Here is a 240275-nt window from a genome sequence, read left to right on the forward strand (position 1 = left end):
CTGCCGGGGAGGGAGGCCCATTCGAGAGCCTTTAATCTAAGCCCTTGACTTTACAGATCAACTCATTCAGTAAATACAGGGTGTCTGAAAAGGCAGGACAAAAGGGGAAATGCTTTATTTGTTGCCCTTCCTGCCCACCCCCCCACATTACGCTTTGAATTAAATCTCAGTCATATTCTCCAATGCTGACATTGGAGCAATCTACAGAGAGACTCCCACATGAACACCTCTAATATTAATGAATTAAAGAGCCCTATGTTTCTAGCCTTTTCAGGTAGTCTGTATGCTCTAGACACTGAAAATAGAACGATGAACAAGATGGATAAAGTCCTGCTTTCATGGAGTTATAATCTGGTGAGAAGGAAACTGAGGCCAGAGGGAGGAGCCACAACCCTGGGGTCCTAGGAAGCCAGTGTTGGACCAGAACAGGGATGCTGGGTTCTTTTCCCAGTTCCCCACTCTCAGCAGCCTCTGGGGAAGTTTGGCTGAGTTGGACTGGGCTGGGCTGGGCCAGGCTGGGCTGAATCCAGGGCAGGGGATATCATGTTCTTTTGTGACCTTGCCTTGGGCCTCCAGGCACCCTTGCCATCCTTTTGCGTCAGGGAAAACTGCCAGGGCCTGATCTTGGCCCTCCTAAGGCCCAGATGAAAGTCTTTGGGGGTCATTTATTAACTTGCTGCCTAGAACTCACCACTGCCACCGCCCCCCCATGCCTCTGGCAAGAATTGTTCTGGCTAGAAAGTGTGTGTATATGGGGGCCAAGGGAAAGTTGTTTACAGTCATTCTCATTGGCTGAACAAGAACTAGGAATGCAGAAGTCTCTGCTTCTCTGGAGAAAAGAAAAAGCCACAAAACCTACCTGAAATGGAGAGGGAGAGAAGGGAGGACGAAAAGAGAAAGAGAAATTGTATCCCCTGATGATCTTAGCACTTGGAGGCTATTTTATCATCCTGGTCTCCTACTCCTGGGTTAGTTCACTACTGTCCACATCTGCTCCAAAGCAGCCCCTCTTCCCATAACTATAATAATGGCCACTAGGGAAAATACACCCACTTTGTGCCTGTTCATATTCTTAATCCTTACAACAACCTTAAGGCCAGTTGGCCCATATTTCAATTAAGGAAACATTTTCAGAGAAGTTAAGTAGCTGGCCCAATACCTCATAGTTGATAAGTACCAGAGCTGGAATTTAAACCCACTTTCCTCTAATGCCACTAGATGATAATATACTCTTTTTGCTACCCCATGTTTCCCTTCTATCTCAAACGCACCTCAAGTCAATAAATAGTTATTGAGCATCTACTAAATGCCAGGTGTAGCTGAGAGTTTTCAATTTTCATTCCCTGACCCTGCCTAAGGCCCTGGCTCCATCCCTCTATCCCTGCTTCCCTTTCTCAGAAGCACCCACTTCCAAATATCTGTCTCCCTCTCCTCTGCCCATTCTGCCTCCTTCCCATTACCTCTGTCCCCCATTCTAGCCTGTGATTAGCAATGCAGCAGTATTCCAGGTGGGGCAGTAGGCATGACTCACTCTTATGTTACTTATAAAGGGTAAGAGCCAGGGCTTTGCCATCCATCAACTGCACAGTTATTCCTGACTCAATGGCAGGTCACCCTGAGCCACAGTTGAGTATCCCCCAACTTCCTCTTTGAAGAGGAAATGTAGAGGCCTCTGAAGAGACACAGCTGTATAAACAGACACCTCTGGGGGTGAGGGGTAGCTCCTCAGAGGAGATGAATTTAAGAATATTTATTAAGGGAACTCTTGTACACTGTTGGTGGGAATGTAAATTGGTGCAGCCACTATGGAAAACAGTATGCAGGTTCCTCAAAAAACTGAAACTAGAACTACCACATAATCCAGCAATTCCACCCCTGGGTATATATCTGAAGAAAACAAAAACACTAATTTGAAAAGATACATGTACCTCCATGTTCAGAGCAGCATTATTTACGATAGTCAAGATGTGGAAGCAACCTAAATGTCCACCAATAGATGAAAGGATAAAGATGTGGTGTATATATATATATATATATATATATATATACACACACACACACACACAATGGAATGTTACTCGGCCATAAAGAAGAATGAAATTTTGCCATTTGCAACAACGTGGATGGACCTAGAGAGTATCATGCTTAGTGAAATAAGTCAGACAGAGAAAGGCAAATACTCTGTTATCATTTATATGTGGAATCTAAAAAATAAAACTAATGTATACAACAAAACAGAAACCAATTCATAGATGTTGAGAATAAACTAGTGGTTACCAACAGGGAGAGGGAAAGGGGGAGGGGCAAGATAGGGGTTGGGATTAAGAGATACACACTACTAGGTATAAAAAAGATAAGCGACAAGGATGTATTGTATAGCACAGGGAAATACAGCCATTAGTTTGTAATAACTTTAAATGGAGTACAATCTATAAAATATTGAATGACTATGTTGCACACCTGAAACTAATATAATATTGTAAATAAACTATATTTCAATTAAGCCCCTACTGGGTGAAAGACCAAGTACTAGAGAAACCACAGAGATACCATGAGGAAAAAGGGAGGATGTGGTCCTGTATACTCGAGGAGATGATATTCCAGCGGGGGAGAGACACAACAAAAAGTAAACAAATACGTAAAATGATTCCCTACTGTGGTAAGCATTAACAAGAAAACAAACAAGGGGCTAAGAAAGAGGTTAGTGGGAGGTCAAGAACATAGGTCAAAGGAGGGGAATGAAGGAACTTGGTGATCTTGGGCAGATAGGGATATGAGGAGAGCTGGAAATGGAAAGGGGCAAAGACCTTTCCCTAGGATTAGGGCAGTGAGAACCCGTGCAACTGCTGGTCTCAGCCCCTGGCCCTTTCTGGCCTTAACTCATCCCCCAGCTGTCACCCCTGCACCCTGTCATTGACTTAATGATTCACTCTCAACCTTCCCCAGCTTCCTGTGTGGCAGGGAGGGGGTGGGGCAGAGCCCTGGCTCTCTGAGTTCTTCTCTCCGGTTCTTCTCTTGGTCCCATTCTGACTTTGCCACAAAGAAAGGTCTCTCTGTGCCGGGAGGACAGTGAGGATAACTAGGTCCAGCTGGAGGCCCAGATTCCAGATATAGAAGGTAGTGTGAAACAGGATCCTGACATCCCCTTCACTTCCCCTCCCCTGCCTAATGCCCTGGAGAAATTTTCCATCATAAACAAGTTATGCATTCCTAACCTTGGGTGACTCTCCCCTTCTCCCACCAAACAGTTTTCTTCCATCATCACTCTCTCTCCCATCCCCAGTTTATGTCTGTGTGAGCATGTGAGCCTGTCCACACATGTAAATTGTCATGTATTTATGTTGATCATCGTTTAGTGTGCAGGTTGCCTTGGAATGAGGGTGTAGGTGGGTGGGTAGGCTCACTGTGCTTGGGTGTAAATGTAACGATGATGGCAGATGTGAAAGGGAGGTGTGAGAAAGGGATGTGTCTTTGTAGAGGAGGTGTGTTTTATGCCTCATCAGGAAGAAGTGTATAATGCTGAAAGTTGCTAGTGTGCTTAAACAGGAGTGGTGGGTGTAAAATAAAGCAACATATAAGCCCGGGAAGCAATAGTATATACAGCAAAAATGTCTCTATTTATAGCCCAATCGTGGGCCGTCCCCTTATTTGCAGCCCCACACATCCTTGGCTGAGAAATGCCCTTAGGTGTTCTTTGTTTGGTGTCTGTGTAAGACTTGTCCCAACTTTTCTTAAGAGGTTATAAATTCGTATGTGGGATTTGAAGGAGTGTATGCCTGTCTCAAAATCTTGGGGTGATCCAGCCAGTGTATGTATACTATATGTGCATTTTTTAGTTCTGCATTTTCATCTTTCATTTATCAAGATTATTGAACAACTAGTACATGCAAGGCACCCTGCTAGGCTCTATGGAAGACACAGAGACATGTGTGACACAGCCTTTAATGGAAGAGGTCAAACATGTTCTCATCCTGTGCACCAGGCATAATATGATCTGGTACAAAGCTCTGTGGCAGATGCATTTGAAATGCATGGAGACAGCTTTGGTCCCTTCATGCTCCCTGACTCTAATGCTACCCGTCTTATCACTAAATTCTGGTAATCTCATGCTAGGAATGTCTCTTAAAGCCACCCCTTCTCGTGTTCCCTGTGTCATAGCCCATTTCAGGCCCTTTCCTCCTACCCAAACCTCTCCAATAGTATCCTGTCTCTGCCTCAGTGTTTCCCCATCCAGAGCATGCTCCTTGTCCCACTCAGTTCCCAGCTTTGAACTTGCCCTCCTTTGATGTCATTCCATGACCCACAAGCTCCAAAGTCTAGAGTCAAACCCAGTCCCCTGGCCTGACAGCTAAGCTCTCCTCACTGCCTAATTCCTTTCCAGCCATCGTCACTTCCCACTGTTGTGGAACCCAGATTTGCGCGCCTGATGCACAGTGAGGCCAAACAAACCGAAACATTGGGTTTGGGGCAGAGAAAGGTTTATTGCAAGTGCCAAGCAAAAAGAACAGGTGGCTCTTGCTTAAAAACCCCAAACTCCATGATGGTTTTCAGGGAAGAGTTTTTAAAGGCAAAATTCGGATCCTCAAGGACTATGTCATTCTTTTAAAGGTTGTGCCCTGCCCCCTTCCCTCCTGTTTATGATGAGGATGAGAAGTTGCCAAAAACTGCAAGTGCCAGGGCAGAGCAATTTAAGGAGAGGACCTAAGGGGAGAAAGAGCTTGGCAAGTCTTGGGAACTGAAAGGAGGAGGCCCTGGGTGGCTGGAGCACAGCACAAGAGAAGAGGGGGAAAAATGAGTTTGGAGAGGAAGAAATGAGATTTTGAAGATACTGTTATGGAACAAGTTCATGTGCCCAGTGCACAGTGAGGCCAAATAAACTGAAACGTCAGAGTTTGGGGCAGAGAAAGGTTTATTGCAGGGCCAAGCAAGGAGAATGGGTGGCTTGTGCTCAAAACCCCCCAAATTCCCTGACAGTTTTTTGGGGAAAAGATTTTATAGGTAAAATTTGGGGTGTGTGACTTTCTTCTGATTGGTTGGTGGTGAGGTAACAGGGTGGTGCTCCAGGAATCTTGTACTCAGCCTGAAGTTACCATCCTCCAACTGAGTGAGGGACTTAGTTCCTGTAGAAGAACTCAAAGATATACTGTTATGTATATCCCTTGGAGGAACCAGCCCCTGCTTTATCTGCACCATTCTTTTTTTTTTAAAGTTTTTGGCTGCGCTGGATGCACAGCATTCAGATCTTCCCGGACTAGGGATCAAACCCACGCCCCCTGCAGTAGAAGCTCTGTCTTAACCACTGGGCCACCAATGAAGTCCTGCACTATTGTTTCTCGACTACTCCTGTTTCTGCATTCCCTTCCTTCCCTAATCAGCAACTGTTTGAATCTGTCCTTTGGAACCCAGGGAAGGTCTAGGAGGGACACGGAAAGGCTTTGGTACCCAGGAGGGCCCCACAGGGTCCAGCTGGGTTTCACCACTACTCCATTACAGGAAACTTGTCCTGAGATTGTTTTTCTTGTGATTCCCCAAACACATCCTGTACTTTTCCAGCTCAAGGCCTTTGCTGATTCCATTCTCTTTCTCAGTCATCTTCCACATCTGACTCTGTGGTATCCCACCCACCATTTAAGGTCATCTCAAATGCCATTCTTCCTGGATGCCTCATGTGATTGATTAGACAGACAGGAACAGCAGCTCTATTGGGTTCCCCTTATACTTAGTCTTCCATTTTCTTAGAACCTGATGTGTTTGCTTTAGATAAAGCACTTGGCTCTCTCGGCAGCATACATGCTGAAACCTACCTCAGTACTCAACAGTACCTTTTAACAGGGTGTCTGGCCCTGTTGAGTGCTCAAAAGATGTTAAATTCTGTGTCCATTGTAAGGTCGGATCTTAACAAATGGCACCACGAAACAGAGGAAAGCTTCAAGTGAGCTTTATTAGGGAGCGCTCCCGGGCGAGGTTCTCTGGTCCGAGAGAAAGGGGCCAGAGAAGTCACGCCTGGGCAAGGGTTGGGCAAGATTTTATAAGGGAAGAAGGGAAAGGGGTGTGGTGAATCTGGGAGGGCGCAGGGTATTCCTTATTTGGTGGTCTTTTCGGGTATCCTGGGGGACTGTTATTCCCACCCCTCGAAAGGTAGGAAGGCTGGGCTGGGTTCAAAGTCCCCAGGTCAGTTCCTGGAACTGGGTGGTCCGGAGAATTTCGGTCTGATGCAACCTGTGAATCTGATTGTGTTCCCCTGCCTCGGGCCAGTTGGCCTTACATCCATGAGCAGCTTTCTCTAAGGCAGTTATGAAAATGTGTCAATTCTCTCTTGTGTTATTATCATTACCACAACATTTGCATAATGTCTCACAGTTTAAATGTTCTTCACATAAACTTAAATCCAGATGGCTACTAACTTCTCACCTTTGTATTTTGTGGTCCTCTGCTCCAGCCATGTATGAACATTTCTGCACATTGCTGGGTTGCCCCTGTGCAGTCTCTGCACCTTTGTTCTGTGTGGGTGTGATGCGCATATTGAAGGCGAGCAGAATATGCCACCCCCAAATGTGCCACTTTGGCATGTGAATTATTTGGAGCTGAAGGAAATCAAGACCCCGCAGACAATTGCCTAAATAATTTAGGTAGGGGGCCTGGCCCAGAGATAGCTTTCACCTGAAAGACTTACCTGCTTAGCAGGGCAAACACCTAATTAGCAAACATCTGCTCTTCTCACCTTCCTGTGAATTACCCACCTCCCCTTCAAGCCCCAGGCCTCTTTCCCATTCCTTAGCTGAAGATGGCATGTAAGCCTCAATTGCCCGACTGACTGCCTTTGAGTCTCCAGTCTTCATGGGCTCCTGTAAGTACGCAATTAAATTTGTTTTCTCCTGTTAATCTGTCCTATGTCTAATTATTAGACCAGCCAAAGAAACTAGAAGGAAAGGAGAAATTTTTCCGCCTCTACAATGTGGTGTGTGTGTGTGTGTTGTGTGTGTGTGCTAAAGCAGGCAGGGTTGTGTCTGTCTGTGTGTGCTAGGGTGTTCATTTCTCTTAGGCATCTTGGCTGTTTCTGTAGTGACTTCCCTCCTAGGCTGTGTGTTTTCCATGTTTCCTACAAACGTGTGAATGTGCACCTGTAACTGTGGTTCCTTGACTTTGCTGGGTCAGTATTGTAGTAGGATGGGCAGACTTCCTTATGTAAGCCTTCCTGCCTCTCCAGAGATGGGGCTTGTGGCTGAACCTTCTCAAACTGTCTGTGAGCCCCTCTCCAGCAGCCACATGTCCCGACATGTGCCCGCAGTCCGGAATTTTACCCGCCTCCACTCACAAATCACACACTCACGACACACACTTAGGCGCCTACGGTTGCACTGGCCAAGTCTCCACCCCCTCCCTTTGCTTAAACTTCGGAATTTCCAGCCGACCGGCCAACCGCTCCCAGCAGCGGGTGGAGTTGAGAAGGGCCCGCCCAGTTCTCGGGGTACAAAACTAGCTCTGCAGGACTGCGCGGCCACTTGTCCTTCAGCTCTGCGCACAATGTGTCACTCTCGAAGCTCCCTCCCCACCATGACCGTCCTGCGGGCTCCGACCTCGGTCCCCTCCACCAGCCCGGGACCCCAACGGGGCTCCGGCCCCGAGATCTTCACCTTCGATCCTCTCCCGGAGACCGCGGTGGCCCCCGCTGCGCGCCCCAGCGCCTCCCGCGGGCACCGAAAGCGCAGCCGTAGGGTCCTCTACCCACGAGTGGTGAGTGTCGCCGAAGTGGACAGCCCGGGGGAAGAGCAGGGCGAACCGCCGTACGCCGGGGCCCCGACCTGACCTGTTGCCTTTGTTATCTCCCCACAGGTCCGGCGTCAGCTGCCAGTCGAGGATCCGAACCCTGCCAAAAGGCTGCTCTTTCTCCTGCTCACCATCATCTTCTGCCAGGTCCTGATGGCTGAAGAGGGTGTGTCGACACCCCTGGTCCCGGAGGACACCCCCAGCGCGCAGTCCCCCGCGCCCACCGTTGTGCCCCCGGTCCTCGAGCCCCTTAATCTGACCTCGGAGCCCTCGGACTACGCTTTGGACCTCAGCACTTTTCTCCAGCAACACCCTGCCGCCTTCTAACCGGACTCTCCACACCCCCAGAAGAATCTGAAAAACCAAGAAACACTGGGTGTACCTGGTGGGAGAAAGAGCGTATCCCAAACTGGGACTCCCAAGGCAACTCGCACTCAGAACACTACAGCGGAGATGCCAGCCCGAGCCTGGGAGAGACAGGCACCGACACGCCGGGGCTAGGCCGGGTGGCAGGAGAGCGTCGTTATTTCTCATTGCGCCTAATAATATTTATATGTATTTATGTATGTCCCCCTAGGTGATGGAGGGGTGTATGTAATATTTATTTTAACTTATGCAGGAGTGCGAGATGTGCTCCTTGCTGCAAATGCAGATCTCTGGGTATTTATTGGGCTCTGGGGGATTGGTGGAGGCCGGCGCCCAGAACTGAGCGAGGCTGGGAAGAGGGATGGAGGAAACCCGGGTCCGAGAAGGCGCCCGGGCTGGGAGTCAAGGACGGTGGTGGGTCGTAGTAGGTTTAGCAGGTGACATACTCAGCCCTCCAGCATCTCAACTCGCGGGTCTACTGTGTGAGGCTTCGGCGGACCGTTGAGAATAAGGTCCTTGGCCTTCGATCTCCTCGAAGTTGCCCCCAAGGGGTGGCTGCGGGGTCGATGGGCTGTCAGGGGGTGGCTATGGGGTCGCCCGGTATGTTCTGTGAACACAAATAAACTTGATTTACCGTCAGCAGTCATGTGAGTGTCTCTTTGCAAGCCATGGTCCCCCATTCCTCATGGCCTTCAAGCGCCTGGGCCGGAGGAGCCGCGGCCAAGTCACCAGCGGGCGCTCCTCCCCGGGCCCCTGAGCCCCTTTTTCCCGAGTCACGGAACCCAGCAACCGGTAATCGGATGCTGTCGTACGTTGCCCAGTCTGCGGTTTTCCCAGTTAATTCTCGCGGGGCAAATCCGAGGTGAGTCAATCTCCCTTGCCCCGCGGTGCCAGACCCACTGAGGTCACGTCCCGTGGGGCGGGGCGTGGAGCGGCCTGGCTAGGGCTCCGGACCCCGGAGGGGCGGCGAATTGGGGGTCGCTCCATCCGACCCCGGGCTGGCTCGGCAGCCCGGGTGAGCCGGGGCCCGGGCGGGCTGCGGACCGGAGCGCGGCCTGCGGACCGGAGCGCGGCCTGCTGGGAAAGGGGCGGGCCGAGGGGGCGGGGTCGCGTCTGCCGCAGCGACAGGGTGCGGCCTGGTTGGGGGCAAGGGCGCGAGCGCGGGCCCAGCTCCCAGGCAGGCTGTGCGCGAGCGGCCCCTGCTCGGCGGCTCACGGGTCCCCTGCGCGTCCCCGCCCTGACCCGGACCACGGCCAGGCCGCTGCCCGCGTCCGGGAAGGTAGGTGGGGGGTGGGGTGGGGAGATGGAGTCGGGCTGTGGAGGAGCAGGGACGGTGGCGCAAGGGTCTGGGGGTCTCCAAGGGCCGGGAGAGCTTTATCAGATAAGGGAGAAACCGTCGTCACTGAAGGTGGGGTGCGGCAAGGGGCTGGGAGTCGCTGGGTGACTGCGAAATTTCACAGGGTAAAGCCTTAGCGGATCCGTGGGCGCGGAAGGGACGGGGCCGCATTGTCTGCAGGCGGGGCGGGACTGACAGGAAAGCGAAAGGGTTCACTCCTGTGGACTCCACAGTGCCCCTTGCTATCAGCAAAGGCTTTCTCTCCCCCTCCTCCAGCTCCAGCCTGAGCCATGTTTTTCACCTGTGGCCCAAACGAGGCCATGGTGGTCTCCGGTAAGTATTGTTCTCTGCTCAGCCAGTGACCCCCAAGTCCCCGCAGAGGTCCCTTCCCCCTGTCCCCACCAGCTCCCCAGCGCCAGACCTTCTGCCCACCCCACCCCCATGGTTGCAAGCCACCCACTTGTGGTGATTCCCTGCCTCTATCCTTCCAAGGCCTACACTGCCCGCTGCTCCTGCCAGCGCCCAGATTTCTTCGTGGGGATTGCTTCCCCCTCCCTTCCCCGGTCGTCTTCCACATTCCAGCTCCACCGTGGCCACCGGCCACCGCAGCTCATTGTCTCCTCACCTTGCAGGTTTCTGCCGGAGCCCCCCAGTCATGGTGGCTGGAGGACGTGTCTTTGTCCTGCCCTGCATCCAGCAAATCCAGAGGTAGGTTGAACAAGAGAACTAGGGAAAGGGAACCCCCGTTTTCTCTCTTTTCTCCTTTTCACACTGTCCACCCCTTCTTTTTCCCCTAGGATCTCTCTCAACACACTGACCCTCAATGTCAAGAGTGAAAAGGTTTACACTCGCCATGGGGTCCCCATCTCAGTCACTGGCATTGCCCAGGTGAGGCTTTCAGAGCCTTTCCTCCAAAGTCCACTCCCCCATCACCTTCTCTGTCCCCAGACATTAAGAATCTTCTGACCATGGCCTTCCCTACCTCTTGCTATGGAGAAATTTCTCTGCTAGTCTCAGCTTCTCCAGGGATCCCCAAGGCACTTGACTCTCCCAGCTTCCTCCCTGTCTTCATGAGACCTTCACCACACCCTCCCTAACCCTATTCTGGCTACAGGTGAAGATTCAGGGCCAGAATAAGGAAATGTTGGCAGCTGCCTGCCAGATGTTCCTGGGCAAGACGGAGGCTGAGATTGCCCACATCGCACTGGAGACGCTGGAGGGCCACCAGAGGGCTATTATGGCCCACATGACTGTGGAGGTGGGCCTGAGGGCAGGGAAAGATCTGGAAGGGGTGCCAGAGTGAGAGGGGCCTAAGGACCGAGCTAGTCTGTAGGAGACAGTGGTCAGAGGATCTGAGAGCTTACGTTCCTCCTTCCCTCCATCGTGTTATCCTAGGAAATCTATAAGGACAGGCAGAAATTCTCAGAGCAAGTTTTCAAAGTGGCCTCCTCAGACCTGGTCAACATGGGCATCAGCGTGGTCAGCTACACCCTGAAGGACATTCACGACGATCAGGTAAACCTAGGCAGTTGCTTTCCCCTGCTTTCCTGCTCCCATCTTAAACCTTCCCGAGGACTGTGATATCTGCAACTCTCCCACAGGACTATTTGCACTCCTTGGGGAAGGCTCGAACAGCTCAAGTCCAAAAAGATGCTCGGATTGGGGAAGCGGAGGCCAAGAGAGACGCTGGGATCCGGGTGAGAGATCTGGGGGTTGCTTGGTCTCCATGGGCTTATTGTGCACCTGGTGGAAGAGGGGATGGCGTGGGGGCTGGTGGAGCAGGGTTGGCAGAGGATATAAATGAGGCCGGGCCTGGGGTGAGGACAGAGGAGCTTGGTGGAGATCAGGCTGTCTCCCTGGGGCCTTCCTCTCCCTACTCTGACTCCCTGCCTGATCTCTGCATGCACAGGAAGCCAAAGCCAAGCAAGAAAAGGTGTCTGCTCAGTACCTGAGTGAGATCGAGATGGCCAAGGCGCAGAGGGACTACGAGCTCAAGAAGGCTGCATATGACATTGAGGTCAACACCCGCCGAGCACAGGCTGACCTGGCCTATCAGCTTCAGGTCAGAGCCCCTATGCTGGCCCGGTGGCCAGGCTGGACTTCACTCCCTCCCCGTTCTTCTCAGGCCACCACTCTCTCTCATATTCTAACTCTGATCCCCTTATTCTGGCCCTCCATTTCTGACCCAGCTCCTCCTTATGAGGAAGATTTAAAAGACCTAAACGGGGCTTCCCTGGTGGCGCAGTGGTTGAGAGTCTGCCTGCCGATGCAGGGGACACGGGTTCGTGCCCCGGTCTGGGAAGATCCCACATGCCGCGGAGCGGCTGGGCCCGTGAGCCATGGCCGCTGAGCCTGTGCGTCCGGAGCCTGTGCTCCACAACGGGAGAGGCCACAACAGTAAGAGGCCCGCGTACCGCAAAAAAAAAAAGACCTAAACGTTTCAGCTGAAAAGCAAAGAAAAGGCCTAGAAAGGATACCCTCTATAGGGCTGATCACGGGCTTGAGGCAGGTTGTGCCCTGTGCCAGGGCACCTGGATGAGGGGGTGATCCAGAGCTAAGATCCAACCATGCTCCACATCGGGCCTGGGTGAATGGGTCTGCATCCACCCAGAGGAAGGGGTGCCTTTTTCTAATTTGCACAGCGGTACTCCATGGGCCCACAGCAGCCCTGGTGATCACAGAAGTGTGTGAGGAAGGAAAACGTGGGCTTTGAATCCCACAAAATGAGACATGGGGGCCCTTGAAAATGCAGGGAGGTGTAGTCGATCCTCATCATTTGTGGATCCCATAACTGAGAATTTGCCTCATCACTAAAATTTATTGGTTACCTCAGAACCAGTATTTTTTGTACTGATGACTATTTGCAAACATGCGCAGAGTGGAGAACAATTTGAGTTGCCTGATATGTGCTTCCCAGTTGAAGTTGAACAAGAAGATGTTCTGCCTTCTTGTTTCGACTCCTACTGTAAACAGTGTCATTTTCATAGTATATTCACTGCCACATTTTTTGCACTTTTGTGCTTTTTTTTGGTGATTTCAGTTTAAAATGTCCCCAAATGTAGTGCTGAAGTGCCGTCTAGTGTTCCTAAGTGCAAGAAGGCTGTGATGTGCCTGATGGAGAAGACGTGTGTTAGATAAGCTTCTTTTAGGCATGAGTTACAGTGCTGCTGGCCATGAGTTCATTGTTAACGAATCAACAGATATGTTACATATGGTGTCTTTAAGCAGAAACACATAAAACAAGGATATATAGGACTTCCCTGGCGGTCCAGTGGTTAAGACTCCGTGCTTCCACTGCAGGTGGTGTGGGTTCAATCCCTGATCGGGGAACTGAGATCCCACATGCTGCACATCTTGGCCAAAAAAAAAAAAAGATATATAGTGACCTGTTTATCTGTTGTGACCAGAGGCTCACAGGAACCTATACCTGTATTTCCCTTAGGAACAAAATAAGTGTTTTGTTAATTCAGTGTTCATGGCTACTTTATAAAACAGAACTACCATAAATAACGAGAATCAACTGTACTCTGAGACCTTTACCCAAAGGGTAGCAATATTATGAAATTCATTTTTGCCAAGAGTTGGTACAGGGTGAAATTATGAAATGCAACACATCTTTAGTTATGACGTTAAATCCCTGGATGGCTTGACAGGTACCTGAGTGTGGCATAGTACTTTGCTACTCAAAGTGTGGTCTGCCTCCCAGCAACATCAGTATCCCTGGGGAACTTGTTAGAAACACAAAATCTGAGGCTCCAGCCCAACTGACCAAGTCAGAATCTGTATTTTAACAAAATTCCTAGGCAATTCATGTATTGATAGACACTGGAGTTTGAGAAGCATTAACATAGTGGAAAACACCAGCTTGGGCAGGACTTAACCCACCCAAGGATAAGGTCCTTAATCTTCTTCTCAACATGGCTTGTCTGCACATCAAAGGGTTGGGCTGGTTTGGGTTCTGTTCAGCTTTTATTAGTTCCTCATTTTGTGCCAGCCAGGCTTTGTGCTAGGTGCTGGGGAAATAAGGATTTACTCAACAGGTATCTGTTAAATGCCTGTTATGTGCCAGGCATTGTTTTGGAGGTGAGTATATAAGTATGAATGAGACGGAATAAGATTCCTGCTCTCATGGAGCTTTACGTTATAATACCCGAAACCACTAATAAGCAAATAACCTTCACTGGCTCAAATTACATGAAGTGCTATGAAGGAAATACATAGGTGGTACTTTACTGGGGGGATACTCTATTAGGTCGGGGGTGATCAGAGGAAGCTTCGGTGAGGAAGTGATACATGAGATAAATCCTGAAGATGAGAAAGAGTCAACGATGTAAAGAGTTGTGGGCCAAGAACATTCTAGTCCATTGCTGTTCAAATAGAACTTTCTGAAATGATGGAAATGCTCTATATCTGTGCTGTGATGTTGAGCACTTGTAATGTGGCTTTTGTGACTGAGGAACTGAATTTTTAAATTTTTTATTTTGATTTAAATAGCTATATGTGGCAAGTGACTAGGTAGGGGACTGGCACATGCAAAGACCCTGATGTAGCAAAGAGCTCGGCGTGTCCCAGGAGCAGAAAGGAGGTTTCTGATCCAGTATGGCTGGTGTGCTGTGAGTAGGGAGAGGCAGGCGGGACCAGGTTTACTAGGGTTCGAGTGGCCGTGATGGAGACTTAGAAGATTCAAAGCACAATGGGAAGCTATTGGAGAACTTTAAGCAGAGAGGTGCTCTGGTCTAATTTACATTTTCACAAGGATCAGTACAGCTGTTATGTGAAGAATTGATTGATTGTCAAAAGAGAAGAGAAGAGGGCTTCCCTGGTGGCGCAGTGGTTAAGAATCTGCCTGCCAACACAGGGCACACGCGTTGGAGCTCTGGTCCGGGAAGATCCCATATGTCGTGGAGCAACTAAGCCCGTGCATCACAACTACTGAGCCTGCGCTCTAGAGCCTGCGAACCACAACTACTAAAGCCCGTGCGCCTAGGGCCCATGCTCCGCAACAAGAGAAGCCACCGGAATGAGAAGCTTGTGCACCGCAACAAAGAATAACCCCCGCTCGCTGCAACTAGAACAGCAACAAAGACCCAATGCAGCCAAAAATAAATAAATTAAATAAAAAATTTTTTTTTAAAAAAAAGAGGAAGTGGGGAGATGAGTTAGAAGGTTTTTCAAAGATGATGGATTGCATAAATGCAGCTAATTGCACTCCCTCTTAAAACCTTACTAAATCCACATAAGGTGATTAAAGAAAAAAAAAAGTTGGAGAGAATAGGAACAGAAGCAACAGAAACCATAGCATCATTTTGGACGCTGGAAAGCTGTGGTAATTGACCAAGGAGGTCTGAGACAGCTGAGCCCAAAGCCAAAGGGGAGAAAACAAGGAAATGATCTGAGGCTCAGGAGCTGGCAGCACCAGGGGCCTCTGGAGCTGTGACGAAGACTGTTGAAATAAGGAGAAACAGGTGAAAAGTGACTTCTCAGAGCGCTCTGGCTCCCTGCCTCTGGGTAATGCTCCCTTCTCTGCCCCAGTAGACTTCTGGGGGTTTATTATCTGATGAGAGTAAACCAGAGGGCATGACCTGGGGCCAGCCAGACACAGGTGAGGGCCTAAGTACTTAACCAGTAACAGGCCTGAAGAGGCTGTCTGCCTTTTTAAATTTTTTTTATTTTTATTTTTTTTTGCGGTACGCGGGCCTCTCACTGCTGTGGCCTCTCCCGTTGCGGAGCACAGGCTCCGGACGCGCAGGCTCAGCGGCCATGGCTCACGGGCCCAGCCGCTTGCGGCATGTGGGATCTTCCCGGACCGGGGCACGAACCCATGTCCCCTGCATCGGCAGGCGGACTCTCCACCACTGCGCCACCAGGGGAGCCCCTGTCTGCCTATTGAATACTGAATAGTGACCACTTCCCCTAACCACTCACCCCATATGGCTCTCAGAACCCCCATTTTCCAAAGAAGAAATCAGAAGACTGCTCTGGGGAACATGACCAATCCAACATGAAAGACTTGAAGATCCTGAATCTGAGGTTCCTCAGCAGATGAACTGCCTAGGTCAGCCTAGATTGAAGCTCAAAGCCAATGAGCCTCACCCACATACCCAGTTTCCCTTCAGTGTTTCAGACCTTCCTCCCTGTGAGCAGACAAGCAAGGAATCCCTGACATATGAGGGATCCTGCAACATGGAAGACAGGCCAAAATCACAAGCAGAGCAAAGCAATTTGAAGGATACATACTATGCAGGGAGAAGAAAGCTTAAAAAAAAAAATATCCTCAGTGATAAGAGAGTAGTTCACATCTAGGAAATCAGGACATAGAAAACAAAAAAGAGCTTTTAGAAATTAATAAAATGGAAGAACTGAAAAAAAAAATCACAGTGGAAGAGAAATTCTAATAAATTTCCCAGAAAATAGGACAAGACAGATGGAAAAATTGGGAAAGAATATTAGAGGCCAGCCCAGGAGACCCAACAGAACAAAGAAAACAGAAGGAAATCATCAGTGAAAAGATTCGGACATGTTTATGTGACTTTCTGGATTGAAATGGTCCACCAAGTGCCCAAAACAGTGAATGAAAAACATCTACCTTGAAGAACATCACTGTGAAATTTCAGAACACTGAGAATAACAAAAAGAACTAAAAGCTTCCAGAGAGAATGAACAGATCTCAAGCAAAGGGTCAGGCATCAGAATGACTTCAGATTTCTCAAGAAGCTAGAATACCCTGGAACAATGCCTTAAAAATTCTGGTGGAAGATTAATAACAACCTAGTAACCTGTACTCAACCTAATCGTCATTCAAATAGAAGAGTGGAGTGAAAATCTCAGAGAAGCAAGATCTGAAAAAACTTATTGCCCACATACTCTTTCCTTTTTTTAAAAAATTTTTTGCGGTATGCGGGCCTCTCACTGTTGTGGCCTCTCCCGTTGCGGAGCACAGGCTCCGGACGCGCAGGCTCGGCGGCCATGGCTCACGGGCCCAGCCGCTCCGCGGCATGTGGGATCTTCCCAGATCGGGGCACGAACCTGTGTACCCTGCATCGGCAGGCGGACTCTCAACCACTGCACCACCAGGGAAGCCCTCTTTCCTTTTTTTTAAAAAAATTAATTTTTGGCTGCATTGGGTCTTCGTTGCTGCATGTGGGCTTTCTCTAGTTGCCGTGAGCGGGGACCACTCTTCGTTGCGGTGCGCGGGCTTCTCATTGCGGTGGCTTCTCTTGTTGCGGGAGCATGGGCTCTAGGTGCGTGAGCTTCAGTAGTTGCAGCTCGCGGGCTCTAGAGCGCAGGCTCAGTAGTTGTGGCGCACAGGCTTAGTTGCTTTGCAGCATGTGGGATCTTCCTAGACCAGGGATCGATCCCGTGTCCCTTGCATTGGCAGGCGGATTCTTAACCACTGCGCCACCAAGGAAGTCCCCCACATACTCTTTCTGAGGGAGCTGCCGGAGGTTGAGTCTGAAGAAGAGAGAGAAGGAGGAGTGGGTAGGATCCAACACAGGAACACCGTGATGCTGCATATGGGGGCCAAGAGCAACTAGTCCAGTTTGGAACAGGTTTGAACTTTTAGGGTCAAAGACAGTACAGGGTGCCACATCCAGAAGCACCCTTCCTCTGGAGTGAACAGATGGGTGTTCACTGTAAAGGCAGGGGCACCATCTCTTGTGTTGATGAGCCCCACAGGGGAGATGGTGCACATCTGAGCCAGAGCAATGAGGCAAGAAGTGTGTTCCTCCCCCGAACTCCTCACCGACATCTTGGCAAGAGCCTTCTGATCCCTCTACTCTGCAAGGGATAAGAAAATGAAATCTGCCTAAGAGGAACTCTATGTATACATGTTCTTGTAGTTGCTTACAGTATCCCGAGAAGGATACACGACAAGCTGCTCACGGTGGTGGTTTCAGGGAAAGTGAACCAACCAGGTGGCTTGAGAAATAGGTGGGAGGAAACCTATCACTGTTTACTTTTTTTTTTTAATTTGGACCACATACAAAAGATAAAAATGACACACACACAGCCCCCAAAAAGAAAGTTGGTGAGAGAGAGAAAAAAAAAAAAGTTGGTGAGAGAACTTTTCAGTAGTTGACAGTGGCTTGCACTAAGGTAACTGCCACACAGATGGAGAGAAGTGCATGGATTTGAGCGTGACTGGAGGTGGAGGATGGCTACCATGCACTCAGTGCCCACCAGGTGTTCATACTCTAGAGGGAGACTTGGTGGAGAAACAAGGTGATAGGAGTTCAGTGGAGGGATACTTCACCTGGCCTGAGGGAGAATTGCTGGGTTCCAGCCCTATCCAGCCCTGAAGCTGAGACTACGTGGGGAACAGCCCTAACTGTTGGTATTGGCTCTGATAGGGAAGATCAGGCCACCCCGCATCGCTCCTCAGGCCATGCCTTGGATCTGTATGGGAAACGGACTCCCTTGGGCAGGCTGAGCCCACTGGGACCGCCTTCATGTGCCTGCTCTATTTTTTAAAAAATTTTTTTGAATTGACACAGTATCAAGTCTTTTTTTAAAAGTTATTTATTTATTTTTGGCTGCGTTGGGTCTTCGTTGCTGCACGCAGGCTTTCTCTAGTTGCGGCGAAGGGGGGCTACTCTTCATTGCGGTGCGCGGGTTTCTCATTGCGGTGGCTTCTCTTGTTGCGGAGCACGGGCTCTAGGTGCGTGGGCTACAGTAGTTGTGGCCAAGGCACGTGGGATCTTCCCAGGTCAGGGCTCAAACCCGTGTCCCCTGCATTGGCAGGCGGATTCTTAACCACTGCGCCACCAGGGAAGTCCCCCTGCTCTATTTTTACATCCCGCCCGGGAGCCCAGGCCCTAGCTTCCCTGCCTGCTTCCTGGCCGCTTGCTCTTCAGCTCTGACTCTGAGCATCCCTCCTTCCCAGGTGGCCAAGACGAAGCAGCAGATCGAGGAACAGCGGGTCCAGGTGCAGGTGGTGGAGCGGGCCCAGCAGGTGGCAGTGCAGGAGCAGGAGATCGCCCGCCGGGAGAAGGAGCTGGAGGCCCGCGTGCGGAAGCCGGCGGAAGCCGAGCGCTACAAGCTGGAGCGCCTAGCAGCGGCAGAGAAGTAAACACCCCTTCCTGGCCCCTTGCGGCTCCTTCAACCACCTGGGCGCCCCCAGACGAATTGCTGAGGCCTTCTTTACCTGTACTCCTCCTGTGGAGTCTTTCTCCCAGAGCAAGGGCTCTTCCTCAGCTCCTCCCTCCACTCCCTTCTCTGCCCAGGTCCCAGCTGATCATGCAGGCAGAGGCAGAAGCCGAGTCCGTGCGGGTGAGTTAGCAGATGGCTCTTGCCAGCTTGTGGAGGGAGTGGGATTGTGCTGGGATTTCTTGTCCTTGACTACCGCCATCAGTACCCCATGCGTCCTGTACCCTCCTCAGATGCGTGGGGAAGCCGAGGCCTTTGCCATAGGGGCCCGAGCCCGGGCCGAGGCTGAGCAGATGGCCAAGAAGGCAGAGGCGTTCCAGCTGTACCAGGAGGCTGCTCAGTTGGACATGCTGCTGGAGAAGCTGCCCCAGGTCTGGGGGTCGTGTGGACAAAAGCAGAGGAGGGACAGGATGAGGGAATGAGGGGTGAGGGAAATGAGGGTCTGGGGGAGAACCAGGCTAGGGGCCATAAATTCAGGGTGAGAATTACAAGCCAGTGACCAGAGTGAGGAAGGGTGATCCTCACAAAAGTGAAGGACAAGGATCTTAAAACCCAGAGTAAGGAGTCTTAGGATGGGTGTGGTCAGACCACAAGTGCTGAGTGGGCATCTTACCTACCAGGTGGCAGAGGAGATCAGTGGTCCCTTGACCTCGGCCAATAAGATCACACTGGTGTCCAGTGGAAGTGGGGCCATGGGGGCGGCCAAAGTGACCGGGGAAGTGCTGGACATCCTGAGCCGCCTGCCGGAGAGCGTGGAGAGACTCACAGGCGTCAGCATCTCCCAGGTGAGGGTTTCTAGGGCGGGGGCTGTGGAGCCGAATCGCCAGGTTCTTACGGCATGTGATGCAGCGGGCCTAGCATGGGGCCAGCACCCAGGAGGCCTGGGGGGCCACTGACATTTATTAATTGCTTTCTGTGTGCCAGACACAGGGCTAAGCTTCTACACAAATGGTTTAAAAATATTTTTAGATCAAACTTCCTTTGGGGTATGTGGGGTTTTACAAAGTAAAGAAACTGAACTTCCAGTTTAGCCCATGTCATACAGCTGGTGAAGCTGGGCTTCAAACCCAGGCCAGCTATCTCTGGAGCCTGTGCTCTTGGTCACCCCACGGGTAGAAGGAACTAGCTGCAGCCTGTTGAAAATTAATTCCAGGGCATATCACTGCTTTTCTTGGTGCCTGTTTATTCACCTGTAGATTATGGTAGAGATCAGAGAGTAGGACCTAGAGCCAGACTGTTTTGGTGTGAATCGTGGCCCCAGTGCATGCTAACTGTGACCTTGGACAAGTTAATCTTCTCTGCACCTGTTTCTTCACCTTAAAACTGGGTTAATAAAAGTAACTACCCTGTTGAATTGTTAAGGGGATTAAATGAGTAGATATTTGCAGTGTTTAGAACACTGCCTAGCATGTAGTAAGTACTATATAAATGTGTTAAAGGACTTCCCTGGCAGTCTGGTGGTTAATACTCCACGTTCCCAATGCAGGGGGTGTGGGTTCGATCCCTGGTCGGGAACTAAGATCCCGCATGGTGCACAGCCAAAACAACAAAAACAAAACAAAGAGTGTGTTAAATAAAAAATGCATATATAAATAAAAGCACCAGACTGAATCAGTGACCTTCAAGCTGGGTTCCTTGGAGTCTCCTTGAGGTCTGCAGTGGATAATTGGGAGCTAAGGAGGGCCTGTGCAAGCAGGGATCTGGCTCCCTTCACCCCTTTGCAGTAAGTAATTCATTATTATACAAGAATCCAAATGACTGCTTGGCAAAGGGGGTGAGGTAGGGTACCAGAAAAAACTAGAGTATTCATGGAAGTATGCATCCTCCCTGCAGCCTGTTCACCCAGATGGGATCCTGGGAGAGCAGGGCACCTGGTTCCCATAGTCATCACTGTTGTCTTTTGCCAGGTGAACCACAAGCCTCTGAGAACAGCCTGAGCCCTCGACCTTCGCGATGCCCAGCCTCCTAACTCAAGTTGCCTGAATGGTCCCAATACTGCATGCACTTCAGCTGGCTCCCCAAGCACATCCTTTGACAGCGGAGTTCCACCGCTTGTCTCTCCTCGCCAAAAAGCCCGTCCCTTGCCTTGGAAGGGAAGGGTTGCTCCCTTTTCCAGCCCCATACTGCAGACTGCCAGTCCCATGCCAGCCTTCTGATGATCCCACCCCCAACTTATTTAACTTAATCTACTGTCTGAGCCTGTTGTCCAGAATTCTTCCTTGACCAAGCCTTGAGGGGTGGTCTGCAGGTTCTCAACTTTGTCAAATAAATTGCTGTTAATAAGTACTGATACTTATGAACAGTTAATATAGCAGAACTAATTCAAAATGAATGCTAGAATGTAGCTTTTGCCTTTGCCTTCAATAGGCTTTTTACAATGGGAGAGGCAGTAGTTACTTGTATGTTAAGTTATAGAATTAATCCCCCTCCCAACCCTGAAGTTGGTTATAGTCAGCAAAGCGTGAAGTGGAAGCAATATCAATAACTGCATTCGTCCCTAGAATTACTGAAAACACGGCCAAGGGAAATTGTTACATTTGTTCAATTTCCAGGGAAGCTTTGAGACTATTGTGCTCCTTGAAGCATGAGGTATTAGATGGAACAGTTTAGAATGGGACCATGGTGTGACATCCCTCACTAGTGATTTTTTGCCTTAGGCTGAGAAAATCCACAGCATTACAGAAATCAGCGTTACCCATAACAGAAAGGAACCCTGGATGCACTGTGCATTTGAGATCCTTCTGGAGCACTGTTAAAAACAGACTGCTGGGGTCCAACCCATTCTGGTTCAGTACATCTGGGCAGGATCGTTCAAGGGGATGCTGATCTTGCAACCACTTGACGTTCATCTCAGTTCCCTTTTCTGTCCCTAGATCCTGCATCTGCGCCTATACCTACCCCAGTTACTAAGACAGGTACAGGTGGTGGGTACCAGGGATTAAGGTGTAAGGATATTCTTCTCATTAGTTTATGGGAAGTAGAATGTATCATATAACTGAACTTGAGCCCCATGCCTCCATGAGCAATCTTTCCCTGAATGAGCACACATCTCACAACTTTTTTTTTCAATTCCCGTTTATTTTTGGCTCTTGGGGCAATGTCATCTTTTCAATATGAAAAAAAGCAGCAAGTTCAACACAATAGAAATCTGAAGTGTAGAATAGGACAAAACCAAGGGTGGGGGGGAAGGCAGTAGCAAAAGTAAGAGATGAGGTGTTGCCAAAGGATGGAGAGTGTCCTGCCCCCTCTCTGGGGAATGACATTTAGGTGGTAGCACATAGCTTTCCATATAGGTACAGAAGGGGTGATAGTCATTTTTTTCCGTAAGAAAAGATAGGGCTGGGGAGTGGCTTTCTGGAGGCTTAGAGACTAGTCTCCCTTGCTCCTCTTGACCCCCTTTTCTGACCAGGGGAAAGGAAGGAATCCAACATTACGAGGGAGGTAAAGTGGAAGAGGGGAGGATCCCCCCCTTGACAGGGTGGTGGCCAGAACCTTGCAAAGGAAATAGCTCAGGACAGAGCTTGGAGGGAGATTGAAAATGGAGATAATACTGTTAACACCTCCCCAGAAGCTGAGAGGAGCAGAGAGCTACCTGGAAACTAGGACTTCAATAGCCTGGATGCCCCTCTCCAAAACCCCACCCCTTCCCAGTAGGGACTTCTACCTGCTGCTTCGTTTCCTTTCCCCTGGGCTACCACATGGGCCTAGGATGGCGGTCACCTATCCGGATTATCAGCACATGGTTCTGAATGGGATTTGATGAGACTCAGCTTCTTGAGAGTTTATCTTGAAAACAGAGAGGGAAATGTTAACTGGATAGATGGGAGGAGTGGGCACCAGAAGGAAATACAGGGTTACCCAGAATGGCAGAAATCTAGGTTCCCCAGAGTGGAAAGAGAGAGGAGACATTCAACAAACAACAGATATTTATTGAGCGCCTATTATGTGCCAGGCACTGTTCTAGAACCCCCCCCCCCCAAAAAAGAAAAAAAAAGATAGGCAGAAAACGCAAATTCTGAGGGAGAGGAAAGGGGCGGCTGAGGAAGAAGGCAGAGGGGACTGAGAAGCCTGAGGTGGTGGGCACTCGGCCTTAGGCTTCCTCTTCGGCCTCCTCACCGAAATCCTCCTCCTCTTCTGCGGTGGCATCCTGGTACTGCTGGTACTCGGAGACGAGGTCGTTCATGTTGCTCTCAGCCTCGGTGAACTCCATCTCGTCCATGCCCTCACCTGTGTACCAGTGGAGGAAGGCCTTCCGGCGGAACATGGCAGTGAACTGCTCTGAGATGCGCTTGAACAGCTCCTGGATGGCTGTGCTGTTTCCAATGAAGGTGACCGCCATCTTGAGGCCACGGGGTGGGATGTCGCAGACGGCCGTCTTGACATTGTTGGGGATCCATTCCACGAAGTAGCTGCTGTTCTTGTTCTGCACGTTGAGCATCTGCTCATCGACCTCCTTCATGGACATCCGCCCACGGAAGACAGCAGCCACGGTGAGGTACCGGCCATGGCGGGGGTCACAGGCAGCCATCATGTTCTTGGCATCGAAGACCTGCTGGGTGAGCTCCGGCACAGTGAGGGCCCGATACTGCTGGCTTCCACGGCTGGTTAGAGGAGCAAAGCCAGGCATGAAAAAGTGGAGACGTGGGAAGGGCACCATGTTGACTGCCAGCTTGCGGAGGTCAGCATTGAGCTGGCCAGGGAAGCGGAGGCAGGTGGTGACACCACTCATGGTGGCCGAGACGAGGTGGTTCAGGTCCCCGTAGGTTGGCGTGGTCAGCTTGAGGGTGCGGAAGCAGATGTCGTAAAGGGCCTCGTTGTCAATGCAGTAGGTCTCATCAGTGTTCTCCACCAGCTGATGGACGGACAGGGTGGCGTTGTAGGGCTCCACCACGGTGTCGGACACTTTGGGTGAGGGCACCACACTGAAGGTGTTCATGATGCGGTCAGGATACTCTTCACGGATCTTGCTGATGAGCAAGGTGCCCATTCCAGAGCCCGTGCCCCCGCCCAGCGAGTGGGTCAGCTGGAAGCCCTGCAGGCAGTCACAGCTCTCGGCCTCCTTCCGAACCACATCCAGGACCGAGTCGACCAGCTCGGCCCCCTCTGTATAGTGGCCCTTGGCCCAGTTGTTGCCTGCCCCAGACTGACCTGCAATGGGGTCAGAAGGCAAGCTTGGTTAGTAAAGTGTGGAAGATACACGGCCACATTTCTGCTTTTCAACTTTTGGAGTAATGCCAGTGGATGTATCTTCTCTCCCTCCCCTGTGGTACACCTGTCGCTCCCCCCCAGTTTACTATTTAAAGCAGTCACTACCTCTATCCTCCGTTAGATTTCAAAACACAGCCCTGTATAAGTTCTTCAGTACAATCATTTCCTAACTCTTGCTGCACCCAAATAACTTGAACAAGTATCTACTATTGTCTGTGTAACTCACCAAAAACAAAGTTGTCTGGTCTGAAGATCTGACCAAAAGGCCCTGAGCGAACAGAGTCCATGGTCCCGGGTTCTAGATCCACCAAGATAGCACGAGGAACATATTTGCCACCTACAGGGAATAAAGTAGCGTTGTAAAAACTGACCGACATATAGGTAAATATTTTGGGGCGGGGAGGCAGCCGGGGACCCAAACTTGTGATTCCAGGCACTGCCACCAGGTGGCAGCAGAGCCACTTTTGAGCCCCGATGGGGGAAATGAAGAAACGGCTCCAAAGGGAGAGAATGGATTCATTCAAAGGGGATAAAGGGTTTCCCAGGGAGGCAGAGACCCCAGAGAAATGGGAGTGATGGGACCCGTGATTCACGGCCTCCTGCCCTCACCTGTGGCTTCATTGTAGTACACGGAGATGCGGTCCAGCTGCAGGTCGCTATCCCCATGATAGGTGCCGGTGGGGTCGATGCCATGTTCATCACTGATCACCTCCCAGAACTGCCGGGGGAGAGCAACGGGTCCTCAACATCTCAGGTTCCAGCCAATTATACGCCCTCTACCGCCATTTTAATTCCAGATACGCCCGTGGCGGGCCCTCCCCTAGGGCCTGGCATTCCTTCTGCCTGCCACACCCTTCCCCTAAACACGTGCACACGCGGGAAAACTGCAGCTTTCACTGCTTGGGATGTGAGATGCTGTGGAAGGTCCCGGCGATCGCAGGCACCGAGGTGGGTAGATGGAGGCGGCCGACTTGCTCGGAGAAGCGCACCTCCCCGCCCCCCCCCTCGCAGGGCACAAAGAGCTGGGGGCCGGAGAAAGGAGCCACTGCCGCAGGCGCCCACCCCGCCCGGCACGTGACCGCGGCGCAGGCGCGCGCCTAGGCGCCGACAAAGGGAGGCGCAGCGCGTGGGCGGGGCCGGAGCGCAAATTCCGCGCGGTAAGGGCGGGACTTGGCTCGGGCTCGCGCGCCCCCAGCGGGCTGGCCCGGCCGCATTGTCCCAGCGCGCCAGGGCGCCCGGGTCCCGCCCTTCTGCTCTAACGTAGCAGCCGCGCTTCCTCCCCGCCCCTCCCCCGCTACACTGTAACCGCGCGCAAAGGAAAAAAAAAAAGCCTCCCCCTTGGCCTCGGAATTTTATTTCTTCTCTAGCTTTTAATTTTAACCCCCTTGCTTTAAATGAGGTTTTTCTTCCTTTGTCCTACTCTTTGGCCCTGAGGAGCCCTTTTAAAAAAAGCACTCCCCCTTTCCCCTAGCTCTTTCTCCATATCTGTTCACGCCCTAAAAGGGTCTCGGTTAAGGGCAAATGAAAGAAACTGAAATTAGTCCAGCACATATTAGCCTTCCATGCACGAAAAACTGGGGGACCGCCCCTTGGGGATCGCGGGTGCCCGGAGACACCTATCTTTTGTAAAGGATATCGCGTACTGCAGCCCACCCTGGCGCATCGCGTCCCCCACATTTGGATCTGACCTCTCTGCAGCTGCCCGCCAGCCTCGCCCCTTCCCCCTCCGGCTCAGCCCTCCGAAGCCCCGCCAAAGGGGATGCACATGGGGAAAACCTCATCTCGCTTTGTCTCGGGCCGTTTCCGCATCTCCCTCGCTCCCCGGACCGTTAGCAGATGCCCTTTTTAAGTAAAATTTTACAGAAACTCGGTTTTCCCGCCCCCTAAACCTGAAGGGTGCTTTTAACAGCTTCCCCAAAATAAGCCTGCCAAGAAAAATTCCCCATTTTTCAAAAGCAAATCCCAGCTTTGCATAATACAAACGTGTATTATATATACATACAACTTTTAAGGGGTAAAGCCTGACTAAGAATGGAGGATGCGAATGTCCCACAGCCATTCGTCATAATTTACCCGGATTTTTTTCTTCTCAAAAATAAATATAGTCAAAAGAGGTTAAAAATCCTTACCTTGGCACCGATCTGATTGCCACACTGACCGGCCTGGATGTGCACGATTTCCCTCATTTTTAAAATTTATTGTAATCTTTTTGCTCGCCTCACAAGTGTGTACGGGGCAAGAAAATGATACGTAATTAGTTTTTCTCTGCTGCTGGTCGCAGGCTGGAAGGATGGGACGGGGCCCAGAGGTTGGAGCAGCGAGGTCCGAACTCGGCGGCAGGAAGGTTCTGAGAGGGAGAAAGGAGAGGGGAGGGCGCAGGAGGAAAGGCGGGCAGGGCGGGGCGCGCGTGCGCGGGGGCCGGGAGGCGGGAGAACGCGCCCCGCGAGGTGGTGGGGAGACAAAGCCTCACCGAGGCTGGCCCTGATTAGTCCGTGCTGGTCATGTATCAGACGTCCATTGGTCCCTGCTCGGCGGGACGAGCGCAGTCCTCCCTGGGAGTTGTAGTCCTCTATTGTTGTCCACGCTGCAAAATGAAAGAACAAATGGGTGGGTACTGGGTATGGGGGTTTTGGTTTGGGAGTTTTTAATGAAAAATGACCTTGCGCAAGGGTTCCTTCCTCTATGCCTGACTTTCCTGGTATAAAAAGAGAGTAGTTTACGGATACAGAAATTGGGAACCCGGGGGTGCCAGGCGTTGGAAGGTGGAGTGGGGGCACGCCCTGAAAGCTCCCCGCTGCGGTAGCTCTTGGGAAGACAGGACTGCTTAGCTCAGCGAAAACTGGGGAGAAATGCGGCATCCTGATCTGCTATCTAACAGCTGGTCCTTTGGTGACCCAAGGCATGAACTTCAGTAAACTGCTGCTCCCCCAGATACCTCAGGAAGAAGGAGGGGATTGCCCTCCTGCTATTTCCTTGGGAGTTTTCTAATGATAATGTTTAGAAACAAAATTGCAGCAAGGGCTTTTCAAGATAGAGAAGTAATTGTGTGAAGGGTATGTTCAAGAATAAGTTGAATGGTTTAGAGAAGTTGATATGCCAGAAGTGTCTGTCCATGTGGGGGGTCTGGGCCTTAGAGCAGCGTTTAACACACTGTATTGTCCAGCGGAGAACTATGGGGTGAGGTACCTGATAGAATTTCAGTGTCTTCCAGCCTGCCTCTCTAGACACTGATGAAGTCAGTGTTTTTTCAGTTCACTGATTTCCCTGACTAGGTGGCTGACCATTGCAACCTTCCAGGAGCCTCAGGATTGAAATAAAAGGGGTAGGGAGGTGATGGGGGAAAAACTGGATGAGCTGAAGTCTGAGTGGCATGTTTCATCTCAGGGATTAATTCAACTTGAGAGATACTAAGTGTCCACCAAACCAGGAGCTAGGGATACAAAAATTATTAAGAAGTAGCTCACTGTTCTCCAGGATCTTGCAATTTCATGAGAAGTGTATAAACAATAATTGAGTGTGGTAAGCATTGTGATAAAGGACATGTTATATCAAGGTCATCATTGTTAATTCACATTGGATTCAACACACATTTCTCAGTCGTTTTATAAATAAAAGAACAAGTTGTGTAAGACCCGTCTACCCACTTAAAATAGAATGTTCATGTTTTACGGCATGATCACAATGAAAATAATTACGTATTTTGTGGTAGTGAAGAGAGTTCAGGATTTACAATTAGGGAACTGGTTTCAATTTGTCTCTACCTTACATTAGTTGTAGGCAAGTTATGGGCAGAGCTCCGATTCTTTCTATAAAACCTATTTCTGCCTATTGTAGTCAGAATGAAGTGAGATAAGAATGCAAAAGGTCTTCCTAAATTATTCATGTCTTAGTATGACATTTAATGAAATAAATGATATTTATCATCCTCGAACCCTTCAAAGAACTCGGTCAGCCTTCAAGATGGTTAACGGAACAGTTCTGTTTGCCTAGGGATCTTTACTCTTGGAGAATGACCTCAAAATGTCCATCAGGAATGTATTGTCAGAGAGGAAATGACATGACTTCAAGACGAGCTAACTCATAAGAAAATGACTTCCATTGCAATGAGTCCTCGAGCGCCACGCCTACGGGATATTTTCCAAACTGCAGCCTTCAGCCACGACTGCAACCCGCAATCCATTTTCATTTCTCATGAGTCAGCGGACTCCATGTCTGGGAGGACCGGGGAAGGACGCTCTGGCCGCACTAGATGCTTGGGGCGACGACTATGGTAAGCCCCTCTATCCGTCGCTGGCGTCCAGACTCTGTGGTCGCAATTTGGAAATCTGCGCGGGAAGTGGGCGGTGCGGTGAAGCGGCAGTGGGTTGTCCTCTGGAGCTGCCCAATCGAGGTGCGCTATTCTGTGCGCCTTCGGCGGCCTCTGATTACAGCCTCAGCCAACTGATCTCAGCCTCCCCGGAGAAGCCGCCCCTTTGAGCTGTAAGGGGGCGGGGACGGGGCGGGGCTCTGGCTGTGCCTCCGAATTGGCGGCTTGCTCTGTCGGCGTGCAGCCGGGCTGTGAAAGACAGCGGCAGGAGCCAATCAGCGAATCGGCCCCCGCCCCGCTCAGGCACTCGCGCCACCCCGGTCGCGGCCGTTACTGGTGGCGCGCGCGGGGACTCAAAGTAGGTGAGTTCTGGGGGGCCTCGCCCAAGGCTCCCCGGGTGACATCTTGGTTTTCCCCGGTGGGCGGGAGGGGCGTGCCTTGGGTACGACTGGGCGGAGGATACTTGGAAATTTGCTCCTCGGATTATAATACTCATCCTTACCTGACGCTCCTCCCTGACCTTAGGTATGAAGACACAGGGAGCCGTTGGGCTAGGAGGGAACCCATGGGATGGAGGGAGATCAAAGGTGGTGGCCCATGGATTGGAGACGAGGGTCATGGGTACCAGCTGAGTTCGCCAGTCTTAAGAACGGAGTTAACACTATCTCCATGGAGGTGTCCTACTTTCCCAACCTGTCAACAGTTTCCGTTTAGAGTAGCATCTTTCATACTGTTTTGAGTTTTCATCTTATTTGTTCTTTAATCAGGAGGGCAGAGTTAATTTTACTTTTGGTTCAGGAATGTATCCCGAATACTTACAGCGGTACCAGGTGCGCAATAACTGTTGAATGAATATGATGGACCCTTGGGGAAAAGACACAGTTCTGCCTTGTCCAGTTCTCGGGGGGTGTGAGGCAGAAATGGAATGTAATAGTTACACTATGGTGAGAGCTATCAGGATAAGTACAAGTCCACCAACCACCGTGAAACACTTAGGAACATGGGGAACACCAGAAAGCAGAGAAGACTCCAGGCAAGGCTTTGCTGAGGTAGTGACATTTGAACTGAATTGTAAAGGATGGGTAGGATTTGGACCAGAAAACTATGAGCAAAGGGCTAAGGAGCTGGCTAAGGCCTGCAGATGAAAGGGAGCAATGTGTTCAGAGACTGGGGAGAAGGTCCATGTGGCTGAATCATAGGCTTGGGTGAGGTGCGGGTGGGACATACATTGAGGATATGAGGTTCTGATTGTGGAGGGTCTTGCTAAGGAGTTTAGATTTTATTTTATCCTATGGGCATGGAAATCCATCAAAGAATATTAAACAGAGGAGAGACATTATCTGGGTGGTCCAGGACAAATTCCTTAATCCATCTGTATTGCAGTTTCTTTATCTGAGAAATAGAAAGTAATAATAAGGAATTCCCTGGCGCTCCAGTGGTTAGGACTCCGTGCTTCCACTGCAGGGGCCAGGGGTTTGATCCCTGGTCGAGGAACTAAGATCCCACATGCCATGCTGCATGTCCAAAAGGAAAACAACCAAAAAAAAAAAAGTAATAATAATAGTTTACAGGGTTCTTGTGATAATTAAATAAGTCAGTGAATATAAAGTATTTAGAGCAGTGCTTGACACCTACCAAGCCTCTCTTTTGGCTGTTATGATTTTTTGCAGTTTAGTCTGATCACACTGAGATGATCTGATAAGTGTAAAAAGCATGGGCTTTGCAGCCAGAAGCACATTTATTCCTACCCTTTTCATTTACCTGCTATGTTATCCTGATTGAATATTTTTAGCCTTAGTGTCCTAAATGCCTGCCTCATGGCTACTATGCCTGATACATAGTTGGTGTTTGGCAAAAGTTATCCCAATAGTGGATAGTGAAATCAATTCAGTGGATTGCAAATCGGCATTTAAAGAATTGAGAAGAGAAAAAAACAGAATGACAACTATCAGAGTGTTGTATAAAGGCTTAACATTGTTTCTCAAAACATTTGTCTATAAATAAGCATGTGGGGGTTTTTTTGTTTTTTGTTTTTTTTAAGATTTATTTATTTATTATTATTTACTTAATTTTGGCTGTGTCGGGTCTTAGTTGCAGCATGCGGGATCTTCATTGAGGCATGCGGGATCTTTCATTGCGGTGCTGGAGCTTCTCTCTAGTTGTACTGTGCGGGTTTTCTCTTCTCTAGTTGTGGCGCGCAGGCTCCAGGGCACGTGGGCTCTGTAGTTGGTGGCACGCAGGCTCTCTAGTTGAGGCGCCCGAGCTTAGTAGTTGTGGCACACAGGTTTAGTTGCCCCGCGACATGTGGGATCTTAGTTCCCTGATCAGGGATCGAACCTGAGTCCCCTGCGTTGGGAGGCAGATTCTTTACCACTGGACCACCAGGGAAGTCCCAAGCATGTGTTTTTGTATATATTTCTGTACTGGGGACTCTATAGTATTTATTTCTTATTTCGTATCATGGTCAAAGATATTTCTTAAATGCTTCAGAAGAATAACAACAGAATGACTGGCAGAAGGGGAAGCATCAGCCTCCATAGCTATCCAGGTTTACAGCAGTTAGCAGTCTCCTCTCTGAGGCTGTGTGTGTGACCCACTGAAAGAGGTGATAATAATGTGTTTTTTCCTCAGATCATGGAAGACACCCAGGTTATTAACTGGGAAGTTGAACAAGAGGAGGAGGTTGAAGAGAGACCCAGTGAATCTTTGGGGTGTAGCTTGGAGCCCCTTGGGCGACTGCGTATCTTCAGTAGTTCCTATGGACCAGAAAAAGGTCAGGGGTTATTGGGTGCTGAAGTACTGGTATTTCTTTTTCTTTTTTTTTTTTTAGGCCTCTTATTTCTGTGGCGAGGTAATTGGAGGCTTGCAAGCTTAGATATGCATCTGGGAGATCTGAAAAAAGGTTTTACTGGGAAGGAGAAGAGGGGGCTGATTGATCTGATTGCTCCAGGCAAGTGCCCTGGACTCAATGGGGTGCCTTTACTTTGGTAGGAGAAGATGAAGGGATTCAGATAAAAATCCAGTGAGGTCTGGAAATGGGTGGTGGTGATGTTTTGCACAACAATGTGAATGTACTTAACGTCACTGAACTGTACACTGAAAAGTTGGCTGAATGGTAAATTTTATGTATATTTTACATAAATGGTAAATTTTATGTATATTTTACAATAGAAAATAATCCAGTGTGGATGGATGGGGTATTGATTATGAATAATGCATTGCATATATTCTTTATTAGCTAGATAATCCTGGGGCCTTTTATTTTTCTAATGCATGGGGGGACCTTGAGTGAGTAGTGAGGTACTTAACAGGAACATTTTCCTAATAGAAGGTCAGGACTCTGGCCTTGGAACCCATATACCTCTCTAATTCTTAGATTTCCCACTATACCTTGGGAAGAATGTGGTAGGCCGAATGCCTGATTGCTCTGTGGCCCTGCCCTATTCATCTATCTCCAAACAACATGCGGTGATTGAAATCTTGGCCTGGGACAAGGCGCCTGTCCTCCGGGATTGTGGAAGCCTCAATGGTACTCAAATCCTGAGGCCTCCTAAGGTCCTGGGCCCTGGGGTGAGTCATCGTTTGAGGGACCGGGAGTTGATTCTCTTTGCTGACTTGCCCTGCCAGTACCATCGCTTGGATGTCCCCCTGCCCTTTGTCTCCCGGGGCCCTCTAACTATAGAGGAGACACCCAGGGTACAGGGAGGAACTCAACCCCACAGGCTTCTGTTGGCTGAGGACTCAGAGGAAGAAGTAGGTAAGTTTGTGTATTGGGAGGGCGGGTGAGGAGATGGGGATTGTGAGTGTAAAACTGTCAACTTACTCCTTTCTACACTGACAGATTCTCTTTCTAAAAAGTGTGTGGTGAAAGGACCAAGGACCTCCTTTTTGGCAACAGTAGTTCCAGAGAGGTGAGTGCCAAAGGGCCAGACACCTGAGTCCTCTAAAGGAGGAGAAATCAGGGGCTGGAGGATCCATCTCTACGAGAACTTATTACCATGAAAGTCCGGGCTGGGGAACTACACATACTCATTCAATCAACTGAATTTTTATTGAGCACCTCTGATGTGCCAAGTAAAAAACTAACTGCTGGAGATATAAAAGAAAATACTACCTCATGTCTGCCCTCAAGGAGCTCCTGGCTGAGTGGGGCATCCCTTCTGGGGAAATAGATTCTATAGACTCTCTCTTCTCTTCCCTTCACAGCGATGAAGAGGGACCTTCCTCTGCCCTGGATGTCCCTGGGCCACCTTTTGCCTTCAACTTGAACAGTGACACAGATGAGGAAGAAAGTCAGCAACCAGGAGCAGGGGAGGGCTCCTCAGCTGCCAGAAGAGTCACCGCTGCAGAGACAGAACAGCCTAAACCTGTCACAACTGGAATCCAGCTTGAAAAGGATCAGTGTTCAGTGAAGGAGAAGAACAATGACACGAAAGTTGAGAGGAGCGCGAGGAGTAGGGTGGTTCCAGTTGGAGTGACTCTGGAGAGGAGCCAGCCTGCTGGGGAGGACAGTGACACAGATGTGGACGATGAGAGCGGGCCTCTAAGAAGGCTCACTGGGGTCCATCTGGAAAGGGCCCAGCCTTGTGGCTTCATAGACAGTGATACTGATGTGGAAGAAGAGGGGATCCCTGCGACCCCAGCTGTAGTTCCTGTGAGGAAGAGGCACATCTTCCATGAAGTTGGTGCAGAGAGTCCTCGGGCACCTGGCGTGGCACATCAGCAGGAGAGCCCGGCTGGTAGTGATACAGATATAGAGGAGGGGGAGGCCCCCCTGACTGTCCCTCTGGACAAAAGCCGAGCCTCTGTCGTGATCAATAGCAATACAGATGACAAGGAAGAAGTCTCAGCAGCGCTCACGCTGGCACATCTAAGAGAGAGCCGGGCCGTTGCGTGGAACAGAGATCCAGATGCAGAAGACGATAGGGCCCAACTGGTGGCCCTTCTGGAGCAAAGCCAAGCCTCTGCTGGGAGAGACAGTGACACAGACGTGAAGGAAAAGGGGCTCCCAGTGGAGAAGACAGGAACTGTTCCCAGGGGTCACACGGGCAAGGCATATTCAGAAAAGAGTCATCCTCCTCTCAGGGACAGTGATACAGAGGTGGCGGAAGAGAAGAGCTCACCAGGGTTCCACCTGGAGAGAAGCCAAGCCTCTGCCACAGTGCATATCAACACACAAGTGGTGGAGGAAGTCCCACCACGGCCAGCTGTTATACTTCTGGAGAAGCATCAAGTACCTGTAGCATGGACACATCAAACAGATGTGGAAGCTGAAGGAGGCCCAGCAAAGCTGCCTGTGGTGTATCTAGAAGAAGCCCAGCCTCCTCTAGCTGGGGACTGTGACCCAGATGCGGAGGAGAACACATCCTTAGCAGCCTCAGCAGTGGCAGATGTAAGAAAGAGCCAGCTTCAGGCAGAAGAAGCTACTGGGACAGAGTGGGCTGTAGCCGTTCTTGAACAGGGCAGGGCTTTTATGGCTGGGGCCCAGGGTGGGTCACCCGCGGCCCAAGTGGAGCAGGACCTTCTCCCTGTCTCAAGGAATAACATAGCAGATCTGGTGGTGGACACAGGCACTCCAGGGGAACCCACCCAGCCACAGAGACAGGGGGCCCAGACCCCCACAGAAGGGGAGAGAGAACCACATGTGGATAGGACCATGGACTCTGGAGACAACCACGATGGTTAGTGCTGGCCTTTCTTCCTCCCTTAACCCCTGCAATAAAGAATGCTTCTAGGGTATCTTAGTTCATTTGAGCTGCTATAACAAAATACCATAGACTGGGTAGCTTATAAACAACAGAAGTTTATTTTTCACACTTCTAGAGCCTGGGAAGTCCAAGATACCAGCAGATTCAGTGTCTGGTGAGGCCCCGCTTCCTTCTTCATAGGCAGCCATCTTCTCACTATGTCCTCACGTGGCAGAAGGGCCCAAGGAAGCTCTCTGGAGTCTCTTTTATAAGGGGACTGATCCCATTCACACGGGCTCCACCCTCATGACCTAATCACCTCCCAGAAGCCCCACCTCCTAATACCCTCACATTGGAAATTAGGTTTCAATGTAAGAATTTTGGGGGAGACACAGAGATTCAGTCTATTGCATGGTGTTGGGGCTGAGGAGGGAATAGTAGAGTAAAAGGAAGGAGTTAAGGGTCAGCTGTGATTTTTTAATTATCCTATATTCCTCCCCCACCAGATTCTGAAGATCTGGACCTACAAGCTACCCAGTGCTTTGTGGAGAGAGAGAATCAGAGCCTGGAAGGTGAGGACATCTGTATCATGTGGATACTGGTACAAACAGGAGCTTGGAGATCAGACTGGTAGTCCTTGAAGTGTGTGAAAGCTGGGACGGTCAGGGTGGGAAACTAAGAATGGGACCCTGGAGTTCTGTGGAGCAGTGCTCAGGCCATGCTTTCTTGTGCAACAGTCCCCAGCATGGAGGATGAACCCACCCAGGCCTTCCTGTTTACTCTGCCCCAAGAGCCTGGCCCTTCCCGTTGCAGCTTCCAGGCCACAGGTATAAGAAACTCTCCCCTCTGTGTCCCGAACTTGGCATCCTTATTTCCCCCTCTACACGTTTCTTTTATATTCCTTGAGGTTTTGCTGATGTTCCTCCATCGCCTCAGAAAAAAAATGCCATATTAAGTCAGACCCATAGAGCAACTAGTCTAGCATAAGTTTTTAAGAGGCTACTGAGAGAGCTTTTATATGAAGGTTTGGGCTTACTTTTTGAGACAAATGTTAAATGTTATGACTATCTTCCTTACTCCCAGCTTTCCTTTAATAACCCATTTAAGTTTATTATGCATGAATTTGTCTTCATCTTTTCTCAAGCTATTACCTTTTCAACCTACACTCCTCCCTCTTCTCTCTCTCTCTCTCACTCTGCTTTCAGGTTCCTTGGATGAGCCATGGGAGGTCTTGGCTACACAGCCATTCTGTCCGAGAGAGTCTGAAGCCTCTGAGAGCCAGCCCATTGCCACCCACATTGAAGCCCATGCATCTTGCCCCTCTCCACCTACGGCAGCACCACAAGAGCAACATCCAGAGAGTCCAGTTCATGCAGAGCCACTGGGGATTCAAGGCAGAGGGATGCAGACTGTGGAGGAAGACATGGGTACACCAAGAGAGACAGCAGAGAGGGTGACCCCTGAGAGAGGGCCATTGGAGAGGGAAACTGAGAAACTGTCCTCGGAAGGAGAGAGGGAAGATGTGATGGGAGAGGAAGAATCAACGAGGGGGATACAGGACAGAGAACAAAAACAGGTGTTAGCTAGAGATACTCAGAAACAAGAGTCTGACAAAAAAGTAAAAAGTGCAAGTACTGAAAGGGATATGGAGAGTTTGAAGGTAGAAATTGAGACACCCGAGGAAATACAAGAGAAAGAGAGAGAAAAGCAGACTCTTACAAGAGAAATATTTGACAGAGAAGCAGAGAAACCAGTAGCAGAGAGAGAGTGTGAGGCAGGTGGGTTACAAGGGAAGGTACCCAAAGTGATGCTGGACAGAGGCCCACAGACAGGGGAGACAGAGGCGGGGGGCCAGGACCAGAAAGGCCAGGCCTCAGGTTCGACACCAGAGCCTGGAGCGGGGGCGGGAGACCTTCAGGGACTTGCTTCAGACCCCATAGCTTCTGGGAGCCAGTCAGGTGGAGGAAGGGGTGCCCCAGTGAGCCCCAGGAGGCAGCAGAGGGGTAAGTGAAGGTAGAGGGGAGCCTAAGGTGGTACACAGCCCTCATGATAATCAACCGCTAAGTGACTGACTGCTTAGACCTCAGCTACTTGCCTTTCCCTTCTGTCTAGGCTACTTGAATTGCAAGATGCCACCTGCTGAGAAGGCTTCCAGGGTGAGAGCTGCTTTCTGTACCCACCTCCCCACTCCACAGGTCATCTCTGCAATCTCCTCCACTGCCCCTTCCCCTGACCTTGCTTTCATTTACTCCTTTCCCCATACGTTTAACTTTTCTTCCATTTTCACTGCTCCTTAGTTGGCTTCTTGGTTGGCTCCTTAGTTGGCTTCTATCCGTTTACTTTGACACTGTTGTTTTCCATATCTGTTCCCCAAGTTCTGTCTCCCCCTCCCTGACTCAGAAAGCTCCTTTTTCAAGCCCCTTTCCTCTTTCTCCTAACCGTCCTCTTTATTAGCGTCATCCATACATGGAGAATGCTATACTGGCATTCTGGGGAGAGGTCTCTGGGAAGGAGGGAATTCCCAGTCTAATGGAACAGACAGAAAGAGATGCCACGAGTACACTCTATAAACAAGGATCAAGAACAGTATCCAAGTCCTGTCTCTCTTCTCTCTGTCTCCTCCTCCCTCACTGGCTTCCATTTCTCCCCAGGGTGATCAGGAATCCCCAGATGCTTGTCGGCCTCCTGCACTGCAGGAGGCTTCAGCGCCTCTCCAAAACCCCCTCATCTCTCAGAGCCAGAAACATCCTGCCCCTCAGTCCCTCCTTTCGCCCTCTCCACCTCCTTTAGAACCGCCTATTCCCAGGACCAGACAAAATGAGAGTCAGGAAGCACTGGAGACTCCCTTCTCCTCAGAGCTGGACTCTCTTCACCCAAAACCCAAAGTCAAGCCCCAAGGGTCCTCTCCAGTTTCTTCTGTACCCCTTGAGCCCCACCCTACCGCCTCCACAGACCAGCTTGTCACCCCCAAGCCCACATCTCGGGCCACTCGGGGCAGGACACTTAGGTCCTCTGTCAAAACCCCTGAACAAAATGTCTCCACAGCCCCTGAGCTCCAGCCTTCTGCCCACACAGACCAGGCTGTCACCCCCAAACCCACATCTCGGGCCACTCGGGGCAGGACACAGAGGGCTTCTGTCAAGACTCCCGAACCAGTTATCACCACAGCCCCTGAGCCCCAGCCTTCCACTCCCACAGACCAGCCTGTCACCCCCGAACCCACATCTCAGGCCACTCGGGGCCGGACACAGAGGGCTTCTGTCAAGGCTCCCGAACCAGTTATCTCCACAGCCCCTGAGCCCCAGCCTTCCACTCCCACAGACCAGCCTGTCATCCCCAAACCCACATCTCGGGCCACTCGGGGCAGGACACAGAGGGCTTCTGTCAAGACTCCCGAACCAGTTATCTCCACAGCCCCTGAGCCCCAGCCTTCCACTCCCACAGACCAACCTGTCACCCCCAAACCCACATCTCGGGCCACTCGGGACAGGACACAGAGGGCTTCTGTCAAGACTCCCGAACCAGTTATCTCCACAGCCCCTGAGCCCCAGCCTTCCACTCCCACAGACCAACCTGTCACCCCCAAACCCACATCTCGGGCCACTCGGGGCAGGACACAGAGGGCTTCTGTCAAGACTCCCGAACCAGTTATCGCCACAGCCCCTGCGCCCCAGCCTTCCACTCCCACAGACCAGCCTGTCACCCCCAAACCCACATCTCGGGCCACTCGGGGCAGGACACAGAGGGCTTCTGTCAAGACTCCCGAACCAGTTATCTCCACAGCCCCTGAGCCCCAGCCTTCCACTCCCACAGACCAGCCTGTCACCCCCAAACCCACATCTCAGGCCACTCGGGGCAGGACACTTAGGTCCTCTGTCAAAACCCCTGAACGAAATGTCCCCACAGCCCCTGAGCTCCAGCCTTCTGCCCACACAGACCAGCCTGTCACCCCCAAACCCACATCTCAGGCCCCTCAGGGCAGGACACTTAGGTCATCTGGTAAGGCCCCTGAACCAGTTGTCCCCATAACTCCTGAGCCCCAGCCTTCCACCTCTAAAGACCAGTCTCTCACCCCTGAACCCACATCTCAGGCCACTCGGGGCAGGACACAAAGGTCCTCTGTCAAGACATCCCAGCCAACTGAACCCACAGCTCCTGACCTTGAACCTTCGTCCCCCACAGAGCAGCCTGTCACCCCCAAAGTCATAGCTCAGGGTGGTCAGAGCAGGACACTAAGGTCTTCTACAGTAAGTGCTGTGCCAGTTCCTACCACCCCTGAATCCCACTCTCCAGTGCCCGCAGGAGAGCCTGTTCCCCCTGAGCCCATCCCTGAAGCCAATTGCAGCAGGAGGCCAAGGGCCACTAGGAAACATGGGTCTCTCACAGCTCACGTTCGTGAACCCTACTCTGCACCCTCCGAACCTAACTCCCAGTCTTCAAGGAACCAGAGACGAGGGGCAGTGAGAGCAGCCGAGTCCCTTAGCACCATTCCTGAGCCTGCCTTTGCCCAGCTTCCCGAGGCACCCACTCGTGCTCCCCAGATCCCAAAGGGGGAGGCAGCAGATAGATCTGGCTTCACCCCAGAGCCCCAGCCTGAGGCCTCTCAAAATCGCAAGAGGCCTTTAGCTACTGCGGACTCACCTCCACTTCAAAAACGGCTCCAAAGAGAAGTTCCCCAGAAGACAGCATTCCTCAAGGAAGAAGAAGAAAATCCTGCAGCGAAGCTGAGGAAGGAAGAGGTGAGGAGGGGGCTGGAGTCACCTAGTTTGGAAAGAGCTTGGGGGCTTGGAAACTCCCACCAAGTTCTCTCTCAACCCCAGGATGTAGTGATTCCAGGACCAGGCAAGAGAAAGAGAGAGCAGACAGAGGAGGAGCCCCGGGAAATACCAAGCCGCAGCCTGCGACGGACCAAACCTCTCCAAGAGTCCACGGCCCCCAAAGTAGGAGAGAAGGGCCCTGGGGCTTTGTGGGAGATGGAGATGTGGTAGGACGGGAGGAGACCCAGGGGATTTGGGAGACGGGTGCCGATGGCGCTGGCTGCCGTGACCAGCTCTGGCTAACCCCCTTCACAGGTGCTCTTCACAGGCGTGGTGGATGCTCATGGAGAGCGGGCAGTGCTGGCCCTGGGGGGCAGTCTGGCCAGCTCAGTGGCTGAGGCTTCCCACCTGGTGACAGATCGGATCCGCCGGACAGTCAAGTTCCTGTGTGCCCTGGGGCGGGGCATCCCCATCCTCTCCCTGGACTGGCTGCGCCAGGTGAGAGGCCAGGAGATGATGACAGACCCGTAGAGATAGTGGCGGGAGAAGGCTGCTCACATGGGTCTGTAGAAAGCGGTGGGAGGAACGTGGGTACAGGAAGACGAGGTTAGTGAAGCAGAAGGCTTAATTCTGAAAACATTTCGTGAGCTCCCTGTAAACACTAGAAAGAAGAGCTGGGTGAAGGACTGGTCTGAGCTTTGATGCCGACTGTTACCGTCCTTAGTCCCACAAGGCAGGTTGCTTCTTGCCCCCGGCTGAATATGTGGTGGCTGATCCTGAGCAGGAGAAGAACTTTGGCTTCAGCCTTCGGGAGGCCCTGAGCCGGGCTCGGGAGCGAAGGCTGCTGGAGGTGAGAGGCCATCTTCTGCCCCACACTTCAGCTGTTGCCCAGCGGTCCACGGCCTCTCAGTGCATCATCTACTGTCTCCACCGTTCTCTTCCTCCTAGGGCTACGAGATTCACGTGACCCCAGGAGTCCAGCCACCACCACCTCAGATGGGAGAGATCATCAGCTGCTGTGGAGGCACCGTCCTACCCAGCATGCCCCGGTCCTATAAGGTAGGGGTGGTGTGTTCAGGATCTGGTGAGGTGGTAGTTAGAGAGGTGGCTGGAATGGGAACAGGTTAGAGGGAAAATGGAGGTACAGATGGGAACACGGAGTAGTGAGAGGCTGGGGGAAGACCTCTGGTATAGAGAGGGATAGAGAAGGAAGAGGTCTGCTGATACCAAATGGACTTATTTTTATTTTTGTATATACAATTTTTTGAAATATACACAAAGGGAGAGGGAATATGTAGCGAACCTCCATATACCAATCACTCAGATTCAACAGGTTAATTTAGATTTTGCTGCATTTGCTCTATTCCTTTTTTTTCCCTTTTTCTTTCATTTTCTTTGCTGAAATTTTTAAGGGAAACTTCAAAGGTCATTATTATTTTTTCTTACATATTTAAAATATACATCTCTAAGAAATATGTACATTTCTTACATAATCACATGCCATTATTGGTCAATAACAAAATTAACAATTGTTTCCTTGTCACTTCGTCTTACTCCATTAATCAAAGTTCTCGAGTCATCTGAAAATGTCTTTTTACAGTTCAAATCAGGACTCAAACAAGGTCCATGTATCCCCACAATTGCGCTGTATCTCTTAATTTTCTTTTACTCTAGAGCATACCCCCCAACCCACCTAGCCTTTTTCCTGCCATTGACTTCCTGCAGAAACTAGGTCACTTGTCCTTTAGAATGTTCCACAGTCTGGATTTTTCTGTTTGCTCCCTTGTTGTGTCATTTATCTTGTTTTTCTATCTTTTATATTTCCTGAAAATCGTAGTTAACTTTAAAAGGTTGAACAAATTCAGGTTCAACTTTTGTGGCAAGAGTTCTTCATAGACAGTGTGTGTCATACGGCTTCCCGTCAGGAGGTACTGTTTTTGTGCTGCTAAGACTGATTAGTGGGTCCCGAACCTATTTCTAGGATTCTTTTTCACCCCTGGCTTTCTGTTTTCTCTTTCTTCCAGCCTCAGAGAGTTGTGATCACATGTTCCCAGGACTTCCCTCGATGTGCCATTCCATTTCGGGTTGGGCTGCCCATCCTCTCACCTGAGTTCCTGCTCACAGGAGTACTAAAGCAGGAAGCCAAGCCAGAGGCCTTTGTCCTCTCCAGTTTGGAAGTGTCATCCACCTGAAAACCCCACCCCAGTATGCTTTTCCTCCCCGACCAATATATAAAGTGTTAGAAATATTTGGAAGAAAGAACTTAGGGCTTTAGAAAGGATTGGGGTGTACTGATCTGATTTGTCTTGGAACATGGGTGGGGCTGAAAAGCTTGCTGGTAAACAAACACAGGGAGATTGGGAGCCCCAGTTTTCTTAAATGGCCTCTTAAAGTCGGCCAGTCCCGTGCTCAGATACCTTAAGCCGCCGCTCACATTTAGCCGGACTGATGTGCTTATTGCTCTATGGCGCGCAGTGTCCTGCTTCCTACTTGGAAACCATTTGTTTCTCCTCTTCTTTTCTTACTGGGATTCTTACTCACCCTGCAAAAGATAGTGGAAACAATTTTAGTGTCCAGAACTTGAAAGAATGCTTGGAGTGAGTAAATTTGAGGGTGGAGTTATGGAATGCTACTAAAATATTTTCCCCTCTCCTTGCCGCATCTCTTTAGAAGCATCCTTTAGCTTTGACGTTGAGCAAATCTCTGCCCTTTTTTTTTTCCTGGCCTGCTTTTCCAGTATTTATAAAGTTAGCTTAGGCTTAACCTCTGTGATAAATAAATATTCACTATGTGCCTTATGGTGTAGTACAGTTTTATTTTGTAAATTTTAGAAGTTGGTTGATTACAAGGATGTAGAGAAATTGGAACCCATCTACACTGCTCATGGGAATGTAAAATGATTCATCCACTGTGATAAGCAGTTTGACAGCTTCTCGAAAAGGTAATTATAGAATTACCATATGACGCAGCAATTCTACTCATAGGTATATAGCCAAAAGAATTAAAACAGATGTTCAGAGAAATACTTGTATACAAATGTTCACATCAACACTTTCACAAGAGCCGAAAGATGAAAACACCACAAATGTTCATCAGCAGATGAACGGATAAACAAGTTGTGGCATATCCATACAATGGAATATTATTCAGCCATAAAAGGGGATGAGGTACTAATTGTGCTACGGTGTTTTGAGGATGAATCTCAAAAGCATTATGCTAAGTAAAAGAAGCCAGACACAAAAGGTCACATTGTATGACTCCACCTGTAGGAAATACACAGAATAGGTAAATCCGTAGAGACAGTAGATGGTGGTTGGCAGGGCTGGCAGGGAGAGGAAACGGGGAATGACCGCCTAATGGGTGCAGGGTTTTATTTTGGGGTGAAGAGAAAATGCTTTGGAACTAGACAGAGGTGGTGGTTGCACACATTATGAATGTACTAATTTCATGTTATGTGAATTTCACTTCAATTTAAAAAAATACTGATTAGTTTTGGGCACTTTTCTGCAGGTAAGTTATACTTAAGTTTGGAAAACTTTGGTGTAGTAGAAACAGCATGAGCTTTGCCAAACACTGTGCTGGCTTTTAGACATACCTGATCTCACAATATATATTAAGCATAGCCATAGTGGGTGTGGCACACAGTAGGACCCAGATAAATATTAGTCCCCTTGCACTGCTCAAAGCCTTGTACTTTGTGAAGCTGCCTGTGTCCTTGAGGTCCACTGGATTCCTTACAGTACCTGCTGTCTCTATAGCCCCACTTAGCACTCATGTGCACACCCACTTCATGACTGGTACAATTTAAGTGCCCCGATTTAAATTTCTAGAGAAGAGAGATCTTTTCTTACACTTCCAATGAACCCTACAGCTCATAGCACATTGTGTAATAAATGTCTCTGTCAGTCAGGATCCTAAGAGGAAACTATGGCACAGTCAAATTAGGATAATTTGGAGAGAGTTTAATGAAGTGAAAATTATAAGTAGGCAGAGTGTAGAGAAATCACAAAGAATATTGCCAGTACCCACAGCTCTGTTGTGGCCACCTGTAAACCCAAAAGGTTGAGAGGAGGGAACAGTTACATAGAAAGGCTTCCCTCAAATGCTGTGATTTTCTTTGATGTAGTCCATTCAGGACAACTTCCTGAGGCAGAAAGCAGGATGGAGAGTGAATCACGAGGGAAAACATAATGATGTCTGGTACAGTATAAAATAGCACTGATTCAGAGGAGAATGGGAATACTAAGCCTCCGGGAGGGGAAGGAATGTAAAGCCTGTGGGATGCTGTTTGGCAATTTTGTCATCCCTGAGCCCACAGGACTAGCAGCTCCTTAATTCTTATCTTGGGAAATTTTCTTGATCTCTTTAGGCCTATGTTTCTTCTATCTATTAGCTGAGGGAATTAGCTTCATGATCTCTAAGTTCCTTACTATGGTCATAGCTACTGTGACCAGGTCCTTAGCTACATGATCTTTAATGGAGAAAAACCTTACTTTACTTTGATTTTTAGATGTGAATGTTAGTCTTGTAGGTATTACAAACAGGTTTGTAGGGAAAATTTTGGACAAAAGATCTTAGTGCTTTCTGACTAGTAAGTGGAGTCTAATATGAGGTTGTATAGGTAGTTAATTATCACAAGCTTGGATAAAGTTAACATACTACAAAGTTTACAACTCTAATAAAGTTTTCTATCACAAATATTTTAACATATTGTTACTCTCATGTTTACAAAGTAACAGCCTTTGGCATTAATAGAACAAATCTTTCAGTGTTACAGACAAGTTCTCTCCCCTTAGCAAGTGGAGAGGCAACAAATCAGCTTTATAATAAATTACAGACTAAGCGTTTGTGGTAAAATAGTCACTCTTTTTCATCTAACAAGCTGTAATGGATGATTCAGAGCTTTGGGTTCTCAGCCTGGGTCAACAGTCTTCCGTTCTCTCACCGTTCATTATTAAAGTGTTAGCTGAGGCTTTGTAACCTCTGACTCTGGCTGTTTTCTAGTCAAAGCTGTTAAAGGAAGGGGGGATCATAATGCCGTTTCTGCAAGAACCCTGCAAGAGAAGAACTGTCTTCGTTTTAGATGCGAAAACTAGCCCAGCTGCGATTCAAACCACGTGCATGACTGAACAACCGCTGCCCTTCTCACCTCTCACTTGGGATTCTAACATTCCCTTCTGTGACGCGGAGATCGCAGACCAGGGAAAGGCACTTAAGGATCAGCCCTGAAGCTCTGTGAGAGAAAGCCGCGCGCGCCGGCCGGAAGCCTGGGCGTCGGTGCGCGGGAGCCCCGCCCTCCTGGGCAGGGTCCCAGGCGGGAGGCGGGGTCGGGGCGGAGCCTGCGGCCGCGGGAATCCCAAAACCGCCCCTTTCCCCACCCCTCCATTTCTCGCCATGGCCCCTGCACTGCTCCTCGTCCCTGCTGCCCTCGCCTCTTTCATCCTGGCCTTTGGCACTGGAGTGGAGTTCGTGCGCTTTACCTCCCTTCGGCCACTTCTTGGAGGAATCTCGGAGTCTGGTAGTCCGGGTGAGCGGGAGGGACCGAGGATGAGCTCTGGGGTAGGAAGGTGGAGCCGGAGCAGAGGGAGCGGGGGCGGGGCTTGGAGACGAATGACAGGGGAAGTCCAGGAGAGGGAACTAGAACCGTGAAAGCCGCCGAGACGCTGCAGGGGACACCAGAGGGCTAAATTAGCAACTCAGGGATTAGCGGTTTGGAGAGGCGGGAGAGTGAGGACTGAGGGGGAGAGAGGGCGATAAGCAGAGTATTCTAAGGAAAGGCTTAGTAAAGAGGACTATGGAGAGTGTTATAAAGAGGGAGCATTTGGAGAACCGAAACAAAAAGGGCACTCCAGCCATGCCTTTCGTGACTGACCAGCATGAATCCTCTTCCCCAGCTCTGAAGGAGGCCTGGGGAAGAGGGAAGAAACAGGGAATAGAAAAGTGAGGTGGGCAAAGCCTAGAGAGGAAGCATTAAGGCTCTTGAAAGCATTAAGGGACATGGCCTGGGGTCCCAAGAAGAGATAAGAGTAGGGAGTTTTTCCCACAGTCTTCTTGATCTTTTGTCCCTTTCTCCAACTCCCGCTAGATGCCCGCCAGGGATGGCTGGCTGCCCTGCAGGACCAAAGCATTCTTGTCCCCCTGGCTTGGGATCTGGGGCTCCTGCTACTATTTGTGGGGCAGCACAGCCTCATGGCAACTGAGACAGTGAAGTCATGGATGTCCCGGTACTTCGGGGTCCTTCAGAGGTCTCTGTACGTGGCATGCACTGCCCTGGCCTTGCAGGTATGAAGCCCTGGCAGCTGAGTCCTCAAGGGAAACAGTCTGTGGGAAGGATTCCGTCGACTGGAGAGGCAAGGACCTTAGGCTTCTGATAAAACATGGGTTTAGGAGGAGAACTAAGGGTGTTCAGGACTGTAATCTCAGCTCCCATTCCTCCACAGCACATATCCTACTTTTTATTAAGAATGGTGTACTGCTTGTCATTCCCCGAGAATGATATGTGCATTCTCACCGTTGCAACTTTGTTCACGTTGTCCTGCTTGAGATTCCCTTGTTAACTCCTCTTCAGTCCTATCCTTTCTTCAAAAGCACTTCCCTAGGTCACAAGAGAAAGCTTCCCAGTTAGTACTCATCTGTTTCTCAGTGGGTGCTTGGCCTAGGCTACTTTGTGTACCTATCTGGTGACTCTCATCCATTCTTTAAGTCCTCAGAGTAGAGACAAGTCATTCTTACATACTTGGGACCCCACCCAGCACCCTCCACATGTTGAACATGCTCATGGTAGAGGCGGGGAGAGCAGCTGGCCGGCCTGGGATGGGGGCGGCCTCTGGGTCTAGGTCTTTCAAGGGTGGGCTGCTGGGATACCCAGTCCCTCATCCTCCTTCAGCTGGTGATGCGGTACTGGGAGCCCGTGCCCAGGGGCCCCGTGTTGTGGGAGGCTCGGGCCGAGCCGTGGGCCACTTGGGTGCCCCTCCTCTGCTTTGTGCTCCACGTCATTTCCTGGCTCCTCATCTTCAGCATCCTTCTCGTCTTTGACTACGCAGAGCTCATGGGCCTCAAACAGGTGAGGCTCCCAGATCCCTACCCAAACCCCTGATCCTTTCTAGAATGCCTCTTTCCCCTCCAAGGATGTCCCTCCTCCTCCCCTGCTCTCCACCTGCCTCTTGCTTTTGACTCCCTCACCTCCCTTTCTTGTAAGATAGTCTCCCCTTAGCCCTCCCTCAAAGGCCAGAAACCATGGGCTTCCTGGGCCTGCGGAAGTTTCATGGACCAGAGATGAGGCTCAGGGACCCCAGTCTCAGAAGGGTGGTTCCTGGGCCTGTGTTATAGAAGGAGGGTGCCTGGAAGGGGAGGAAAGAGGCAGCTAAGTTGCGACAAGGGCTTGACTCCATTTCTAAGCCATTCTCCCTCTCTTAGGTGTACTACCATGTGCTGGGGCTGGGCGAGCCTCTGGCCCTGAAGTCTCCCCGGGCTCTGAGACTCTTCTCCCACCTGCGCCACCCAGTGTGTGTAGAGCTGCTGACTGTGCTATGGGTGGTGCCCACCCTGGGCACTGACCGCCTCCTCCTTGCTCTCCTCCTTACCCTCTACCTGGGCCTGGCTCACGGACTGGACCAGCAAGATCTCCGCTACCTCCGGGCCCAGCTGCAAAGAAAACTCCACCTGCTCTCCCGGCCCCAGGACGGGGAGGCCGAGTGAGGGGCTAACCCTCGTTCCAAGCCCTGTACTTCCTTTTCCCCTCCAATTCCAAATCCCCTTAACATCCAGGCCTTGGCTGCTTCAGACCAGAGGCCCAAATTCATGGACTGAAGGAGCTGTCCCTTCCCTTGCTTGAGCCTCCACTCCTTGGGTCCAGCTCCATATCTTAAATTCTGAGTTTCAGCCATTGGACTCCAAGGGCCGCTTCTCACCAGCCAGGAAGAGGGAGTGGGGAACTTATCTGTCTCCTCAGAGCTTAGGGCTCGACCCTCCATTAACAACCTCCTCACAAGGAGAAGGGTCTGGCCTGACCACTCCCCTGGTCCTATTTCTGGCCTCTGCGCCTCAAGGATCCTCTTCTCCACGTCTAGCTCCCCTCCTAGGAGCTGGACCAAGGTCCGCAAGTTTGACGATAGTGGCTGCCCCATCAGGCTCCACACCTTGCAGCTGCAGCCCAGCCCCACTGTCTGGCCTTTCCAGCTCCCTAGGCCCTGCCCCTGGGCTCCAGACTCATGAACCTAGTTGAGCAGATATTTCTGCTCTTAATTCGGGTGACTAAGGGCTCCTTGCTCTCCCGAGTAACTCGCGCTACAGGAAAATAAAATTCAGCCTGGTTTTTCTACGTGTAGCATGCAGTCTGTCAGTGTCTCTCAAGCTGCAGGGCTGCCTCTGGGAAGGACAGGCGAGCCAGACTCGAGTCTGGGCATCGGCCGCGCCCTCTGATGACCGCTGGGTGGCGGCCACTCCCCGCGGACCGCCCCACCCCCCTTCCCGGAGCACCCGGTCTCCCTTCCTCCAAATCCCCCAATTTCCTCGCTGCAGACCTGGGGACCCTCGGCAGATAGGTTGAAGCGGAAGAGTGGGGCAGCGGCTCGGGTAAGGGAGCTAGCTTCCAAAACCGTTGGCTTCCGAGCGCCGCTCCTGCTGCCGCCCCCTCCCTACGGGTCCCCCGCAGCCCGGCGGCCGCCCCGGCCCCCACGGTAACAAAGGCTGGCCCGGGAAGGCAAATGCGTGGGGAGGAGCGGCAGGAGATGGGAAGGGCGGGCCCGGCTCGGAGCAGCTGCCGCTTCCTCCTCAAGTCCCTCGAGGGGCCTGAGTCACGGGCCGCCGCCCTGGGTTGGCGAGCTGGGGGCGGAGGTCTGGACACCTGGGTTATCCGGGAGCCGGGTGAGAAGCCCTGGGGACAGACGTCGGAGGGCCAGGGCTGGCGGCGGGAAGAGAGGAGACCCGGAGCCGAGTCCCACGCGGGGTCGGAGGGAGCGAGGCTCCGCCCCCTCGCCCGGCTCCGCCCCGCGCCCCCTTCCCTCTCCCCATTGTCCTCAGACAAAGCGGCCGTCTCCCCCCGCCCGGTCCCCTGGTCTCTGTCTCCGTCCCTCCTCCTTGGCTCCCTCTTTCCGTCCTCCTCTCCCTCCCTCCTCCCCTCCCTCCTGTCTCCGGATCTCCCTCGATCCCTCTCTCCTCCTCTTCCTCTCTCCTCCTCTCTCCGGACGTCAGGCTCCTTCGCACCCCCTCCCCTGGGAGCCCCGCGGCGTGTGAGTTGACTGAGGGGCTTCAGCCTTGGGGAGGGGGTGTCTCCTCTCCCGTCCCCGCTCCCGTCCCCGGCCCGAACCTTGGGCTGTCTCCTCTTTGTGCCGAGATTGCCTGTCTGTGCGGTCAGAGCCGGGTGGGGATGGCCAGCTATGTCGGGGTTCCGTGAGAGCCAAGACCCGGGCACAGGACTGGCAGGCTCCGGAAAAAAGAGGTGTGGGGCCGGTGCTCCGCACGCCTGGGTCCCGGGGCACCGCCGGTGGGGGAGGCAGGCGGTGGTGCCGGGACCGCGTTAGGGTGGGGGTGGACGCCAGGGTTCTGGGAACGTGCCGGCAGGTCCGACACCCGGGTTCCGAAAGTCCCCGAGGGAGGGTATTTCCCCTGACCCGCCTCGGGGCGGAGTGCGGGGCGGAGGGGTGGGGGCTGGGGGGCCGGAGAGGCGTGGCCCGAGCAGAGCTGGAAGGGGAGCCCGGACCTCCTGGGCCCACGCTGAGACGCGCCGGGCTGCAGCCGCGGAACCCCCTCGCCCCTCTGCCCCCTGACTTCCCCTTCTCCCTTAGACCTCTCCGCTCTCCGCCCTCCCACCTCCCCGACACCCCCTCAGGTCCCAGTGCCCCCTCTCCGGCGGGATTCCCTGACCTCTCTTCCCACTCTCACCGCTCCTGGGGTAGCGGTGAGGCAACCTCGCCTGGACCCTGTCCCCCTCACGTCCAGCCTCTCCTTTCTCTCTTCGCCCTCGCGCCAACTTCTCTCGTTTTTCTCTCTTCTCACATTCTGGGGACTGTCTCTGATACCCAATAACCTGTACTGACAAATCTGACTCCTGCCTCTTTGCCCTGAATCTCCACTCTTCCTCTCAACCCATCCCCCGACCGCCATCAACTTGGCTATTAGTTTCCCCTTCACTTTCTCAGCTTTTCCCCTTTCTCTGCTCCCCGCTCTTTCCCTCTGTCCTCACCCTCAGCTCCTCTGCCCTCCTCTGTGTCCCACCTCTCCGCTCCACTACCTCCCCTCCCACCCCCATTCTCACCCTCTGGGCCTCTCTGGAGCCTCTCCTTCCTGTTCTCTGCCCCCAGCGTTCCCCACCCTCCCCAAGGGGACCATGGCCACCATCCCGGACTGGAAGCTACAGCTGCTAGCCCGGCGCCGGCAGGAGGAGGCAGCCGTTCGTGGCCGGGAGAAGGCAGAGCAGGAGCGGCTGTCCCAGATGCCAGCCTGGAAGCGGGGGCTTCTGGAGCGCCGCCGGGCCAAGCTTGGTCTGTCTCCCGGGGAGCCTAGCCCTGCGCCTGGGACTACGGAGGCTGGACCTCCAGACCCAGACGAGTCTGCTGTCCTCCTGGAAGCCATTGGGCCAGTGCACCAGAACCGATTTATTCGGCAAGAGCGCCAGCAGCAGCAGCAGCAGCGGAGTGAAGAGCTACTTGCAGAGAGACGGCCTGGGTCTTTAGAGGCCTGGGAGCGGAGACTCAGCCCTGGGGAGATGCGGGATCAGAGCCCCAAGGGAAGAGAGTCAAGAGAAGAGCGGCTCAGTCCCAGGGAAGCCAGAGAGAGGAGGCTGGGGATAGGGGGAGCTCGAGAGTCGAGCCCCAGGCCTTTGGAGGCTCGAGACTGGAGGCAGAGCCCAGGAGAGGCTGGAGACAGGAGCTCCAGACTGTCAGAGGTGAGGAAATGGAGGCTGAGCCCTGGGGAAACTCCAGAGCGGAGTCTGAGACTGGCAGAGCCTCAAGAACAAAGCCCCAGGAGAAAAGAGGTGGTGGAAAATAGACTGAGCCCGGTGGAGTCTGACAACCAGAAGTTGGGCCTGACAGAGGCCCATAAATGGACGCCTGACTCCAGAGAGTCTCAGGAACAGAGTTGGGTACAACCGGAGGCATCAGAGTGGAGGCTGAGCTCAGGAGAAGAAAGAAAAGACTGCTCAGAGGAATGTGGGAGACAAGAAGAGAGGCCAAGTCCAAGGATGGTCCCAGAAGAGATGACAGCGTTGTCAGAGACCCTGACAAGGGAGGCTCCAGACAGCAGTTCTGGAGGAGTGGAGGCAGCAGAACAGAGGCCCACCCCTGCGGAGGATGGCGAGAGGGGCTTGAGGCTGACAGAAGGGTGGAAATGGACCCTGAACTCTGGGAAGGTTCGAGATTGGACACCCAGGGACACAGAGACTCAAACTCAGAAACCAGACCCTCCAGAGTCTGCCGAGAAGCACCTGAGTCCTCTCGCTGCAGAGGCTGGAGAAGGGGAAGCTGAGAAGGAGGAGGCAGGGGCTCAGGGCAGGCCTCTGAGCGCCCTGCAGAACCGCTGCTCTGTGCCCTCCCCCCTCTCACCAGAGGACGCTGGGACTGGAGGCTCTAGACAGCAGGAAGAGGAAGCAGGGGAACTCCGGCCCCCACCAGCAGCCCCTCTGTCTCCCCCACCCCCAGCCCCACCTGCCCCCCAGTCCCCTGGGGATCCCCTCATGAGCCGGCTGTTCTATGGGGTGAAGGCAGGGCCAGGGGTGGGGGCCCCCCGCCGCAGCGGACACACCTTCACAGTCAACCCCCGGCGGTCCGTGCCCCCTGCAGCCCCTGCCACTCCGGCCAGCCCAGCCACAGCTGACGCTGCAGTCGCTGGGGCTGGGAAGAAGCGGTACCCAACTGCCGAGGAGATCTTGGTTCTGGGGGGCTACCTCCGCCTCGACCGCAGCTGCCTTGTCAAGGGGTCCCCTGAAAGGCACCACAAACAGGTAGGGAGCAGCCAAGTCAGACTCCTCAGAAGCCCACTGTCAGCTCTCTGTGGGTTCCTGTCTCTGTCTCATACGCCTGTATTCTTGTCTCGGTCTACGCGTTCTTGTTGATTCCTGCCACCACTCTTCCTCCCCTGCGCACACACCCTTCCTTCTCGTAGTCCTTCTTTTCCATTCGCTTCCCAGCCCAAGGAGGCTGCCCCGCAGGCAAGCGCCGTCCTGGGTGTGTCACTCTCAGGCTGTGCCCAGGCTGCTCACCCTCCGTTCCCTCAGGCTCTGAGCCCCCAGCCCCCCAGTTCTTTCCATTGCTGACTCTGTGACCCAACCCAGGCCGTCTGGTGGGAGACCTGAGCTGAGGCCACAGCCTGGAGCCTGTGAGGGCAGGGTCCGCAGGGCAAAAGCACTTCCAGCCTTCCAGCGGGGAGGATGTCGGGGCGGGAAGCCTGGGGAGGTGGAGGGGTGGCTTTGGGCTTGTAGGGAGAAGTGAGCGGAGGAGGGTCTCACAGACCCGAGGACGAGGGGTGCGGAGGAGGGACACCGCAGGACAGCAGGGGGAGGGGAGTGGAACAGGGCCGGCCAAGGAGCAGAGAAGGCTTTCGAACCCCGAGTCTGCCCCATGGGAGAGACGCACACAGAGGCCATTTGAAGTGGGTGACCTCGAGGTTGCACACCCCCAGCTGGGCCGCTGCTTCAGACAGTACTCCCTTCTCTCTTGGGACAAGAAGAGCCTTCTCCTCTTCCAAAATACCCCCTCGCCACTCCCTCCCTGTCCTTCCTCCCTGGGCTTCCCCTCCGTCCCCAGAACTGGCTCAGCAGTTGGTTTTCCCCTCTCTTCCTGCCATCCCGGCCTCTCCCTCCTCTTGGGGTAGAAAGAAAGAGAAGTGAATTTGGAGGCACTGTGCTGAGAGCAGGGAGTACAATGGGAGTTAAGGACGGGGTGGGGTGGGGGCGGGGTGGGGGCCGAGGCCAGCAGACGAAGGCAGCGCAGGGAAGTTGGCAACAGCCAAGCTGTCAGCCAAGCAGACTTCTCCCCCTGGCCCTGGCCCTGGCCCACGTCCTTCCCCACACACCAGTTTCCAGCTTGAAAAACTCTAAGGAAAGAGAGGTCTCTGCATCTAACATCTCTCCAGAGACTGGGAAGACCTTCCTAGTCTCCAGTTCTCATCTCATGTGTGACATCCTCAGACTTGCTTTTTGTGTCCTCAGTATCAGTGGGAAAGCACAGGGACCAAAGCTCAGGGCCACTTGAGACCCCAGTTCATCTTCACATGAAGCTTAAGCTCCCATCCCTGAGCTGTGGTCCCTGAGTCTGTCCTGAGCTCTTGGACTGCTCCCAGCCCCTTCCCCTTCAGGCTGGGCAGACGCAAGGAAGTAGATGAGGAACGACCAGGGCGAGGTGTTCAGAGAAGTCACTTCCTGCTGTAGAGGTTGGCTTGTGCCTCTGGGGAGGAGCAAAGAGGGGAAGGCGTGAATTTGGGGGCCCAAAGCCCAGGGACTGTCTGAGTGCAGGGCAGGACCTGTGAGGGTGACCATACCTAGGTCAGGGAGCAGGGGAGCCGGAAGCAGATCGCCCAAACAGGAAGCCTGGTGGGGGGGCGGCCGGAAGGCTGGTGGGGCTGAGTGGCAAATGCAGGGCCACGGGCCTGCCAGAACTGTGCTCAGGATGTGGTGAGAGAATAAGGAAGCAGCCGCTCGGGGTGGGGGTGGGGGTGGGGAAGAAGCAGCACAGAGTTCTCTAGGCCCAGACACCTTCCCCTCGGCCCTCCCTCAGGCCTGCTCCACTTGCCCAGCACCCTGCTCATCAGGGGCAGGCATGTCCTGTCCCCAGCTGCCAGATGAGGAATATGAGGACCCTGCCACCCAACACTCCCCCCCCTTCCCTAAATAACTCCTGTTTTGCAGGCTAATTCCATCAAATGTATCCCTGCCACTGGGAGAGAAATCCCAGCCCTGCCACTGGAGCCCAGGGGTTGGGCTGTGGCTGGTGCCCTTCCCCAGAGGCCCCTCTGGCAGGGAGACCAGCCCCTCCCCTCTCCAGCCCCCTTGTGACTTTATATAGCTGATGAGAGGAGTGAGTCACCCCCTCCGTACCCCCCACCCCACACGCCCCATGCAGGCTGTGCATTCCTGAGAAGCCCAGTCAGAAGCTGGGGCGGGTGGTGAGGAGGGAAGCAGGGTGGGGGGAAAGAGACAAACGTGGAGGGAGAGCAAATAAAATGGATCCTTTTCCATAAACTACGCAGCTTGTTATCTCAAAAGGTGATATGAAAAGAAAACCGAAATGGGTTCCCAGAAGTTTGGGTAAATCTGTCAGCAATAGAATTAGTTCCTTTTGAGAAACTGGGATATAAGGGGTCTGGTTCCTGTCACTTGATTCTACCAGCCAGCTGTTCCACAGACACAGACTGGGGGTTGACTGTGTACAGACTGGACTGACCCCGCCCCCAGTATTCCCCCAGTGTTGGTCCTCTGTTGGGACCACATCTGAGGTCTGGATGAAGCCTTCCTTACCCATTGTGGCAACTTCCACGTTTCTGTTGACAGCAGACACAAATAAGTAAACAAATAAGTAAATTCTCTGGTAGGTTAGGTTAGAAGGTGGTAAGTGATTATGGAAAAACATTAGAACAGGGACAAGTGGAACCCAGAGGGCCAGGAGGTAGGAGGAGCAAATATGACAACTTTATAATAGCATGATGCAGAGAGAGGGAACCATGGCTACATTTGGGGGAAGAGTGTTCCAGGCAGAGGGAATAGCCAGTGCAAAGGCCCTGAGGTAAGAGTGCCCCTGGTGGGGCTGGAGGAGATCACAGCCAATGTGGCTGGAGTGGAGGAGGATGCTGGAGAGGAGTGGGGAGAGGCACACTGGCAGCCCCCTGTAGGCCTTGGCCAGTCTCTGGCTTTTGCTCCCAGTGAGGTAGGGGCCAATGCCAGGTTTGGACCCAGGGAGTGACACACACAGTCTCTGAGTTCTAGCTTCCCTCAGGGACCCAGGTGTTAGCAACCACCTGTGCAGCCACCAGCCTGGTTTCTCTCCTCATACCCCAGTCCCTGCAGAGACTCAGGGGTGCTGGGCTGCAGCCCCGAGTTTCTCAAACAGACGCCAGAGGAGGCCTGGGGAGATCATCTGGACCTTTCTGAGCAGTTCACATGGAATCCTCCTGTTTGTCTCCTTAATCGCTTTGGCTCCCAGAGTTAATCCCACCCTGCCCCTTCCCCCTGAGCTTCTTAGGAGGGCAAAGGGGAAGGGTAAAAAGGTAGTGAGAGCAGCTGGGGCTCGCCTGCTCTTGAGACAGTATGTTTAGGAAGGATTTTCTGCCCCGTCCAGATCCCTTCTGGTCATTTGCCTCTGTCTCTGCACGTCCCTTCTGGTGCACTCTCCACCCCCATGCCATGTTTGCCCGGACTTTCCTCTCTGCCCCTGTCACCTCCCCCAGCTGCACCTTTCAGGCACTCGGGCTCATCTTCTCCCTGTGTTTTGGGGAGAGTCTCTTCTCCTCTGGGCTTTTCTGTTGGTCTCCGCTCCCCTCTCAGACCCAAGACCCTTTCCTGTGGGTCCACTCCAGCTGGAGGAGGGGAGTGAGGGGGGTGAAAGGGGCTGGTGACCAGGGTCCTGGGTTTCCCCCAACATCAAGGGGCCGAGGCTATGTGCCTGTCTTTGTGCCTGTCTTTGCTTTTGGTGGGGATCCCTCCCAGCCAGCTCTTTCCAGCTCTTTTCAAATCTCACCTCCTCTGGGTAGCTGTCCTGATTGCTCCCAGGGTGCCCAAAGACTCAGTTCTGATCACAGGACTTATCTCCATGTTTTTAATTTGTTTTTACCCTTCTGCCTCCCACACTCTAACCCACTTGGTCCTGGGTTACTCACTTCTGCCACCTGGGCCCCCGCCAAAGCTCAGGTCAAAGTCAATGTTTCTGAAATGATATGATTGAAGAGGGAAAATCTGGGACTGGAGAGAGAGTACTGAAAGGACAACTGGCTTCCAGAGTGGCTGGGGAGGACAAAGTCAGCGAGTGCCCAAATCCAGTCCCCACTCTCCATCCTGCACCTGTTACCCTGCGGTCTTCCCCCTGCTGACCTCGCCTCCTCCCCCCTTTCTCTCCCACCCTCAGCTCAAGATCTCCTTCAGCGAGACAGCCCTGGAGACCACGTACCAATACCCCTCCGAGAGTTCGGTGCTGGAGGAGCTGGGCCCCGAACCTGAGGCCCCCAGTGCCTCCAGTCCCCCAGCGGCCCAACCCGACGACGAAGAGGATGAAGAAGAACTGCTACTGCTGCAGCCAGAGCTCCAGGGCGGGCTGCGCACCAAGGCCCTGATAGTGGGTGAGCGCGGGCTCCGCCGGCCCGACGGCGCCCCCTGGTGTTCGGAGTGGGCGCTGCGATCCAGGAGGGAGGGGGAGGATTTAATGTTGGCGCTTGGAAGGGTCTTGGCAGGGCCTCTAGCCCAACTCTTCCTTTCACAGATGGGAAAACGGAGGTCTTGGGAAGCGAAGTGCACGTGAGGTCTCCATATTTCAAAACCAGGCCTCTTTCTGAGCGCTCTAGTGTGGTTAAAAATACAGCGTTTGGATCAGACAGGCCTGAGTTTGAATTCCATCTTGTCTCTTAATTGTGGTGTGACCTCAGGGAAATCACCTGACCTCTGGCCTCAGTTTATTATTGTGAAATGGGGTTAATAATAACTACCTCTTGGAATTGTTGGGAGGGTTAAGTAATTTTTGTAGAACACCTAGGAACTACGGCTGGACATCAAATTACTTAACCTCTCCTGGGGGTTATTGTGAGATTAAACGAGTTATGAGAATGGCTGGCACAGAATCCATGCTAAATGAGTGATGGCTGTTACTAGTAGTAACAGGCACTCAGGATGTGGAAGATATTATAAGATTTCCTACATGCCAACTGGCCTTCAGTGTGGGCAGTGGGTTGGGAAGGCGGGAAGCAGAGATCCTCACTCATTCTCTATCCTTATTGCCTCCTCTCCCACAGATGAGTCTTGCCGGAGGTGACCCTCTTCTGACACTGGGATATACCTCCCTCCTTCCCAGAACTGAAGATCCTGGAGCCCAGAAGATTCAGAGCAGACAGACCTTGAACATGAGCCTGGCAGGGAAGGGCAACCCACATCTTCCAACTTGCTTTCCTCATCCTGTTTCTGGGGGCGGAGGCAACCGCACAGTTTCCACCCTCATCAGACATGCTGGTGCATCCTAGGTGATCCAAGATCCCCATCAAGTCCTGGGGAGGAGCACAGAACTCACGGGGCACAGTGTGGGGGTACGGATGGAGCACCCTCTCCATCTCCATGGGCAGGGTAACTCTCCCCACAGCCTTCCTTGACTCCCCACCCGCCCCCTGAGGCTCTCGGGATTTAAGTACCCATGTCCTTGGGAGACCTGGCCCCCACTGCATTTACAGGCACCTCTCCCTCCTGTTCCTTAGGTCACTGCCCCTTTGTTTACAGCGCCTGCCTCCTCTCTTGACCACAGCCTGGTTTACAAAATCCCCCAGTTCCCAGCCCCACCTGCCAAAGTCCCGGGTTTACAAGCCACGTCTACTTGTGTGTCCACAAAGAATCCTCTCCCCTGTCCCCTGAAGTCACCTCATTGGGGTGACCTGGGGGTATGGCTTCCTCCACCTTTGCTCAGTATTACTGTCTCAGTTTTCCCCAAGAGGGAAGGCTGGGAACCTTAACTCTGTATCCCCCTCTAGTTATTTAATTCTGTTCCTCCTAGTAGTTCACAATTGAACTGAATTGCGAGGGTGTGGGGTGAGTAATGAGGCGCCTCAACTTTCTTCCCCCAATTCTCCTTCCTTCTCCATTGCCTGGTTTTTTTGGTTTTGTTTGTCTTTTTTTAACTTTCCATAATAAAGTGGAGCTCTCTCCGACTCTCCTGCTGCTTCTTCTTTAGAAAAAGTGCATGTTGGGGGTGGGGTGGGCTCTGGGCTCCTCATTCCAGGCCCCTCCCTCCCATCTTCTTCTTAGCCGTGAAGAGGAAGCAGCCACGGCTGTGGGAGGGGAAAATGACGAAGGTGAACCAGGAACTCAGCAATGACTTGTAGAAAGGGCTCTGAGAGAGCCTGGCACTGGTTTCTCAAAGGACTAGCAGGTGAAGGACTGGATTTTTGTTGTTGTTGTTTGTTTGTCTGTTTGTTTGTTTGTTTTTGGCTGCGCCTCACGGCTTGCAGCATCTCAGTTCCTCGACCAGGGATTGAACCTGGGCCACTGCGGTGAAATCACCAAATCCAAACCCCTAGACCACCAAGGAACTCCCTGTTTTTTTTAATTCTCTCTTTTTTTTAATTAAATTTTTTTTTTAGTCTAGGGCTGGTTTGAGAAAGGGCAGTTGAAGCATCCGCTAGACTGGAAGCACCATGAGGACAAACTGTGTTGGTTGGGTTTACTGCAGCATCCCCATGCCTAGCACCTCGTAGACACAAAAATTTATTTTTAAAATGAATGACTGAGCAAATGAATGAAAAAATGAAAAGAGCCAAAAACTTGGAAGCAAAGGACACTCTGAATTGAAGGATTCTGGTATTCAGAAGCCTAGTGCAATGCAAGCAGCCAGATAGTATGTGATTAGTAGTGGCTAATCCAGAGGATTTTACTCCAAGACTCAGGACCATAAATAATAAGTCTCCTGAAATTGCTGCAAGTATAGTGTATGTACAGAAGTGCAGATTCCTCAAAAGGGTCTCCTCTGATAGACAATGGGATAATTCATGGCTTTGTGGCCCAAGTGTAGTTGGTACTGGGAGGTTTCCCCATTTCAATGAATTTTTATTTTCTACAAATGTTGAATATCTGTATTTTACTTATCAGTCTTTTTTTTTTTTTTAAGTTCTCCAGGCTAATCAAGACATGGCTAAGTAGTTGTAGTCCTTCTATCACTAGAGGATGCTCCTCTCAGACTAGTCAGAGGAGATTCCTTCTTTATTAAAAACAAAGTGTATTAGACAAATTGATCTTAAACATATGCCAAAGGTCTTTAATTTACCAGCAAGGGAACAAGCAAGGTGTCAAAAGAATGAGCCACTTCAGAGAGGATGTGGGTAGGAGGGAAACAGGATACTACATTAGTAGCTAATTAGGTAAAGATCCTAATCAGTTGTGACCCAGGAAAGCAGAAGCAAGAGGCTCTGAGGTGCCAGGGGTGTCCACAGTCCATTTCAGAAATAGAAAGCAGTGCATTCAATAAGTTAATGAGGGCTTCCCTGGTGGTGCAGTGGTTAAGAATTCACCTGCCAATGCACGGGACACGGGTTCGAGGCCTGGCCCAGGAAGACCCCACATGCTGTCGAACAACTAAGGGCATGCACCACACTACTGAGCCTGCGGTCTAGAGCCCATGTGCCACAACTACTGAGCCCGTGCGCCTAGAGCCGGTGCTCCACAATAAGAGAAGCCACTGCAATGACAAGCCGGCACTGCCGCTCGCCGCAACCACAGTAAGCCTGCGTGCAGCAACGAAGACCCAACGCAGCCAAAAATAAAAATAAATAAATTTTTAAAAAAGAAAGAAAGAAGCCAATGATGTGGAGCTACCTGTGGCTGTTAACTGGAATAACAAATGTTTCTTTTCCCAGCGTAGTGTCGATAAATACAATTAATTGTAAAAGTATGAAGCAGGATCAAACAGAGGACGGCAGAGTCAAGCAACAAACTCTGCTTATTTAAAATTAAGCAGTCACCAGTGAGTTTCTCAAGCAGTTAGCAAAAAAAAAAAAAAAAAAAAAAGCTGAATACAAAAAGAAAAATAAAAAAAAATGCTGAATACAGTTTGCACATTCCTTAGTTTGCAGATCTTTTAAAATAACTTCCAGAGACAGCGCCAAGAAAAGCGGGCACCTTTATTTTTTCTCCACATCCCAAGTCTTCTCCTGCCTGGAGTCCTCTTTTAAGCCTAACCTGTATTCACTTCTGCGGAAAGTACCAGTCCTAGCAAAGATCATTTCTAATCAGCACGGCCTAATCTGTAATAAGCACGGACCTGATCCTCTAATTTGAAAGACTGCCCCACCAGCCGCGCGCGCGCGCGCACACACACACACACACATACACCTTGCATTATTTTTGGCTCCATGGAACTTACATGTCTATTTATTTATTTATTTATTTATTTATTTTTGCGGTACTCAGCCCTCTCACTGTTGTGGCCTCTCCCGTTGCGGAGCACAGGCTCCGGACGCGCAGGCTCAGCGGCCATGGCTCACGGGCCCAGCCGCTCCGCGGCACGTGGGATCCTCCCGGACCGGGGCACGATCCCGTGTCCCCTGCATAGGCAGGCGGACTCTCAACCACTGCGCCACCAGGGAAGCCCACATGTTTTATTTTTTATGTATCTTGTCTCCGCCCCCCTCAAGCCACTGTAAATTCTGTGAGGGATTTGTTTCTGATTTGTTCTTTGGTATATCCCCGGAACTAAAACTGCCTAGCACACATTAGGCTCTCAGCATTTGTGGAATGAAATGAGTGAGTGTAACACCCAGGAGTGACCAACAGAGGGCGAAAGAGAGATTCGGTGGGGGAGGAAATGAAAATGTTTTATCCCAAGCTTCGAGTACAATTCCGCAAGATTTGACTTCGCTCGGCCACCGTAGTGCTTAGGCCGGAAAAAGTGCAGCTACTTCCGGCTTCCGAAGTCCGGGGAGATTGCTTTGGGCTGTTGGAAACCGGACCCCCAGGTCCTAAGGCAGCTTCTTTGTGGAACAGAGGCTCCGGCCCGGGGCTTCAGGCCTCCGGGTGACCCGCCCGGCCGCCAGCGAGGCTGCTCGAGACACTCTCAGGGCCGGGAATAGGGAGCGTGAGTCGCCATGGCGACGCCGGCGGGGCTGGAGCGCTGGGTGCAAGACGAGCTGCACTCGGTGCTGGGACTGAGCGAGCGGCATGTGGCCCAGTTCCTCATCGGTACCGCGCAGCGCTGCGCCTCGGCAGAGGAGTTCGTGCAGCGCTTGCGAGACACCGATACCCTGGACGTCAGTGGGCCGGCCCGGGACTTCGCCTTGAGACTCTGGACCAAGGTGCGGCGTGGGGGTGGGGGGCGGGCATGGGAGCGGCAGGAGAGGGGGTGGAGCGGGGGCGGCGCCCCCAGGTTATTTGTCCTGGTGAGGTCGGGCTAACTGTCCAACCGAGAATTAAATAAGCTCAGTTCACCAGCATTTGTTCTTTGTCCGTTATCGCCTACGGGCTGGACGTCTACTTCCGTGGAGAAGATTGAGAATGGTTTAAGTGTGTTGGATTAAGCGCTATAGAGCAGTGTTTCTCAAACTTTAACAGGTACAGGATTCATCCAGGGCTTTTGTTAAAATGCGGGTTCCGATTCGGTAGGTCTGGGATGGATTCTTCGTTTCTTCATTTCTAACAAATCTAACAAGTTTACAGGTGATGGCTGGTGGTCCACAGACCATCCTTTGAATAGCGAGGCTATAGAATAGATGTGTAGGCCCGTGCTGTGGGAGGGCAGAAGGGGTGGGAGTTGGGATCGGGAAAAGCAGACCCAAAGATTCCCTGGAATTTGTCATGTAGAGAGGGGAGAAGAGTACAGGTGTAAAGGTTAGTTCCTGGAAGACAAGACTGTATTTCTTTTTTTAATGAAATATTTTTAAAATAAATTTATTTATTTTATTTTTGGCTGCGTTGGGTCTTCGTTGCTGCACGTGGGCCTTCTCTAGTTGCGGAAAGCAGGGGCTACTCTGCGTTGCGGTGTGTGGGATTCTCATTGCAGTGGCTTCTCGTTACAGAGCATGGGCTCTAGGCTCGCAGGCTTCAATAGTTGTGGCACGTGGGCTCAGTAGTTGTGGCTTGTGGGCTCTAGAGCGTCCACTCAGTAGTTTTGGTGCAGGGGCTTAGTTGCTCCGCGGCATGTGGGATCTTCCCAGACCAGGGCTCAAACCCATGTCCCCTACCTTGGCAGGCGGATTCTTAACCACTGCGCCACCAGGGAAGCCCGACAAGACTGTATTTCTTGTCTTTGTATTCCTACCACCTAACTGCACCTTGCAGAATTAGAGCTTAGAAAGTATCCAGTAATACTAAAAGTGTTGAGCTTGTTCAGAGAATGGTGGATAACCTGGTGTGGATATCCCATAAGGTGCTTGGTGAGAAATGAGGTTAGAATGTAAGGGATGGGAGAGTAGGAACTTTATGTTAATCTGTTTACCAGTGTATCCCTGGAGTCTGGTACAGTGCCAGGCCTGTGACAGGCCTCTGCACAACAATCCTGGCCAGTCCTTGGGTAGGAATGACTTAGTCATTGGGAAGAACAGAGGCTGAGCAGTTGAGAATTGGATATGAGAATGTAAACTCCATGAGGGCAATAGTTTTTGTCTCTTTATTTATCCCTGTATCCCTAGTACCTAGCAGTGGGTGCATGGGACAGGCTTCGATAAATGTTTGTTAAATGAACGACTGAAAAGAAGTTTGGAAGCTGAGAGGCCCTATTCAGGCTGATGGACATGGTGTGAAGCCTTGGGGAAGGGAGAGGATGAAGGCCGGTTTAAGGTCAAGTTACTCCTTAAATTAGGAACAGGGCAGAGTAGGTGGGCAGGGATCAGGAGTTGGTCACACCCCCTTATCCTCTCCTCTTCTGACAGGTCCCAAGGAAGGCTGTGGTGGAAAAGCCAGCTCGGGCAGCAGAGCGAGAGGCCAGAGCCCTGCTGGAAAAGAACCGATCCTACAGGTTGCTGGAGGACAGTGAGGAGAGCAGCGAGGAGCCTGTGGGCAGGGCCGGGAGCAGTCTCCGGAAGAAGCTGAAAAAACGGAAACACCTCAGGAAGAAACGTCAGGAGGAAGAGGAAGAAGAAGAGGAGGAAGAGTTTTCTGAGAAAGAAAAGAGGAAGACACAGTAAGTCAGAAGTAGGGTGAGAGAGGATGGGGCAGGTGGATGATGGGACAGTAAGCCTCTGGATGCCCTTAGTTAATGCTCTGGGCTGGGCTACAGGGGGAGTAAACAGCAGATGGAGAAGCCAGAGTCAGAGGATGAGTGGGAGCGGACAGAGCGAGAGCGCCTTCAGGACCTGGAGGAGCGCGATGCGTTCGCCGAGCGGGTTCGGCAGCGGGACAAGGACCGGACTCGCAACGTCCTGGAGCGGTCAGACAAGAAGGTATGTAGGAGCAGCACGTCCCGTCAGTGCCCAGAAGATCCCTGGGTCCAGTGTGAGGTTGGGTGTGATTGCAGATAGTGATCTCTGGGAAGACAAGGGGCTGCCTCCAGTGATCTGGTAATGTCTTTGGGTCTTTGGGCTAAGGTGGCTCTCTGCTGAACCTGCAGCCCCAGAGATTCCTCAGTGAAGGGGGAACATTTCTTTGTGCCGGGGAACATTTTTTTTGCTAGGGAACATCAGGATGATACCTGTGATTCTAGAAGGGCAATGGCTGTGGGTGTGGGGACTTTTGGCCACTCTTGCCTTCTTCTCCTAGGCTTATGAAGAGGCTCAGAAGCGCCTCAAGATGGCTGAGGAAGACCGGAAAGCCATGGTGAGTCCCAGTGCCCAGGAAGACAAAAGGAAAGACTTACTGAAGGATTGTGGTTAAGGATAGGGAGAAAGTGTGCACAGGAAGTGCAGTGGAGCTGCTGGTGGGGTGTTGGGTCTCTGGAGGAGGGGGCTTGGTTGACAGGAGCCTGCTGAGGATGGATTAAGTTGTAGAGGGAAGAAAACGGCCCAGAAACCCTCTTTGACTTCTAGGATCAGATCACACTGTGTGTTAGTGAGGGGAGTGTGAGCTTTCCCTGTTCCTGAGACTTAAAGAGATGTACTCCAAAGGTAGCTGGGTGTTCAAGGGGCGGCTGCAGGACAGGGGCAGAGCAGAGTCCTGCTGCCCACGGGCGTGCTGACCCCTGAGCTTGGGTACAGCATCTCCACATACCTTCTTACCACCTGATCCCTCCGTGCCCCACGGGGCCTTGTGATCTCCCACTGGTTTCCTGATTTGGTCTTCTCACTGCACGGGGACAGAGCCCTTGTAATTCATGAACTGGACTTGTTACGGGGTTAGCCTAGGTAGGGTTGCAGTTTTCCAAAGGCCTGGTCTTCCCATTAAGTCACACTTAGATTTCCCCAAAGAATTTTGAGGCTCTTGGTGTCCTGAAAATGGCCTAGTGGCCATCAACTCTCTCCTGACATATCCATCTCAGCTCACACCCCACAAAGTGACTGTGGTCAGACTTCTGAGACATCTCTTGATGCTGGTGTAGTGTTTTTACTTTCCTGAATTTTTCTTTTCTTTTTCAATTATGAAAATTTTCAAACAAATAGAAAAATTGAAAGAATAGTATAAGGCAATTTTTTTTAAAATTTATTTATTTATTTATTTATTTATATTTTGGCTGAGTTGGGTCTTTGTTGCTGCGCGTGGGCTTTCTCTAGTTGCAGCGATGGGGGGCTATTCTTCATTATGGTGCGCGGCCTTCTCATTGCGGTGGCTTCTCTTGTTGCGGATCACGGGCTGTAGGCATACAGGCTTCAGTAGCTGTGGCGTGTGGGCTCTAGAGCGCAGGCTCAGTAGATGTGGCGCATGGGCTTAGTTGCTCCGTGGTATGTGGGATCTTCCCAGACCAGGGCTCGAACCTGTGTTCCCTGCATTGGCAGGCGGATTCTTACCCTTGCGCCACCAGAGAAGTCCCTGCAATGCCTATGTAAATGGCGGCTTTTTTCTTTTCCTCTCTTTTTGAACCATTTAAAAGTTTTAGACATCATGGCATTTTGTCCCATCAGCATGTACCTGGTATGATATTTCTCTAAAACCACAGTGCCTTTGTCACACCCAGGCAGATGTTTCTCATATATCAACTAAGAACCTGCCTACAGTAAGATTTCCCCAGTTACCCCAAAATGTCTTTAATAACTGCTTTTTGCAAACTGGAATCCAGTCAGGGTTCACACATTGCATTTGGTTGTTAGGTTTCTTCAGTTTGTTTCACTTCCCCCTTCTCTCTCTTTCTTTCTGTCTTATCTTGTACCGTGTCCTACATTCTGGATTTATCTGATCCTTATCTTGTGGTATTAAGTTCTGTACCAGTGCTTTCTTTAAAGTGGAAATTGGGTCCACAGCTTGCTTAGACTCAGATTAAACAGCTGTGGCAGCAACACCTCTTGGGTGGTGATGTGCCCATCATATCAGGGGGACACACTGTCCAGCTGTGTGCGCGTTAGTGCTGGTATCCTTCCTGCCAGCAGCCTCTCAGCTAATGGTTTAGCAACCACTGCTAATCCTTTCCTGAATCACTTATGTCATGGGGGATTGCAAAGTGGTGATTTTTGGATCCTGACATTCCTTCTACATTTATCAGCTAGCCTTTTTATATAAAGAAGAACTTTTCCTCAACAACAAGGAATGGGCTACAGTGCCTTCCTCAAAGTGAGGGCAAATGCTTAATTGTTTCCTTTTAATTACTAATTTTCAGAGTAAAGAGTCTGCTGTAATAGTCACCTCACCGGTGACAGAAGTTTTTTTGCCGTTGTTTGTACGCATGTCATGTTGGACTCATGAATTTTTATTTCTCAGTATTTTATAATTGCATATCATTATTCTTTTCGATGCTCAAATTGCCCTGATTTCTTGCCCATATTTTAAAAAGACATCCATCTGCCTCACCCATCAGGCCGAAGGAGTATTTGATTGTGGTACTCAGATCAGGTCATGAGCATAAACTCCATTTTAAGACGTGATAGAACAAACAAGAAAAACCAAGCAATTAAATCAAATCAGGGCCCCCAAGGGGGGCAGCAGTGGGGTTTTGTCGCTGCAGTAGAGGAGCTTGCTGTGAACACAGGGGAGATTGTGTTGCCACAGTGGGAGGGCTTAGGGTCAGGGTTCAGAAAGGCCTTCAGCATGTGGCCAGTCTTCTGTCATCCACAGTGTGTCCTGAAAAGCCTGTATTGAAAGGAAACACGTAGAAGCCAAGTGACCCATTGTCTGAGGGGGAGAAGTTAGTCCCCGAGCTAAACATCCCTCATTACATTTTGCCTCGCAGAACCACTCTCTGATGCTTCCAACCTTTTTGTGTGTAATTTATTTTTCCCTTTTCCTCAAACTGCAGTCATTTGGTTCAAGACGGGGGAGCATATCACTGGGGAGGAAGAATACCTATTTTTGGCTCACCCAGGGTTTCCAACTGTCTCAGTTGTTTTCAGTTTGAGACCTGTGCTTCCAAATGCTGGTATCAGCTGTTATGTTTTTCCCCTTTCCACTAAGTCGAATAAAACAGCAAGAGTACAATATAAAATATGCACATAATCACCTTAGCTCTAGTGAATTTATATTGGCAAAGATGGTCAGGCTGCCTGGAAGGACGTCCAGCTGGGTCCTCCTGCTGGAAGGCAGCGTGTCGGCCCAGCGTTGGGCATGTCGTCAGTCGCGTTGTCCAGTGCAGAGGGAAGGAGGGTAGAGGACACATCTTTAGGTTCTCTTGCCGGCCTGTCGGAGGTTGTCACTCTTAGGGGTATATGAGGAAAAGGGTCACTCTTCCAGCGAGAAGAGGCTCTGACTGCCCTGGGCTGACCCAGGTCCCTGAGCTGCGGAAGAAATCCCGCCGAGAATACCTGGCCAAGCGGGAGCGCGAGAAGCTTGAGGACCTGGAGGCCGAGCTGGTGGACGAGGAGTTCCTCTTTGGGGATGTGGAGCTGAGCCAACATGAGCGGCGTGAGCTCAGGTACAAGCGGCGAGTGCGGGATCTGGCCCGGGAGTACCGGGCGGCTGGGGAGCAGGAGAAGCTGGAGGCCACCAATCGCTACCACATGCCCGAGGAGACGCGAGGACAGGTGAGGCGAGGGGGTCACCGCTTCAGCCCCGGTCCCCGAGCAGATGGGAGGGAAGGCTTCCGGGGCTTGGGCGGTGGCTTGGCTGGCCCCTTCCTTGTCTTGCCTTTCTCCGGGGGCGGGGGTAGCGGCTGGGGAGGGGGTGCTGGGCAGAGAGGGCAGCTCTGTCTCCACGTGCCCCTCTCTCTTTAGCCAGCACGAGCGGTGGATCTAGTGGAGGAGGAGTCCGGTGCCCCTGGGGAGGAGCAGCGGCGCTGGGAGGAGGCCCGGCTCGGGGCAGCGTCCCTGAAGTTTGGGGCCCGAGATGCTGCCTCCCAGGAGCCCAAGTATCAGCTGGTGCTGGAGGAAGAGGAGACCATCGAGTTCGTCCGGGCCACTCAGCTCCAGGGTGACGAGGTGAGGTGGTGGGCGCTGGGATGTCCCGAGGAGCGTGGGAGCCGGCCCTGAAACTCACAGCCCTTCTCCTCCTTCTCAGGAGCCGTCAGCCCCACCCGTTCCAACCCAGGCCCAGCAGAAGGAGTCCATCCAGGTCGTCCGCCGCAGCCTCCCAGTGTTCCCATTCCGCGAGGAGCTGCTGGCCGCCATTGCTAGTCATCAGGTCCTCATCATCGAAGGCGAGACAGGCTCGGGCAAGACCACCCAAATCCCACAGTACCTCTTTGAGGAGGTATGGCAGCCTCAGCCTCCGCTGGCGCTGACCAGCACAGTCCTGTCAGCTCCTTTACGTGGGATTTTGAGTAGTCACTTTCCTTCTGTATTTCAGTCCTTTAGTCTTTTCTGCTAAGTGGTGAGGTTCTCGAGAATAAGGACCACACCCTTTTCATGCTTCTGTTCTCACTTCCTGCCACGGTGTCCATGCCTGATAGGTGTTCTGTAGGTTAGTGCTGGAAGGAGGTATAGACGGTTAGATGGTGGTGTGTGGGTGTGAACATGGACCCCGCTCCACCAGCCCGGCCTCTGCTCCTCTGCAGGGCCAAGGAATGAGGAGTGAAAAGACTTTTCCTGCTTTTTTACCTTCCCTTGTTCCCCTTGCTTTTGGGTCTGCCCAGCTGGTCAGTCCTTTTCCAGCTTGAATCTCACATAGCCCCGAACTTGATGACCCAAAGGGCTGGGACTGCCTAGGGCTGGGTGAGGGCCTTTGTGGGCCCTGGGTCTGCCATCCTATCCGTTTGCCCTTCTTGTCTGGTTTTCTGCTCTGTCTGTTTCTCTGTTCCTCCTGCCCTGCATTTCCAACTTCTCTGAATTGCTGGGCCCCAGCTGCATATTTGTCAAAGTGAAAACCTCCTCTTTCTTCTTGTCATGCAGGGTTACACAAAGAAAGGTGTGAAGATTGCCTGCACCCAGCCCCGGAGAGTGGCAGCCATGAGTGTGGCTGCCCGAGTGGCCCGGGAGATGGGTGTGAAGCTTGGGAATGAGGTGAGATCTGTGGGGACTGAGGGACGAGGGGAGCCCCTAGGGTCTGGTACTCAGCCCCCGCTGCCTGCAGGTCCCCTCAACCCCCACTGGTCCAGGTGCTCACCCTTGTCCCTTTGCCCTCCCTTCTGGGGGCAACAGCCCAACTGTCGATCACTAATGGCCCACATGACAGGTCGGCTACAGTATCCGCTTTGAGGACTGCACATCAGAGCGAACTGTCCTGCGCTACATGACGGATGGGATGCTTCTCCGGGAGTTCCTCTCTGAGCCTGACCTTGCGAGTTACAGGTACGCACAGGCCCCCCAGCTCCCACGAGAGGGGGCGCTGCCCGCCTTCACCTCCCTCCGGTCTGCTGCCCTCTTGTTCTTCAGTACCTTCCTTTATCTCCTTTAATCTTTGGCTTTTCCCTCCTATCTTCCCACCTGGCCATTTTGGCCATTGTCTTCTCTTCTGATTTATCCGCCAGTTCTTTTTTCTTTCTTTCTTTCTTTCTTTATATATATTTTTTGCGGTACGCGGGCCTCTCACTGCTGTGGCCTCTCCCGTTGCGGAGCACAGGCTCCAGACGCGCAGGCTCAGCGGCCATGGCTCACGGGCCCAGCCGCTCTTCCCGGACCGGGGCACGAACCCGCGTCCCCTGCATCGGCAGGCAGACTCTCAACCACTGCGCCACCAGGGAAGCCCCTCTTTTTTCTTAAATTATTTATTTATCTATTTTTGGCTGTGTTGGGTCTTCGTTGCTGCGCACGGGCTTTTCTCTAGTTGTGGCGAGCAGGGGCTACTCTTCGTTGCGGTGCGCGGGCTTCTCATTGCGGTGGCTTCTCTTGTTGTGGAGCACGGGCTCTAGGTGCACGGGCTTCAGTAGTTGTAGCACGTGGGCTCAGTAGTTGTGGCTCCTGCACTCTATAGAGCGCAGGCTCAGTAGTTGTGGCACATGGGCTTAGTTGCTCCACGGCATGTGGGATCTCCCTGGACCAGGGTCTGAACCTGTGTCCCCTGCCTTGGCAGGCGGATTCTTAACCACTGCGCTACCAGGGAAGTCCTGTCCACCAGTTTTTGAATCTTTATGGTTCGAACAGTCTTAGAACTGAGATGGGCCCGGAGGGTAGAAGAGGCTACAGAGAAAGCCTTTCTGTGTCTCCTCAATTGTTCCCAGAGTTCAGAAAACAACCAGGATGGTAGAATGGTGCTGTTGAGAAGCCACGTGAAGACCACTTGCAAAAACTTAGAATGTTCAGCTTGGAGGGGAAAACTCAGACATCCTGGTTTCCTCTAAATGTGTGAAGGGCTATTATTACATGAGAAAGGGACCAGACTTGTTTTATGTGACCCCAGAGAGCACAGCTAGGAGCCATGGGGGAGGTTACAGGGAGGCGGATTTCAGATCAATACTGACAAGCCATAGTGTGGCAGAGATTGCGGGGGCTGTCAGAGTGCGTGCACCCTGACTCTTAAGCCTCTGGCCCACGTCTTAGAGTGGCTTGATCTGTGAATAATGAGTTCTCAGTGCCGGCATTGGCCAAGCAGGGGTTGGATGAGCATGTCTTGTGGGGGAGAAGTGATTCATGGATGGGATGAGGGTGGAGCCAGGCCAGCTGAGCAGTACTTGTCTTTTCAGCTCTTAGGAGACTGTGAATTTCCGGTCCTAGAAGGTTACAGTGGAGCAATGGGACAGATATGATTTGGTCCTTTCCTCAGAGGAAAAACCTCTGAGAACCCATGGAAGGCCAGCTAATGCGAGAGTGTTCAGGCTGTGGGGTTTTCCCATCACGCCAGCCTGCTTTGTGAAATGGCTGAGGACTTCACCATCATGGTCACAGTTAGGCACAAAGGGTTGATGTGGGGGATGAGCTCCTGCGGGCTTGGCAGGAAATCCAAAGACTAGAGCAAGGAGAAAGAAGGTGACACACTTGTAGCTAAGTTACGAGGAGACCAAGAAGCCTGCAGAGTCCTCTCAGGTTGGGGTGGGAGGGCTCACCCGGCCCCTCTCTCCAGAAAGAGGCATCAGGGTCAATCAGGGATGCACGGCAGGTGCCCCAGAGGACCCCGGGAGCTTCGGGGCTGTTCACATCATGGTGCTTCAGGTCTGTCTGTTCCTTCCTAGCCAGGATAGGGGCCTGTCCTCTCATCCGGCGACCCCAGTGTCCCCTCCTGCATTACCCACCTCCCCTTGCTCACTGGTGCCCCCGTTCCTTCCTCAGCGTGGTGATGGTGGATGAGGCCCACGAACGGACCCTGCACACAGACATTCTCTTTGGGTTGATCAAGGATGTTGCTCGATTCCGACCTGAGCTCAAGGTCCTGGTGGCTTCAGCCACACTGGACACTGCCCGCTTTTCCACCTTCTTTGATGACGCCCCCGTCTTCCGGATCCCTGGACGCAGGTTTCCAGTTGACATCTTCTATACCAAGGTGCCCCCTCAGGGAGGTTGGGCTTAAGAGTAAAGGCAGTGGAGCCTTTGAAGGAGATTGTCCCAAGGAGGGGAGGAAGGGATGGAGAGTCCAAAGGGAAACTGGGATAAAGTGTATGTCGAGCTGGGAGGAGAGGAAGAGATTTGCCTGAGCAGGTGGCCTTCCTGTGACCCTGCCTCCTCCCCCCACAGGCTCCAGAGGCAGACTACCTGGAGGCCTGTGTGGTGTCTGTGCTGCAGATTCATGTGACCCAGCCCCCTGGGGATATCCTGGTGTTCCTGACAGGACAGGTGCGTGATGTGGGGGAGGGGGTGTGATGTGTGTATCCCAGGGGAAGACAGGGCTGGCAGGTCAGCCTCTCGTGACTCTGGGTCCCACACAGCTCTCCCCACCCAAATCCAGGAGGAGATTGAGGCTGCCTGTGAGATGCTCCAGGATCGCTGCCGCCGCCTGGGCTCCAAAATCCGGGAGCTCCTGGTGCTGCCCATTTATGCCAACCTGCCTTCCGATATGCAGGCGCGGATCTTCCAGCCCACGCCCCCTGGGGCACGGAAGGTCAGTTGGAGAAACCCACATTCTTCACCCGTGTGGTTCACGCAACTAGTAGAGAAAAGGAAAGTGTGTGCCTGCCCTGTGCAAGGTGTGTCCTGGGCACTGCTGCAGCTGCGAGGTGGGGTGGCAGTTCCTTGCCTCTGGAGCTGGAGAGAGAGGGTGATGACAGCGGGAATGGCGAGATAGCCAAATGTGTGATCCAGAAAGTGAGCATGGTAGAGGTGCAGAGGAGAAGGGAGGCCCTTGGTGTGCCAGGAGGTGGGATTTGGTCTGGAGGACCTTTAGGGAAGATGATGGGGGAATATCAGAGGAAGGCTTAAGGGGTGTCTGAAGTCAGAGTACTCGAGCAGGCTTAGGGGAAGGCTCACATGGTGAAGTAGTGGGAGACAGGCTAAAAACAACTTTGAATGGTGATTAGAGAGGGCCTTTGATGGCAGGAGAAAGAGTGTGGACTTTAGACCAGTTAGTGGCCATCAAAGGATTTTGAGCAAAGATGTAACTTTTCATTCAACAAATATTTAAAGAGTTCCTCCCATGTTCCAGGTACTGTTCTAGGGGATGAGGGTACAGCAATGAACAAAACAAGTCGCTAGCCTCATGGAGTTTAGTCTAATATAAGTTAGGAGACAATGAACACATAAATACCTAATATCAATTTGTGGCAAATGCTCTGAAGAGGTACAGTGCGGCATGGGAAGACGGAGGCTGACTCCGGGGTGTCAGGAGAGGAATGGCAGGAAGGGATTTTCCTTAGGGTGTAGGGAAGGCCTCTCCCTCTCTGATAAGGTGAGAGTGAAGCTGGGGCCTCACCCAGGCCAGGGAAGGAGCCAGGCTGACATCTGGGAGAAGAGCGCGCCAAGTAGAGGGAATAGCGCACGTGGAGGGCGGGCGTGAGGATGGGCGTGAGGCGAGCTCAGCAGTGGGCAGGGATGGAGCGAGGAGCCCTGGTGCTAGGAGATGAGATCAGAAAAGTAGCCAGGGCCTGGAGGACTCAGGGCCTGAAGGGGTTTGGATGTGATTCTCAGGTAGGGTGGGAGGCCACTGATGGATGGCGGGGAGTGATGTGACAGGCTCACATTTTAAAAGGACCATTCTGGATGCCGTGTAACCAGGGCTAGGAGTAGAGCAGGGAGACTCATCAGGGGGCTGTTTTAGGGAGTAACGTGTAAAGGTGAATATGAAAGTGACAGTGGGGCTTCCCTCGAGGTCCAGTGGTTAGGACTCCACGCTTCCACTGCAGGGGTCGCGGGTTTGATCCCTGGATGGGGGAACTAAGATCCCACATGCTGTGCGGTGCGGCCAAAAACTAAAAAACAAATTAAAAAAAAAAAAAGTGACAGTGGGGAAGATGGGGCCGGAACCTGACACCCCCAGCTCCCACCTCTGAAAAAACCCCTGAACCCCCTTCATTTCCTTTCCTGTCCTTTCCGCCTTATGCCCTGCTAATCCCCACATCTCCCCTCTTCTACTGGCCTGTCCCCCTCTCCCGACCTTGGCCACAAATCTCCTCAGCTCCTGCTCCTTTGCACCTGTTCATCTACTCCACGTATTCCAGAATTACTTCCTCTGGGTAACTAGGTGGGTGGGATTTACCGGCGATCCCACATCCTCTCATTCAGGTAGTTGTGGCAACGAACATCGCCGAGACCTCGCTCACCATCGAGGGCATCATTTACGTGCTGGACCCGGGGTTCTGTAAGCAGAAGAGCTACAACCCGCGCACGGGCATGGAATCGCTCACCGTCACACCCTGCAGCAAGGTTGGCCTGGGCTTGAGCAGGGTCTCCACGGGGCGAGGGGGAGAACAGGCCAGCTCAGAAGCGGTGGAGGCTGCTTAGAGCAAGGGGGATTAGCGGTCCACACCCTCCCAGATTTCTTGCAGAAATACTGCCCTTTCTCTTTTCCATCACCAGATGGTCCGTGGGCCTGACAAACTGTCCTTTCTTTCCAGGCCTCAGCCAGTCAGCGAGCTGGTCGGGCGGGTCGGGTGGCTGCAGGGAAGTGCTTCCGCCTGTATACCGCCTGGGCCTATCAGCACGAGCTGGAAGAAACCACAGTGCCCGAGATTCAGAGGACCAGCCTGGGCAACGTCGTGTTGCTGCTCAAGAGCTTAGGTGACTGGGGTCCCCCAGTCCTCCTGAGACAGAAGGGGTGGGGCTAGCTTGTCCTTGTGAAGGGACTCTGTTCTACCCCTCACATCTTTCTCCAGGGATCCACGACCTAATGCACTTTGATTTCCTGGACCCTCCGCCATATGAGACCCTGCTGCTGGCTTTGGAGCAGCTGTACGCGCTGGGGGCCCTCAACCACCTTGGGGAGCTCACCACGGTGAGGTGGGAGGGCGGCAGGCTGGGGCAGGAGGAAGGCTGGGGTGACCCCTCGAGAGTTGGAGGGACACCTGAGGGAGGAGTGGCCTCAACTCTCTCTTTCCTCTCCTTAGTCTGGTCGAAAGATGGCAGAGCTGCCGGTGGACCCCATGCTGTCTAAAATGATCCTGGCCTCTGAGAAGTAAGCCCCTGACTCGGCCAGGCCCCCAGCACACACACTGGCCCTGCCTCTTTCTGTCTCTGGAGCCATCTTTATGATCTTGCTTTTTCTGTCCACCACATTATTCTTTAACAAATAACAAGTTATTAGATAACTTTTATTGCCCCTTTTGAGGCCCACAGGGATCAGTAAGACACTGTCCTGTCTTTGGTTATGATTATCAGATGGGTGAAATTGACAAGAGTGTAGAAAATTTGGGGGCATGAATGAAAGTGGAAGATTTTCCATTGTGAGGAGTGCTGAGTGAGGGCTGGTTTGGGGACTTACTCATTCCTAAGGTTTCAGACTAGAGCATTTAGAAACAGCTGTGGAGGGACCACCTTTAAATGCCCTTTCTCTGCTATGGTTGAGGTTAAATGTCATTACGTGAACTTAAAGGGATTGCTATAATGTGCACCTTCGTACTGCAGAACCCTCAGAGGGCCCCGGTGCCTTCCTGCCCCTGCCTCCCTGGATCTCTCTCCTGTTAACCGTTTTATCTATAACCTGACCCTCACCTCCTTCACCCCCATACCGTTGCCCCTGCCACCATCAATCTACTCTCTGATTTGTAGCCGTTAGCCCAACTTGCTGTCCCCACGTGAGGACATCCACCACACAGTGATCACTTTCCTCCTCACTGCGCCTGTTCCTGTTCCTGTTGCTGTGTCTCGCTTTGAACTCCCATGCCTTTCCCTTCCTGCCCCAGGTACAGCTGTTCGGAGGAGATCCTGACAGTGGCTGCCATGCTCTCTGTCAACAACTCCATCTTCTACCGACCCAAGGACAAGGTCGTCCATGCCGACAATGCTCGTGTCAACTTCTTCCTCCCTGGGGGGGACCACCTGGTTCTGCTGAACGTTTATACACAGGTCACTGGGCTTGGGTGAGTGGGAGTGAGGGGGACGTGGGGGACTCTGGTTCCGCTGTATACTTAACAGCCCCTCTTCCCCCCCTCTTTTTCAACCCTTTTCACAGTGGGCTGAGAGTGGTTACTCTTCCCAGTGGTGCTATGAGAACTTTGTACAGTTCAGATCGATGCGCCGAGCCCGGGATGTGCGGGAACAGCTGGAGGGGCTCCTGGAACGCGTGGAAGTCGGTCTCAGTTCCTGCCAGGGGGACTATATCCGTGTCCGAAAGGTCAGCGTTTCTAGTCTGCTGCTGTCCACCCAGTGTCTCCCGAGGAGCAAGCTTCTCCTCTGGGGCCAGGGGCCTGAGAACGTGCCCCTTCCCCTGGGGAAGGTGTGCTCTCCCTGTGCTTGCTTTCCGGACCACTGAAAGGCCCTTACCTTTCTAGTTCTCCCAAAGCCTGAACTAAAAAGGCAGTGAGTGCTGAGGGTCCCTGCCTTTCCCACTGACTTCCTTTCCCGCCTGCTCCACAGGCCATCACTGCTGGTTACTTTTACCACACAGCACGGTTGACTCGCAGCGGCTACCGCACAGTGAAACAGCAGCAGACGGTGTTCATTCATCCCAACTCTTCCCTCTTTGAGGAACAGCCACGCTGGTTGCTCTACCACGAACTTGTCTTGACCACCAAAGAGTTCATGAGACAGGTGAGGGGACCTTGCCCTGCCCAGGCAGGTGGATTGTGTGGGAGACGGTATCCTGGCAAGCTAAAAACCCAGGTTCACGTTGCTGGGACGGGCAGAGAAATAGGAAAGCACCTTGGCTTAAGGTAGGATAAGGTAGAAATGCATCCTTTCTAACAGCTGTCTCAGCATCTGCTAAGATCTGAGAACTGTTTATTTACTCACTAAGTGTTTGAATGCCCATTCTCAGTGTTTCAGGTGCCGGGGTGATAATGAACAAAGCAGATATGAGCTCCATCCTGAGTGTATTTCAGTCTTTATGTTCAGGCTTTTGTTTAGGGTTAGCTTACTTGTGCTCTTGAATAACATGTAGAGATGTGTGTCTGCCCCTGGGATCCAGAGTATTAGAGCCAGGTACCCTTTCACCTAGCCCTGCAGCCAAAGGGGAAAGGAGAGAACCTTCTTTTAAATCACACACACACATCAGAAACTAGGTTGGACAGAAGGGAGCCCTGCTGATTTTTTCTCTTCCCTTCCAGGTATTGGAGATTGAGAGCAGTTGGCTTCTGGAGGTGGCTCCCCACTATTACAAGGCCAAGGAGCTAGAAGATCCCCATGCTAAGAAAATGCCCAGAAAAGTAGGCAAGACACGAGAAGAGCTAGGGTGAAGAGCAGAGAACATAACAGAACAAATAGAACCTTAACACCAGCTCCTTTTCCTTCTGTACATTATTTAATATCTATTAATAAAAATATTTTTAGAGTAAAGCTATGGGGAACCTTAGAGATTCAGAGAAGGTGACATGGAAATTCGATCTCATATATTCACTTAGATTTTATTATTTACAAGTTAAGTTACACAGCAGCTTTACACAGCATGAGATGGAAAGTAAAGGAGAAGAGAGAAGAGAGGAGGAAGCTGGCTCCTGAGGTCTTTGGCCACCTCCACCTCCTCCTCTTGTGCGTAGCAAGTCTTCCGTGCTGCCTCTGCCCCAGTTCCTGATCAGCCCTTGGAACACAGGTGTAAGTTGGGTTCTGGCTCCGACAGCCCCAGAGCCACCAGGGCTCCCACTAGCAGCTTCTTCACGGGCGTTGGGGGTGAGTGTGAAGGCATCAGCTGCAGGAGAAAGGTTAATGCCAGCTGGTGGGATGTTCTACCCCATCACCCCACCCCTACACAGCCCTAGGACTCACTTTGTCTAGGCGATGGCGACAAATGAGGCCGTTGGAATTCAGGTAGAAGGTGGAATAGGCATCATAGGTCCTGGTGAAGGGAGAAAGGCTCACTGAGGGAGAAGGGGACTGGTCCCAAAGTTTAATTCAAGCATTTGTTTAAACTAGTAGTTCCTAAACTTTACTATATATTATATCACCTGGGGATCTTTTAAAAATCCTGAGGTTGTTCCCTGGCCCAATTAAATCAGAATGTCTGGCACCGATATTTTAAAGATTCCTGGATGATTCCACTGTGCAGCAAAGTTTGGGAACCACTGGTTTGGGCTGAGCCTAAGAATTTCTTGGGATTCTACTCTGTGCCAGAAATTTACCAGGTACTTTACCTAAGGTTGTGAGGCACCACTTATGAGACGGGAATTTTCATCTGTTCAATAAGTATTTGAGTACCTACTATGTGCCAGGTAATGTACATGAAGAAGCTGAGTTCAGAAGCTTCCTAATATATTCAGAGTCTCTATTTTTTGTTAGATTAAAGTAGACAAAAACAAGATCCTGTCCTCAAGGAGCCTGCAGTCAAGTCAGGGTAGATCCAGGATTGTCTAGAAGACTAGACCATAGATTCCCAAAAGGGTAAGATTAGGAAATTGTAGTGCGTTTCTTTTCTCACTTCTCTTACCGGTAAAGCTCTTCCTTGTCACGCTTATAGAAACGCAGAAAGAGTAGGTGGATGGGCAGCCCCACAAGCCGCCAGCGGGCTTGCAGGGTCCAATTCTCAGGGTGGCGGGTCAGCTGTAGAACCTCCAGCCGAAGCTGTGCAAAATAGTTCCAGGCCAGGAAGCGGCAGAGGGTCAGTGACAGAATGTACCATGTCCGGCCTCTGGGAGGAAGGAATGGGAAAGAAATCTCATGATGGCAGAATCAGAAAACCAAACTGGTATCTGACAGTGGGATGGGGAGCAGCAGTGAGAAGCAGCCTAGGACATTCTCTAATAAGTGAAAATAGCATTGGGTCCTTTTCCTCCCCAAGGCCCTACCCATTCGTGGATTCTCACTTGGTACGCATGTTCAGGATCTCATTGATGAATTCCACATCCGATGAGTAGAGAGTGTAGTCGTGGGAGTGAAGGAAGAGACTGGGAAGCTAGGTGGAAGAAGGCATCAGACCAGGAGGAAAGAAAAGATGATCCTATTTCTCAGTTTTCTATATTTAGTGTCTCTTTATTCATGAGTGAAAGGTCATCTCATCCCATGTTTAACTTCCCTAATCCAAACTGAGGAGCATCTTTTCCTTGGGAAATGTTTATAACATATTTATATGCCTGTCTCGTGGTTCCCAGAAATAATCCAGTTGACTGACTCCCTATTTTTAAAAATTACCTACATCCCTTCCCATTTCGGACAAAGGCCACTTCTGAACTGACTTACCTCTTGTCTCAGTCTCTCGTACATGACAGCCAGGTGCTCCTCCATACTCGGATCTCCTGATGAAGTGGCCGGGGAAGAGTGGGCAGTCCCAGAGGCTTGGAAAGGTATCAAAGCCCCAGGACAGGGGCAGGGAGGTCCCTCAAATAGGATCCTAAGCCCATCCAGGCAGCCGCTGTGTAACTCAGGTCCTGGTCCCTCCTCCCCCTTTCCTGGGGGGAGAACCACCCATGGTGAGGTGAGGGCTTGGACCTGAGGGAGAGGTAGTGGGGGAGCTCGGGGAAGCAGCCGGGTGGGAGGGCTTGGGGGTGGGGGAGACCAGAAAAGAGGCAAAGATGGAGAAGTGGTTGTCACGGAGTGAGGCCAAAGAGGTGGGAATGGTAGGGCCCGTGGAGAAAGGTGGTCCTAAGGAGGAAGAACAAAAGGGAAGAAGATAAGAATCCAGCTGCCTAATGCCCTGCCATCCAAACTGCCCATTAACAAGCTTCCAGTCCCACCTGCTCCTTCTGACAGGAGAGATGGAACTACTGAGGGAAAATTCATCTCCATCTCTACTTAAAACAGGAGGAAACACTTTCCTGTGACAAAAGTACACATACCTCTCCCAAACATTAGCAAGTACTTTTAGATTTGTTTAAGATTCCAAACCCGTTTGGGGGCAGGTCTGCCTCTCTTACAGCAAGAATCGTAAGAGTGCATATTTGAAGAATGAACAAATGAATGAATAAGTTACAGGTCTTCTTGTACTGTGGCCTCTAACACAACTCCAGGAGTGTGTGAAGCAGAGGTTATATAGAGAAAAGTTAACATCCAACTGGAACTAGGAGACTTTTGAGTTCCAATTCTATCATGTAACCTTAGGCACTCATTTCCTCAGCCTGAGGGAATGTCCTCCTATAAACGAGGACGATGAAACCACACTGAGTTATTATGAGGACTATATGAGATAATAATTGTAAATTAAACTTTGCGACCTGTTAAGCAGTAAGCTCATCATTCGGGCTCCTCTAATGACACGAAAAGGCCCAGGAGACTGTTAAAGGCTGGACCTCATGCCCCTGGTTTACTGATGTCGAAACTGCGATGAGGGAGAGGTCACCCGAAGTCAGGCCTGACCCGAGTCCCGCGTTTCCAACGAACCCCCCCGAGGGGTCTCATTATCGGGAGAGCGGGCGGGCCGCGCGGGTACCTCTGTCCCCGACGGTGTCCCGGAGGCGCCGTCTCCGCCGGGGGCGTGGCCATCTTGCCCGCCCGGGCACAGGGGCCCGAACAGGGTCCACCCGGGCCGGCCTTCCCGCCGGGACCGCTATCCGGGTGCAAGATGCGCGGGCTGCAGAGCGCGGCCCGCAGGTCGGTCTGGTCGGCTCCCGGGAGGCGCCGCGAACTTCTCCGCCCCCTGCCCTTCAAATCACCTCCAGGCACAGGTAACCGCGGAAACGCGGGCGAAATGCGGACGCGCCCCACCGCCCCAGCTTCCAGCCCGCCTGCCCCCGCAGGCCCGGGAGACCGACGTCCCGTGCTCTACAGGGCTGGCGGCGCCGCCCTCGGATCCCCACGACCCCTAACCCCTAAACGCGCCGCCCCGCACAGGTGGGAAGGAGCGGCGGGACGTCACTGCGCCTGCGCGACACGGGGCGCGCGCTCCGCCCCACACGCCGACTCTGGGGAGGGTCTCTCCCCGCCCCCTCTCCTCCCCTCCCGCTTCCCCTCTGCTCTTACCTGGGGACGAGCCTGGTAGGCACGGAGGCAGGGGCCGAGGCGCCGGGCCGCCCCCCGGCTGGGCTGGTACATGATCTTCCGGGAATGGAGAGAGCACCTCCCGTGTCCGGCCTCCTCACAGGGGTGAGCGTGCCCCGGAGCCGGCTTCTTGAAGGGGAAAAGGGGGGGGGGGTGAAGGGCTGAGGGGAGGGAAACGGAGATGTTGCGCGCTTGCGCACTGCGGCGGGTTCCAGGGAGGCGGTGAGGCGCTGGTCTGCAGTAAGTGCGCCTGCGCTCGCCGGATCGGAGGCTGCCTTAGAGCGCTTGCGCAGTAAATTAGCGGCCTCGCGCACTGCTCTCACCTGTGGCGCTTGCGCAAAAGTGGGCGATGATGGGGCTGAACGGGGCGCGCGAAGAGTGACGGGTGGGATTGAAATAATGACAAGTAGCTCTCGTGATAAAAATAAATACTTTATTGCTGTGGTTAAAAATAAGATACAAATGACTTGGCACTGATAATAAAGCCTGTCGAATGAATGAATGAATGGATACATCCATTGTGAGGGCGGGCTTTGGCTAGGTCCTGTGTGAGAGAGAAATAATACTGACTTTGAAGGTGTGAGAGGGGGCTGCGGTCACCAAGGCCTGGTGCTGCGACGTTCCTGCAAGTTTCGAATGAACCTGGCGTTGAACATATCCCCACCCATTGTCCAGGACTGGGCTGGTGGAGCCTGGGCCTGTGGAGGAACCGTGTGCATGGGTTCCTCCCCAGACCCATGCTGTGACAAGACCTGCTCCTCACTGGCAGACCTAGTAGGTGGGAGATGGAGAGTGGGTTACAGGGGTACTAAAGGGAGAATTAAAATCACAGCTTCAAAAAAAAAAAAAAAATCACAGCTTCTTAAAGGGCTGACTGGCTCTTGTGTAGAGGATGTATGATGGGGTATGAGGCTGGAACCATTAGTGCTATGTCCAAACCTGAAACCCCTCAGAGACTGCCAAAGGGAAGCACTCGAGTCGAACCTATGTGGAAAGAGGCTTGTAGGGTGTTAGGTGGAAGGCTTTGTGGGAGGAGCTGGTGTCCAGTTCAGAGAGTGAGATTAAGGAGGAGGAAGTAGCTGAGAGTGATGTTAGGAAAGGAGTCAGAGGTGGTGCGAGGCTGGTAGGGGAGGGGTCAGACCTCACCTATTCTCTGGTTCCTGCTCCCCCTGCTTCAGTTCTTGGTTGCCTGTGGGAATACCAGGCATGTGCATGGGAAGGCTGGAGTAGGTAGTGAATATGGCCTACTTGATTTGCGGATAAGGAGATGAATAACTTACCTGTATTGGGGGATGAGGAATTCAACCGCCCATGGCGGCTATAGCTGCAGCTTTGGGCTACCAGCCCTGCGGGAGTCCTGCTGTAGAAGAAATGTGAGATGATGGGGAAAAGGCTACAGGATGAAAGATGAGTGGGTATGGAGGAATCAAGGAGAATAATAAAAGGAACAGCACAGGAACAGAGAGAGGGGTAGTTATCATTCCTATGGGATTTTAATCTAAGTTGTGCCCCAGAAAAGGGAAGGGAGCTCATTTTATACCCCAAGGTTTTCTGAAGCAGTCCTGACTTTATTACTCCTAGTTGAGGTAATGAGTTGAGGTAATGTGTTAAAAGTAAGGCCAAATGTGCTCCAAATCATGTCATAAAAACAAATTCAGGGCAATTCCCTGGCGGTCCAGTGGTTAGGACTCTATGCTTCCACTGCAGGGGGCACAGGTTCAATCCCTGGTTGGGGCCTGGTTGGGGAACTAAGATCCCACAAGCCGCGTGGTTCGGCCAAACACACACACACACACACACACACACACACACACACACACACAAACCCAGATTCACATATATGCAAAAAAATATTTTTTTGTTGGACCAGGTGCCCTGATGTTTGGTTTGGAAAACATGATTACCTTAATTTTAGGATACTTCAGCCAGAGGGAAATAGGGAGTGGTAAGGCTGAATTTAGGGAAAGGACTGTCTTGAGAAAGAGATCCAAGGGTTTAGTGAGGGAGAGGCCAGGGAACTAGCGGGAAGAGGAATTCAGGAAACAATTAGGGGACTGTTATCAGGAGGCAATTAGTGGATCCCAGAGATGTTAGTAAATCTTAACATCTCAGCAAGGGCTGGCCTGGGGTAAAGGGTAGAAGTGACTAGGGAGAGCTAGAGATTTCTGGAGAGAATGGAGGAGTAGATATAGAAGGCTACACAGAGGGATCCAGCGACTACATGAGAGGAGACAATCCGCAGAAGATCCCACAATGAAGATGGGGACAGGCAGACACCAGATCCTGCAAGGGGAGCTCTAAGGCTCCTTGCTGGAAGATCTGCAGATCTCAGAGGTGAGGGAGAGAGAGGGAGAGAGGTCCTGAGATCCCAGGAAAATAAGGGGTGACGCACAAACGAGGCTGAGACCTTAAGGTTTGTTTGGTGGTTTTTTTTTTCTTTTGTAGTTTTTATCATTGAAAATGTCCATTTAAAAAACACAAAAGAATTCACACTTTATTCAGACAACACTGAGAGGGAGAAGAAAAAGGAATGAGTCAGAAGAGAGGGAGATCCTGCTCCCAAGGATTTCGGGGAATACAGTAGGGGTATCAACTAGCACACATCCAGAGGGTAGGGAGGGGGAAGGATGTTCTATACCCTGGGTATGGAGCAGGGAAGAAGGTTCTTGCTATGGAGGAAAGAGGAAAGGAAGGCCAGAGGAGGAGTTCCCCCATCATCTCAAGACAATCTCACAAGACAGGAATCTATCAGCATCTAGTGACCGGGGAGGGATGGCTGCGAGAGGGTATTCCAGGAGCTAACAGAGCCTTGAGACTCAGGCTTAGCTTCTGAAACTTGGCTAAGAGTGATCCGAGGGTGCTTGCTGGGATCTACTGCCAAGAAACAAACTCCCTCACAGAACCTGGACCCAGGGGAAGTGGTGGTGTCTGTAGAAGTGTGGCGAGTCTAGAGCCTCGTAGCAGACGTCAGCTCGGGGGCCCCCTGACAGATACACGTACACACAACATGTGGAAATTAAGAGTTTGGCAATGTTGAGTGGATCCCTTGGGGAGCTGGTAAGTCCCTGTCCTACCTGACTGGACTGCTCTGAAGCAGAGCTCACTCACTGGCTGGCGTCAGCAGGCTGATAGGGTAGCTGTGGTCGGTAGCACGAAGCAGTATTAGAGCTACCAGGAGACAGTGTAGTGGGACTATAAGATTCATTCCATGGACAAGACTCTTTAAAAGGTTTCCCTGGTAGAGGAGGCCCTTGGACCTTCCGTGGTGTTCTAGAATCTGACTGCAAGCAAGACTATGCTTCTCTGGATAATTAGTAGGAGCCGCCCAACCGAGAAGTCTGGCAGCAAATGGGCTGTCTGTGGGAGAGTGTTCAGAGCCCGAGTTAGGAGACAGGGGGTGCTTTCTATGGTAAGAAAAGCTACAAAGCATTAGGCCATCTGGGACCCTGACAACCCAGTTGTCCAAGAAAGGGGAAGAGGGAATCCTATGGGCTCTGTCAGGTTCCCCTGGATGCTGGGGGATACAATGGAAGATCCGGTCTGGGGTTCTCAGGGAGGGAGTCTCTGCCCTTGCCAGGTCTCCCAGGGAGGGGAGAGGCTTAGCTGTCTGTCAGTATCGACTCTCATCAGAGCGGGGAAGGGAGCTGTGGAAGGATGTTATGGACAGGAGGAGGGGAGAGGGGAAATGGGGGGGGAGAGAAAAACAGAAAGAGAAGTCAGAGGTGAAGAGAAAGCTGGGGAGAGAAAAAAAGGAGAGGCCCAAAAAAAAGGAGAGGCCCAAAAAAAAGGAGAGGCCCAAAAAAAAAGGAGAGGCCCACTCTCTGCCTGCCGGGATGGGCTCCTGCCACACAAGGCACTGACCCAGGGCTGGTGGCTCCCCAAACTGTGTCAGAGATCCTGCCCCTTCCCAGCAAATGTTAAACCATGATTTCCCCAGTCTTAGAGGCTCAGTCACCCACCCAACGGACCTGTGTTCTTCCTGTGCTTCCTCCCAGCTCTCACTTAAACTAGAGTCCCTAGACTCTACATAAAGTCCTGTTCTGCTCCTTCGCTGTAATTTATTTCCAGGCCACTCCCATAAATACTCTCCAATATATTCTTCTTGAAAGGTTCCAGGACTCTCCAGTCTTCCTGTCCTATTGCTTCATGTCTCTGATGGATTTACACTGCCCTCTGCCATTTCTAACACCCTGTCCGACAGTCTTGACATTCCCTAACCCTCCAGCTCCTATTACCTGGTGCGGCGACGCTGGGCTGGGCTGCCGCCTGGGTCAGTAGCAAGCAGAAGGCGGGCGGTGGGGTGCGGGGGGCAGAGGCGCAGGGAACGCAGCAGCTCCTGCTCTGGCACGAAGGGGCGGAGGGGACCCCGTTCTGGCGAGTTTCCCAGGCTGCTGGAGCGCGGGGGTGGGTGGGCTGGAGGTGTAGCACGGCGAGGGGCCCTGTTCAAGGGCCAGGGAGGCTCCACAGCTACCTTCAGAACTGGGGAGAGGGAGAAAAAAAGAGCAAGACAGAGAAGAAAAGGAAAGGGAAGAGAGTCATGACAGCAAAGATTAGAGTAGAAAAAAGAGAAATCAGAGCCTTTAGAGAGAACAAATCTTTCCCCTGGGTTAAGTCACCCCCAGGCCCAGACCCCCTACCCCAGTCTTACATTCTCGGTCACTAGAGGAGTATGGCTTTATGTCTCCCTCTGCTCTCTTGGGTGGCAGCTTCCTTGCTGGAGCTGGCAGTGGAGAGGACACAGGCAAGGTAAGCATTAGGAGGCATACTGTGCACCCCTTCACTACCCCCACGACCCCAAACCTCTGATCCCTGACACCACAGTTCCTCCGGGGAAAGGAGACTTCAGCTCCACCGCAGAAGCAGCTCTGTGGCACTGCCATCACACCAAAAGGGAATTCGGGGGGAAGGCTGGAGCATTTTGAGGAGAGCCAGAAGGAGTAGGCTGAATGCAGAGTTCGGGGGAAAGATCTGGGGGAGACTGTGGGGCCTGGGAGATGCAAGAGAAGGGCAGCCAAGGGAGGCAAGCTCTTACTGTCAGTGGGTGCTGTCAGGCCCCCCTGGGATTCTGGGGCAGTGGAATGGTCCCAGCTGGGCCACCGAGGACCCCAGGTCCCTCTAGATGAGACGGACAAAGCCCTTGGTTAATCAGGAATTGCTTTGGAGAGGTCAGGGGAGGCTGGGGTGGGGCAGAACCTCCCCTTCCGGAGCAAAGATAGAAAGAGATTTACGTTTTATAAGGGGAAAAAAAGGATGAGGTAAAAACACAGACACCTGGAAAGGAGTCACCAGACAGAGTAAATGGGAGGCTAACGGACTATCCCAGCCCTGTCTCCAGCCTCCTCACTTCTCCACTTGCCCCTCCCTTTCCCTCTCAAGAGGTTCTTTCTCCATCATGCGTGGCAAATGAGAGACTGCCCAGCGGATCCACTTAAACTTTAGGGTCCCTCCCGTGTGGACCTGGTCCTCACCGTCCTTGTTGGCTCTCTCTCCCTCTCACAGCTTTGGTCAGCAGGAGCTAGAGGGGGGAAGCCTTGGAAAGCAGAGCCGCTCACGGATCTGAACTGCCTCTCCGTGCCTGACATTGGTGGATGCTAATCACTGTTGAGAGATTGCTGTCTGGGTGGTGGTTACTCTGTTTCCTGGCCACCGAGGAGGTGAGAGAGCTAGCCACAGAGCCAGCTCCTTCAGCAAAGGGCCCTTCTGTGCAAGTGCGCACAGCATGGCCAGCAGAAGGCTGTGCCCCTCGGCCTTGAGAAGGAGGAAGGGGTGGGGCTCAGCCCGGCAGGGAGCATGTGTGTGGATGAGGATGGAATGTGGAACCTGGGCAGCATTTCAGTACCTCCTAGGTATGGTTTCTCCAGATCAATTTCATTATTTGGTTGGAAATGTTACAAATTCTGAGTGTTATCTTCTAAAACTAGTATTTAAGCTTTGGACCATTCATGTCACTATTCTATGACTGGAAATGGAAGGGCTGACTGCACTTGCCTGTCCCTCACTGGCTGACAGAAGCCTGAGGAGTTTATGAAGGAACATGACTCTGGCCTATTTTGATGGGCCTGAAGCAGCAAGAGGCTCCATCAATGTCAGCTGTCAAACAGGCTTCCAATGAGCTTGCTTAGTTGACAGTCTTGCCAAATATAAATACACTGAGCTCCCATGAGGGCAGAGGACATGGGTAATGTCTGCTGGGGACTTGGGTTGCTTTAGAATTCTCCCAAACTTCCCACAGATTGCACTGAGTTCCCAGTGGCCTCCAGAGTGACTAGCCATCACAGCACTACAGATCCACCCGTTCAATGCAGCTTTACCAGCGGGCATAGGATCGACCGCAGCAGCACAAGAGTGTCGAGTTGCCCTCAGAGAGGTAGCAGGGGGCCCTGTGAGGAAGGAAGCGGTGGTGCCCCTCAGTGAGGGGTCCGGTGGGACCAAGAATCCACCTCCTTCCTTCCCCTCACCCCAACTGCTTGACCAACACACACAAGGTGAGAAAACTTACGATGCTGATGGGCAAAGAATCCTTCGAAGATCACGAAGTTGTTCACCTGTAAGATGAAACAAGCGAAATATATTTGTCCATTCAGCCACTCAGCACATACTTGCGTATAGAACCCTGTGCTAGAAAAACCACAGTGGGAGGAACGAAAGCCAGCCTTCCTGTCCTTGTTGACAGACTTAGTCAAAATCTCAGACCCTGACAAGCTAATCCTAAAGTTGAATTGCAGAGGACCTCGAACAGCCAAAATAATCTTCAAGATTAACAAAGGAATAACAAATTTGGGGAGGATTCATACTTCCTGATTTCAAAACTTACTACAAAGCTACAGTAATCAAAATAGTGTGGTAGAGGCACAGGATAGACATACAGACCAATGGAATGAATAGAGTTCAGAAATAAACCCATGTGTCTATGGTCAATTGATTTTCAATAAAGGTGCCAAGACCATTCAATAGGGAAAGTATAACTTCTTCAACAACTGGTGTTTGGATAACTGAGTATCTACATGCAAGATAATTAATTTGGACCAAAAAATAGCTAAAAATGGATCAAACAGCTAAATGTAAGAGCTAACACTGTGAAACTCTTAGAAGGAAACATTGAGGAAAATCTTGATGACTTTGGACATGGTTTCTTAAATATGACACCAAAAGCATAAGCAACAAAAGGAAAAAATAAATTACACTTCGTCAAAAGTAAAAACTTCTGTGCATCAAAAGACACTATCAAGAAAATGAAAAGCGGGGCTTCCCTGGTGGCGCAGTGGTTGAGAGTCCGCCTGTGGGTGAAGGGGACAGGGGTTTATGCCCTGGTCCGGGAGGATCCCACATGCCATGGAGCAACTAAGCCCGTGCGCCACAACTACTGGGCCTGCGCTCTAGAGCCCACAAGCCACAACTACTGAGCCCATGTGCCACAACTACTGAAGCTTGCGCGCCTAGAGCCCATGTTCCACAACAAGAGAAGCCACCGCAATGAGAAGCCTGCGCACCGCAATGAAGAGTAGCCCTGCTCACCGCAACTAGAGAAAGCCGCATGAAGCAACAAAGACCCAGTGCAACCAAAAATAATAATTAATTTTTAAAAACAGGGCAAAGACTTGAATAAACATTTCTCCAAAGAAGATATACAAATGGCCAATAAGCACTTGAAAAGATGCTCAACATCATTAGTCATTAGGGAAATGCAAATCAAAACACAAAGAGATACAACTTCACAACCATTATTATGGCTATTATAAAAAGAACAAAGAAAAATAAATTTTGGTGAGGATGTCAAGATACCAGAGCTACCACACATTGCTGATGGAGATGTAAAATGTTGCAGTCATTGTGGAAAAACCGTTTCTCAGTTCCTCAAAGAGTTAAACACAGGATTACCATATGACCCAGCAATTCTACTCTTAGGTATATACCCAGGAAAACTGGAAATATATGTGCTTGGAGACATGGCTTGCCCAAAGTCTAGTAGCTACAAGTGGCAGAACTGGGTTTCAAATCCCAGACTCCTGATTCTAGTTGAGGCATTTCAGCCAGGAATACAGTGTAGTCATTAGAGGGGGCTATGGGTTCAAATTCAAGCTCTACCATTTATTAGCTGTGCAAACTTGGTCAAGTCACTAATCTGTATAAACCCAAAATGGGGTCAATAATGGCAACTACTTAAAGAAATGTACAAGGATCAACAGAGATAATGCATGTAGATACCACACAGAGCTCATGAAACATCAGTTGTTACTGGGTGGACCAAAAAGTTCGTTCGGGTTTTCCAGATGGATGTTACAGAAAAACTGGAACGAACTTTTTGGCCAACCCAATATTATTTACACTCTATACTGCCCTGCTCTTACATGTTACCTGGGTAATGCATTTGATGCTGGATACTGTGTTTCTTCCGTTGCTCTCTGCTGCCTCTTAATGGAAAAATGATGTCCTACTCTGGGAGCACAGTCTAAGGAGACCCTGTCTATCTCCTGCTGTAATGTCTACCAACCCACCCACCCTCATCCTTCCCCAACAAGCATATGCCCAGCACTCCAGCCAAACAAAACTGCTTGCAGTGCCCTGAAAGGTAGATTAATATCTCTCTGACTCTGCTCGTGCTGGTTCCTACATGAAAAGCACCTTAGCCTGCCCACTTCTGTCCACCTGACGAACACCTTTCAAGATTAAGTCAAGCCTAACTCACTTTATGCCCCCTCTGTAAGCACACCAATTAATCACGTTACAAGGGATTAACTATCCGTGCTCCTACCCAAGGCTCGCTTGTCAACCCAATCCCAAGCCCACTCAACGACACTGCTTCAGCAATTCTTCCCACTTTCTCTGACATCAGATTTTCTTTCTACTGAGTCATTCTTATGCTGTTCATTTTTATGCAACTGAAAAGAATCAACCCTCTCTTGATCCATATCCCCCTCTAGCTCTTGCTCTATTTCTGTTCACATTAAAGCAGCATTTAAAAGAGTGGCCTATTCTTGTTGCCTCCAGTTCTGAGCTTCTCAATCTCCTAAAGCCACTCCATCCAGGCTTCCACCCACGAGTGTGCTGAAACCGCTTGTCAGGAACACCAGTGGCTTCAGGCAGCTAAATCCAATGGTCACTTCCCAGACCTCTTCTTACCTCACTGATCAGTAGCATTTGACTCAGTAAGCCATTCCTTCCTTTTGCAAACACTTTCTTCACTGGCCTTGCAGGTCACTTTACTTCTAAGTTTGCATCTACTTCACTAGTCACTCCTCAGCTGCATTTGCTGCTTCTTCTCCTTCCTGACTTTCCAAGAGTGCCCAAGGGCTCAAGTCCTTGGACCACTTCTTTATAGATACTCACTCCACGGCGGTTTCATCCTGTCTCACTGCTTTCAGTACCCTACGTGTGATGAAAACTCTCCACCCCGAACCTCGTCTCTGAACTCCAGGGAAGTAACCAACCTGGACTCATCACAGACATCTCCAATTAACATATTCAATATGGACTCCTACTATTTTTCCCCAAAACTGCTCCACCTTCCATCAGTTAATGCAATGCCATCCTTCCAAGTGCTCAGGCCAACAACTTTGGGATCACCCTTAACTCCCTCTTTTTTTTTCACAGTCTATCAAGAAAAATTATTTGCTTTAACTTCAAAATACCTAAAATCTGACCACTCCTTACCATCTCTACTGCTACCATTTTAGACTGAGCCACCGCCATTTTTCAGCAGGATTGTTGCTTCCTAACTTGCTTGTACCCTCACTCCTCTACTACCTATTCTTAACAGGCAAAGTGCTCTGGTTTAAAGTAAGTCACATCATATTCTCCCTCTGTTCAAACCCCTCTGATGGCTCTCCTTTTCTCACTTAAAGGCCAAAGTCTTTGCAATAGCCTATAGAGTCCTAAATGTCTTTCCTCCCCCATTACTGCTCTGATCTCATCTACCACACTCCCCCCTCACTCATGCTGCTCTAGGCACACCAGCCAATTTTTCAGGCACACTCCCACCTCATGGCCTTTGCACTAGCCATTCCCTTTGCCTGGGATGCTCCCCCTCCAGATATTACTTAGCTCATGGTCTCACCTCTTGAAGTTATTGCTCAAGTGATACTTTCTCAGTGAGGCCTTTCCTGCTTATCCCATTTAAACCTGCAATCCCACACACTCCCATCCTCACATGGCACTCCCAAGCCTTCTTACTTGCTCTCATTTTCCTAGAGCACTTATCATCAATCATAGTATATACTTGTTTATTACGTTTGTCTGTCTCCCCACGTAGAATACAAGCTCCGTGAGAACAGAGACTTTTATCTGTTTCATTGAATAAAGTCTTTCTAAAGCCCAGAACAGTGCCAGGTACTCTAATATATATATGTTGAATGAACGGACAGCGTTAGCACCATTATATTGCATCTACTTATAAACAAACCACCTTCCCCAAAATAGACCCAATCTCCCTGAGGACAGGGAATGTATATTATTCTGAGCCCTTACTAAATCTTGATAGACTAGGTAATGGTCTATGCGGAAACAAGGAGATGAAAATGAGCTGATTATGTTTGGGGCATAAACATATTATTGGGTGTACACAACAGCCCATGATGAAGAATAAAACTAGATGAGAGGGCTTCCCTGGTGGCGCAGTGGTTGAGAGTCTGCCTGCCGATGCTGGGGACACGGGTTCGTGCCCCGGTCCGGGAAGATCCCACATGCCGCGGAGCGGCTGGGCCCGTGAGCCATGGCCACTGAGCCTGCGCGTCCGGAGCCTGTGCTCCGCAACGGGAGAGGCCACAACAGTGAGAGGCCCGCATACCACAAAAAAAAAAAAAGATGAGAGTGAAATAGCTGCAGGATGAGAGATGGTACCCTGCCCCCCCAGAACTTACCTGTATAAAATAAGCCTATATAATAGGGAATAAGGAGTGCATGGAAAGTGCCACTTGTTTGCCACACAAAAAATAATAAATTCAGTGGGAATGCTCAGTGGGGTCTACTCTCTGAAACCTCTAACCTGTGGGACTGTGGTCTCCAGGTTGTAGTGTTTATTCAGGAACTTCAGCAGCTTCTGTGAGGGTCGGTCAATAGCCAGTTGATGTGGTTCAACTCGCTCCTTCTGCAGGGAACAGGAGACTCAGGGTAGGAGCAGGCATGGGGAAAGCAGGCCAATAGGAACCCAGTCACCTGGGAAGGATATGGGAACATGGCGGGTGGGAGGGTGGGAGGCAGGGCCTCTGCAAGGACTCAGGACAAGGGGCCTTTGATCTCCATTTTGGATGAACTGATGAAGAGATAAGTAATACCTGCAGCATATACTGGAAGAGATCTCGTCCATGGCCATGGCGCTGAAGTGACTCATGGATGTAAAAGTCCAAGATGCAAAGTGGTTCTACCTCATTGTGAGCCTCACGGTCATCCTAAGAGGTAAAAGAACAACAAAGATCTTCTAGGACCCAGACATCATTGCCACCTTCCAATCTCCAGCACTTCTGTTCTCAGGAGCCAAGGCATATGAACTTTCAGTTTCCAATGACACTCACCAGTACAAAGAGTTTCTTATATCCAACTTTAAGGAAGCCAACAATGGCTCCTTTTCCAGCCCTGTAGGTTGGGGAAAATAACAATAATTAGCAGCTATCTGGAAGAGGTAGAATCAAAAAAGGGAGAGGGACTGGGAGAGGGAGGAATTAAGTATAGGGTAGAACGGTATTTGGCACTCACATTCGAGCTGAAGTATCTTTGAGTATATACATAACGTGGCGGTTACTCTGCATCCTTGATGCACTGGTGATGGGAGCAGGAAGATGCTGGGCCTGCCAGGAATTTGAAGACAGACTTTCTACAAGTCCCTTCCACAGGACCCAGGTCTCCCTTACCAACTGTCCCCAGAGAGGCCTCCCTTTACTCCATGTAGACTCCACATTACCTTAGCAGAAGCCTTGCCCAGTTCATCTACAATGGTCATAATTTGCTGCTGCAGATCAACACTACAGAAAGAGAGGAGATCAAGAGTCAGATACTCACTGAATTAGAGGGTCCTGGGCACTCACTCCCTGGGAATCTGGGCGATAACCGCAACCCCAGTTCAGTACTTCAGGCCCTCTGCCTTTACCTCGGAATCTTCCAACCTGATTTCCCACCCACTCTTCTGGAACCCAAACTTTTGCCACACCTCCTTTCAGTGTGGTACACTCCCTCCTCCCTTGAAGTTATTGTGGGGAAGCAGGAAGGGCAGGTCAACCACATCCTTTGGTTGGAACCACGATGGGGCCAAGGGATGAAAGGTGACAGATTCAAGCCCCAATCTACCCCACCAGTTCTAGGATCAAATGTCACCAAAAAGGCGAGCCAGGACATCAAAAGGAGCAGACACTAGTCAGTGAGAAGGGGGCGTGGTGCCTGGACCAGGTTTCGAGAGGAACCGGGAGAGAAGGGCCGTGGGGCAGGTTTGAGATGTCACCGGGCCGGCGTTGTGGTTCCGGGTCGGCGGGCCGGTGGCCGTAGGTGCTGGTCTAGCACCGTGATCCGCTCCGGGAGCAGCGCGTCCACATCGAACGGGAACTCCATGGCCCATTGTGCGCGGCCGGACCCGCCCCACGCGACGTCACTTCCGCCCCTCCGCCACCGCCCCGCCCACCGCCATCTTTACTTCCCCTGCCGCGCCCCCGGGTCCCTAGGGGGATCGCACCGCCCCCCTCCACCACCACCGCCCCCCTCCACCACCACCGCCCCCCTCCACCACCACCGCCCCCCACCCACCGCCGCCCCCCACCCACCACCATCCCGGCAGCCGGCCCGGGGACCCCGTTCTTTTTGCCAGACCAGCTGTCACTTAGCAACGCCACTCATCCCATCCGCGCCTCCCACGGCAGCGGGTGCCATAGCAACGCATTTTTCTTAGGCCTAGTGTCTCACTCTCCAACCCTTTAGCCCCTCAGTGGGAACACTGTGCATCGGGCACAGGGGGGCACAAGTGATCATCACATAATGGCACAACTGCTCATCCCAGGTGGCTTCTGGTCCCAAGAGTGCACTGATCGGACTGGCTCAAGCCTGACCACTCCTCTCCCCACAGCAGCACCCACTGCCCCGCAATCCTCCATAGCATTCATCTGAAATGCAGCCCAGAGACAGGATACAGCTTTATTGTGGAAAAACCCAGTTGGCACAGGTCTGGAACAGTAGCAGAATGTACAGCCTATCTATTGACAACATATAGGGGCTGGGGCTTCCGATACACGTCTGCACTGCCCTCCCTCAGCCTCAGATGTATTTATCCCTTTCACCAACAATCATTTCCTTTCTCTGGCCCTGGGCCTGCCACTGGCCACAATGTAGACAGCTCTTCAGGATGAAATACTGTGTAAGGGACCCTCCGGCTCCCTTCCTAGTCTACAGCTCCTACAGAGCAGTCTGGGGGCCTGCCTGCTCAGTGGAGGAGGCTTCAACTGCGGCTGTGAGGGGCACCTTGGGCATTGACTCAGGTGGAGGGCCACTTTCTTCTCGGAGATGACCCTGGTAGAGCCGACGAAGGCGGGACAGCTCTCTCTCTGGTGGTTGTTTCCAGTTGTACCATGGGTACCAGGGGTCACCTGAAACCAGAGTGGGCGCTGGCGGAGTGACACTCACAGCTCCATGAGAGGTACTGAAGTCAGGGTCCCGGGGTTCAACCTGGGGAATGTGGTAACTGAGGAGACCTGGGGGATTAAAAAAAAGAGAATGCCAGGGAAGGGAGGACAGGTACTTCAGATTAAGACAGATAATAAGAAAAATGACATATAAAGGGAGGGAGGGACCAGTCAGAGCCACTGGGTTCATTTATGCATGTGGTATGCTGCACAGAAGCAACTGGCCAAGGGGGCAAGTGTGGGCTGACGTGCTGCCCAGACTCTTGCCTGCCAAGCTGTGCAGGCCTGTGCCAGGGCTATGAAGCTGCATCTGCCCTAACATAGGGGTACCTTTTCCTAATTTGTGCAAAAGTGTCATGGAGCCCAGGGTCAGAAATTTATACAAAGCTCCTATGATTTAGACATGGCATTGGGGCAACATTTATAAAATAAGAAGGCAGAGAAAGAGGAAGAAAAAGAGGACAGGGCAACGACAAGATAAGAGACTCAGGAGAGGAAACAAGGGACAGTGGAGTGATGAAAGAAGAGATTCTTTGGAAGAACATGAGTGCTACCTTCTCAGATAGGTGGGAACATTTATATCCACCCTCCAGCCCTAAGTCACCTTCCTTATGCCTAACAAAACTGCGCTGTGCCCCTTCTCATTCTTACCATGATCCCTGGCTTTCTGGATGGCCTGGGTCAACTTCTTGTGTTGCTTCATACAGACCCCTGTGAAAAAAGGTAACTCAGAGATCATTTTATAAGTCACAGTAAATGAAGAACATAACTGCTTCTACATGGTGATAGAGGCTTAGATTTGGAAGACCTAGCTCTACCTGATGACCCCATTCCCCTGACCCCTCGGCAAGGCTTGGTTTCCCCTTCTGCCCAGTGGGAAGAACCTTCTCTCTCTCTCTGCGAACCAGGATGAAGACTTAGGAGGGTCTAGCCACTATAGAGAAGCCACTTAACAGTAAAGGTTTCAAGACAGGGAGCAGAACACAATTCAAAGGGCAAGTGTGGTTAGTTAAAGGGCTGAGTTGGACAATCCACAGAGAAAGATTCAATAAAGGAAGAATGGATTTCAGATCTGGGCAAGACGATCTGAGAAAGTAGCAAAATAGTCCCTTCAGCTTTTTACAGCCTGACTATAGAACTCTTCTTAAAACTCCTTGGGAATTCCCTGGTGGTCCAGTGGTTAGGGGCTCTGTGCTCTCACTGCCACGAGCCCGGGTTCAATCCCTGGTTGGGAAACTAAAATCCCACAAGCCGTGTGGTGTGGCCAAAAAACCCCACAAAAAACCAAACTAAGCCAAAACAAAAACAAACTCCTTGACAAACCAAACTCCACCAATCATGCTACCATGCCACAAAAGGGTGGATTCCGATTATTCTTTGCAAATTTATCTTGCTTTGGAGCAGGGGTTGGCAAAATGTTCTCTGTACAGGGCCATATACTGGAGGCAATGTGGCATATGTTTTAGGCATATATTATAGTCTGTCTCAGCTCCTCAACTCTGCCACTGTAGCCTGGAAGGAGTTGTAGACAATATGAAAATAAATGAACATGACAGTGAGCCAGATTTGGCCTGTGACTATAGTTAGGGAATAGATATAATCTTGAATTGGTGAGCTTACTCCAGATTTGGGAAATCTAACTGAATTGTCAATGGAATAAAAGTAAGGTCAATTTATGAGAAAGCCTTCCGTAAAAGTGAAGAGACCCTATAGAAAGGAAACAATCAGCACCACTTACCTTTTAACAGTTCCATTTAGATAGTTTGCTTATACTGGTACTCGCCTGTATCTTCTGTTCACATGTAACTGTTTTAGCGTGTGAGTATCCCCATTAGGCCAAGATTTCCAAAAGGTTCCATCACATTTTTTAGGCCATTAGTAGGAACCACCAAATAAATACCTGTTGTCTGTCTTAATAAATATAAGAAGTGCTGTAAGGAAAAGCTATTCTGGTGGTGACAGGGATGATGGGCTGACCTGTATATGGAGCATGGAAGATGATACCCGTGTGGGCGCAGACAAACTGTTCCAAGAGCTTCACATTCTGTAGGAAAAAGTGGTGGAGAAACAAGAGAGAGGGAAGGGAAGGTAGCAAGACGATTAGGGACTAAAAGTGCACAATCCCTGCACACCCACACAAATGACCTTGACCCTTCTACATCTCTCCAGGTGCTACTTTCCTTCAGGTCCTGGTTTTAGCCCCATCCCTTTACTGAACACATTCTTGCAACCTTTTTCCCTTTCCTGGCCTTCCAACCATTTCACATACACATCCTACGTTTTGTCACTGAGACTCACATAGAATTATCTTCTGTAGGGGTTAGGTTCTAAAGTCAGTCCTTCATGCAACAAATTAGGGACAGTCTGTTGGAAAATCCCTGAAATCACCCAGAAAATGTAGTACGTGTTATAATGTACATTTACAAATTATTAACTTATATAAATGCATGGTATATGTAATGTATATGTTTACTAAAATCAATTTTAGAGATTTAATTATTAGAATGACTCCCAGCCAGTAATTAATCACAGGTGGTGAGACTCCCAAAGAGAAAGCAGGTATACTGTGGAGTGGAATGGCAGGCAGAGTCAGCTGCACTCTTCAGTCTGTAATCTTTCTCTCTCCCTTAGTCATGCAATTTGTTATAAACTGTATACAAATGATTATAGCCTTTTTTTGGTAACCAATTATACACAGCTGAAATTGAGAAGTATCTTCTGGACTCCTCTACAACCTGTATCAGAAGGAGCCTGAGAGCAGTCAGACACCCCCATCTGCTGACTGACTGACCCCTGAATGCCCTCTGACTTCTCTGACGACCAGCCATTCAGCTTCTGCCCTAATACCTTGTAATACTGCAAGCTCGGAAGGGCACTTTTCCATTATCATCTTTATAAGGTTTTTGAATACTTTAAGGAATAAGTTCTGTCCTTATCACAATGAAGGTTTTTTGAAAAAATAACTAGATTATACCTTGCTTCATGTATCTGCCCTCCAGCCCCAAGTCTCAGCATGCTACCAAACATCAACATGACAACGAAATAAAGAAAATCTCCGGAAAAAACTAGTCCAATCTACTTGCTAACAACTGTGATTGATATAAATAAACCTTTGGGCATTGCCCTCACATTAGAAACAAGCATTTCTCTTGCCAAATTAGACTGTAAATTTCATAGACAAGGGATGAAACTTTTTAGTAAAACCCTTAGTAGAGCGCAAAAGGCTGGAAGGAGGAATGTTTTTATATTACCAGAAAGTCAATACAAAATGGACTTTAGGGGCCCCAGGATATGAAGAGCGGGGCACCTAAGGTAATCTCTTTAGCATTGCAAAAAAGGCTCCAAGTCTTTATCCTAGAGAAAAGATTCTCCTTACCCTAAAGTCAACGTGCAACTTCTGATCCCGGCAGATGGGGCAGGGATTCCCAGCAATTTTATTTCCACGCTGTAGAGAGAAGAAACTGGCAGGTGAAGCTGTTCAAAGCCCTGTCAGAAAGAGTGCTGCTGGGGACTTCCCTGGTGGTGCAGTGGTTAAGAATCCGCGTGCCAATGCAGGGGGACACGGGTTCGAGCCCTGGTCTGGGAAGATCCCACTTGATGCCGAGGAACTAAGCTCGTGCACCACAACTACTGAGCCTGCGCTCTAGAGTCCGTGCTCCACAACAAGAGAAGCCACTGCAACAAAGAGTAGCCCCTGCTCCCTGCAACTAGGGAAAGCCCGCATGCAGCAACGAAGACCCAATGCAGCCAAAAATAAAAAAAAATAATTAAAAAAAAAAAAGTGCTGCTGCCGCTGTCACTATGGCCTCCAGCCCCACTCCACATCCACGTGCCACACTCAGAAACTCACAATACATGTCTTTCGAGTCCGCTGTGGGGGTATTCCACCTTTGTGGTTGCGACGGTAGTCAGTCCAGACAGGGCGAGAACCATAGCGGTTCTGGTATTCTGAAATGAAAGACCATACAAGTTTGGGTGGTGGTGATGGGCGGGTCTCTGTCCACTTATTTCAGACCTCACTTGACCCTCCCCTTCCCCATTTAGAAGTACCTTCTGAGTCCAGATATTTCCAGGGTTCATCCTTATAAGGGGAAACGGGAAGTGGGAGCAAAGAATCGTCCTCAGCGGGGGCTTTGGTGCAAAGAGTCTGGAGGGGAACCTATAAAAGGAGGGGCAGAGGCGAAATGAGACAATGAGTTCAAGGACAAGACCTGATTGGTTTGCTGCCCACACTTCAGGGAGAAAGGGGAAGGCACGCCCACTGTGTAAATGAAATACAGCAGGAATATGCTGTATATGGGAGTAGGATTTTGTGGGAGATTAAGTTTACATCAACAACGACTATCCCTACCTCCAACTGGATCTTGAAAGAAAAGGTAACATTAGAAGATAAACTACTAGCACAGGTGACTGGGAAGCAAATTTATTTGAAAAGACAACTCAAAAACCTGGCACGTATAAGGCATTCATGCTTTCTGGGATGAACTCAGTCTACTGGAGGAAAAGGGAGAATGTCCATCTTCTTGGAATTAAGATGTGTGGCAGGAAGGGGATGCAAAGGACACGCGAGTCTCCAACTCGATCCAATCCAATCACTCAGTTGCCCAGCCTTCTAAGAAGTTGAAGGTCAACATTCCATATGGCAGAACAAACTTAAGTCCTAACACTACCTCTAAAGCTACCAGGCCTGTAGTTAACTCTGTGGTGACCCCTGTCACCAGTTTTCAGTCCCACTTTAGGGAGTGGCAGTTGGGCAAGCCTTCCCATCTCACCCTACCCCACCAAGAATCTGCCCTGCCCATAACCTCCAGGGTGGTGAGTACGTAGGATGGAGGGAAAACTCAATCCAAAGTTAAGCTCTCATGTATGCTTTGATAAGAAACTGATTTAGTGAGATAAAGAGCCGAGTAACTGGTCCCAGGTCATGAGAATGTATCCTGGCTCTACTGGAAGATGGTAGGGCTGGTAGAAGCTAGTGTCCCTCAACCCAAGAACACTCCCTGGCATCGAAGATTTAGACACCACCTGTACAGTTAATAGTTGGTTTGTGTATGGCCAAGAGATCCGTTCCACCGCCTAATTATTCAGCCGAGATGGAAACGGAAGAGGAGGACATCCAACCCTTGCTCTTTACTCTCGACTCGAGATTAGAAAACGTGCGCTGTACTGAGGAATGAGAAGGGAAGGAGGAGGGTGGTGGAAGCAAAGGGTTGCCTTGACAGCCAAGGCAGAAGCACTTGGGAAGGCCTCGGCTCCTGGATTCCCAGCAGTGGAGCGATGACCTCGAAAAGGTACAACCAAATCTGGCGTTGTACAAAATGTGCCCCAAGGAGTTACCTGAACTCCGTAGGCACCTCTGAAGGGCGAAATGCTAGGAAGGCGCCTCAGCAACACGTTCAATGTGGAGGCAGCCATCTTGACATACGCATAAAGCAGGAAAAGCGACTGCGCATGCTCCAGGAAATAGATTAGGGTAGGGCCAAGGACGACCCCGCAGTGCGGAAGGCGGCAGCGCATCTGCGTCAGGACGGAAGCGTGAAAGGGGAGCTGTAGGGAGAGGCCAATTTCAACTGCGTCACTATCGAATTCGGCCTCAAAATTGCATTTTTGCTGAACCAGCCAGTACGACTCTTAGATCGCATTCTTACAGTTTGTATTTTAAGCAATTTTGAAGTCGATTTTGACCGAGATCCTCTCACTGCGCATGCGCCGGTCCGATTCTACCAACCCTTGGTGAGAAATGATCTCGAGGGCGGAAGTGGTGGAAGCAGAGGAAAGGGAGGTGCTAGGCCGCTAGGTCAAGCGCACGCTTTCGGGGGCCAGGAAGGAGGCGGAAGAGGGTGCCCAGGGGAAGGGACTGAGCGAAGGTTAAGGCAGGATAGCCAATCAGCTGGCGAGTTGTCTTATTGGTTGCCCAATGAATTCACGCCCCGCGCACAGTCTCTCGCCGCAAGGGCGTTTCACTAGCACGTTTGGGCGCGTTGGGCGGTGTCCGGATATAAAAGACTCAGCCCGAGCGGGCAGCCGCCATTCTGGGGTTCGTTTAGAGGTAAGTCTCGGCGTTTTGTTGGTTGGAGGGTAAAATTTTACTGGGACAGTTGGCCTAGGAAATGGGTTAGGCGAGGGCTCGGTTGAGAGCCGTGACTCTTTTTAAGCGGCTGTGTTCGGGATGGGACATGGAGGTGTTTGGGGACAACAAAGATTGTACTTTTGGGTGTTTAAGAGCAACCCATACTGATTATATCTTTCTCCCTTGTGTTCCTTTTATCCCAGGTTTGAATTTTCTCGGAGAAAGACGGGCCGGCCACGAGGAGAAAAGAAACAAGCCGCAGCAACATCTAAGCCCTTGAAAGGATCCTGAGAGGGGGGAAAGGGAAAACAGCAGCCACCAGCCCAACCACTTGTGTCTTCTGCCCCTTCCCACCTATCTTGCCCACCCCACCAGCCCACGCTGCCTGGGACTTGAAATCTGTGGCCGAAGGACCGTCACCACATAACTTCAAAAATAATCAACCACCCTCCCTTCCCAAACCCACCCAAATTCACTCATCCAGCGTTTACTTTTTTTAATCCACTCAGAACTTTTTTTCTACGACCCCCCCTCCCTGCATGGAGTTGGGTGGGGGGAAAATGAATACTGAGTTGGCCTTTATTTTTTTTAAGGAGACTTTTTGATCCAATGAGGCCCCCCAAATAATTGAGTTTTGGGTCCTGGTTGGTTGTTTTATTTTTTTTCTCCAAAATTTTAACCCCCTCCCCCCCTGAGCCCGAGGTGCTGACGTCGCAAAAAAATTGGATAGTAAGTGTCGAATTTTCAAAAACCAGCCTTGCAACAAGAAATCAACGTTTCCCTTTGTGAAACCAAAAATAATGAGAGGAAGAAATGAGACCGTAGAACAAATAGAGAACTGGAGAAGGACCGATCCGGTCACTTAATCTCCATTAAAAAGGGCCTTTGGGTCTAAACAGTGTTCTCTCTCCCCTACCACCTGCCTCTTCCCTGCTCTGCTGCAGGCTAGGAGAGGGTGGAGGGAGGGCCCGCAACTTAATATTTTGATGGTTAACCCTTGGTAATCCAGCCAATTTCCAGACTGCCAAAGCCATAAGTGTTTGCTTTTTATAAGGAGGTATGGTTACCTTCCTCTCGTTAGCAGCAGTCTTCAAAAGGGTTAATGAGCTCACATACAAAAGATGGTGGATTTTGTGGCCCAGAAGTCCCACTTCTTTGTGTGTGAGACAAGCAGGGCGCCTTTCAATTTGCCAGATTAATAAGCAATCTGTACATAAAGATTGCAGGGTAAGGAGATGGGCAGAGAGAAATAGGTGGCTATGACTTTTTAAATGATTGTTAACTCTCAATTTTAATGTAATTTGTTTGGGGTATATTTGTGTGGTTAATACAGGTGGCAATCTAGGAATAAAGATTGCAAGACACTTAATTCAGGGCAAAATATAATCTTAGTGCCAATACATACAAGATAATAGTTGGGGAGGTAAAGAATGTCTTGTAATTGTTGCAGATTGCGTAGGTTATTTAAAAGCAAAAAAAAGTGATTAACATTTTAATTTGATACTTTTTGGTGGGGGGAATACAGTTAAGTAGAGGGTGGAAAGGTTGGGGAAATGTGGAATTCAGGAGTATAATTTTAAAAGCCATTTAGTGCAATTGAATGCTAGCTTTCTAGAAGATTTGTGTCGTTAAAAGGAATTTTTTTCTTCCCTGCTTCAATATGGCGACTTTCTTTGTCCTTTTGTCTTCCAAGCGGCGTTGCAGGTTGTGTCTTGACCCATTTTTCTCCTGTCCTCCCACCTCAACCCTGTTTGTTGAGAGGGGTCCAAGTCCTCCCCCCTTTCCCTTTATAGGGAGGATGGGGGTGTTCGACAGTAGCAGGTTGAACCTCGATTGCAAATTCAGTTCTTCCCCCCAGAAAATTGTTCTTTTTAATATTTTAATTGCTTTTATTTTCACACTGCTCTTATTCAAAGTAGGTCAAAGACTATTCAGGATGGGGGCTGCTTTTTGTTTTTTGTTTTTTTTTACTAAAAGGTTTTTTAATGTAGAAAGCTACCGGCAGAGCCGGCATAGCTTTTTAAGTTTGAGTTCTCTTCTCCGTAACAAGATGGCGTCCCTGCCTTGTTGTTTTTCTCCCCCTTTTGCCATCCAGAGCTTAGGGCCGCCCTAGAAACTTGGTCAAGGGGGAGGAGCAGCATTGAAAGGTGATGTAATCAGCTTTCTTCCTCCTTTCTCCACCCTCTTCAAACTCCACCCCGAGCAGATGCCTTCTGGACTCTTGTGCACGCTGCTGCTAGACAGGAAAAGCCATTTTCCTTATTTTCTTTATAACCTTTTATAGCCGTTATCTTAAAAGGAAAAAAGCTTATAGGAATTAGGTCTTGAAGCTGTCCGTCTCCTTGGGCAGCTCTAGTTTTTGTATTTAACGATCCCGAGTCTGTTGCTTTTATTTTCACCTTCTTTCATCACTACTGCTTGGAATTTTTCCCCGCTTCAGTTGCCAGGGGTGGAAACCAGTCAAACAGCTGTACTTTAGGGCTGGAAGCTTTTGAGGGGAGTGTGTGTGAGCGTGTGTGTGTCTTATGTGTGTTGGGGGATACTGGAGGAAGACACAAGGACTTGTGGATGAGTAACTGGAATAGACAACTGGGGCCTAATGACACTGAAATGTGCCGTTTCTGCTCAGGAATCAGTCCTTGGGCCTCTTGGCATTTGGTCGCTTTGTATGATGAGAATCTGGGGGAGAGTGGGTACTTTAGGACTTTCTTCTAAATCGCCCTTATTCCCGCCTCTGGGTTTGGGGGTAAGCTCTTTGTGTTCAGTGCTGTATCACGTTCTCCAGTTGCTTAGCTCCTGTACATTGGTACTAGGATGAGAAGTGAATCTTTAGGAAAGGAGGCGGCAGTTGTAAACTCAAGGCAGGGGGATTCAAGCTACGGTTTCTGGTAAGCAAAACCTTTCTGGTATTACATTTCAAAACCTTCATTTCTTTTTTCCAAAGAGCCACCCTTTTTGAATTTCTTTTTCCTTCCCTTCTGAAAGAAATTCCTTAAAAACAATGGGGAAATAATGTCCTCTTCGTTTTTCCACTTGTGCAGTGCTGTAGCAATTGGTGCATGTTTGAAAGCCATGCCCTACCTGAGGGTGGTATTGGGTGTCCTCTCCCTTTCTTACCTTTCTTCTTCCAACTTTTTCAAAATCAAATCTTTATCAGACTCTCCATATACTTTTCATTTTTTAAAGTCCTGCCGTGAAGCGTGAAGGTTCTAGGCAGAATTGGAAAGCCATTTTGTACAACTGTTCTGTGGTGACTTGGTGAGACTTTAGGGCTAATTTTCTACTGGGTATGGATTCTCAAACTATTACTTGTGGATTGGATGGGAGGGCCTCTTCCACATGTCCTACTGACCACAAGTTTTTTATCTTTTAAGCAGTTTGCCATGTGCCTCTGCAGCATACCTTCCTTGGGAGCTGAACGTTCTACCCACTGGGGTTCCTGAGCTCTAGTGAGCAGGGGATTATAATAAAGAAGATCTGCATTAACATGGGAGATGGGAAAAAAGGTCTTCTAGGGAAACCACATCCATCCAGAGAACGTCGGAGAACCTGATCCTTGTAGTTTGTGGCCACAGTTCTATCCTGGGATCCTGTCCTATGAGGGCAGGGGTGGGGGGTGACTTTACACCCTTATTGAAAGGCAAATAAGCGTTTGGGAAGGGCATGTGCTACCAGGTTTTGGAGTGATTTTGAGGGGGGGCGGCTTACTACTTGAAGAGAGGTGCGACCCTGTGAACCACCTGAGAGACATAATTCAGTCCACTCTGGAGTCAGACTAGGAAATGCCTCAATTACCGTGGAAAGGAAGGGGGGAATGTAAGCTACAAAGCACTTCATTTCCAGAAGTGCTAAGACCTCTAAGTGAAGGTAAACTTGGACAGACACCTTCCTCCTTTGTTAGAAGATTGTTGTGATTGTTTTTAAACTCGCCTAGAATTTTTGTCCTGAACCAATTCAGTTCTGTTTCATTGGTGATGGGTATGGAATAACTTTAGCCAAGCTAGATATTTTTCACCTTATTTATTTTGGAGGCAGGAGTTGGTGTCACTTCTGGACTTAATTTTATCTCTGGTAAGAGAAAATTCCCCGGTGCCTTGTGTCTGCACGTGTCTGCCAGCAACATGCTCCATAAGGAGAGCCCAGCTTTAGGACAAGGTGGAGATGACGCCAGGGGTTGCTTCCCCACCGCCACCCCGTATGTTCTGCCTTCAAGGAAATTAAAACATATCATGCCCTGGATTATTTTTGGTTTCAGAAAGCTTCCTTAAGCTTTCGTTCCAGGCTCCAGATATGTTAATGACAATTGGTCACTGCCCCTCTTTCCCTGGTAAAGTCATTTGCCTTTTCTCCTGTAGGGCTGTGCCGAGAATTTAGGCTCTTCATTCCTTTCCACTTGAGTGCCTTGGAACTTCTTTCTAAACGTAATGACTTCAAAATACGGAAATAGGTTGTAAAACACTTGGGGTCCTTAATTTTAAATGAGTGAAAACTAATCTGCCTGGAGGAAGCCGTCATGAGAAAAACCCCTTACATCTTAAAACCACGTGATTGGTGCTTGTGAGACAAAATTTATAGTTTTGTTAATATATTTCCAGAATGTACATAATAGGAAAACTGCAGTGGAAAATGAATATTTAACATTTCTTCTGCTTTGTCTTCTAGTTTTCCTTGACTGTTAATGTCTTTTATTCTTGCTGCTTGTGAATGGGGAATTAAAAAGTTGTCCCTGGGTCCCATTCCCAGCAGAAGGCACTGGACAGAATTTAGCTGTGTACTCGCTGGTTTCTTTTCTCTCTGAAGATGGTTATTCTCTCTTGTCTGCTGCCCTCTTAAGCAAAGGAACATTTGAGCTCAGGTGACAATTTTTGTTTCTGAAGGAAGTAGGGGGAGCAGGCCTGTTGACTTAACTGGTAGTTGGGTATGCAAAAGGGACTTTTCCAAGGTGCTGTGTATTCAACTGGGTTTGAATCTGAGGGGCCAGCTGTATTTAGGGGACATTGGTTGGAAGTGAAGTTAGTTTAATTGAAAGCTTTTGGTCAAATTGCGTATATTTTCTTTAACTGATGATATATTTTACTATTTTGGATTCGCTCATTGCTGTTCCAGTCTCCAGCAAATGGGAAATCTATTTTGTGTATCCCTTAATTGTATTTCTGTCCTTACAGTGTCTGTACTTCACTTTATAGTGTCTTACTACATGGGGAAAATTCCTTTATCCCCATGTCTGTCTCTCTGTGTATAAGAATCACCACACTTAAGTGGATTTGGCCTGTGGACTTCTAATTTATCTGGTATTGGACTTGAATGTTTTTTCCTCTGACCTTAGGTTCTACCTGTCCTCGTGGAGATTCCAGGGCAGCAGCAAAGCACAGTTAACCCAGACTTGCTCACCTCTCAGTATTTCTTACCTTACCTCCTCTCCCTGTATTCAACCCACAGGTTATGGTCTCAGGAACCAAGTTCCCCCCATGCCTCTGCCTCTTCTTGGCCTAGGTTGTTAGACCGTGTAAATGTAGAAATTTATTGACTTTTTTATTGTGAGAATTAAAAGGTTGAAAGTGTTATGCTTGTTTTTCTCTGTTGGCTTTAGAACAAATAGAACTAATTAACATGATCTTATAAGGAACCTGTTTTCTGCAGAAAATGTAATCATCTTTGTAAAACACTGATTTTTTCCCACCCTTCTGCCTGGCTCATGTGTTTCATCTCTGTACTAGATGCGGGATTCAGGAGGCTTTCTTCTTGCCTGCTTCCTACCCAGTGTTCGTCTTATTTCCCAAATGTCGATATTACTAAGGTGGCTTTCTTTTCTGCTTCTCAGAAGCCAATGTTTAGAGGCATTGTGGATAAAAATCCTAATCAGAACCATATTGATTCTAAATTACCTCTCTCAAACTTCAGTTCTGGCCTAGAAATTGTTTCACGTGTCTCTGTCCCGTAACAGCTGTGTTCAGCTTTTAATTAACTCCTTTTCTAACCTAGTCTAAAGCAGCTACTTAAAATTTAATGGCATTTTGCCAGCTTCTAGTTTTATTTGTTCCATTCTTTTTGGCTCCATGGTTTCTAATTTCAGGCTCTCCTTGGGGATCTTGGGTGGTGTTATGATTTAGGAGGGACTAGGAGTCAGATTCGCATCTTTGCTTTTGAAACCACAAACCAATCTTGCCCTTAACTTTGAAACAATAAAAACTCATGCAGGGTTTGGTTAATGAGTGACATTTTTTCAAGGCTTAGGAGGACCTGCTTGATTTTCTTTGCTCCATTTGTCTCTCTTTCTGGGAGCCACCCCTAACTCCCATAGGTGAGAGGTTCTGTTTTCAAGTTTTGTTTCCTTCTCTTTTCACCTACAACTTTAGAAGATTGTCTACTGGTGCAAGCAGAACATATCCTGCTACCTTTGGCAGTTGACTTTTTTTTTTTAATAAGCAGGTTCTTATTAGTTATCCATTTTATACATATTGATGTATATATGTCAATCCCAATCTCCCAAGCGGTTGACTCTTCATGGGCTAAGATAGAAAGGAGTTGACTCTTGGAAGACAGCCCAACATCCATGATTGGCCCAGTTCTTATCAAGCAATAGGTTTGGTATTTTTTTTTAAGCTCGATTCATTAGCAACTAAGGGGAAATGGGACCTGATAAGCAAAAATGACTTGGAGAGTTGAGTGTTTGTTTTGGGAATGTGAATCTTAGCTCTGATACAATCTGGTGAAGTTCAGCTGTCCTGGGAAGGATGTAACTGGGAGCGAGAGGAGAAGTGCTGCCTCAGTCCTCCAGTCTGACTGTCGTCCCCTTCAGTCATGTATTAACACAGTGCTTCACTTGCCAGGGCTGTTTTCTCAGTAGGGACAATTGTCTGTGTTGATTTTTCTTACCTAGATAATGGTGAGTGCAGTTGAATGTAGATTAAATAATCACTAATAATTTGTCAAACAGAGATAGAATTTATTAGAGGGCAACTGCGGCTGTCCTTGCCACCCATTTATTCTGTGGGTTTGTTTTATCCTCTTATCTTAGAAAACCTCGATCATGGGTTCGGGTCCCATAGATCCCAAAGAGCTTCTCAAGGGCCTGGATAGCTTCCTTAACCGAGACGGGGAAGTCAAGAGTGTGGATGGGATTTCGAAGATCTTCAGGTGAGTCTGTACCCTTTGAATTCATTGTGAGTGGAGAATATTTTGTGTTGTAATATGACTGTAATTAAGGTAGATAGCAAAAAGTGTTCCCTAAGAGGAATGGGAGTCAGTGGAATAGGATTCAAATCCAATTATGTTAGAACTAGTGATAGGAAAAGATGACCCCTTGGTCCCCGGTCATTACGGCATCTGGATATTTGGAGATCCACAGTCCCAAGGGAAGGAAGGAAGCAAGCAGGAGTGTCAGGTGACAGGATTCTTAGTTCTGTTTTGGGTTGCATTCTGCATGCTCCAAATGTCATTTTCCTTCAGGGATCCTCAAGTTTTCCAGGAGAAAGCGAGTGACTAAGCCAGTCCGAAGAGATGGTAGTTGAAGGCTAGGCCTCTTCACCTGGAAGCAGAATCAAATGTGTCCTGTGGGTTAGAGAAGCAGTGACACTTAAACCTCCTCAGATCGGAGACTTCAGTGCATCTCCTCCATTGTGTTCCATCCCTCTGGGTGTTTCCACATCAATCCTGATCCACCCCATCCTCCTAGGGGCCTGTGTGATCCCCCCACACTGTAGCGAAGTCCCAAGTCATCAGGGATCTCGAGGTACTCCCGCAGATTAGAGACGTCTGCTCAAAGAAGAGGTGCTTTCGGGCTGCTTCATTTCTAACCTTGACTTATCTCTTACAGTCTGATGAAGGAAGCACGAAAGATGGTGAGTCGATGCACTTACTTGAACATTCTCCTGCAGACCCGTTCACCAGAAATATTGGTCAAGTAAGTGGGGACTTGGGTGGCTGGGTACTTAGAAGGCGGGGGGAGGTGAGGCACGGGGTTCCTGGGTTATTGCTGGGGGACTAGGAGGGTGGGGTATACTCCCAAGACCCAGGAAGGGCATCACAGAGCCTCCTCCCTGCCTGCAGGTTTATTGATGTTGGTGGTTACAAGCTTCTTAACAATTGGCTGACATATTCAAAGACAACCAACAACATTCCCCTCTTGCAGCAAATTCTACTGACCCTGCAGCACCTACCACTCACTGTTGACCATCTCAAGCAGGTACCTTCAGTCCTTACAACCCTGGTTCTTCCTTTTTGGTTTAGGCTAACAGATGAAAAACTCATATTGACTCTGATGTGGCTACAGTCTTGGGCCTGTGAGGTAGAATGGTAGAAAAAAATAGGAGTTTGGAATCAAGATTTGGTTCAAATTTATGTCCTTTAATAGGTGTGTGACGTGGGGCACTTATATATCTGAGCCTCAGTTTTTTCATTTGTAAAATGGGAATGGTTGAACCTACCTAAATGGGTTGTTTTAAGGAGTAAGACTACATCTCCAAGGGCTTTGTAAGAGAGAAGGTCTATCTCAGTGTTAGTGGCTGTTAAGAGATTGTGCGTTTGTGGGAGTGGTTAGCTCTGAGTGGGCTGCTTTTCCTTCTGGCACTTACCATCCTGCTGCTCCCTTCCTTTCGTAGAACAACACAGCCAAACTGGTGAAGCAGCTGAGCAAGTCAAGTGAGGATGAAGGTAGGGGCCAGTCCTTTCCTCTGTGTCCTGGGCCTTCTTCCGTTACTTCCACTCAGTTACCTTCATTTCTTAAGATCTCTTGGTGTAAAAGCCATACACTTAAAATTCTTTGGGGGAAATAGTGTCATCCTAGAATGTCTCGTCATCATTTACTTCTGTTTCTCTAAATATCAATAAATAGAGCATATTCTGGGACCCTCAATGTCTATTTTCCTAACAACAGGTATGCTCGTTCTACCAATAAACACCCTGCTGTAGGGCATGGGCAGAATCCTGACTCCTGGAGTATATCATAGCTTTGATAGCAACAGATTTTTTCCTTTGTTAAGACAAAGGGTTTTGGAGCTCCTGGCAAGGGCCATACAGTTCTGGCTTGAAGACAAAGCCTGGCTCCAGAAAGTCACAGGCTTTTCTTTAGAGAAGAAAAAGGTTTATATCCAAGAGTTAACCCAAAAGTTTTACACCCAAGGCATAAACCAGTGAGCACAAGACGCTGGTTTCCCGCAAGTGAGCAGCACTGTAGCAGAGCCGATCCCCGCTCTTTGTCTCTGGGGAATGGTATGCTAGGTCCCTTTGGAAAGTTTAGCTAGAGGAGAAAACACTGGGAACATTTTCCAGGATAAAGGATCACGATTTTATTTTAACTCACAGTATTGTTTAAGTGAAAAACATTCCCTAGCTTTCCGTTCTTTTAGTTGTATTAATTCTGTTTTTAGGTCCTTTTATATAATGAGCACTTCACTGTTTTTCTGACATCTCAGAGTAGCTTTGTAGGATGAACTGTAACACAGAAGATCCCATTAAATCATTGCCTATCTTTTGTTTCTTCACTGAGGTATATTGGTCCTTGTTCCAGCTGGCTTAATTGTGTTGCCGTCTTTGAGTATAGGTTTAATTATTATTCTGTGCTTCCTTTAGATACTGAAATTTGTACATTCCTTATTGACTGTAGTTAAGTTTACTGGACCATAGATAGTATCGATTGCTTCAAAGAGGTTTCAGGATATTCCCCCACTGGGCATTGGGGTTCATATTGCATTAGGTATAGGAGTTGGCAGTTGTGTGACTGTTTTAAAAAGTTAAGTTTTAATATTCTACAACAATTTCATTATTAAATCAGCCCATAGTGGAAATGTTGGCAAGAAGAGAGGTCCCGTAGATAGATTTTATTTGCCAAGTACAGAAGGAAAGAGCTACAAATGCATTTTTCCATATATTTAGAAATAAATTCTGTTTTTTATCTTTATATTCTCTGACCATCTTTTTTCTCTAGATAAACTCTGCTTCCTTCATCCTAAATCGGTTTGTTTTTAAGTTCTTTTTTCACTCTTGCAACATTTAATTGATTCTTTTAAGAGCTGTCATCACTAGTGACATCCTAGGAAAAAAGTTTCCCTAGAAAATCTTTTTTTTACGAGGATCTAAATCTGCCTCCTTGAAATTTTTAAAATCTGGTAGCCCTTTGGATACTTGAACCCCTCTGCCTTTCTCCTTATTTTATTGTAATAAGTGGTTAAGGGAAGAGCATAGGCACTAGGTTCATTCTGCCATCTTCTAGTTTTGTAACTTTAATCTCCATGCTTCTGTGTCTTAAAGGGAGATTAAAAATGTTCAGGTTGTGGGCTTCCCTGGTGGCACAGTGGTTGAGAGTCCGTCTGCCGATGCAGGGGACACAGGTTCGTGCCCCAGTCCAGGAAGATCCCACATGCCGCAGAGCGGCTGGGCCCGTGAGCCATGGCTGCTGAGCCTGTGAGTCCGGAGCCTGTGCTCTGCAACGGGAGAGGCCACAACAGTGAGAGGCCCGCGTACCGCAAAAAAAAAAAAAAGTTCAGGTTGTAATAACAATTACATGAGATGTATGCAAAGCACCTGGTGTAGTTTTTACAACATACTTTAATAAATGTTCCTTCTTTTTGCCCCCCCCGCCCCACCCGGTGGCATCAGGGTTGAAAGTTATCTGAATAGAGGAAAATTCCATGATTCAGTGTATCTTACATTATTTAGGCATTTCCCCTTTCTCTCACCTGCAGAGCTCCGGAAATTGGCCTCAGTCCTTGTTAGCGACTGGATGGCTGTGATCCGCTCCCAGAGCAGTACCCAGCCTGCTGGTAAGCAGCTAGGCCCTTTATCCCTTGTATTTCTTTCTTTCCCACTGGGATGTGGCCTTCCGTGCCCCTAACCTGCTTTTTACCTCTGACTGACAGTCTTTCTCTTTATCTAAATAAAATCCTTTTCTGCTCTGTTTTTCCACAACAGAGAAAGATAAGAAGAAACGGAAAGAAGAGGGAAAGAGTCGAACCACCCCTCCTGAGCGACCGTTGACTGAGGTGAAGGCTGAGACTCGGGCTGAGGAGGCCCCGGAGAAGAAGAGGGAGAAGCCCAAGTCCCTCCGAACCACGGCGCCCAGTCACGCCAAGTTCCGCTCTACCGGTAAGGCTGCCGTCTGGCCTCTGGAGTGTCTGTGGGTAGGTGCACAGCCCGGGCCTTATGGTGGAAGAGTTGGACTTAATGGTACGATAAATCTGGAGAGTGGGTGGAGCATTGTGGGAGTTTATAGGGCTTGATGAAGGTTAAGGGAGGAAGAGTCAGGAGAGTGTGGAGTGAGTCCAGCCCCAACACCATGTCTTCTCCCCCAGGACTAGAGCTGGAGACCCCGTCTTTGGTGCCTGTGAAGAAGAATGCCAGTGCAGTGGTGGTTTCTGACAAGTACAACCTTAAACCCATCCCCCTCAAGCGTCAGAGGTATGGACCATGTTCTTGGTTTTTGAATGGGTTGGGTCTGTGGACATGAGGGGAAAAGAGGGGGCAGGTCAGGTGTTGTTGACCAGTCCCTTTCTAACAGTTCCACAGCCGCCCCAGGAGATGCTGCACCCCCTGCAGAGAAGAAATACAAGCCACTCAACACAACACCCAATGCCACCAAAGAGATCAAAGTGAAGATCATCCCGCCACAGCGTGAGTCTAAAGTGGGGGGATGTGCTTTGAACTGAGAGCAAACTTTTTTTCATGGAAATGAAGCGTTTTCCTCCATTTTCATCTGGTTTCTTGGTGTCCTTTAATGTTTACTCCCCTGGAACTCCCTTCCTAGGAGTCCTTGATAGGATTGCTTAGGAGTGATTTTAGAGATGAAGTAGGGAGGCGTGCTGTTCAGTGACTGGTGTGTGCGCTCCCAGCCGTCACGTTCATGGAGGCTGACTTTGTCACTTACCTGAGCTCTGATTCCTATCCAAAGCCACGCTTGCCTGCCTTTAAAAGAAAGATAGAATAATGACAAGGATTTCTTGTGTGAATCCTCCTACATATGCTTCCTGGTCACCTTGAGCTTATTGTGTCCAAAGTTGAGGCAGGGTCTCTATTGGCCAATTTTCTGCCCAGATTTTGTCTATAGGAATAGCATTATTAAGGAGGTCTGATGATTCCATTTTATGCTCTTTTCTTTTGTAGCTATGGAGGGCCTGGGCTTTCTGGATGCGCTCAATTCAGCCCCTGTTCCAGGCATCAAAATTAAGAAGAAGAAGAAGGTGCTGTCACCCACAGCTGCCAAGGTATGGGTGCTGTGCAGTAGGTGCCAGTGACCAGGTAGAAAAGGTACAGGTGAAGGAAGGGCCCAGCAGCTAGGATGCTCGGGGAGGACAAGAGTTGTGTCTCAGATGTAGACTGGTGGCAGAGTACTGTTAGAGACAGTCTTCCTTTATAGGAACTGTTAGGGGATCTTGCCAAGGACCCTGGACTAATTGCCTTGCCTTTCCTGTCAGCTCATTAACTTCTTTTTCTTTCACAATAGCCAAGCCCATTTGAAGGGAAAACGAGCACAGAACCGAGCACAGCCAAACCTTCTTCCCCAGAGCCAGCACCTCCTTCTGAGGCTATGGACACAGAACGTCCAGGGACCCCAGTTCCCCCTGTTGAAGTCCCAGAGCTCATGGATACTGGTAAGTCTAGAAACTGGTTCAGGTTTCGGGGTTTTCTGAAAGGAAGGATCTGCTCTGAAACTACTTGTTTACAGCCTCTTTGGAGCCAGGAGCTCTGGATGCAAAGCCAGTGGAGAGTCCCGGAGATCCTAGCCAGCTGACCCGGAAAGGCAGGAAGAGGAAAACTGTGACCTGGCCTGAGGAGGGCAAGCTGAGAGAGTATTTCTATTTTGAACTGGATGAAACTGAACGAGGTTAGAGATCCAGTTTCCTCTATAGTAGGTGGGGTATAGAGAGTTTAAAAAGGACTTGGTTGGGCTTACCTTCCCTCTTGCTTTTTTTCTCCTTGGCAATAGTGAATGTGAATAAGATCAAGGACTTCGGAGAGGCAGCTAAGCGAGAGATACTGTCAGACCGACACGCGTTTGAGACGGCCCGGCGTCTGAGCCATGACAACATGGAGGAGAAGGTGCCCTGGGTGTGTCCCCGGCCCCTGGTGCTGCCCTCACCTCTTGTCACCCCTGGAAGCAACAGCCAGGAGCGGTACATCCAGGCTGAGCGGGAGAAGGGGATCCTTCAGGAGCTCTTCCTGAACAAGGAAAGGTGAGCAGAATGGGGTTCACTTCCTGAGGTATTGAGCCCTTGAGGGGAACGTGCCCTGGGGTAATTAGAAGGGGGGTGGGGGTTAGGAAGAAAATCAAGGGCTTGAATAAATAATTTGACTGTCACGCTTTTTTTTTCTATCGCCTGCTGCATTCCTGACAGTCCTCACGAGCCTGATCCTGAGCCCTATGAGCCTGTCCCCCCCAAACTCATCCCCCTAGATGAGGTGAGTTATGTGGTGATGGAGGCTGTGCTTGACATTAATGCATCTTTCATGTGAGACTGGCTCTTTATCCTTGTTGGTCCTGATTGTTCTGTCCTGTCATTTCAGGAATGTTCCATGGATGAGACCCCATATGTTGAGACCCTGGAGCCGGGGGGGACCTGTGGCTCACCCGATGGGGCAGGCGGTTCCAAGTTGCCTCCTGTTCTGGCCAATCTTATGGGAAGCATGGGTGCCGGGAAGAGCCCCCAGGGTCCTGGAGGAGGAGGCATCAATGTGCAGGAGATCCTCACCTCCATCATGGTACGAGCCTCCCTCTTCTTCCCCACTGTCTCCATTTCTCCTTACTCCCGTTCTGCTCTCCTTCCCACTTGCTTTCTCCTCGGGCTCTCCCTTCTCTGCCGGGTGTTACCCTTATTCTCTGTTGACCTTGTCCCTTAATGACCTTGCCTCACAGGGTAGCCCTAACAGTCATCCCTCAGAGGAACTGCTGAAGCAACCAGACTATTCAGACAAGATCAAGCAGATGCTGGGTAATCCTCAGGGCCAGCCCCGGGGCCTGGGCGAGGAGGCCTGCAGTGGAATTGGGGGAGCAGGGGTATTGCCACTAGGCGGCAAGACATGGGAGGGGAAGACTGGACAGAGGGCAGTGCTCTGCCAGGTTGGTCTGAGGGGGTCAGCTGGGCACACCTAAGCGGGAAGACGTCATGCCGCTCTTCTAGAATCGTCTTGCTGACTGCTTCACTCCTTTTTCATTAACAGTGCCTCATGGACTCTTAGGGCCTGGTCCCATAGCCAATGGTTTCCCACCGGGAGGCCCTGGGGGCCCAAAGGGCATGCAGCACTTCCCCCCTGGACCTGGCGGACCTATGCCAGGTAGGTGGTGAGTGAGAGGTTAGAATGGGTTTGTCTGCTTGATTTCGGCCTGGTAACTGTACAGGATTGACCAAAGCCGGGGGTTGGTTTGGGTTGGGAGATGGCGGTCCCTGGGTGCAACAGGTAGCTGATACTGTCTCTCTCCCTTTTTTTTCCCCCCAAAAGGTCCCCATGGAGGCCCTGGGGGCCCTGGTGGGCCAGTGGGTCCACGTCTCCTGGGTCCCCCACCCCCTCCCCGAGGGGGTGATCCCTTCTGGGATGGCCCAGGTGACCCCATGCGGGGTGGCCCGATGCGTGGGGGACCAGGTCCGGGGCCATACCATAGAGGCCGTGGTGGCCGAGGCGGGAGTGAACCACCTCCTCCTCCTCCTCCATTCCGAGGGGCCAGAGGAGGTCGCTCTGGAGGAGGACCTCCAAATGGAAGAGGGGGCCCTGGTGGGGGCATGGTCGGAGGTGGTGGGCATCGTCCCCATGAAGGCCCTGGTGGGGGCATGAGCAGTGGCAGCGGACATCGTCCCCATGAAGGCCCTGGCAGTGGCATGGGCGGTGGGCATCGCCCCCACGAAGGCCCTGGCGGCGGCATGGGTGGTGGCAGTGGCCATCGTCCTCATGAAGGCCCTGGTGGAGGAATGGGTGCTGGTGGTGGACATCGGCCCCATGAAGGCCCTGGACATGGGGGGCCCCACGGCCACCGGCCTCATGATGGCCCTGGTCACCGAGGCCATGACCATCGAGGGCCACCCCCTCATGAGCACCGTGGCCATGATGGCCCTGGCCATGGCGGAGGAGGCCACCGAGGGCATGATGGAGGCCACAGCCATGGAGGAGGTGAGGATGCTCCCTGTCCCCCATATGGCTCTTGGTGTCCCATTACAACTTTTTGGGGAACGTCACTACCCCGGGTCTGCCAGGCAGAACATGAGGTCACCCCGTTCCCAGCATGCATGGCAGTTCCTTCCTTTAGCCCTTCCCCCAGGTCCCCAAGACTAGGTCTCTCTGACGGGTGGGATGAGGGTGGCATTGACCTCTTGGCCATTTCCTATCTAACTATTCCACCATCATTCCCACAGACATGTCAAATCGTCCTGTTTGTCGACATTTCATGATGAAGGGTAACTGCCGCTATGAGAACAACTGTGCCTTCTACCACCCGGGTGTCAATGGGCCCCCCCTGCCCTAGGGACCACCTGCCCACCCCACCCACACCCCTGTGGACTGCAGCCTTGCTCCTTCCACCCTTTTATGGCTTCTGTGAGGCCCATTTTCCCCTTTCCCCAGCTGATGAGGAGCCGGCCCCCTCAGTGCCCACCTGCCTGGGTTCTTGGGGGTTTTCGGATCACTGGTGCGCATTGATGTACATATTTTCCTCCAGTCTGGGGAGGAGAGAGACTGGACACATTCTGTACCCTGGACTGCTGAAGAGGAGACCGAGTTGGCTTCACTTTTTGAGATTTGCCCTTTATGCCAAGCGCCTCTCCAGTATTACCCTTTATGCCTGAGAACCTAAAGCTGGTTATCCTGGAGAACACCTCTACTCTCCTCTTGTGGGTCCTCCACATGCACACAGAACTCTGACACGGGATCAGCTGCACTTATGAAATCATCCCAGCCAAGTTCATGCTTCCTCGTGGGGTGGGGAGATGGTAAAGGGGTATTGTGTATCCCACTGCACTGAGAGGACTCAATCAGGCTGGATTTGAGTTCTGGAACACATCATCCCCACTCCTCCCGACACAGGCTTTACATTGAGTCCTTTCTCAAGTAAGACGTTGCAATCTTCCGTGAACACCCAAGTTTGCATCATGGGTCTGCTAGGTTCAATGATGGCAAATCCACATCGGCATCCGGTGAAAAGTTTTAGCTGGCATAGGTGAGGCCATTGGTGGTGGTCCACCCTTGCCTGCAGCTCATTCTGGAAATTAAAACACTTCAGTGAGACCAGCTTTTCATCAACTGAAGCCCGGCGTGCTGGGCATGCCAGTCACACTACACGCACTGCCTCTGGGAGTTAGCGTGCTCCTGGCCCCCACCTGGAACCTTGTGGGTGTGAGGCCTCCAGCTCCCTCCCTTGCCCTGTCAGTCAGCCACCTCTGAATCCCCACCAGGTGCCTTCCTGGGTGGATTCGATGAGATGACCTGCCCTCTCCCAGCCCTCCTTCACCTGTCTCAGCATCAGTTGTTTTCTATGAAAACAGTGGATTGGTTGGGTTTTGTGCAGGGTCTTGGGTTAGAGCCACAATGGATTTGAGGATGAGTATTTTCTTTTTTCTTTTGGTTTTGTATATTTTGTACATTAATAATAAACAGTGGAAAGAGAAGTATTTAACCCCTGGTGTTCCTGGACTGTTTAAAAAGAAAAAAGCCATTATCAGCTGTTGTTGAAAGTTCATTAATACAAACCTTTGTGGAATGTGGCTTTCAACCCTTCGTTGGTGTTAAGTGAAATACTGGTGAAGGAGTACTTTGAATATAAAACGCCATAGCTCGGGAAGGCAGAGCTCACAGATCACCTGAGCTGCAGAAGGTGCAGGCACATCCATTCTAGCTGATCCTAACAGCCCTGTGGAGTAGCTTAGGGAAGGGATTTATGTGAGGGTGGGCAGAAGGGAGGAGTAGGGAAGAGTGGCTGAAAAAGGAAAAATCCAAGAGCAGTTTCTGGGGAAGGAAGGAAAAATAGGTGGATCCTGCTTGTCCCCCAAAAAAGGGGCTCTGCAGGGTAGAGAGAAATAGGCCTGCTGCTAGAAGATGTAGGATCAAGATAATTTTTAGACCTTAAGGACAGGTATTGAGGGCCTAGTTGATGGAACAAGATTCCCAGCGGTGGGAATTCCCTGGTGATCCAGTGGTTAGGACTCAGCACTTTCACTGCTGGGGCCTGGATTTGATCCTTAGTTGGGGAACTAAGATCCTGCAAACTGTGCGGCATGGCCAAAAAAAGTATATTTAAAAAAAAGAAAGATTCCTGGGGAGACAGGAGGTTTTAGAGTCCAGAACATGGAGGGAGAGGATTAACTTTAAATAGGAAGCTCTGCTATTCTTGTAATCAGAAATTAGGAGATTACATTTTGGGGGGAGAGGGAAAGGGAGGTAGGGATATTGGGGTATAGGTTGAGAATGGTGGTTACCAAAGTTGCAGCGTTCCTCAGAATCATCTGAAGGGCTTTTAAAAGAGACTGGGGGTGGGGTTCAGCAAATTTTCTGATTCAGCAGGTCTGGGATGAATTCCGAGATTTTGCATATCTAACAAGTTCCCAGGTGTTGCTGACTGCTGATCTGGAAAACAATGAAAAGACAGTGCCCTAGAACACGTTTCTTGGCTGTTGTTTCCAGGATTGGCCACAAGAGGGCAGCAACTTCCTAAACCTCACAAGCCCCACCTACACTTAGGCCAGTGGTGCTAATTTTTCTTCCCTTTTGCCCCTTCTCTGGAAAGAGGGTGTTCAGTCAGCCTACTGTTGCTCTTCACACTCGGAGAGGTCCTGAAAAGATGTAATCTAAGGGCCAACCTAAGAGGTGAAATACCAATGAAGTACACAACTCAAGTGAAAAAAAGTTAAAAATTCTTTAACTTGGGCTTCCCTGGTGGCGCAGTGGTTAAGAATCCGCCTGCCAATGCAGGGGACACGGGTTTGAGCCCTGGTCTGGGAGGATCCCACATGTCGCGGAGCAACTAAGCCCGTGCACCACAACTATGGAGCCTGCGCTCTAGAGCCCGCGAGCCACAACTACTGAGCCTGTGCGCCTAGAGCCTGGGCTCTGCAGTGAGAAGCCACCACAATGAGAAGCCTGCACACTGCAACAAAGAGTAGCCCCCGCTCGCCGCAACTAGAGAAAGCCCAGCGCAGCAACGAAGACCCGACGCAGCCAAAAATAATTAAAAAAAAAAAATTCTTTAACTTGTGTTTCTTTCTTTCTGGTTCCATCTACTGCTGCTTCTCACCTTCTTCCCTCCACCTCCTGCAACAGGCCACAAGAATCTTTACAGAGAGCTTAATTTTTTCTATTTTAATTTAAAAATGAGTTCAGCCATTTTCTTTCAAATTCTCCATGAAAATCCAAATTACCTGTTACTTAGATTTTCTTTTTTTTTTAGGCAGGGAGATAGTTTGGGCATCTCATCCATTTCACTGTACCCACTGACCCATTTCTGTTTCTTTACCAAGCCTTGCAGGCACACCTCTCCCGACTGCTTCAGTTGGTCTGTTCTTCCTTTCTTATTCCATTTCCACCCCCATCCCTAAATAACCTATTAACTTTTGACTTTTCTGTCAACCCTTCCCCAAGCACACCAGTGCAGTCTCCAATTCTGAATCACCATTATTCTACTTCTCCCATTCCTGCTCCCAGGCAGTAAATATAATGTTGAAAACCCACAAAATCCTACCATCTTGGCCCAGTACAAATTACTAGCACTGACTCAACATTCACTGCTGCCTGGCAACTCCTAACTCCTCTCCCTTCTCTGGCACCAAATCTCCTGAGAAAGTGAGCCCCATCCTACGTGAGCACCATTTCCCCTTCTCTTCACCTGAAAATATGAGTCTACATTATCTCCTTTCCTTTCTTAGAGGAAGGAGGATATCTCCTCCTGCTCGCCTCTCCTGGCATCTCCTCTTCCTGTCTCCCTCCCACCCACCACTCTTCACCCAGCAGCCAGAGCAATTTTGTGAAAATGAAAACCAGGTCAATTCACACTCCTGCGTACACACTGCCTTCTATTACTCCTAGAACCATATCCCAACTCCCTATCAACGTTTATAAGACCCCACGTCCTGGCCGCTGCTCAAGCTCTAAGCTCAAGCCATGGTCCTGACCAAGTCAAGCTCTTTCCAGCTTCTGAGCCTCTGCACATTCTGGTGCCTTGCTGAAGGCTCTTTCTCACCCATCTAGTTGGTTCCTTCTCCACCTACAGGCCTTGGTTTTAATTAATGTCACTTCCTCTGAGAAGTCTTCCCTAATCACTCAAGCTAAAGGTGACCCCTACCCTTTCTCTCCTAACACCATGTTTCCTGTGACATGCTCCAAAGGCACCACTGAGTTCCTACCTTTGCACTTCTAACAAACTCCAGGTGATGCCGCTGCCGCTGGTCTAGGACATGCTGAGAACCACTGCCCTAGAGCAGCCACCAGTTCAAGCGTCTCAGCTGCTGCACCAGCACCAGCAGCACAAGGGCAACTTTGCACATTCCCAGGCCTCGTCTGAGTTGTGTATGGCCACAGGGCTCCTTCCCGACTTTCATCTTTCCCACTGTAGTGCTGACAGACTTCCCTAAAACGTCTCTCACATGTTCCTAAAACACAGTCCTGCCTTGGCTCTCATGCCCCTCAAGGACTCATCCTTTGGTCATCCTGTCCATATTCTACAGATGAGGGAGGACGCCCAGGGCACTGGCATCAGAAAACTAGGGCCCCCATCCCAGGAATTCTCCTTTCCAGGCTGGGTGACCATGGGCACGTCAGCGTCTCTGAGTCTGTTTCCTCATTAGGAAGGTGTGGAGAAGAGTAATTTTTTATAACACTTCTACAGTGCTCATTATGAACCATATTAGTGCATGATTTGTAGGTGACAAAGGTCATGAATAAAAATATTTAATTGTTAACTAAATTCCATTTTTCAGGCTTTGGGTTACCCACATACTGTACTACTGTGTAAATGTGTAATTTTTTCCTTTCGAGTTCCATTTCTATGCTGCTCTTTTTGAAGAAGTGTAATTCTTTTGCCCATATTTAAAGTGCATTATTATAGTATATATATTGAGGAAAGAAAGAAAACTTGTGCCCAAGGATGGAAGTTATTTTGGAGCATCTGAAGTATCTGTAGTGAAATCAGTGACCAAACACTTAAAATGCAAAATGTTGGTGTTCATTTTATAAACAACATTCCCAACTATTTTGTGTAACAACTCATCTAGACTACTGAACTGAAAAATTTAAGTGCAAAGTGTAGAGTGTACATGAAATACATGTAACAAAAGTAAAAAAAAAAAAAAAAATTAAAGCCCTTCACAAATAATTACTTAATCCCTTAATAACCTTGTGAGGTAGGGGCTTTTTATCACCTTCATGTTACAAATGAGGAAACAGGTACCAAGAGGCTAAGTCCAAGGTCACCCCACTAGTAGTGGACTTGAAGCCTGCTCCCACTGTTCTACGACACACCGACTTTGTGGAATTGTGGAGAATACTTTCACATGTAACATCTTACTTGGCACAAGACCCTGATGCTTTTCCCTCAAATTCCATAAGGGGTGTTCCTTTATATCTAACTTGGAGATGTACCCAACGGCACCTCTTCAATCATCTTCACACCAAACCTTCACTTTTGGCGTAAAACTCATAACTGAGGTCCAGTATTATTTGGCCAGAAAATAACTTCCCCAAATTAGACACCCCAACTTAGTAAATCTTAAATGGTTCTTCATATTTCCCCCGGAACTGCACACATCTGACCATCCTCTCTCCAACTCCCACACCTGGCTCTTTCCATCTGTCCTTGCCTTGTATCCCTCTCTCTCATATCCTAATTCAGGATTTATTAGCTCATCCCCACAGCGAAAGTTCTGGGGCCCATCCTATAAGTCTCTAAAGTCCACCTTGCCCATCACTACCTGAAATCACCACCAACCAACCACTTGCCACTTGGGTTTTACTTTCCAAACCCATCTCTCCAATCTAACTCTAATAAGAAAAGTGGCCACACCAGCCATGTTCTCTCATTAACTCTCAAATAGTTCTTTCTTCTTTAGATCTGCCTTAGACCTGCTCTTTTCCTATGTTCCAAAAATGGCTCCCTGTTCCTCACTACTAAAATCCTGGGACTTCCCTAGTGGTGCAGTTGTTAAGAATCTACCTGCCAATGCAGGGGACACCAGTTCAAGCCCTGGTCTGGGAAGATCCCACATGCTGTGGAGCACCTAAGCCCATGTGCTACAACTACTGAGCCTGCGCTCTAGAGCCCATGAGCCACAACTACTGAGCCCATGTGCCACAACTACTGAAGCCTGCACACCTAGAGCCCGTGCTCCACAACAAGACAAGCCACTGCAATGAGAAGCCTCCACACCACAACGAAGAGTAGCCCCACTCGCTGCAACTAGTGAAAGCCTGCGCGCAGCAACAAAGACCCAACACAGCCAACAATAAAGAAATAATTAAAAAAAAAAATCCTTACTTTTTCAAGATCCACTCTCAAGTGATCCCGCCAAATAATCAAGTTCTAGATAATCTTTCTCTTCTATGAGCTCAAGGCAACTTAGAATCTAGAGCACCACACATTTGGCAATTAATTGTATCACGCTATACACTCATGCCTTACTTTCTAAGTCTTCTCTATCTAGACTATTCATGAAGGCAGACCTTGTCTCTTCCCTTCTTGCATACTGCACGGTGCTGTACATGTTGGCTGATTTAGTAACTTTTGGGAGGATCAGGTCTCTGGTCCCTGATACCAGGGCGGAGCTTGGATAGTGAGAAACCCGAGTGTCCTAGTTGGAAGGGATGACTCACTTTCCTTTGTCCTTGTCGGAAGGGCTGTGGGAAGGGAGGGAGGCTCCTCAAACAGTGAGCACCACCTAAAGTGCGGTAAGACTGCAAGTTAGACCCACCTGTACTGGTGGGGAAGAGAGGATACTAACTGCTGCTAGTAAACTGAACAAAGCAAATCAAGAGTAAGAACAGTTCCAGCTCCCATGAAATCTCCAAACAGTGACAGGGCGGCGCAACTCCTTTCCTTTATTTCTTCCCCTTGTAAAGGGTGATTCGAGTTCAGCAGCATTCCTTTCCTGCCCCCAAGTCCCCAACCAGACTAGAGACTGCAGGCACCAAATCCTGGGTGACAGCACAGGCCTCAGAACTCTCCTCCAGCTCTGAGCTGCACCAGCTGTTTGTATCAGTTAGGTCAGCATCAAATCCACCAAAAAAAGCAGCACCACTCACAGAACAGGGCAGCAGCTGGGCCTGAAGCTTTGAGGCGGACCAGACGCAGGCTTCTGAGGACAGAGTCTCAGACAACTGGCCACATGAGCTTGGCTGGATGGAACCCCATAACAAAGGTCACCTCTGCTTGTACGGAGGGATTTCAAGAACAAGGCCAGCTCAGTTATCCGAAGAGAGCAATCAGACAAGTCTTTCAGAGAAAAGGAAGCAATCGAAGCGGCATCCTGGTCACATCAAGACCACACTCCGCCTTCCTGTACCCGAGTAGCTACTGCGCCAGCTGCAGACCAGAGCAGACTTCCGAGTGGAGAGGAGACGAGGGGATGTCCAGGAAGGGAAGCTCACTCTCGGGGCCGGCTGACCATGACTTCCCCCAGGGCCTCCAACACCTCCCGCTTGTAGTCTTCGAAGTCGCCGTCGATCTGGCTAACACTCTGCTCCTCCACCACCCACAGCTGGCAGCTGGTTTCTGTGATAAGTCGGGCATCATGGCTGACGACGATCACAGCTTTGAAGAAAGATGGCGAGAATGGAGGGCAGGGAGGAAGGAGGAAGAGGGGGATCAGAACCTGAGAGGGCGCCCAGCCGAAAGACACCACAGCCCGGTCCCCAAGGCGGGGAGGAGGAGGGCGCGCCCTGAGCTGACTCACCACCCTTGTATTCGTTGATGGCCTCCCCAAGAGCGTCGATAGACTCGATGTCCAGGTTATTGGTGGGCTCGTCCTATGGGGGAGGAGGCATCCCATGACTGAGAGTTACGACTCTTACCTTTCCCTTCTGTCACCCTTGCCCCAGCCCTGCAGTCCAGCTCACTCACCAAGATGAGGACATCGGGCTCCCGACAGGACAGCTCTGCAAACACAACTCGGGCTTTCTGCCCACCTGTAGCAAAGGGAAAGGAGATCCACCACACCTTTCACCACCTGACATTTCTGCAGGTAAACCCTGAATGTGTGTGTGCGCGCATGCGCACACGCGGTGAGGTCCCCCAAGTCCCAGTTCCTCTTTCCTCCTGCCTCTAGGGACAGTCTGCAGGCATGAAGGCTAAGGACGGGGACACCTGCCCTGGCCCCTGGTACCAGAGAGTTTGCAGATCTGGATGGTGTGGGCGTGACTCTCCAGGCCAAAGCGGCCCAGGCACTTGCGGGCATCCTGGTAGGGCAGGTTGAAGCCCCGCTGCAAGTACTCGGTGGGCGTCTCCTCCATGCGCAGCTGCTCTGCATACTGCTGGTTGAAGAAGCCAATTTTCTGCCCGAGAGAAGAGGGAGGTGGTCGGTCAAAGTCATACTTCCTCTGTCAGCCTCTTACTCCCTGATTCCCAAAGCCACTTACCAGCCGGTGGTTCTTCCTCATTTCCCCACGAGTCTGCAAGGAAAAAGCAAGGGGGGAGCTAAGGGGAAGGGGAAAGGAGCTGCAGCTCCACACCCCAACTTTTCTGAAGGGGAGCTAAACACCAGAACCGGGCTGGAACAAGCCAGCATGAGAAAGGGAACACGGGCGTCTCCTGAACGTGACCAAGGCAGGCCCAGGGAATCAGAAGCAAGAGGAGAATGAAGGAGGGGGAGACAGAAAGCAGAGATTCAGAACCAGGAGCAGACTGACCACAAGTAAAGGACCCCCTTCCCCACCCCTGCCTTCCAGCAAGATGTTTTCAGGGTTCCACCTCAGATGGGGATTAAGAGACAGTTTGTGGGAGGATCTAGAACACCTTTCTGAAGATCTACTCTCTGTGGGTGTGAGGCAACGGGCCCTCTCAACACTTTCTTGGAGGGCAGACAGATGGCTACAACCCACCTAAGCACTACATAACGCCGCAAAAGTCCCCAAAACAATTCTAGGGAATTTATCCTAAGGAAAACTAAATTCATGAACAGGTATAATAAGACTATTTACTACAGGTTTGTCCTTTAGTGAAAAATCTAAACGACTGACATCAAATACACTACGGTAGATGCATACGAAGCGCATGCACACATAGATTCCTGGCACGGAAAAACACTTGAGTACATGATCTGGAAAAAGCTGGCCACAGAACAACTCACACGATAGGCCACTTTCGTTAAAAAAAGTTCTATGCACGCTTGTAAAGGAAAAAAAGGAGAAAGCAATCCATTGAAATTAATACTGGTCACCTCTGGATTTTGCTCTGGCTTACAAAACTTCTTTTCTTTCCTTTTTTTCCCAGCTGTGCCGCGCAGCTTGAGGGATCTTAGTTCACGGACCAGAGACTGAACCCAGGTCCATGGCAATGAAAGCTCTGAGTCCTAACCACTGGACCACCAGGGAATTCCCTGGCCTGTGCAATTTCTAACCACTCTACAATGGGCATGTATTTCTTGCATAACCGAAACACATGGGGGGTGGGGAGGCATGCCCCTAGCCTGGCCCCACTTCTCCTGGCTCTTCTCCCCGCCTGATCTAAACCGTCCTCCTCTACAGCACCTCTCAAGGAAGCGCACCATCCATGACAAGTTCTGTATTTAACTCTCCACGGCACAGAGGGGCCCCCGACTGCAGCCTCTGGGGAACAGCCGTGTGCTCACGCTTCCGCTCGCTCGTTGCCGTCCCCCTTCCTGGCTCCCGGACTCACCGGCGTCAGCTTGCCTGTCAGCAGCAGCAGCAGGGTGCTCTTCCCCACACCGTTAGGGCCCACGATGCAGACTGCCAGAAGGAAGACAAAGGTCAAAGAGGCGAGGTCCCCAGAAACTCTCCCCGGGGCTCCTGAGCCTCCCCTGCCAACTCACTCCTTGAGTCCATGTCAATGCCAAAATCCAGATTCTTAAAGAGTGGTTTCTGCCCCTCATAGCCAAACGTCACACCTGAGAGACCAGGAAAAGAAGCACTTTATTTTCTCTTCAGAGTCCCCCGAGGGTGCCCCGAATGTCCTGGTGTGAGGGAAGGCACGGCCGCGGCCGCTCACCATGCAGGCCCAGCACCGGAGGGCTGAGCGGCGGTGGGTCAGGGAACGTGAAGCGCACGGTGTACTCCCTGGGCCGCTTCAGAAGCTCGGGGGCCTCCTGTGACTCCTCATCCTGGTTTTTCCTCCGGCACTTCTGCTGCTTTCGAGTCAGGGCTTCCTTTGTTTGCTTTTCCTGGGGAAGAAGGGGAAAGGGAGACACCCGCACCCTTTACAGAAGGCCTCAAAAGGCAGGCAGGGCCCGAGTCCTCCCAGGAAGACCCAGGTGCTCACCGCCTGCTTGGTGGACTTGCCGCCCGCCTTTAACTCCTTCAGCTTTTTCTCCTGCTTCTCATACTGCTTCAGCAGTTCCTTCTGTTTCTGCTGGTACATCTTCTTGAAGGTCACTGGGGCAAGAGAGGGGAATGGGCATCGATGGTTGTCCCTCTCCCCAGCAGGACGGGGGAGGATGGGGGCAGGCGTCTTTGTCTAGAATTCTGAAAGACTCAGAATTATCACCACAACCCTACAGGCCCTCCCTCCCAGGCCTTTCTCCAGGAACCACCCCTTTCCTTGCCCGCAAACGATCCTCCTTACTGTAATTGCCCCTGTAGTAATGGAGCCGCTGGGCATCAAGATGGATGATATCGGTACAGACGTCATCCAGGAAGCCCTGGTCATGAGAGACGATGAGCAGCGTCTTCCGCCAGCCTTGGAGGTAGCTGGGTTTTAGAGAAGAGCGTGGAAATGTCACAATGGCCAGGTTAGGGTGGAGTCAGGGGAAGCAGACAGAGCATGGGGGCAGGGAGTGAAAGAGGGGGGGCTGGAGTGAGAGGTGTCAAGGGCAGAGTGGAGACCAGCTAGAGGAAACGAGGGCAGAATGCGAACCAACGATGCAAAGGCTGTAATCAAGGGCTACTCACTTATTGAGCCAGATGACAGCGTTGAGGTCCAGGTGGTTGGTGGGCTCATCCAACATCAGCAGCGTGGGCTCCATGAATAGCGCCCTAGAGGGCAGGGCAGCAGAATGCAGAGTCAGGGGGAGGAAGACCCTTGCTCAGAGAACCCAGAGAAGCCTCTGTAAGTGGAGCCTGAGACCATGAACACTCCTTCCCAACCTCTCCTTAGACAGTTCCCAGGCAGGAGACACAGACAGAATACACTCCCAGGTAGGGAGAAAAGACCCTGAGTCTGACAAGGCAGACAGTAAGGGAGGGAGAAGACGGCTCTGGAAGAACGGGGAGAAGGGGAAGAGCCCTGGTGGATGGAGGCTGGAAGGGAGGGTGGTGAGGGGGAGCCCACCTGGCGAGGGAGACGCGCATGCGCCAGCCCCCCGAGAACTTCTGTGTGGGTCGATTCTGCATCTCAGGGTCAAAGCCCAGACCGGCCAGGATCCGGCGGGCTTTGGCCTCTGCAGCTGCTGCCCCGGTAGCCCGCAATTCCTCATACACCTGGGAGGAGGGAGAAGAGGACACATGCTGCGAGGTCCCAGGAGCCCCCAGTCTTAGCCCGTGTCCCCTGCGCCATCTCCTCTACCTTCTCGAGCCTCTCAGCAGCCGCGTCATCGCCCTGCTCCAGCTGTCCCTGAAGCTGCCGCTCCTCTTCCAACAGCTTCAAGCGCTTCGTGTCGGCTCGGAGAACAGCCTGCACGGCCGGCGTCTCGTCGGCTACCACCTCTGGGGGCAGGGGAGAAGTCAGGGTGCCCCAAGGGCCAAGCCTCCTATTCCCTCTTCCCTATAGCTGTTTCTGGTTTGCCTGACCCTGCCCAGCTCTTTGTACTTGTTCCAAACAAAATACTCTCCAGTCTCTCATCTCTTCTCCCCCTTCTTTAGCACCATTTCCCAGTCCCCAGTCTCCCCACATAACCCTTCCAGCTCTACAACGACGGTTTCTTCTATTCTTGGTTGGCTCCTGTACCCCAGGGCGGCCCCCCTCAGGCCCCTCGGTTTCACCTCCCCGTCAAGCCCCTCTCCCACCAGCGGCCTCACCCTGTTCACAAAGCAGCACGTCGATGTTGGGAGGGATGCTCAGGGCTCGGTTGGCGATGTGCTTGAGGAGAGTGGTCTTGCCCTTGCTGGGGGATGAGAGCTTTTAGGACCAGGCTGCCTCAGAGAAGTCTCTTCTCCTTCCAGCCCCGCCCCTCTCACAGCTCCAGCCCCTCCTCTCCTCACCCATTGGGTCCCACCAGCCCATAGCGGCGGCTGGCGACAATGTACAGGTCTGCGTTGACAAACAGCTCCTTGCCATGGGCGGAGATGCTGAACTTCTCCAGCTGCAGGTGTCAGGGAAGGAGCGAGCACATGAGAACTCTCCCTTCCAGACAGCAGCTGCAGCTTTCTCTCTGCAGGGAAGCCCCCTCTTCTCACCACACCGACCCCTTCCCCAACCACTGCCTCTAACTGGAGTCTCCAAATCCTAAGCGCGGCCAGCCTGTCCCGCCTTGCTTCCCTCCAAGGGTGGACCCTTATGCTGGCTCTTCTATCTTCTCACTCAACTTGGCAGAACTCAAGGTGTAGAGAACGGCTCCGAGCTTTCTTCCCAATGGACTTCCCATTCATACCCACTTCCTAGGCTGCCGTGGCCACTCAGGGGAAGGTGAGAAGTGGCATGTCCCTGGGTAAGCTGGTAGAGAGGCCCCCTCAGACCTTACCTTGATGTCAGATGCGTTTTCTAACATGGCCTGGCGGGAAGACACCTCTGCTTGCGACACGGAGAAGTCATTTTCAGCAGCACTGGCTGCTTTTAATGAAGCCACCTGGCGCTCATACTCCATCTGAGAAGGAAGGAAAAATCACATTTGAGGCTATTGCCTGCCACTTTCCCATCACCACAATACAGCCCCACATCACCAGACACCGAGACAAGGCTCACAGAGAGCAATTATTTCCTTACTCCAACTGTTCTACCTGACAGAGCACCCAAAGCCCTCCTTCTTGTCCCCTAATTCACATGTCCCCTACTTGAAGCGTTAAGGAAAAAAAAAAAAAATCAGGTTCTCCCACCTCTGACCACCAAGAACCCAAGGTTTTACCTGTTTCTTCAGCTTCTTCTTCTCCTTCTTGCTAAGGTGAGCAAAGGGACCATCAGCCTTGGACTCCCCTTCCTCCTCCTCCTCCTCTCCTTCTTCCTCTGAGCCCTGTGAGAACCAGGGCATAGTAAAAACAAGGGACCCCTTCTAGAACTCAGACTTCACATCACGTACCCCCAGTTCCACAGTCAGCTCTGTCTCTCTCCACCAGGGTCCTGAAATACACTGGTGGATCCGCTCCCATTCTCATACCCGCCCGGCTCTCCTTGCAGCTCTGTATCCATTTTTGCCACCAGGAATAGTATGAGTATTTATGTATGAAATGTAATAATGTACGTGTATCTGTAACTATATACTGTAACTATGTAACTGCCAATACAGTGTAATTGAGGGTTATATGAGGTTCTTTTTCTCATGTATCAGTGGCCTACACATTAACATGCAGGGGAAAGGTCTAGAAGCCCTAGCATACAGTCACTGAGAAATCCAGCAAAATCAGAACTAGCAACTGCTAACAGTACGAGGGAGCTCAGAGATCACTAGATCACACAGATGAGGAAACTGAGACCCAAGGAGATGGAAAAATGTACTCAAGGTCACACAGTGAGTGGTGGCAAAAGCCAGAGCTCAGACTGACTGAGGCTAACGCCCGCAGCATTTCCTCTCTGGGTCAGGAGTTGCCAGTGATGGCCCTTGAGCTAAGAACGGTTTTTACACTTTCAAGGAATTTTTCCAAAAATAGAAAAGAAGAAGAATATGCATCAGAGATTGTATATGGCCTGCAAAGCCAAAAATATTTATTATGTGTCCCTTTACAGAAGTTTGCCTGGGACTTCCCCGGTGGTCCAGTGGTTAGGACTCCACGGTTTCAGTGCCATGGGCCCGGGTTCAATCCTTGGTTGGGGAACTAAGATCCCGCAAGCCACGTGGCAGGGACAAAAAAAAAAAAAAAAAAAAGTTGCCAACTCCTGCTCTGGAGAGTAAGAGCACCCCCAGATCCTGCCCCCTGCCCAAGGGCCACAGAGTCCTAGTCCTTCAGCCCACCTTCCCCCAACACCAAAATACAAACCTGCTCTGCCTTCTTGGCCTTCTCCTTCCCTTGCTTGGGTGGTTCCTCTTCTTTTGTTATTTCCTCTTCATTCTCCTCCTCGTCATTGTCCAGAGCAGCAAATTTATTTTGAGGCTACCGGGGAAAAGACAGCAAGTTTGATGAAATGCTCTAATTCCTGAGACCCAGCCCCTCCTCCTGCCTATACTCCCTCACCTTGGCCTTCCCCTTTGACTTCTCCTCCTTTCCCTTTTTGCCCTTGAGCCCTGGCTGGTGTTCCTGAGATACAGCCTGGAGAAGACAGACACACACAGATTAATTTACTATATTGTAGCTTAACGAGCGTTTCTAGGGGGTCTAGGAGTAGCAGTTAACTATACTGAGTCTGCCAGGGAGAAAATGAGACCCAGCAAAACCCTAGTCTCCGGCTAAGGGACTGTGACACAGGCAAGTGAGCCACGTGGGTGAGATGGCCCTAGCACTGGAGGGCTTCCTCAAGAGGACACATCTCGAGACGAGGTAATGGATGTGGGCTTAGTGAAGGTGCTCTAGAAAGAGGGAAGAGAAGGCATAAAGAACAAAGGTTTCAACACACAGTCAAGCTGGATGCCAAGATGTGATCACGCTAATCTGAAAGGTATACATGGAGAAGTCCCAAGTAACCCTGCAGAGGGGTCCAAGTGGAAGGGCAAAGACCCAAAGGCCTTTGTTTTATATTTGGAGTTTGAAAGCAACAGGATCACTGTAAATTTCCGAGTGATGAAGAGTATTTTAAAAAGCTGACTCTGACAGTGTAAGCAAGACTGGCCTAGAAGAGCTAGCTGAAAAGTAAGAAAAGAAGCCGGGAAATTACCACACTGTGGCCAGAGGTGCTACACGGGGTGGGAGTGACTGGCAGAGCCACCACTATCACCTTATTGATCCGATTTTTCTCTGGCTTGGCTGGCTTAGGAGGATGTTTTTCTTCCTCCTCCTCTTCTTCCTCACTCTGATCCTGAATCAGGGCTGCAAAAACATTACCACCCTGGAGAATGAAAGGGCCAGAGAAGTCAGCGGGATGGTCAAGGCTGCACCCCTGGGGTCTCTGTCTACCACACAGATGGCTTACCTTGGTTTTCTTCCCTCCTCGGGGTACTGGGGCAGGTACTGAAATGACAAGGGGAGAAGGTGAGACAGGAAAGGAGAATTACGATGTCCTGCTCCTTAATCTAATCCAACTCCACAAGCAAGGAACGCAGCTCCTGACTCTTCATGACTAAAGAGTTCCAGGTGCCCATTTCCCCTCGGGACATTTACCCTCATCCTCCTCATCACTGGCCGGCACTGAGAGCTTCTTAAGACGCTCCATGAGCTCCTTCTCCTCTCCGTCATCATCCACATCCTTTTTCCGACGGCTTTTTCGAGCATCTCGCTTCTTTTTTTGCTGCTGAAAGCCAAACAGTGAGAGAATGAAGCCCAGGCCGCTGATGTATCTCTGCTCCCGAGAGAGCTCCCCGTCAGCTGAGTGAACCAGTGTGGGCTGCAGAGGGGCTGGCGGACCCATGGATGCCTCCATGTAGTGGTGGGTCCCCTGACACCTGTACCTGCTGCTGCTGCTGCTGCTGTTGCTGCTCCTTCTCCTCGAGCACTTTCTTTTCTTCCCCAGCTTGTCTGTCTTCTACTGCCAGCTCTTCGAAGAACTATAACGGGAGTTAAGATCTAGGTAAACATGGCTCAGAAACCAACCAAGCCCTTCACCACCACACACGAGCCCAGGGACCTTCCACTCCATCCCACCTTGCTCCCTCTCCTGACAAGACCTCTTCCCCTCCCTTGGGCCACCACCGCCTTCAAAGGGCCACCTTCTGCTCAGAAACACCCACAGTCCCCTCTCCTCACCGTCTTTTTGGTCTTCCTGTCCTTCTTCCCTTTCTTCACCACTTTGTCTAGAAGGTTAAGCAGACATTGTGAATGATGATTTGCAAATTCCAAAGCACTCTGATCTCTCCTGCCAAGCTCTCAGTGGTCCCCACCCTATTTACTGTTTTCCTAGCTCAACTACCGCTCCCTAGACATTGGCCACAGACACAAGACACTTGCAACAAGACAGACAATGGTGGCTGGTCTAGGGTAGCAGTGGGAGGCAGAGAAGGAGAATCCACAGGGTGATGGCAGAGGTGAGGAGTAAGAGTATTCAGAGATGACTGCAATGTTTTTAGCTGGCAAAATTAGCTGGGTTAGTGGTACCATTGATTATCGCAGGATATACTGGAAGAGAAGGACCCCTCTCCCCACTCCTACCACCCATGTGGGAGAAAGGTAGGACAAAAATATGAATTCAGTTGGGGATATGTCATTTTTGGAACCTGCAGGCCACGGAAACAGCCATCTAGTAAGTCAACAAGAACCTGGGTCTATGCCGCACCTGCTCCACTAGCACTTCTAGCACAAGTCACTAGCTGTGATTGTACTTAATTGGGCATCAGTCCTTCATCCTAGAGAGCGACCTGAGACTACTTAGCTCGTGTTCCCAGGAAGCAAAGTGGGAAGTCGATAAAAGTTTACTGACTGAACAAATTCCAGCTTCTCCTTTCTGTCCATTCCCATTATCCTGAAGGCAGGGGACTAGGTCTAACTCCCTCCCACATCAGACTGGGAGGCAGCCAGCAGCCTCATGACTTCCCTCCACGCCCAGGCCTGTCCACTATCACATTCGTCTCCCAACCATCCCATCCACGCACTGCTACCCAATTCTATCCAAAAGCACTCCTGCAATCACTTGGGTTTTTTTCCCCCAAAAAACCCCAAAACAAAGGCTTTCTGCTATCTACCACACTGAGTATTCTCACACCAGATTTCCACCTAGTCCATAGTAATCATTTATTCAGATACTGAGCATCTACAGTGTCAAAAACTGGAGATAATAAAGGACAATCGCTATAACTTAGGACCTCACAGACTAAAAGGGTGCATCCTATCTTGTCTGCTATCTCTGTTTCCCTAACCATACCCGTGTTCTGGACACTGGCTTCTCCCCGCTCCTTGGTTAACTCCCAGGCATGCTTATGCCTGTCTTTGCTTAATCTGTGACCTCCATCCTGAACACATTTCAAAATCTGATCCCCATATTGGGTGACTAGCGTGATGGAACTGAAAAGATGTGCAGGAGAAGATAATGAAAGGTTTTATAAGCTATTCCACAGAGTCTAACCCTAAAGCCATTAAGAAGGAGGATCCACCGCAGTACATGAGAAGGAATGACATGATCAGCTCACCCTAACAACACAGAGTGACTTAGACACTAAGTATCTCCAAGGACTAACACAACCACACCTCCTGACCGTAGGGAGAGAAGCCTGTGCACAGGTTCAGGCGTGAGAAAGTATTATCAGCAAGGAACAGGAAAAGGCTAAGTGTGGCTAAAGCTATGCTGTATCCTCCACATCTCCCCCTCTAATGGCTCCTCCCCTTAGTAAGTACATCACTGAAGTGACTCCTAATTTCAAAGCCAAGTAAAGCACTTTCCGTAACCTTACAATCTCCTCCCCCAATTACTGTTTCTATCCCGTCTTCATTGAGTCTCAGTGCAGTCTACGCTAGCTCCACCTCCTCATCTCCCGTTCCTTTTTGAATATACTGCAACCTGATTCAGCTGTCATCTTCTAATGAATACTACTTTTCTCAGAGTTGTCACTGTCCCCTTAGTTGTTCAACCCGAAAAGGTTTCTTTGTAGTCCTTATTTTGCGTGATTACTTGGCAACATTCCATGCTACCTACCTCCTCATCCTTTTAATTCTCCTTTCCTGTTGTTACTTAGCGTCAGGGATCCTGCTGCTGCTGGTCTGCCTCTAGTTTCTCTGGCTGCTCTCCTTTCTCGGTCTCATCTCCTCAGCCTCCTTCTCCACCTTACTTCCCTTAATTGTTGAGGTTCTTTTGGGTTCCCACCTTCTACGTCTTTTCGCTTCAATCTGCATACACTCTCTAGGGGATGCCCCGTACAACTACACTCACCTGTGGCTTTACTCCTAGTCCAGAGCTCTCTCCACAGCCACCGAACAAACTCTCTCCTTGCCATCTCCTCTTAAAATTCCCCAGAAATCTCCAACTCAGCATTCAAAAGCTGACCTTACCTCTTCCCGCTCCCCACTCTACAGCCCACTACTGCTTTCAATAAATAGCCTACTAACCGCTGCAGTATTCAAGTGAGTGTCAGCCTTAATTCTTCTCCCTTGATTTAGCTGGTTCCCAGTTCCAGTCAATGCCCTGGCTTACTCTCTTACCACTTCTCACCTGGCTCATTACCAGAGCCTCCTAAATGGTCTCCCTCCCTCCAACCATTCCTTATGCACTTCAATGGGTCCTCCTTCTTAATGTTTTTAGGACTAAGTTCCTTGGAGTAGTGTATAACACCTTTCATTATCTGTCTCCCACACGTCTTTCCAACCCCATCACACTAGTCACACAATACTGGGAACCAGCCAGGCTCAACGACACCTCTACCTCTGCACTAACTGCGCCCTCTGCTTGCTTAGGATGTTCTTCCCCTTGCTAACTCACACTGATCCTTCAAGAACGAACTCGGCTATCACACATTCCTGGGAGGCTTTGCTGACACTCCCGCCCTATCTGATAGATGTTGCCCCTCTCTTTTCTAGTCCCATAGCATTCTCAACACATTCATCACACTCTGTCAGCCTCTGTCTGATTAATGCTCTGTCCCCACCACTAGACTTGCCCCTTCTCGATAGGCAAGGCTTATCTTTCATCCCTACACCTCCAGTTCTTCTGCACAGCACCAGGTACAAAGTAGGCATCCAATAAATGCCTGTAAAATTAGTCACTGTATACCTACTATAATTATTTGTATTCATTTTTATCTCCCTCTTGAAGTACCTTCAAGCCTGGTAGGATGTCTTCGTATTTTTTTCTCCCCTCCCCAAAGCACAGCATTTACACTGCATAATTAAAAATAGGTGCTCCATAAACATCCGCTGCTTTTAAGTAAACCTTAATCCTCCATTCCAACACCCAGTGTCTATGCTCTTGCTCCAGCTGAGTCAGAAAGGTGTCTTACGAAAGAGCGCAAGGAGTCATCCTTTCTTAAGAAGCAGGTGGGATGATGGTTTCCACGGGTGAGTGAGAGAATGTGTGTGTGTTTGTGTGCGCGCGCGCACGAGAGAGAGAGAGAGAGAGAGAGAGAGAGAGAGAGAGAGAGAGAAGGTCGAGGCACAACTTATATCAATATGTAAGTGCCGGATGTGGAATACCGTGTGGTGGGGAAGATGTCCAAATGAGAAGAAATCAGGACTTTCTCAGTTCTCCCCATCTCTCCCTCGGTACCATACGCTCTTCCTCGTCTCTTTCCCAGTCTTACTGAAGTTCCTGCGTGACACCCCGGCACCTCTACTTTCGCCGGCACCCCAAAAGCCCTCCTGCCAGGGCAAACTCTTCCCGGCCCCACTGAACGCATGCGCAGTAGCCCTCGCACGGCCCGGTCAGTCTCGCGCCCCGTGACTCTCTCCTAAGACACGCACACACGTCTCTCTCTTCTTCTCTTGCCTATCTCCTTCCCTCCCTGCCTACCAGCCTCACCTGTGGGGCTCGTGGTCTCTCCGTCCCCGATCCACTCGGGCTTCGGCGGCTGCTGCTTGGGTCCCTTCGGCATCGCGATGGCAGTTACTGCAGTCTTGTCGGCGCCGGGCGCTATTTCCGGTTCCGGCAGCTTGGGGCCCGGAACGAGGCGGGCTCTCTACGCCTGCGCTGTCGACCCCGCCCCCGGACGGCCCACGAGCGCCGCGCCATCATCTCCGGGGAGAGCTTGCGGCGGGGGTTCGCCCACTCGAGTCGCGACAGCAAGTTTATGACGGTTGGGGAACCGCAACGCAGTGACTCCGGGGCGCCGCGTGACTAAGGACTGAACATAATTTCCGACTAGTATGAAAGAGTAAAGTCATGTTTTCTCTTTTCTTTTTTTAAGAAACTGAATGCAACCTTGTACCAGCCCCGTAACGTCTGGTTAGGAGCAGGAGGGCGCAGTCCACCGACTCAGAAAGAGGCCTTGTCGGTCAAGTGTTGAGGTGTGTCACAAAATCCCGAGGAGTAGAGGTGTAAACGAGGAGGAACTCTAGCCTAACAAACAGAAATCACGGTGCGGTGGAGCTTCAGTTCACCTTTTTTTTTTCTTTTTTGGTAACAGCTTTTCTGAGGTGTAATTGAGTTACCATAAACTGCGTATACAGTAGACAGCCAATAAACTGCAAAGTGTACACTTTGATAAGTTTTGACATGTACACACCGGTTAAATCACCACCACAGTCAATATTTGGGTCACTTCTTCTTTTGTGTGTGACTCTTGGATTCATTGGAACTTCCTGACTTTTTTTTTTTTAAATAAATTTGTTTTTACTTTTGGCTGTGTTGGGTCGTTGTTTCGGTGTGCGGGCTTCTCATTGCAGTGGCTTCCCTTGTTGCAGAGCATGTGGGCTCTAGGCGCACGGGCTTAGTTGCTCTGCGGCATGTGGGATCTTCCCAGACCAGGGATTGAACCCGTGTCCCCTGCATTAGCAGGCAGATTCTCAACCACTGCGCCACCAGGGAAGCCCGGCCTTTGTGTTTTTAAGAGCTGGGCTGGCCCTCACATCTAGGCCATGGTGTTCTCACATTGAACATAACCTCAGAACACCCATGCCAGACAAGGCCAATCTGTGACTGTGATGAAGTAAGACAGAGTCTATAATCTTGTGTAAGTGCAGACAAAAACAAGGTTACTATGCAAACCATAAATTCTGAACAGGTCCTTCTCAGCTAAAATGAGTAGTGGCTGCTTTTTTGCCAGTTACAGCTTCAGCCATGTTTCATTTCTCCCCCGAGAGGAGACTCTGTTATCTGTGGGTTCCACATATTCGGATTCAACCAACCTAGTATCAAAATATTAGGGGAAAAAAGAAATTCCAGGAAATTCCGAAAAGCAAATCTAAATTTGCTGCATACCAGCTACTACTTACATAGCATTTACATTGTATTTATAACTATTTACATGGCACTCACATTGCATTCAGTATTATAAGTCATCTAGAGATGACGAAGTATAGGAGAGGATGTGTGCAGGTTATACGCAGATATTATGCCATCGTATACAAGGGACTTGAGCATCCTTGGATTTTGGCACATGAGGGGGTCCTGGAACCAATTCCCCATAGATGCCGAGGGATGACTGTATTAAAATGTGAAATGATAGAATTGCTCCCACTTCCTGGGAGCACTCAATCTAGATTCCCCACTTCCTTGAATCTTCCCCCAAATGACAACACAAACCCTAACACAAACACAAATCCTAATCACTCCTAACCCTCTCTTAGTGAGATCTCTGCAGGTGCTAAACCCAACTTTGTTTAACTAGAGGTGGTTCCTGTGTGGTCTTTGGCTGGAGGGCACTGACACTTGACTGTCTTATTCTCTACTTCATGTCCAAATTCTAGCAGGGAGGCACTGGTAGAGGATGTTCATCCTCCTCTAATGTTTTTACCTGCTGAAGGGCCAAGAGTTTGCTTAGTACGTGGCTGCCTGAATAAAGAGTACTTTTCAAGCCTCACTGGGGCCAAGGATTGGCCACAGGACTAAGTTATGGCCAGTGATGTGTAAGTTAAAGAGGGTATGTTAGCTTGGAGGTAATTTCCTCTACCCTTCCTCCGTCCTGAGGCTTAGAGCATGGATAAGTGAGCTAGAGTTTCACTGCAGACTGTGAATAGGAGGGTCTGGCCCCAAGAATCATGGAGCTGAGAGCTAGGGGGGAGCAGGGGTTCTGAACACCTGAGGACCTTGTGGTGGCATGATTGTCACACATGCCTTGTACTACACTTCTTGACTTGTGAGAGAAATAAACTTCTATCTTGCTTTAAGACTAATTTTGGTTTGTTACAACTGAACTTAAAACTCATAACTGGGCCATAATAGGTGCTTAATATTTAGAGTGAAGGAATGTGTCCACGCTCATAGCTTCAACCACTACCTATATGCAAGTAACTCAAATTTATGTCTCTAGTTTTAATCTGAGTACCAAATCTGTATATCCAGCTACTTACTTTATATTTCTCCTTGGATGTCTTAAAAGATGCAACCATTCCAAAAGCAAATTAGTGGCATTCTGCCTGTTTTCTTCTAATACCTTTTCAAACAGCACTTGGTTATGTGAGCCAGAACAACCCGACCCTAGGAAACCTAAAATACTTCCATTTTGGTCTATTTCCAAATGTTCATGTTTCTTCCACTCCGCTACCCAAGTCTATACCACCACCAACTCCCTCGGACTGCTCAAGTAACTTGCTAATGCCACTTCCAAGCCTGGCCAGCTCCATACAGAGGTCATCTTTTTGAAAAACCTATCTAATCTATGATACCCACCTGCCTAAAATTCTTCAAAGGCTTCTGTCTTAAGACCCAAATCCTCATGTTCTGCAAGGCCCTGAGTCGTCTAGCTCCTTTTCCTTCTCCTCACCTCTCACTCTTCCCATCTCCTCTTAGCAACACCTTTGCTCTCCCACCTCACCTCCTGCTTGTGCTCAGAGCTTGTCTCACCTGCCATCTCCCCAGACTCCGTTTATTACATGCTCCCCCACCACGCCTCCTTTTTTTTTTTTAAATATAAATGTATTTATTTTTTATTTATCTTTGGCTGCATTGGGTCTTTGTTGCTGCGCGCAGGCTTTCTCTAGTTGCTGCGAGCTGGGGCTTCTCACTGTGGTGGCTTCTCTTGTTTCAGGGCACAGGCTCTAGGCGCGCAGGCTCGCTAGTTGTGGCACGCGGGCTCAGTAGTTGTGGCTCGCGGGCTCTAGAGTGCAGGCTCAGTATTTGTGGCGCACAGGCTTAGTTGCTCTGCAGCATATGGGATCTTCATGGACCAGAGCTCGAACCCGTGTCCCCTGCATTTGCAGGCGGATTCTTAACCACTGTGCCACCAGGGAAGTCCCCGTCTCACTTCTTCATAGCACTTCTGACAGGTACTTCACACATACTGGTGACTTCTTCACTAACGTGTCTCCTCTTATAGATTTTAAATTCATTGATTTCAGCTCTCCATTTTCTCTAGCATCTAGTACATTGCCTGGCCCACACGCACGCTAGAGATATTTGTTGAAAGATTGCTTTGTCATTACCACTCCATAAACCTCAAACCATAAATGCAGGTAAAATGTTTAAAAATTACTCCATGGATACCCGGCCTTTCCTTTTTCTAAACAAAACTTTACCCTTGAACAAAATGCAACCTGGTCGGGTTGATGCCCATAGGTTAATGGGACGCCACTGGTTTCCTCAGACTGGAAGAAACTTCTAGCAACACTGCGTATGAACTAAATGAAGAATAAACTGACTCCAAGAAGAACAGCCTCACCTGCACCTCCTGAGATGACTGGAACACAGGGATTAAAGAAAATGCTTGTTTCCGCTGCATTTATTACTAATATAAAAACATGTTAGAAAGAAAAAAAAAATTCATTCTCAGTTCTCCAACGGCTCTCATCCCTCCCTCTTGCCCACACAACTCCTGACCCATTTCCCCAGGGCCAGTTCAAAACTGAACCTGTTCACTGCCGTTTTCACAGAAAACAACCAGTGCCAGGGATGCAGGGGAAGAAGGTTGGAAGAGGGCGACAGTACTGTCCAAGTTCCACCCACAGTTAGACCAGGTGGAGATTCACAGAATTCAAACGAAAGGGCTGGTGGCCTCACAATGACATAGTCTAACTAAAACGGGCTGGAGAGGAGATAGGGTAGAGGACATCTCTCGGGCCTGTGTCAAACCCAGAGAAACTGATACCGGGAGAATGGGGAGGACCAGGCAGGCAGCCTTGTGGAAGTTTCACAGTTCTCCCACGTCGGGAGGTGGGGAAAGTCTAGAGGCCACCAACGGCCCCACGCATTTTGGCAGAAAAACTCACTCTAGCGTTGGGAAGTCACAAAAATGCCATGGACACTGAGAAAGGCTATGAGGGGATGCACAGTCTCACAAAGCACAGTGATCACAGACCATAGCGGTGGAGATCATGCTACTGATGCAGAAACTACAAAATCCAAAAGCAGGGAACGTGGCCTCTCAGGAGTGACTCTGCACCAGTCATCCCAACTTGACTCCAGGTCAGACAAGCTGGTGAGTGTCACAGAGCAGCTGACAACACTGGGGGAAGGGGGTGTCACATAAAAAGGACTTAAAACAAGCAGCGAGAAGGGAATGGTAGGAAACTGCTCCAGGGCTCTCAGGAATCCAGGGCGCTACCTGGGGCTGGGTGGACAGATGCACAAGAAACAGCACCAAAGAGGTTTCCTGTTCTGCAGTCAGCTGGCGAGGGGGAAGAGGATCCAGGAGGCAGTTGAATGGAGCAAAGATGGGGTCCCGGAGACGAGTCTCTGGAGGCTGCATCAGAAGGAAGAGTGCACACCGTGCACCAGTCACGGAACACAGCTCTGGACCCCGAGTGGGGGAGGTGGTGATGGAGCTGGGCATCACTGACTGAGGGTGGCAGGTGAATGGCCTCGCGGTAGCCATCACAGGGCCACAGGGAAGTATATGGCCACCAAGTCAGAGGGCTCCTTCCAGTCTGGATGGGAAGGCACAGTCTCACAGAGGAGGTCCATTTACGCCAGGGTGGTAGAAGGCACAGAGGTCCTCATATCGACAGTGGCCCTTTTTGGCAAAGTGTCGGCAGACGGGGCGGTCAGATTTGTCTGTGAACAAGCGAAAACCGGGCAGTTTAAAATGCGAGTAAGAAAGAAACAAATTAACAAAAAGCAGAGATAGAGAAGGCAGTGAGATTTCCTACTCACTACCATTTCCAGATATGATGGAATGGTAGTCTTTCTCCCGGGAGAAAAAACATTCAGGGCTACTCCTACTTCAAAAGGACAAAGGACAGCCCAAAGAAGAAGAGCCATGGGCATCCTGGACATGAGGTCACTTTGGGAGTGATGGGTGTTCAATGTGTGCAGGCATAAAAAAATGGACCTCACCTTCCATAACCTGGGGTCCATCCTTGGGTGGGCAGGTATTCTTGATAAGAGACCAGCTTTTGAGCCTTCGAGGATTTCTCTGCTCTTTGTGAAAGCCTCCCCTGGAGGGACCCCCATGGCCTGGTCCAGGAAAAGGAGGCTCAGCATTGACCCCCCACCAACCACGACCATATGGGCCAGACCTGGGGCCTAGGCCTCCCCGAATTGGGCCTCTGCCCCGGGGAGGAGGTGGGAGACTCAGCAGTGGTGGGATCATTGGTCCCCTTGATCCCGGAGGACCTCTGTGAAGAGCTGAAGAGAGAGAGAGAGAGAGAGGGAGAGGGAGAGAGGGAGAGAGAGAGAGCGCAAGAGAGAGAGAAACATGGAAAGGTGATCAATGGCTAGCTTAATCCAGATAATGAAGCCCTGATTTTTTAAAAACTTTTTATTGAAGTATAATATACATACCAAAAAATACACAATTTTAAGTGCACAACTAAATCATCACCAAAGTAAACACACCTGTGTTTCCACTAACACAGGCTAGAGAAGGGATAGAGCCTTATTAGCACTTCAGAAGCCCCACCCCCTCGTGCCCCTCCTCCCCCACTATCCCACCCTACTCCCCAAAAGTAACAACTATCCTGACTTCTAGCATCATAGGTTAGTTTTTGCCTGTTTTTGAACTTTGCATAAATGAAATCATACAGTCTGCATTCTTTTGTGTCTGGATCCTTTCGCTCAACATCATGTTTATGAGATTCATCCAGGTTGCCTGTAGCAGGAGTTCCTTCATTTTCATTGCAGTGTAGTATCTCATTGTATGCACATACAACTTATTTAGCCATTCTACTGTGGTGGATTCCAGTGTGGGGCTATAACGAAAAATGCTGCTATGAGCGTTTTTATACGTGTCTTCGGTACACACATGGATTCATTTCTGTTGAGTGTATACGTAGTAGACATATTACTGGGTCCTCAAGTATATGTATGCTCAAGTTTAAGGAAGTCAAACTTTTTTTTTTCCGAAGTGGTTGTACCAACTCACACCCCCACCAGCAGTTGTTCCATAGACAACCTGTTGTTCCTTGACAACACTTGGTAATGTTGATCTTTTTCAGTTTTGCCATTCTGGTGAGTGTGAAAAGTGGTGTTCTGTTTTGAAATTGTGGTTAAAACATGTAACATAAATTTTGCCATCTTAACTACTTCTAAGTGTACATCTCTGTAGTGTTAAGTAAATTCATCTTGTTGGAAACAGATCTCCAGAAATTTTTCATCTTGCAAAACTGAAAGGTTATAGCTACTAAACAACTCTCTTTTCCCCTCCTCCACCCAGCCCCTGGCAACAACCATTCTACTTTCCATTTCTATGAATTTAACTACTTTAGATACCTCAGATCAGTGGAAACATAGAGCAGTTTTTTTTTGTGACTGGCTCATTTCATTTAGCATGGCCTCAAGGTTCATCCGTGCTGTAGCATGTTACAGGATTTTCTTCCTTTTGGGGGCTGGATCATATTCCATTATATGATTATACCACATTTTCTTTATCCATTCATCCATCAACAGACATATGGGTGGCTTCCATGTCTTGCCTACTGTGGATAGTGCTGCTATGAACATGGGTGTGCAAGTCCCTCTTCAAGATCCTGCTTTCCATTCTTTTGGGTAAATACCCAAAAGTGGAATTGCTGGGTCATACAGTAGCTCTATTTTTAATTTTTTGAGGAATCTCCATAATGTTTTCCATAGTGGTTGGACCACTTTACAATCCCACCAACAGTACACAAGGGGCTCAGTTTCAAACTTATGTGTTTTTATCTTGCATTTATTTGATGACTAATGATGTTGAGTTCTTATTCATGTTTTTGGCTATTTAGAGATTGGTTTTTATCAGGTGGCTGTTCTGGTCTTTTGCCCATTTTTCTAACAGGTTGTCAGAGAGTTTTTATATATTCAAGATATGAGCTCTTTATTGGTTATATTCGTTGCAAGTATCTTCTACTCTGTGGCTTCCTACTAACTTCTTAATGGTGTGATTTGATTAACAGAAGTTCATATTTTCTAACATAGTTCAGTTTATCTTTCCTTTATGGTTAGTGTGTGTGTTTCTTGTCTGTTTAAAAGCTCTCATCTACTTTAAGCCCATGAAATACATTTGTTTTCTAGAATTATTTCTTTACCCATGAATATCCAATTAATTCAGCATCATTTACTGAAAAGACCACTATTTCAGTTCCATCTTCATCATCAATGAAATGGCCACATATGTGTGGGCCTATTACTGGACTCTTTATGCCGTTCTGTTGATTTATATATCTATTGTTGGGCCAATACCACACTGTTACAACTACTACAAGTTTACAATAAGTCTTGATATTCAGAGTAAGCCCTTCCACTTCAAGATTATCTTTGCAACCTCTCACCCTGATCCTCTGCGTTTCCATACAAAAACGTAGAATGTTTATTTCTACAAAAACACTGTAGGGATTATAATTGGGAGTGCACTGAATCTATAGGTCAGTTTGGGAAGAAATGACATTTTTACAACATTGAGTTTTTCCAGGCTGTCAATACACAACATCTCTCCATTCATTTAAGTACAAAATTCCTGATCTTTTAAGTCCTTTCTGGGTTTTAGTCCCTCCCTTGCTCCCTTCTCAGGACCTAATCAAAGGATGAGAGCCCCTTCCTCCTCACCTGACTTGGGGTCACCAGGCTTTCCATTGGCCATGGGGGGAGGGCCCAGAAGGCTGGGTGGTCCTAAGGGCAGACATAAAAATATGGTCATCAGAATGGACTAAAAAACTGATGATCCTGTTCTTAGATGTTTGTCTTCTGTTACTCATTTCTTAATCTAACCAGCAAAGCCAGGTATGTTCTCAGCAGTGTTATGAGTTCTCACCCCATCTATTTCCAAAGCGTTTTCAGGATTTGCAAAGTGGAGACTCAGCCAAGTCAAGGGAGATAATGAGGGAAGGATACTACAAACTTTCTCTTTCCCTTACATTGTTGCTATCCAAAAGATCCCAAGGGATTCCAGAGGTAATCCAATTCCTCTCTTTCACTGCTGGCCAATCAGATAGCTCTCCCCCCACCCCCCACCTCCGAGTAGTTTACAGAAGGCTGCACTTCCACATTCCCCGTGAACGTCTGGTCACAAATTGTCATCCCAGTCATCGCAACCTACAACCTCTCTAGGGCCCCTCTCCCCTGTCGTTTTGCGGCTGCGCACACGAGCTCTTTATCTTCTCCCCTGCCTTCTTGAGAAAGGTTTAGTGGCTGGTTTGAAGTTGAGGGTTCAAATAAGAGAACTCATTTAGTGTTCCATCCCAGCCAGGCCTCCCCCAGCCCCAGCCCCAGCCCCAGCCCCAGCGCGTGCGCCCTTCCTCCTTCCGTTGGAGCCCCCTCCCCCGCACCTTTTCAGCCCCCAACCCCTCGCCTCGGCCGGCTGACAGGCATGTGCACACAACTCCCGGGTTCCTCACCGATGGGACTCCCATCCTCCTCATCTCCAGTCTCTTCCCGCTCTGGCAGTGGGGGCTGCTGCTGCGGCTGCTGCTGCTGATGATTCTGCTTCTTTCGTTTCGGCATCGTGGTTGCCGCAATGGCTGCAGCTGGATTTGGAGGGCAGTGAGGAAGGGGCACGCTGAGATTCTGTTTCCGCTTCCGGGGGGGCAGTGGACAGGGAGGGTGAGGCTCCCGCCATTTCACTTCCGGAAGGCTGCGGGGAAACTTAGTGCGGCTGTTCTCACATCAGCCGCCTCCCTCAGTCTCTGCCAGGCATGGCAGCAATCTCAAACCTTTCCTTTGCTGCGTTTCTATAAACGCTGTAGAAAAAGTTGCTCGCTCCTCCCCTCGCTGAAAAAACCCTACAGCCGGCTCCTCATAGTGTGCCATAGAGTCGACAGGCTCTCGGGCCAGAAGGCCTGAGAAAACACGGCTGTCGCACCCTAAGATCGCCACATCCGGTCCCCGGTTGCTATGGTAACAGCTGCAGGCACAACTTCGTGCCCTATGACCTCCTTCCAAAAATCCTTGTTCCACCTGGGTTTCCCTCCTCGGCCGCGCGCTTGCACTTAGGTGCTGCTTACCATCGTTCCCACGAGGAATTTGGGTCCCAGCAGGGCGGTGCCCAGGGCTCTCCAGACCACCACTCGCCCCTCAAGACCTCTCACCCTGTCCCCAGTGTAGCCCATCAACTTGGCTTCCTTCCCGGGACGCGCAGTCGCGACTTTCCTCTAAGGTCCAGCCGGAGGATTGGTAAAGTAGGTTCTGCGCGTCCACGCCCCTTTATCCCGCAGGTGGTAGGACCCGCCCTCCGCTCCACCGCCCCCTCCAGGTGAGTGGTAGCTTCTCCCCGGCTCGCAAGGTAGTGATGACACGCGTCCCCCCTCCTCCAAACGCGATTTGGTAGCGTCCGTGACGAAGTTAGCCCGACCCTCCCACGCGCGCCTCCTTCCTAGCAGCTGCTGCGCCCTCTCAGCTCCACTGGCTCTCACGTGCGGGTAGTCCACCCCGCATCCTCTCGCCTCGCTCCCAGTGGAAAGTGACTGTATTTCCCCCTGGTTGCCTTCCACCCGGGCTGCCTGGGCGCATCGGCCTGGTCCGCCCGCTGACGTCACCTTCCAGTCCCGCCCCCTCCAGTGTCCCGGGCCCTTGCGGCGGGGGCTGGCTCGGGGGGAGTCAGTTGAGGCGGCTGGAGCTCGGCGAAGGGCGGGCCAGGTGACTGGTCCGGGCCATGCCGAGGAAGAAGCCTTTCAGCGTGAAGCAGAAGAAGAAGCAGTTGCAGGACAAGCGGGAGCGGAAGCGAGGTCAGTGCGGGAGCCAGGGGAGGGGGCGGGGCTCGGACTCCCGCACATCTGGGAGGAGGGGTGTGCCCGTCTCACCTCTGGGAGGCGTGAGAGGGGGTGGCGGCCACGCGCCGACGCGCGTGGGCGACCGCGGAGGGGATTCCCTCACCCCAGCCCCCTACATCTGGAAGGGGTGGGGAAGGATGGAGTGTTGGGGGAGGGGAATCCCTCCAGCTCCAACGGGGCGTCATCCCAGTAGATCCCTGGAGGAGAAGTGCCTCCCCCCACGCACATCCGGGAGGGTCCTGAGCAGAGTAGGTGGGAGGGTCCGGCCTCAAAAGACTGGGGTGGTGTGGGGAGGAGCCAGGCCGACCGGGTGGGGGGTCTTCTGGCCCGGGAGAGCTGGCCAGCCCTGGCGTCACCGGCTCCTCCCCGCAGGGCTTCAAGATGGGCTGCGATCCAGTTCCAACAGCCGCAGCGGGAGCCGGGAGCGGCGAGAGGAGCAGACCGACACCTCGGACGGGGAGTCTGTGACCCAACAAATCCGCAGGCTCAACCAGCAGCCTTCCCAGGGGCTGGGCCCACGAGGCTATGACCCAAATCGGTGAGAGTGGACAGGGGGCTCTGGCCCGGGCTTCCCCGCCTACCCGGAAGTCAGAGCGTTGGGGGAAAGCCTGCTGCCGTTGGGGGAGGCTTGAAACTGGTGGGGCTGGGTTACCACGGTTCTCCGCGGGCCGCTGGGTCACCGGAGCGGTCCACAATCTTCCCTTCTGGAGGGGCTGGAGAGAGTTTGGCTTTCAGAAGGGCGAAACTTAGGGGAAGGCCTGCTGTTGCGTGAAAAAGATTTGGGAGAGGGCCGACTCAGAGGGGAGACCTGAACTCTGGAGTGAAAGCTTTGCGAAGTTGCCTGCCCAAGAGGGGAATTTGTGGCCAGGGATTGTGATGGATGACGTGGTCCCTGTCCTGTAGATACCGGCTGCATTTTGAACGAGACAGCCGGGAGGAGGTGGAGAGGAGAAAGAGAGCAGCCCGGGAGCAAGTGCTACAGCCCGTCAGTGCTGAGCTGCTGGTGCTGGACATCTGGGAGGTCTATCAGCCCGGCTCCGGTGAGTGAGAGCTCAACGCCTGGATGCTTGGGACAGGCAGTGGGCTGGGGAAAGGAGTTTGGAAGAGTAAGAGCTGACCGGGAGGAAGAGGGGTCTGGGATGGATGCACCCTTGAGTCCTGAAACTATCCTCAGACTTATTTGGATTTTTTCTTGATTTCTCAGTCCTGGACTTTCCCCGACGTCCTCCTTGGAGCTATGAGATGTCCAAGGAGCAACTGATGAGCCAGGAGGAACGGAGCTTCCAGGAGTATCTTGGGAAGATTCATGGGGCTTACACCTCTGAGAAACTCAGCTACTTTGAGCACAATCTGGAGGTGAGACTAGAGTGGGGACAGGAGTGGGGCATAGTCACCCGTGGTCAAACTGGTCTGGGGTCATGCAGGAGAGCGACTCTGGGCTCAGGTTCTCTTCCACTGACCTTGTCTTTTCAGACGTGGAGGCAGCTGTGGCGAGTATTAGAGATGTCTGACATTGTTCTGCTAATTACTGATATCCGACATCCAGTGAGTCCTGGGGATGAGGGTGGGTAAGGGGCAGGAGGGGGGAAGATTCTTGCTGGGTAAAGGGCAGAGGCAGGAGTTGGGAGTCAGAGAGGTAACCTCTTCTTTTCCAGTCTCCTCTACCCCATCCTGATGTCTGCAGTCAGGAACTCAGTCTTCATTCATCAGTGTCAGAGCCTGTCACTCTTCCCCTGGCCAACTGCCTTTCCTCTCCTTTATTTCTTTGATGGAAAACTGCATACACATCCTGTTTCCTAGCCCACTAGGGCTAAATAGAAAGTCCCAGTGTGGAGCTCCAGGGGATTCTGTGAAGGGGGCTTCCCTGTCATATTAGTCACTACAGAACTCGTCCTCACCTGGGATGCTAGGGTAGTGGTTAAGGCTCTAGACTCTGCTGTAGGCAGCCCTTGTGTGACCTGGCTGTGCCACTTCACTGTTGTCCTCCAGTGGGAGAAAGGGAGGTCTGGAGTCTGTGCGGACCTTTAGGTTGGAGCTCCGTAACACGTACACACGCACTCCTACATACTCACAGACATACATGTGCATTCACAAGCTCACTTACGCAGCTACACGTGCTCAACACAAACATGCACACGTGTGCGTGCACACACACGTTTGTGTACACATGTAGACAGTTGTGTACCTGTGAAAATAGATATTAATTTCTATCCCACCCCCAGCCCTGTGAGTGATCTCAGCGTTTAGCCCAGTATGTTGGAGGTCTCTGTTTCCTTGTCTTCTTTTTAGCTCATTTCCATTCCTAATCAGGCCTTACAGGAAGCCCCCCAAAGACAAACACATAGGTGTTACTTATGCCTGCTTTGTCTTCCTAGTTCAGTTTGGCTGATTTATCCTTGTTGCCCCAGAATCTGCTTCCACCAGGGTCTTGTCTCCAATCTGTGCCTGCTGTGTGAGGAACTGGAGGCAGAGAACTCTGGGTTGACCTCGCATCACTCCCTCCTCCTACCATCCCTGTTCCAGGTTGTGAATTTCCCACCAGCATTTTACGAGTACGTGACTGGAGAGCTAGGGCTGGCCCTGGTGCTGGTCCTGAACAAGGTGGATCTGGCCCCGCCGGCTCTCGTGGTTGCCTGGAAGCATTATTTCCATCAACACTATCCCCAGCTCCACATTGTTCTTTTCACCTCTTTTCCTCGGGATCCCTGCACCCCACAGGACCCTAGCAGTGGTGAGTGGGCAATGAGGAGGGCAGCGTGGGAGAGGTGGGGTGGCAAGGGACAAAGGGGGACCTGATCTAGGGCCTGAGGGTGGTGGGAGAGAGGGGGTACATAAGCCCCATGGGGTGTGCTCACGCTTTTGTGCCCTCTGATCTCAGTCTTGAAGAAGAGTCGGAGGCGGGGGAGAGGATGGACTCGGGCTCTGGGGCCGGAGCAGCTGCTGAGAGCCTGTGAAGCTATCACTGCGGGGAAAGGTATGTGCCCCTTAGAGGGGAGCTGTGGGAGGCCGTGGGGGAGACCCAAAGTCCCAAGTCATTTTGCTCACCTTTCCCAAAGTCAGTCCCTCTATTATGGACTCAGGTGAGAGGCCATGGGGTGGGGTGGGAGAGGGAGCAGCCTGACTTGGTGGGACAAGAGAGGCAGCAGGGAGGCAGGAGCCCCACTGGTTTGCTGTCTTCAGTGTTGCCAGTGCTTTTCAGAAACTCAGAAATGCACCCGATTCCAGGGTGGAGTCAAGTGAAGGCTGGGGAGAGTCGCTGTTGCGCAGCTTGGCCCTACCCAATCCAGAGGGCGCCACTTACATCAGCTGTGCAGTGCATGGTCTGCGCCATCGTATACAGTGGCCCTGGGGAGAACCTTCTTCTTCTTTCCTTCCCTGCACAGTGGACCTGAGCAGCTGGCGGGAGAAGATTGCCCGGGATGTGGCTGGAGCCACCTGGGGTAATGGCTCTGGGGAGGAGGAGGAAGAGGAGGACGGGCCGGCCGTCCTGGTGGAGCAGCAGACTGACTCAGCGATGGAGCCAACAGGCCCCATACGGGAGCGCTACAAGGACGGGGTGGTGACCATCGGCTGTGTGGGTAAGGAAGCGGCGGCCACGCATGGCGGCCTCCTAGGAGGCACAGGGTTTCAATGTTTGGAAAAGAGGGAAGGTGGTGAGGTCCCATTAGGCTCCAGGGTCTCTGAGGGCAGAGGAGGCTTTCTGCTGTCGCGGAAGGATCACGGCACACCTGAGTTAAATTCTGCTTCTCAGCGTATTGATCTCAAGCAAGTTATTTACCCACTGTCAGTCTTAGTGACTTGGATTTGAAAAATGAGAACAATGATGCTCAATTAAAAGAACGGACGAGGGTTTCCCTGGTGGCGCAGTGGTTAAGAATCCACCTGCCAATGCAGGGGACACAGGTTCGAGCCCTGGTCTGGGAAGATCCCACATGCCGCGGAGCAACTAAGCCAGTGCGCCACAACTACTGAGCCTGCGCTCTAGAGCCCACAAGCCACAATTACTGAGCCCACGTGCCACAACTACTGAACCCGCGGCACGTAGAGCCCATGCTCCACAACAAGAGAAGCCACTGCAATGAGAAGCCCGCACACTGCAACGAAGAGTAGCCCCCGCTTGCCACAACTAGAGAAAGCCCGCACACAGCAATGAAGACCCAATGCAGCCAAAAATAAAAATAAATTTATATATAAAAAACAGAATGGATGAGAGGAATGGAGGGAATAGTGTAGAGAGAGCCTAACAAAGCCTGACAGATAGTGATAATAGTAATAATAATAATGTTAAAAATTAACATCTTCGTGATGCTTGCTGTGAACCAGGCACTGTTATACGACTTACATATTAACTTTTTTAGTTGTAATAATCAGTCCATCATAGAATGATCATTAAATTATAGTAGTAGCTTAGAAGTGTCAGTTTCTTTCTTGGTCTTAACTCTTTAAGTCTAAGGAGAATCTTCCCTATTTTAAAAAATGTTTTATTTATTTATTATCTAAAAAAAATTTTTTATTTTTCACTGCATTGGGTCTTAGGTGCGGCATGCGGGATCTCTCATTGCGGTGCATGGGCTTCTCTCTAGTTGTGATACGCAGGCTTCTCTCTAGTTGTAGCGTGCGGGTTTTCTCTCTCTAGTTGTGGCGCTTTACAGTAAAACTCTTTTAAAGAGGAGAGAGGAACGAGGCTGGCGGGGGTTGTCAAAGGAGAGTCTTACCCCCCACCCGCTTTTGAGAGGAGATACAATCAAGGAACCCATGGATACGGAGGGCTGACTGTACTATGCCATTTTATTTATTTATTTATTTTTATTTTAAATTTTTATTTACTTATTTATTTTTGGTTGCGTTGGGTCTTCGTTGCTGCGCGTGGGCTTTCTCTAGTCACAGTGAGCGGGGGCTGCTCTTCGTTGTGGTGCGCGGGCTTCTCGTTGTGGTGGCTTCTCTTGTTGCGGGGCATGGGTTCTAGGTGCGCGGGCTTCAGTAGTTGCGGCGCACAGGTTCAGTAGTTGTGGCTCGCAGGCTCTAGAGAGCAGGCTCAGTAGTTGTGGCGCATGGGCTTAATTGCTCCGCGTCATGTGGGATCTTCCTGGACCAGGGCTCGAACCCGTGTCCCCTGCATTGGCAGGTGGATTCTTAACCACTGCGCCACCTGGGAAGCCCTATGCCATTTTATATAAGGGACTTGCGCCTCCAGGGAGTTTCGTATCTATAGGGGCTCCTGGAACCTATCCTCTGTGGATACCAAGGGCCAACTGTACTTGAGTGGGTTTTAAACAGAGTGCAGTCAGCACCATGGTGCATCTTTGCCCAGCCTCAGTCCGCTGCTGAATGGCCAGAGTTGCATTTTACAGGGTTGGAGTTTTGCCAGGTGACTAAGAAGAAGGAGAGAGGTGGGACCAGGGAGTGAAAGGTCTATGAGGCGGACTGGCTGTAGAGCTGGATCATGGAATCTAAGTTGCATAAGAAGGGAAGTGAGGACATGAGTTGGGTATTGAATACTGTTCCCAAGCTAGTCAGTGTCAGAGGTTTATTGGAATGGAGGGACCAGAATAAGTGAGCTGGAAAGACGAGATGTCAGGGCAGAGAGAGGGGTGCTTGCAGGTGAGATTTGGAAGGTGTGAAGTGACAGGTCCAGGGTAAGACCACAGAGGTGGGATGGAAGAAACCTTTTGGAGGGAGATTCTGGCACTGGGAGGCCAGAGTGCTGTAGAGGAGATGTGTGGTGGAAGGTGGTGGTCATGAAGAGAGTGGCAGTGAGCCCCTGGGCTCTGTCTTCTCCTTGGAGAAGTTTGATAATCATGAGATGCATGTCTCACTTAGACTACTGCAGACACAGTGCCACGCGATTGTATTTGTTTCTCATTTCATCCTAACCACTCTGAGATTGGAGGTATCTGCTCTGTAAACTGCGGAAACAGAGACTCAGAAAATTAAGTAAATTGCCATGAGGTCACAAAGCTTAGGTAAATGGGGAGGCCAGGATTCAGCCCTGGCAGCCCAGAGCCTGATTTGTAACTTGCGATGTTATACCGCTTCCTTCCTTTCTTTCTGCACCTTAGTTCTCCATTCATCTATAGCTATAGCACAGCATCCTGCCTGTCACAGAGTAAGGATCTGTCAGGTGTTAATTTTCCTTGTGTTCCTCAGGTTTCCCCAATGTGGGCAAGTCCTCGCTGATCAACGGGCTGGTGGGGCGGAAGGTCGTGAGTGTCTCCAGAACCCCAGGCCACACCCGATACTTTCAGACCTACTTTCTCACCCCCTCCGTGAAGCTCTGTGACTGTCCAGGCCTCATATTCCCCTCGCTTCTGCCCAGGCAGTTGCAGGTATAAGGGCAGAGGGGCCAGAGGTGGGGAGAATGCAGGAGATGGAGGAAGGTGCTGAGTGCTCTTGTTTCCCCTCAGGTCCTGGCAGGGGTCTACCCCATCGCCCAAATCCAGGAGCCATACACTGCCGTGGGCTACCTGGCCTCCCGGATCCCTGTGCAGGCCCTGCTCCACCTGCGCCACCCAGAGGCCGAGGACCCCTCCGCAGAACACCCGTGGTGTGCCTGGGACATCTGTGAAGGTGGGCTCCACACGCCTGGCTTTCCTCCCCTTGCCCTATCTCCTTTCCTCTCCTTCCTCAGAGGTCCTGCCATCGATGGGGCAGCTGGCCAGTCACCCCTAGGCTTCTGTCTCAGGGCCAGCAAGATCTCGGGCCTGGAATATTCTGGGGGAAACTGGAAGGACTGTGTTAGGGGAGTGGGATGATGGTGACTGGGCCTGGTTGATGGTCTTCCCTCCCCATTCTTTTCTCCTTCCAGCCTGGGCAGAGAAACGTGGTTACAAGACAGCCAAGGCGGCCCGAAATGATGTGTACAGAGCGGCCAATAGCCTCCTGCGGCTGGCACTGGATGGCCGCCTCAGCCTGTGTTTTCAGCCCCCAGGCTACAGCGAGCAGAAAGGTCAGTCGGCCAGTGTTCTTCCCTAGCCCCTGCTGTGATGGAGGCAAAAAGGTGTGGGCTTTGTAGGTGTGAGGATTCGGATTCTGTACCCATAGGCCAGCTCTGTGTTACTAAGCAGCTCTGAGATGATTTCCTGCTCTATAGAACCAGGGTGGTTAGTTGCCTTCTGGCAAGGTGGTGGTCACGTTTGGAGTTAATGTGCAACAGAGCTTCTGTTCTGTGCCCAGTACACGAGAGGTTGAATGAACGCGTGAACAAATGAATGGCAGCAGCTATAAAAGTCATTGTTATTCTTAGTCTTTGCCTCTTCCCCATCTTGGCCTGGCATTAGTTTCTTGCTCAAAACTCTCCATTCTTTTTCTTGTTTTGGTTCCCCAGGCACCTGGGAGTCCCACCCAGAGACCATGGAGCTGGTGGTTTTGCAGGGCAGGGTGGGGCCCGCAGGTGACGAGGAGGAGGAGGAGGAAGAGCTGAGCAGCTCCTGTGAGGAGGAGGGAGAGGAGGACCGGGACGCGGATGAGGAGGGGGAAGGGGATGAGGACACCCCAACCTCAGCCCCAGGGTCCAGCCTGGCCGCCCGAAACCCCTACGCCCTGCTGGGCGAGGACGAGTGCTGAGTCCCTGCCCTGCGCCATCTCCCCCCCCCGCCCCACCCGTATCTTTGCTTTTGGACTGACCTGGGGGTCTCTCCCGTCTGCCACCCCAATTGTGAATAAAGATTGTCTGCTTTGTAGCCCCTTCCCCAGATGGACTGAGGTGAGAGCAGCTGTCTCAGGCTGACAGCTGTGGGAGGCTCCGCTGCTTTTCTCCCTTCTTTTTTCGTGCATTCTCTCTGCAAAGGAAGAGTCCTCTTAGGAGTTAATTCAGTGGGTTCTAAGGCCTGAAACCCGCTTCCTCTGCTCACACTCCCACTTGCACCTTAGGAACCCCATCATCAACATGGGGAGGGGAGGTCACTTCAGGCTTTTGAGGCCTGGTCTAAATTCAGCCCCCTTTGGGAATTTGTGTCAGTCCCTCTGGGATTGGAGCAGCCCCCTGTGCCCCCCCCCCTCAGCTGTCAGACCTGGGTTATTCGAGGAGCTTCTGGGAGAAGAAGCAGTAAGAGAAGATGTCACAGCTGATGTCTCCAGGTGAGATATTTATAGGATTTATTCCAATTCAACAAATATTTATTGAGGTCTGACTGTGTGTCTGGACTTATGCTAAGCACTGAACATATAAAGCTGCACAAACACGCCTGACCTAAATATACTGCCTGGTCGTGGTCAAGACCCCATTAATCAGGCACCTAGCTTTTTGGATTAAGATGGGGGTATAATGTCCTCCAAATCCTTAGGGCTCATATAGTATAACTCTAGAACTTCCTGTTGATGGAGGTATTTAGTTAAGACTCGATGCTTGTGAAAATGTTACTTAAACGTGTATGAGTAGTCTTGATTAGTGGCAAAAAAGTAGCATGCACGTTTATGATTTGAGCAGAAGAGCCCTTTGAGTGTAGTGTCAAGTTTAACTAGTTAAAAGCCTGTAACACTAGGGGGTACTAGATTCATAGGGGAGGGCACAGAGCCAGCTTCCTGAATCCCACTTACCCGAGTTTGAGATGGAGCCAAGGAGACCCAGTGCAGGTTCTTAGCTGGCTTACAGTGTCAGGCACATCTCCGCAGGGGTCAGGTCTCTTGTGAGTCAGGGCCCTTTAGGCCTTGCTGTACTTCTCCCTTGTCAAGCAAGCAGCTGGACTCCCAGATTTAATTCTTGGAGAAAAGGAAGAATGGGCTTTGGTTTATTGACTGCCACAATGTTGTCTGGGTCGGGTGGTAGCAAAAAGTGTTGTTTGATAGGTTAGCCATTAGGTGTAGGGGTGAGGAGAAGAGGACGTACCAGATTCTTCTCTTCACTCTAAAGCATTCTATTCAGGTTCTGGGTCTTGGGCCAGTTTCTGTAATTCCAGCAGAGACCCTGTCACCCCAGGAGCAAAAGAGGCTGAGGTGTTTGGGCCACACATTTCCTCCAGTTCCCTCCTCCACTGGTCCCAGTGAGGGCATAAATCCTGGAATTTGCACTCCAATGCAAAGTTTAAGTACTACCAGCATGTGAATATGCGTGAGGGTTGCCCAAAATGTGCCGTAAAAGAGAAAAAGTTTCAGTGGAGAGAAAAACCCACCTGTCTCCCATCTTGGGCTTTTTACCCTCAGGGATGGGTCTTTTGATGGAAGAAAGAGGACCCCAACTCAGCATCCTTTGAAGGTTCATGATGATCAGGGAAGCTCAGGGGACTTCTCTGCTGCTAGAGATGGGTTGGGGATGTTGGAATCATCTCAAAAAGTGGAGAAAAGAAAAATCAGAATTCTGTTTGTACCCCTGCCTCTGTGCTGCTTCTCTTCACTGTCATTTATCTTTTGCTCTCATGAGTTTCACCAGAGGCATTTGGGAGATCTGGGGGTGGGGGTGAAAGTTGAGACCTGGTGCTGGAGGGGAAGCTGAGAAGGGGGATTTTCATGCTGAAGACCTGAAAGGAAGCAACTCTAACATCCCCAAGGGGCCAGACTGTAAATGATTCTTCCCAGGCCCCTGTCAATACTCACTCTGTAGGAAAGTAACACTGGGAGAAGCACTATCTTAGCAACAAATAGATTTGGGAGGAGAAGGGTATATAATAACTGAAGACCACTGCCTGAGGCTGAGCTTGAAACTGACTAAAAGGGACAAAGGAAACCAGGGGTCCAGTCTCCCCTCCATGATGAAATACCCAGGACCCCTGTCCTCACGCCCCTCCTGGGTCACATCCACTATGGAGACACTTGACCATGGAGGTCTTGGGCTGTGGGAGTTCCCACAGTTCCTGGCCAGTCTCTTGATGGTGAGAAACTAGTGCTTCTCATTCATGCTGGAATTCCATTTAGATGCTGAACAACTTCTTCCGAGCTTCCATTTTTCTAGACTGAGTTCCAGTCCTGGTTCTGGGACAAGGTAGCTGTGTGTGGTCCAGAGTAGTTCAATTATCTGGGCCTCTGTTTCTTTATTTCTCATTATCATTGATATAGTCAGCGAAATTGGTTGAAAACAATGTGCGTCAGGCATGCTGAATTCTGGGACAAAAAAATTGAGTAAGGCATAGACCCTACCCTCCAAGAATAGAACAGCCAGACACTAATACAGTAATTCCATAGCATATGTAAATTATAAAAGAATTGCTGTAAATGAGTCTATTGAGTTGTAACTAAGTAAGGTGGGTAGAACTATAATCACCCCAAGGATTCATTCACCAATCGAACGTTTGTCCATTTGTCAAGTAATTACTATTTGCCAGTCACTGCTAAGTGGTAAGTGACATAGAAATGGTCCTTTGTGGAGCTCACAATTTATTGGACTATGGAAGCAATTAAATAGATAATTACCAAAAAAGTGTGATAAGTGCTGTGAGAAGGGTGGAACAGGGTCCTGTGGGATAGTGGTGGCTTCATATAGAAGGGTCTTGTGATGCTGGTCAGAAAGGAGTGGAGGACAGGGCTGGGAGCTGTGATTGTATAGCAAGTTATATAAGACAGAGAAGATCAGTGGTCTGTGGTAAAGAATTGCTATGGGAACACCCAGCAGGGGCCAGTCTTGGTGAGTCAGAGGAAGCCTCCTAGAGGAACAGAGGTCCAAGCTGAGGCCTGAAAACTGAGCAGGAGTAAGCCAGGCATTGAGAGGGAAAGAGCATTCCTGAGGGGACAGCAAAGGGCAAGGAACAGCACGTAACAATTTTGGAAGACTAACTCGTTCAGCATGGCTGGGGCAGAGGGTTCAAGGGAGAAGTGGCGAAAGGTGAAGCTGGAGAGGCTTGGGTCAGCTCTCACTGGGCCTTGTCAACCATGCTAAAGATTAAGGCTTTATCCAGAGGAGCACTGAGACCAAGAAGGAGAGATTTGTGCCTTAGGTCACTTTGATTGGAGTGTGGAGACTGGTTTGGAAAGGGGAGAGAGATCAGAGGCTTTTGCAGAGATCCCAGAGAAAGAATGGAAACCGGAATTAAGGGTTTTGGGGGAAGAGAGGTGTGGCTGCACACAGAGATTTGGGTGTCAGTAACATATAGGTGGGAGGAGGGTAACTGAGATCATCCACAGAAAGTGTGTAGTGTGAGAAGAGAAGAGGGCTGAGGAAGGACATGGAGAATATAAAAGGGAAGGCAGGGAAAGAGGAACCAGCAGACAGGATAAAACCTAGGAAGTGTGGTGCATTGAAAGCTTAGGGAAGGAGGAAGGAAGGGCGCAGTGCAGAATGCTGCTGAGGATTGATGACAAGAATGAAGAGTGTCCACTGGATTTAGTAAAAAGCCTTGCTGATCTTGGTGGGAGCAGTTCCATTGGACAGATGAGGTCAGAATTCCCAGATGTCAGGGGATTGAGGAATAATTTGGAGGAATGAAGTGGAAGCAGTGGAGAAAAGGATATAATTTTCAAGAAGTTTGGTTGTGTTTGCAATGAGAGAAAAACGGAGAGAGCAAAGTATATAAAATCGAGGAAAACAGTTTTTTAAAGTTTTGAACATTTTCACAGGCTGTTTAGAAGGGTCAAGTGGAGGAGGAAAGGTTGAAAATGCAGGAAAGTGGGGATTAGTGATGGAACAAGCCCTGGAGAGCAGGCGGGGGTGGCACTGACAGTCCCGGTGCAGGGATTACCCTCCCGCAGGAGCCTGGTGGCTTCTGTCGTAATAGGAGGAAACAGCGCTGACATTCAGCCGGTTTGCACTGGTACTGCTCAACCAGTTGTTAAAACACTTCTGTACCAGTTAGTAAGTAGTATAAGAGTAACTGCAATAAGCAGTAAAAATAATTAATAAAAATTATAATATGAACTCATCAGTTCAAGTAATTAAGAGATTGCGACAGCCATTGGTAAATGGGCTTCCCGCTGCACCTGAGACGCTTTGCAGCGCCATCTGCCGGTGGAGCATCATCACTGCAGGCTGAGCGGCTGCTTTGAGCCTTATTAAATAAATTCTTTAAAATTACCTGTCTAAATTATCTTTGAATTATGGAGTTGCTATTGCTTCTAAGTAGTTTAGCTTCTACTTTGATTTTATTGCTAGTTCATTGTCACTCTTATGTCCGTAGTAAACTGCAGTGTTTTAATATTTACAAATTCAAGAATTTTTAATAAAATATTAAAGCCAAACTTGAATAAAGAGATAACAAAGTTTGAACATGTTTCTTAATGTGCCTTCAGAAATATCATAAATGAGAATCTTTTGGTTTCACGGGAGAACAAAGAAGAAATAATTTAATGAGCTGCTGCCTGGAATGTCTTCTGTTACTATGTTAAAAAAAAGAAGAAGAATATGGAAATTCTTTCCAACGTTTTGTTTTGAAAATTGTCTAACACACAAACTGAAAAAAAGGACAGTAAACACCCAAACATTCATACAAGGTTTCAACAAATCCTATCATTTTGCCACATTTGCTTTAGTAGTCTCTATCTTGTTATCCATCTATTTGTCTGTCTACTTATCCTTTCTTTTTCCTGAACCAGTTGGAAGCAAGTTGCAGACATCATGCTCATTCATCCCTAAGTCATCAGTATATATCTTACACAACCACAATAGAATTATCATGTCTAATGAGTTAATAATTCCTAATATAATCTAATATCATATTCAAGCTTTCCCAATTTAAATGTCTTTTATAGCATTAAAGAAACAAACCAGGAATCAAGTTCCACACATTGCCTTTTGTTGTGATTATGTCCTCCTCTTTTCCCTTTCCTTTTTTTTTTTTCTAATATTTATTTATTTATTTATTTGGCTGTGCTGGGTCTTAGTTGCCGCGTGTAGGATCTTCGTTGCGGCATGCAGGATCTTAGTTGTGGCATGTGGGATCTAGTTCCCTGACCAGGGATCGAACCCAGGTCCCCAGCATTGGGAGTGCAGAGTCTTAGCTGCTGGACCACCAGGGAAGTCCCTCCCCTTTTCTTTTTTTAATTTTTAATTAAATTAATTAATTAATTAATTTTATTATTATTATTTTTGCGGTACTCAGGCCTCTCACTGTTGTGGCCTCTCCCGTTGCGGAGCACAGGCTCCGGACGCGCAGGCTCAGCGGCCGTGGCTCACGGGCCTAGCCGCTCCACGGCATGTGGGATCTTCCCGGACCGGGGCACGAACACGTGTCCCCTGCATCGGCAGGCGGACTCTCAACCACTGCGCCACCAGGGAAGCCCCCCTTTTCTTTTTAATCCAGGAGAATCCAGTCTTTTTCTTCATAGAACTGACTGTTTGAAGAGACTAGGCCAGTCTCTTCTATAGAATGTCCTACATTCTGGATTTGTCTTATTGTTTCTATGCTGCCATTTAACTTGTTCCTCTAGCTCATATTTTTTTAATTAAAAAAATTAGATTCTAGTTACCCAATTTTGGGACTAATTCTTCAAAAGTGCTGCGTTCTTCACATTGCCTCACATTGGAATGCATGTAATAAGAGGTCATACCATAGCTAATGATGCTAAGTGTAATCACTTGGTTAAGGTGGATACTGTCCGAAATGTCCTATGAAGGTAAACTGTTCCCCTTTGCAATTAGCAAGTCATCTGCATGGTTCTTTGACACTGTGATTTTTTTTTTTTTTTTTTTTTTTGGCTGCACTACATACCTTGCGGGATCTTAGTTCCCCAACCAGGGATCAAACCCAGGCCCCTGGCAGTGAGAGCATGGAGTCCTAACCACTGGACCACCAGGGAATTCCTGACACTGAATATTCTAAAAAAGCTTTCACCCAATAATTGGCATCCATAGTGATCCTTGCCTGAATGAGTTATTTCATCAGGAATTACAAAATGGTGCTTTTCGACTTCTCCCACGCCCCCATTTATAAGGAGATATTAATCTAGAGAGGAGCTTTCCCTCATCAACTGGAAAAGTAGGGCTCCTTCTAAAAAGCCACGACAAATGCTTAATTATTTCCATTTAATTGCCAATTTCCAGAGTAAGGTGGTGGTATATTAATCTACAAGGGTAGAAAGTTATAGTCTTTTTTTTTAAACTATAGATCCAGGGTTTTTAATCCATTTAGTATTTTATAATCAGTTACAGTCATTATTCCTTTTGTGCTCAAACTGTATCAAATGTGTCCAGTAGGAGCCCTTTTAAGCTGACTCCTGTGTCCTTTTGACATGCCCCAAAGTTGTCTTGACCACTTTCTTGCTTCTGGCATGATGAGGTCCCAGGCTCAGTTTTTACTTTCCCGCGCTTCAGACATGGAATCGGCCATTTCTCCAAGGAGCACTGGTTCTTTTCACGAATAATGGTATATACAAACCACTGTTTAGGTTCTCGGAGAGCTCATTGCTATAGAGGTATCACTGCTTTAAGACACTTTTAGTGTTTAGAAAAATCATGAATTCATTGTGATATTTCCAATTCAAATTTTACATTGTAGTTTTCTCTCAACTTCTTTAATTTTGTATTTTATATCTTTTATCAGGCTAATTGAAAATCTTAATAACTTTGATGTATTTATCTATTCATTTTATCCTAAAATATGCGTAAAATAATTTCAAAATTGCAATATTTAATACTACTAACAATAAAATTACTGAGTGAAATTTAATATTTACTAGCTGTTCTTTTAGTCTTTAGAATATTTACCATGAAGGATATACAGAGTACTGTATTCAAAAGTCACCTAAAATAATTATTTTCTCTTAATGGTTACCTCAAAATATGCAAATAAATAGGTTCATATGTTTTAGTTTTCAATTTTAGACTGATTTTTTATATTAAGTTCATTTAAAATATGTAAAATACTTTCAAAGTTCAAAAGTAGAAATAAGATTTTTAAAATGTACTCATGGGACTTCCTGGTGGCACAGTGGTTAAGAATTCTCCTGACAGTTCAGGGGACATGGGTTCGATCCCTGGTCGGGGAAGATGCCACATGCCATGGAGCAACTAAGCCCGTGCGCCACAACTACTGAGCCCACGAGCCACAACTACTGAAGCTTGCACACCTAGACCCCATGCTCTGCAGCAAGGGAGGCCACTGCAATGAGAAGCCCGGACATGGCAATGAAGAGTAGCCCCTTGCTCGCCACAACTAGAGAAAGCCCGTGGGCGCAGCAGTGAACACCCAACACAGCCAAAAAATAAATTAATTAAAAAAAAATGTACTCAGACAAGTATGTTTATCGTATACTCCCCATCAGTTTCTTCCTTCTCCCTTCAAGTAACCATTTTTATTGGTTTCTGTTTTATTCTTACACAGTTTCTTTTTACAAAAATAAACACACGTTATAAATATTTTTTAGTCTTTCTTATACAAAGAGTAGCATTATACAGACTTAAAAGTTTTTATTGGGCTTCCCTGGTGGCGCAGTGGTTAAGAATCCGCCTGCCAATGCAGGGAACACGGGTTTGAGCCCTGGTCTGGGAAGATCTCACATGCCTCGGAGCAACTAAGCCCGTGCGCCACAACTACTGAGAGCGCATGCCACAACTACTGAAGCCCGCACGCCTAGAGCCTGTCTCTGCACGCAACAAGAGAAGCCACTGCAATGAGAAGCCCGCGCAACGTAATGAAGAGTAGCCCCTGCTCACCGCAACTAGAGAAAGCCCCACGCACAGCAACGAAGACCCAATGCAGCCAAAATAAATAAATAAATTAATTTAAAAAAAGTTTTTATATTCTTAAATTATTTTTACTTTATAAAAATTTTAAAGGTTACTTTCTATTTACAACTATTACTATATTCCTCACATTGTACAATACATCCTTTAGCCTATCTTACACCCAATAGTTTGAACTTCCCAATCCCCCAGCCCTAAGTTGCCCCCCCACACACACTGGTAACCACTAGCATGTTGTCTTTATCTATGAGTCTGCTTCTTTTTACGTTATATTCATAGTCTGTTGTATATTTTCGATTCCACATATAAGCCATCTCATACAGTATTTATCCTGGTTTGGAGTTTGCTAAGCACTTGAACTTGTGAAAAACTTCCGCTTTGTGAAAGACATTGTTAAAAAGAATAAAAGCCAAGACACAAACTGGGAGAAAATATTTGCAAATCACATATCTGATAAAATACTGGTGCTCAAAATACACAAAGAACTCTTAAAACTCAACCATAAGAGGGCTTCCCTGGTGGCGCAGTGGTTGAGAGTCCGCCTGCCGATGCAGGGGACATGGGTTCCGTGCCCTGGTCCGGGAAGATCCCACATGCGGTGGAGCGGCTGGACCCGTGAGCCATGGCCGCTGAGCCTGCGCGTCCGGAGCCTGTACTCCGCCACGGAAGAGACCACGGCAGTGAGAGGCCCGCGTACCGCAAAAACAAACAAACAAACAAAACCCAACCATAAGAAAACCAACAGCCCAATAAAATATGGGCAAAAAATCTGAACAGACACTTCACACCTTACCAAAGAAGATATACAGATGGAAAATAAGTATATGAAAATATGTTCCACATGATATACCATTAGATAATTGCAAATTGAAACAACAATGAAATACCACTACACATCTATTAGAATGGCTAAAATCCAAAACGCTGATAACACCAAATGATGGTGAGGACATGGAACAATAGGAAGTTTCATTCGTTGCTGGTGGGAATGCAAAAAGGTACAGCCTCTCTGCCAGTGTTTTATAAAACCACACATACCCATTTATTTATTTATCATTTTAAAAATGTATTTATTTATCTTTTCAGTCATGCCACGTGGCTATCCTATTTCCCCGACCAGGGATCAAACCCGTGCCCCCTCCGTGAAAGCTCGGAGTCCCTGCTCTTTCTAAGAGAACTGGTAACTGCTCACACCGTTTTCACACACACATCTATTAAAATAATCCCCTCATTAAATTGTACTCTTTTGTCCTGCACCATTTTCTATTCCCACCAGCAGTTTGCAAGTGTTCTGCTTTCTCTACAGGTTTGCCAATACTTGTTATTTTCTTTTTTCTTTCTTTTTAAAAAAAAATTAAATTTTTATTTTTTTTATACAGCAGGTTCTTTTTAGCTATCTATTTTATACATAGTGTATGTATGTCAATCCTTATCTCCCAATTCATCCCACCATCATCACCACCGCCTCCAGCTCAGGAGAAGAGGTTTCAGGAACCCACAGACCCGTCACCACTCCTTGGAACCCTATTCTCTGAGTGAGGCTGGCTGCCTGAACTGTCCACTTCCCCCTTCATTAAGTTACACAATGCGTCAGTAATTCCCTGGTGGTCCAGTGGTTAGGACTCCACGCTTTCACTGCCGAGTGCCCGGTTCCATCCCTGGTCAGGGAGATCCCACAAGTGGCTCAGCAAAAAAGAAAAAAAAGAAAAAGTTACACAGTGCCTTGCCAGTAGCAAAATACCATCTCTCCTCCACTTTCTCCCAACCATTCCCTTCTACCCCTTTTCTGGAAAACAACTATTTTCAAGCCTTTTGGCTTATGTTTTTTTTTTTTTTTGCTTATGTTTTTTTTGTTATCTCCATGTCTCTTGATAGCATACATTCGTGCTTCGTTTGATTTTTGTTTTATTGATAGAAATTATCTTTGACATGCCAACATCCCTTCCTCCCATACTTCCAACTCCCCCACCCCCCAATAAATGTAATTTCTTCCTCTTAGGGTAGGTAGTCCAGTTGACTGGACTGAGAGTCTGAGAGTTACAATTGACTGGACTGCGAGTTACAATTATTTACTTATGGGAATTCTACTCATGCCTGAGCCACATGTAAAACTCTCTTAATTGTCCTTTCCATACATACTGGTGTTTGTCAGGGATTTAATAATTGCCTGATGTTTTCATTTTCTTACTTTCCATGATGTTTTAATTTTATAAATGTATCCCCCCCAACTCTCCCTCAGTTAAGTGAATCCCTTCTCAATCCCTTCAAAACCATGATGGTTGCTGCCTAGGTAATTTTCTTGGTTAAGGCTCCCCTCTGCCTTCCTGTTGACTCCCTTTCCCTTCTCGTAGGTTGATGCCCTGGTTTCCCAGATCCCACATCTTCCTCTTTTTTGGTATATGCCCTCCTTTTCCTGGAGCACATCCCTCTACTTCCCAAAAAAGAGTTCAAAGGAAAATTTTAGATGTTCTCATGTCTGATTTATTTTTTTACTATTTTACAGGGATGGAATTGGGAGTCATGGTCACCCCCAGCAGGAACAAATGGGTCACAGGAAGATCCCCATCAAGGAGCACAGGTGGCCCCTCTCCTGATTCATAAAGAGTCTGAATTTTTCCTATACTGATTTCCCAAGCAGGCAGCAGAATAATACCACAGCCTAAGTTTTAACCACAGGTGTTCTCTCTTACGGATTTACAACCCAAGTTCACATTACATGGATGTTCTGAATATTAGCATGCCATGAATTCAGGACTAAGAAGGCCATACTCCAAGGAATCTGGTGAAAGGAAACACAAGAGAGGTCTGGAGGAATCTACTATCTTCCATGCTTTGAAAATTCCAAAAATCATTTCATAAGCAAAATGAATACTTAACACTAAAAAAGAAAATATATGTTCACAAGAAACAAGATACCTTGAAAGAAGAAACAGAAAAAACAAACAACAGAATCCTATAACTTTTAAATTAGAGTAATAAAAATAGGTTATAAAATAGCTTATTCTTACTGTGAATAAAAGACAAAATTTTAAATATTTTCAGCTAATAAGAAATTGTAAAGAATATCCAAGAAAATTTGAAAAGAATTATATACAACATTTTATGAATGAAAATGTAGGAACTTCCCTGGTGGCGCAGTGGTTAAGAATCCGCCTGTTAATGCAGGGGACATGGGTTTGAGCCCTGGTCCAGGAATATCCCACATGCCACAGAGCAACTAAGCCCGCGAGCCACAACTACCGAAGCCCGCATGCCTAGAGCCCATGCTCCTCAACGAAGAGCAGCCCCCGCTCTCTGCAACTAGAGAAAGCCTGCACGCAGCAACGAAGACCCAACGCAGCCAAAATTAATTAATTAATTTTTAAAAACACAATAATTAAAACTAAAATTTCAATGGGATTTTCCAAAGGCAGACAATTTGACACAAACAGACCATTACTAAAGGAACTCTGAAGAATGTACTTCAGGCAAAAGGAGAGGTCTCAGGAGGAGGGTGTGAGTTTAAATAAAAAATAAACAAGAAATAAGGGTAAGTGTGTGCATAACATTGAATGAAGATAAACTATGGAAAAAATTGAAATGTCTTGTGAGGTTAAAAAGGATAACAAATTGGGAGGGGATAATCAAAGTTAATTGAAATCTGAATTCTTTCTCTTTCCTCCACAATACTGAATTTATTTATATCCTGATAAAAAACTTAAAGATAAACTTCTCACTCATTATGTGGTCTATTTTTGTTTTGTTCTGTACATTTCAGTATAGGGCATAAGAGAATATTTTGTGGATCTTTCTATATGTTATCTTCCCAACTTATTGCTGGATTGTTCAGTAGCTCAGATGCTCTGAGTTACGAATGTACAAATTCAATGGTAGAGCAATTTTCCACAATAAGAAGGCCATTCATGGAGTTGGTGGAATCTGCCAATTTAAGACTTTCAGCACTGTGGACAGATCTACATGTCCTAGTGTACAGGGAGCTGGAGTTCTCTCTCAACTGGATACAATGGGATACCAGAGAGGAAAGTTTAAGATAAACCCTAATGGTCACGAAACTGTGATTTTAAACACAGTCATTAATCACAATCTCAAATTCTGATTCTACCCCACTTCCAATACATCATTAACCGTGATGTCACTATAATAGAAGAGCCAGGCTGGGCAGAAGAGGAAGTGACTCACAGAGGCAGTAAGTCACCTGAGCCTCTGTTCTGCCAAGCAGCCCATCTACAGTGAACCTACAGTGTAACAGCATTTAGACCAAAGTAAGCACTTCAAGAGAAATAAAAACACGTCCACACAAAAACATTGTACACAAGTGTTTATAACAACATTATTTATAATAGCAAAAAATGGAAACAACCCAAACGTTTGTCAAATAATAAATGAATAAACAAATTGTAGTATGTCTATACAATGGAATATTATTCAGCAAAGAAGAAGAAGAAGGAGGAGAGAAGAAGAGGAAGAGGAAGAAGAAGGGGGAGGGGAGGAGGAGGAGAAAAAGAAGAAGAGGAAGAAGAAGGGAAGAAAGGAAGTACTAATAATGCTACAAAAAGGATAAACCTCGAAAACATTATCCTAAGTGAAAGAAGTCAGACCCAAAAGGCCACATATTGTATGATTTAATTTATATGTAATATTCAGAAGAGGAAATCTGTAGAAATAAAACATACGTTGGTAGTTGCCTAAGACTGGGGTCTTGGGGGAAATGGAGAGTGACAGCTAATGAGTATGGTGTTTCTTTCGGGGGTGATAAGTGTTCTAGAATTGATTGTGGTAATGGTGGCACAACTCTGTTAATATATTAAAACCACCAAATTGTACACTTTGCGTGAATTGTATGGTATGTGATTTATATCTCAAGTTGTTAAAAATGATTGTGTCAAGTAAAATTAGTGTGTTTGTTTGCTTAAAAAAAGAAGCTATGAGAGAAAAACACCCAATATAGTTTTGTTGTTGTTGTTGTTTTCTGTTTTTTGTTTTTTTGGCCACGCCATGCGGCATGCGGGATCTTAGTTCCCAGGCCAGGGATTGAACCTGTGACCCCTGCAGTGGAAGCACAGAATCTTAACCACTGGACCGCCAGGGAACTCCCTCAATACAAGTGTTTATTAAAATGGAGAAATCGAAAATATAGGGAGTAGATTGATAATATTAATTACCTCAGTAAAGTGGGTGTGGGTTTAGTGATGGAAGAGATTTAAAAATATATTTATACAAATTTGATTGTTTCATTTCCTGTGTGAGTATGCATTATTTTTATAGTCAATTTTTTAAAAATAATTAATTTTATTTATTTACTTTTGGCTGCATTGGGTCTTCGTTGCTGCACGCAGGCTTTCTCTAGCTGTGGCGAGCCAGGTGCTACTCTTTGTTACAGTACGCAGGCTTTTCTTGTTGCGGAGCACGGGCTCTAGAGCGCAGGCTCAGTAGTTGTGGCGCTCGGGCTCAGTTGCTCCGCGGCATGTGGGATCTTCCCCGACTAGGGCTTGAACCCGTGTCCGCTGCATTGGCAGGTGGATTCTTAACCACTGTGCCACCAGGGAAGCCCTATAGTCAATTTTGTAAAATAGAAAGTTAAGAAACTTGAGAGCTTGCCCCATAAACTCTGCAGCCAAATAAAAACAGTAACTAACAAATAACGAAGAGGTGTCTGGAATTTCTTCTTGGAGAATTGGCTTACTTGTGTGCAAGCCAGGAAGAGTACGATGATAAGAATCGAGGCAGGACTACCGTGTTGGAAGAGAAGAAAAACACAAACATGAAGATACATGAGAGGACAGAGAGAAGATGACAAATCCAAGAACTGAACACAAATCATGTTAAAAGCCCTTTCAGTCAGGAATTGGCTGGGGTCAATGTGACAGGAAAATTGCAGCCCAGAGCCCAAGAGGACCAGACACCATGGACAAGGGACAGGTGCTTTCTGATGATTCCTTTTTTTCCTCCTTCCATTGCCCCGGCAAGATCATTGCCTAATTTATACCTATTGCATATTAAGAAATCAGCACCATTTGGAGACTTTGGGATAATAGGAGCACAATTTTTCAGCTCTTCTTGTATCAGCGTAGGCTTTTTCAGAAAAACAGCCCTATTCTGGTATTCCAGGAATAAAAAAATTAACACAGGAATAACAGTTTCCACCACAGTTGAAAATCTGGGGAGCAAACATCAGTGAAGTCATGTGGTAGGCGTGACAATGGTCTCCTAAAGAAGCCCATGTCTTAATCCCTGGAACATGTGAAAATGTCACCTGATACGACAAAAGGGACTTTTTGGCTCTTGAGATGGGAGTATTATCCTGGACTACACAGGCAGGTCCAATGTAACACAGGGTTCTTTACAAGTGAAAAAGGAAGGCAGGAGAGTCAGAGTTAGAGAATGAGATTCGACGACAGAGTCAGAGGTCACAGTGATTTGATTGTTGACTCAGAAGACGGAGGAAGGGGCCACAAGCTGAGTAATGCAGGCAGCCTCTGGAGACTGGAGAAGGCAAGGAAACAGATTCTCTTCTAGAGGCTGCAGAAGGAACACAGCCTCGCCGACATCTTGATTTTAGCCTCGTGAAACCTATTTCAGACTTTGACATCCAGAACTGTAAAATAACAAATTCATGTTGGTTTTTTTGTTTTTAAGTTTTATTTTTATTTATTTATTTTATTTGTTTATTATTTTTGGCTGCGTTGGGTCTTCATTGCTGCCCGCGGGCTTTCTCCAGTTGCAGCGAGCGGGGGCTACTCTTCATTGTGGTGCGCGGCCTTCTCACTGCAGTGGCTTCTCTTGTTGTGGAGCATGAGCTCTAGGCGCGCGGGCTTCAGTAGCTATAGCTCACGGGCTCAGTAGTTGTGGCTCGCGGGCTCTAGAGTGCAGGCTCAGTAGCTGTGGTGCACGGGCTTAGTTGCTCACGGCATGTGGGGTCTTCCTGGACCAGGGCTCGAACTCGTGTCCCCTGCACTGGCAGGCAGATTCCTAACCACTGTGCCACCAGGGAAGCCCCGAAGCTCAGGTTCTTGATGTCTGATCGCAGAATGAATTCAGTGAGAGACAAAGTGATGGGTAAGAAGTGGATTTATTTAGACAGAAACACACTCCACAGAGTGTGGGCCATCTCAGAAGGTGAGAAAGGCCTCATGTTGTTTTAAGCCACTAAGTTTGTGGTAATTTGCTATGGCAGATATAGGAAAATAATACCAGTCACCACCAAAATTCTGAGGAGCTGAAGTTGGAAAGTTAGGGAAGCAAATGCTGGAGACCTCAGCTCAAAGAACTGGTGGGTGGTTCTCACAAGCTTTCCGGGAGATTGCCGTAATTCTCTAGAACCTGTGAGAAAACTCCCATCCTGTGTCTCAGTCTGCAAGGCAAAGCAGGTGGGTGTCAAACCTAGTACAGTAGCTGCTGAGAATTTCACACGTGCCTGCTCACTCATGTGCCCGATGGATAGCGAGATCTCCCTCTTCTGGGCCCCATATCTCATGCAAGTCTCTCCCACTGGAAAACTTGAACTTGAGCTATGGGGATTCTGGGACATACATTCCCTGGGTTCTCTTCTGCAGACGTGCTAGAAGTGGGGCTGCTGATTTGGTAGGATACAATTCTGCACATTGGTTAATAATGGCAAGTGCAGGACGGTGGGCTGGCCCCTGGTGGACAAGCAAAGTTTCTGCAAGCTGATGTAAACCAGTGATGTATTTAAGAGATCCATTTAAATTCAGCAAACACTTTTTTTCTTTTTTTTTTCTTTTTGGCCACACTGTGTGGCATGTGGGATCTTAGTTTCCTGACCAGGGATCCAGCCCGCGCCCCCTGTGGTGGAAGCGCAGAGTCTTAACCACTGGACCGCCGGGGAAGTCCCCATAAATTCAGTAAACATTTTTGGTAGCTATGATGTGTCAAGGTAACTCATGGTTTTCTTGATTTTCCCTAGTATGACTCAAGAATGATCCTGAAAGACCATTGTTCTAGCCAGATCAGAACCATATATTTGAATTGGAAAAGTTGTGTTGGATCCTCCAAGTCTTAGGGGCTCATCTGAGGGGCAAAAAATTTTATTCTCTTACAGGTCTTGAGGTCAGAAGTCCAAAATTAGTTTCAGTGGACTAAAGTCAGAGTGTCAGCTGGGCTTGTTCCTGCTGGAGGCTCTAAGGAAAAACTCATTCTCTTACACTTTCCAGCTTCTAGAGTCTGCCTGTGTTGCTTGGTTTGTAGCTCCTTCCTCCACCGTTAAAAGTACATCACTTCAATCTCTGCTTCCATCATCACATCACCTTCTCTTCTGACTCTGACTCCTCCTTCCTTCTCTGATAAGGACCGTTGTGATTACATCTGGGCCCACCCTGCAAATTCAGGATAACCTCCCTTTTTCAAGATCTTCAGTTTCATCATATCTGCAAAGTCCCTTTTGCCATCTAAGGCAATATTCACAGTTTTCAGGCATTAGGATGTGATTAGGGGCCACTAGTCAGCCTAAGGCCAGTAGTAATTTGTAAGTAAAATGATTAAAGGGAAGCAAATTATTGACATCCTATAGTTTGTAGTGCAATGTTATTTACTGTGACTTTGGCATACATTTTCTGCAATTAAAATGCTTTACAGATGTATACTACATATTGATAGCTTTTGTTTTATATGTATTCAAGACTATATGCAATTTGGGGCTATGTTTTCTAGAAATGATTGTGTGGGCCACTGAAGATTTTTAAGTAGGGGAAGGATCAAATGACATTTTGCTCTACAAATATCTCTCTGGTGGTTGGCAGAGTCTTTGGAGGACAGTAAGACTGGAAGAAAAGAAGTGTGTTAGGAAAACTTGGCAGACATCTCAGGGACAGATAATGACGATCTCAGCTAGGCCAGTGGCCACGCACTGCGACTGGCAAATGCCCGAGATGGAGCAGCCACAAAGGGTGGAAGGGAAGGCAGAACAGACCAGGGCAGCGGTCCCTGGTTCTGCTAGAGTAGAAGCCCGCGCTGTCAGAGGTCCCGAGGCGAAAGGGACATGGATCTCCTGGGTTGGGGCACTGTTAGGTAAATCAGGTTTGAGCGCTATTTGTGTACTTGGAATGAGCTGGGGTAGCTGAGGGGCCCTGTGTGAGGGCAGGGACGCGGAGAACAAGAGCCGCAACTCAGGCCGGGTGGAGCTGCCACAAGGTGGCGCCAAAGGAGCGGACTCTGGGCGAGGGAAACTGACAATCTGTGACCAATGAAACTGCAGAGGAACTTCTGCAAAGCCACTTTTCCTCCGGGTTTTAGACTGCATTAGGTTTCTCGTGAACTATTTTCTAGCACCGGAGCCCATCATCTTCTCTTCTTCCTCTCGGCTCTTTCTCCAATTTGACTTTTCCCCTCATATTGAGGAAAAATCCTCCTATTGAGGTACTGCAAATTTCCAATGAGGGAAAAAAGGACCGTGAACTCTGTCCCTTGAGTCTCTTCTGGTTTCTCACTAACCCACAGCGTCCCACGCTTCCCAGACACAACAAGAAGCTCAAAGGACAAAGTCGAATTGCTTCTTCCCTACACCTCTGGGAAGCAAAAGGCATGTCCAAGCTTGGGGAACACATCTGAGCTGGGAGAACCGTGAAACTCGCAAGACAAGTCCCGTATCTGTGAGTGTGTGGCGGGGATGGAGCGGTGTCTGAGAAGCGTCACAATAGGGAGAGACCAGCGGAAGCTCTCAGGTGGGAGTCAGAGCAGGACCTCCCAGCGAAGTCGAAAAGGGAAAGGGAAAGGAAGAATCTCAGCAGCTGGAAAAGAGAGCCAGACCCAGAAGTGGCCCGGGAGTGTTTGCGGCTTCCCAGCTGTGCAGCTCAGACGCATCGCTGCGTCGGTCATTCCTTAAACCAACCAACGGTTATTTAACGTCCTCTATCCGCCAGCCACGATGCTGGACTGTGCGGGTACAAAACTCCACGAACTCGTGCAGAGACACCAATCTGGTGTCGCGGAGCTGGCCCCGCGGCCAGCCGCAGGCGGATCCGTGCACCCCGGGCCTCCGTCCCTGCTCGCCTGGGGCAGGGACCGTCCCAGCCGCCGCTCCCAGCCCGCAGCTCTGTCCTGCTTTGGCAAGGCTCTGCCAAGCGGAAGACTCAACAACGCTGTGAAGCCCCGAGGAAGACAGAAATTGACGAAAAAACCCTCTAAATGCCTAAATCATAGATAGCTCCCGGTGATTTTTAGTGGGAGAATGTTACGAGATCAGGATTCCTGGAGTCAGTATCCACTTTGGCTATATACTTATCAGAACCCAAAACACTTCAGGATCATTCACTTCAGCAAAAACACATCTCTGGAATGGATGTTATGAAATCATTGGCTCCCCAGGGTAACTGCACACTGGAGGAAGATCAACAGTGTGGTTTAGGTGACCTTGGAGAGCTTGCAAGTTTAAGAGGCTTGGTTGTACAACACCCACCTTCTCTAAATATAAATTCAGATGTTAATAGCAATTCATATTCAACCCCCGAGATGGTGGAAAATTCTTTTGTTCAGGGAATGCTTCCTAATCCTTGTGTAATAAGACAGAGAGAAAGGGCAGAACCCAAATGCAGCAGCTGAGACAGAAATTCAAGGATCAGTCACATGCTTAATAATCTAGATGTAATAAGATAAGTGCTGAAACACATCAGGAAAACAGCAATGATGCAAGAAATGACAAACAAATATCAAGGCAGAATTTCAAGAAAATCTTGAGTGCTTATTACATGAGCAATTGTTTTAAGAGGCCAGAACACTGATGGATTGTGAGGAACTGAAACCGTGTAACTCAGACTGGGACTTGAACCCATGGTCTTTTAACTGAGATCACACACCTGGTCTCAGGACTTAATGAAGCTCGGGTCCTTGATGTCTCATTGCAGAAAGAATTCAGTGAGAGACAAAGTGATAGATAACAAGTGGATTCATTTAGAGAGAAACACACTCCACAGACAGAGTGTGGGCCATCTCAGAAGGTGAGAGGCCTTGGGAGAAACAAGTGGAAATGAAACAGGAGGGAAGGGGGCAGGGCACAACCTTTAAAAGAATGACATAGCCATAGGACATGACAAAAACTGATTAGAACCAACTAGGTCCAAGATGGCAGACAAGTTGACTTCCAGTAGACCTTGAGCCTCAGTATACGCTCATTGTAATACATTAGCAGACTAAATGACACACCCACCAGCGCTATGACAGATCCTGCAAGCCGTGCAGAGTGACAAAAAAAAAGGGGGGGGGGCAAAGGTCTTGAATAGATATTTTTCCAAAGATGTACAAATGGTCAACAAGTATAGGAAAAGATGCTCAACATCATTAGTCTTAGGGAAATGCAAATCAAAACCATAAGGAGATAGCACTTCACACCCACTAGGATGGCTATAATAAACAAACAAAATAACAAGTGCAAGAATGGAGAGAAATTAGAATGCTTGTATATTGCTAGTGGGAATGTAAAATGGTGCAGCAGTTGTGGAAGAGAGTTTGGTGGTTCCCCCCAAAACAGAACTACCATATGATCCAGCAATTCCACTCCTAAGTATAGACCCCAAAGAACTGAAAACAGGTGTTCAAACAGAAACTTGTAAATAAATCTGGTCACAGCCTACAGAGTCTGAGGACAGAATCCTCCTCTGGACTCCTGTCTCCCCCACCCTAAGGCTCCTTCTCTGACCCTCCTACCTACTTACTCAGTTTCAGGGAAAAAAAGTCCCAGTCTTTACCCCTTATGAGGAGAAAACATCCTTTGAGATGTCAGGGTGAACACTCTTAAGGAGCTGCTACTCTTGGGCCCCAGTGAAGTTTCCAGAACTATCTCAGTCCAGACTAGGGCAGGATCAGGAAGCAATACGGGAAAGGGAAGTGCTGGTGAAACCGTGCACCCCAGATTGGGACTTGAACCCACGTGCCGGGACACGAACCCAGCCTAAACCCAGATTGGAACTTGAACCTGACCAAAACCCACGGTCTTTTTTTTTTTTTTATTTGTTTTTTTAAAATTTTTGGCTGTGTTGGGTCTTTGTTGCTGTGCATGGACTTTCTCTAGTTGCAGTGAGTGGGGGCTACTCTTTGTTGCGGTGCGCCGGACCAGGGCTCGAACCCACGTCCCCTGCATTGGCAGGCGGATTCTTAACCACTGCGCCACCAGGGAAGCCCCCACAGTCTTTTATCTGAGATCAGGTTAACACCTGGTTTCAGGACTTAATGAAGCTCAGGTTTTGATGTCTCATGGCAGAAAGTATTCAGTGAGAGATAAAGTGATAGGTAAGTGGATTTAGAGAGAAACACTCCACAGAGTCTGGGCCATCTCAGAAGGTGAAGAGTGGCACCAGGGTATGGGGTTGTCAGTTTTTATAGGAGTGGGTAATTTCATAGGCTAATGAGTGGGAGTAGTATTCCAGCTGTTGTGGGGATTTCCAGAAATCGGGCCACCACCCACTTTTTTGGTCTTTTGATGGTCGGTGTTGGAACTGCCGTGGCACCTGTGGGTGTGTCATTTAGCTTGCTGATGTGTTACAATGAGCATATACTGAGGCTCAAGGTCTACTGGAAGTCAACTTGTCTGCCATCTTGGACCTATTTGGTTCTAATCAGTTCATGTCATGTCCTCGGGCTCTATCACTCTTTTAAAGATTGTGCCCTGCCCCCTTCCCTGTTTCATTGGGACTAGTCAGTCGCTCTCCCGAAGCCTATCTTGCAGCAGAGACCCTAGGCCTCTGACCTGTAACTTCTGGGTGTGAGTATGTTAACCATATTTTCTAGTTTCTGAAGTTTTTGACCTGTTGGGCCTTGCAGATTAGGGAGGGACTGCCCCTCCTGGGGTTAGCCTACTCTTAGAGATAGCAATCAGCTCTCCCAGGAGCTCACCCTTTGACATGCAAACTAACCAATCTGGAGTCTGCACCCCCCCCCCACCTGCTTTATTCCCTCTTAAGCTTGTGAGACATTAACCCTAGGCCCTAACCGCCCCAGCACCAGGCATCAGACAACTAGGGCTACACCCTGGAGCTCGCTAAGATTATTCAAACTAGCAATGCCAAACCTGGTCGGCCCGCTGTTGCCCTGCCTCACCAGTTCCTTCCCACAAAAACCACAATCCAGGCTTTCCTGCTGTTCCGCTTGCTCCCTATCTGCAACTGACCTCGACCTCAGTGTTCTGCCTGTGGCCCTGCTCAGCGTGATGTGCAACGCCCCCTCCTCACTTCTTGGGAACCAGAGTAAAACTATCTTTTCAATGGTAATCATCTCCTGATCTGTTGGCGTCACCATACATACCAGAGTAGAAGCAAAATCCCAGGTACCTTTTAAAACAGGGAGGACACCCAATTCTGGTGGCCTGAGCTCTGTTCCTCTGTCCTCACCTGTGCTGGCTACGGTTAACCTGCCGCCCTCACCTAATGCTTAAGCTTGCGAGGCATCTATGTACACACGTTTACCAAATTTTCTCACTTATTCACATATCTGTTACGCTAACATTTAACTTCATATAAAAAATTTATAAAAACCAAGGACAGAATTTATAGGAGGGTGAACTGTATTATGGAAATCTGATTTCCAGGCATCCTGGGTGCCTCTCAGGTACACCCCAGACCTACTGAGCAGAGACCTCAAGGCGATAGCAGGGGAAATCTGGCTTCAAACAGATCTCTGTGACCTGTAAATACCACGAAGTGGCCCGCTCTGCTGAAGCAGCAGTCTGACCCCAGAAAGTCCTGGGATGCAGGGACTATGGTTCAACAGGCAGCAGCCTCCCTGCTCTGCTTCTAGCCTAAACTTTCTCAGTCTGCCCACCTGACAATCAAGCTTCTAATGCAGAAAACTCCTACCCCAAGTACGCAGTCCCAGCGAGCCTGGCTCCTTGCAGATTTCGGCCAGCCAGGCCGTGGTTGCTCAACTAGGCTAAGGCCTTGCCCACCTGAGAGCCAGTCTCCTTCCCACAGCCTGCTGCATATCTAGGTGTAGTCATTTCTAGCCCAGCGGTAACAGGGGCAGAAAATGGGGCAATTCTGCCACTTAGGGTGGGGAAGCCATAAGGAAATGGGGGCTCTCTTTCCTACCTGGACTCTTTCTCTTCCCTATAACAAGCATCAAGGTAACAGCAAGAAGATAAGGCAAGTCCAATAGGTGGGAGGATAATGACTCACACAGGGAATATGATGGTCTTGGATATGATAGGCCAGGAAAGCAGCTCTTAGAAGGGAAGGTGAAAGGTGCTGATCTTCAGGTTTAACCCTTGAAGATCTGTGGTCTTTGGGTTTCAATACTCCAGCCCTCCCTGCTCCACCCTGTGCTCAAGGCTCCATCCTCAGACTCTGTAGAAATACTTCATGGAGGTAGGGAGGAGCTGATACCTTGCTCCTTCCTGTGGTCCAAGGTTGATGGGGCAGGGAAGGGGTAGGGGGTGAAGGGGCTCCTGAGACAGAAAAGGGGCAGCAAGATAGAGAAAGGCAGTGACTAGGAGATGGGTGAGAGGAGGGCTGAGGAGACCAGTGGATTGAAGTTACCTTTTTTTGCATATGGATAAGCAATTGTTTCAGCATCATTTGTTGTAAAGAAATGTCATTTCTTTACCGAATTGCCTTTTTGCCTTTGCCCAAAATAAGTTATTCATATATGTGTTGATCTATTTCTGGACTTTATTCTGCTCCATTGATCTATTTGTCTATCTTTACACCAAGACTATATTGTCTACTATTGCTTTATAAGTCTTGAACTCAAGTCTTTAATTCCAATTTGTTATTCTTTTTCAGAGTTGTTTTGGCTATTAATATATGACTTTCAGAGTAAAAAAAAAAAAGGTCTTGAGATTGCTTTAAATCTAGGGAGACATGTTTTGGGAGAATTGACATCTCAATAATATTGAGTCTTCCAATTCATGAACACGCTATATCTCTCCATTTATTCGGGTCTTGGAACAATATTTTGTAGTTTTCAGTACATAGGCCTTTCATAATTTTTGTCATATTTACCCCTAAGTATTTAATATCTGGATGCTATTGTAAATGGTACTGGTTTTAATATTAATTTCTAATTGTGTATAGAAATACAATTTCTAGTATATAGAAATACAATTTTTTTTTTTATATCCTGCACTCTTGCTAAGCTCACTTATTAGGTGTAGGAGCTTTTTATTTTTTATTTTTATTTATTTATTTTTTGGCTGCATTGCACAGCGTTCAGGGATCAAACCCACGTGGACCAGGGATCAAACCCACGCTCCCTGCAGTGGAAGTGTACAGTCTTAACCACCGGATCACCAGGGAAGTCCCTGTAGGAGTTTTCAAGTGATGTCTTAAGACTTTCTGCATAGATGATCATGTCTTCTGCAAACTAAAACAATTTTACTCCTTCCTTTCCAATCTGGATGCCTTTTGTTTCTTTTTCTTGCCTTGTTGCACTGGCTAGAGCCACTAGTTGAATGATGAGTAGAAGAGGCGACAGTAGCCAACCTTGTTTTTTTCCTGACTTTAGGGGGAATGCATTCATTTTTTCACCATTAAATGTGATGCTAGTTGTAGCTTTTTCATAGATGTCCTTTTAAGGTTGAGGAACTTTTCATCTATTCCTCATTTGCTGAGAGATCTTATTAGGAATAAATGTTAGATTCTGTCAAATGCTTTTTCTACATTTACTGAAATTATATGATTTTTTTTCTCTTTTAGTTCATTAACATAGTGAATTATTGTTCTCTCTCATTCTTCTTTGAAATCGGAAAATATTCCCCGATTTATACAACAGATCCTCAAAAGGCTCAATGGACAGCATCAGGTACTTTGATTATCTTTATAATGAGAGGATATATGCTAAGAACCTTATAGCATTACAGAGAGAAAAGTTCATAGAGAGTTACAGAAGTGATGGCATGTCTCTCCATTCTACATACAGTATACTTTCCAGAAGCCCTGGGAATGATTAGATTGAATTCCAAACCCAACTTCCACCCTGCACTGAGATGAATAATGTCCCCCACCAAGTTTTTGTCCACCTAGAACATGTAAATGTGACCTTATTTGGAAATAGGGTCTTTGCAGATATAATCAAGTTAAGATGACATCATATTGGATTAGGGTGGGCCCTACTCCAATGACTGATGTCCTTGTAAGAGGGAAACGTGGACAGAGATGGAGACAAACAGGGAGAATGCCATACAATGTTGGAGGCAGAAACTGGAGTGACGTATCTACAAGCCAAGGATAACCAAGGATTGCTGATAAACATCAGAAGTTAGGAACAAGCAAGGAGGACTCCTTCTACAGAGCCTTTGGAGAAAGCACTGTCCTGTGGATGGCTTGACTTCTAGCCTCCAGCACTGTGAGAGGATAAACTTCTGTTGTTGTAAGCCACCCATTTTGTGGCACTTTGTTATGGCAGCCCTAGGAAACTAATACACACATCAGGGCTGGAGATATACTGGACTCTGTACATTTGGATCAAATAGGAATTCATAAAATATCCTTTTCAGAGAATATTTTCAAAGTACAGACCAATATCTTGTTCTGAATATATTATAGCACATATCACGAGACCATTTAAACTTTAGTTTTGTGGAATTGTTTGTCCTTTTTCTTACACCCCTCTGCTAGCCCATCAGGAAATCTATGGGTTCTACCTTCAAACTAGATCTAAAATCTGAACACTGCTCTCCCTCTATTAAGACCCTGGTCCAAGCCAGTATCACCTCTCACATGGGTGACCACAACAGCTTCCTGTTTTCCTTTCTTCCAATCTTGCTCTCCCAGTCAACTGTTAGATCAGAGTGATCCTTTTTAAATGTTAAGCCAGATCACGTCATTTCTTGCTAAAAACCTCCAACGGCCTCCCAATGAACAAGTCAATTTCCTTATGATGGCCTAGAGATCCTTGGCCTCCCATTATCTCCTGGCCACATTTACTACTCTCCACCTGGCTCTCTCTGTTCACTCACACCAGCCTCTTGCAAACTATGAATACTCTGCGCAGGCTCCCTCTTCAGGACACTTGCCCTAGCTGCTCCCTCTGCCTGAAGTTTCTCCCAGGTATCTGTGTGACTGTTGAAGGAGGTAATCATGAAAACATGACTGCTGGTTGACCCTCGAACTGGACTCGGGCAATCAGGGGCTCCTCACCCACTCCCCTGTCCTTGGAGTGTGAGTTCTGCCCACTGTTCCCTCAGTGGGAGCTGTTCCAAGGGCATAGCTTTGAGAGAATAAGGTGTTGTTGAGACCATCTGGACTGAAGGCATGACTGAACCCTATTAAGGCCTCTATATAAACTTTTTAAGATTCTGGTGGGTGAGTGTGGAGGTCTAACTCGTCTTGCTGCTGCCCAAGACAAAGCTTCGTATGTAAGTTTCCTTGCTTATTTTAAACCTGCCACCTACCAATCTGGAGTGGTCTGCCTCCTTCTTTGATCTCTCCTTGCTCTCCATGTACAGGGGCTGGTTTCAGATTTTCCCTAGGAAGCTCCTGAGGTTTTGAACCAACAATGACTAGATCCCTTACCTTCCTCAAATCTTTTTGCTTCCTTTTTTTTGGCGACACCATGCGGCCTGCCAGATCTTAGTTCCCCAATCAGAGATGGAACCCGAGCCCTCTGCAGTGGAAGTGCAGAGTCCTAACCACTGGACTGCCAGGGGATTCCCAGACCTTGTTTTTTTGATTCAGTTGGGATGACATAAGTTTCTTCTCTCTCCTCTATTTAATTTTATCTAACAGGTCCTAAAAGAGCACAGATTTTGAATTATTGAATTGCTTAGAAACATTAAAGAAAACTATTGAATAATAGGGCTTTGATTTCCTGTTATAGGAAATCCATTTTTGCACATACTGACAACTATTCTATCATAATAAGTAAATATGAAAAAGGACAGAGTTTTGGGAGGAGGAGGAAGAGGGCTATGATCTCTAGTTAGAGGAATCCCAGTGCTATCCCACTGTGGACATGTTCAGTCATGTGCAATCATAAACACACTCAAAACAACTTGGCCAAGAATCAGATTTAGTGCATAAGAACCAACCAGCTCAGAAATGACACTCAAGGAGGGAACCAAGGAAGGTGAGCTGAGGACACAAAGGGTCCAGGCCTGCATGGGGTGCACCTTCAGGCTACATGTTTGTGTTGGCTGCTACAGTTGACCCGTTGAGTACTATCTCCAGAAATAAACGTCAAAGAATAACTTAGAAACATTTAGTTACTTGCACACTGATAAGTATTTTCCATGCATACAGTGTACTGGCATGTGAAGGAATCAGTGAAGAGAATGAGTCAGGGACAAAGGCAAAACAAGGATGTGGTAGACTGCTACACTGGTGGTCCTCAAGGCACCAATGAACCTCCAAGTATCCATGCCCCAGTGTAGCCCCTTCCACACTGAACGTGGGCTTGGCCACATGACTTACTCTGGTCAAGGTGACATTAGCAAGCGTGACGAGGACAGAGGCTTGATAAGCACTTGCACCGTGGAGCTTGTCTTCTTGGAATACTCTCTGTGGAAGCCAGAAGCTTTGTAAGGAAGTCCAACCACCCAGAGACAGCCATGCTGTGAGGACGTCAAGGCCAGTTACAGAGCAAGGCCACATGCAGAAGCAATGAGGTGCACATATGCAAATGAAGCTTCTTGAGTCTTCCAGACCAGGTACCAGCCTCCAGCTAAATGCAGCTGAGTGATTCCAGCTGATGCCATACGGAACAGAAGAACCACCCAGACAGGCCCTCAATCAGTCTAGCCCACAGAATCAGGGGAAATAACACATCATTGCTGTTTTAAGCTACAACGTTATGCAGTGATTTTTATGCAGCAATGAATAAGTGCAACCAGGATTTACAAGAGAAAGGGAAGAGAGGAAACTGCATTCTGGGAAGAGTGAATTTTGTTTGTCTACTTTTGGGGTAAACTGATTAGCTGGCACCTAGCAAAGAGGTCAGTCTGAAATTCTGACTTCGAGTACATTGTCCAGGGGTAGCAAATAAAACAATTTTGGTTGTTTACTGATTCTCAAGAAAACCTTGAAGGTTTACCTACAGAACTTACTTGTGTAACATTTGACAGTGTCCGTTTGTTAGTACCTTTGACTTTATTAGTTCAGGTTGTACAACTTCTCTTAGTAGAATTTTATAGAAGAAAACACAGAGATTGGGAAAAGACCCAAAAGGAAGTGGGCCTGGAGAATCTAAACCCTCCCTCCACCAACCCCACCCAAACTTTTTTCCCCTCCTTTAAAAACAGCATCAGTGGCATCAGCAGTCTGTCTGTCCAGCCCTTTAGCCAACAGTCAGGGCTACCTAAAAATGGACTGCCTTAAGGAGGATCAGGGCCTCGCAGACAACCCCGGAGCCTGCGTTCCAATCGTGGCACTGCACTGAGGAAGCAGGGCTGGAGGGGCACTGGAGGCAGGGTCCTGGAAGTGGGAGCTGCTTCATGGGGCAAGTGGTAATTGGGATCTCCCTGAATGGTGGGAGTATAAGGATGATAATGACAAAGGACTAAAAGGACAAAGAAGAGGTTAGCTGGTGACACAGAAATACAGACAGAAACAGAGGAAAATGGAGTTAAGAGCTGAAATACAGAACAGAATCATGCAAAGTTAAAGAGAATTAAAATTTATTTGGAAGATGGGGTGAATCCATCACTGGCGATTGGAACTCTGAGGCTGCACTTTCTCCTCAGGAAGGTGGGCTGGAATGCGGTGGGTTGTGTTTGGCAGGGGTTGTGGTGGTTTGGGATCTGAGTAGATGAGCAGAATTAGTTTTTTAAGACTGTGGCACCTTTCACACCAACCCAGAACCCACCAATGTGTCCACCGCAGCTCTGTGTTACCCACTGTCCCTACTCCCCTGGGGTACCCCCCATTTTCTCAACCACCTCTCACCTGCCTGGCTCCCCAGCTGGGCTTCAGGCCGGTCTCCCCAGAGCAGATGCCTAGGATCGTTGAGGAACCGTTGGCTGCGCTGGCATGTCAGGCAGGTCTGTACAGTCCAGCGCTGAGCCTTGCAGCCTGGGGTGCATGTGGGGAAAAGAGAGTGCCCAGGTTTAGGATAAGAAAAGGTCTCCTGCACCCAGTTTTGCCTCCACCGTTTTCCAGTAGGGATTCTACTCCCTCCCCACCTTGATTTGATGGTGTCATGTCTCTGCATAAAGTCTGTCATTTTCTTGGTACCCTTTATTTATTTATTTGGTTGTGCCGGGTCTTAGTGGCAGCACGTGAGATCTTTGTTGCAGCGTGCGGGTTGTGCGGGATCTTCGTTGCTGCATGCGGGATCTAGCTCCCTGACTAGGGATTGAACCTGGGCCCCTTGCATTGGGACCACGGAGTCTTAACCACTAGACCACCAGGGAAGTCCCTCTTGGTACCCTTTAAGATAAAGTCCAAACTCCTTAACAAGACTCTTCAAGATCTGCCCTGTTTCCCTCTCCGGCCTCCTGTCTTGCCCTTGCCCACCTCAGAGCCAGCCTCCTGGGCTCTCAGTTCCTTGACAGCACCACAAGCTCTCTTGTCTGAGGCCTCACAAATGCCTAGGATTTCCATCTCCCACTCCCTTCCCTTATAATGAACCTCACCATCACTGGTTTAAGTAACTTAGTATTCTACTTCCCTAATTAAAGCATTTTTCTACGCTATTCTAATTGTTTCTGTCTTAGTCTGTCCCATCAGACTATAATTTCATGAGAATAATGACTCTAGAGCAATACTTGACACATCTCAGAAAAATAATTATTGAATGAATGAATGAATATGGGAATCATGTCCTCCATGATGTCGAATAACATCTATTATCATGCACAGGCGAGGTTGCTTCTCATGGCAACATCATTTCTCTACCGCCCAGACCTAGTTTGTCCAAGTGGAGTTAAGTTAACTCAGAGCTGGAGAAAGCCGACGCCTCCAAATCCCACACCTGGCACCCAACTACATCGAGGAACGGATCATTGCCCGTGCCCTCCCCCAGCCCACAGGTGTTCCTCAAACATCCCCCCTCGGCAGCAGGGAGCACTCACGTCTCTGGCGCTGGGTGCAGGTCAGGCCCGGGATGAGGAGGGAAGAGCAGCCACGACAGAGGGTCCTCTTCACCGAAGGGTCCCTGGGGGCGGAGGTGGGTGGTGGTCTGGGCGCCCGCTCTCCCTCCCCCCTCCTTCCCCCGTCCAGCCCGCCGCCGGGCTCCGCACCCCTCTCACCGCCGCAATACGAGCCGCTTCGCTATGGTCCTCTCCGTGTGGCAGTAAAACCTCGCCAGTGCCTGGTTCTCGGGGTCCTGCGCGAGGACGCAGTGGGCAGCCTGAGGGAAGGAGCCGTCAGTGGGGGGCCCTCCGCACTGGGCCGCCTCCCTGTGCGTGCGCCGCAACGCGGACTCACCTGGTACAGGAAGCTGAGCCTCTGGAAGGCCTCGCGGTCCTTCACCTGCCCGGCCATCCGAGCCGCGATAGCTCCCCACACGCCGCAGTCCACAGGCCCCACCCTAGGGTAGCCCCGCTCCCGGGCGTCCGCGCAAGGCCTCCTGGGAACTGTAGTTCCTGGGGCCGTGCGCGCTCCTGTGCCGTCCTCACTCTGGCGACACCCTGCGGCCTCACAGACCCATCTATTTGCAAACCCACACCATCCCCTGCAATCCAAGCCAGGGGTTCCTTTATGAGTTTTGGCTTCCTTTTAGTCTTCCTCAAGCCCATGATTATATTAGGTAGAGACTGGAGAGGTTAGTGGAGCAGGAGAGAATCTTAAACTGCTAAACATCTTCAGGACAGAAGACTGGTCTCTTTATGTAGATAGGTTGGGGAGATGGTTATGTCCAATATATACCCGGCTAGACCTCCTACCCTATGCTCCTGAAGCCAAAGGCAGATGCCCGGAAGACCTACAGACTGAAGGAGCAGTTGATACATTCAAAAAACCCACTAGTGCCAGTGACAGTGAAATTGGAAAGGATCTTGAGGGCAGTGGAGGGAGGGAAGAGGGCTCCTGGCCCTTAGAAAGCACAGCTTACTCCCAATCTTTTCCACTTACCAAAATGCAGTGCTGGACACACAGTAAGTAGGTGATCCTCACTAACTCCTGGTCTTAGGTACTGGAAGAAACCTGTCAACAGCATCCCCTGCCCCCGAAAAAATATCCCCTGTAGTGTTCCACATGCTTTCCTCACTTCCCTCCCTTAGACCTCTGCCTCTCCTTTACTCTGTTTGACATCCTGTGATTACTTCTGCTTCATAGTTAATAACCACTCGTTCCTGAGGTTAAGTAGAGGGACAGAACATGAATAAATCCTGAGATGGGGAGAGGGCAGAATAAGTCAGGAGAGAATGAGGGTTCTCTCCTCTCAGACCCCCTCCTCCTCACCCCCCATCAGTCTGGACAGGGAACCAGGCCTCCAGTTTGAAGGAAATGGCTGAAATTTCCTCTCAGATTAGTTTCACAAGTGTCTCCAGGCTCAAATGAGGAGTGTTTAAAAGGTAGATGCCCAGGCCCACTCCAGACCTTGATCAACCACTGAAGGTAAGCCCCAGGAACACAATTTTTTTTTTTCGCCACGCCGTGCAGCTTGTGGGATGTTAGTTCCCCGACCAGGGATCAAACCTGGGCCCCTGACAGTGAGAGCGTGGAGTCCTGACCACTGGATCACCAGGGAATTCCAAGGAACATGCATTTTTAACACCCATTTCTTACACATCAACAGAGATTATCATCAAATTAACACAGGACACATAGATCACTTCAGTGGATCCTTTGTTCCATATTATGTTTTACCAACCAAAGCATCTTGCCACAAAGAACCACAGTCAAGGCACAAAGGTAAGAGGAGAGTCTGGACAAAGTCCTGTTGAGGTGGTAGGAGCAGCTGAAATGCCCTCAATAAACTGCAGTTTCTTGTCCTAATCTTCTGTGAACCCCTGATTACCCAAGTAGCAGATAATCCAGTCATTTTAGTTTGGTTTGGCATGCATTGCTTTACCTTTTTTGACAACATATGTACCCTACAGGTTGTTTATTTTGGCCTAACATTAAAATGATTTACATTCTCTGATATGAGAAATGGCAAAAGGTGAAGGATGGCAACAAACAAAATCCGGCTCTTGTGAACACTAGTTCCAGGCCAGATGCACACAGGCCAAAGGAAATTGCCTGTCTGGCCCTTCCCTATACATACCACCCTCTTCTACCCTGTCCCCAGGGTGAGGAAGACTCCGTTTTCTTTTTCCCTGTCTGGCTTGGACACCTTAGCCAGGTAACAAGGCTGACAACTTGGGAGTAGCTACTTAGTAGCATTCTTTAAGGCCAGGGCTTTGGATAGGAATACTTTTCTCTTTCCTCTAATACCTGACTCTCTCCTTTCCAAGTTCCCTTGGGAAAGCAGTGAAAGGGTAGATGTGTCTTGCAGGATCTCTTGCATCTTGCCTCTCCAGATGAGCAAGGTAACAGCTCGTGGAGATGAGCAACTACAAGGAGGTGGGCGATGAGCCATCTCTGCTGAAGGCTAAGGCAGGGACCTGGGTTCTCTTTCTTCCTACCCCCTCCTCCCCACATTCCTACCTCTGGCCAATCCTACTCATAATGGCAACCAAAGAAACCCTTCTCCCCTTCATTATTCTTTAGGAATCTGTTCATTTAGCCCCCTTTCCTGACCTCATTTCTAACCTTCTTGATGCCCAATCTCTGCCCTGAAAATAACTCCTCAACTTCTACACCCACGAGAGCAACTGTCATTCATCTTTATTTCAATTTAGAGGTACCAAGACCCCTGTGATCTTCCTAAAAAAACAAGACTGTTTTGGGTCAAAGAACCCCCTAAAAGGATGTACAGGGGGTTCTGTTTCCTCCTCTGGTTTGAGCAAGTCAGACCCTCCCACAGACTTGTTGTTTCTGGAAAAGCCTCTCCTTCCTTCCAACCCATCCTTGTGCAATAGAAAACCTGATGGACTTCAGAGGAGACTACCCCCTGGGAACCAGCTCTCCACCCTAACAGTGAGGAGGGAGACACTGCAGTGCTCTCGTCCCAGCCCAGTCCTAACTACTCCTCCCCATAAACCATTCTAGAAACCAAGGTGTTCTCCCAGATGGTTCAGGACTGGAACCAGGCAGACACGAAGACGTTCCAGCAGGTCACAGGAAGGAAGGCCCGTAGCTCTTGACCCTGCCTCACCCTGATTATTCCCACGTCCCTACCTGTCACTCCCAATCTGTTGGGGGCCTGATGGTAAGTGGTGCAGCATTCTTCCGACCAGCCCGGATGCCTGGGTAGAAGAGGGGCCAAAGTTTCTCAGTAAAAGTATCAGTGAAGGTGTAGATATGAGAGCGGTCTGTGACGTTGTAAAAAGACAGTGTACCGGCCTCATAGTCTAGGAATATGCCTACCCGCCTGGGTTTCACCTTGATGTGCAAAGGGGTAAAAGGTGTGGTAGTGGCTGCATACTTGTCCCCATTCCACAGCCGCACCCGCCAGTAGCCAGTCTCAGGGAGTGGGGTCAGTTCGCCCTTTCGGCTCACAGAGTCCCGGCACACACCCACTGCCCAGTGGGTCTTGTCGCCCACCTCCACCTCCCAGTAGTGTCGACCTGAGGTGAAACCCTCAGTAGCCAGGACACAAGGGTAGAAGGTGAAACGTTGTGGTGTATCAGGGAGATCCCGGAGTCTTGTCTCCACGAACTTGACGCTCTTACGATCTTCCGACAGGACTAGGTTAGGATGAGCAGTCTCAGGGTCCAGGGTCACATCCGCTGGCGGGAGAAGCCAGAGTGGGGAGCTAGATGAGGACGGGAATAGCTAAACGCCCCTGCCTCACTCTTCCAGCCTGCCTTTGCAGAGCCTGCTCCCTGAAAGCCCCCAGAACCCCGTGGTTTGCTTAACTTTCTCAATCCTTGGTGTCACCTAAGGGAGGGGAGGGGAGGGAACAGTGGCTTCGTTTCTCATCCTGGCCCTAAAATAAACAGGTAATGATCTCTTGACTCTGCAAGGGCTGGTGGTTTAGGCTCCTGCCTGGTCCTCCCTCCATCCCCCCCGACATCATCATCCATCTCACTGTGTGGAGAAGCACAAGGCACAGTCCAATGGTAAGAAAAAATAAAAATGTTAAGAAGGGTACAGAGCCAGATAGCATTATAGTCTAGCGATACAGTGACCATGTGTCTGTTTCCCTGGACAGTCTGGCTTATGACTATTTTCCAAGTAAGTATTAATAAGACTCCCTTTCACTCTCAAGAGGGGACCAGTTTCAGCAAATTATTTAACCTCTCTGGGTCCCTATTTAGAAAAGTATGGGACTAAGAGTAGACGACACCTGAGGCTTCTCACTTTGAGTTCTGTGACTCAGAGTGAGATTGAAAACCAGGTAAAGGAGTGGGTGTGAATATGGACATGAAAAGTGACAGAGGGGATAAGTGAAGTCCAGATAAAGTAGGACCTAAAGACTTTCTTCTCTCTGTCGATTCCCTCTGCTAGTTTCCTTTTGGGAACAACTCACCAATTAGCTGTTTAAGGATTTTCCTTAGTGCAAAGTACTGTCGGGGGAAATTGCTGAAGTTCTTTTCCAGCTCTATGGATACTGAAGTCACCTCCATGGTCTTCACCTTCTCACATCTAGGAGGGATGGGAAGATAGGGGAAGAAAGGGCAGGGTCAGGGGAAGCTCCAGCTTAAGTGAGTATTAAGATGTTGTCATCTCTAGGGAGAAACTAAAATTCTCCATCCTCACACTTTCTCCTCCCTCAAGACAAGTTCTTGCTTATTGCTTTCTTTTGCCTATCTATGGAAAGCCATATGGTCCCCTAGACAAACCCTTATCTTAATAATCAGTCTTAGAACTTTCTGGAGGTACTGTTATATTTCATGCAAAGAGATAACCACCTCCCCCCCGCCCCCAACCAGTTCCTCCTTCCATCTTGTTTGGACACAATTCCACCCATAGGCCCAGGTAGAATCTGGTTCTATTTCATTATCTTTGTATCTAGGAAGTCCTGATGCTCAGAGGGAAAAGGTAAGGGACTAGTACTCCCAGTGATTTGCTCTCTAACTGGCTTCATGGATGCAATAAACCTTCTCCCTTTTTCTACCCAGACACTGCATGACTTTCCCATCCTTATTCCCCCAACTCCTTATTGTAGCCCTACTCTTTAAGCCAAGACCTAACTCACTCAAAGAGATACAAGAATCACTTACTTTTCCAGGGTACTTTTGACATCCTAGAGGAAGGAGAAAAGAAAGCAATATTGGTCCTAGTAGTCAAGGGTCCTAAAGGCAAAAGGTTTCCCTCCTCCCAAAAGTTCTAGATCTATTAAATAGGCATAAGGCAAACTATGGGTCACAGTGCAAGGGGCCGAGCTCCAGAGGGATCTGAGTACATCTCTCCCAACCTAACCCCCACTTTCAACTCTCAGTCATCATGAAGCTTGGTAATTGATATCACTTCCAAATAGTTTCTTGTGTGCTTGTCTTTGTTCCTCAAGAACACTGGGACTCAATGCCAGGGACAGGGATTGTGTCTGCTCTTTACTCTGTCCCCCAAGTACCAACCACACACCTGTCTCCTTGAGGATCAGTACAGATAGTTCCAGACGGCTGGCATAGGAACGAATCACACTCTTCCGTTGTGGTTTGGTATCCCTTGTCTAGTATTGGTTAATAAATATTAATAACTGTGTGCCAATCCTGATTTGTGAATACTTGGGGTCCAGAAGACAAAGAAGACAAATCTCTGCCCCCCAAGGATTTCCCAGTTTAATGTGGAAGGCAGAACACACATACATGAAAGGACACGAGAGTAAATACCAAGCAATATATAACATGCAGATAAATGTACAATGAAGCCTCACTGATTCAAATGCTGGTAATGTGATCTCTAAGATAAGAAATGTTTCCTGCAGCCTTGCTAAGACCATTCATTTGCTTAAGAAAACAGATTATTTCAAACATTTTAGAGGCACCATTTACATATCAAAAGCAATATATTACTTATACATTATTTCAAGTGTCCTTCAAACTATGCTTCTATTCTTTCTGTGCACTAGGTAAATCAAGTTCCAGGACTTAAAAGTAACGGTTACTGCATTTACACAATTTTTAATGCATAGTTTTTTCACTAATTCAGACTAGACTGCCCTCCTCTCAAAAGAGTGAATTTTTTCTTTGGTACAAGTTAAGCACATAATTGTTGACAAGACATAAGAACACCAAAATGATCAGAAGGGGATGGGAGAAATCAGAGAAGGCTTTCTGTAGAGAAAGATCCTTTGAGCCTGTCTGGAAGAAAGAATTGGATTTAGAGAGGCAGAGCGGAGGAGTGAGCATTGCAGGCTGACAGAATGGCCTGTGCAAAGCTAGACTGCGCTTGGCCTGAGGGGCTATGCAGGGGCAAAGGTCGAACCTTAAGCATCTCGAAGCCCGACTGTAAGCACTTGCCCTCCACCTCAGCAGCCAAGTGGGCCAGGTCCCGGCGCTTGTCTCCAAGGTGAGCAGCATTTTCTCGGAGGCGCTGTAGAATGTCCTGTTCCTCCTCCTCTAGTCGTGAAAGTAACACCTGCTGCTCTTCATCCAGCCGCCGATGAAGCTCTTCAAATTCCTTTAGGATCTGCTGTCGACGACTCTCCACTAGTCTCTGAGAACAGAGGGTGGGTATTATGTTTAACAGGGCCAGTGGGGCATAAAGTGCCTTTCCCCACCCACCATGTGTATGAATTCACACAGACTTCCAGTGTCATTGGAAAGAGCTTAACAGGACACTCATGTTTCTCTCCACTGGAATTTCCCTTTGTAAAGAATGGCTCCATCCCTAACTAATAAGAACCTACTGTACAGCACAGGGAATTCTACTCAGTGCTCTGTAGTGACCTAAATGGGAAGGAAATCCAAAAAAGAGGGGATATATATATATATACGTATAGCTGATTCACTTTGCTGTACAGTAGAAATGAACAAAATATTCTACACTATACTCCAATAAAAATTTAAAAAAAAGAAAAGAAAAGAATGTCTCCATCCTCATTGTCACCCCTACTGATAATGGGATGAAGAACACTGGGGAGATAAAAAAATAAACCAATGTTAAAAAATTTATCTTCTTTATTAAATTAGCTTCTAAAAAAGCTACACTTCTATGTTTTAGTAAAAATATTCAAGACATAAGAACCCAATAATATGACATGTACTATTACAGATATCAGAGATACCTCTGCTATCGCCTACTCTAAAGTTCTAGTTAATGCAATCTGTCAAGAAAAGGAAAGTACTGGAAAGTCTGAGATTGTTATCATTTGTACATTGCAAGACATTTACTTGATAAAAACCAGAGAAGCAACTGGAAAAATATCAGAATCAACAAGATTTTAGTAACGGGTTGTTATAAATGTAGATTTCAAGGCTGAACCTGTTCAACAGTTTCAAGTCACTTCAGAGACTGACAGTTTACACCCCAGAAACAGGTTATAGAAGTTTGTGAGTAAATTATTTGCTTGAAATTTGAAACATGCTTTCTTTCAGTTAAACCTCTAACATTTCTGAAACTGGATAATATATGACTCAAACTCCAGCCATAACGCATTCTGAGAGTTATCAGCAGGCATATCCTCCCTTCTGCACCTCAACGGCAACAAGAAGTGATCTCCCCAAAGGATTCCCTAAGCATCACGTGTCTGATGGGGAGGAATCAGCCAAGAGGAAAGCAAAGTTAGAAGCAGAGACTGGGACTCTGGAAGAAGGAAGTGGATAGGGCCTGGAAGGCAGGGTTGAGGGTGAATAGAGAGTGGGGCTGCAAAGCCAGGTGGGCCTTACAAGCCTTGTGTTTCTGGATTTCAAGCTAGTTCCCAGCAGAGGCTGACTAGCTCCAGTTCTAGAGCTGCTTGCTGCTTCCCATTTCACTGCTGCCTCCTCAGGAGCATGTTGGAACAAAATATATTCTCACAACATTTACCATTAAGTAAAACACAGCCTTTTTTCCTGTGTGTCTGTGTGTTTAGGGGTGATGTATGGGTAGAATTTAGGTTCATAACTGTGGTAAAAAGAAAGCAAAGGGCTCTCGTATAATCTCATAATCCCTTCTCTTTTTTTCCCTCTATTTTGTAGGGCAGTGGTTCTTAATCAGGGTGTTACCTCCCTCTAGAAATGTTTTGGAAACAGGGGGCATTTTTGTTTGCATGATTGGGGGAGCTCCTGGGAAGGATGCTAACACTCCTCCAATGTGTGAAGACAACCCAGTAATATGAACTGCACCATTTTCTAATGTTCTGCTGGATATTAAAAAAATGGAGTCCTAGACTTGAATGCCACTTTATATACAAACACAGAGTAATTCTTATATGGTTTTAATATACCTGAATTTTTCAGGAATGGCTGAAAACTCATTAAGACTGTATTTTGTTTTTCTTAGAACTTTACTGTAAGTTATTTATCATTTTGAAAAATTATGGCACCAACAGCTAAACTGCTAGTGGCATTCGAGTCAACATTACTACACAATTCCGTCAGTCTGAATTTGTATTTGTTGCATGTTGATATAGGTGCAAGGATAAAACTACACTGTAGTGTCTTTCAGGGTAGTCATGCCTAAATGTTTACATACCAGATTTTATTATAAATTACTTTTATGTTGTATTATATTACACTATATTTGGGCATGATAGTCTCTTTTAAAAATTATATGGATAGATCATTTTATCCATAATTTTCATTTCAGCATGATTAATTACAAATTATTTATTTCTAAAAGGCGCATTGGGTCTGGAGGTGGGGATGAGGGAGAGAGTTCAAAAGGTCACTGAAGGAATGCTGGTAGTTGGTGACAGTTTCCGAGACCATTAAAATGATAATATACATTAAAAAAAAAAAAACCACAGTTCTGTTCAAGCATTTAGCAGGTTTTTTTTTTTTTTCTGTGGTACGCGGGCCTCTCACTGTTGTGGCCTCTCCCGCTGCAGAACACAGGCTCCGGACACACAGGCCCAGTGACCATGGCTCACGGGCCCAGCTACCCCGCGGCATGTGGGATCTTCCCTGACCAGGGCACAAACCCATGTCCCCTGCATCGGCAGGTGGACTCTCAACCACTGCGCCACCAGGGAAGCCCTATTTAGCAGGTTTTTAAAATTTTTATTCCCCTCTCCATCCTTTACCTTTAAGAAGGTGATCAACAGGAAGAGGAAAGCTAATGACTGGGAATAAGCTTCATTTTCACATATTTTAAGTTCTTCAGGAGCCCTCCAAAAGGACAAATAACTTTTTTTTTTTAACGTTCACCTTTGCAATCAAAATTAGTTCAAATTTAAAAAAAATTCAAATGTTTGTTAAAATGTATAAAGGACTAAGGTAATAATACTTGCTTCCTGTTGAAATGTCATTGTTAAAAAAAAAAAATAGTGTTTCTACTGATTTCAAACCTGTGTTTAATTTCTGGTGATCCCTAAATCTCAACTCCAAACACTCATTATTTCTTCTGGAAGCCTTTAATGCAATCAAGTTTCTCTGCTGTCTTCTTAGGAATATGCAACTGTGCTTTTTGTGCCATGTCATTTGTATTTTCTCTACTTGACTGTAAGCTCAAGGAGGGCAGGGACTGTGCTTTTGCTCATCATTGTTCCCCAGTGTCAAAGACAGGGTTTGGCCTATACTGGAAGCTTAGTAAATATTTACTGATTTCTGCAGAATTAGTATCTCTGATTTTGCACATACTGGCTATATGATCTTGGACTAGACACTTATCCAAGTTCTGTTTCCTACTGTGTAAACTGGGGATAACAATACTTACCTTACAGGGTATCTAAGTTCACTCTTGTCAAATATGACTTCCTGGACTCCCTTCTCCTTGTCTTGTACCTCCTCTATGTCCCACTTGGGCCAAGTATAGCCTGAACTCTTAGAACTTAAAACTGGGCAGGGCTTCCCTGGTGGTGCAGTGGTTGAGAGTCTGCCTGCCGATGCAGGGGACACGGGTTCATGCCCCGGTCTGCGAAGATCCCACATGCCGCGGAGCGGCTGGGCCTGTGAGCCATGGTCGCCAAGCCTGCGCGTCTGAAGCCTGTGCTCCGCAACGGGAGAGGCCACAGCAGTGAGAGGCCCACGTACCACAAAAAAAAACAAACCAAAAAACAAACAAAAAAAACTGGGCAGACCTAATACAATCTTCTAAGTTTGGAATGTCATGGACACCTAAGGAATTAATGCACAGGATTCAATAAATACTAGGTATTATTACCACTATAATTAATACATGTTTCACTGTCCAACAGAAGAAATAAGGCAGATACCAAACTACCATGCTACAAATATGGTAATGCTATGGAAGAGATGTGAAACTGTATGAAAATTAAGAAAGCTAATTTCTAAAGGGTCAGGAAAGGCTACATAGGAAGTGGTTTTCATCTTAGGATGGACAGGATCCTATAGGTAGAGGATGAGGGGGGTAAGAACATTCTAGGAACCATTATCATCCAGCATACTTGAGCTTACTTGAATTAAGAGAATGTGGTCCTAATGTTGCTGGGAGGTTCTTCCGGGTGCTGTTGGGCAGCTCCTTCATCCTTCCTCCCCAGTGCACCTTCCACATTCTCCTTTCCTCAATCCCTCTAAGGATCTCTCAGCAGAGAGCCTCCTTCCCTGCTTTACAAAGAAAAGGAGGCCAAGGGGCATGAACTCCCTCAACTCGCCAGATACAAGATGTTCTGTCCTTCGCTTCTTACATCCTTCTCCTCAATTCTTAATCCATGACAATTTAAGTACAATGTTTAATCACAGTCAAGCCTAATAAAATATCATTTTTTTTGAGAGAACAGCATTTTTCTAATAAACCAGAACTGGTAGATTAAATAATGCATGGTTAATGTTCAGTTAATTGCCTGCAGAGCAGCCCAAATGGGATTGCCTGCCTTTACCTTGAGTTCCCCAGGCTTCTTCTCCTCAGAGGACTTGCAGCGGGTGATCTCCTGCAGCTTCCGCTCCAGGGGCTCCAGGCACTTCTGCAGTTTTTCCTGAGGGGTGAGAAGTGGGAGAATGGCATTTGGGGTTGGCTCGTACATCCTACGTTCAGAGGCTAACCCATTTGTTTTAAACCATTTGTTTGCTTCCTATCCATCTGTCTCTTGATCCAACTCCCTTCCTGGCCTGTCATTTGAGGTGTCAGCTTCCTACAGGTCCCTTCTCCTGCCACCAGCCTGTCTCCATCACCTCCCTTGCTCACCAAACCTTCCTTTCACTGAATCTCACTGTTCCACTGTCACCAACTCTCTGTCTTTCCCCAGCCCTATTAATTTTTTAACTCAAGGAACTGCTTGTTACTGTCAAAGTGACCTCCTGTACCCTGATATCCTTCTTTAAACTTGTTTTCCTATCCAATTCTAACCACTTGCCAATATAATAAAATCTTGATTACTTATTCTGCAAACTACCATAAAGTCTTATTTCCAAGATTTTATTAACATTATTAACACTTATTAATTACACAAAGTACTTGATAAAGTGCTAAGACATTAAAATCTCTAATTCCTATTACTCAAACATTTACCCTGTGTCCCAGCAGTAAGTTAAACCAGATGCCATATTATCCTTTATTGGGGGAAGATGCAAACAGACTGGCTCAGCTTAGCCTGGTGGGGATCATTCTAAAATGCTGATACCTGTTCCCAATACCAGTGGGTAAACAAGGGGTGTGCTGAGCAGGGGGACAGAATGAAGAAACCAGACCATTTTTCAGTTCTTAAGTTTGATCTTCTCCACATGGTTTCATTCATTTATGAAAAATATGATACATTCCAAGACCACACATACTCAAATCTGTTACAAAAGTCAGACAGAATTTTTTTGGGTAGTCCTTACTGCTCTTCTTCATGCCTGAGGATAACTGATCAGACATACTGCGTGCCCCCGTGTACGTAGCTCTGAGGGGACTATAGAGTGAGGATCAGATACTTACAATCCTCTACCCAGGGAGTCTCCCATCCTCTGTGCTCCTCCCTCCTGCCCTGCATTGGCATCATGTGTCTGGTTCCCTACCTTGTACTCCTGTGTGGCATCGTCCAGTGGCACGACGGTGTGGGCCCGGTGGGTGTGGGAAATTGCACATATCAAACACACAGCCTCCTGGTCCTCATAGCAGAAGAGGCTGAGGGCTTCATGGTGCTGGGGGCAGAGGCTCTCATCTCGGATCTTCCGCTTGACGGCCTGGAGCTGCTTGGCAATTTCCACCATGCTGCCCAGCTGTCGATTAGGTCGGAGACTGCGGTAGCGGGACGTCTTTCGACATACAGGACAAGGGAAGTCCCTCTCTAGGTCCTCCCACCAGCGAGTGATGCAAGCTTTGCAGAAGTTGTGCCCACACTCAATGATGACAGGCTCCTTCAGATACTCCAGGCACACAGAGCAACTTGCCTCCACCTGTAAGTTCTCCAGAGCTGCAGCTGTGGAGGCTGCAGAGGCCCCGGCCTCTAACAGGCTTGTCTCTGCCATTATTTAACTTGAGGTTAGGATGGGAGAAGAGAAAAAAAAGTCAGTTGGAGGTTTAGTTTATTCTGCATCCCTGGCCTGACAGTTACCCCCGTGTTAAATCCTAACTCCAGATTTAGCCCCATCATAGTATTTTACATCTTCTCTTCCACTACATCAACCTCTTTTGTTTCTCCATTTCCAAAACTTGTGACTCCCAGCCATCAATTTTTTCTCTTCAGCAAAATGACACACAACCCTCAATCTCTTGTCTTTTACCACTGCTTTCTCTTGCTAGAAACAGAGGCTTCCTTCAACTCTAGCTGAGTACTTCTCCTGATCCAGGTTCATTCCACTTGTATCTTAGAACCAATAGTTTCAGACCAATGTATTCCTAGTGTGACATCTTCTAATAGATGAGAAAAGAGTATGGGAAAGCGAAGAGTGCCAAAGCATTAATTAAGATTTCTTAAATTGAGTATATTTTAAAGTTTAATATTACAGAAGAGTTTTACTACAATAGCCCATTGGAGCCTAAGCTTGATTCTCTGCCACTGTTCTCTCAGTCTTTCAAAGGGTAATAAATAGAATGAGTTAGGCAAGGGTGACAACCTCTTCTTTTCAGAAAGTTTGAAATTATTCTTCCTTTCATCAGGCTAGCCTAGAGAAAGTGTGCCCTTTTCTTGGAATGAAATTATTCATACAACTCATTTCTATTTGAGTGCATCTGGACATCTGGAACTGCTGCAAAGTGATAAATTCATGGCAACTAAAGAGTCTATTACTGAGCCCAGGGCAATAATTTTTTGAAGAGAGAGCTGACAAGTCTATTTTAAGTATTCAGCAGTGACTGGAGTCTTTTGAAATAGTTATCAATAACTAACTCCTTGGATGTACTGTACCTCCAACTAATAGGTTCTGGAGTGGTTGGGAATTAAGAGAGAGAAAAGTAAAGAGGCAATCAAAAACTTCTAATGAAGCCTCAAAAGAATTGGAAATGCATCTAAGAGATTTATAAAGTAGAAGGCTGGTCCTCTATTCCATCCTTAAAACATCACCACTTTTATCCATGAAATAGTTGATTTCTCCATCCCCTTAATCCCCCTCCCTAAGGGATCCAACAGAAGGAAATTTAGTAAGTCTATGTGTTGAGAGAGAAGTGGCCATGTAATGAGTTGGGTTAACAATGATTATTCCTGTATATGTTGACGGCACACGTGAAAAGTGTTTAATTTGGAGTAGGAACTGACAGCTTATTTGGACCTGAATTTCCTCCCTCAACCAGGAGAGAAGTTCAGTCAGATGATTTTTCTCTACCTCTGGGAATCCAACTTTGACGAGTAACCCTTCCCTTTTCCTAATCTTCTAGAAATTGGGTGGTCTCCTCACCTGGGGTGAGTTGAACTGTATGCAGAGTTAGGGGGCAAAATGGATCTAGACTAGCAAAGAAGTAGTGTGGAAGAGAAATGGGGAAAGGTTAGGGAGGTATGGGGAGAGGACTTGGAGCTACAGCACTAGTTAAGCCTTCGGTGTCTCTGGGTTGGTCATTTTTCCCCCTCTATTCCTCGTGTCTCAGTAGAAGGGCAAACTTCAAAGCCGTCCTCATTTTGTTTCTACCACTGTCGGGGGTCCCACCTTGCGACCCTTTCCTGAGCGTGGTCCACAACTCGGTCCCACCCCCGTCTCCATCTTCTCCCGCCAGATCTGGCGCAGGGGGACTGGAGTGCGGGGAGAGGAAACGTCGTTGTTGGCAGGGAGGGAGGGATGCGTGTCCAGGTGAGGAGGTGGTGTGACGTGAAGGTGGGATGCCCGCCGCTATGACGCAGCCGAGAGCCGCGGTGACGGCGTAAGAGTTTCACCCGGGGAGGCGAGCGGCAGCGGGACGGGGGAACGGCGGGGTAGCCAAGCAACGCCGGACGCGCTGACGTCGCCGGGGCGGCAAAACGTCCGCCCGGGCCCGAGGCGGGCGGAGGCAGCTGTGGTTACGTGCGGGGGGCCGGTGACGCAGTCGCGGGGCGCTAGGACGCGGCGTGCGGAGCCGGTCAGCGGGGGCAGGCCCCAAGGCCCCGGCGCGGCGGCGGGACAGCACCTACCTTCCCGGCTTCGGGTCCGGGAGTGCGGGGCGCAGAGCCGCCGGAGCGCTGCCTCCCTCCTTCCTCCTCCCCCCGCCCCCGCCCCGCAGCGCGACACACAATACTCGCCGGAAGCGGAAGCCGCGCCGAGAGGCTCGTGTCAGTGGAAGCCTGGGTGTCGGCGGGCGACCGCGGGAGGGCCTAGCGGCGCCTGCGGAACAAGGAGAAGGCGGGGGGCCGGAGGGGAGAACCAGCAGGAGGAGTGAAGGGCGAGAAGAGACCCGGAGGGGCAGGTGGCTGAAATGCAGTCATCCAGGTGACCCGAGGAATCCTCTGGAGAAAGAGGGCCGCGCATGCGCGTGGCGGAGCGCTGAAGCCCATTGCCCACAGGGCGCCTACGGGCGCCGGGGCAGGCGGGCCCGTCCCGCCCAGGGTGTGGGCCTGGGCGCTGACCCGGCTCGGGCTGGTGCCGGTTGGGGCTGGGAGCCGCCGGGGGCGGGGCAAGGGCGGGTTGCGGACACTGAGCTACACTGCTCCTCTCTCCAGGTTAGTCCCGGGAGAAGGTGGCTCGCCGAGTCGGCGGCCAATTACGTGGTGGACCTGCGGGTCTCAGCTGGCACGTCACTTCCGACAAGTTGAGTTTAAGCCTTTTAACATTAAAGGATTAGCTCAGTTTTCCCTGCCGTGGGCTTCGGATGCTTGGTCACCTTGTCCTTGCTAGGCAAGCTTTACGGAAATGATCTACCTCCTCCGATGGAGTGGGAGCCCCGAAAGAGCTGGTACTGTGACTCTGCTGCTCACCTTTGTGTCCTCAGCTCCTCGCTCGGTGCCCGACCGCAGCGAGCGCGCAGTGAGCACCCCTTCTGGGTGCGAGCCAATCCCGACTTTTTCCAGTTTTGTGGCTTTGGCTTGAGGTTCTCCGCAAGAGCAGATGGTGGTTTTGCGGCGGCTCCGGACTCCTGCGTTATAGCTTCCTTACTTTCCTCTCCTGTTGCTGGAAGCTTCGCAGCCTTGTGACTTTGGAGGACGAGGGCGAGATGATGAGGAAGAGTCGGTGGACAGAGGTGTGATGAGACTGGGAGGGAGGAGGTGCTGAGTTGAGTTGATGGAGCTGGGGAGGAGTGGATGCTGGGTAAAGGGGTGATGGGACTGGGGAGAAGTTGGGGCTGGGGAAAGGTGTGCCGCGGCTGGGCAGGAGTTAGTGCTAAGAGTAGACACTGCTGGTTGAAAACGCAGCTTGCCCCGCCTACTCTCTGGCAACACTTGGCATACAGAATGCTAACCGAAAGAAATGAACAAATTTTGGTGTACCCTTCGAGGTGAAATGGCCCAATGGCCCAACTTGTTCCTGTGTAAGTTGTGATGCTGTTTACAAACACTGTGCAGTATTTAACCTCTCATCCTGGGAGCCAGGAACTATTTATTTGCAGAAAATATCTCATGTGGGAGGTATAAAGATTTAGGGTCAGGCATGCTAAATACAGCTGGTCTGCTTTTTCTTCACTGTTCTTTAGTTTTTGTTCACTTTTTTTTCAGTAGCAGTGATTTGAAGAGGATTAAGCTTGATAAAATTACATTTATTAACTTTTTTTTCCCTCATTGTTATTTGACCATTGGGAATTTTAGCAGCAGTACTCTTTCTAGTTCATGGACTGCCTCATTCTAAGGTAGGGTAGTTTGAAAGCCACAAATTGGGCGGTCAGCTTCTTTATCCTTACTTTATAGGGAGCGTGGTGAGGTTTGGTTCTGGTTATGATTTGTAACTTTTAAGGTGTTGGCTAGCACTTCATTCTGGCTTTCTGTTTGTAGGTGGCCAGGGGTGTGGTAATGTTAAGCAGATTTCCAGGAGGAAGTGCATTTCTGAGGAGTATGAAGAATGTGGTGGCCTGGAGACTAATAGATTATTAAGATGACTTTACGCTCAATATGGAAGGAAAGAGGGGAGAATGTCTAGGTAAAACTATAAAATTATGAAGGGCATGTACTATGTCATAGAACAGGGTTTGGCAAACCTTTCCTGTAAGGAGCCAAATAGGACATATTTTTGGCTTTGTTGCCCATACTCAATTCTGTCTTTGTAGTATGAAAGTAGCGTTAGACTATAGTAAATGAGTGAGCGTTGCTGAAATTTGAATTTCATATAAATTCTTCACTTGCCTTGAAATTTTATTCTCCTTTTGATTTTACCCCAATCATTTAAAAATGTAAACACATATTTTAGGTTGTGGTCTGTACAAGCACAGGTAGCAGACCATAGTTCGCTGACCCCTGACATAGAACAGTAATGAAGTACCCAGTATTTTTCAAGAGAGAATGCCTGGGAAAGTGGGTGAACACAATGCTATGATCTCTTATTTCCATCTGTCTATATGATAACACACAAAATAATAATAAAGGAAATTTGAAATCTTAACACAAATTTGTTATGACCTGTGAAACTTGGTTGGCTGAGATTTATGAATATACTAAGATACAAGTACATTTTTTAAACAAGGAAAGGTATTCGTTGTCTAAAATTAAACGAGATTGTAGTTCAGGAGAGGTGGAATAACACTGAATTGTGACGTTGATTTATATCAACAAGGGATTTCCAACATAGGAATATGCAAAAATGAGTAATAGTAATATGAAGGATAATTAAAAAAATTTAAATATACACTTTAATATTGTTTTTATATCAGTAAAAGATATATCTGATATATCTTTTATATCAGAAGATATCTTGGAACCACTGAGTCACATAGAGGAAAAGGATGTATTAGCAGTGCAGGTAGAAAACTGCTTGAGGTCAGATATGAGATACGGTAGGTTGGGGAGGGAGAGGGTTCAACTGTCCAGACTTCCGAAATTCTTCCTCAGAAGAATCTAATTTTCCCCCACCATTTTTTTAAATTATAAAAAATAATAATAATAAATAAATAAATAAATAATAAAATAAAAAAGTAATAATAAATAAATAATAATAAATTATAAAAAATTTAAACTACAGAAAGACGGTCGTCAGTCTTTTTACACTTTACACTGTGCTTTTTATACTTTATACTGGCTGTCTATTATCTTTCCAATTCAGTAACATTGGAATACCTTGTTCTTTTTCAAGTCTATATCACTGCTTCATTATGTAGGTGTATAATTTATTCAGCCATTTTGTTTAGAGAAAACATTTAGGGTTTTTCCAAGTCTTATTAAATAAAGGCTGTAGTGAACATTCTTGTACATATATCTTTTTCCCTCAGTTTTATTGTGATATAACTGACGTGTAACACTGTGTTAGTTCAGGGTGTACAACGTAATGATTTGATATATTTGCCCATATGTCTTTTTTGTTTTTTTTAACTTCTCAATAAGGAATGTGTCTTTTATTTTTTTTTGAATTTTATTTAATTTATTTTTTTAAACAGCAGGTTCTTATTAGTTATCCATTTTATACATATTAGTGTATACATGTTAATCCCAATCTCCCAGTTCATCCCACCACCACCACCCTGCCCCCCGCCACTCTCCCTCCTTGGTGTCCATACCCTTGTTCTCTACATCTATGTCTATTTCTGCCTGCAAACTGGTTCATCTGTACCATTTTTCTAGGTTCCACATATATGCGTTAATATATGGTATTTGTTTTTCTCTTTCTGACTTACTTCACTCTGTATAACAGTCTCTACATCCATCTACTTCAATACAAATGACCCAATTTCGTTCCTTTTAATGGCTGAGTAATATTCCATTGTATATATGTACCACATCTTCTTTATCCATGTGACTGTAGATGGGCATTTAGGTTGCTTCCATGACCTGGCTATTATAAATAGTGCTGCAATGAACATTGGGGTGCATGTGTCTTTTTGAGTTATGGTTTTCTCTTGAGTATATGCCCAGTAGTGGGATTGCTGGGTCATATGGTAGTTCTATTTTTAGTTTTTTAAGGAACCTCCATACTGTTCTCCATAGTGGCTGTATCAATTTACATTCCCACCAACAGTGCAAGGGGGTTCCCTTTTCTCCACACCCTCTCCAGCATTTGTTGCTTGTAGATTTTCTGATGATGCCAATTCTAACTGGTGTGAGATGATACCTCATTGTAGTTTTGACTTGCATTTCTCTAATAATTAGTGATGTTGAGCAGCTTTTCATGTGCTTCTTGGCCATCTGTATGTCTTCTTTGGAGAAATGTCTATTTAGGTCTTCTGCCCATTTTTTGATTGGGTTGTTTGGGTTTTTTTTACATTGAGCTGCATGAGCTGTTTATATATTTTGGAGATTAATCCTTTGTCCATTGATTCATTTGTAGATATTTTCTCCCATTCTGAGGGTTGTCCTTTCGTCTTGTTTGTAGTTTCCTTTGCTTTGCAAAAGCTTTTAAGTTTCATTAGGTCCCATTTGTCTATTTTTGTTTTTATTTCGATTAGGAGGTGGATCAAAAAAGATCTTGCTGTGATTTATGTCAGAGTGTTCTTCCTACGTTTTCCTCTAAGAGTTTTACAGTGTCCGGTCTTACATTTAGGTCTCTACTCCATTTTGAGTTTATTTTTGTGTATGGTGTTAGGGAGTATTCTAATTTCATTCTTTTACATGTAGCTGTCCAGTTTTCCCGGCACCACTTATTGAAGAGACTGTCTTTTCTCCATTATATATCCTTGCCTCCTTTGTCATAGGTTAGTTGACTACAGGTGCATGGGTTTATCTCTGGGCTTTCTATCCTGTTCCATTGATCTATATTTCTGTTTTTGTGCCAGTACCATATTGTCTTTTTTTTCTTTTTCATTTTATTTATTTATTATTTTTGGCTTCGTTGGGTCTTCATTGCTGCACGCAGGCTTTCTTTAGTTGTGGCGAGCGGGGGCTACTCTTCTTTGCAGTGCGTGGGATTCTCATTGCAGTGGCCTTTCTTGTTGTGGAGCACGGGCTCTAGGTGTGTGGGCTTCAGTAGTTGTGGCTCATGGGCTCTAGAGCACAGGCTCAGTAGTTGTGGCACACGGGCTTAGTTGCTCTGTAGTATGTGGGACCTTCCCGGACCAGACCTCGAACCCGTGTCCCCTGCATTGGCAGGCGGATTCTTAACCACTGCGCCACGAGGGAAGCCCTATCATATTGTCTTGATTACTGTAGCTTTGTAGTATAGTCTGAAGTCAGGGAGTCTGATTCCTCCAGCTCCGTTTTTTTTCCCTCAAGACTGCTTTGGCTATTCGGGGTTTTTTGTGTCTCCATACAAATTTTAAGATTTTTTTTGTTCTAGTTCTGTAAAAAATGCCACTGGTAATTTGATAGGGATTGCATTGAATCTGTAGATTGCTTTGGGTAGTATAGTCATTTTCACGATATTGATTCTTCCAATCCAAGAACATGGTATATCTCTCCATCTGTTGGTATCATCTTTAATTTCTTTCATCAGTGTCTTATAGTTTTCTGCATACAGGTCTTTTGTCTCCCTAGGTAGGTTTATTCCTAGGTATTTTATTCTTTTTGTTGCAGTGGTAAATGGGAGTGTTTCCTTAATTTCTCTTTCAGATATTTGATCATTAGTGTATAGTAATGCAAGAGATTTCTGTGCATTAATTTTGTATCCTGCAACTTTACCAAATTCATTGATTAGCTCTAGTAGTTTTCTGGTGGCATCATTAGGATTATCTATGTATAGTATCATGTCATCTGCAAACAGTGACAGTTTTACTTTTTCTTTTCCAATTTGTATTCCTCTTATTTCTTTTTCTTCTCTGATTGCTGTGGCTAGGACTTCCAAAATATGTTGAATAATAGTGGTGAGAGTTGACATCCTCATCTTTTTCCTGATCTTAGAGGAAATGCCTTCAGTTTTTCACCATTGAGAATGATGTTTGCTATGGGTTTATCGTATATGGCCTTTATTACGTTGAGGTAGGTTCCCTCTATGCCCACTTTCTGGAGAGTTTTTATCATAAAGGGTGTTGTGTTGAATTTTGTCAAAAGCTTTTTCTGCATCTATTGAGATGATCATATGGTTTTATTCTTCAATTTGTTAATATGGTGTATCACATTGATTAATTTGCATGTATTGAAGAATCCTTGCATCCGTGGGATAAATCCCACTTATTCATGGTGTATGATCCTTTTAATGTGTTGTTGGATTCTGTTTGCTAGTATTTTGTTGAGGATTTTTGCATCTATATTCATCAGTGATATTCGTCTGTAATTTTCTTTTTTTGTTGTATCTTTGTCTGGTTTTGGTATCAGGGTGATGGTGGCCTCATAGAATGAGTTTGGGAGTCTTTCTTCCTCTGCAATTTTTTGGAAGAGTTTGAGAAGGATGAGTGTTAGCTCTTCTCTAAGTGTTTGATAGAATTCACATATGAAGCCATCTGGTCCTGGACTTTTGTTTGTTGGAAGATTTTTTTTTTTTTTTTTTTTTTTTTTTTGTGTGGTACGCGGGCCTCTCACTGTTGTGGCCTCTCCCGTTGCGGAGCACAGGCTCTGGACACGCAGGCTCAGCGCCCATGGCTCACGGGCCTAGCTGCTCCACGGCATGTGGGATCTTCCCGGACCAGGGCACAAACCCATGTCCCCTGCATCGGCAGGCGGACTCTCAACCACTGTGCCACCAGGGAAGCCCTGTTGGAAGATTTTTAATCACAGTTTCAATTTCCTTACTTGTGATTGGTCTGTTCATATTTTCTATTTCTTCTTGGTTCAGTCTTGGAAGGTTATACCTTTCTAAGAATTTGTCCATTTCTTCCAGGTTGTCCATTTTATTGGCATAGAGTTGCTTGTAGTAGTCTCTTACGACACTTTCTATTTCTGCGGTGTCTGTTGCAACTTCTTCTTTTTCATTTCTAATTTTGTTGATTTGAGTCCTCTCCCTCCTTTTCTTGATGAGTCTGGCTAAAGGTTTATCAATTTTGTTTATCTTCTCAAAGAACCAGTTTTATTGATCTTTGCTATTGTTTTCTTTGTTTCTATTTCATTTATTTCTCCTCTGATCTCTATGATTTCTTTCCTTCTGCTAACTTTGGGTTTTGTTTGTTCTACTTTCTCTGGTTCTTTCAGGTGTAGGAACCTAAGATTGTTTATTTAAGATTTTTCTTGTTTCTTGAGGTAGGATTGTATTGCTATAAACTTCCCTCTTAGAACTGCTTTTGCTTCATCCCATAGGTTTTGGATCAACATGTTTTCGTTGTCATTTGTCTCTAGGTATTTTTTGATTTCCTCTTTGATTTCTTCAGTGATCTCTTGGTTATTTAGTAACACATTGTTTAGCCTCCATGTGCTTGTGTTTTTAATGTTTTTTTCCCTGTAATTGATTTCTAATACAATTAGAAATTGCTTGATATGATTTCAGTTTTCTTAAATTTACTGAGGCTTGGGCTTCCCTGGTGGCACAGTCGTTGAGAGTCCGCCTGCCGATGCAGGGGATGCGGGTTCATGCCCTGGTCGAGGAAGATCCCACATGCCACAGAGCAGCTGGACCAGTGAGCCATGGCCGCTGAGCCTGTGCTCCGCAACGGGAGAGGCCACAACAGTGAGTGGCCTGCGTACCGCAAAAAAAAAAAAAAAAAAAAAATTTACTGAGGCTTGATTTGTGACCCAAGATGTGATCTGTCCTGGAGAAGGTTCCATGTGCTCTTGAGAAGAAAGTGTAATCTGCCGTTTTTGGATGGAATGTCCCATAAATACTAATTAAATCTATCTGATCTATTGTGTCATTTAAAGCTTGTGTTTCCTTATAATTTTCTGTTTGGATGATCTGTCCATTGGTGTAAATGAGGTGTTAAAGGCCCCCACTATTATTGTGTTACTGTTGATTCCCTCTTTTATAGCTGTTAGCAGTTGCCTTATGTATATATATATGTGTGTGTGTGTGTATACGTATATATATATATGTGTATATATATATATATATATGTAATTGTTATACTTTGTTTTTGGATTGATCCCTTGATCATTATGTAGTGTCCTTCCTTGTCTCTTGCATCATTCTTTATTTTAAAGTCTATTTTATCTTATATGAGTATTGCTACTCCAGCTTTCTTTTGATTTCCATTTGCATGGATATCAAATGGAATTTCCATTTCCATCCCCTCACTTTCAGAGTGTATGTGTACCTAGGTCTGAAGTGGGTCTCTTGTAGACAGCATATATACGGGTCTTGTTTTTGTATCCATTCAGCGAGCCTGTGTCTTTTGGTTGGAGCATTTAATCCATTCACATTTAAGGTAATTATCGATATGTATGTTCCTATGACCATTTTCTTGTTTTGGGTTTGTTTTTGTAGGTCCTTTTCTTCTCTTGTGTTTCCCACTTAGAGAAGTTCCTTTAGCATTAGTTGCAGAGCTGATTTGGTGGCGCTGAATTCTCTTAGATTTTGCTTGTCTGTAAAGCTTTTGATTTCTCCGTTGAATCTGAATGAGATCCTTCCCAGGTAGAGTAATCTTGGTTGTAGTTTCTTCCCTTTTATCACTTTAAATATATCATGCCACTCCCTTCTGGCTTGTAGAGTTTCTGCTGAGAAATCAGCTGTTAGCCTTATGGGAGTTTCCTTGTAAGTTATTTGTTGTTTTTCCCTTGTTGCCTTCAATAATTTTTTTTTGTCTTTATTTTTTGTCGATTTGATTACTGTGTGTCTCCTTGGGTTTATCCTGCCTGGGACTCTCTGTGCTTCCTGGACTTGGGTGGCTATTTCCTTTCCCATGTTAGGGAAGTTTTCGACTATAATCTCTTCAAATATTTTCTCTGGTCCTTTCTCTCTCTCTTCTCCTCTGGGACCCCTATAATGTGAATTGTTGCATTTAGTGTTGTCCCAGAGGTCTCTTAGGCTGTCTTCATTTCTTTTCATTCTTTTTTCTTTATTCTGTTCTGTGGCAGTGAATTCCACCATTCTGTCTTCCAGGTCACTTACCTGTTCTTCTGCCTCAGTTATTCTGCTATTGATTCCTTCTAGTGTAGTTTTCATTTCAGTTATTGTATTGTTCATCTCTGTTTGTTTGTTCTTCTATGTCTTTGTTAAACATTTCTTGCATATTCTCGATCTTGGCCTCCATTCTTTTTCCAAGTTCCTGGATCATCTTCCCTATCATTATTCTGAATTCTTTTTCTGGAAGGTTGCCTATCTCCATTTCATTTAGTTGTTTTGCTGGGGTTTTATCTTGTTCCTTCATCTGGTAAAAAGTCCTCTGCCTTTTCATTTTGTCTATCTTTCTGTGAATGTGGTTTTTCTTCCATAGGCTTCAGAATTGTAGTTCTTCTTGCTTCTGCTCTGCATGTATGTCTTAAATTTTCATACCATCTGTATTAGTAGGACAGATTCCTGGAAACTGAGCTGCTGAATCAAAAGGCACGGAAATTTAAAATTCTAATTGTCTTCTGGTTTCCTTCCCATAAGGTTGTACCGATTTCTGCCCACACCAGCATGTTATGAGATAGTCTCTTTGCTTACAGTGGAGCCAGTGTTGACATTTTCATATTTAAAAATTTTTGCTAATTATTTTCATTAAAAAATTTTAATGATTGCATAACAGGTCTTGTTCTGCAGGTGACATACATTGTCCAACCTTTATTAGCAGATGGGCATTTACTTAGTTTTCTGTTGTTACTTAGTTTCCTTTCTTTTGCCTTAGTTTCCTCTTTATTTTATTTTATTTTATTTTACTGCTGCATAAGTAGTGTTAGACTAAAGATTCTCTGAACATTTGTCCTTATGTGCTAGTGGATTCATTACTGTGAAAACGGTTCTGGGGTTGAAGGCTATTATTTACAATCAGCTCTCTGTATCCGTGGGTTCTGTATCTGTAGGGTCTCCATCTGTGGATACAGAGGGCTGCCATTTTTTAGAAGAGTCTTGAGCATCAGTGGATTTTGGTATCTGTGCGGAACAACTGTAGTACTAATTTTTATGCATATTTCATTACTGCATTTTAAAAAAAATTTTAAATTTTGGTTGTGTTGGGTCTTTGTTGCTGCATGTGGACTTTCTCTAGTTGCGGCGAGCAGGGGCTACTCTTCATTGTGGTGTGTGGGCTTCTCATTGCGGTGGCTTCTCTTGTTGCAGAGCATGGGCTCTAGGTGTGCGGGCTGCAGTAGTTGTGGTAGTAGTAGGCGGATTCTTAATCACTGCGCCACCAGGGAAGCCCCTTACTGCTTTTTAAGAAGGCTGTTATTCTTTACATTTACCTTGGCAGCAGTGTATGAACTTTCCCCTTTCCCACCTCCCCAGGAGAGAGAGTTATTATCTGCTTTTATTTTCTTCTGGCCAGTAAAAAATGTCTTGGTTATTTGAATTACACTTTTTCTTACTTAGTAATTTTGAATATCTTTTTGTTGTTATTTGTTTGTTTGTTATTGGGATTTGTTTTCTGTGCATTTCCAATCCTGTCTTTTGCCTGTTTTTCCTGTTGGGTTGTCTGTCTTTTGCTTATCAATTTATACATACATACATACACACACATGACACACTGTCCTCATTAAGAAATCTAGCCTGACCCTCAGATTCTAATTTACTTCCCTAGGTTTTCTTACAGTGTTTTTTATTTTTTACATTTAAGTCTTTATCTTTGTTTTTAAAAATATGATGTAAAGGGAAGATCTTTATTTTTCTCTAGAGCAGTGCTGTCCAGTAGAAATAAAATGCAAGATACTTATGTAATTTTAAGTCAAAGCTGCATTAAAAAAAAGTAAAAAGAAACAAGTGAAATTAATTGTAATGTTTTATTTCACCAACTTAACCCATTATATCAAAAATATTTTTACATGTAATCCATTTTAAGCAATTATTAGTGGGATATTTTATGTTTTCTCAGACTAAGTCTTTGAAATCCAATGTATATTTTACACTCATCAAATCTCAATTCTAGACTAGGTGCATTTTAGGTGCTCAGTGGCCACATGTGGCTAGTGGTTACTGTTGAATAGCATGCATTAGATGGCTTAGATGGATGGCTAGTTGTGCTAGCTACATTTATTAAATAATCATCCTCTTTTCATTGAATTAAACTGTCACACTTGTCATATCTGAAATTCTTTCATAGTGAGATCTGTTTCTGGATTTTTGATTCTATATTCTAATCTTCTATTTATCTCTTCTTAACACCAACACCATAGATTTTATTTCATTGATTTTATAGTATTTTCTGAAATCTAGACAGGCAAGTCTCTCTTTCCTGTTATTTTTATACTTTTTCTTAGATGTTTTTGGACATGTATTCCGTATACACTCTGAAATCATTTTTTACTGTTCCCTCCCGTCAAAGAAAAAGAGAAAAACCTATTGTGATTCTAAACAGAAAAACATTAAATGTATAATTTAATTTGGGTATTGTTGGCATTTTTTATGTGTCTTCCCAGCCAAGAATGTGGTTTGCTTTCCATTTATTTAGGTCTTATTTTATTTCTTCAATAGATCTTCATTTTTAAAAAAAAATTTATTTAATTTTAGCTGTGCTGGGTCTTTATTGCTGTGCACAGGCTTTCTCTAGTTCCTGCAAGCGGGGGCTACTCTTTGTTGTGGTGCGCCAGTTTCTCACTGAGGTGGCTTCTCTTGTTGCGGAGCTCGGGCTCTAGGCGAGCGGGTTTCAGTAGTTGTGGCACACGGGCTCAGTAGTTGTGGCTTGTGGGCTCTAGAGCGCAGGCTCAGTAGTTATGGCACATGGGCTTAGTTGCTCCACGGCATGTGGGATCATCCCAGACCAGGGCTCAAACCCGTGTCCCCTGCATTGGCGGGTGGATTCTCGACCACTGTGCCACCAGGGAAGTCCCAAGATCTTCATTTTTAAAAAACAGATTAATTTAGCATTTTTGGGGGCTGTTATGAATTTTTGGCTGTATTTTTGTCTGTTAACCATTTTTTTGGCTGTTTCTGATAAGCATACCAGGTGCTTCATTGCTTGGATAAAGAAGTAAGAAATAATTGATATTTGACTATTTCTCATATCTAGACCCCCATCACAATCTCTTACTAGTAGTAGTAAATTTTTAATTATAGAGTTCATTTAAATATTAACTGGCACTCCGTGTTTTCATAGGTTTCCCCAGACAGTTCTTGTGCATTTGGCCAGAGAAGCTCATTTGAGATCTGCTAATCTGTATGCTAAAGTTTCTCAAAATTTGTTTCTGGCTTATATGTCTCTCCTGAAACTCACACATCTGGAGTTCAACATGTATGAACTGAGATTTTTCCCTCTCACTCTTTCACAACTAATGTGTTACTGAGTTCCAGGAATTCTTCTTAACTGCTGCCCTTTTCTCCCTCCCTAGAGTATCAAAGAATTTGTAGGTATTTTAAAAAACTACTGCAGAGATTAAAGGGTCTCAATTTATAGAGCCTTCAGAAGTAAATTTCCCTGCCCTTTACATCGCCTGTGAAGGTGCTCTTTTGGTTTGAACTGCTCAGTCATTCTGTTGCTCTCACGGGTACCCCTTTCCATGTGCTAATACAGTTACTAGCACTGATATCTATCCTTTTCTGTCTGAGAAGATAAAAAAATCCTAAATCCTAGGGCACATAGAAGGAAACCATGTACTGGGAGGGGGTTATGTATTAGTTTCCTAGCGTTGCTATAACAAGGTATCACAAACTGGTGGCTTAAAAGAACAAAATCTATTTTCTCACAGTTCTGGAGGAAGACTGAAATCAAGGTATTGGTCAGGTTGATTGCTTCTGGAGGCTTTGAGGGAGAATATGTTCCATGCCTCTCTCCTAGCTTCTTGTGGTGGCCGGCAATCCTTTGTTTCTTGGCAGTCTCTCTCTCCACTGTCACATGGTGTTCTCGTTGTGTGTCTGTGTCCGTGTCCAAAATTCCTTCTTCTAAAAAGAACATCAGTCATTGGATTAATGCACACCTTAATCCAGTATGCCCTCATTTTAACTTGATTACATTTACAAAGACCCTATTTCCAAATAAGATTGCATTCTGAGGTTCCTAGTGGACATGAATTTTGGGGGGACACTATTCAACCCAATATAGGGTATAAATTTTAAATTTCACTGGTGTCTGTAGACACTTTACCAGAGAGAAGTTTCCATGACACTGCAATATCCAGATGTCCTTGATGTAGACATTGAGTTGGTCAGTGGACTAGTCAGATTGTAGAACCATGGCTGCTACTTGTTCATATGCAAATATTTGGTTATGGGAAGCTAAGAGAATTAGTACTAAGTAGGAGAAGTTGAAAATAGTAACTGGCATGAAGATGATTTTTCTAACCACTTTTACGTATGCTCTCATTGTCAGCTGAGCCTGGGAAATTTGCCACTTTTGATCATCTGTCTCTGTGTCGTGATACCACCTTGCTTGATTACTTGGTGCCAAGGGGATCATACCAGAGGTCATCCCTGGTATTCTTTGGTCTGTAGGCAAAGCCTTTTTTCAAATAACACAAGTGTAAGATGTGCTTATCTAAGTGGCACTTCAGTAGAGGAATCATGGGATTGTCAAGCTGTCCTCCACTGCCCTTACGTGATATGCATAGAAGAGGCACTTTTACCTCCAGGAAAGATTGCAGAATTTGGTTTTCTTGATTCTCAAGCTGGCTCTATTTTAGGGAGGGGATCAAAAGGAGAAGTGGCTGCTCCTAGTACAGCGAGTATGTAGTAGGTATTCTATAAATGTTTGTTGAATTAAGGAATCTTTTTCTCATAGGGGTAGCTGTTGGCATAATACATAGCTAATATTTATCTATATAGTGCTTTGTCTCCTTTGACTTCCACAACATTAGTATGTGGAAGGTTTTATTACTCCAGCTCTTCCCACTGCCAAATTATCATCCATCAGAACTAAGTTATTGTTATTTGTAGTTCCCTAAATCTAGTGCCCTATTTCACAGCTTGATGCCTTTGTTTTCCTGGATTCCTCCTAATCTTGCTCCCACCTCCAAGTTGTTAATATTTTTCTTTGCAAAACTTCTGTACTTTTATAGTGTTCTTGAACTATTGATTTTTTTTTTTTTTTTTTTTTTTTTGCGGTACACGGGCCTCTCACTGCCGTGGCCTCTCCCGCTGTGGAGCACAGGCTCCGGACACGCAGGCTCAGCGGCCATGGCTCACAGGCCCAGCCGCTCCACGGCATGTGGGATCCTCCCGGACCGGGGCATGAACCCCTGTCCCCTGCATCGGCAGGCGGACTCTCAACCACTGCGCCACCAGGGAAGCTCCTATTGATGTTTTTATATCTGTCCTCCACTGGACTAGGAACTACTTGAGAGCAGAAATTGTCTTTGTTTTCCCATTGCTTCACAGTGTCCGACACACAGGAAGCCTTAGCTCAAAGAAGGAGATCAGGCTTGGAATGAATGAGTAATTTGCCTGAGGTCACACAGCTGGTGTATGGCAGAGCCAGAGGAGAATCTAAATCCTTAACCACTCAACAACTATAAAGAAGAAAACACTGCCCGGGTGTCAGGAGACCCAAGGACTAACCTTGAGTTGGCAGCTCTTGTGTTATCCTACCTAGGTGAGATTCTTTACCTTTATGGTATCAGTATTTCAGTTCTTGTTTGTAATGCTCTTTTTAGGACCATCAACCAAAGGTTCTTTTTGTATGCATTTCTTCCAAGGAAATTGAAAAAGTCTCAATTCCCTGTAGATTCCTTTTGAGATAAGTCGCTGAAGAGAACTGTTGGCTATAATGAAGGTATGAAGAATTTCCTTTTATGGCTCAAGAGTATCCCTCCTATGAGGAGTTCAGACTAGGTGCTCTATAGGGCCCTTTTGGATTTTATATTCCAAGTCTTTCTACCTCACCTGAATGCTCTCCGTTGATGACTACCCTTTATTCTTTCTTTCCCTCATCTTCATGTTGAGATGGAATGTTTCCTCAGGAGCGACCACCTTCTGCTCTCCATGGTCCTGAAAAGATGTCTCTGGGCTTCCTGAAAGTTTCTGTTTCCCAAATGCAAATTTGAGTTTTGATTGGTTCTTGAAGAAAAAGAAGATGGCAGATGATCTGCTAATGACTTACTGGAAAACACAGGAGAATGAAAGGCACTACCCAGGTGGTAGAGTCAGATCTTCTGTTATTTTGCATTTCTCCATCTCTCCCTCTTTCTTTTGGCTGCCTCAGTGAGTCCAACTCTGCTTCTCTTGTTGCTGAGGTCTCAGACCTTATGATTTACTCTAGAGGTGCTGGCATAACTGAGCTCAGATTTAGGATTAAGGAGATTAGGACTGGAGAAGGATTAGCTAGGTTCCAGAGGCTGATGGGTTTATCTGTCAGAGAGACTTCAGGAGCTCTGTATCTCTCACACTCAGACCTTTGTCCGCCCTGGGAGCAACACAGTGTTGTCACTGATCATGCCCTCATTCACTTCAGTGAATCCCTGAGGAGCTAGAATGTCCTCCCTCCCATCCTAAGAATTCCACTGCTTAGGAAGTGACCCAAAAGTGATAGCCTCTAAAGTCCTCTCCCTGTTCCCATAGAGCACCACAGAAAGATTCCAGGTGGAGATCCTGACCCTTAGGATGTGAAACTACTGGAATGAGATTTTTTTTTCTTTCTTTCTTTTTTCTTTTTAAAGGTCATTTTCTTTGCTGTTGATATCCAGTGCTTCACTGCTTTGTTAATTATGTTGTAATTCCTCTCCTGTATCCCTCCCATTTAATTAATTGCCAGTTTCTGACATTTCTAAACATCTTAGCTGTCCCCTCCTTCCTTTTCCACTTTGACTGTCCTATTTCAGGCCCTTCCTATACTGTGGCAACTGACTCCCTACCTTTATCTGAGCATTTGGTCTCACTCCCTTGCCTCACTCCCAGTCTTTCCTCTGTACTGCCTCCTCGGTGATATTTCTGACTCAGAACTCTGTAGTATTCCCCTACTCAGTCATCCTTGATGGTGACTTTTATCCTTCACTGATTGGGTAAGACCTAAATCTCTCTGGAATGGCTTACAAGTCTCTTTATGATCTTGTTCAGTGGGCTGTCCTAACTTTATAGGTGGGAGATTTGTGAGGAAGAACAGACCACTTGTAGAGAAATAGACACTGCATCTTTGTGCACTTAGGTATATGGGGGATTCCATATGTGATCCCATTCAAATGTAAGGAGAGAAAGTTTAAAACAGCTTTCTACAGTCTTCGTTTTGGCTGGTGAAAGGAGCAAAGTGATCCTTCTTGTTTGTCAAACTGAGCACTTTCTAGGGAAGCCAAGATCTTTGCAAACTGCTCATGGAAATTACTCTTTCTCTTTGCAATAGATGTGGGCCATGGACCACTGAGGACACTCATTAAGCATGTACTCCTCAAATATTGAAGGAAGAGTCCATCAGAAACAAACTTTTATTGAGAGACTGTGTTAGGCATTGTGCTAGGTCCCATGGATACCAGTGAACAAGACATAGTCCCTTCAGGAATCTGAGGTCATAGCTGGGAAAAGAGACAGCTAATTCCAAAATGTTTCTCCAGAGATATAGCCAGTTCCAAACTAACTCTAGTCTTGATCATAATTCCTTTATTTTTTTATTTTTTATTTTTTCCATAACTCCTTTACAGCTATTGTTTTCATAGTCTTTTTTCTTTTATCAGTCTTTATAGTGCTTCCTCTTTTTTGCTTTCAAATCAGCATTTAACAAAGCCTTTATTGGCCCTGCTGACCTATGTAGCAACAATCTTCCCTTTGCTGCAGTGAGAGAAGTAGTCTGCATTTATTTTACTTTCCTCAATTCTCATCTTTCCCCATGGGGGCCCAGCGTGCAGTGGTTGCAAACAGCAGCCTCCTCAGTAGTGTGTGCAGCCTGTTGCCTGAATGGGTTGCCCTAAGGGACCTTGGAGACAGCCCTTTCCAGTGGACATTCATGACTGGCATGCTGCCCCCAATCTAGGCTCCAGACAGGTATGTGCGGCGTCTTTGGAAAGCCCCAGGGCACAGTGGCCAGGGTCCACATTGGCCAAATCATAATGTCCATCCACACCAAGCTACAGAACAAGGAGCATGTGCTTGAGGCCCTCTGCAGGGCCGAGTTCAAGTTCCCTGGCCGCCAGAAGAGCTACATCTCCAAGAAGTGGGGATTTACTAAGTTTAACGGGGATGAATTTGAAAACATGGTGGCAAAAAAGTGGCTCATCCCGGATGGCTGTGGGGTCAGATGCATCCCTAATTGTTGCCCCTGGACAAATGGTGGGCCCTGCACTCTTTAGAGTTTTGGCGCTGTCCCCTTCTTACTCATGCCCACCAATAAATCCTACTTTCCTGTCAGAAAACAAATTCTCATCTTTCTTTGACTTCTGCAGTCCCACTTCTTCTCGCCACTTAATTTACACTGTCTTCCAATGGTCCTCAGAGGCCTTTCCTTAGTCTTCTCTATGGCACCTGACACCACTCATGGTGCTCCCTCAGTCTCAGAGCACTGTTGGATACCGTCCAGTCTGCTCAGTCTCTCCCTTTGTCCCCACCACCTCTTCCCCCCTGCTCCCCCCACTTGCCTCTCCCATGAACCTCTAACAGACTCTTCCTCAACACCCTCCTCACATTCCCAAGATAAGGTGAGTCAAACTTTGAAGTGAAAAGAAAGTTTTATTTGGACATCATCTGCATTTCTTTTTTTTTTTAACATCTTTATTGGAGTATAATTGCTTTACAGTGGTGTGTTAGTTTCTGCTTTACAGCAAAGTGAATCAGCTATACATATACATATATCCCCATATCTCCTCCCTCTTACATCTCCCTCCCACCCTCCCTATCCCACCCCTCTAGGTGGTCACAAAGCACCGAGCTGATCTCCCTGTGCTATGCAGCTGCTTCCCACTAGCTATTTTACATTTGGTAGTGTATATATGTCCGTGCCACTCTCTCACTTCGTTCCAGCTTACCCTTCCCCCTCCCCGTGTCTTCAAGTCCATTCTCTACGTCTGTGTCTTTTATTCCTGTCCTGCCCCTAGGTTCTTCAGAACCATTTTTTTTTTAAGATTCCATATATATATGTTAGCATACAGTATTTGTTTTTCTCTTTCTGACTTCACTCTGTCTAGGTCCATCCACCTCACTACAAATAACTCAATTTCGTTTCTTTTTATGAGCCCCACTCTTGCCAACACCTTGATTGCAGCCTTGTAGGCACCCTGAAATAGATGACCCAGCTTATGCTGTGCTTGGATTGCTGACCCACAGAAACTGTGAGATGCTGTGAGATCCTCTTGTTTGGGGTAATTTGTTATGCAGTAATAGATAATATATTCTGATGTATGGAAATGCCAACTGCCCAATAACTGGAGGCCTGGGGGCCCATGGCAAATTATAGACTCCTTTGCCAAGTGTTAAAAACACCACTGATCCAACTGGTTGGTGATTTCTTGCAGCCCCACTTGCTGGGAGAAGAAGGAACCCCAGGTTCTAATTAGCTTATTATTCAGGCTACCCAGCATGAGCTCCCAGTGTTATTTTCAGACAGTTCTGCTTCTTGCATCATAAAGATAATAGAATAACACTAGAGTGAGTTAATAAGGTTAGGACAGTGGGTTATAGACCCTCTTATGTAGGGATGTGTTTTTCTATTGAAATCTCACTATGAGGAGAAAGAGTTATTGAAGGTACTAAATAAACTTAAGAGAAAGGAGTTTCCAAGAAAATGTCAGTATCTTAACTAAGAAGTAATTTTGTGACCTCAAAGGGCAGGAAACAGGAAGCTGTAGGTAAGCTGTGGTAGAAATGAAGGCTGATTTCTAGCCAAATAAATTTCAAGAGAAAAAACCAAAAAGGATCAGTAAGTTAGGAGACATAGCAGCCAAAATCAGTGAGTACATCTCTTTGAATCCTGGTTTAAACACCTCAGTTTTTAAGAAAAAAATATAATTAGGGAAGTGTGAACATGCACTGGATATTTGATGATGTTAAGAATTGTTATTTTTATTTACTTATTTATTTTTTTTACGGTACGCAGGCCTCTCACTGTTGTGGCCTCTCCCGTTGCGGAGCACAGGCTCCGGACGCACAGGATCAGCAGCCATGGCTCACGGGCCCAGCCGCTCCACGGCATGTGGGATCTTCCCGGACCAGGGCACGAACCCGTGTCCCCTGAGTCGGCAGGTGGACTCTCAACCACTGCGCCACCAGGGAAGCCCAAGAATTGTTATTTTTAGAAATGATATTGTAATTATGAAATTTATAAAATTAATTTTAGGGATACATTAAAAATATTACAGATGGGGCTTCCCTGGTGGCTCAGTGGTTGAGAGTCCGCCTGCTGATGCAGGGGACATGGGTTCGTGCCTCGGTCCAGGAAGATCCCTCGTGCCGCGGAGCGGCTAGGCCCGTAAGCCATGGCCGCTGAGCCTGCGCGTCCGGAGCCTGTGCTCCGCAACGGGAGAGGCCACAACAGTGAGAGGCCCGCGTACAGCAAAAAAAAAAAAAAAAAAAAAAATTACAGATGAAATGATATATCTATAATTTTGTTTAAAATATCCAGCATGTACTGGGGGAGAACTAGGCGGGAATATAAATGATGCAAGGTTGATTCCAGCTATATGACATATGGAAAAGGCAAAACTACAGAGACAAGAAAACCTAGTGGTAACTGGTGGGGTGGGGTGGGGTGGGGTAGGGAGATAAATAGGCAGAACACAGAGGATTTTTAGGGCAATGAAAATGCTTTGTATGCTATAATAATAATGAATATATGTCATACATTTGTTCAAACCATAGTATGTACAACTCCAAGAGTGAACACTAAGGAAAACTATGGACTTCATGATTATGATGTGTCAATGTAGGTTCATCCTTGGTAAAAAATGTACCATTCTGGTGAGTGGTGTTGATAATGGGGGAGACTGTGTAAGTGTGGGGCGGAGGGTATATGGAAAATCTCTGTACCTTCCTCTCAATTTTGTTGAAAATCTAAAACTTTTCTAAAACAAAATCTTTTAAAAAATTAAAAAAAATACACATACAAAGCAAAAAAACCCAAAAAAACAAAATAAAACCTGTTCAGTAGAAGGACTCAATAGCAGAATTGAGCGGGCAGAAGAAAGAATTTGAAGATAGTTCAATAGAGTTTATCTGGTGTGAAGAATTGGAAGAAATAAGAATAAAAAAATATGAACAGAGCCTCAGATACTGTGGGACAACATCAGTACCAACATATGCATAATAGGAGTCTCAGCAAAGGAGGAAAGAGAAAAAGCAGAAAAAATAAAGAAATAAAGGCTTAAAACTTCCCACATTTGATGAGAAACTTGAATCTATACACTCAAGAGATGTAAGATGATCCACACACACCAAGACACATTATGGTCAAAAGATTGTGAACAAAAGAAAGGAGAAAAATTTGCAAGCAGTAGGAGAAAAAGCTCATTACATATTAAACACACACCCACACACAATAAGAATAACAGCTAACTTCTCATCAGAAACAATAGAGGCCAGAAAGCATTGATACATTCAAAATGAAAAGCAAAATAAAGCTAAACAGAAACCACCAAATAACCTGTTAACAAAGAATCCTGTATCTAGCAAAACTATGATTTGAAACTGAAGATAAAAACATTCCCAAAGACACTGAGAGGATTTATTGCTAGCAGATCTGTTTTACAAGAAATACTATAGTTAAGTTCTTTAGGCTGAGAAGAAATGACACCAGAAAATATCCCCAATCCGCATGAAAAAAAGAGCACCAGGAAAGGTAATATGAACATAATTATGAAAAACATTATAAATGTATTTTTATCTTATCTGACTTAAATTATATAAAGCAATAATAAATTTATTGCATTGGGCTTCCAACATTTTCAGATGTAATATATATTCATGTGAATAATTGGACAAAGGATGGAGGAGGGAATGGAACTCTTTTGGAGTAAGGAAATGACAAAAATGGTAATTTGAATCCACAAGAGGAAGAATACTGGAAATGCTAAGTACAGGGTTTAAAATGAAAGGCTCAAGTATGTTTTTTCTCTTTTCTCAACTTCTTTAAAAGAAAATTATATAAATCAGTATGATGCTATGTTATAAATATAGCTTTGTAATATATGTAGATGTAATATATATGACAATAATAACATGAAGGAGAGGAGTTATAACAAAACTATATCAGAGCAAGGTTTCTGTGCTTACTGGAATTAAATTAGTATTTATCCAAAGTATACTGTGATATGTTAAGGTAGAGATTGTAATTCCGAAAGAAACCACTATAGTTCAGAATTACACTTAGAAATGAACAAAATAATTTATATGGCTCCTAGCAAAATATCTACTTAATAAAAGACAATAAGGAAGGAACAGAGGAACAAAAAGACGTGAGATACATAAAAAAATGAAAAAAAAAAGGTAAACAAATCCACTCAGATAAAAAATAACATTAAATGTGAATGGATTAAACATACTTAGTTTTCTGTGCTATATAATAAGTGACCACAAACCTAGCCCCCAAATCAACACACATTTATTATCTCACAGTTTCTGTGGGTCAGGACTCCAAGTATGCCTCAGCTGGGTTCTCTGCAAGGCTGTATTAAGGTGTCAGTTGTGTTCTTAACTGGAGGATTGACTGTATGATCCACTTCCACACTCACTAAGGACGTCAGTAGAATTCAGTTCCCTGTGGTTATAAGACTGAGGGACTTGACTTCTTGCTGGTTGTTGGCTGGAGGTTGCCCTCAGCTCCTAGTAGCCACCCTGAGCTCCTTGTCACATGGGAGCCTCAACATGGCTGCTGCTTCAAAGCCAGCACAGGAGAGTGTCTCAACAAAGTCTACTAGCAAAACAGACTCTGTTGCAATGTGATCATAGGCATGACATCCCATCACTTTTGCCATATTCTCTCTGTTAGAAATAAGTCGAAGGTCCCAGAGACAGTTGAGGGGAGGGTTATAATAAAAGGGCGTAAATATTAGAAGATGAGGATCGTTAAGGGTCATCTTAGAGTTTGTCTGCCACAGAGAGAACTTCTTTAACCTGATAAAGAGCATTTATGAAAAAACCTAACATCTTAATGGTGAAAGAATGAATGCTTTCCCCCAAGATTGAGAACAAGGTATGTCTGCTGCCACCATTTCTATAAGCATTGTACTAGAGGTTATAGCTAGTGCAATTAGAAGAAAAAAAAAAAAAAGACATCTACATTGGAAAGGAAGAAATAACGCTATCTTTATTTGAAAATAATGTGATCCTGCATTTTGAAAACCCTAAGGTACTCTCCCAAACACACAGATTACTGGAATGAATAAATTAATTCAGCCAGATAATACAGTACAAGATTGTGGCAGATAGATTCTAAGGTAACCCCTATAGTCCCTGCCTCCTGGTGCTCATTCATTTGTGTGATAACTTACACTTGAGGCTCTTGACCAATGGACTATGGCTAGGGTTATGGGATATCACTTATGTGATTACATTACATAGGATTGTCACTTCTATCTTAGAAAGAGGCTTTCTTTAGTGGCTTTGATGAAGCAAGCAGCCATGTTGGGAGGAACATGGAAAGTAACTGAGGGCTGCTTCTTGGAGCTGGGGTGGCCTCTGGTCAGCAATCAGCAACAAGCTGAAGCCCTTCTTCCTATAGCCACATGGAATTGAATTCTGCCAACAGTTTGGGAGCTTGAAAACAGATCCTTCTCTTGTCAAGTCTTGAGATGGCCAATACCTTGATTGCAGGCTTGTGAGACCCTAAGCAGAGGACCCACTAATCTGTGCCCAGATTCCTGCCCCACAAAGCCTGCAAGACAATAAATGTTTATGGTTTTAGCCATTGAATTGATGGTAATATTGTTATGCATTAGTAGAAATGTAATATGTATTTTAATACCTGAAAGTGGGATATTGCTATAACAAAGACCTACAAATGGAATAGCAGGTTTGGAACCAGGCAGTTGGTAGAGGCTAGGAGAATTTTAAGCATGGTGGGGGACTTCCCTGGTGATGCAGTGGTTAAGACTCTGTGCTCCCAATGCAGGGGGTCCGGGTTTGATCCCTGGTCAGGGAACTAGACTCCACATGCATGCTGCAACTAAGAGTTCATATGCCTCAACTAAGGAGACTGTGAGTTGTAACTAAGGAGCCTGCCTGCTGCAACTAAGACCTGGCGCAACCAAATAAATAAATATTAAAAAAAAAAAAAAAGCAGGGATGCGGGTTCGTGCCTCAGTTCCGGGAAGATCCCACATGCCGCGGAGCGGCTGGGCCCGTGAGCCATGGCTGCTGAGCCTGCACATCCGGAGCCTGTGCTCCGCAACGGGAGAGGCCACAACAGTGAGAGGCCCGAGTACCGCAAAAAAAAAAAAAAAGCATGGTGAAGGGAAGTCCCTGGTGGTCCAGTGGTTAGGACTCAGTGCTTTCACAGGAAAGGAAAGGAAAAGAAGAAGGAAAGGAAGAGAAAGGAAGGAAGGAAGAGAAAGGGAAGAAAAGAAAAAGGGAGGAAGGAAGGAAGGAAGGGAAGACTCCCTCTTGCGAGAGCATTGGAATCACAGCTAACTGCTGAACAACCATCGACAGGAAGACACTGGAACTCACCAAAAAAGATATCCTACATCCAAAGACAAAGGAGAAGCCACAATAAGATGGTAGGAGGGGCACAGTCACAGCAAAATCAAATCCCATAACTGCTGGGTAAATGACTCACAAAATGAAGAACACTTATACCAAGGAAGTCCACCCATTAGAGTGAAGGTTCTGAGCCCCACGTCAGGCTTCCGAACCTGGGGGTCTGGCAACCGGAGGACGAATTCCCAGAGATTCAGACTTTGAAGGCTAGTGGGATTTGATTGCAGGACTTCCACATGACTGGGGGAAACAGACTCCACTCTTGGAGGGCACACACAAAGTGATGTGTGCATCAGGACCTGGGGGAAGGAGCAATGACCCCATAAGATACTGAACCAGACCTACCTGCTAGTGTTGGAGGGTCTCCTGAAGAGGCGGGGGGTGGCTGTGGCTCACCGTGGGGACAAGAACACTGGCAGCAGAAGTTCTGGCAAGTATTCCTTGGCATGAGCCCTCCCAGAGTCGGCCATTAGCCCTACCAAAGAGCCCAGGTAGGCTCCAGTGTTGGGTTGCCTCAGGCCCAACAACCAGCAGGGAGGGAACCCAGCCCCACCAATCAGCAGTCAAGTGGATTAAAGATTTACTGAGCTCTGCCCACCAGAGCAACACCCAGCTCTACTCACCACCACTCCTTCCCATCAGGAAACCTGCACAAGCCTCTTAGATAGCCTCATCCACCAGAGGGCAGACAGCAGAAACAAGAAGAACTACAATCCTGCAGGCTGTTGAACAAAAACCACATTCACAGAAAGATAGACAAGACGAAAAGGCAGAGGGCTATGTACCAGATTAAGGAACACGATGAAACCCCAGAAAAACAACTAAATGAAATGGAGATAGGGAACCTTCCAGAAAAAGAACTAAGAATACTGATAGTGAACATGATCCAGGACCTCAGAAAAAGAATGGAGGCAAAGATTGAGAAGATGCAAGAAATGTTTAACAAAGACATAGAAGATTTAAAGAACAACGAATAGAGATGAGCAATACAATAACTGAAATGAAAACTCTGAATAGAAGATCAAATCCACCACAACATTTTCTTCAGCCAAATTCTAAACCACAGCAAGGCCCTAACTCTCTTCAATTCTATGAAGGCCGAGAAGGTGAGGAAGCTGCAGAAGAATAGTTTGAAGCTAGCAGAGGTTGGTTCATGAGGTTGAAAGAAGCCGCCTCTGTAACATGAAAATGCGAGGTGAAGCAGCACGTGCTGATGTAGAAGCTGCAGCAAGTTATCCAGAAGGTCTAGCTAAGACCATTAATGAAGCCGGCCACACAAAATAACAAATTTTCTGTATAGATGAAACAGCCTTCTATTGGAAGAAGATGCCATCTAGGACTTCCATAGCTAGAGAGGAGAAGTCAATGCCTGGCTTCAAAACTTCAAAGGCCAGGCTGACTCTCTTGTTAGGGGCTAATGCAGGTGGTGACTTAAATTTGAAGCCAGTGCTTATTTACCATTCCTCAAATCCCAGGCCCTTTGAGGTTTATGCTAAATCTACTCTGCCTGTGATCTGTAAATAGAACAACAAAGCCTAGATGAGAGCACATCTGTTTACAACATGGTGGACTAAATGTTTTCAGCTCACTATTGAAACATACTGGTCAGAAAAAGATTCCTTTCAAACTATTACTGCTCATTGCCGATGCACTTGGTCACCCAGGAGCTCTGATGGAGATACACAATGAGACTTTCCCTTCTCTCCTGCTTTCCCTGGTTGCTCATGCACCAATGACATGGTCTTAGGTATGTTGGGTCATGCTGATAAGGGCAACATCCCAGGCACAGCAGAAAACAAAGGTCAAGGAGACCTGGATGCTTGGACATCCTCGTGGTGCAGAGCCACCCTAGCAGCCCTGGAACTGCCTGCCTCACTGTCATGGGAGCCACACACTAGCTTCCATCCTGTGAGACCACTGTTATTTGGGTTTCTGCTGCACATACTGAATTAATACATATCGAGAGAATAGGACTTACCAGGAGTGTGTGGCCATGGTGGTCTGTTCTGGAGATGAGCAGAGATATATTTCATGTCACCTCTGTGGGCTCTTGGGACATTACTGTGAGTTAGAGAAAGGGAGAACTGGGCCAGAGGGGGCAGCACAGGGAGATTGGAGATTGTTACCCTCCTCATCTTTCTAGCCATGGGATCTGGCCTAGGGAAGTGTTTGGGTCACCGGGTGTTAGATTTGGCAGTCCTTATTTCTTCACTTCCTGTCCTCCTTGCAGACCAGACCTCCTGCTCATCCTACCTAGGACCAGAATCACTGCTGGTCACCTCCTCATTACCCTGTCTGATGACAGGGATTGTGGAGGTGGAAATCTAGAGGATTAACCCCTCAGGTAGAAAAGGAGTGCAGGGTCATTCCGCCTGAGATTCCGTGAGGAGTGTGTGCTTCCCCCAACTGGTTTGAACAGCTGACTTTTGGATAGTTGACCTCCGGTCCCTCATATCCTGTGCCCTGGTGATCATAAAATTCTATCACTTCACTGTATTCTCTTTATTACAAATGAGTCACTAGGTCCAGCTTATACTCCAAAGGTGGGAATTACACAAGTGCATGAACGCCAGGAGATGGGAATCACATCTTAGAAGTGTGCTCACCACAAGGGGGACTCTGGTAGCCACCTGAAAGTGTGGCATCTCACAGGGTTGTAGCCAGGAGTGCAGAGATCAGAGCTGAGGTCCAAGGGATTTTGTGTTCATCCCACAGGAATACAGGACAAAATTATGATGCCAGAAAGGTAGCCCAGTCTTCTAGGTAATTTGTGGAATGGAAGAGGCAAAAGGCTAGGTAGAAATATAAAGGAGAGGAAATAAAAGGACACCCAGCAGTTCTAATAGTTAATGTTCTCACTTATTTTCTTATGTTTCTGAGAATTTGCAAAAGTCATTTTGTTTAATAGTTACATGGTTTAATAATCAGCATGACCTTAAATGACTTAGGAAATATAATGAACCGAGGGATGAGGAAATCACATGACTCAGGCCTGACAAGTCAGGTTACCATGTTGTACCACATCCACCTAGCAACAGGGACTGGTCCAAGGGTAGTCTTTCCTCTCCAGTACTTTATGGTCAGTGTGAGAAAGATGTTTATCTTTCTGCTAAAGTTGTGAAAGTGGGTAATGTGAGGGGGTTAGAGATCATATTGTCTGTCTTCCCCAGGAACAGTGAAAGAGAAGAGAAATTGAGGTCTGATGACAAGTTTGAGTCTCTGGGTCCATTCATGTATCTAACTGGCCTCACCCCCGGCCTTCCCTGGTAAATCAACATGTTAAACCTCTTTTGCCAAAGATAGATTCATTGGACTTTTGTTAACTTGTAAGTGAAAGAGTCCTCTCACAAGAAGGCAGACTTTTCTGTGATGCTGGATATTTAGATAACACTCGTTCACATATTATTAAGACTTTATTTTTATAGAGTAGTTTTTTTTGTTTTTTGTTTTTTTTTTGCGGTACACGGACCTCTCACTGTTGTGGCCTCTCCCGCTGCGGAGCACAGGCTCCAGGCGCGCAGGCTCCGCGGCCATGACTCACGGGCCCAGCCGCTCCGCGGCATGTGGGATCTTCCCGGACCGGGGCACGAACCCGTGTCCCCTGCATCGGCAGGCAGACTCTCAACCACTGCGCCACCAGGGAAGCCCTTGTAGAGTAGTTTTAAGTGCACAGCAAGATTGAGGGGGATATACAGAGATTTCCCATATACTCCCTGCCCCCATACATGCATAGCATGCCCCATTATCAATGTTCCCTGAAGAGTGGTGCGTTTGTTACCGCTGATGAACCTACACTGACACATCATCATCACCCACAGTCCGTAGTTTATATTATGATTGACTCTTGGAACTCTACATTCTGTGGGTTTGGACAAATGTATAGGAACATGTGTCCATTATTATAGTGTCACACAGAGTGTTTCACTACCCTAAAAATCCTCTATTTTCTGCCTACTTATTCCTCCCCTCACTCCCCAACCCCTGGCAACACAGCTTTTTACTGTCTCCAGAGTTTTGCCTTTTCCACAATGTCATATGCTTGGAATCATACAGTATATAGACTTTTCAGATTGGCTTCTTTCACATGGTAGTATGCATTTAAGGTTCCTCCAAGTCTTTACAAGTCTTGCTAGTTCGTTTCTTTTTGACACTGCATAATATCCCATTGTCTGGATGTACCACAGTTTATTTATCCCTTCACCTACTGATGGATGTCTGAGTTGCTTCCGAGTTTTGACAATTATGAATAAAAGTTCTATAAATATTCATATGCAGATTTTTGTGTAGACAGGTTTTTAACTCCTTTAGGTAAATACCGAGGAACACAACCGCTGGATTGTCTGGTAAGAGTACATGTATTTAGTTTTGTAAAAAACTGCCAAACCGTCTTCCAAAGTAGCTGTACCATTTTGCCTTCCCACCAGCAATGAATGAGAGTTCTTGTTATTCCACATCCTCTCCAGCATTTGGTCTTTTTAGTGTTCTGGATTTTGGCCATTCCAATGCGTGCGTAGTAGTATCTCATTGTTTGAATATGCATTTCCATAATGACATATGGGACATGTGTCATATGGGAAAAGATGGGAACATCTTTTCATATGCTTATGTGCCATGTGTATATCTTCTTTGGTAAGGTGTCTATTAAGGTCTTTGGTACTTTTTTTGTTTTTTGGCTGCATTTGGGTCTTCGTAGCTGCGCGCAAGCTTTTCTCTAGTTGTGGCGAGCGGGGGCTACTCTTCGTTGCAGTGCGTGGGCTCCTCATTGCGGTGGCTTCTCTTGTTGTGGAGCACGGGCTCTAGGCGCACGGGCTTCAGTAGTTGTAGCACGTGGGCTCAGTAGTTGTGGCTCACGGGCTCTAGAGTGCAGGCTCAGTAGATGTGGCGCACGGGCTTAGTTGCTCCGCGGCATGTGGAATCTTCCCGGCCCAGGGATTGAACCCGTGTTCTCTTCATTGGCAGGCGGATTCTTAACCACTGCACCACCAGGGAAGTCCCTTTGGCCCATTTTTAAATGAGACTGTTTTCTTATTGTTGAGGTGTAAGTGTTCTTTGCCTATTTTGAATAAGATTCTTTATCAGATGCGTCTTTTGCAAATTTTTATCCCAGTCTGTGTCTTGTCTTCTCATTCTCTTGACATTGCCTTTCTGTGAGCAGATATTTTTCATTTCAGTGAAGTCCAGCTTATCACTTGTTTCTTTTATGGATTGTGCCTTTGGTGTTTTATCTAAAAAGTCACTGCCATACTCTAGGTAATCTAGGTTTCCTCCTATGTTACTTCTAGGTGTTTTACACTTTTGCTTTTACCTTTAGGTCTGTGGTCCATTTTGATTTAAATTTTGTGAAGGGTGTAAGATCTACATCTAGATTCTGTTTATTTTTTCGCATGTGCACGTCCACTTGTCCCAGCCCCATTTTTCTTTTTAACATCTTTATTGGAGTATAATTGCTTTACAGTGGTGTGTTAGTTTCTGCAGTATAACAAAGTGAATCAGCTATATGTATACATATATCCCCATATCTCCTCCCTCAAGGCTTACCTCTGGGCTTCCTATCTTGTTCCGTTGATCTGTGTTTCTGTGTTTGTGCCAGTACCATATTGTCTTGATTACTGTAGCTTTGTAGTATAGTCTGAAGTCAGGGGGTCTGATTCCTCCAGCTCCGTTTTTTCCCCTCAAGTCTGCTTTGGCTATTGGGGGTCTTTTGTGTCTCCATACAAATTTTAAGATGTTTTGTTCTAGTTCTGTAAAAAATGCCACTGGTAATTTGATAGGGATTGCATTGAATCTGTAGATTGCTTTGGGTAGTATAGTCATTTTCACAATATTGATTCTTCCAATTCAAGAACATGGTATTTCTCTCCATCTGTTGCCATCATCTTTAATTTCTTTCATCAGTGTCTTATAGTTTTCTGCATACAGGTCTTTTGTCTCCCTAGGTAGGTATATTCCTAGGTATTTTATTCATTTTGTTGCAATGGTAAATGGGAGTGTTTCCTTAATTTCTCTTTCAGATTTTTCATCAGTATTGTATAGGAATGCAAGAGATTTCTGTGTATTAATTTTGTATCCTGTAACTTTACCAAATTCATTGATTAGCTCTAGTAGTTTTCTGGTGGCATCTTTAGGATTCTCTATGTATAGTATCCTGTCATCGGCAAACAGTGACAGTTTTACTTCTTCTTTTCCAATTTGTATTCCTTTTATTTCTTTTTCTTCTCTGATTGCCGGGGCTAGGACTTCCAAAACTATGTTGAATAGTAGCGGTGAGAGTGGACATCCTTGTCTTTTTCCTGATCTTAGAGAAATGCTTTCAGTTTTTCACCATTGAGAATGATGTTTCCTGTGGGTTTGTCGTATATGGTCTTTATTATGTTGAGGTAGGTTCCCTCTATGCCCACTTTCTGGAGAGTTTTTATCATAAATGGGTGTTGTGTTGAATTTTGTCAAAAGCTTTTTCTGCATCTATTGAGATGATCGTATGGTTATTATTCTTCAATTTGTTGATATGATGTGTCACATTGATTGATTTCATGTATTGAAGAATCCTTGCATCCCTGGGATAAATCCCACTTATTCATGGTGTATGATCCTTTTAATGTGTTGTTGGATTCTGTTTGCTAGAATTTTGTTGAGGATTTTTGCATCTATATTCATCAGTGATATTGGTCTGTAATATTCTTTTTTTGTAGTATCTTTGTCTAGTTTTGCTATCAGGGTGATGGTGGCCTCAAAGAATGAGTGTGGAAGTGCATCTTCCTCCACAATTTTTTGGAAGAGTTTGAGAAGGATGAGTGTTAGCTCTTCTCTAAATTTTTGATAGAATTCACCTGGGAAGCCATCTGCTCCTGGGCTTTTGTTTGTTGGAAGATTTTTAATCACAGTTTCAATTTCCTTACTTGTGATTAGTCTGTTCATATTTTCTATTTCTTCCTAGTTCAGTCTTGGAAGGTTATACCTTTCTAAGAATTTGTCCATTTCTTCCAGGTTGTCCATTTTATTGGCATAGAGTTGCTTGTAGTAGTCTCCTAGGATGCTTTGTATTTCTGCAGTGTCTGTTGTAACTTCCCCTTTTCATTTCTAATTTTATTGGTGTGAGTCCTCTCCCTCTTTTTCTTGATGAGTCTGGCTAATGGTTTATCGATTTTGTTTATCTTCTCAAAGAACCAGCTTTTAGTTTTATTGATCTTTGCTATTCTTTTCTTTTTTTCTATTTCATTTATTTCTGCTCTGATCTTTATGATTCTTTCCTTCTGCTAACTTTGGGTTTTGTTTGTTCTTCTTTCTCTAGTTCCTTTAGGTGTAAAGTTAGATTATTTATTTGAGATTTTTATTGTTTCTTGAGTTAGGCTTGTATATCTATAAACTTCCCTCTTAGAACTGCTTTTGCTGCATCCCATAGGTTTTGGATTGTCGTGTTTTCATTGTCATTTGTCTCTAGGTATTTTTTGATGTCCTCTTTGATTTCTTCAGTGATCTCTTGGTTATTTAGCGATGTAGTGTTTAGCCTCCATGTGTTTGTGTCTTTTACATTTTTTCCCCTGTAATTCATTTCTAATCTCATAGCGTTGTGGTCAGAAAAGATGCTTGATATGCTTTCAATTTTCTTAAATTTACTGAGGCTTGATTTGTGACCCAAGATGTGATCTATCCTGGAGAATGTTCCGTGAGCACTTGAGAAGAAAGTGTAATCTGCAGTTTTTGCATGGAATGTCCTATAAATATCAATTAAATCTAACTGGTCTACTGTGTAATTTAAAGCTTTTGTTTCCTTATTTATTTTCATTTTGGATGATATGTCCATTGGTGTAAGTGAGGTGTTAAAGTCCCCCACTATTATTGTGTTCCTGTTGACTTCCTCTCTTACAGCTGTTAGCAGTTGCCTTATTTATTGAGGTGCTCTTATGTTGGGTGCATATATATTTATAATTGTTATATCTTCTTCTTGGATTGGTCCCTTGATCATGATGTAGTGTCCTTCCTTGTCTCTTGTAACATTCTTTATTTTAAAGTCTATTTTATCTGATATGAATATTGCTACTCCAGCTTTCTTTTGATTTCCATTTGCATGGAATATCTTTTTTCCATCCCCTCGCTTTCAGTCTGTATGTGTCCCTAGGTCTGAAGTGGTTCTCTTGTAGACAGCATATATGTGTTCTTGTTTTTGTATCCATCCAGCAAGCCTGTGTCTTTTGGTTGGAGCCTTTAATCCATTCACGTTTAAGGCAATTATTGATTTATATGTTCCTATGGCGATTTTCTTAATTTTTTGGAGTTTGTTTTTGTTGGTCCTTTTCTTCTCTTGTGTTTCCCACTTAGAGAAGTTCCTTTAGCATTTGTTGTAGAGCTGGTTTGGTGGTGCTGAATTCTCTTAGGTTTTGCTTGTCTGTAAAGCTTTTGATTTCTCCATTGAATCTGAATGAGATCCTTGCCGGGTAGTGTAATCTTGGTTGTAGGTTCTTCCCTTTCATCACTTTACGTATATCATGGCACTCCCTTCTGACTTGCAGAGTTTCTGCTGAGAAATCAGCTGTTAACCTTATGGGAGTTCCCTTGTATTTTATTTGTCGTTTTTCCCTTGCTGCTTTCAATAATTTTTCTTTGTCTTTAATTTTTGCCCGTTTGATTACTATGTGTCTTGGCGTGTTTCTCCTTGTGTTTATCCTACAGGAGACTCACAGCGCTTCCTGGACTTTGGTGGCTATTTCGTTTCCCATGTTAGGGAAGTTTTTGACTATAATCTCTTCAAATATTTTCTCGGGTCCTTTCTCTCTCTCTTCTCCTTCTGGGACCCCTATAATGCGAATGTTGTTGCGTTTAATGTTGTCCCAGAGGATTCTTAGGCTGTCTTCATGTCTTTGGATTCTTTTTTCTTTATCCTGTTCTGCGGCAGTGAATTCCACCATTCTGTCTTCCAGGTCACTTACCTGTTCTTCTGCCTCATTTATTCTGCTCTTGATTCCTTCTAGTGTAGTTTTCATTTCCATTATTGTATTGTTCATCTCTTTTTGTTGTTCTTTAATTCTTCTATGTCTTTGTTAAACATTTCTTGCATCTTCTCGATCTTTGCCTCCATTCTTTTTCCAAGGTCCTGGATCATCTTCACTATCATTATTCTGAATTCTTTTTCTGAAAGGTTGCCTATATCTACTTCATTTAGTTGTTTTTCTGGGGTTTTATCTTGTTCCTTCATCTGGTACATAGCCCTCTGCCTTTTCGTCTTGTCTATCTTTCTGTGAATGTGGTTTTTGTTCCACAGGCTTCAGGATTGTAGTTCTTCTTGTTTCTGCTGTCTACCCTCTGGTGGATGAGGCTATCTAAGAGGCTTGTGCAGGTTTCCTGATGGGAGGGAGTGGTGGTGGGTAGAGCTGGGTGTGGCTCTGGTGGGCAGAGCTCAGTAAATCTTTAGTCCCCTTGACTGCTGATGGGTGGGGCTGGGTTCCCTCCCTGTTGGTTGTTGGGCCTGAGGCAACCCAACACTGGAGCCTACCTGGGCTCTTTGGTAGGGCTAATGGCCGACTCTGGGAGGGCTCATGGCAAGGAATACTTGCCAGAACTTCTGCTGCCAGTGTTCTTGTCCCCACAGTGAGCCACAGCCATCCCCCGCCTCTGCAGGAGACCCTCCAACACTAGCAGGTAGGTCGGGTTCAGTCTCTTATGGGGTCATTGCTCCTTCCCCCAGGTCCTGATGCACACATCACTTTGTGTGTGCCCTGCAGGAGTGGAGTCTCTGTTTCCCCCAGTCCTGTCAAAGTCCTGCAATCAAATCCCACTAGCCTTCAAAGTCTGTTTCTCTAGGAATTCCTCCTCCCATTGCCAGAACCCCAGGTTGGGAAGCCTGATGTGGGGCTCAGAACCTTCACTCCAGTGAGTGGACTTCTGTGGTATAAGTGTTCTCCAGTCTGTGAGTCACCCACCCAGCAGTTATGGGATTTGATTTTGCTGTGATTGTGCCCCTCCTACCATCTTATTGTGGCTTCTCCTTTGTCTTTGGATGTAGGATATCTGTTTTGGTGAGTTCCAGTGTCTTCCTGTCAGTGATTGTCCAGCAGCTAGTTGTGATTCTGGTATTCTCAAAGAGGGAGTGAGAGCACGTCCTTCTACTCCTCCATATTGGTTCAGGCTCTGTATGACTTCTAATCTTCCAAATTTGTTAAGTGGAGACTTCCGTGGTGGAGCAGTGGTTAAGAATCCGCCTGCCAATGCAGGGGACACGGGTTCGATCCCTGGTCTGGAAAGATCCCATATGCCGAGAAGCAAGTAAGCCCGTGCGCCACAACTACTGAGCCTGCGCTCTAGAGCACGTGAGCCACAACTATTGAAGGTCGTATGCCTGGAGCCCGTGCTCTGCAACAAGAGAAGCCACCACAATGAGAAGCCCGCGCACCACAATGAAGTGTACCCTCCGCTTGCTGCAACTAGAGAAAGCCCGTGCACAGCAAGGAAGACCCAACGCAGCCAGAAATAAAATAAATAAATTTATTTAAAAAAAATTTGTTAACGTGTGTTTTATGGCCCAGAATGTGGTCTATCTTTTTGAATGTTTAATGTGAGCTTGAGAAGACTGTGTATTCTGTTGTTGGCTGAAGTAGTCTATAGATATTGATTATATCCAGTTGATTGATAGTGTTTTGAGTTCAATTATGTCCTTACTGATTTTCTGCCTGCTTGCTCTGTCCATTTCTGAGAGAGGGATGTTGAAGTCTCCAACTAAAAGAGTGGATTCATCTATTTCTCTTATCAATTCTATCAGTTGTTGCCTCACATCGTTTGACCCTCTGTTGTTAGGTGCATTCACATTAAAGATTGTTATGACTTTTTGGAGAATTCATTATTTTATCAGTATGTGACGCCTTTCTTGCTATTTCTGATAACCTTCCATGTGTTGAAGTCTGCTGTGTCTGAAATTAATATAGCTACTCTTGCTTTCATTAGACTAGTGTTAGCATGGTATATTTTTCTCTATCTAGAATCTCTGTGCCTAGAGTTGGGTTCTCCCCATCATGCTGCCAGATCAGTGTTATTCCATAAGGTAGAAGCCCAGAGCCCAGGTTCTTAGGGTGACCTCACGGTCAGAGATAGAGTGATGGGTTGCATGTGTCTTTGGGAGAATCTGAGAGGATGAATCAGAAAATTCAGACATTTTGCAACCGTCATGGGACACTCCAGCAACACTCATGTGACCATCCTGGGAACAGACAGGACAGTTGAGTTGGGGGGAGAAAGACACCAGCCTGGATGTGGGGTCTGGGATAATCTCCTGTTCCTTGGATAGCTGTAAGTTCAGGTTGAGACAACTCAGAGTAAGAGGTTCCAGGTTTCTGGGTTGGAGAACACCACTTCTGGTCCTGACCTGTGTGGGGGCCGAGTAACTCAGAAAAGCTGGAGTCAGACCTCCAGACAGATTGAGGGTGAGGCAGAGAGCAAGGCCTGAGAGAGAGAAAGTCGCCCAAAGTATAGTGCCCATTGCTGCCGCCGGGGTCAAAGGGAACTGCTAATCAGTTACTTCGGGGATTGTCTTCCCCTCCATACCTGGAGAGACTGGATGCCTTAGTTGTCCTGAGAGAAGGGCGGGACCTCAGAGTCACTCTCTTGGCACAGAATCTGGAATCCCCAGAGGACTCTCCCTGTGGTTCTACTATCAGACATAATTTCTTTTCTTGGCTTCTTTTTTCTGACTTTTTTCTATTTATCTGTCTAATAAGTATCTTATTAACATTAATTGTTGACTTAAGAAACATTCTAAAGAGGAACAGTTTCAACATTGTCTTGCTAAATTCTGACCCTGTTCTTTAGTAATTACTCACATTTCATCTCATAATTACTTCTAACCGAAAGCACTGCAACATCCTCTATCTACATCCTTAACCTATAAAATCTGTTCCCTTCAGTCCTGTAAGTGAAACATGGACTGCACTGTCATTGAATATAATAGTTAAAACCATTGGCCACTCACCATATAGAAAAAATCTGTTCGCACGTTGCTTTGTCCCTTCTATAGTGAGGATCTGAACATGCAACGTCAGCACTCGACTTGTACTTGTTTTTATTGATAGATACAGTTATAGGAATCTTCTGTTGTTTGGTCATATTTTTTTGACAAAACATTCTTATACAACTGAGCTATCAGAGCAGGTATACCCACATCTCTTGAACCCAGCAATTTAAATAAGGGATGTTCTTCTTAGGCAACTAGCATCTGCTCCCATGTCTTGAGAATGCTAAATGACATGAGCCTTGATGAAACCACCTCTCATTACAGAAGCCAAAAGCACGCTTTCCTAACCTTTGATGTTTCAGGGGTACAGGCAGGCATCCTATTCTCTGGCAATCTGGTGCACTTATGCCAGATTTTTCTTTAGGAGTTACTTACATGAAGAACTACGGTCTGTTCTATCCACCAATTTCCTGAGACCATTCCCTCCTCAACTCTTCATTCTCATCTCTATGTCCAGGAGATCTGTACCCATCAGCTGGGTCTATGAATCCACCACGATAGCTGCTGTCAAACCCAGCTCTGGCTCCACCGCTGTGTGTGTTCATTACTTCTTCCTCCTCTGCTCCCCACCAGATCACACCCGCTCTCCACTAGCTTGTCCTCATGCGTGGTATGTTCTGTTTAGGTTCCGCCAACCCCAACCATCCTCTCAACCCCTGCGACCCCCTAGCTGCTCCTCCCTCTCACTGCAGCGCCCACACTGACTCCCAGCTCTCTTGGGGCAGAATTTGCAAGCAGGTAGGCACACATATCCCTCTCTCTTTACACTCTACAAGCCCCAGTAACGTTTAATAAGTTTCCCTTTCTCTAAAATTAGCCAAATTTGTTTGCTGCTGCTTATACTTAAGACTACTAATTTAATATTAAGCTAAGTATCTATTTCTACCACCTCAAAACACAGCTGACATAAGACTGAACTTCAGGTCAAAGTGACTTCCAAAAACTCATATACACCTGAACCTCACATGGCTTCCACTCCCCCCTTATTAATGCAAAAATTATCAGAGCATAGCAGAAAGAAATAAACCAATTCCCACTCCAGATAGCTCAAGTCTCATAATGTATCAATGGTAAGCAGGTATGAGTTGCAAAACATTTACTGTTTCCTCAGCTGCTTAGAAGGATGGCAGGAGAAATTATGTGACAGAAAAGGTGCTCTAGAAATGGATATGGTTGTTGTAATCAATTCCTATTCGTGTCAGCAGCTGCAGTCCTATGATATAGTCACTCGTTCTCATACCTTTATCTCAGTGGCAGGTGAAGAACCAAATCAAAGGCAACTGAAGAGAAAAATTAATAATTAACACGCATTTTAATAAGTACTTTAAAGACATTTCAACCATTCCCTTGTAGACAAAGCAGATCAAGCGTTACTACTCCCATTTTAGAGACAAAGCGGTGAGGACAAGAGAGTCCTGACTACCGTAAGGCTCCAGTCATCTAAGCGCATTCAGAAACCCAGCAGGACCACCCAGCTGAGGCAGCGAGCTGGGAATGATGTAAAGGAGCAGAGGATCAATGCAAACACCCAGGGCTGTGCCCAGGAGGTGTCCTCTCAGGGTCCCAGCGTAAGTCTGGATCTCATGCAGTCAAGCCACAAGAAAGGGGAAATTCTCCCAGTGAAGGAAGCTGAGAATTCAAAGAGAAACTCTTGACTTCTGGCATTGGTAAAGGTTACCTTCCCACCATCATAATCCAGAGCAGCTCCAGTCAGCCTTGGACAGTAGGACAGGATCTGGCAAGGCTCAGGGCCGGTGCATATATAGACCCCAGCTGAAGACAGCTGCAGAGTCCAGAACCCCTCCTTGGGGGTGAAGCTGAGAAACCCTCTTCTCACCACTGACTCTCCTGCCGCCCTCAGCAGGCAGAATTCTGGCCACATTCCATTGCCCTGCGACCATTCCCCTCCGACTGCTCCTTCTCACCTCTATATCCAGGAGAGCTAGACCCATCAGGGATGCCTAGAAATCCACCAAGATAGCTACTGCCAAACACACCTCTGCTTCCACCCCCGTACTTCACTGCTTCTTCTTCCTCCCTGGCTCCCCACCAGATCCTGTCCACTGTCACTTCCTGATACACTTTGCCCCGCGTGAAGCCCTTACTGCCCAGCACACCAGGCTCTGGATCAAATCGCTGACCATGCTGCTATGTGTTCATCCACAAGCCAGTGAATATCATGCTCTTCCCATTTGGAAACACTGAGAGGTAGCCTTTGGCTGTCTGGGAATTCAGGATGATCCTCACTGTGGGGACAAGGAGACAAAGGTGTGGCATCACAAAAGACAGCAAATGAGATTTATCCCATAGGTTCTGGGGCCTTTATGACAATGGGGGTGGACTCCTCAGGGGAGCAGGCCAGAAACTGCCTGTGACCTTGTGCTCATACTATTAGCAGCCACATCTGGAAAATGAAGAGAACACAGAAAATTCAAGGGCACAGGCAGTGTGATGAGACTTGAGAGGGCAAAACGGTAAGGACTGAGATCACTGCAGCTGCACAAATCTGGGGAAAGGTTTGTGGGTTTGAAATCTGAATTCTCATGATAAAGATTTTGGATACATTAGTCACACGAAGACCTTCCTCTTTAAAACGAAGGAACTGACCCATAAGTAATGGAGCTTCATAGGAAAGCTGCAATTAGCAAACTTCAGCCACTATCCCCTCCAGATGCTCACTTGTTTTATATTCCAGATCCCTCATCAATTTTCCTGGAATAAAAGTACCAAAGGACAGTAAGCAATTCTGACACCACATCTTCTAGGTCAAATTCTCTTACTGTTGGCTAATATAATTTTAGAAGGTGACAAAGCACCGTGAAAACTCAAGTGAAATATAGAAATCAATTCAGGAGACACCCAGAGCTGTCCAGTCTAAAGTGGTTCATGTAAGTATCCCGGCCAACATCTGCTGAACCCACCTGGTGCTTCATTAAAGAGTCCCTTCGGGCATATTCCCTGTTTTTAAACTAAGCCCTAAACTTCTAGTCCTAGACAATACTATTTCTCTCCACTCTCAAAGATACCTCTTTTAGATTCATTCTCCCAGTACTCTTTAAATTAAAAAAAAATTTTTTTTTTTCGGTACGCGGGCCTCTCACTGTTGTGGCCTCTCCCATTGCGGAGCACAGGCTGCAGAAATGCAGGCTCAGCGGCCATGGCTCACGGGCCCAGCCGCTCCGCGGCATGTGGGATCCTCCCGGACAAACCTGTGTTCCCTAGCATCGGCAGGCGGACTCTCAACCACTGCGCCACCAGGGAAGCCCCTAAATATACATTTTTTAAAGCTTTAAAGTTAAAATTAAGGAAGTGCTGGGCAGAGATGTGTAAGCTAAATACGAAATGAAAGAAATCTGAGGTCTTGATCTTATTTTCGAACAGGATTGTATTCAAAGCAAAAAATTATTAAGTGAGACTACAGAGGGTGTTTTATGTTACTAAGAAAATTATAATCCACAATTAAGATATAACTCTCCCTAAAGGTCATACAGAAAAAAAGCATCAAAATATAAAAAGCAAAAACTATAAGAATACAAGTAAAATGGGCAAAAACTCATTGCTAATAGGAATCTTTGAGTGATTTCTTCTAGTCCATAACATATCAAGAAGTCAAAAAATAAGTGTCAATACAAAATACCTAAATAACAAAACTACTAAGGAAAACTTCATGGAGATATAGCAAATCCTATTCCAAGAACACAGAGAATGTACCTTCTTTTCAAATGTTTGGAACTGTCCAAAAGTTTACAACGTACAATACAGAAAGCCTCAATAAAGTCCAGAATGGTAGAAATGGCAACAAACTTGTCTGGTCACAAGGTTTAAAAACTATGAAACATAAAACTATTAGAAAAAACCCTTCACACCACTGACAGGAAAACAAAAAAAAAAAAAGAGGGAGGAGAGCCCTTGAAGAGGATCTTATCCTGGAGGAGAATGTTGGACAGAGTTCTCACCTCCGTGTCCTGGACCTGGCTGTCTAGTGCTCGTTCCCTTCACCCGCTGCCTCGTGCTCGTTGGCAGCCAAACCATCAGGAGTTATGGTGTCTTGATCTTTGGAGTCGATGCTACTCAGCAAGCCCCTGTCTGAGCCCTCCGTGCTTTGTCTACCACAGAGCCTCCAGAGCACAGGTGACACACCATCCCAGCCCTGACAGAGATGTCACCCTGAGATCTTGGGCCCTGGGCTTGTACCCTCAGAGGTCACCGTGACCTGGCAGTGTGGTGAGGAGGACCATACCCAGGCCATGGAGCCTGTAGAGACCAGGCCTTCAGAGGACAGAATGTTCCAGAAGTGGGCGGCCCTGGTGTTGCCTTCTGGAGACGAGCAGAGACACACGTGCCATGTGCAGCACCAGGGGCTGCCTGAACCCCTCTTCCTGAGGTCTGGTGTGGAGGGATCTGAGGGGGAACCTTCTTCTCAGGGAAGTAGGAGCCCTTCTGGGGACTTTCAGCAGGGTCAGGGCTCAGGTGTGAGGTCAGGGCCCCTCCCTCTCCTTTCCTCTTCAAAGCCATCTTCCCAGCCCAACATCCCTGTCAAGGGAGCATTGGCTGGCCAGGTTCTGCTTGCAGCTGCTGTCAGTGGGGTTTTGTTTGCAGGAATTTAGATGGGTCGAACTTTGCCTGCAAGAACTGTGCTCTAGAACAACAAGAGCTCAGCTTAGGAAGGGATTCTGGGTTTCATGGTTCTGACCCAAGGGTCTCTCGCCTCGGGGCTTGAACTGCAGCTCCTGTCCTCGTGACTTCTGCAGCCAACGTGCAGACATCCTGTTGCGCAGCAAAGCCTGGAGGGACCCTGGCTGGTGGGAGGCCAGCTGAGGAAGTGCAGGTGAGCTGGGAGGCTGGGGACCTGCTGGATCCCCCGAGCCCCAGTTCCAGGTCCGGCCAGTGTACGTGGCTGCCTTTGGACTCCTTCACCTTGATCTAAGTTCAGCTCCCCTTCTCCTCTATGAGGGTTCCAGGAGCAGGGCCACATGAGGCCCAGAAAGTACAAGATTGCCTGGGGAATGGGTCTCTTTCTAGTGGGACAAAAATTCTCAGGTCGGTCTCCAGCAGGATCCTAAATGTTTTTACAAAGATGAAGTAGTATTAAGCCCAGTCCTACAATGAACTGGCAAATCTGAAGGGAGAGTGTAACCTGCATGTGTGTCTGTCTGTGTGTGTTCACATGCGAAGAGAAATGTGTGTGGATGTCTGTGTATATGTGTGTGGGTGAGTGTACACAAGCATGTGTGGGCCTCTGTATGTGTATGTGTGTTATTGTGGTGTGCGGGTGTGCATTGCTCTGATGCGTCCTCATCCTGGCCCCCACCCTGGCCTTCTCCAGGTGCCCCTCCCACCTCAGGGGATATAAGAGACAGGACAGCTCTCCATCTGCACATGAGTAAGAAGAGGCTGAGGTGATGAGTGTTGAGGAGAAGTGGTCCTCATCCTCTCGGAAGAAAGAAACAGGAGCTGCATGCGTGGACTCTCTTCTTTCCCAGGATTTTGCCTTAATTAATGTGTCAGATACCATTTTAAGGGACTTACATGAATCAAATCATTTAAATTTCATCAGAGTCCTCTGAGATAGGGACAGCTATCAACCCCATTTTACAGACAAGGAAACTGAGGCCTCAGAGAGCTTGGCTGGCTCTCAATGGCTGAGCCATGACTCTAAGGAAGCGGTCTGACTGCTGCGCCCAGGTCTGTACTCACTCTGCTGTGTTGACTCCCATACACTGTTCACCAGCCTCACTAAGGGTCGTCTCCTCTGGGGGCTCTGACAGCTTCCCTGTCCGCTCTGGGCTCTGAGACTGGCTGGGAGTCTATTGCGTTTCTCACACTCCCTATAGGTGTGTCCATGGGGTCTGAAGTGACAGGAGAGTTGGTTCTCCATTGGCTGCTGGAGTGTGTTTGCCGGACGTGGGGGCAAGTGAGGGTCACATCTGGGCTGGAGGGCCTCAGTGGTGTTTGCATCTGGGTGTGAGCTGGGCTTTCCAGATGCTGAAGGGTGACGACCAGCAGGGCCCATGCAGAGTTTACTCATCACTGTGTTATTTCACAGCCTGAAACCACGGCCCCTCATGGGCCTGAGAGTCACAGGGGTGCTCACGCATCTCCTTCCCATCCCTGCTGCCCCGACTGCTCTTCTCCCAGCTGACTTCTTGGGAACATCTGCTGTCCAAGGTGACACATGAGGAGGGGTCTGGCCACAGCCCTGCTCACCAGCACTTCCTCCCACCCTACCTGCTGCTCCCTTCTGGGGCTTCCTGGATGAACTGAGAGGACAGCAACTAGGATAGACAGAGAAGCTGACATTACGCTGCTAAAGAGAAAGCAGAATGTCTGTCACCAAGGAAAGGAAAGCGTTGCCTTAGGGAAGAAGACTGAATAGTTTCTTGTGGGCTGTTACACTGGCAGCCTCAGACTTCTGCTGCATGTTGACAGGAGGCTGACCTTAATTTCCTGCCATGTAGGACTTGCCAACGCGGCTGCTTCCTTCCTCAGAGCTTGCAAGCAGTGAAGACAGTAGAAAGTCAGCCAGCAAGATGGGGTCTTGCTCTTCTATGATCTAATCTCAGGAGTGACATCCCCGTTGTCATATTCTATTGGTCAGAAGCAAGTCACAGGTCCCACCCACACTCAGGGGTGGAGAGCCACAAGGTGTGAACCCCAGGAGGCAGGGATCCTTGGGTAGCATCTCAGAGTCTGTCTGCACTGGGACATTCCAGGTCAGAGAAGCAGGAGCACGAGGTAGTGAGGACTCTGCCCTGGCCGTGTTCACACACGGATTGCACAGTCATTGTCACTGTGGGTCCGCCGCAGGCAGGATGATCTGCAGAACTGACTTGTGTTTATCTGGGCACCGACCTGGATACAAGAATCAATGTTTTCATCGGAAAGGTTTCTCTCTAGGTCTGTGGGAATCTGAGAGGGTCCCCTCTGAATATTTGCCCCCTTACTTTTCAAACCTCTTACACCTCTAGGAAAGTGCTGTCACTAAAGTCACCCACATTTTCTTCCCTGTGTCATCCTGCCAGCAAACCCTGGGCTCCCACTATTCCTCACATCTTACTTTCATACAGGATCCCAGAGTCACTCCTTGTGATTCTAGTTTGTTGGTTTCCTCCCCTTCATCCAGATTATTTCTTAGTGATTTTCTCTCGTGTTGATTACTCAGTTTCATTAGGAAATTGTGTTCTCTAACTAACCCTTTCCACTAATTTTTGGACCAAATGGGCCAAGGTCGTCTCTCCATTCCTCAGCTCACGTCCCACACAGGGACAGGATAAGAGTGGGGCTCCTGGGAAGTCATGGACTGGCACAGACCCTCATCGGGGTGACACATTTAGGTCACCAAGGCATAGACGTTAGTTTTCTTTATGTCCCCGGCAGGGAGCACCACACCTGGCACACAGTATGCTCTCAGTCAGCTCCCTCCCTCCTGGAAGCTGTTTCCCCAACAACTAATTATAGACTATGTTGCATTTACCAGGTCATTTCACTCCATCGTGAGTTCCTTGATGTGTCACTCACTGAGGCCCAGCACAGGGCCTGACATCTAGTAACTGCCTAGTAAATGATTACTAAATGAGTGTGGGGTTTTCTTTGGTCATTCAACATTTATTTCAACTTACTAATACATGCATAAAGTTAAAAAAATCATATGACATAGAAGACATACAGTGAAATGTAAATTTCCTCCTCCATCCCATCCAAAACCCTTCCAAATTCCCTCCCTGGACACAGTAACTGTTACCAGTTTCTACAGTGTTAAAGAGAGCGATTTCATTTTATCAGGTGGTATTTATCACATATTCTATCTGCAATTTTGTTATCAATTAGCAATATATTGTAAGATTATTCTATTTTTAAACTACAAATCTGGCTCAGCTTAAGATATTGATAATAACAATTCTCCACTGGTGATTAAAAAAAATTTAAGTATAGGGCTTCCCTGGTGGCGCAGTGCTTGAGAGTCCGCCTGCCGATGCAGGTGACACGGGTTCGTGCCCCGGTTTGGGAAGAACCCACATGCCGCGGAGTGGCTGGGCCCGTGAGCCATGGCCGCTGGGCCTGCGTGGCCGGAGCCTGTGCTCCGCAATGGGAGAGGCCACAACAGTGAGAGGCCCGTGTACCGCAACAACAACAACAAAAAAAATTAAGTATAGCAAAAATCTTCTCTCTTCCATAGTAATAGAGTTCTTTTTCTGGAGAAAGTCACCTAGAATAAAAACACATTCGAGACTTCCCTCGTGGCGCAGTGGTTTAGAATCTGCCTGCCAATGCAGGGGACACGGGTTCGATCCATGGTCGGCGAAGATCCCACATGCCACGGAGTAAATAAGCCCGTGCGCCACAACTACTGAAGCCTGTGCGCCTAGAGCCCGTTCTCGCAACAAGAGAAGACACCGCAATGAGAAGCCCCTGCAATGCAGCTAAGCGGAACTAGAGAAAGCCCAGCAACGAAGACTCAATGCAGCCTAAATTAATTAATTAATTAATTAATTAAAGTAATAAAAAATACCATTCAATCTCCACTACCTGTATCCTTTTGATTACGTTCTGGCCAATATGATGAAGCAGATGTGAACTTTAAAATTTTGCTCTTAAAGGGAAGAAACCTTTTTTCCTTCCCTGCTTTCCCTGGTTGCTCATGGACCATGAACATGGTCTTAGGTACCTTGGGTCATGCCAACAATGGCAACATCCCAGGGACAGCAGAGAAGGAAGGTCAAGGAGACCTGGACGCTGGACATCCTCGTGGTGCAGAGCCACCCTAGCAGCTCTGGAACTGCCTGCCTCACTGGCATGGGAGCCACACACAAGCTTCCATCCTGTGAGACCACTGCTATTTGGTTTCTGCTGCACATACTGAATACATATCGGGAGAAAAGGACTTCCCAGGAGTGTGGGGCTGTGGTGGTCTGTTCTAAGATGAGCAGAGGTATATTTACAGTGTCACCACTTGGGCTCCTGGGACATTATTGTAAATGGAGAAAGGGAGAGCTGGGCCAGGGCTGGGGGCGCAGCACAGGGAGACGGTTACCCTCCTCATCTTTCTAGCCATGGGGTCTGATAGGGGAGCGTTTGGGTCACCAGGTGTTAGAGATTTGGGAGCCTTCGTTTCTTCACTTCCCTTCTTGTCCTTTTCACAGACAGTTCCTTGACATTCCAGCCAGGATGAGAATCACTGCTGGTGGTCTCTTCCTCCTCCTCCTCCTGTCTGATGGTAGTGACTGTGGAGGCTGACATCTAGAGGAGAAACTCCTCAGGTAGGGAGAGAATGCAGCATCGGTTGTCATTGGGTTCCATCGGGAATCTCTGCTTCCCCAGCCAGGCCTGGACAGCCAGCCCTGAGACAGCGGACCCCAGGTCCCTCATATATTTTTCCCTGGTGATCCCCAAATATACATTCATCACTTCCCCTATTCCATTTGTTACCAATGAGTCACTAGGTCCAGCTTATGTTCCAAAAGTATTAGACAGGGGCATAGATACCAGAGGAGGGAACATCGGGGACCAACTTAGAGTCTGCCGACCACAGGGTGACTTTGGGACCATCCGACTACATGGCCTGTCACACGGCTGAGGGTAGCAATGCAGAGACCAGAATAAATAAGGAGTTCAAGTCAAAGGTTTTGGGGCTCACTTCACAGGAATCCAGATCAAAATTATATTCCCCCAAAACTGGCCCAATCTTCCAGGTAATTGGGGATTTTTTAAAGAGAGAACTTTGTAGGTAGAAACATAAACGTAGGAAATGAAAAGCCAGGTAGCAGCGCTGAGAGTTAGCGCTGTCTCACTGTCATTGACAACGATCCTTCCTGTTTCCGCAAGAACCACAGTGGTGAGTTAACTGGTACGTGATGTGACCACCATCCCTGCATCCTTTAAGTCTGTGAGGATGACGTTAACTTCTTTCATTATCCCAAGACACAATATTGTTTTTAATGTTCTGTCATAGCTGAGCTTGGGAGGCTTTTTCAGGGGATTCCACTAAGTCTTTCTGACTAAAAGCTTTTACTTCACAGATTAAAAAAAAACAATATGAGGGGCTTCCCTGGTGGCGCAGTGGTTGAGAGTCCGCCTGCCGATGCAGGGGACATGGGTTCGTGCCCCAGTCCGTGAGGATCCCACGTGCTGCGGAGCGGCTGGGCCCGTGAGCCGTGGCCGCTGGGCCTGCGCCTCTGGAGCCTGTGCTCCGCAACGAGACAGGCAACAGCGGTGAGAGGCTCGCGTACCGCAAAACAAACAAACAAACAAACAAAAATACAACAATATGAGCTCTCTGGGTGACATTTCCAATTACAGCTCATAAGCTTGAGAAAACCAAAGGTAAGATTTTTCCAGATTTGGATGATGCCCTAAGGATAAAAACAACTTTTCCCTCTGGGTTATTACCCACGTTTATATTTTGGCCTAAACAGTTATTCTCTTGGTACTGTACTTATGGAAGCTTTTTATACTTTATTATTTGTTTTCACTGGAAGAGGCAGCCTTAAAACAAGTTCTATCGCGGTACTGGGAATGGAGTCTCCATGACCTATTTTTTCACTCCTGCTATTTATCTGGCACCATGGTAGGTGCTAGAATACGAGTCCACCCAAACCAATGATTCTTTATCACTTGTGTGAGCCAGTGCTGCTTTGTGAAATGTTTGCTCTCAGCTCACAATAAGAAACACACAGACATTGAAAGTGAGTGTAAGCCAGTAAACTTCTACCTTTATCTTGTCCCAGACTGGTAATTGCCAAGAAAAAGATGAGCATGTATATCATGTCATTGGATCTGCTAAGACAGTTGGATCATTAGTTCCTCATGCACCAGAGATTGAGTAACTTGGTGTCTAAACTACTACTGATACTTTTTAAAGACTTTTGTGGGGATCACATGTAAACTGATGAGTGATATGGATACTTTCCCCAGAAAGATGTGCATGTACAAAGAAATATGAAACAGGATAAAATGTCAGTGTTTATGTATGGATCCCATGAAGACTTATAGATCTTGTTTTTTTAAGCTTAGAAAGAGACAAAGGTAGCGAGAGGACATTTTGAGTAATCATTTCATTATTGAAAAATGCACTCTGCTTATCTGAGTATAAACTGGAGTAGACAGAAGCTAGACCCCATAACAGAACATCACAGAAGAAGTTGAAAGATGTCATTTCTTACTTACTCATCCATCCAACCTGATTGCTTACAATGTACCAGGTC

The 240275-nt window shown here is 48.0% G+C and overlaps 16 protein-coding genes across 37 annotated transcripts; 8 read left to right on the forward strand and 8 right to left on the reverse strand.

Moving 5' to 3' along the window:
• Positions 1 to 7524: 7524 nt before the first annotated feature.
• On the forward strand, positions 7525 to 8763 carry IER3 (immediate early response 3; the record flags this gene model as incomplete). The annotated part of the gene is made up of 2 exons (XM_082848647.1): positions 7525 to 7734; positions 7834 to 8763. 2 exons carry the CDS (start codon positions 7525 to 7527, stop codon positions 8092 to 8094), a joined length of 471 nt encoding a protein of 156 aa, XP_082704773.1. The 3' UTR covers positions 8095 to 8763.
• A 504-nt stretch (positions 8764 to 9267) lies between these two features.
• Positions 9268 to 20901, forward strand: FLOT1 (flotillin 1). Of its 6 annotated transcripts, XM_082847505.1 has the most exons (13): positions 9268 to 9412; positions 9746 to 9802; positions 10102 to 10177; positions 10267 to 10357; positions 10584 to 10727; positions 10865 to 10984; positions 11071 to 11166; positions 11379 to 11531; positions 18354 to 18535; positions 18694 to 18739; positions 18850 to 18987; positions 19237 to 19401; positions 20524 to 20901. In XM_082847505.1, exons 2-13 carry the CDS (start codon positions 9760 to 9762, stop codon positions 20551 to 20553), a joined length of 1284 nt encoding a protein of 427 aa, XP_082703631.1. In that variant the 5' UTR covers positions 9268 to 9412; positions 9746 to 9759; the 3' UTR covers positions 20554 to 20901. The 6 variants fall into 6 exon arrangements, with proteins under 6 accessions (XP_082703631.1, XP_082703632.1, XP_082703633.1 ...); XM_082847506.1 differs by lacking the exon at positions 9746 to 9802; XM_082847509.1 differs by lacking the exon at positions 10267 to 10357 and having other exon boundaries at positions 9397 to 9412.
• A 782-nt stretch (positions 20902 to 21683) lies between these two features.
• Positions 21684 to 26162, reverse strand: TUBB (tubulin beta class I). Its single transcript, XM_082848729.1, has 4 exons — positions 25954 to 26162; positions 24434 to 24542; positions 24051 to 24161; positions 21684 to 23764 (listed from the first exon to the last, which is right to left on the reverse strand). The coding sequence occupies exons 1-4, from the start codon at positions 26008 to 26010 to the stop codon at positions 22707 to 22709; spliced, it is 1335 nt and encodes a 444-aa protein (XP_082704855.1). The 5' UTR covers positions 26011 to 26162; the 3' UTR covers positions 21684 to 22706.
• Positions 26163 to 30714: 4552 nt separating this feature from the next.
• On the forward strand, positions 30715 to 41351 carry MDC1 (mediator of DNA damage checkpoint 1). The gene is made up of 14 exons (XM_082847948.1): positions 30715 to 30903; positions 31507 to 31887; positions 31972 to 32041; positions 32337 to 33811; positions 34324 to 34389; positions 34555 to 34644; positions 35023 to 35820; positions 35930 to 35973; positions 36469 to 38556; positions 38638 to 38757; positions 38890 to 39072; positions 39299 to 39424; positions 39523 to 39633; positions 40599 to 41351. Exons 1-14 carry the CDS (start codon positions 30765 to 30767, stop codon positions 40764 to 40766), a joined length of 5859 nt encoding a protein of 1952 aa, XP_082704074.1. The 5' UTR covers positions 30715 to 30764; the 3' UTR covers positions 40767 to 41351.
• A 2617-nt stretch (positions 41352 to 43968) lies between these two features.
• On the forward strand, positions 43969 to 46272 carry NRM (nurim; the record flags this gene model as incomplete). Of its 4 annotated transcripts, none has more annotated exons than XM_082847119.1 (4): positions 43969 to 44101; positions 44660 to 44856; positions 45443 to 45637; positions 45991 to 46272. In XM_082847119.1, 4 exons carry the CDS (start codon positions 43969 to 43971, stop codon positions 46270 to 46272), a joined length of 807 nt encoding a protein of 268 aa, XP_082703245.1. The 4 variants fall into 4 exon arrangements, with proteins under 4 accessions (XP_082703245.1, XP_082703246.1, XP_082703247.1 ...); XM_082847120.1 differs by having other exon boundaries at positions 45461 to 45637; XM_082847121.1 differs by lacking the exon at positions 45443 to 45637.
• Positions 46273 to 48901: 2629 nt separating this feature from the next.
• On the forward strand, positions 48902 to 56401 carry PPP1R18 (protein phosphatase 1 regulatory subunit 18; the record flags this gene model as incomplete). The annotated part of the gene is made up of 3 exons (XM_082847118.1): positions 48902 to 50515; positions 54627 to 54837; positions 55504 to 56401. 3 exons carry the CDS (start codon positions 48902 to 48904, stop codon positions 55521 to 55523), a joined length of 1845 nt encoding a protein of 614 aa, XP_082703244.1. The 3' UTR covers positions 55524 to 56401.
• A 2766-nt stretch (positions 56402 to 59167) lies between these two features.
• On the forward strand, positions 59168 to 74398 carry DHX16 (DEAH-box helicase 16). 2 transcript variants are annotated; one of them, XM_082847975.1, is made up of 20 exons: positions 59168 to 59538; positions 61111 to 61361; positions 61458 to 61620; positions 61937 to 61993; positions 65023 to 65277; positions 65467 to 65670; positions 65750 to 65941; positions 66580 to 66690; positions 66863 to 66978; positions 68893 to 69103; positions 69295 to 69393; positions 69506 to 69658; positions 71275 to 71415; positions 71607 to 71769; positions 71865 to 71983; positions 72096 to 72163; positions 72891 to 73053; positions 73160 to 73321; positions 73564 to 73737; positions 74253 to 74398. In XM_082847975.1, the coding sequence occupies exons 1-20, from the start codon at positions 59332 to 59334 to the stop codon at positions 74379 to 74381; spliced, it is 3138 nt and encodes a 1045-aa protein (XP_082704101.1). In that variant the 5' UTR covers positions 59168 to 59331; the 3' UTR covers positions 74382 to 74398. The 2 variants fall into 2 exon arrangements, with proteins under 2 accessions (XP_082704101.1, XP_082704102.1); XM_082847976.1 differs by lacking the exons at positions 59168 to 59538; positions 61458 to 61620 and having other exon boundaries at positions 61255 to 61361.
• Positions 74399 to 74716: 318 nt separating this feature from the next.
• LOC309967374 (uncharacterized protein C6orf136 homolog) lies at positions 74717 to 78152 on the reverse strand (the record flags this gene model as incomplete). The annotated part of the gene is made up of 6 exons (XM_082847977.1): positions 78031 to 78152; positions 76315 to 76716; positions 75942 to 76030; positions 75566 to 75766; positions 74908 to 74977; positions 74717 to 74830 (listed from the first exon to the last, which is right to left on the reverse strand). Exons 1-6 carry the CDS (start codon positions 78100 to 78102, stop codon positions 74717 to 74719), a joined length of 948 nt encoding a protein of 315 aa, XP_082704103.1. The 5' UTR covers positions 78103 to 78152.
• A 492-nt stretch (positions 78153 to 78644) lies between these two features.
• Positions 78645 to 90621, reverse strand: ATAT1 (alpha tubulin acetyltransferase 1; the record flags this gene model as incomplete). 6 transcript variants are annotated; one of them, XM_082847402.1, is made up of 13 exons in its annotated part: positions 78645 to 78819; positions 79195 to 79237; positions 79329 to 79408; positions 82284 to 82527; positions 82697 to 82768; positions 84360 to 84428; positions 84548 to 84593; positions 89030 to 89131; positions 89319 to 89432; positions 89556 to 89616; positions 89737 to 89828; positions 89942 to 90002; positions 90476 to 90621. In XM_082847402.1, 13 exons carry the CDS (start codon positions 90580 to 90582, stop codon positions 78645 to 78647), a joined length of 1266 nt encoding a protein of 421 aa, XP_082703528.1. The 6 variants fall into 6 exon arrangements, with proteins under 6 accessions (XP_082703528.1, XP_082703523.1, XP_082703524.1 ...); XM_082847397.1 differs by lacking the exon at positions 90476 to 90621 and adding an exon at positions 90188 to 90261; XM_082847398.1 differs by lacking the exon at positions 84360 to 84428 and having other exon boundaries at positions 90476 to 90582.
• A 529-nt stretch (positions 90622 to 91150) lies between these two features.
• MRPS18B (mitochondrial ribosomal protein S18B) lies at positions 91151 to 97091 on the reverse strand. Its single transcript, XM_082847632.1, has 7 exons — positions 96981 to 97091; positions 95694 to 95802; positions 95494 to 95591; positions 95020 to 95088; positions 93621 to 93687; positions 92295 to 92354; positions 91151 to 91712 (listed from the first exon to the last, which is right to left on the reverse strand). The coding sequence occupies exons 1-7, from the start codon at positions 97056 to 97058 to the stop codon at positions 91417 to 91419; spliced, it is 777 nt and encodes a 258-aa protein (XP_082703758.1). The 5' UTR covers positions 97059 to 97091; the 3' UTR covers positions 91151 to 91416.
• A 678-nt stretch (positions 97092 to 97769) lies between these two features.
• On the forward strand, positions 97770 to 114260 carry PPP1R10 (protein phosphatase 1 regulatory subunit 10). 2 transcript variants are annotated; one of them, XM_082848795.1, is made up of 20 exons: positions 97770 to 98442; positions 104732 to 104850; positions 105530 to 105616; positions 105763 to 105898; positions 106314 to 106365; positions 108396 to 108473; positions 108622 to 108795; positions 109002 to 109107; positions 109208 to 109320; positions 109810 to 109910; positions 110150 to 110297; positions 110372 to 110530; positions 110633 to 110879; positions 111042 to 111105; positions 111211 to 111405; positions 111560 to 111635; positions 111865 to 111978; positions 112144 to 112806; positions 113049 to 113090; positions 113351 to 114260. In XM_082848795.1, exons 2-20 carry the CDS (start codon positions 104744 to 104746, stop codon positions 113395 to 113397), a joined length of 2709 nt encoding a protein of 902 aa, XP_082704921.1. In that variant the 5' UTR covers positions 97770 to 98442; positions 104732 to 104743; the 3' UTR covers positions 113398 to 114260. The 2 variants fall into 2 exon arrangements, with proteins under 2 accessions (XP_082704921.1, XP_082704920.1); XM_082848794.1 differs by having other exon boundaries at positions 113049 to 114260.
• A 5113-nt stretch (positions 114261 to 119373) lies between these two features.
• ABCF1 (ATP binding cassette subfamily F member 1) lies at positions 119374 to 132546 on the reverse strand. Of its 2 annotated transcripts, none has more exons than XM_082847124.1 (25): positions 132458 to 132546; positions 128764 to 128810; positions 128469 to 128564; positions 128182 to 128308; positions 127994 to 128031; positions 127799 to 127909; positions 127102 to 127176; positions 126907 to 127020; positions 125841 to 125945; positions 125460 to 125582; positions 124981 to 125081; positions 124798 to 124883; positions 124346 to 124485; positions 124112 to 124260; positions 123733 to 123816; positions 123407 to 123531; positions 123104 to 123216; positions 122834 to 123005; positions 122658 to 122732; positions 122504 to 122574; positions 121246 to 121278; positions 120993 to 121161; positions 120731 to 120795; positions 120564 to 120636; positions 119374 to 120421 (listed from the first exon to the last, which is right to left on the reverse strand). In XM_082847124.1, exons 1-25 carry the CDS (start codon positions 132528 to 132530, stop codon positions 120255 to 120257), a joined length of 2532 nt encoding a protein of 843 aa, XP_082703250.1. In that variant the 5' UTR covers positions 132531 to 132546; the 3' UTR covers positions 119374 to 120254. The 2 variants fall into 2 exon arrangements, with proteins under 2 accessions (XP_082703250.1, XP_082703249.1); XM_082847123.1 differs by having other exon boundaries at positions 128182 to 128311.
• Positions 132547 to 136400: 3854 nt separating this feature from the next.
• Positions 136401 to 142052, reverse strand: PRR3 (proline rich 3). 4 transcript variants are annotated; one of them, XM_082847178.1, is made up of 5 exons: positions 141943 to 142052; positions 141337 to 141465; positions 140549 to 140611; positions 137867 to 138157; positions 136401 to 137584 (listed from the first exon to the last, which is right to left on the reverse strand). In XM_082847178.1, exons 2-5 carry the CDS (start codon positions 141440 to 141442, stop codon positions 137478 to 137480), a joined length of 567 nt encoding a protein of 188 aa, XP_082703304.1. In that variant the 5' UTR covers positions 141443 to 141465; positions 141943 to 142052; the 3' UTR covers positions 136401 to 137477. The 4 variants fall into 4 exon arrangements, with proteins under 4 accessions (XP_082703304.1, XP_082703305.1, XP_082703306.1 ...); XM_082847179.1 differs by lacking the exon at positions 140549 to 140611; XM_082847180.1 differs by lacking the exon at positions 137867 to 138157.
• A 292-nt stretch (positions 142053 to 142344) lies between these two features.
• GNL1 (G protein nucleolar 1 (putative)) lies at positions 142345 to 150380 on the forward strand. The gene is made up of 12 exons (XM_082847403.1): positions 142345 to 142662; positions 143080 to 143245; positions 143611 to 143747; positions 143912 to 144063; positions 144181 to 144252; positions 145231 to 145438; positions 145586 to 145681; positions 146091 to 146285; positions 148855 to 149033; positions 149112 to 149274; positions 149513 to 149653; positions 150032 to 150380. The coding sequence occupies exons 1-12, from the start codon at positions 142590 to 142592 to the stop codon at positions 150268 to 150270; spliced, it is 1821 nt and encodes a 606-aa protein (XP_082703529.1). The 5' UTR covers positions 142345 to 142589; the 3' UTR covers positions 150271 to 150380.
• A 27033-nt stretch (positions 150381 to 177413) lies between these two features.
• RPP21 (ribonuclease P subunit p21) lies at positions 177414 to 179644 on the reverse strand. 3 transcript variants are annotated; one of them, XM_082847872.1, is made up of 5 exons: positions 179551 to 179644; positions 179373 to 179473; positions 179196 to 179278; positions 178069 to 178194; positions 177414 to 177923 (listed from the first exon to the last, which is right to left on the reverse strand). In XM_082847872.1, the coding sequence occupies exons 1-5, from the start codon at positions 179605 to 179607 to the stop codon at positions 177826 to 177828; spliced, it is 465 nt and encodes a 154-aa protein (XP_082703998.1). In that variant the 5' UTR covers positions 179608 to 179644; the 3' UTR covers positions 177414 to 177825. The 3 variants fall into 3 exon arrangements, with proteins under 3 accessions (XP_082703998.1, XP_082704000.1, XP_082703999.1); XM_082847874.1 differs by having other exon boundaries at positions 178062 to 178194; XM_082847873.1 differs by having other exon boundaries at positions 179373 to 179449; positions 179551 to 179611.
• Positions 179645 to 182333: 2689 nt separating this feature from the next.
• Positions 182334 to 193745, reverse strand: LOC309967279 (E3 ubiquitin-protein ligase TRIM39). The gene is made up of 7 exons (XM_082847848.1): positions 193676 to 193745; positions 191154 to 191613; positions 190037 to 190132; positions 185542 to 185772; positions 184338 to 184360; positions 183644 to 183759; positions 182334 to 182900 (listed from the first exon to the last, which is right to left on the reverse strand). Exons 2-7 carry the CDS (start codon positions 191604 to 191606, stop codon positions 182353 to 182355), a joined length of 1467 nt encoding a protein of 488 aa, XP_082703974.1. The 5' UTR covers positions 191607 to 191613; positions 193676 to 193745; the 3' UTR covers positions 182334 to 182352.
• Between the last annotated feature and the right edge of the window lie 46530 nt (positions 193746 to 240275).

This window comes from Leucopleurus acutus (genome assembly GCF_964270905.1).
Source record: "Leucopleurus acutus genome assembly, chromosome: 10".
Classification (NCBI taxonomy): Eukaryota; Metazoa; Chordata; class Mammalia; order Artiodactyla; family Delphinidae; genus Leucopleurus; species Leucopleurus acutus.

Bases quoted from the DNA above. Each gene is read 5' to 3' on its own strand.
- FLOT1 (XM_082847505.1), top strand. From the start codon at position 9,760: ATGTTTTTCACCTGTGGCCCAAACGAGGCCATGGTGGTCTCCG. The intron at 10,985-11,070 runs GTAAACCTAGGC...ACTCTCCCACAG, and splicing joins AGGACATTCACGACGATCAG to GACTATTTGCACTCCTTGGG. The intron at 18,988-19,236 runs GTCTGGGGGTCG...CTTACCTACCAG, and splicing joins TGCTGGAGAAGCTGCCCCAG to GTGGCAGAGGAGATCAGTGG.
- TUBB (XM_082848729.1), bottom strand. From the start codon at position 26,010: ATGAGGGAAATCGTGCACATCCAGGCCGGTCAGTGTGGCAATCAGATC. The intron at 24,162-24,433 runs GTGAGGGCAGGA...TATTCCCTGTAG, and splicing joins GTACTACAATGAAGCCACAG to GTGGCAAATATGTTCCTCGT. The intron at 23,765-24,050 runs GTGAGTTACACA...ACCCCATTGCAG, and splicing joins ACCAGACAACTTTGTTTTTG to GTCAGTCTGGGGCAGGCAAC.
- MDC1 (XM_082847948.1), top strand. From the start codon at position 30,765: ATGGAAGACACCCAGGTTATTAACTGGGAAGTTGAACAAGAGGAGGAG. The intron at 34,645-35,022 runs GTATAAGAAACT...CTCTGCTTTCAG, and splicing joins TTGCAGCTTCCAGGCCACAG to GTTCCTTGGATGAGCCATGG. The intron at 39,073-39,298 runs GTGAGAGGCCAG...TACCGTCCTTAG, and splicing joins CCCTGGACTGGCTGCGCCAG to TCCCACAAGGCAGGTTGCTT.
- DHX16 (XM_082847975.1), top strand. From the start codon at position 59,332: ATGGCGACGCCGGCGGGGCTGGAGCGCTGGGTGCAAGACGAGCTGCAC. The intron at 65,942-66,579 runs GTATGGCAGCCT...CTTGTCATGCAG, and splicing joins CACAGTACCTCTTTGAGGAG to GGTTACACAAAGAAAGGTGT. The intron at 71,416-71,606 runs GTTGGCCTGGGC...CTTTCTTTCCAG, and splicing joins CCGTCACACCCTGCAGCAAG to GCCTCAGCCAGTCAGCGAGC.
- MRPS18B (XM_082847632.1), bottom strand. From the start codon at position 97,058: ATGGCTGCCTCCACATTGAACGTGTTGCTGAGGCGCCTTCCTAGCATT. The intron at 92,355-93,620 runs GTCAGCCCATCA...CTTTTTTCACAG, and splicing joins CTTCCATGCTCCATATACAG to GGGTCTGTATGAAGCAACAC. The intron at 91,713-92,294 runs GTAAGAATGAGA...TTAATCCCCCAG, and splicing joins CCAGAAAGCCAGGGATCATG to GTCTCCTCAGTTACCACATT.
- PPP1R10 (XM_082848794.1), top strand. From the start codon at position 104,744: ATGGGTTCGGGTCCCATAGATCCCAAAGAGCTTCTCAAGGGCCTGGAT. The intron at 111,106-111,210 runs GTGAGTTATGTG...CTGTCATTTCAG, and splicing joins AACTCATCCCCCTAGATGAG to GAATGTTCCATGGATGAGAC. The intron at 111,636-111,864 runs GTAATCCTCAGG...TTTCATTAACAG, and splicing joins CAAGATCAAGCAGATGCTGG to TGCCTCATGGACTCTTAGGG.
- ABCF1 (XM_082847123.1), bottom strand. From the start codon at position 132,530: ATGCCGAAGGGACCCAAGCAGCAGCCGCCGAAGCCCGAGTGGATCGGG. The intron at 128,811-132,457 runs GTGAGGCTGGTA...TTAACCTTCTAG, and splicing joins AGAGACCACGAGCCCCACAG to ACAAAGTGGTGAAGAAAGGG. The intron at 120,637-120,730 runs GTGAGTGAGCTG...CCTCCCCCATAG, and splicing joins AGCCCGATGTCCTCATCTTG to GACGAGCCCACCAATAACCT.
- PRR3 (XM_082847178.1), bottom strand. From the start codon at position 141,442: ATGCCGAAACGAAAGAAGCAGAATCATCAGCAGCAGCAGCCGCAGCAG. The intron at 140,612-141,336 runs GTGAGGAACCCG...GTCTGCCCTTAG, and splicing joins GGAGGATGGGAGTCCCATCG to GACCACCCAGCCTTCTGGGC. The intron at 137,585-137,866 runs GTGAGGTCCATT...GCTTGTTCACAG, and splicing joins TGGACCCCAGGTTATGGAAG to ACAAATCTGACCGCCCCGTC.
- GNL1 (XM_082847403.1), top strand. From the start codon at position 142,590: ATGCCGAGGAAGAAGCCTTTCAGCGTGAAGCAGAAGAAGAAGCAGTTG. The intron at 143,748-143,911 runs GTGAGTGAGAGC...TTGATTTCTCAG, and splicing joins GGTCTATCAGCCCGGCTCCG to TCCTGGACTTTCCCCGACGT. The intron at 149,654-150,031 runs GTCAGTCGGCCA...TTGGTTCCCCAG, and splicing joins AGGCTACAGCGAGCAGAAAG to GCACCTGGGAGTCCCACCCA.
- RPP21 (XM_082847872.1), bottom strand. From the start codon at position 179,607: ATGGCCGGGCAGGTGAAGGACCGCGAGGCCTTCCAGAGGCTCAGCTTC. The intron at 179,474-179,550 runs GTGAGTCCGCGT...TCCTTCCCTCAG, and splicing joins GGCTCAGCTTCCTGTACCAG to GCTGCCCACTGCGTCCTCGC. The intron at 177,924-178,068 runs GTGAGAGGTGGT...TCATCTACTCAG, and splicing joins CCAGCTGGGGAGCCAGGCAG to ATCCCAAACCACCACAACCC.
- LOC309967279 (XM_082847848.1), bottom strand. From the start codon at position 191,606: ATGGCAGAGACAAGCCTGTTAGAGGCCGGGGCCTCTGCAGCCTCCACA. The intron at 185,773-190,036 runs GTAAAGGCAGGC...CTCTGTTCTCAG, and splicing joins AGAAGCCTGGGGAACTCAAG to AGACTAGTGGAGAGTCGTCG. The intron at 182,901-183,643 runs GTGAGTTGTTCC...TTCTCCCGCCAG, and splicing joins AATCCTTAAACAGCTAATTG to CGGATGTGACCCTGGACCCT.